This window comes from Oryzias latipes, chromosome 23 (genome assembly GCF_053564925.1).
Source record: "Oryzias latipes strain Hd-rR chromosome 23, Olatipes_Hd-rR_3.1".
Taxonomy (NCBI): domain Eukaryota; kingdom Metazoa; phylum Chordata; class Actinopteri; order Beloniformes; family Adrianichthyidae; genus Oryzias; species Oryzias latipes.
The window spans coordinates 13638799-13913025 of NC_136259.1; the positions used below are offsets into that span (position 1 = coordinate 13638799).

Consider the following 274227-nt stretch of genomic DNA (forward strand, 5'->3'; position numbering starts at 1 on the left):
AATCAGAAATCAGAAAAAGTTTTATTGCCAGGTTCAGTAGAGCGCACTTTACAAAACGAGGAATTTTACTTGGTGTATAGTGCAATTAAGAATAAGTTAAAAATTAAGTTAACAACAACAACACACTATATACAGTAGAGTAAGGTGAATTAAAGTGGGAGCACAGATGGGCTGGGATGGTGGGGCCTGTAAGTGGCACAGACAGTCCTTTGGTGGGCGGGGGGGGGGGGGGGGTCACCTGGGGGAGTTGGGGTACTGTTCAGCAGGCTGACTGCAGTGGGGAAGAAGCTGTTCTTGTGGCGCGAGGTCCTGGTCCTGATGGACCGGAGCCTCTTGCCAGAAGGGAGGGGCCGAAAGAGATTAAGTCCTGGATGAGAGGGGTTGGCTACAATCCTGGCTGCCCGTCTCCAGGTCCTGGAGATGTGCAGCTCCTGGAGAGACGGGAGGTGGCAGCCGATCACCTTCTCTGCTGAGTGGATGACGCGTTGCAGCTTGGCCTTGTCTCTGGCCGTGGCCGCAGCGAACCAGACTGTGATGGAGGACGTGAGGGTGGATTCGATGATGGCGGTGTAAAAGTCTACCAGCATCTTTTCAGGGAGGTGAAACTTCTTCAGCTGCCTCAGGAAGTACATCCTCTGCTGGACCTTCTTAGTGATGGAGCTGATGTTCTGCTCCCACTTGAGGTCCTGGCTGATGATGGTTCCCAGGAAGCAGAAGGACTCCACAGAGGTCACCGGGGAGTCACAGAGGATGACAGGGGGGAGGGGGGCTGGGGCCTTCCTGAAGTCCACTGTCATCTCCACTGTCTTCAGAGCATTAAGCTCCAGGTTGTTAGCGCTGCACTATGACACCAGCCTGGCTATTTCACTCCTGTAGGCCGACTCATCTCCGTCAGAGATGAGGCCGATGAGTGTGGTGTCGTCAGCAAACTTCAGGAGTTTGACAGACAGGTGACCAGCTGTGCAGCTGTTTGTGTACAGGGAGAGTAACAGGGGTGAAAGGACACAGCCCTGGGGGGATCCGGTGCTTGTGGTCCGAGTATCTGAGACGAGCTTCCCCAGCCTCACATACTGCTGTCTGTCCGTCAGGAAGTCTGTGATCCACCTGCAGGTGGAGTCAGGCACATTCATCTTGGAGAGTTTTTAATACTAAAGATGTATGAAAGACATACCGAAAAAATATGTCTTTCAGTGTTTAACTGGCTGTCTTTGGATTATGCATGCCTGAGTAATGGCCATTCTTACTCCTCATCTCTCTGTTCACTGCTTGCTAATTTACATAGCAGGGGTCCCAGCAGGAGGGGGCGGGGTTGTAACACGACTCCTTCAGCAGAGCCAGGCTGAGAGAGGCTTTGACATGTAAGATGTTAGATGTTAGAATGCTAGATGTTAGAATGACCAGTTCATTTTATATCTATGAAAATATTCAGGGAGCTATGGGACATGTTCAGCTATATGTCTGTGAAAATTGGTGTCGATTGTTGAAACATATGTTACCATAAAAAAATGTTTGGAGTCTAGACAGATTTAACACAGGTTTTTGGATGAAAAAGGATTTTTTATAAATCATCTGTTACACTTTTAAGTCTGAAAAAAATATGGAAGGCAGCAAACACAGATCCCTACCGTTTTTAATTTTTTTGTGCTGATATTTGAAAGATAAGTTATGCAAAAAAATAGGTGTTTGCAGTTTTGCCTAAAAAGACGTTTTCGGACCTTTTTGGATCAAATGTTGTCTAAAAGTTCACCTGTAACTTCAATCATTCTGAATTTTTTTAGGAAAACTAAACCACTTCAACTGTGATCTGCAAGGCAATGGTAAAACTATATTTTTTATGGAACAGCCTGCAGTGTTTCTTGTGGGGATCTTTTCTGCCAGGGCTTGCCGGCTTGGTCGGTGGTTGTTGCTGTTACCAATCCAGTTGATATGGTTCTCCATCTGTGTCTAAGTGATATAATCAGAATCAGAATCGTTTATTGTCATTGTACATGGGGATACAATGAAATTGCAGCAGCCTTGGAGTGAAGGAGTTACATAAAATAAAAATAAAAATAGAATAGAAAAAGAAATACTGTATTTACAACTCTTAACAAAAAATGAACAATATGGACAGAAACTGTTAAATATTAAATATTTGTGAATAAAATAGAATGGAATTACATGAGTTGCTGTGAGCACAGCTTAATAAATATCAAGTTATTGCACAGTGACCCGGTTAGACAGTCAGGATATTGCACGCATTGTAGTAAAATTAGAGTGAGGTGTGGTTGGTGGACGTATGTGCATTCCGTATGATAATTGCCTGTGGAAAAAAGCTGTTTCTTAGTCTGTTTGTCCTGGTTCTGATGGACCTGCACCTCCTTCCAGAGGGCAGCAGTTCAAACAGAGGGAAAGCAGAATGGGTGGAGTTAGTGGTGATGCTAGTCACTCTGCTGAGGCAGCGAGACTGGTAAATGTCCTTCAGTGAGGGGAGGGGGCAGCCGATGATCCTCTGCGCTGTCTTTACCACTCTCTGGAGACTCTGCCGTTCTGCTTCAGTGCAGTGGGAAAACCACACTGTGATGCCATAGGACAGAATGCTCTCAATGGTTGAGCGGTAGAACGTTACCAGCAGCTCCTGGCTGACGTCGTTCCTCCTAAGTTTTCTCAGGAAGTGCAGGCGTTGCTGGGCCTTCCTGATGACAGTCATGGTGTTGTTAGACCATGTGAGGTCAGCAGAGATGGTGGTGCCCAGGAGGGTGAAGCTGTGGACCCTCTCCACATAGTTTCCATCGATGTAGAGTGGGGGTGGATCTGTTCTGTTTTTTCTGAAGTCCAGGATGATCTCCTTGGTCTTGGTGGTGTTCAGGATGAGGTTATTAGCCTGACACCACCTTGAGAGTTTCAGGACTTCGTCTCTGTAGGCCGTCTCGTCGTCCCCAGAGATCAGCCCCACCACAGTAGTGTCGTCTGCAAACTTCACCACGGTGTTGCTGGTGTGGGCTGGTCTGCAGTCTGCTGTGTACAGTGTGTACAGCAGAGGACTCAGCACACATCCCTGTGTGGAGCCTGTGCTCAGCGTCCGGGTGGAGGAGAGGTGGGGGTCAAGTTTGACTGTCTGTGGTCTGTTTGTCAGGAAGTCCTTGATCCACGAGCAGGTGAGTGGGTGGAGTCCTAGTTCAGACAGTTTGTTGACCAGAATGTCAGGAATGATTGTGTTAAAGGCTGAGCTATAGTCCACAAAGAGCATCCTGGCGTAGGTGTCTCTGTGTTCCAGGTGGCTCAGCGCAGTGTGGAGGGTGATGGAAATGGCATCATCCGTTGATCTGTTTGCTTTGTAAGCAAACTGGTGGGGGACGAAGATTGGAGGGAGGGAGTCTTTGATGTGTCCCAGGAGCAGCCGCTCCAGACACTTTGTGATGACAGCAGTGAGTGCAACTGGGCGGAAGTCCGTGAGGAAGGCTGTGGATGAGGACTTTTTGGGTATCGGGATGATAGTGGATGACTTCAGGCAAGCAGGGATGAAAGCCTGAGCTAGCGACAGGTTGAAGATTTTTGTGAAGACCTGGGAGAGTTGATCGGCGCAGGCCCGCAGAACCTTTCCGGGAACTCCATCAGGTCCCGCCGCTTTCCTGGGGTTTACCCTGCTGAACATCCGTGCCATCCGTGCCACGTCCATAAAGGCATTGTTTTTATATTTAGAGCTCTAATCAACCAAACAGTTGTCTATATAAAAGAGCTTTTACAATTGTGCACTTTTAGCAGGCTGAAAAAATTATCTTTTTAAAATTGCCATTTCAAATTTGGGTTTTAAATTTTGTGTTCCATTTTTCTGTGCTTGTATTGGAAGGATTTGTTATTATTTTGTTTAAAAGTGCTACATATTGTATATACACATAATTTATTTAGAGAAATTTGCTATACGTTGTGTTTTTTGGTTTTGTAGTTTAATTTCATTGGATTTATATTAAGGAAAAGAAGTTGCAGCATTGATTAAAAAAGGATAAAAGAGACATTTACTGTCTAAGTCTTATGTTACATCTGTAGAACTGTACTGAGAGTTGGGTTTTGTTTTGGAGCACATTCATATGTTTTGTTTGTAAAAAAAAAAAAGATAAAATATTAAGTTAATTGCATTTTACATGACTAGAAAAGCAATGATTATTCATAAAAATCTATGAAAGACATACAAAACAAATGAAAAAGCAGTCTGCCCTCCCTCTTGTGTCTAAACTATTGTCACCTCACTTCTGGGTTAGTTAGCATATGAACAGGCAGCTGGTGTGTGTGTGTGGGGGGGGGGGGTGAAATTTGACTCCAGCAACAGGGCAGATTGACGAGCAGGCTGCAGCATGAGGAAAAGACTGAAGCATGTAAGAGGAAATGACATCCTACAGTTGACCAGTTCATTTTATATCTGTAAAGAATATTCAAGAAGCATTTAAACATGTTCAGCTATATGCGTGTGAAACTTGGTGTGGATAATTGAAGCATAAGTAATTTTAAAACACACTTGTTTGGAGTCCAGACGGAAAAAGCACAGGTTTTGGGATGAATCAGGATTTTTTTAAAATCATCTGTTTCACCTGGACTTCTGAAAAAAATATGGAAGGCAGCAAACACAGATCCCTACATTTAAAAAAATAAATGGTGTTGATATATGATGATTAAGTTATGAAAAAAAATAGGTGTTTGTAGTTTTGCCTAAAAAGACGTTTTCGGACCTTTTTGGATGAAATGTTGTCTAAAAGTTCACCTGTAACTTCAATCATTCTGAATTTTTTTAGGAAGCAGTAGCACATAAATGCCTATGAAAGTTGAATTCTTGGTGCTGATAACCTAAACAGAATTTATGCTAAAAATCTTTGTTCAGTCCAAAATTTCATTAAAAAAATCAAGTGATGAAGTTTCTCGTAGACCCTATAGTGTTACATATCAAAGCTGGAGGTTATTAAAGGCATCTAATTCTGAAATCTCAGCTTCCTGAGACAAACGGCTGATTTATAATAAATTTCTGTTATTTGGGTGCACATAATCGACCACTTCCTGTTACGCAGGCACCGTCAGGTGTACACCCATGAAACTTTACATGATGAGAGAGGACCCTTCTGAGTATCTCCAGTTTTAATTTCATGCACATCGGACAAAGCAAAGAGAAAATACAGGGCAGAATGTGCCCAATGCAATAACTAGGTGGCGCTATAGAGCTCGTCCAAGATTGTCATATCCATGGGTTCAGAATAGAAGCTTCATCATATCCATTGAATTTCAGTGAGATTGGACGAGGAATGTGCACGTGAGAGCAACTTTTGTGTGCATAGCGAGATGCCCAACTTTGCCGCTCTGTCACGACCACACCCCCGCATTGAAAGTTATGGTTTTTTGTCAGAGTAAACTTCAATCGCTTTTCAACAGGTGGACGTCATTTTCAGGTGTGTCGGCTCATCCTACTCGGAGCAGTGATGCTCCAAGTAAAACATGTCATTTCCTCTTGCCAGCAGGTGGCGCTACACTTTTTCCAGATTTTTTCACTGCTGATGTGTTCAGAGTCAGACTACAATCATGCATATCAATTTTGGATCAGATTGGATTATGCATGGCTGAGTAATGGCCATTTTTCTTTTCATGGCGTGTTTTCGAAACGACCTCCAATTTTGACGCGCCGCCATGGTCACAAACATCCATAAAAACTTAAAAGCTTTGCAATTTAACATCGGACATGTGTCTAGTTTACAAAACCAAAGTTTGGAGTCATTACTCTCAAATCTCTAGGAGTTCGTTCTAGAGCGAGGCCTGCAAATGACCAAAATACAGCAAAAATGACATATTGTCATCAAAATATCAGACTTCCTGTGCAAATGACAGCTTGGTCCCAAGAGACTTTTTTGTAGGTTTCTATCCGATGAACATGCCCTGTTAAAATCAGGTTTGTACTATAAAGCATATGGAGGTGCTCGCGAAAACAAATTTTGCAGGTGGCGCTATCGAGCCATTTTTGTTTACCTATGCCGTTCTCCTATAAAATATGAAATTTTTCGCGACTCCTGATGTGTATACAAAATTTGGTGAGTTTTGGGGTATGTTAAAGGCCTCAAAAAGGCGACGGAAAAGTCGGAAGAATAATAATAATAATAAACCTAACAGATACAATAGGGTCCTTGCACTCCGTGCTCGGGCCCTAATAATAAACCTAACAGATACAATAGGGTCCTTGCACTCCGTGCTCGGGCCCTAATAAACCTAACAGATACAATAGGGTCCTTGCACTCCGTGCTCGGGCCCTAATAATAATAATAATAATAATAACTCTTACAGATACAATAGGGTCCTTGCACTCCGTGCTCGGGCCCTAATAAACCTAACAGATACAATAGGGTCCTTGCACTCCGTGCTCGGGCCCTAATAATATTAAACATTCGAATTACAATAGGGTCCTTGCACTCCGTGCTCGGGCCCTAATTAAAGCTACAAGTAGCATTTAGCGGGCCCGAGCACGTGCGACCGCCTGGCACGAGCGACCGCCCCGTGAGCAACGCCTTGTTCGAGCCATTCTCTTTGTTCTTTCTTGTTCTTTTCTGGAGCTCCAAGCTAATGTTAACATGACAGCAGCCTGTGTGTGTGTGGGGGGGGGGGGACTGTATTTTGTTGCTTGTTTTTTTCAGTTTGAGAAACAAGCAATGATGATAATTGCTATCACTGTCCCTAAGGATGAGAACAATTGAACTAATTTCCACTACAATATTTAGACAAGTGTCAGGTATGTCTGATAACTTGGTAAATTAGCTGGACTGGGATCTTACAAAGTGCAGGTGGTTTAATGTCCAATGTGATGAGTCTGTGGACAGCAGCAGTACATAGCTTTTGGTGTCCACAAGAGAAGAACTCTTGACACAACTGCCCTAACAGACAACTACAAGAGGAGTTAAAATGTATAACATGGTGAAGGAATTTTTGTTCAGAAAAAGATATCTTTAGAAAAGCTGGTAGCAGTGACTGCAGACAGGGCTCCTGCTATGATCAATAGAAAAACAGGTTTCATCACTCACTGTAAAGCTGACCCAGACTTCCCAAAATGTCTGCATTACTGCTGCGTCATTCACCAGTAGGCCCTATGTGCAGAAGTGATTGGCTCTGGACACATGACTCCTATTGTGAAATCAACTTCTGCTGCAAAGCAAAACGGCACAGGATTTTCAAGGTGCTATTGGAGGAGCTGTCTGCTGAATATGTTGAGTATGAATATGGTAAATCTGAACTTGCAGTTTTGACTGATATTACTGGAAAACTAAATCACTTGAACTGTGATCTGCAAGGCAATGGCAAAACTATATTTTTCATGGAACAGCCTGCAGTGTTCCTTGTGGGGATCTTTTCTGTCAGGACTTGGTCGGTGGTTGTTGCTGCAGTTGTCACACTTGCTGGGGCAGCTGGAGTTTAACTTTGCAGCCTCACGGCTGTGAAGTGGACCTCGTTGATGTTCCAGTCAGGGTGGGCACTGTAGGGATGTTCCTATGACGAGATTTATAGAAATTTCTCTATGATTAAAAATAGACGAGAGTTATTTCATGAAGACACATATATGCACTGACATTAAAAAATGTTTGTGACCTCAGAACATGGACATTGTAGGGAATCGAACCCTATCCCAGTAACTGGGAGTACCATTACCAATGTCTTTTGCTTTTTTGAGGTCACATGGCAAGGAAAGCAAAACCTGCATCATGAATAACTAGGCCATAGGAATGCAATAGATACACAAATTTCAATTACTTTCTAAAGTACTTTTTAAGTACTTCGAATATGTTTGTACATCAGATGGTTTGAAATTTAGAAATATGCAAAAAAAAGCATTTTGATTCTTTACTCAATTGCTAATTACAGAAAAAAATGTAAATTTGTAATGCCTAATATGTATTCATGATGCAGGAAAAGAAACCACATTTCCATAAAGTCAGAGGATTGTGACTTAACAGAAAAATGTCGCAGATGCGTCATTTCTCCCCGCCTCCTTCGCCTCAATAACTGACACCAGCGTGTATTTGGTTCAACATTTGATGTTTTACATTAAGTCAGATGTTTGTGACTTAACAGAGATAAAGATGTCGCAGATGCGTCATCTCTCCCCGCCTCCTTCGCCACAACAACTGACACCAGCATGTATTTAGTTCAACATTTGACATTAAGTCAGAGGATTGTGACTTAACAGATAAAAATGTCGCAGATGCGTCATTTCTCTCCGCCTCCTTCGCCTCAATAACTGACACCAGCATGTATTTGGTTCAACATTTGATGTTTTACATTAAGTCAGACGTTTGTGACTTAAAAGAGATAAAGATGTCGCCATCTCTCCCTTTCTCCTTCGCCACAATCAACAGTCACTTACATGTTTAAAACGACAAAGAATCCCATCATGATCACTAAAGTATGTTTGTACAACTGTACATTCGACTTTATATTTTGTTGTTTTTAAGTACATATGATCGATTATCGTATTTTTCAACGTTGTGTTTTCAGAAACCAGTTGAATAAAACCTTTATGTGCCATGAAATCAGTTATTGTCTTCGAGTTTACTAGATTGTCATTAAAATCACCCATTATAGCAATGGTATCACCCAGGGGCTCCAACAGATCAACTAATTTCTTAAGGTTCTCTCTAAATAATGAAATGGCATATGATGGTGGACGATACAGAACTGCCACGACTATGTTCGATGAAATAAATCTGTGCACTAAACATTCAATATCTACACTTTGTACCTCTACATGTTCAAACAGGATATTTTCAACGGTGTACATTCCAACACCACCATGTTTTAAGCCTTTAATCACATTCAGTCTAGGATCTACTCCACTATAAGACAGTGAGCGTGGCATACTATAAAAATTGTAGCCACTGATGTTCAATGCATCAGTTAAAGGTGCATTTGGAAGCCATGTTTCAGTTACAGCTATGCATTTAGCATGTAACTGTTTTGTGCACAAAGCTAAGTCCTTTACATGCCACTCTAAATTTTGCACATTCATAAGGAAAATGCTAAATTCACATGAACTAGAAGTGACATTTTCTTTATTTATCAGATATTGAGGCATGTTTGCCACATATTCAGAAACTGTTTTGTTACAATAAATGGCCTGTTCCTTAAAATCTTGAATAATTAAACCAGACAAACTTGTTACGCGGCTTAATGCAACATAAGCCTGCCCAGGAGCAAAGGTTTTTTTCAAAGACACAACAACATTATCAATGGTAAGACCCTGAACTTTATGAACAGTACAAGCCCAAGCAAGTTTTAGAGGAAACTGACGTCTCAGACCACCTCTTCCTGTGACTCGTTCCTCTTCTGGAACAATGGCTACAGAACCTGAGACAAGCCCTGGATGATTTTCATACTGTTTCTTCCGTTGTCTTCCAATGTCTTTATTATCAAAATTCACAAAAACAATTTGTGGAAAGTCAGAGTTTCTATAGACAATATCAGTCACAATGACGTTTCAGCACAACATGGGTTTTCCGAGCACAACAGTTATATGCAGTCTCAAATGTGCTTTGGTTTAACCCAACAGATTCAAACAAATCCTCAACATTGTCACAAGTTGGCCCATCAGTTGAGAGAGCAGCTTTAATGTGTGCAATCAATGCAGAAGCCTCTTTTTTCTTCAATTGCTGTGTCTGTGCATTTTCTTTACAGTTGCAAGACTCTTTCTGTGATAACACACATTTCGCAAGACTGTGTCTCTTCAGCACTTGTGCTACGTGATACGAATGTATCACGTAGCACATCGGTACCCATCATCAAATTCCAACATCCTTTTAATGGAATCATCACTATTCAACAACTCTCCAGTAACTACTCGTTTATTTTTAAAATTATACTTACCTTTTCTTACTGCAATCGAAACATTTGAAACGACCTTTTCTAATTCTGTCATATATTGGGCAAAAAAAATATATTCCACATTTTGTGCAAAACGACAATCAGCATTAAGAATCCTGTTGTTAAAATATCGTGATAGAGTTAAAGGATGTTGTCTTCCATCATGATATGTTGGTCCACCCTTGGGAAACAACACAGGAAAACACTTAGCCTCATTTGTAATATCGGACAACAACTTCACCGGACTATTGCCTTCAGCGGGAGCTACATTCAAAATGTGATCAAAATATTGATCCAAAGCCTCTTGACCAATGTCTACTGGCATTAGACAAGTGTCCTGGAACATGCAATGCTGCTGTCTATCATGCAGAAGTTCATCTCCTAAAACATTTTAAACGTCAACATCTGCAGTGCATTCAACATTTTTTTCTACCACATCAGATTTTTCTTTACAAAAACCATTAATCCAATCATTAAATTTCACGTTGTTATAATAAGAATTATGGCTTTGTAAAAACTGTAAAGCCTGCTTAACACGTTCCGTATCAACATACTGATATTCATAATGTCCTTTATAAGTAAGCTTCCGTTTTAATTTCACAGGCACAAGAGAACCCTCAATAGACATGCGTGGTAACAAAAAACTGGTTTGTTCAGTATTTGCAGGAACACATGTAATAGGTCCATGCACACCATTCTGCCCACCTTTGGGCAATGCTAACAGTTTCATAAATGGAATATGTAACGCTACTAGATGTTGTTCTAATTGATTTAAACATGCCAATTCTGCTGGTATAGGTTCAAGTTCTAAGTTATTTTTAACACTTTCAGCTGGTACTTGACCTTTTTTTATTTTAGCATGACGTGTAACAAATCCACAACTTGCTTCTTGGTGTTTTCATCCATTCACAATTTTTTGAGCAGTTAGCATTACAGGTATGCAAATAATCAGAAGTGATACATTGATCAGCAATAAGTTCAAGTCCTGCATTACTGTAGGTACTCTTTTCTACAATGTAATACTTGATGTTCAAATAACCTATGACATACACAACAAACAAACCCGGGTCCATCTTTAACTTTATCCAAAAATTGTTTCATAACAACATCAAACTCTTCTAACCGTTCTTTATTCAATTGTCGCTTCAATTTATTCCCATCCAACACACTTTTCCTAAAGTGAGGATCTTGATATTTTCTAGAACTCAGTGCTTTAACATTTTCTCTATGAGTAACATTACTGTGATATTTTCTAGAACTCAGTGCTTTAACATTTTCTCTATGAGTAACATTACTGTGATATTTTCTAGAACTCAGTGCTTTAACATTTTCTCTGTGAGTAACATTACTCTGATATTTTCTTTTACTCATTTCCTTAACATTACATTTGTGTAACAAATCCAATTTATACTTGTTTTTACTTCCATTTTTTTTTATCTCTGTGTAAAGGATCAGTTCTGTATTTTGCAGCACTACGTTCTTTAACACAAGTTCTATAGATAGCATTTTTCTTATACTTATTTTTACTCAATTCCAATGCTCTGGATCTATGCAAAGAATCAGATTCATATTTCCTTTTACTCATATCTTTTTTCTTTTGTTTATGCTGTTCAATTATTTGATAATGCATTTTGTGGTAAACCTTACACACTTTGGTGCGACGCATATTAAATCCCTTCTTTCGTGGCATCTATAAAAAAAAATATATAAAAATGAAACCACCAGTAAAATAAGATTATCATTTCTATTATGTATAACTAAAGCAATACATTTATACCACACAGACCAATAATCAAAAACAAACATTATTTTCAGACTATTGGAAAATAGTTCTACACAAATAAATGTAAAAATAATAATAAATGTGTCCTATAATACAGTGGTCCCCATCCCCCGGGCCGCGGACCGGTACCGGTCTGTGGCTCATTTGGTACCGGGCCGCACAGAAATAATAACTTACTTCCGGTTTTTTATATCTGAATCTGAAAGATGTTTTATTTAGAAAAGTTGCCCGATTCTGTGTGACTGTCACACCCGTCTGTCAACAGTAACGCAGACCAAGGTGCTCCTCTCGGCCACGTGATAAGTTACTGCTAAAATAAAACCCAGGAGCTAGCAAAATGAGCCTAGGGGAAAAGGCCCAGCCAGGAGACAGGAGGAGCCCTCCACTTCCAGAAAAGAAAGCTACACTTAACAGACAGTACTTTTTTGCACCATGAGTATGAGAAGGGGGGAGGATGATGAGACCCATGCAATGTTCCATTCATGGGTGTCAAAATTAAAGCTCGGGATGTGTGTTGTCACGTATCTGTTACTCCTTCTGCGTGGCGTTGCTACAGTAATCCTCCACCAACATCTCAAAGACCGATCCATTAACTTAAAAAATGTGCAATAAAGTTTATTGAAAAAAGAAACCCGATCCGTGAAAACCTTGAATTACGTCATACCGGGCCGTGGCGCTAACTAGGTTGGGGATCACTGCTATAGATTATTAAACACTGCAAATTTAACTTACCTTTACCAAACTCTTAACTGGCTTACAAAACAAAAGGTTCTCTGGAAAAACCAGCAAACAGCTCCTCTCTGTTGTCCAGAAATGGTCAGCCACTGGTGTGGAAGATCCCTCAGAGCAAAACTCTGGAGTTACAAATAAAATGTAAAAGGAATAAAAAAAATTAACATTTATTTAAAACAAATACATAAACTTTAATAGACATAAAATGGTAAATGCTCTCTGGGAGGCTAATCCATAGAGGAGGTCCATTAAAACTGAATGAGGCCTTTCAGTGTGTTTTAACTTTTGGGATAACCAAAAGGCCTGTATCAGAGGACCTCAGGGTCCAGAGGGGATCATACTTTAAAATATCAGATAAATATGAAGGCCCAAGACCATACAAACATTTATAAACTAATAAAAACTTTAACATCAATCCTAAAGCGAACAGGAGGCCAAGCAGCCATTTTAAAATCTGTGTTCCTGCAAATATATTCATACTGGCTGCCACACACTTATAGATTATTTGAAGAAATTTATACACAAATTTAACATGTGTCCTATATTAGATTATTAAACACTGAAAATTGAACATAAAACCTAAAAAGTACTAAATACGTTGGAACTGATCTTCAGTGGAAATACCCACGGGTCGGCAGGCGTTTATAAACCGCGGTCAGGTGAGCCGACATCTGTGGAAGTGCGGTCGCGCTAGCCGTCACTGACTTTTTGCATGCAGGTTTACATCATAGTTTACATCATAGTTTACGGTGCACACCGCCAGCAAGCTGAAAAGACGGTATAAAGCGCTAATATCACCCATGTCACAGTTACTCATCAAATAACATGTACTGTGCTCAGAAATCAATGAGATATTGCAGCTCTAGATTGTCTTTTGATGTACAGATTTATTCCTTTATTGCATGTCTGACCATTCTATAATCAACTACCAAGAAGAATGTGTTTGTTTGAAATTATGCAATCAGACAGATTCTAAAAGTGAGTTTGAACACTAACAAGTGTTTTGTGTGTTGTTGAGCACGGCATGGAATGAAACAGAAATAAAGATTCTCCACGTAAAATGCCACATCTGGTCCAGTCATGTCAATTCATTCTAAAGTGGCTTCTGTCCAAGATTACACAAAACTTTCAGTGGATTATTGTTGTTAATGATGTTCACTAATATAACAGCAAGTTTGAAGAAGATTTACTGTATAAAATTAGAGATATTGCCATTATAGTCTCACTGAGGCTGTCTCATTCAGTCAGCATATAACATGGAAACCACCCAAAATGCCAATTTATTAAAAGATTACACAAACATTTCAATGGATTATTGTTAGTTATGCCTTTTCATTCATAGTATTACGTATAACCATCCAAAATAAAATTTGGTACAAAGGTGACGCCAAACATTTAACATATTATTGTTGGAAGTGTTGTTCACTAACTACACGGCAAGTTTAAACAAATTTGACTGAAGAAAATAAGAAAGTCAAGTTATAGACCACTTCACAGTCATAGTGTAATATTTAAACCTTACAAAATACCCTTTTTTCAAAGGTGACGCTAAACGTTCACTGGATTATTGTTAGTAATGGTGTCCATGATCATCACAGCAAGTTTGAAGAAGAATGACTGTAGAAAAGTAAAGATATTGACATAATAGACCAATTCAGGCCTCATTCATAGTATAAAATGTTTATAAACCGGTTAAAGTGGCATTTTGGGTGGATCAAATGTTCTTTAACTATGAAGGCAGGATGCCTAGGAGAATTAAACTTTAATATCTGTAATTTTCTCCTGTCAATATTCTTCAAAATTGCTGAGATTATCATGAACATTATTACCAACAATAATCCAGTGACTTTTTTGTGTAATCTTTTAATAAATTGGCATTTTGGGTAGTTTCCATGTTATATGCTGACTGAAGGAGACAGCCTGAATGAGACTATAATATCAATATCTCTAATTTTATACAGTAAATCTTCAGGCTTGCGGTTATATTAGTGAACATCATTAACAACAATAATCCATTGAAAGTTTTTTGTAATCTTAGACAGAAGCCACTTTAGAATGCATTGACATGACTGGACCAGATGTGACATTTTACGTGGAGAATCTTTATTTCTGTTTCATTCCATGCCGTGCTCAACAACACACAAAACACTCTTGTTAGTGTTCAAACTCACTTTTACATTCTGTCTGATTGCATATATTTCAAACACACACAACATTCTTGGTAGTTGATTATAGAATGGTCAGACATGCAATAAAGGAATAAATCTGTACATCAAAAGACAATCTAGAGCTGCAATATCTCTCATTGATTTCTGAGCACAGTACATGTTATTTGATGAGTAACTGACATGGGTGATATTAGCGCTTTATACCGTCTTTTCAGCTTGCTGGCGGTGTGCACCGTAAACTATGACGTAAACTATGACGTAAACTATGATGTAAACTATGATGTCAACGCGCATGCAAAAAGTCAGTGACGGCTAGCGAGACCGCACTTCCACAGATGTCGACCGCGGTGTTTAAAAAGTATTATATGTGAACTGCTATGTATTTGATCAATTAGAAAGGAGTTTCACTACTTAATGTGGTTTAAAAACTGTAAAAACTACGTTCGAATTCCAAGAACTATAAAGATGGCGGAATGACTACAAAAACCGATCTCTGAAACGGATAGAAAATTGTTGTTTGTCGATCAGTATCGATTCTACGTGTCATTTTGTACATTTGTGTCCGTTAAAAAGAAAATTCGTCGGTTGGTTTGCTTTAAAAAGTATTTTAAAAATTACGTTCGAATCAAATTGCCATGACCACTTCCGGTTCAACGAAGGAAAAGTTCAAATCATTTACGTTCGTCCTATCGATTTTAAACTTTTACGGTTTTTATTCAAAAAAATTGTTTATCAGAGGGTGAGTAGTGTTGTCTTAGTGTGAAAAAGGTCGTTGATTTACAGTAACGGTCCTTTTAAAGTCGCGAGAAAATTCATAATGGTCGTGACTAACCTCGAGTAAAGTTGAAGACCTCCTCCTTCTCACTGGGGGTCCGGTGGTCTTCCTTGCTGGTCAGGAGCGTCGAAGATCGAAGTGTAGTAGAAATGAGGAAAGCTCTTAAAAGAGCTGTTTTTGCTCTAGTTCGGCAACCTTCAGTGAAATTCTCCGTGGGGTGTGGTTCTCCAGTCGTCCAGCAGGGGTCAGGTAGAGGGAAGATTGAGATGAAAATCCCCTGAGGTGATTGGCTTGACCAGCTGCTTGACTCAAGGTTTCCCTTTTCTCGTTCGTATTTGATGAAGTAGGTTGATTACATGTTATTTTTTCATGAAGTAATAGAAGTTCTACTTAGTTTAGTTCCTTATGTATGTGTAGAACATTTTATAGTAATTATTGTATTGATCATTAATCCGTTGTTGAACATTCTAGCTATTGAGTTTGTTCTCATTTGCATGAGCTCTCCCATGGACCAATCAGACAGCTCCGTTTTTAGTTTGACTCCCAAGGGTTGAAATCTAATAAAATTACATTCCAATCCCAAAGTGGTGGTGTGCTGTCTTCTTTGTGTTATGTCTGTGTGTTTTGTGGGTGATTCTGTTAGATAATTCTCACAAGAAACGTGTGCTATTCAGGGGTCGTGACGTCATACTTCCCATGATGCTTTGCTGGTGGGGGAAGTTTCAAAAGAACTCTCTTTTTAATCCCTTGGAGAGTTTGTTTCCAATAAGCAATAATTTTACAGTACTGTTGAGATGTGCTTTGTATGATGTGAAGGGTAGAGTTCCAAAATATTTTTTAACTTAAAAACCATAACTTTGGGTGGTGTTGCCAACAAAGGTGTTCCAAGATACAGGCCGCTTCAACGTAACGTCAGTTCATTCTGAATAGAGTCAGTCTCCTGCAAAATAGTTAATCATCAAGTGATCCTCAGAAGACTCAGACTTTGTCAGAATTCTTGTTCTCTCCTGTAACTTCGGGAAAGTCTTCAAAGATCGGCATCATGCAGCTCCCTGAATTTCATAACAATTTGGACACCCCGTGCTTTCTACTTTTCTATCTCAGGTGTTTACATAAAGCGCTTGACACGAAACCAAAGTGGCGCATTACCGCCACCACCTGGTCTGGAGGGGAACTACTACTATTTAACACGGAGAATGACACCTATTTGTCAAAGTACAAACATAATACATATGAACATTTTACAAAGACTATTTATGAATCTGCTATGTTTTGACCATGGAAAACGTGGCCGATTTATAAATAATAAAATTACAAACACTTTGGTGGCGATTTAATGTATTTGTTCAGAAATAAACCCTCAAGTCATTAGTCTATGGCAATATTTATTTTTTTTGCCGCTGAACGATTTACAGGGTCTTGCGAGGAGGCTTTTTTTCAGTAGTTTTCTCTTCCATCTTACTGAAAATAGCTTTGAATATGAATCTGACCCTGTTCCTGTTGGCAATAATTCAACCATTTCTTGTGAGATCAAACCGAAAACGAGCAGATATGCAGCATCACAGGACAGCAAGGAGGAGAAGTTGACGTCTCAGAAGATTTCCTCTGGATGGCCTGGCCAGACATGAACAACCTGTGAGTCAAACTTAAAGTTTTTTTTTTTTTAGTTTAACTTTTTTAGTTAAAGCATTTGTCACTAATTGTTCTTAAGGTTACACAATCTGCTGGGTAAGAGTTTAACATTCTTTTTCAACATTGAGTTGTATAGTCTAACTACATGAAACACTTGTGAGTTCAAAGTTTAGTATTTTTTATTCAGAGTCAAACCATATAACTTGTTTGAAAACAAAAATACTTTCATTTATTAAATACTTTCATTTTTCACCCAGTAAAAAAAAAACACAAGATTTTTCAGCATTTAAAAATACTTCATAAACTAAAATGTAAGACATCAAAAATAAATAGAAACATTCAAAAAATGAGATTTAATTTCCTCAATGAAATACATTAATGTTCCATTTTACAGAGTCTTCCACGTCTCTACTGCTTTGCCAACAGAATAGGGTGATTAAAGTGGTTAAATGTTTCTCGTAGACCCTATAGTGCTGCTTATCAAACGTGGAGCTTTGTTAGATGCATCTAACTCTGAAATCTCAGCTTCCTGAGACAAACAGCTGAAAGGTTTTTTATCAGAGTAAACTTCAATGGCTTTTCAACAGGTGGACGTCATTTTTAGGTGTGTCTGCTCATCCTACTTGGAGAGGTGATGCTCCAAGTAGGTGGCGCTACACCTTTTCCAGATTCTTCCACTGCAGATGTGTTCAAAGTCAGACTACAATCATGCAAACCAATTTTGGATCAAATTGGATTATGCATGGCTGAGTAATGGCCATTTTTCTTTTCATGGCGTGTTTTCGAAACGACCTCCAATTTTGACGTGCCGCCACGGTCACAAACAACCGTAAAAACTTAAAAGCTTCGCAATTTAACATCGAACATGGGTCTAGTTTACAAAACCAAAGTTTGGAGTCATTATTCACAAATCTCTAGGAGGAGTTCGTTCTAGAACAAGGCCTCCAAATGACCAAAATAGAGCAAAAATGACATATTGACACCAATATAGCAGACTTCCTGTGCAACTGACAGCTTGGTACCAAGATACTTTTTTGTAGGTTTTCATCTGATGAACATGTCCTGTAAATATCAAGCTTGTATGTTAAAGAACATGGTGGGGCTCGCGAAAACAAACATTGTAGGTGGCGCTATTGAGCCGTTTTTGTGCACCCATGCGAGTGCTGTATATCTAAGTTGGAGATATGTAAGAGGCATCTCATTCTGAAATCTCAGCCTCGTCATACAAACGGCTGATTTTTTATGAATTTTTAATTATCTGACTACAACGCAATCAACCACTTCCTGTTTGGTGGTGGCTTGCGCAGGCACCGTCAGGTGTACACCCATGAAACTTTAAACGATGAGAGAATACCCTTGTGAGGATCTCCTTTTGTAATTTTGTGAACATCGGACAAAGCACAGAGAAAATACAGGGCAGAATGTGCCCCATGCAATAACTAGGTGGCGCTATAGAGCTCGTCCAAAGTTGTCATATCCATGGGTTAAGAATGGAAGCTTCATCATATCCATTGATTTTCAGTGAGATCGGACAAGGAATGTGCACGTGAGAGCAACATTTGGGCATGGCGAGACGCCCAACTTTGCCGCTCTGTCACGACCACACCCCCGCTTTGAAAGTTATGGTTTTTTATCAGAGTAAACTTCAATGGTTTTTCAACAGGTGGACGTCATTTTGAGGTGAGTTTGCTCATCCTACTTGGAGCAGTGATGCTCCAAGTAAAACATGTCATTTCCTGTTGCCAACAGGTGGCGCTACACCTTTTCCGGATTCTTCCACCTCTGATGTGTTCAGAGTCAGACTACAATCATGCACATAAACTTTGGATCAGATTGGATTATGCATGGCTGAGTAATGGCCATTTTTCTTTTCATGCCGTGTTTTCGAAATGACCTCCATTTTCGACGCGCGCCACGGTTACAAACAACCGTAAAAACTTAAAAGCTTCGAAATTTAACATCGGACATGTGTTTAGTTTACAAAACCAAAGTTTGGAGTAATTATTCACAAATCTCTAGGAGGAGTTCGTTCTAGAAGGAGGCCTGCGAATGACCAAAATACACCAAAAATGACATATTGACACCAATATAGCAGACTTCCTGTGCAACTGACAGCTTGGTCCCAAGAGACTTTTTTGTAGGTTTGCATCTGATGAACATGTCCTGTAAATATCAAGCTTGTATGTTAAAGAACATGGCGGGGCTCGCGAAAACAAACATTGTAGGTGGCGCTATCGAGCCGTTTTTCTGCACTTATGCAAGTGCTGTCTATATAAGTTGGAGATATGTAAGAGGCATCTCATTCTGAAATCTCAGCCTCGTCATACAAACGGCTGATTTTTTATGAATTTTTAATTATCTGACTGCAACGCAATCAACCACTTCCTGTTTGGCGGTGGCTTGCGCAGGCACCATCAGGTGTACACCCATGAAACTTTAAACGATGAGAGAAAACCCTTGTGAGTATCTCCTGTTGTAATTTTATGAACATCGGAAAAAGCACAGAGAAAAGATAGGTCAGAATGCGACAAAAACTGTGTTTTTCAATAACTAGGTGGCGCTATAGAGCTCGTCCAAGATTGTCATATCCATTGGTTCAGAATGGAAGCCTCATCACCTCCATCGAATTTCAGTGAGATTGGACAAGGAATGTGCACGTGAGAGCAACTCTTCTGTGCACGGCGAGACGCCCAACTTCGCCGCTCTGTCACGACCACACCCCTGCGTTGAAAGTTATGGTTTTTTATGAGAGTAAACTTCAATGGCTTTTCAACAGGTGGACGTCATTTTCAAGTGTGTCGGCTCATCCTACTTGGAGCAGTGATGCTCCAAGTCAAACATGTCATTTCCTTTTGCCAGCAGGTGGCGCTACACTTTTTCCAGATTCTTTCACTGCAGATGTGTTCAGAGTCAGACTACAATCATGCATATCAATTTTGGATCAGATTGGATTATGCATGGCTGAGTAATGGCCATTTGTCTTTTCATGGCGTGTTTTCGAAATGACCTTGAAATTCGACGCGCCGCCACGGTCACAAACATCCGTAAAAACTTAAAAGCTTTGCAATTTAACATCGGACATGTGTCTAGTTTACAAAACCAAAGTTTGGAGTAATTATTCACAAATCTCTAGGAGGAGTTCGTTGACTGACAGCTTGGTACCAAGAGACTTTTTTGTAGGTTTCCATCTGATGAACATGTCCTGAAAAAATCAAGCTTGTATGTTAAAGCATATGCGGGGGCTCGGGACAAATGTCACTGTAGGTGGCGCTGTCGAGCCATTTTTGTGCGCCCATGCCAATCTCCTGTAAAATACGAAATTTTTCGCGACTCCTGAGGTGTGTGCCAAATTTGGTGAGTTTTGGGGTATGTTAAAGGCCTCAAAAAGGCGATTCTTCCGTCGGAAGAAAAAGAATAATAATAATAATAATAATAATAACTCTTACAGATACAATAGGGTCCTTGCACTCCGTCCTCGGGCCCTAAAAAAACATAAACATGCCTGTTGTGTAGTGACCTTGAGAAATTTGGCCAGCACTGAAGAAAGAGCAAATAAGGGTCAAAATCTTGCCAGTAGAATGTGTTTTCAGATATTGAGAAGGACTCTGTGGCGCAATGGTAGCGCGTCTGACTCCAGATCAGAAGGTTGTGTGTTCAAATCACATCAGGGTCATTGTTTAACACTTGTGCTATCTGATGAACTTTGATGTTGGGATTTGGGTCATCTAGACCAGTGTTTTTCAACCTTTTTTGAGCCACGGCACACTTTAACCTTGACAAAAATCCCGCGGCACACCAGCATCCCAAAAAAAAAAAAAAAAAAGCAGAAACTCATAGTCTGTTTTGATCTACAGCCCCCCCCCCCCCCCCCCCCCGCAATCTGACGTGCATTTTTGTGATAATTGTGGCAGAAAAAGCAGGAAGTTGCAGATGTTTTTCTAAAAGATGTAATAAAAGTTAAGTTACATACAAACTGTATGTTCGTTGTGTTTTCAAGACGCTGTCCCTTTAAGCCAATGCATCATGGGAGATGTAGTGTGAAAACTGCGAGAAAACGGCAGAAAGACTCGCGTCTCTGAGCTTCATGGTTTCGTTCACTTGTTCCACGGTCTGATACCGGATTCTGTGGAAAGTTACACCGCTAAAGACGAGCTTTAGCTGGTGTTTTTGTCGGAACTGACTGAGTTATGAGCTAAATTGGAACAAGGAAGTGGAGACTTTAACCACTTCTGATTGGTCAGACTGATGACATGTGATTAAGCCTTCAAGAATGATTGGTGGAGTCGTGGAGACAGTAAAAGCTGCGGGACTTTTCCTTACACAGTTATAGCTGCAGCTATTTCGCGTTACCGTCATTCTTATCAAAATGTCTTTAATAGAATCAAATAAACACAACGAAAAAAGTATTTTATGATAGTTTATATTCCTAACTACTCAGTGTTTTATCAGGACCTGTTTGGATGAACAAAGAGCTGATTTCCTGGAGATGGTTAATGTTTTTAGATCAGTTAATGAGGGCAATTTTCCACGGCACACTTGAGTGTGCCGCGGCACACTGGTTGAAAAACACTGATCTAGACAGTGTGCTGAGCCTTTTTCTTCAATGATTTGTGATCTTCACTGGTTTCCATGGATTACAGGAAATCCCTTTCACCTTTATCCACCTTTGTCATGGTAGGGAAAACACGTCAATTTAAGGCCAAGGTCATAGGATAGCACAAGGGTGCATCTGTGCAGAGCGCAAGCTGCGACTCTTTGGATTGCTGACGTTGTAGCATGGCCTTAAGACAAAGTTAGGTGCTTGCCTATTATTGACTCGGTCTATTGTGCACTGTTACAAACTTTAACCACACAACTTGAAAAAAAAAACAGTTGAGGAGATCCAAGTTTGTTCACTTGTAGATTGTATGTGGAACAGTTGGCTTCTGAGTAATGCACAGTTGTAAGTTGGGTTAGGCTTTTGACCAGGGATGTTTTCTGCTGAGTGTGGGAGAAAGCCAATAAACAGTTTGAGCAGCACTTTTGGATTAATTTGGAATCATTTTAATAAGGGAGAGGAGTTGGAGAATGCTGGAATTGACACACAAACAGGGTTGGTGAAGGAAGAAGCTCATGTGCAGAATTTCACTTAGAATCAATGACTTTCTTTATAATGAAGAGCTGCAACATTTGAAGCACCTCAGAGGGGACTTGAACCCCCAATTCCTGGCTTAGGAGGCCAGTGCCTTATCCATTAGGCCACTGAGGCTTGACAACTATGTTCACACATGAAAGAATTGGTGTCATTTAACTCCGACAGGCCACTGACAACAATGACTTAATTCTGCTTCATGGTCACTTTTAAAACCATTGGTACTTTGTGTTTTGAAAAAGCCGCGACCAATAAGTCACTATCAAATCCCAGTCCTTGACTGGTCAATGTTCAACTTTGTAAGATTTGACGCTCATTCAATGGCCGTGCGTCTTGTGCGTGGAGCCCTAAAACGATTATAAAAAAACATGCTTCGCGATGCGTGTTGCAACAGTTTTCAACGACTTAGCCCAAAATGTGCATACATGTGCGTTGGTACAGGCGTTTCATTGGAAGTGGTCGTGTTCCACTTCTAGGTCTTACAGAACTTGAAAGAGGGATGTACAGCATGCAGTTTTATCCACAACTAGCCCATAGGAGGGCTAACTCTACTTTTTGAACAAACTTTTCACAACGGCACCAAGGCATCCTTACAAATAAAGAGAAAACAATCAAGATACAAACGACATCTAGCCGCACGCACTAAAGGGAAGGGTATGTTGTTATCTGCTGGACGCTGTCGACGAATACAGCTGAGGTCAAAAACTCTCACCATGCTACTACATACACACCAGGCATGGGATGAATGTGTGTTCCAGAGTCCGTTTGAATGTAGTAGGAGTCTCTACATACCTTTAGGCTAATGTTCAAATGCATAAAAGTGAATCTGGACAATGGCCATGCTGTTAGTGTGGTATTGTTCACACAATCACACACATCAGGGGTATGTTTTGATCCAATATTAGCTCATAGTTGGTAGCAACCAATAGTAGTCAATGGTTATCCAGCCAATGCCCTTGAACTGTCAAAAAGCTCCATATGGTGTAAATTTTCTTGCTGGTCTGATATGGAGCAAACATGAACACCACTTCTCTATTTGAACCCACTTTCTTGGCTCTTTGTCATCTTTCATCTCGTAGTCTTACATAAAGAAGGCTGACATTTCAACTATAGCTTTTCTGTTGTGACTTTTAAACTTTCTTGAAAAGGAGACTGTTTTCTTGATGCTGACTTGTACCTCTTGAGAAAAACGACACAGTTCCTAGTTGAAAAGTTCCAGTTAAACAATAGTAGAGACGATGAAGAAAAGGCCAAGAAAAACCACTGACATGAACTATAGACGAAAAGACCTAGTCACATAACAGCGATCAAAGAAACTACAGTGAATGAGAAAAAGGCATTACAAGTTAGGAAGTCAGTGGGATTCTGACCCTTGGAAAATAATTTGAAAAAAAACATAAACATGCCTGTTGTGTAGTGACCTTGAGAAATTTGTCCAGCACTGAAGAAAGAGCAAAAAAGGGTCAAAATCTTGCCAGTAGAATGTGTTGACAGATATTGAAAAGGACTCTGTGGCGCAATGGTAGTGCGTATGACTCCAGATCAGAAGGTTGTGTGTTCAAATCACATCAGGGTCATTGTTTAACACTTGTGCTATCTGATGCACTAAGACATTGGGATTTGGGTCATCTAGACAGTGTGCTGAGCATTTTTCTTCAATGATTTGTGATCTTCACTGGTTTCCATGGATTACAGGAAATCCCTTTCACCTTTATCCACCTTTGTCATGGTAGGGAAAACACGTCAATTTAAGGCCAAGGTCATAGGATAGCACAAGGGTACATCTGTGCAGAGCGCAAGCTGTGACTCTTTGGATTGCTGACGTTGTAGCATGGCCTTAAGACAAAGTTAGGTGCTTGCCTATTATTGACTCGGTCTATTGTGCACTGTTACAAACTTTAACCACACAACTTGAAAAAAAAACAAACAGTTGAGGAGATCCAAGTTTGTTCACTTGTAGATTGTATGTGGAACAGTTGGCTTCTGAGTAATGCACAGTTGTAAATTGGGTTAGGCTGTTGACCAGGGATGTTTTCTGCTGAGTGTGGGAGAAGCCAATAAACAGTTTGAGCAGCACTTTTGGATTAATTTGGAATCATTTTAATAAGGGAGAGGAGTTGGAGAATGCTGGAATTGACACACTAACAGGGTTGGTGAAGGAAGAAGCTCATGTGCAGAATTTCACTTAGAATCAATGACTTTCTTTATAATGAAGAGCTGCAACATTTGAAGCACCTCAGAGGGGACTTGAACCCCCAATCCCTGGCTTAGGAGGCCAGTGCCTTATCCATTAGGCCACTGAGGCTTGACAACTATGTTCACACATGAAAGAATTGGTGTCATTTAACTCCGACAGGCCACTGACAACAATGACTAAATTCTGCTTCATGGTCACTTTTAAAACCATTGGTACTTTGTGTTTTGAAAAAGCCGCGACCAATAAGTCACTATCAAATCCCAGTCCTTGACTGGTCAATGTTGAACTTTGTAAGATTTGACGCTCATTCAATGGCCGTGCGTCTTGTGCGTGGAGCCCTAAAACGATTATGAAAAAACATGCCTCGCGATGCGTGTTGCAACAGTTTTCAACGACTTAGCCCAAAATGTGCATACAAGTGCGTTGGTACAGGTGTTTCATTGGAAGTGGTCGTGTTCCACTTCTAGGTCTTACAGAACTTGAAAGAGGGATGTACAGCATGCAGTTTTATCCACAACTAGCCCATAGGAGGGCTAACTCTACTTTTTGAACAAACTTTTCACAACGGCACCAAGGCATCCTTACAAATAAAGAGAAAAACAATCAAGATACAAACGACATCCAGCCGCACGCACTAAAGGGAAGGGTATGTTGTTATCTGCTGGACGCGGTCGACAAATACAGCTGAGGTCAAAAACTCTCACCATGCTACTACATACACACCAGGCATGGGATGAATGTGTGTTCCAGAGTCCGTTTGAATGTAGTAGGAGTCTCTACATGCCTTTAGGCTAATGTTCAAATGCATAAAAGTGAATCTGGACAATGGCCATGCTGTTAGTGTGGTATTGTTCACACAATCGCACACATCAGGGGTATGTTTTGATCCAATATTAGCTCATAGTTGGTAGCAACCAATAGTAGTCAATGGTTATCCAGCCAATGCTCTTGAACTGTCAAAAAGCTCCATATGGTGTAAATTTTCTTGCTGGTCTAATATGGAGCAAACATGAACAACACTTCTCTATTTGAACCCACTTTCTTGACTCTTTGTCATCTTTCATCTCGTAGTCTTACTTAAAAAAGGCTGACATTTCAACTATAGCTTTTCTGTTGTGACTTTTTCCTTTCTTGAAAAGGAGACTGTTTTCTTGATGCTGACTTGTACCTCTTGAGAAAAACGACACAGTTCCTAGTTGAAAAGTTACAGTTAGACAATAGTAGAGATGATGAAGAAAAGGCCAAGAAAAACCACTGACATGAACTATAGACGAAAAGACCTAGTCACATAAAAGCGATCAAAGAAACTACAGTGAATGAGAAAAAGGCATTACAAGTTAGGAAGTCAGTGGGATTCTGACCCTTAGAAAATAATTTGAAAAAAAACATAAACATGCCTGTTGTGTAGTGACCTTGAGAAATTTGGCCAGCACTGAAGAAAGAGCAAATAAGGGTCAAAATCTTGCCAGTAGAATGTGTTTGTAGAAATTGAAAAGGACTCTGTGGCGCAATGGTAGCGCGTCTGACTCCAGATCAGAAGGTTGTGTGTTCAAATCACATCAGGGTCATTGTTTAACACTTGTGCTATCTGATGCACTTTGATGTTGGGATTTGGGTCATCTAGACAGTGTGCTGAGCCTTTTTCTTCAATGATTTGTGATCTTCACTGGTTTCCATGGATTACAGGAAATCCCTTTCACCTTTATCCAACTTTGTCATGGTAGGGAAAACACGTCAATTTAAGGCCAAGGTCATAGGATAGCACAAGGGTACATCTGTGCAGAGCGCAAGCTGCGACTCTTTGGATTGCTGACGTTGTAGCATGGCCTTAAGACAAAGTTAGGTGCTTGCCTATTATTGACTCGGTCTATTGTGCACTGTTACAAACTTTAACCACACAACTTGAAAAAAAAACAGTTGAGGAGATCCAAGTTTGTTCACTTGTAGATTGTATGTGGAACAGTTGGCTTCTGAGTAATGCACAGTTGTAAGTTGGGTTAGGCTGTTGACCAGGGATGTTTTCTGCTGAGTGTGGGAGAAAGCCAATAAACAGTTTGAGCAGCACTTTTGGATTAATTTGGAATCATTTTAATAAGGGAGAGGAGTTGGAGAATGCTGGAATTGACACACTAACAGGGTTGGTGGAGGAAGAAGCTCATGTGCAGAATTTCACTTAGAATCAATGACTTTCTTTATAATGAAGAGCTGCAACATTTGAAGCACCTCAGAGGGGACTTGAACCCCCAATCCCTGGCTTAGGAGGCCAGTGCCTTATCCATTAGGCCACTGAGGCTTGACAACTATGTTCACACATGAAAGAATTGGTGTCATTTAACTCCAACAGGCCTATCTGCTGGACGCGGTCGACAAATACAGCTGAGGTCAAAAACTCTCACCATGCTACTACATACACACCAGGCATGGGATGAATGTGTGTTCCAGAGTCCGTTTGAATGTAGTAGGAGTCTCTACATACCTTTAGGCTAATGTTCAAATGCATAAAAGTGAATCTGGACAATGGCCATGCTGTTAGTGTGGTATTGTTCACACAATCGCACACATCAGGGGTATGTTTTTATCCAATATTAGCTCATAGTTGGTAGCAACCAATAGTAGTCAATGGTTATCCAGCCAATGCCCTTGAACTGTCAAAAAGCTCCATATGGTGTAAATTTTCTTGCTGTTCTGATATGGAGCAAACATGAACACCACTTCTTTATTTGAACCTCCTTTTATTGTTTTAACTACTTTCTTGTTAGAACGTTAAATTTTTTAAAAACGGTTGAACAGGCTTCTCACATGCATCCTCGAGTGTGTCTCAATACAAAGTCTGTTTAGTTGCGCTGCATGAGCACAGTACTGCTGTGATGTCAACTAAACGCTCCCTTTTTGTTAACCAACTCTAAACCTGTTCTAAGCAAGTTAAGATCACAGTTTATTAAATATACAATTTTTTCAGAATACAAAGAAATCCATTTTAAAATAACGAATGCAAGGAACTAGTACACGTACATTTTGTTTTTACAGAAAATAACAGTTCTTTCTGTGACATAAATATAGAAAGCCATAATCATATGTGTTTTGAATGTATATGTGTTAACAGTCTTTGGGAGGATTTTTTTCTTGGTGCTCCTCAAAGTTTCCCTTTCCTATTTCTATTCAATTACAAAAGCACATCATATATTTTGGAGTAGTTTCGGGTGATAATCTATTTGATTTGAAATTCAATGCTTTATTAATATCTAGGAAATTTTTCATCCATACGAGCAGATTTTCAAAAACCAAACCATTATTCAATACATTTTATAAAGAGATCAGTTTATATTTTAAATCTCTGAAATTAATAAAAAAACAAAAATGCAATAAAACTGTCTATTTTCATTGAAGATTACATGTTGTATGACAATCCCCAGTACATTTGTTTACATATTTTTCTTTTATTTGTATTTTATTCTTTTTGAGCGTTATGTATATGTTTGTTTGAAGTTCAATTAAAAAGAAAAGAAATTCAAAACCTGTTCTTTTCCGTCACCCTGGCTTTGAATGACTTCTCGCGTGAGTTGGTTTCTTTGCATTCATTATTTAATGGAAACAGACTAAATGGGAAATTAACTTGTTGACATTTCAAGAATTTCAATAAGGTTTTGCACACATGTAATGGAAGCACAGCTACTGTTCTATGTTTTGGGTCTTCTATGTTTGGCACCACTTAGGTGTCCCTGGTCTGATTCATTCATTGTACAGAGGTTGCATCCATCTCTTTAGTTTCACTTGCAGCTTGTTTTCATTTCTTTAGGTTCAGAGTCAGTCTGTAGAGACTAATAATCTCTTTTGTTTTAGTGTCATTCTGTACGGAGGCTGTTTTCATGTCTTATATTTCTGGGTTCATGTTTTTAGCTTCGGTCTTTACAGAGACTGCTTTTGTCATTTTTAGATCTTAAAGAGCAGAACTTGCTCTGATGTCCTGTGATTGATCAGTTTTTCTCCAGAAGCAAATAAGAACAGGATCCAGGACCTTTTACAGTTCCAGCTAAGAGCATCCATAGAGGCCTAATTCGGAACCACAAACCCAGCTTTAGACACGAGTCCATGCGTTTGTGCTTCAGTCACAAAGCTGCTGCTGAAAACGTATCCTCCACTGACCTGGCCTTAGGCAGCTTTGGCTGAACCATGGCAATCCTGGCACAAGTCAGTGGTGCCGAGCATCGAATAACCCTACACCAGCGTTTCCAAACCCTGAAAGATCCCTATTCCCTGATTCAATTGGTTTATTTATAAGTTGACTCCCTGCTGATATCAATTAGCAGGCCGGCTGTGGTGCAGCGGTAGGGCGGTCGACCCATGCTCGTAAGATTGAAGGTTTGATTGCCGCCTTGCACCACCATAAGTCGAAGTGTCCGTGGGCAAGACACTGAAGCCCCCCTTGCCTCTGGTGGTAGGCGGGTGCCTGTGTTTGGCAGCAGAGCCGCCACCAGCGTGTGAATGTGTGAGTGACTGTAAAGCGCTTTGTCCTTGTAGGTATAAAAGTATACGCCAATTAGCTCTGTCCAATAACAATCAGGGCATTCTAGACAAGAAAGGGAGACAGTTTTATCTTTTATTACTTTGTTCTGAGAAAGGTTACAAAAACAAACCCCAGAAACAAAAAAACGTGTTTCCCCTTTGTGACATTTCAAATATGTAACACACAAGCAGGGGACTTCCACCTCCAATCATGGAGTCCATTTGTCCTCTGAACACAAGCTCCCTCCGGACGGCGTGGCCTGATCCTCGAAGGGGCGCGCCACATTAGACGGCGAGCTTTAGCTGCAGGGTGAAGACGGGAGCCACAGAACTCCGCTGTCCCGTGGTCACAGCCCTAGGTCCTGTCCCAGTAAAGGAATATCTCAGCAAGGGTTCTGCAGACACCAGCAGGTCATCATCCCCCCACACAGCCCTGCTGGCTCGTAGGACCTGCTTCTGCTAACATCCACTAAACCTGAAGGGGTCTGAGACTTCAGACTTAAGTGAAACCAAGTTCAGGTCCAAGCAGCTGGTCTTTTTTTTTGTCTGTGTGTCCAAAAACCTCCTCTGAGCTCTGAAAGCAGAAAGAAGAGATCAGACCAGAATGAGATGAGGAGCAGAATGAGCTCCTCATCCTAAAGACGCTCACTGCTCCAAACTTACCAATGACCAGTGGAGGCAGCGCTCCTCCTCTGCTGGGAGACGCTGTAGATCTCCTGCAGCTGCTGCTTCTGCTCCTCACTGAGTCCAGCCGTCAGACACTGGTACCAGGCTGTGTCTGCACTCTGGATTCCTGACAGCACAAAAGTCAGGAAGTCAGATTGGGAAATATTCAGGAGTTGCAGTAAGTTTTCATTGGGTGTTTCATTATCTTCTGGAAAACAGAGGATGCTCTTTTACACATTCTGACTGTACTGATTAAAGCTGAAATCACTGATAAAACACTCAATTCCTTCAATTGACACGTCCACAACTACATTCAACGTCTGATTCAACGTGAGTCAGTTAACGGGTCTATATCACGCAAAATTTTGAGTTTATTATAAAGTTCATTCTTCATGAAAACAACCTCAAAGGTCTGCAGGAGTTTTCATGGGTTTCTGCGTCTTGACGTTTGATGCTAACGCCCGTCAGAGCCGGCTCATACTCACTCAGCAAGGCGCAGGTAAAGAACTCATACTCGTCCTCTCCATTATCATAGTCCAGAGAGGTGCTGTATTCCTCCAGAGGTGTACCCTCAAAGCCGTCCTCCTCCCAGTAATCCTCTTCATCGTCATCATCATCCTCCCCTCCACGTCCTGCTGTGGTGCTGGACTGCTGATGTGTGGCATCTCGGTTCTCGTTCACCTCATCTTCATCACTAGGAATCTCCTCTGCTCACACAGGAAAGAGTGGAGCTTTCAGACAAGCAGAGCTCACTTTAGACAAAAACTGTAACCACAAGGGGCCACGACCCAGTCCTTCAGTGTCCCAAGTCTGGATGATTTAAACAAAACAGAATCAAATATGGGAATAACATCTACATCTGTCATAGCTTGAGTTAACAACCAACCACCACAGAGTAGTGTTGACCTACAGGCTAGAAACGGAACTAAAGTTGGTGGAAGACAGAGAGGAAGGCAGGAGTGAAGGACTGCAGGAACTTTGATGAAGAAATGATGACATGATGGAAAGAGGACAAGTGGATGAGCAGCAATTGCTTTGAGGATGCTTCTGGAGAAGAACAGAGTAGTTCAGAAGGAACTACCTTGAATGAAGGTCAGCTGAAGTAGGACCGAGTATCTGTTTGTAAACGAGAGGAACTGAAGAAGAACAGTGAGGTTACAGGGAGCAGAGGTGGAGGACTACTTGGAAGTGAAAGCAGGTGATTCACTGTGACAACCTCTAAAGGGAGGAGCCGAAAAGAAAAGAAACTGATGACATTTGTGTGTTTCCTTCTGCTTCTCCTACTGACATGCAGCGGCGAGAGCTGCAGAGGACACCGACTTGCAGTGTCTTTCTAACCCTGACTGTCACCGCTGTCTCCTCCTACCGTTCTGGTCTTCATCCTGAGCCGCTGCGTTGGCCAGGAGGTGTGGCTTATTGATGAGACGCGATGTCTGCAGGTGCTTCAGGCCCAGGAACAGCAACAGGATGGAAGGCACGATTTGACCAGCGACCGCCTGCAGGGCTGCAGGACGGCTGGGCAGCTCCATCAACACACTCAGGCCAATGATGCACATCTTCCGGTCGTGGAGTCTGAAGACAGAGGAAGCATCCGTTCCCATGAAGGGAAGCTGGGGGACTGTCAACACACTCTGCTGGTGCTAAAACAAATTTTAATTTCCCTAGAATCAGCTTTTTTTTTTTTTTTTTTTTTACATCTGAACAGTAACCTACACTTTTTTACTGCATTAACTCATTTAAGATCTTTATCCAACATTTTGCTCCAAAAACAGAAGGACGTCTGCATTTCACATTTGTTCTTGCTCTGCATGATTCAAACATAATAATCCTTCTCAAATTATAATGTTCCTTGTTTTGTTTTTTTAAATGCCAGCACTCTCATGGGAAAACTCTTTTAAAAGCAAAAAATGAATTTAAACATTCTTATATGCAGAATATCCGCAAATTTTAAAGTATCTGATTTTTTATTTAAATGGGGCATTTTTGAATTCACCAAAACCAACTTTATTTCTTACTCTCTAGCTCTCTTTTGAATTTTAATTATTGGATCAATAATAACTGTCGCTTCTTTTCTTGGTGTGTATTGAGGATAACAATGAAAATCCATCCATGTAATCTGTTGATCTCTTATATAGGTCTTAACATTTAAGATAACACGTCCTTTTTGGAATGATCTGGACTGAATGGAAATATAATATCTGTAGAAAATCTAAATAAATAAAGGACTTGGTTAGATTTTTTTTTGGCTGCTTTTTAAATAGATTGAAATGAACTGAATACACTGGACTCTGAGGATAATTTGTCTGGATTTGAATCAAAGTTGCATACATTTACACACTAAAGCCCCCTCAGAGCCACTTTTCAGCATCTTCATGGCATCACAGACTCACCCCAGGAAAAACTCTGTGTCGTTCATCCACTGGTTGATGAAGTGGGTGGTGACAGGCTGTGGGCTGTTGGGCAGCTGCATGTTGTCCATAGTGTGCACCAGCAGGGCGGGGTTGTAGTACAGAGCAGCAATGGCCACCTGCAGACACATGGTTCTCAGCTCGTTGGACTTCACGCCCCGCATCAAGCGCTCCAAGGCCGCCTCCACAAAGAGAGGGACGCACTGCAAACAGGAAGTAGACATCGGCTGAAAGGATCTCCTGCTGTAAATATCTTTTCAGACGGAGCAGAAGAGGGAGCAGGCAGGTCGACACGGACAAGAAGGAGACACGTCTGAAAGAAGGCGATTAGTTTGTTAAAAGAAAGTGAAAATCCAAAATGTTGACAGAAGAGGATTGATAAAAAAGCTATGAAAGCTGCAAAATGGTAAAAGGCTAAAGCAGCTAAAATACAAAGGTGTTGCAAAAACATGTCAAGGATAAACAATGCTACAATGATCAATAAAACTGCTGATAAACATGATCCGAATCCACATTAATACATGTTTTTTGTTCATGAATGACAACAAAAAGACCGTTTCACCAAAGAACCGTTTCTTCATACCATGTTCTTCATTCACTACTTCTTATTTGCTGCCTGAGGTAGCAATCACACCTGTCTTTTATTTTCAACTTTCATTTCATTTGGACTCTGTCACATCGTCTCAGGAAATGATCAACGCCAAGCCTGTTCCCCTTTGACCAGTTTATCTGCATGTTTTCAGGTTTCTGCCCTCCACAGTGTTTCCCTCGTTTATCGCTAACCCAAAGACCCAAAAGACGAAATCTGCAAAGTAGAATTAGAGTTAAGGCTGTAAAACTCCTCACTACACATTTCATCCACTTTTCCCAGACAGACATAAACATTTTTATACTTTCTCAAACGTACTTTTCTCAGTTTAATACAATGAAAACAAAGATCTGATCGCGATCAAACATTTTACGTAAATTTGGCAAACTGAAAGCATTCTGTACAGGAGACACGGCAGGGATGGATTGACAAAACCTACAGCCAATCAGGATACAGAACTCAGTGAAATGTTGAAAAATTTCTCTGAAAATAGCGAAACATCCTGCGACAGACTGGCAACCTGTCCAGGGTGTACCCTGGCTTTGCCCACAAGTGACCCCAAAAGGGATAAAATGGCAGAAGATGAATGAATGAATGAATGAATGAATGAATGAATGAATGAATGAATGAATAGCGAAATATCAAGACTGCAAAAGGTGAACCGCGATATAGCGAGGGAAGACTTTACCACCTCTTTGGACGGATGTTTTCTATGACCCCTGCTATGTTTACTGGACCTGGGTTTGGATGTTGATTCTTCACTACTGCTCTGACAAAATTTCCACCTCTGCATGTCACCAAACCTTAGCTCACACATCTGCTTCATGTTCCCTGGACTCTCCTCTATCATGTATCCCCTTATGGACAGAAGTTCCTACTGGGACGGCTATTCCCAGTCCTCAATAAACTCTTCGCTTTTCTGCTGAGCTTGTATTTTCTTTCGGTCCAGCACCAGAACTTAACATTTTTAAATACTAACCTAAAACATATTATAGTAGTTATAAAGGATTAAAGTACCAAAGTGAGAAAATCTCCCAAAACACAAAGGTTCTCTGACCTGGTCGATCCCTCTGCCTCTGCATTGCAGGATGATTACTTCCAAAAGTTTGGCAGCGTGACACTCGGCGTCCTCACCCTCATCCGCCACAAGCACCTGGAGAGAGGGATGCGCACAGCGGTTACCACGGCAACTAGAGAGCTGCAGAAAAAGCTCAACAAGCTTCTAGCCAGACCTTTTTGCACATGCTGTAGATGACCTCCAAGTGTTTTGGGTTGGACAGAAGCATGTCTGTGTCCACAGTAACATAGTTGTGCAAAAGAGGCATCATATCTAGAAGACAAAAACAGTGGATGACTTTATTTCATGCCTCACACATTTCTTTTTCCTGAAACCATAAGTGTGAGTCAAGAAAACGTCAGGTGTGGTCAGATGAACTCATCCCGACCAGATCAACCCCTGACTCAGAGAAATTTACATCTTTGAAAAGCTCAAGTGTCGTTTAACCCCTTAACCCCACAGCTTTAGCTCCAGTGTTTCTAGCGGATTCTGAAGCGGAGAAAAGTTACAGTAGGTCAAAGAGCGTGTGTTATTTAGGCGCCAACTCCAGTGTTGAAGACTTAACAGACATTTTTCCAACATTGTCAGTGTGGCATTGTGATTCATCTTAATGTGTGTGTGTTTGGGGGGGGGGGGGGGGGGGGGGTGAATGTCACATCAAGTTTGTCTAGCCAATTAATAATACTGTCAGCCAAAATGATCTTTTCTCAAGTCATCGTTATCCAAAGATGTGTCCATGCTTTGATTGACTCATAAATTCATTACTATAAAAAAAACTTTATTATATCCACAACTGTAAGGTTTTACTAAGAAGGTACCTGTGAAATAATCAAAGCAATCGTGCTGAAAGACCTCGTACAGAACGCCCAGCAGCTGCCACATCTGGGGCGAGATGGCCTGACAGGTCAGGCCAAACGCCAGGGACAGGATCTCCTCATAAAACTCTGCAGCAGGCAGGAAACAAAACACAAGGACGGATTCAGACGACTCTGTGCCCCGAAAACCAGGACTCCGCTAGAGAAGCTGCCACAGGGAGCATCCAACACTCAAGTAACCTGTATGGGGGGAGCAGGAAACGGGGTGGCACAGGGACATAATCACAACTTCTATTTCGATATTTTCATACAAATGGACTCTTGGAAACCTGGTTAGAGTGTTTAAACAGCCTGGTTTTCCTAATCCTCTGCTAACAAAAGACATGAGTCAGTTTCTGGTGGTCTCTCTTTTTTCACATAAAAGTAAAAGAGAATATGTAGAAAGGAAAAAAATGGACAAATACAGCAGGACCAGAACATTCCACCACAGCTAGAATGAAGAAAATAAATGCTGCAATGTCACAGCAGGGCTAGAACAACGTCTCCTGAGACCTGCGTCTTGACGAATAGCAGTTGATGCTAAGAAGAACACGAAGAAGACAGAACATTGGGCTTTCTGCACTACTCATAGAAGAAGAGCAATGCAAGAAGGGCAAAGGAGAAGATGTTGGGTAAATAGCCAGTTTATTTACCCCCGAGCCACCAGGCGGGCATCATTCCTGCCTGACTTACGGTTGTCTACATTCATGACTTCGCCAACATTTGAAGGCAACTAATATAGAAGATTCTGCCGACGCCTTCGTATTGCGTGGTGGCAGTTGTTTTTGTGACCTTAACATGACGGAGAGAGAACATAATCATAAACATCCCTTTCAGCTGATAATGACCCAGGTGAAACTGGTTCGGTTTGTTTGGGTTTCAGAACACGGCTGTAGATGGATGGAAGAATAAACCTGAGACCACCATTCTTATTAAGAGAAGGTTTATCCTTCTTGACAAAGATGGCTTCTTTCACTCCTCGCTCAAACCATCTTTTTCTCTGGCTAAAATTCGGACCTCACTGTCCTCGAAGGAGTGGTTTGTGGCCTTCAGGTGGAGGTGAACTGCAGACTCAGGTCCACTTGAGTGGGCTCTGCTATGTTCATTAAACCTTCATTAAAACTTCTCTAATTCAAATGTATTTTACAAAAGCAAGCATAGATGAACTGCAGTAACAAACGTCAACAATAGGGGGAGGTAGCACATTGTCCCATCTGCAGCTCCAAATAATAGAAGAAACAGGAACAAAGTTCTGACACAGTCACAGACACTCATGTGAAGAGTGTCCTAGCAGTAGAAACTGAAGTCCCAGATTCTATCAAACCTACCCCACCGGTGTGAAAGCTTTTCTGAGCTGCATAAGGAAGGTCCTGTGGACAAACTGAGGAAACCTCAGCCTCAGAGCAGGAGGAGTGGGAAACACACGACAACCCCACAAACACACCTGCCATACCTATGATGGGCTTCTGCAGGACCAGGCCAATAACCTGCAAACAGATGCTCTCCAGCTGCTGAGTGACCTGCAAGGAGCGGTAAGGCATGTCAGCAAGGGGCCTTCTCACAGCTGACAAACAGCCAGAGGTTGCATGCATTACCTCCTTGTGGTCCTCCATGACAGTCAGGATGGTGTCTATTGTGCTGAGAAGTCCCAGAGCCATGACGGTCTTGTCTTCATTCTCCTCATACTCCTCACTCTGAAGGACTCTTGTGAAGATCTCTGACTGTAAAATACACAACACAACATACTTTCCTTTCCATCCATCCATCCATAATTGTGTTTGTTCAGGAAGCTGGAGCAGGAGTCCACAGAAAGGACCTCTTTCTCCCACAGTTCACATCACTGAGGACCATTGACTGTATAATAAAACTGGACGGATCGTGTGTGATGAACCGGAATGCCTTGTTTCCCGTTCAAACCAAATGAAGTAAATTCTGTCACTGTGCTTCTGACCAGACGTCCTCTGAGCTCTAGCTGAGTCTACGTTTCTATGGCAACCACGTTACCAATCAGGACTGAGCATGTCATTAGGTGTTCAACGCCAGGCCACCCATGTTTTTATTAAGGCATCTGATTGGTCAGTTTATAACTTGAATAACTTGCGCCCAGTTTGAATACACCCCAAGTATTATTTTGTGTTTAACAGAACTGTGTAAATAAGGACGTTTAAATCTGAACACAGCAGATATGGAAGACTGAATAAACAGAAAACTGAACTTAATTTCGGATTGATTTGCTTATTCATTTTTAATTTGTTTATGTATTGGTTGATTGATTGAGAGTTTTGTTAGTACATTTGTACAGAAAACAATAAATATTGCAGTGCAGTTATTGGTTGGTAGGAAGGAAAGCACCCGAGGAAGTTCTACACAACTTGTTCACACCAGGGTCCTTATTCTTCTTATTTTTTGTTAAAAAAAACATCAAAAGATTGGATTTTTAAAAATGTATTTCTGATTTTAAATTGGCATCGGCTCCCAGACACCCCCGAGCTGCGTGCACGTGCATGCGCTGAGTTTACAGCCCAGCCTCGATGCCTTCAGTGGCCCCAAGGTAAATTGAGTCTGAGACCCTGAGACCCCTGCCTTAAGGTAAATCTAGCCAACAAGCGTTCCTTTACTGTAAACCTGTGCTTCTCAAATAATGGGAAGCGATGCCAGGGGGGGCGCTCGGTGGTGGCGGTTTATGCACAGGTAATACGGGCAATTTTCCGGTTCGCAAATTTAACGTGGGGACGGTGGTGACAGCGGCTCAGTGTTTGGAAAAAAATCTGGTCCACTATTGGTTTCCTATTGTCTGTTCTATCACAGAGTTTGTAAAAGCCTGTAAAGCCTGTAAACCTTTGAATCCCCGTCCCTGCAGCTGCTCTACTGTCACACGCGGCTGCGTGAGTGAGAGCGAAAGGGGAGGGGTGGTGTGGGCTCTGACTGCCAGGTGAAACAGGGCACACGGAGGAGAGCTGCCTGTTGCCCAACACCAGGATCACAGAGTGCATTTAGATTCCTCAGCTCATGCTAATAATGTCATTCTTTATGAATTATTGTAGACATTATAATGTGTCTTTATTTTCCATCAATGTTTTCTTTGTTTGCCTGTCGTTTAGTTCGTGTGAACAGACAGAAAGACAGCAGGTAATGCAGGAAAACAGCTGCACTTTAAGATCATAAATAAACAATCCATCATTTAAAAAAAATCTGCACAATGTTTTTTACCTATTCCTTCAGACTAAAAACGTTAAATAATTTGGTGCTGTTACTGTTTCAGATCAATTTAGATTTAATATTATTTCTTAATTGAATTATTTTTCTAAGCATCAAATGGTTCAGTTGGTCAAAATGTTTCTAGTTTAAATAAGGACTTACAGATTATTTTTAATTTCAGGCACTTTAAGCTTCTTTTCTGTTTTACACTACAACAGGGTTTCTGTGTGGCTAAATAAAGTTAATATTTGTTGAAAGTGGATTTATGTTAATTTTTTCTTTTGTTAATGTTAAAAGAAACAATTTTAGGTATAATTACACAATTTTCATAGATACTTATCTAATATATTGTCACCGTGCGAGTATGTATGTGTGTATGGGGGGTGGGGGGTTATGGGGGGGGGGGGGGGGGGGGGGCTGGGGCGCGAAACATTTTCTTTTTCCTAGGGGGGGCCTGGCAAAAGATAATTGAGAAACACTGCTGTAAACCATGTCAAAGATTTTCCCCCAGTGATCCCAAAACATCCAAAGTCACAGAGCATTGCGCCACGAGCCAGTTGGGCCCCTCCTACCAGGTTCTGCGTCATGTCCACAGCGATGGCGGCCATCTCCTGATTGTACACACAGATCATCTTCTGGATGACGTTTGTGAGGTCGTCGTTCTCCGTCTCTCTGATAACATGAAGCAGCTCCTGCATCACCGGACGAATGTACGGCCTGATGTAAAGCTTGGCTGCACAGTCACACACACACACACATACAGTGTAAGCAGAGAGCTCTTTTTTTTTCTGAATCTCAGAAGTTCACAAAACTGGTATTCTGCTTCATGGTTTGTGCAAAGTCTGACTGAGCCAAAAGGATGAAGTTAGCCTCTGATTTGTAGCTTTCCTGTGGTAGGAAAGGTGCTATAGAAAACATTTTGCTTACTTACTTCCTTTTTGGCTGTAATTGATATGCTTTTGCCAAATACAAACTCCAAACTTTTGGCACGTTTACGTCGCAAATAATCAAATACCAAAGACATATATCTCAGAATCAAGAGACTTTCTTGAGCCACAAAGCCGACCTTGCTGAGTGATGTCTTTCCCAGCTCCCCTGCTCGTACCTTGTTCCTGGTTGCTGACCAGCGTCTGCAGAGCGATGGCTGCTTCCACCTTTACAGGCATCTCTTTGTCATCGAGCAGGTCCTGCTTGACCAGCTCCACAGCGTTCCTCAGCGCCACTTCATCGTGGAAGCGCAGGAGGCTGAAGCAGTGCAGCATCCAGCACGACTGCAGGACACAAACACAGTCAGGTCAGTGCGGTATAGTCTACAGGCTACACTTGCAATGTGTGATATTAGTGATAAAACTGCTATGACGATATGACTTGAGATAAATAAACAAAAAGCAAAAACAACTAATAAATCATTTCTATTTCACTGCAACCGTTTTATTTAAATGATAGTTAGCATCAATTAATTTAAGTTATACAGCAAGTTATCTCAACAGAAGATAGGTAAGAACTTGTATGTCAGGAAAACACAATGATCTACCTTTCTGCTAGTACTGACTCAAACTTATACGGACAACAATTAGGAACAATATGGGTACCGTAATTGCCGGGCTATAGAGCGCACCTGATTACCAGCTGCACCCACCCAATTTAATGAGGATTAACCACTTTTTACATACACAAACCACACTTGTATACAAGCCGCATGTTGTGACAATTCAATTGGCACATCATTGAGACCACAGTAGTCTCAGAGAGAACGAGTAGCCAGTAATTTAGCCTATTTATGAGTCTTAGGGGTTTAAGGCGGGGCTAACCCCCGGTTCGCCACACTGTGTTGTAGATTGAGGATGTATATGTGCTGAAACCGCGTGCGTGTTTAAGAAGGAGCAGGGAGCTGCAGCGGAACGCGAGAGCAGCTCTCCCCTCCTCCCGCCTGTAACACGGTATCAATGTGGAAATAACAGGGCTGGTTAAAAAAACATACCAATTAAAGAGAGCATGATGACTTATAAGCATGCGCGGCATGCGCCTATGCGCGGCGAGCGCAAGAAGTTTCCTTCCACAACAGTGAAGGAAACTTCTGGCACGCAGCAGACCGGCTTTTCCAAACCCGTTGGTGACGGTGCATTTTTTCACACTGCTTTTAACGATTCCTTCTAACTTGAAAGCTGCATCATATTGTAGTGGCAGTCACGTGCACGTTAGGGCTAACGGCACCAAAGGATTATGGGATGCGGCTGAGCATGGGTGTTTCTTTTATTGCACCATGACTTAAGTATCTAAAAACTGAAGCGAGGTCCCTGCTGTTTGGCTGCTTGAGTGTGTGTCAAAGCAATCGCGCTTGTTGTTGGACAGAGAATCATGCAGGCAGTCTCTCCTCTGAGCCTGCCGGAGCGCTCCTAGTGGCCGTTAAATAAAAGCATAAATTAGCCGCATCATTGAATGAGCCGCAGGGTCGAAAATTGGTGACAAAAGTAGCGGCCTATAGTCCGGAAAATCCGGGAGTTTGAGCTGCTGACAGAGACAGTCCAATGTCCACACCGGATGCTAAAATCACGAGAACCCGCGTTCAGCACGTTCTTGAAAGCAAATCACATGCCCGGTATATGCGTAGAATCAAGAGACCAAATAGAAAACAGTCACTCAACTGACCCGGGCTCTCAGGTAACAGGAGGGGGAGTTCAGCAGAGGGAAGACGTAGTTCTGGAGCATCAGTTCCATCTGCTCCCTGTACACCTGTTTCTGCAGAGGAACACACTTGTAGTTGTCTGGTGGCAAATATTTCAATGTCTTTGTGTTTTTCTTTCTTTATGTCTCCAGCCTTAAACAAGAGGGAGTTTCATTCCAGCTGTCTTGACTGATCAATAATTTCACCCAAAACTCCATTCTGAGATGTGTTGGTCATTTCTTAAAACAGCAATCAAACAGAGACAATTCATATCTTCTTTTTTTTTGTTTGATGTTAGCTACAACACTGTTAATTGGATGTTGAAATGCCGCATCGCTCTGCACCTTCAGAAGGAGGTCAGCCAGAACGCCAATGCAATGCAACGCCCCGTCCTGCCTGCGGGGGTCAGCAGAGGGGTCCATCAGGGTGTGATGGCAGAACTCCATCATTTGAGGAAGAACCTGTCAATAAATAGATGATATTAAAACACAGCTAACGCAGAAACCTACAGACAAAATGTGCAAAGTTTAAATAAATAAAAAAACAAGTGACAGAATCTGTGAGTCAGACATTTTCTGTGGACACCAGGACAAGCCCCTTTCAGGCTACAGCTCCCATTTCTGACTGAGATTCTCTGGTTGTCCTGGCAGCTGTTTTTGCTTTAAATCATTAATTCAAGATTGATTTCTTCCATTTGGGTAAATGACCTTTAATGAGAACAGTAGTGGGGATAAATATATTCAAGATAAAGAAGACTACAGCTCCTTTACATCTTAAAAAGCCCTGCAGAGGTGGAAACAGCCCTGCTTCTGTCGTTCAGTGAGTGTTGATATCAAAACAGCAGTGATGTGTCAGTCAGGACTTCTGACCTGCCTCCTCTTGCGAGCAGCTTTACACAGGAGGCTCTGAGCGGCGGTCACGGGGAGGGCGTGGTCATCGTAGAGGTCTGCAGCAAACACGCAGAAAACACATAAACACAAAAGGAGCGTTTCAGTTGCTGTTGTTGAGAGTTGTTTGTGAGGGCTGTACAGTGTTGTTACAGCCTACAGTTACCACAAAATGAAGGGACTTAATACAGAAACGTTTCGGCGTCTCAGTGCGGGAAAGAGGGATGCTACAGTTTATTATTTGGTATCTGGTTATCAAGAGTAAATGACGTTTTTTTTCTCTCTATAAGCGATAGTGGATGTCGTTTATCACGACAAAATGGTCACACACAAAAAACGTATTTTTGCATGTAATTTTTGAAATCTGTGCAGTCATCCCTGAACTTTTTTCTTGGCAGCGGGGACCCAGAGGAAGGGTTAAGGTTAAGATTACGGTTAGGGTTAAACCACCAAACAGTTCCTGAGTGCGGCTGTTTCTGCAGCTCACCGCTCCTCCAGGGGATGGATCCAATGTGGAGAAGACATTCCACACAACTAGGAGCGGGACAGATAATGGAACTTGAACTTTAAGTTTACTCTAGAATATGTTGCGGCCAACAACAAAGGCCGTGGTCCATAACTTTGTCCTAAGAAGAACTTGAAAGAAAAATGTTTTTTTTTGTTTGCCTGAAGTAAACGTCCTTAAAGTCCCACTCCGATCATCTTTTAAAGTGTGGTAAACTGTTCCCAGTGGTTTTTAATTATGATTAGCGGTGCAACAAAAATGGCGAGGATTATCCCAGCTATCCTGCCGTACAGTTTGGATCCAGATTCCAGCCCAGAAAAGGAAAACAAATACATTCATGGATCTATTTGTCTGACAGTGGATGCATCAGAATGGAGCTGAGCAGGGAGCTTGTGACTTGCCCAGCATATTTTTGACATCACAAACTGCATTTCTTTTGTCTGCTCCTGATTCACAACGATTTGAATAAAGAAATACTCAGAAATTCAATTTTAAGCTGCATTTTCTTTAAATATGTCCTCGATCATCAAAAAAATGCCACGAGATGATGTTAAAAACACTTTTTTCAAGAGAGTGGGTCTTTAAAAGCTGCGTCAAAGACTTCTGCACAGGTGAGATGCTTCAGAGCAGAAACAGCAGAAGGATGCAGGAACACTTACTGAACTTCATGCGGACGTACTCATAGGGATCCTCCTGCCAAAGTCGCTCATCTTCATCTTTGTAGCACATTAGAGGGAAGATGACATCCTGGATGATCGTCTGCAGGAGAGAAAAGTTCTTCAGTGACTTTACCGAAGTAATCAGTAACTCGACATTGTGATCTGCCTACTCAGGAGGCTTTATATCTAAAGTTTACTTTCACACTGGAATAGCCCATTTGCCACATTCCCAACCCAGGAGAAAGAAAAAGAAGGTCTAATATATATAAAAAAGAAAAAAATCTGGACTGGATGCCTAAATAAAAGTAGGTAAAACATTTGAAACGTTTGATTGACAGTTTGTGTAGCTCCCTTCCAGTGGTAGGAGTGTGCACTTCCAACAAGCTCACTCTTGATTGGAGAGAGTGGTTGCCATAGAAATGTTGACTTGGTCGTCTCAGACCAATCACTGCTTACTGACGTTGTCTGACTCCAATATTGCGGCGTCTGTACCGCCAAAAAAAATGGCGACTGAATTGACTTCATCTAAACAGAGCATGAACCAAGTCATTTTCTATGGGTGACATCACACTTGGTCCAGTTCTCATATACAGTCAATGGAATAGCCTCTACTGAATGGTGACAAAGGCCACCTTCTGGCAAAAATGCCCCCCTCAGTCTTCAACAACACCAAACCCACATAGTATTGCCCCTAATAATGGCTCTAAGGTTTCAGATATTGACCAAGTTAGTCCAAGTGGGAGAGTGTCCAGCCAAAAACTGGGAGATCTTGCAAGAAACTGTATTTCGAGACAGAAAAATTAGTCATTCTAGCACAGGGGTCGGGAACCTTTTGGGCCGAGAGCCATAAACGCCACATATTTTTAAATGTAATTTTGAAAGAGCCATACAATAATGTAGTGTCCCTTTCCCACACTGAGGCACCGAGACTTAACCTTTTTTAGGTTCTTTATTCTGGTTACTATAGACCGCAATAAACGCCGTACAAATAATTCAGCAACTCCTCAATCTCTCCCGCCATGACGAGAGCGCTTCTCCCAACTTTATATTCCCTCACTGCCTCAACAGCCCTTCCATTTCCCTTATTCGGCCCATAGCTGAACCCCATTGGTCCAAACTCCCCAACGACAGGCTGAGCAACAGAACTGAGGGCCAATCAGATCTCTGCATGATACGTTCAATGAACCCCGGAATTTATAACACAACCCAACAGCCACCCAGTTAAACTCAGTCCGCTGCAATATGTTTAAAAATAAAGATACAAGTGAATGTGTGCATTTGATGTAATTTGAACACTTTTAAAGTACAATAAGTCTGTGGATTTTTTTTAATAACATTGTTATGATGTTGCTAATAAATGAGTATTTCTTAGCATTAATGTGACTTCTGGTGCTTCATGTTGGTTTTGCTGATGGTCTTGTCTGGTTGATACGTGGTGAGTTTCAGCTTCATGCAGCCGTTGAGACTTCCATCCGTTATACGTGATCGTAGGTTGGTCTGAATGTTCTTTAGATGTGAGAAAGATTGCTCACATGCATACGTGGAGCCAAACACACACTCACACGCTGCAGTATGTGACGGGTTGTGTGTTTTAAGTTATGACAATGTGCCCCCCCCCCCCCCTCTTTCTTCCTCACACATCCCATGCCTGCAAATGTGCGCTCTTTCTCAGAGACGGGAGCGCGCAGTTGCAGGCACGGCAATTCACAGGTTTCCGGCTGGTAAAAACTCTGGGAAATAATAGATAATAGTAAACTGATAGTGCTGGGGCAACTTTTTTTTTTCTCCAAGCACCGCTACTACTGCGCGCCCCTCTGGCATCGCATCGCGCCCGAGAAGGACTGGTCTAATGAAAAAAAGATTTTATAATTAAAGATTTGTCTGCGAGCCAGATGTGACCATCAAGAGAGCCATATATGGCTCGCGAGCCATAGGTTCCAGACCCCTGCTCTAGCATTTGACATTTCGTGATCTCTAATGTGTTTGTCTACCTGCATGTGTGGCTTTATGTGTTTCCAGGTCAGCGAGTGAGACAGGCCCTGACTGAGGTAGTTCAGGCAGAGCTGCAGGACTCGAGGGGTAACATAGTGCCGCTGACGGTGCTGGTCCACCACCTTCAGCAGGACCTGCATCAACAGAACAGCAGGATAAAGAAGAGCTTGAAACGGGACAGAGGAACAAGAGCCTGTTTACCGTTCACTGAGATTCAGGATAATCCAGGGGACCTCAGCTGAGTCTAAAATTCAGCTACCACCGTCAGTAACAAGTTCATCTGAGCCCCTTCCTCAGTTCTGACAGCTAATGGAGAATTAAGGATGGTAATGCTGTGATCTCAGAGGTGTGGCTAAAAGTTTGATGGAAGTCAAGAAAGCCTCTATGAGGAAATGGAGAAACCTCTAAACTTAAACTTTGACGTCTTTGTCCAGTTCACATCTCCATGACACAAACAAGAACCTTTCATTCCTGTTTGGTGTGGTTCAGAGGTGCCCCCCAACCACATCTGCTCACATGACATTAATGAACATAAATAAGCCCCACCTCTGACGCATTGAGAGCCACATAACATGAATTCTCCTGAAGAACTTGGATGAACAGCCAAACATTTTCTAGATGAGTGTTTCCCAACCCTGGTCCCTGGGGGCACACTGTCCTGTATTTATTCAATCCAACCTGTTCAAACACACCTGCCTTTGATGACTGTCATTTTCAGGCTCCTGCCGAGATCACCTAAATGAGGTGTAAGCAGGGTAACATGGAAAACACTGCTCTAGATCAACCTTTAAAGTCAAAAGAATCCTGTGGTCCAGAGCTGTAGGACGAAGCTCACAGTCGGTGCATCACCTGCGGTCACCAGCGTCTCTCGCCATCAGTTCAGGGGCTTGACGTTACCTGCTGGATGCCAACGGCGTACGTCTTCAAGAAGAAATCTGCAAACTCGCTGTAGTCTTGCGTCACATTGCCTGGGCTCCCATACCTGCATCCAGATCAGAAACATGAGATCGGCAGAAATGCCACCAACCCTCAATGTTCCGAGCGGCTCACCGCTCAAACAGCCTGGTCAGGATGCGCATCGCCCACTTCTTACACTTCCACCAGGCCAGCTCAGGACGATCATCCTCATCCACCTCCAGGGTCTCCTGACACACAGCGAGAGGGTTCGCTCACATTTACCGGAACTTCAGTTTTCCAAACCGGAAAACTCGCCAGTACTTCAAAGATCTGAGGTCATTTCATATCTTTATGCATACAATCCCATGAACATATTAGGACTGACCCTGCTTACATTTTTTTTCATAAAACACATAAATTGATATTTGATCTTAATTTTACAAGTTTTGAGATATGTTCAAGTAAAAAAAGGATGTTAAAGTGGGCTGCATGGTGGTGTAGTGGTTAGCACCCTCGCTTCACCAAGGGAAGGCCCTAGTTCAAATCCTGGCTGGGTTCTTTCAATGTGGAGTTTGCATCTTCTCCTAGATCAGGGGTCTGCAACCTGCAACCATAGTTTGAGTGACAATATCCTCAAATAATTTGCTTTTTTTCCTCCACGGGGTCATAAGGAAAGGGTCCAATCACGCAGTGCGGTTACTCTGTCCCCGCCAATCTATATTTCTGTGTCAGCTTTCAATGATCGGACAGTTTAAATTCATGTGCACCGTAGGAAAAGAAAAAAACAAAGTTTGCCACGGTGAAAGGAAAACTGTCATAATTCCCCTGTGAAACTTGCAGGTGAGATGACAGGTGGGATGATATGAGCGCATGCCTGTGGATGGAACGGGAGCTCGTGCGTGAGCGGGAAATGTGCAAAGCTGATCCACGAGCTGCACATGTTTATGACTACACAGCTGTTCTTTTGGTCATGTTTTTGGCGTCGCCGTGGCTGACATTTATTAAGTCATAAGTTCAGTTTGCTGAAAAGTGACCAAGCCAAGTCAGATAAGGGCCGGTTTATACTCCACTGGTTCTTACTAATGTTGGCCGGTTTGATCGCAACCGTCCGGTGAACTTCTATGTGGCGTTTTCAGTTATCAAGTGATGTGATCGTCTCTGGCGTTTATTGTTAACATGAAGTCCCGCTCAGAGACCTGCACAGGTCAAGAGGAGGAAGTGGTGGGTTTGTCCACTAAACAGAAGCAGGCAACACAAAGGGGGAAAAAATGTAAAAAGGAACGAATTGCTTTCTCTAGTGCTGCAAGATGTGAAATATAAGACACATCTTTCCACTTATTTGCTCTGTTTTCTGTCCAGTTGTCTGCTCGCTGTGTCTGTGTGTGAGGTTCAGCATTTCTAATAACTTTTCATTTCATCATCTTCGGTGTTAAAAGACATTTTTCTAGCCAGTTTCCTCCGTCATCCTGTACTGTGATTGCTGAAATAAATTCAAGTTACATAAACCGATTTGCATGGGATTGCACTGCGGGCGTAAAATTCACCAGCAGGTGTCACTGTCTGCAGCCACTGGTCATTCCGCTCCGATGGTCATGTGACCACTGCGACCCGAGCGATTACAAATCACTGTAAAGTCTAAACCAGCTCTTAAGCCCAGACTTTCTTTCTGTTCTGCCAAATGTCCACATGAAATGTGAACACATTTTTAAACAAAACTACAGCTGATCGCCACTCCATTTACTGAGGATGACAACAATGAAGAATGACGCTGTTCAATAGTGGAAAACGTATATTACTCTGATAAGCATACTAAGAAAAAAGTAAAAAACCTCTCACTTTACATGCAATAAAAGCACCATCACAGAATTAACTTGAATTGAGTTACTCCTCATAATGTAACAGAAGATGACTAAGCCAAAATACGCCTGTTTCTTTTTCATGTTAATGGTTGTGAAGTTCTTAGAAATATATATATTTTGTTCTAACGTATCCAGTCCTATTGCTGCAGGTATGACATACCACAAAAGCAGTACTTTTTGTTTCAAACTAACATACCGTAGTTACTACACTATTTCAACTTTGCCCTATTTTCTTTTTAATATTGTAATGAAAGCCTTTTTTAACTTGATGTAAATATATATTTTAAAAATAGCGTTTTGACCTGCTGTTTGCAAATTAAATACAAGTTATCATTTATTGAAAATTTGCATTTCTTTGCTGTTGACATTATAGTTGGTTACAGAGAGAACTTGCAATCAATACCGAGTCTTATGCTGTCTAATGGTGTTAAATGATGATGTTTATGTCCATTAAATAATTACAGGCAAATTCGTGTTTTTGTTTGTTTTTTTATCGTAAGAACCACGTTTTTAATCTACTGTTTCTTACGGTGGCCCTGAAGTGCAAATCACATCAAAAAAAAAAAACAATAAGAAACCCGAAAGGTAGGAACTATGGCTCATGGCTGATTGGATGATAATATCCAGTGTGGCTTCATTTCAAATAAACTGATAGACAAACATCATCATCCAATCAGTGATGTCCCAAAATACCTTCCTTTACCAGTTTCTGTAAAAAAGAAAAAAAAAACATTTCGGGAAACAAAAGCAAAGCCTAGAAATCTTATTGAAAAGTTAATAAATAAACCCACAGAGGAAACTGCAAAAGGTAGGTAGTATGGGATGTCCTGACTAGATTTATCCATCATTTTAATTGAAAGTTATTATAAAGCGATACTGGATTTTTTTTTGTAATTCTGTTTTGGTTTCTGGAATTTTGCTTTGATTTCTAAAATTCAGTGCCTTTTATTATTTGTTTGGCTTTTTTAATCGTCGTGATCTTTAAAGTGTTTCTGCGTCGAGTGATTTGTTGATGTGATTTAAACTTCAGGGCCACCGTAGTTTCTGCATGCGAGTTGCATTAATATAAAATCCATTTCAAGGCTAATACTTGATCACTACATTGGTTGGCTGCCGACTGACCTCCAGTGTGAGCAAAGTGAGGAGAAACAGTTCGTTTCAGAGAGATGAGGACACATGAGTCATCTGCATTACGAGTGTGTGTTTTTAAAACACCCTGACGGATCATCAATGATGCCTTCAGGGGTGGTTCTTACAGCAGGAACGTCTCTGTCCATCGTAGACCGGAAGACCTCCATCCACTGCGTCATCACGGTGTTGCTGATAAGCTGGAGAGGCAGCGAGTACTGCAGGAGAGCAGCAAACACCATCATCTTCCTCACCCTTTGATTCTGAGACACACAACTCTCCAAAAGCTTTGAAGGAAAGGCTGCAAGGATTTCCATCACCAGTGGTGTTTCTACGCACACACCTGTACGAGGGCATGGAAGACCTTGAGGATCTGCTTCTGGACGAGGACGGAGAAGATGGTGCTGTCGACCAACAGCTGGCTGATGAGCTGCTGGATTCTCGGCAGGAAGATCTGCATGGCTGCCAGCAGCGGCTGCCGCTCCTCTGCCTTCCTGTATCTACGACACCACAGACATGCATGAGCGTGCACGCGCACACACACACACAACGAAACCCAGAATTTATCAGGTAAGAATCAGAGAAACAACAAAAACGGAACCATTCTCAGGTCTGAGCTGTGACAGCATGTGGTACTTCCTGGAGCTTCAAACCACTGTGAAGACTGAGGCCTCAGCTTCAGCAGATATGAGCCACACACACTCTGGGTACTCACTCATATGTTTTAACCAGCTGGTAGAGCGCCAGCAGGCTGCCGTACCAGCCGCTGGTGTTTTGAGACTGCAGGTACATGCTTATCTTGTCCACAACGGCGGTCCAGCGGCCCGGGAAGTCATGCTTGATGATGATTCTCAGACAGACCGTCAGCTGAGCCCTGGTAGAAAGTTCAGATGTTTCACTTGGTGAGATGTGTCAGATGTGGACTTCAGGAAACTACCGTCCTGACTGCAGCGCAGAGCAGCTGTGTGTGAGCGTACCGTATGGATTCGGGACTGCGGATGATTGCTTCCACCATGTGATCCCTGATCTGCTGCCGGTCATTCTCATGAATGTTGAAGGGGAAGACGACCTCACCCACGCAGGGCTCCCTGTCCTGCCAGTACTGACTCACCATGTTCTTCAGGTAGATGGCCGCTGAGAACACACACGTGCAAAACACACACAAAAGCACACACACAGTTGTTTAGGCACAGATGTTTTTTTGGTGTCATTAATCGTAGATGTCAGGCGTCATAACATCTTTGGAGCTAAACAAGTTAAAGCACACGTGTAGTTTGAACATCTCATATTACACTCATGGGACCTGCTGTCAAATGTCTCCCCTCCATTTCAAAGCCTTAGGGCTTCACTAATCACAGTTTTAAAAGGCCTATATCATGCAAAATCTACCTTTTTGAGCTTTTAAGAGTATTATAGTGTTCATTCACAAAAAAAAGCTCCAAAGAATTAAGTTATTCTGATCCAGTCACTCATTTCCGAAGACCTGCTTTTTGAGCACCAGCCCCTCCCAACCTATGAAAACAAGTGGGTCCTCACATTGTGACATCACAAAGTGAGGAACCGCCCCTTTGAGGAAGAGTCTGTGTTGCCAGCCCCGCCTCAGGCTAACACACACGCCCACTTTCTCTGTGGAACTGAAGATTATCGGCTACACGCTTTTATTTTATATGTACAATGCGCACGTCTATCTTTGTTTGGATGTTGTTAAAGGTTTAAAAACAGCATCATATAAATTGCATCACATCACTGAAATTGCATTGCGTAACTCCTCACTACATCAGAATTACTCTTCTAAACATTTTCCTTAGTCACATTTCTGCTTCTGGAAATTTTCATGCGGATGGTAGTTTTTCCACTGATCTTCTGGGCTTTGGTTCAATCCCAGGTCAACCGAGATCCTCACTCTTAAGCAGACCAAAGTTAAAGACCCACTCCGATGCAAAGGATGCTTTTGCTGTTTTTAACATGTTTTTGTAACTTTCTTTTTAGTAGTAATAATAGTTGAGATATACCGATGATGTAAATAACTGGCCTCTCTCATCTTTTTAAGTGGAAGAAATTTCACAACTGGTGACTGACTAAATACCTTTTAGCCCTGTAGATAAAGAAAATTAAGATTAAAATCACATTTCTGAGTTTTTTTTATTCATATGGTTGTAAATCAGCAGCAGATTAATATATTTAGTTTAAAAAAGATCGTATTTGTGACAGAAATACACTGGGCAGGACACACGCTCCCTACTGTGACGTCTCAGAAACAGGGAGGGGAAGGAGGGCGGGGCTACTCTGCGCCAACAGTCCCGCCCACAACTCAGAGGTGAATTTCTGATGAACTCCTGCCTCTCTGCAGTAACTGTTGTTTTTGATTTGGGCTAAAAATGCTATTTAAAAGACCACTGAGAACGCTTTTAAAATAAATTAGAAGCTGATAGGAGTGGGACGTTAGCTTGTTTGATCTGCACTGGAGTACAGATGAGCTTTTACACTGAGCAAACCAAGTGAATTATTTAAGGAACCCTTCTCATTTCTGATGTTTGACGGCAGTTTTTTTTTTTTTCAAGCTCTAATCTGAAGGTAAGGGCTGTTTGGAGCGAGGTCAGAGATGATTAGGGGGAGGTCTCACCTGCCTGCCGGACAGGAAACTCCACCTGCTCAGACATGATGATCTGCAGTAGAGTTGGGGCGAAGTTTATAATCTTGTAGGACTGAAACACAAACAAGTGCATTTTAAATGACAATTTTGATAAATGTTCAACCAGTTTTACTCAAATTATTACTGAAAACGACTTCAGAGAGTCTGAAGATGCTGCTGGAGAGACAGAGCAGAGCAAACAGAGAAGACCTCACTGTGTGTGAATTCTCATGAATGTCTGTGTCAAAAAGAGTCAAAGGTTAAAGTTCTTTTTTTTAAAGATGATGCCTAAAAGCGTGGGATCCATCAGAATAGATCCAACGCATGTGTTACAGCTGTGGCCGTATTTAGTGTTTTTTTTTTTCTTTTTGTTATGTGTTGTATTTCTAATAATAAACTTTATTTTTATGGCACTTTTCAAAATCCAGATTACAAAGTGCTGTACAATTAATATGAGACAAAATCAGTATTAAAAACATCTGTATCAGAGTGGGACCTCTGTGTTTTTGTGCATCTTTGTCTGTTTGTGTCTGATTATTTTCAGGTGTGGTGCTGGAAAAGCTGATGGAGGCAGCATATAAATGCACCAACTGGGCCTCCAGCCTGCTAGGCAGGAGCCTTGCAGCACCCTCCTCACTTCAGTGGTCGCTTTTTTTTGCCAACTGGTACATAGAATCACACAGAGACAATTAAAAATGAAAACTGCAAAACAAAATTACGGAGCACATTACAATTAATCACAAACTTAGATTGGGGAGCATCTAAATTTGGGGATCCTGTTTTATGCTGATGATACTCTGTTCAGGGCAGGGGGGTCCAAACTTTAGGTAAAGAAGGTCAGATTTGGTGAGATGAAAATGTTTGAGGGCCTGACATACTTTAACTATTTAGAAAATCCTGAAACACCAGACCAGACTGTTTAGCGTTCCCGAATCGTGTTTCAGGCGGCATGTTTACTTTGAGTCATGCTTAATGACGCGGCCTCGAGGCGGACTTTCTCAAACTACAGTCCGAGAACCGAACCCCGGCCGGCACCGGCTGGATGTTCCGCTCGGGCCGGCCGCAGAAGAATTGCTCTCTCGGTTCGGACGTCCACATGATAACTCGCACACTAATTTCATCATACCGAACTAAAAACCAATACCAAAGCTCGGCCTGCCACCTCATCTAGTAACACCTGCACCTAACGGACCAAGTCCGTCCAGGACACTTAAGGCGCAAACGGTTCGGATCCCACCTGGTTGAGCTCATTCTCTGCCGCTATCCTCAAATTTGGGTCAATTGTTCCTTTCAGAGCTTGGATAATCCGATTCGGATCCATCAGGACTTTGTACCAAGAAGGGGTTGTGTTATTGTGGACCAGTATTTCTAAAATTATTCAACTAGAGTTTCTTGGTTCTGTTCTTCAGCGGCCCGAACACCAAGTCACAAACTTCCGACTTTTCCCTTCAGCGTAAAAGAAAATTGTTCCCAGAAGACTGTCAACTTATGGTGCAATGGCAGCCGGACTCTTAAATTGAAAGAATCGCACTTAAGCTTCCTTTCAAAGTCCTGCCTCTTGTTCAGGGCATCAACTTCTTCCTGCTCCTGATTGAGTTGAGAATATGACCCGGGGTTCGCTGCTGCCCCTGGTGGCCTCTTGGAATAAATTAACAGTGGACAGGGGCGCTGCTAAATTTTGCGGGGCCTTGGTCAAACTTGAACTGATAGCTCCACCAGCCACAGTTCTTTTAAGGTGAAACAAGATAATACAGTATGCAGCCCATCAGGGGGTTATTCCAGAAAGCAGGTTATGCTAGCTCCCACAGTAAGTTTGAGGCTAAAGAAGTGTATAACCTCAGCTTTCGGTTCCAAAAACAGAGGTATGTTTCAGGGATATACTTAGTTCCCCTGGCAACTCATGCTCTGACCATAACCTGGTCTGGAGCAGGTTTAGTTGAAGGTCAGTTTGTTTTCAGAGAGGCGAAGGACCATGGTGTGTCCATTTGTAGATGATTTAGTGGATGAGGAAGCTCAGATATTACGTTATCATGAGAGGGTGAGAAGACCACATATGGATGTTGGAAAAATAAACTTTTTTTACTTTGATCTAACTTATTTGCTTTAGTTAAGATGAATCAATTATTTTTCGTAAAGTCATCTTAAAAAAATAACAGGTAGTTTTCAGACAGTTATTTTACTTTCATTCAAATTAATTCAATCAATTAGGTGTAACTTTGGTGCTGCGGTTAGATCGGCACTGCAAGGAATTGTGGGATACCATTCCCTTTGCCTGTCTGGACGGATTTGGGTTTAAGTGTGGGTTTTTGACCAAATGTGTTTAGTTGTTTAGCTGTTTTACTGTGTTTTGCCGAGTTATTTTTCCTGCTGTGTTTAATTCCTTCTGCACCATGAGTGAGACGAAGGGAGAGGATGATGAGTTTATATAGCACCCCTACTTTTCCTTTACACAGAAATTAAGTCAGAGACATGGTATATGGATACATGATATAATTCCATTGTGCTTCATTCATTTTATTGTTAAAACATGAGTATATCTGCAGGCTCAAATTTACACATGAGAGTTCAAGAATTACAATAAATTAAGATGGAAGAACCTTAATTGAATTAGAGTAATATTACATTTAGTTAGATAAATATGTACATTTGAGTTATAAAAAAATATTGAGTTAGATAGATGTAAGAAATTAGGTTGAATAAATTTAACTTGTTACCGGTTGCATTAATTTAAGTTGGATTAGATAGATAGATAGATAGATAGATAGATAGATAGATAGATAGATAGATAGATAGATAGATAGATAGATAGATAGATAGATAGATAGATAGATAGATAGATAGATAGATAGATAGATAGATAGATAGATAGATAGATAGATAGATAGATAGATAGATAGATAGATAGATAGATAGATAGATAGATAGATAGATAGATAGATAGATAGATAGATAGATAGATAGATAGACACACACATCCACCCTCTCGATGTCCAGTCCCTGAATGACCACTTTTTCTAAAGTCCACCACGATCTCCTTAGTTTTGGTGGCATTGATGTGAGGGTGATTGAGTTTACACCAGTCAATTCACACCAGTATTAACATCATTACATTTCTGTTAGAGATAAAGGAAAGAAATGTGGCTACAGAACCCCTAGTATTCAATCAGACCCATTTTCTTGTAATCCTGGGGTTACTTTAGCCAGATTGTGTGAGCGGTGCATCAGCTTAAAGAGCAGATCGTGAAAGAACAGGAAGTTGGGTACCAAGTACAAAATATAACCCCAGGGAATTTTCAAAATAAATTAACAGTATTTATGGCAAGTTTATAGCTTCATCACTACGAGTCTAACACTCAAATATATCTGTTTAACGTAATATTTTCTTTAAACTCTGTATTATTCTGTTTCAAAATCTTTGTGAATTAAAATCTTTCCAATCACAACAAAACCCTGTGTTTAGAGGATACGAGAGTAAAGTTTGGTGTGACAGCAGTCACATTAGATACAGTCAGGAAGTAGAGGTGCAGGTACCAAAATGCAGGAAACTGGGCTTGGTGGCAGAAACGTAAACATTTAATGAACTTAAACAGGAGAAAAACCACGGAGAAACAAAAAGCAGATAAAGCAGATGATCTGACAATGTAGAACTGAAAACCAGACACTTCTGTGCACTGAGGACAATGTACAGAAAAGAAAACGGCTGTGGATGATGAACACGAACCTAGAGTGACTGGGGATGAAAGTTGTAAGATATCCGTGTTTAAAATATTACCATCTGGATTAGGGCTGCTCTGTGCCACAGTCGTTAGCGCTCTTGCCTCACACGCCGGCTGGGGGACCTGAACCAGAACACCAATGGGGGACCTTTCTGTGTAGAGTTTGCATGTTCTCCCCGTGCATAGGTGGGTTTTTCTCCTGGGACTCAGGTTTCCTCCCAACATCCAAAAACCTGCTTCATAGGTTAATTGGTTACTCTAAATTAAGCATGGGTGTGTGTGATTTGTGGCCCTGCGACAGACTAGCGACCTGTCCAGGATGTCTCCTGTCTTTGCCAATGAGTGGCCAGGATAGGCTCCAGCATCCCACGAAATGGAAAAAAACAGGTTTAGAAGATGAATGAATAGAAGATAAACCATCTGGATTAAACTGGATTCATGTTGATTATGCCTGCAGAACATTGCTCCAACATAAACAGCCTCCAGTGTTTTATTGCTTTGATGTCTTCCAAGTCTGTGATTAACTCATGTTGACAATTTTAAATTAAAAAAAAAAAGACAATTGAAGCACTTTTACCTACAATAGCCGAGTATTTATTAGTAGCGTACTTTACATTTTTCCTTCATTTACATAATGTACAAAGGACAAAAAAAAAAAAATATTTTTGCTGCCCTTTTCTGAGTTTGAGCCCCCGCCCCTCTTAAATCCTGCGCATGGCCCTGATGCTACACAATCAATATAACAAGTGAAGAAGACCATAGTACACACTCAATGGTTGTGTCAGAAATACCTCCCTTCTAACTACTTAGTTCACTGGGGGTTTGGCGTTTTGTCGGGGAGTCCGGGTCTACAATTCCCAAATCCATTGTCCTGGAAATTTCCCGGAAGTCATTAGTTTAATCGATGCGGACGCCAGAGTGACAAGCGAAATATTTCACCTTTGTTTATTGGGTCTTGCCAGTTTTGTTAAACCAATAAGTTTAAATTAAACTGGTTTGTTATGGCAAAAAGAAAAATCCATTGCTTTTCCTTTGTCCGTGTCCATCCAGGAACTGTTGCTGGAAATTAGCCCTTATAAAACCCGCCAACCTTTAGAAGTTTTAGCGTTCATCTTCCATCCTAAACAGATTTTAATCCCCATGACAGAAGAACCCTGGAGCTTTTATGCTGTGCAGAGAACACCAACAACCTATGAATCAGTTCCAATATTTTAAAGGCACCAAAATCAAGACCACCAAGCCTCAATTGACTGCTTAACCTTTATTCTGGCACATCAGATCTCTTCCCAGTTCTCAAAGTAATCCATCAGTGCTACAGTTTGGTCTCGAGTGCAATTCACCAAACCCACCACCAAGAAGTTTCCGTTTCTACGCCTGGAAATCAACACTGCAGACCAGCCACTAGCAATGGCAGTACAGTCTGTTACAGTTCCCCTGAGGCTCTTTGACGATACATCCAAAAGCTCAAGCAGAACATTGGAAGTCAAGGAAACCCCAACCTGGTTTAGTCCTGGTAGAGCAGAAAGCCGGAGAAGGTGCTGTACTTCCACGTGCTGCCATAGATGGCTCCACGGTGCAACCGCAGCCACACCTGGTCCCCTTGGAAAAGTGGCAGAATTGCATGGTTACTGGCAGTCTCGTGATCCGGGGCGCCATCGTTGGCGTAGGCAGACACCATCACTTCTTCATTGCGCATGAGGTTAACATAGAGGGGAACGTTGATCGCCAGCTTCAGGATGTGGAAGATGAACACATATGTTCCATTCACTGGACAGGTGAACCTTCCAATGTGGGTGTCATACGCCTCCCCCAGGTTGCTGTGCAGCTGGTCAAACACGATGGGCTGGTCAAGGTTGCCCGGAGCAAAGTTAGCAGTACGAGAGGTGGTGAACGCCACTCTCATCGGCTGGGAGAGTGGGTACAGGTGCATAGGAAGTAAGGGGGCTTGGTGGCTGTGGGGAGTCATTGGGACCTCCACGGTTGACACAGACATTGAGTCTCCATGACCAGAATCCACCATGGTAAAGGTCCCATCCCGTTCTGGACTGCTGACCTGAGAAGAATCACTCCAAGCTGCTGCAGAGCGGAAAAAAAAGAAAATACAGGTCTGAAGATGGCTGGATAATTCAAACATCACTGTTTAGGTTTCAAACATCCAGTAACAACTCCTGCTGTCAAACAGCCACTATGTACATTTTGTGCATATTGGACAGATGGAAATTGGTCATATTGGTGAAGATACATGTTAAAAAAATGAGAAAGGTTGTGGTCTTAACATGACACTTTCACAGATGTATCATAAATGAACCACGTTAAATCTAACTACCTCATTGCTACCTCTTGCACATTTGACATGTTTGCACACAAATTTTGAACATTTCTTTTTACAGTTTATATTTATACACTTGTACATGTTGTACATACTGATATATATTATATTTGTTATTTTCGTCTTGCACTGAAATGGTGATGCTTCACTTTCTTGTACAATGGACAATGACAATAAAAGCATATCTATCTATCAAAACTACAGAAGGTTAAATAAACAACGCAAAGAACACGTAAACCAACATAGAATCTTAGCAGTCTTCCGTCATTCGACACTTCAAGTAGCTTGAACAATCAAGTTAAAATAGTGCAACTATTATCTGGTAAAAAATAGGTGATCATCAGTCGTGGGAGTTTGGTGACTAAAGCTTTAGTATCTTTAGACCTATAGAACATTTTTGACCAGCAGTGATTCATATCTCCATTAAAAATGTATGATCACCTTCTTTTAAAACTGTTGTTTTAGCATTAATATGATGGGGTATTCATGACTGGCTCATCAGTTGCTGCAGTTACACGTGCAACATTTCTTAGTTCACTTCTCAATCTTTGAGCCAACAGTGTACATGGGCCCAGATCTGATTCTAACAATTGTTTCAATCAGAATAACTCATTTTACATGCGCAAAACTCTAAAATCCTGGAAACGACCGTAGAATAAGAAATGGCGAGTTCCTTTGTAAACAAACAAAGCTGCAGCACAGAGCGAGATGAACTTCTAAATGTGCTTTTATTATTATGATTATTATTATTATTAAGGGCCCGATGGTCAAAAATTTCTAAATAAGTGCGGCCACAGCTTTATTCTTGGCCGAAGGGACCTGGAAGAAGGAATTAGGTTAATACGCGCCAACAACATTTAGCTTTGGATGTACTTAAAATCCATGCAGCCGGTGCCGCAATGTGCATCTTTCCTGCATGTAAATATGTGAGAATATCAGTCTTTATCTTCTCTGGAAAAGATATTCACGCGATTTCCACAGTTTCTCTGGACTGTGCAAATGCAGAAATGCCGCCTCTGCCAGTTTCACACTGTTCCAAAGCCGTTCCTCTGCTAGGAGACAAAGTACTTCCAGGAGAGACAGTTCTGAGTCTGATCGGGTTTGAGTATTCCGAATGGCGTGTTTACATGACGCATTTTTATTCTGATCAGGCGTTATTCCGATTTCTTTTGTCCATGAAACTGCAGCTAATGATTCCCTTTGATGCACCCTGCCTTAGCCCAACAGTAGCAAGGACAGGCTCCAGCAGCAACGTGATCCTGAAATGGATATTGTGGGTTAAGAATGTGAAGAAAACAAAAATCAGAAAACTAATAGAGCACAAGTAGGCTAACTGGCAGCCGATGGTAGCAATAATTAAAAAAAAAAAAGAAAGAAAACTTGGGTATTCAGTCACCAGTTACCCTACTTTAGCTCTGAGTTACCCTTTTTTGTTTCCTTATCCTCTTACCATCAACCAATTTTGACAGACATGCACTTTTTTTTTTTAAACACCCAATGAGCAGAGTGGTATATTTGTTACTACTTTTTGGACTGTTTTTCACCATTTCTGGGTCTGAAACTATCCGCTGGTGCGTGGTTTACACGAGTTGACGCCCGGCACCGGCTGGAGATCTCCGTATTATGATCCGTATAATTCAATTTTCAGCAGAGCTATGGTATCAAGATCATTTCCCCATTTTGGGATTAATAGCATTCTAAAAAGTTCCCTTTTATTTTAGTTTAATAAATAACCTTCAAAACGTGCATATTTAACGATCAATGTTACGGGACTCTATATGCCTGTGACGCAATTTTGACAGTTTGTTGACTGGGGAAATTTCGTATTCAAGACAAAGACGAATCACATTCAAAACAGACATGTAAAACAGAACTAAATCTTGTATTCATATTTTTTGCAAAGTTAATTTTGTCTATGAATACCTTTCATATTGACAGTTTCCATACCCCACAAAGTTTACCCCTTTTAACATTTGTGTTTTTATCTGTTATGGTTTGTTGATTCCCATCCTTTCTAAATAAATATATAAAGGATGATTAAGTACATTATTTAAGTTTCATACATCCAGTAAAAAGACAAAGCTACAATTGAAAAATCTTTTAATATTAAGGATCCTGGTTTGTGAATTGAATCGCCGCCTGAATAACGATCCACATCCCTACAACAAGATAACTCCACTTCACACATGGATCTAGGAATAATTTCAGGACGGAAAATCTATAAATGTTTTTAAGGAAGACAATGATGCCGTGAAAAACAAAGATTGCAAAAGATGGTTGGAAAAAAATAAACCTCAAATTTTTATTAAAATTAATCATCAATTCTGAGTATCAGTTGCCATTTGTAGTTTAATCCAAAAAGGGGGGGGGACCTTGCCTTTAACTCCTTTGTTAGTGTATTTTACCCAAACCAGATTCAACCCAAACCAGTTAGGGTCACGTTTCTGCATCTACTGGTGTTCTTACCAATCGACCCGTGTCTCCCTCCTTGTCTGTACACATGGTGGTGTGTTGAATCCTGAAAAAGAGAGACGGTCAGAAAAGGCAGCGAAATGTGTACACCATCAAGGTAACAGCTCCACACAAAAAGTTAAGAATTTCCAGGTTTTCCAGCCATCACTGCTGGTCTCACTGCTTACTTTCAGGATCAGGTGTGTTCAGTTAGGGTAACTGCTGCTGCGGTTTATATCCAATTTTATTAGATGAAAGGACAAAGCACAACCCCTGTGCTGAAAACAAGATGGGTTTGATGGTGTACAATACTCCAAAGTCCTCTTTAGCATTTGAGCTCAGGCACAGCTACTGTGTAGGGGTGTAACGATTATTTGATAAATCGATTTATCCAACCAGATCGATCAGTCTGAGGCAAGTTGTTAATAGAATTAAACTAAAGCATCAAAAATGAACTATCATTTTTCCAGTCCAATAGGTACAATTACCATTTCTGATCATGCTGCTGTGCTGTTTCATCCAATACGCTCTACCAGAATCAGGAAATCAAAGCAGGCATTGGAGATTTAACCTTTCTACATCAGACCAAGGGTTCTTTTACTATTTTAGAGAGGAGTTTGAACAGTTTTCAGCAGCACTATATCTTATTCATCTATGAAAAGGCAAGGACAGACTAAACAGAGAGGGAGCATGTTAAAACCAGTGTTTTTCAACCAGTGTGTCGTCAGATATGGTCAGGAGTGCCGTTGGAGATTACCCATTCACTGATCTAAAAACATTTACCATCGAGGAAATCAGCTCTGTGTTCATCCAAACAGGCCCTGATAAAACACTGAGTAGTTAGGAATATTAAGATCATAAAATACTTTTTTCTTTGTGTTTATTTGATTATATGAAAGACACTTTGATAAGAATGACAGTACCGCGATTAAGCCATGGGTTCGGCTCTGTTTTCAGAAAAGTCCCGCCACTTCAACTGTCTCCACCAATCATTCTTGGAGGCTTAATCACACGTCAGTCTGACCAATCAATTCTGATTCTGCTCATAAAGTTGCTCAGTTCCAACAAAAATACCAGCTAAAGCTCGTCTTTAGCGATGTAGCTTTCCACAGAATCTGGTGTCAGACCGTGGAACAAGTGAACAAAACAAAGAAGCTCAGAGAAGCAAGTCTGTGTGTTTTCTAATAACGTCTGGATTATTTTATATGTTAAATTTAAGACGTAATAACATTTAAGAAACAGGCTTAAGGTGAAGTGGCCAACAGACACAATTAAACTACCTGTAAATTCAAACAATTTAATCATCTAAAAATAAATAAAACATTTTTGTTTAAGTTTTCAAAGACTTCATCTTTGATTAAGACAAAAGAAAAACGAATAAAATTTCAACATGTTCACTTTGTGTAGCTACAGAAAATATAATGTTAGTCTTTTAAGTGCATCCATTTATAATGGAAAGGCATAAAATACCAGACTGGACCGCTCAGTGAAAACGAGGCAAAAATGAACTGTACACCTTTACCTCTTGAATTACCAAAACTATGGAGTCCCAAACTGTTCATAATAAAAAAACAAAAACAAAATAACCTTGTGCAATCACTCAACCAATATATCGCTCATAAATATATAAAAAGATCATGAAATTATGAATAACTTGCGCACAGATTTTAAGTGAGCCCTTATTAAATATATTTCATTTTGCTTTAAAAACCTGTTCATTATTTAAAACAGCATTTTAAAATATTAATAGTAATCATGAATCCTATAATTCTATGGCTTTTTTCCAGGTACACTGATTTCAAAATCAATATTTTCAAAAGAAGCTTTGTTTTTATTTCACATTGCCATTTTTCAGAAAGACTTATTTCCGAATAAGCTTTTTCAGCAGAATGAGTCTGTCAATCAAACCAGACAAGTCAGACACTTTGTGATTGGCTACTCCTTTACTCAGACATAAGCAGCAGCACCCTAACTACCCGTATTTTCACGACCATAGGGCGCACCGGATGTTAGGGCGCTGTCTCAGTCACGGGGGATTTTTCCGTCTTTGACACACACAAAAGGCGCACCGGGTGTTAAGGCGCGGGCACGTTAACGCCCCGTTCAGAACCTCAGCGCTTCTAGAGTGGGTTAATAAAACATCCAGTCTCTGATTTTTTATAGAGGAAACATTTTTATCTTGTTACTGTTCTCCCTAACTGATCACAAACTGAATGGTCGCGCACTTGCAGCGCTCTGTCTCCCTTCCTCCTTACAAGTGCTGAACACACAGCACACACACACAGACGCTGCCTGTGCCGTCTCCTTTCTTCCTTTCTATGCGCTAGAAAACGGCGCTGCTTTCAGCACACACACAGAGACACGCACACAGACTTGCGGGTCTCCTTTCTTCATGTGCGCTGGCGAAAACCTGCTCCGAAAACCTGCTCCGTTCAGCAGACACACACACACACACACACACCCCCACCCCCCCTGAACACAGATTTCAGGATGATTCGCAACGATTCGCAAAACGAACTCTGACAGTCAAGAAGACTGAGCTGAGTTTCCGTGGGAACGAGGTGAGGTGGCACAAGTTGGACGACCGACTCGAGGGATGGATTAACGATCAGAGAACAGCTGGGAGAAACATCTGTCTATTGGTTGTATAACAAGTGGGCCATTCTTCACCGCTGCTCAGTCACAAGATTCTCAGATTTTGAGCACACATTAGAATCTCGTCAATGTACTAATTTATAAAGCTTTAGACCACAAGCCACCCAAGAAAGAACAATGTTCTGTTCCTCTCAGTATCACCCGCAATTGGTCAATGCGCAGGTCTCTGAGTTGCTATGGTGTTATCAACACCACGAGTTTTGTGTAGCATCAATACAGTCTCCTTATTTGAACCCACGGTAGCCTCAGCCCCAAGTCGAGTGCCAGCTCTGTTAACCATCAGATGGTGGCAGTGAGATAACACCATGGGGGCAGGAGGGTGGCAGTCTAAAATTGCCATATCATCTAATGATTTTTGGGACTCTATTATCAGGCAGTAATGCGCTGCTGCCTTCCTGCCACCCACCTGTTACTGGACTGCCACATCGTGACCTCCAAATGTGCCTGGGCAGCCACTGACCAATGTCAAAAAATGATCCAGGCGCTGTAAAATTTTAACTTTATTTACGCATCGTCCGCTCAGAACTGCTGCCAACCGGCAATCCAGCTGCCCCCACCCTGTGGCAGCACAGCTGTCCAATTTCATATAGGTGCCAATCCGCCTAACAGTCAAATCTGCATTCATGACCATGCCAACTACTTTCACAATAAATAAATAAAATTAAAATAATATATTAAAAAAAATAAAATAAAATAAATAAAAATGGAGCGGCAGCAGCTAATCTTGATACTTCTGTGGATACCAGCCCATTGCACAGTGGCAGTTGTCTGTGACCGTTGGATTTGTAAGTATTTTTACCGTTTTTTTCACGAGTGGCACTGCTACTTCTTCAGTTTTACTGTGAGCTGTTATTCGTGGCATTTACATTATTTTATTCCCTCTAGTTCACTTCCACTCTGTTCTTGAAGTAAACACAGATCCTTGCTCTGAAGAGGACCAAGGTTTCTATGTTTGGTCCACAACATAATTCTGGTTAGAGGTCACACCTGCCCAAAACAGTGGACTATCAGAACCAGCAAATCCTTGCGTGAATAAAAGCTGCCATTGTGAATGTGGCCTTTGATTTTGCAGTAAGAAACAGTGAGTGACACTCAAACCGTCAAACTTCCTCCAGTCAAAAGGTCATATGATAACATCACTTGTTGTTTTAAGCCTGGCTAAGAAGTATTTGATTTAATCTAAGCTTATATGATCTACATCTAGAAGAGAAACCAGCTTACTCTTGGCGCATAGAGGAGAGAACCAGAGTCTCTGATATATGGCTGGGGGATATAGGCTCCTCCTGGTATAGAAAGCAGAATTCTTACATTAGTTTCAGGCAAAAATTTAAACCAGGCATATAGAATGTTTTACTACTTCCTCCAGGAGTGGGCACCTGGAGGAAATGTGGAAGCAGTTGGTATCTGATCCCCAGGCACATACCTCTTACAGGTCCCCTGTAGTAAGAGTGGTTGGTTCGACCCAAAGCCCCACTTGGGAGGCCAGAGGACAGGAAGTCATCTCCATTATCCAGCATGTACTCTGGCTGGTACACTGCAGATCACACAAGAAAACCGTTCACAGCTGCCTTTGTGGGGATGCATGGGGGCTCGGGGTTTTCATACCCAGCTGAGGCTCGTCGTCTGTGGGAGCAAACTCAGACGGTGTTTGGGTGCTAGCAATGCTGTACTGTGGCTCAGAGAAATCAACCTTCGACTTGTAGTCCAGCTCCCCAACCTGAGGTAGTCCTGGTCCCACCTTAAAGACCTAGAGAATGCATGGAATCTACTGCAGTTATCCTCCAAAACTAGAATTACTAATCGGTAGAACCTTACCGCCTGAATGTTTCCGAACTGTGCAGAGGTCAGAGGTCGTCTAGTGGGAGGTGTGGAAAAAGTCTCTCTCTTAGGGGGTGTAGAATTGGACGATGTTACTCCATTAGTGGGGGAGTGTTTACATGGGCCATTAACTGACATCTGTAAAGAGTTCAAAGTCTTGGCACTTTTTAAACAAATTAAAAAATGGTCCATTTTCCACAAATGCAAGAAAAAATAATAATCAACTTACACCAGAAGAGTTACTCTCGTCTGCAGAAGCATCCGGTAGTTCTCGGCTGTAAAGAGGTGGGGAGGAAAATTGTTTTCTGCCGTCCAATTGAAGAGACGCCTGCAGAGACTAAATTATATCAATAGGTAATAAAGAAAGCAAGACACAAATGCACTTTTCATCTGCTAATCCAGTGCTTCTTTCTTACATGAGGTAGGTCCTTTGAGGAAAGCTGCAAGTCAGCACGTTCAAGACATTGTTCCTCACTTGACACACTGGCCTTGCGTTCTTTCAGTCTAGTAGGCAGTGGGGTGGACTGAACAAGGTCATGAAATTAGAAAAGAATTGTTCTAAAACAGGTTAAAAAGGCAGACTTTAGCATAAATAAAAGAGAAAGGAAAATAAAAGCTTACACTCATCACTTTGGGTAGAATATCAACAGGACTTCTTAGACCACCATAAGCTGGTAAAATTACAAGGTTAGAGGAGGATTAGAAAATTACAAAGAAATTCTGGCTTCATTTTTTTCTTTAATATGCTTCAGCAAGTTCCACAAAGTTAAACCAGAGGGAATCAAGGGGAACAGACTGTTTTATGCAGTTTGATGCCAAATACATTTCCTGCGTTGGTTGTTTTTTTTATTTTCATTTTAAGTGGCCTTAAATTTCTTTCAAGCATTTATCGCCCACCTGGTCCAACCACGGAAGAATGCCCACTACATAAAGCTATAACTGCTCACCAAGTGTGGACTAAAGATCAGGGAAAAACAAAGAGCATCAATCACACAGACATTAAGCATACAAAGAAGGAGACGGGGTTTTGTTGATGCTGCACAAAACCAGAATTCTAGCAGCTTTAATAACTTCCTCTGAGAACAAAACTGTGGGACACAATCTTGGAGGTCAATTTTAAGCCAATTAGATAGGTCAAGCATAGATTCTGAGGCCTTTAACATACAAATGTAAGTCCAATCAACACAACATGGACAGGAGCAAACTTAGGAGGGTCCCTGTGACAGCAGGACAAACGAGTGTAGAGGGAACACAGATATTTCATAGGGTGATAAAAGACCAAGAACATAATGAAGACCAAGCCAGTGGACTCTGATAACCAACAGACTGGAGACTGTGTAGTGCAGTACAGGTTATTTTAAGTTACCCAAAGGAGAAGAAGCCCCAGATGGAAGTCTCTTCGGTCTGGGTATACTGCTGGTAGAATTCTCTCCATCTAATAAAGAGTCCTGAGCACAAGAATAAATAGTAAATGGTGTTTACACATCAGTCCCATTCACACATTCACAGACTGATCGTCTGTGAATGTGTGTTACTCTCCTAACGAACTCTGGGGCCAACCTATAACGACCAAGAACAACGTAAGGTTCAGTGTCTTGCCTAAGGACACCTTGACACAAACTAAACCTGCGATCTTTGGAACAAAGGTTTACCGCTCTACCTCTGAACCACGAATAGATTACATTACTCAATACCTTTAGTATGTGACCAATGACCAATGTCTGAGAATTCAATTCAATAAAATTTGATTTATATAGCCCAAATTCACAACAGTCGTCTCAATGGGCTTCGTACCCGTAATTGTAAGGTATACATACAATCAAGAAGGATCATAACGGCGTAGAATTCAATAGGATAATCCTAAAACTTTAACTGAACATCCAACTAAACTGCTATATTTCTTGTTTTGGCTGCTGTGACAACTGAATTTCCCTCCGGGGATAAATAAAGTCCTGTCTTATCCCATCTTGAAAAAACACCTAAAAACCGGAATCCCTAAAATACGAAGAAACCTCAGGGGTCCCCACATGAAGGAGGGATCCTCCCCAAGGACGAACAGGCAATGTACCAAAACTCTTGGAGAAGAATTAGCTTATCTACCTCTACAACTACATATTTAAAGTCCAGCAAATGATCTTCATCCAGTTTAAGTTGGGGGACAGCTTTGGGTGCAAGACGAGCCAGAGACAGGAACACTTCAGTTCTTTGTCAATAGAACTAAGAACATCAAAATTGTCTAGTTGCAGCTCGTGAGTTGATGGGGGGGAAAAAATAAAAAATAAAAATCAAAGGTTAAGACTACCTGCATAAAGCTGAAAGAGCCATGGATCTTCATCATGAGCTCCTCAAGGTGCCGTTTCCTTAGTATGGGATCTTTGGGCAAAGTAGGTGGGGATTGAAAAATTTCCACAGGTATTTCCATTTGAAGTATCTGCAAAGAGTAAATAAGAATACTTTGGCGGGGGCGAGCAAGGGATTGAGATCTTTGCTGCATGTTCCAGACTTACAGTCTTTGTGCTTTGTTCCTTTTTGGTCTTCTCTTTTCTCTGAGGATATTTCATATGAAAAGAAAAGCACTTTCATGATAAAATGTAATAAAGATTCTTAAAATTAAAGTCAGCAAACCTCAGAAAAATTCAGACAAATCATTTGGTGCCTTAGGTATGGGATGCAGTTCTAAAAATACTGTTTACAGTGCAGGTGGTCAGCTGTAGACCTCAAATGAAGACCAAAATTATCCAAGGAATATTTTCAGAATCTCCTGAAACCCACAAACATGGTGTCCTAAAGAGGCAGAAACTGAAGACACAGGAATGGGCCATGATCCAAGCTGAAGTCACTCAAGTAGTTAACAAAACCTACTTTGCTGGTAAGGCACCAAGGGTAGATGAGGTCCTCAAAGAAGTCTCTGAATGTTATGACTGTCGAGTGATTAACATTGGGGACAGTACGTCTAGACTGGCAAATCAGGGTGGTTGTCTCTCTTTTGAAGAAGGAACAGTTAAGTTTTTGTCCTGGTTGTGGAAAAGCTGATCCGCTTTACACCAGACTCGGAGCTTGAAATTTCTTTGGAATTTGCCAATCCAATCCACATGTGCAATGTGGATTTAAAGAAAAAAATTCAATCTTGTCACCCTGACAGTAATGGAGAAATTTCCTGTGCAGAGGGATCATCTATGCTGAGACGCTGCTACCGTGACCTGGCTTCAGATAAGTGAAAGATTGACAGATGGATGAAAACAACTTCAGTAAAATGTTATAGTGCAATTTAAAACAGTCTCCACTAGCCACTTTAAAAGGAAGCTTTTCTCTGGACAAAAGTTTGTTTTAGCTTGTAAAAGAGGCGTTCTCTTCAGATATGAAACTTTACAGCATTTAAAGTGTGAAGAATTGCCTTTTTCCAACCATTGTAAACAGCACTTCAGGGTAGGTAATGCTTTTTTCCCATTTGACTGAAATTTTGAAGACGACTAGGCTTTTCAATATTGGTTTATTGGGACAAGTATTCCTCCTGTGTGCCAGCAGATGAGCTGTAAATTAGTTCTAACAAGTTCTGGATAATCAAGTCTCAAATAGTCCATCCTTTGCCACCCTAATAGTACAGTGAATGTAAATATAGCTGTATTTATCATAAATAACATCAAAATACTGAGTTTACTATGTTCAACAGTGTCCTAAACTTGGGCAATTGGCCTATAGGGGGCACCACTTCCCCTCCAAGTTTATCTCAACATGCAAGAGTCTATTGACATTCAATTACATCAAGTTACACGATGTAACCAGGAGATGGAAGTCATGAGATCAAAGAAATACTACATAACCAAGGTAACAGCAGTTTCTCAAACCTGAAAAGAAGGAAAACTTTCTGAAGACATAGCAGAACTCGAGTGAGGCTCAAAGATGAGCCCTGGTGTTGATGGAAGAGACTGGAAACCAAGACTACTAACAAGATGGTCATGGACAACTTTATATGGCCGAAAGAAAGAAGTTTAACAACTATTTTCTAGTTGTACCACTGGTCAGTCAGTTTGGTGTCTGGATTATTTCATTACTGATCATCTCAAAATTGAAGTAAAACTGACTGGTTTGAGATATTTATAGTATGCTGTATCAGTCTTTTTCAAGCCATAGAGAATAGCTATAACCACCTGATAAACCACCTAATTATGATACATTTTTGCTCTGAAAGATTATCCAAGCCTGGGTTGAGTTCTTGATGTTATAATGATATTCTAATAAAATAAACTAATGTTGCTTTTATTGGATCAAACAACTTCTACAAATCAGCAGGTTTCCCTCACCCAATCCTCAAATGCAAAAAAAAAAAAAAAAAAAAAAAAAAAAAATCGTTTTCAGATTTTTTTTCAAAACTAAATTTCTTGTAGTAGCATTTTAATGTAGAAAAATAGGTTTTTCAGAAACCAGAAGCTAAAATAATATTCACTGTCAACTTCAGCGCCGTTCGGACCGGTCTATTAAAATATTGTCTCCATATTGTTTATTTTGTCCGCGGTCAGAAAAAGTTTGGACACCACCATCTTTAATCATCCGTGACCAAACTAACATCTCGTTTAATGTTAACAGCACCCATCAAGTGACTTTCAGGACTTACTTTGAAACCCAAACTGTCTAGCTTTCATGTAAAACACAAAAACTTCAATTAAAACAGCAAATGTGCATAAAGGTCGTGTTGTACAGCCACTATGTACTATTTGGACATTTTCCACGTATGAAATTTCGGTCTTTGGTTATCCATGCGTGACATATGCAATTCATAAGTGTTCCTTGCGTTCGTCATTCGTTGATGCGCACAGATGTCCGTCGAGGGTACGGGTCTTTACAGGAATTCAGTTTTGAGCGGTTCAAATTTTTCGGTCAGATGAGAATTACACAGTTTCTTTGGATTTTACGTAGTTTATACACAATTATTACATAAATCTTACACAATTGTGCATGATTTTTGTGAGATGCAGCGGCAAATTTGCGGCTTTCCATGACTGTTCCACGTCTAGCACACTTTTCCATCAACGCATGTACAAGCGATAAATATTTCACATCACATATACGGCGCACATATTTCGTTAAAAATAGGTCATTGAAACAAATTTGGCTTTTATGTTGATTTGCGTGTATTTTGCGTGGTTTAAACGTGGTTCTCTTTAAAATTTGTTCATCTGTGAAAATTTTAAGTAAAGTCCAAAACTTTTTGCATTTATATTGACTTCTAAACAATTTTCATCTGTGCTATAGGCGCCAAATGCATTTAGTGGCTATGTGACACGACCTTAATGTCATGAAAAAAAGCATCTCTAAAAAATAAAGCTGGCCTACGGGCCATCAAGTTGTTTGTGCCACTACAGCAGTTGCACTTTGAATTGTATTAGTAATGTCAAATTAACCTAAGTTTGATACATCTTTGTATGAATATTTAACTACTGATTGATACGTTTTGTGCATTATTCTTGCTTTGATTGCTTAAATAAACCATTTCAAATTCAAATTTTAAAAATGTAGCTGAACAAAAACCACATCATTAAAAAACAATCGAAGGCGACTTTTACCGGTTTGGAAACAGTGCGCTGCTTTGATGCAGCTCGGACAGCCTTCGGGATGAGCACAGCAGCTCCTCTCCAAGGTTTTGGGACACCGGTTAGTGGAGATGAGGGTCCATCAGAGGTTTCAGCATCCCAGCTGTCAGGAGGCTCCTGCTCCTTCATGGACTGGAAATCATCCTTCCAGTTTGGATTGTTAGGCCCCTTCACATCCTGCAGGGGTAGTCTGGGAAAAAGCTAACCCAGAAACAGATCAGTGGCTTTAGCTGCAACAACTGATGTAAAACTTAATTGATGGGGAGTCTCACCTCTTTGGAAGTTCCACTTGCTTTTTAATAAACAGGAAACACCCACCCAAAAAACAAAAAGTGATCATTAGCCTGCAGTTCATGATCCGTCTAAGTTCATGGCCCTCGTCTTGCTACAGACTCATGGTTCGATTCAAACTTTTTCTGATTTCCCACAGATTCAAATGCTGCTGACAAATTGTGCATTTCACCACCGTGATACCACCAACATTCTCCCAGCTCCACATCAACAGATGTGTCTAGATGTGCAGGTGAATTCAGGTATTTAGCTAAAGTGTGAGAGATCTTAGCGTGAGGTTAAACCACTTAGTAGGAACCAGGCTTTACTCTAGGATGTCACTGGACCAGGCAGTCCGTGTGGGCATGTCAATGTGCTTCCAAAGGGTCATGCTCTTACTGCTGTGGCTTCCTAAGCCCAGAAACAACTCTGCAGACTTGTTGGGTTGAGGCAGAAATCGGCTCAAATACTTGCAATCCATCAGTCTGGTAATCTCCTCTTTCAACAGCTTATCTAAAAAAAAAAAACAACCCACACCATTGATGGAATGTTTGAACTCTCCATTTCTTTAGCTCAGAGATTATTTCATAGTCTTATCAATGAATACTCACAAGTGGATCCAGCCACTGGTTGGTCCTTTCCCTCCAGAAGGTCCATGTAGACCAGTGCAGCCTTCTGCATCTGCTCATCTAGGCTGCAGAACACAATGACAGGTGTTTCAGAAAAACCAGGCAGCTCCACTCTTTACATTTTACACATTAGCCCAACACTAAAGACGAACCAGTAAACAGACTCATGCATGGAAGGTAGAGCACCGGCCCTTTGACCCAGTCTCACCTCAGTCCGTTGTCTCTTTGGACTCCCAGCATGGCGGCAAGCTGGTTCAGGCTGTGCAGCTTCTGGCTGGGGATGTGTGGTGCCTGGTTGTTTCCAGTCATCAAGTCCTTCTGGATGTGCTCCTGCTGCATATTACCCAGGAGGTAGTGGATTTTCAGGACCATAGCCAGGCGCCTCCTCTCGGCCTCCACTCTCTCTACCTGATCTTTTTTAACAACCTTCTTCTGGGCTTTCAGCAGCTGCAGAGTTCCAGAATTAAAACAAAAAACAAAGAAAAACTCACATGTTTCAAAAATAAATATCTAGTTTTAAAATAAAATGTTACATTTCTGAAAGTAAGGACTAAAATCCTAAAAGAAAAATCAGTTAGAATATTTGGACTGGATCAGATTCTTGGGATGAAAAGTCCAATTTCATGTCAAAAAGCACAGTTTTAATTACTAAGATGAGAACAAAGTATAGTCATTTGAGAAGAAAAATGTCAGTTTTGAGTGCAAAAATGTTTAAAATTCTGAATGGATGTATGTGTGAGATGATAAAAACAAACAACACGACATCTACACAGTAACAAAGATGATAACTCTTCTACTTCGGCTTTCTTTCCAGGTTATATAAACTTCTGGAACATTAAAGCAAACAATATTTGACACGAGGTAATGAGTTTCTCTTCATCGGGGTTCCTTTCCCAGTGTGGGTCCTTGGGGAAGCCCCTTCGTGCTACTGCCCAACTATGTGTTCCAGCTCCTCTGGGGTACCTGAGGGGTTCCCAGGCCAGTTGAGACGTCGTCTCTCCAGTGTGGCCTCGGGCCTTTACCAGGGGGACTTGCCCAGAATAATTCTTTAAATTTGTAAGCTTAGAAGTTACAGAATCCCAAAAATATATCTCAAGACATCTTTACGGAAAATTCAGAAATATGATAAAGTTAAAACAAGTTAATAAATAAGTAAATGAAAGAAAAAAAAATTCAAAAAGGCCACATGTATAGTTTGTCTCATTTTGGGGAGGGGGGACGTTGGGGTTTTTGCCCCACAACTTTGCTTTGAGGTTTGGATTTTACAAAGCTAGGAGGCATAATCATACATTTTGCCAATTAAATCATGACTGTGACAAACCATCGGATTTACGGGAGTTTTTAAAAAATATAAAATGAATACCAAAAAACGACTTTTCAAAAATTGCAATAAGCTGATATGTCACCACTAACTTCTAAACATTCATCCATAAGGAATCCAGAAATACTCAAATTTGAAATTACTTAGTGAATTTTTAAAGGCCTAGTACAACGTAAAAGCCTAATTAAGAGTACTTTGAAGTTTAAAGCTTTCAAAGTGCGTTAAGTTTTCAGAGGTGAACATTCATTCTCGAGGGGGGAAAATTTTATTGTTATTTACATTTTATAAGGCTTTTAACTTGATCAACCAAAGTATTTAAATATTAGTACCTTAATAGGGATTGGCTGTCAAAAAAATACTATCAAGATTTGACCGTTGCCATTTGTGGCACCTATCTGGCGCCGCTTTGCCAAAACCCCTTGACTCTTCACAATGAGATTGGTTTTTCAGGGCTCCAGACTGCGACCAAATGGTCGCATTGTGCGACTAAAATTTGAGAGTGTGCGACTGAATTTTATATCCAGTCGCACATGTGCTACCAGTTAATTTGCCTCCCCCACCCTCCGTATTTTTTATACATTAAACGTGGAAGGGGCACGTCAATGAAATGAGCAATGAAATAATCAATGAGACGTGAGCACACACACGCACGTAAACACACACACACTCGCACATACACTCATGAGACGCGAGCACACACGCACGTAAACACACACACACTCGCACATACACTCATGAGACGCGAGCACACACGCACGTAAACACACACACTCGCACATACACTCATGAGACGCGAGCACACACGCACGTAAACACACACACTCGCACATACACTCATGAGACGCGAGCACACACTAGCGTTTCATTGAGTGATGCCTGTCTGTGAAACAGCCAATGCGTGTGAGAAGAATAGGAAATGGCCACTGTAAGTGGCTAAAATGCGTGGACGGGGAGGGGCCTAGAGATAGAGTGCGCGTAAACATCTGTGGAAAGGAAACAGACAAATATCCCCACTGCCCGATTTGTGCGTCTGAGCTATGAAGCGAACTATTGATTTGTTCTTCCGACCTGCGGCTAGTGTACCAGTGCCAGAGTGTACAGCAGGGGTCTCAAACTCGCGGCCCGCAGGCTATTTGCGGCCCCCAAGATGATATTTGGCCCCCACCTTGATATGAAAGACACTGAATGACACTTTGTTGTGCGCGGAGCTGACAAAGCAACCAATCACAGTGGGGTATATGACTCTTGGGGGCGTAACAATGACCGGGCTTGAAGCAGGAAAATCATTTAATGAAGGCAAAGCTGCAGCGAGACTGAAGGAGAACAGAAAGTTGGAGTTGTCCTTAACATTCAATATAGTTTTAATCTGCCTCTTCCCCTCAGTATGATCCGCGTTATCATACATTTTATATTTATTTGAATGTTTTGTAATATATGTAGCCTTTTTTTTAAATCAATTGGTATTTTAAATTATTTTAATTGATCACTCAACTACAAAAACCCATCAGGACACATGTCCCATAATGCATTGTTTTGTAGTCATCAGGGCAGCTTTGTCAGTGCAGTGCTAAATTTCCAGCTGCGTTAGTTTAGGTTGGGCCTTGCTCCCGCCCCTTTCTCGTGATATTTTTGTGATGATTGACAGGTGATGTTGGAGCAAAAACAAAAACATACGTCACACACCAGGTGATCTGCGCACCGTTGCGTCCACCTGGGTGATCTCAAACACGCTTATTGTGCATTTTGGCTGCACTTATTTGGTGTCACCAACATAAATACCAGTTTTTGAGCGTCTCTCTGATCTCAGGTATCTGTATCGATTGTTCTTATCTCCAGTGAACAGCGCCCATTCTTTTACAAACCACAGTTTGAATTCAACTATGAAAATATAGGAGTGGATGACCGGCTGCTCTAAAACAACTTGTGACCAGGGTTTAAATGTGCAAAAAGTCATCAGAAAATCCAAAAATGCTAACTCTGAATTTTGTTTTTCCTTTACTGATTTGTGGTTTAAAGAGTAAACTTTAAAAAAAACATTCAACAAAGACTCAGAATTGGGAGCACATACTCTCTGACGTCTCAAAACTTTACCTTGTTGTTCCATCTTCAAAAGTGCAGAATAAAATGTGACACTGAATTTGAAACAGCTCATTGTAATTTCTGCATCTATTATGAAGCATTTATTAGTAATACAGAGGAAATTAGTAGATTTGGTTAGCATGTTGATTTACGGTATGCGCCCCTAAATTTTCTGGTTGTGCCCCTAAAATTTTCAGTTGGGGGCCACTGTGCTCCTAGTGAGAAAAGTTAGTCTGGAGCCCTGTTTATGTTTGTTTTGTTGCAGAAAAGCAAGATTTACTAGCAATAAAAAAATAAAAGTTGGCCTTGTGTTGAAGTGGGGCACAAAAGTAGTCAGTGACCTACCGCGCAAGAAGTACCATTAAAAAGGTAAACTTGGTCTTTAATTTAGTAAAGGAACTAACTGAGAAATAAAATAATCTCAGATATCACTTTCATTTTAAAATGTTTTCTTTGCAAATGATGGTGGAAAATAAGAGTTTGATCACTAAAAGTTCACCTTAATACTTTGCTGTCAGTGCTGAACAGTCCAAAGTTTTCTGCAGGTTCGCAAACACTGCAGCAGCTATTTTGGTCCAATCTTCCAAGCAGTTCTCCAAACACGGTGAGTTAATTTATTTCAAAGTTTCATTTTGGCCCCTAGAACTTGCCTTTGTCTTATTTGTAAAGAGACAAAGAGAAGAAGAAAGTTGTCAAACTGGGTCACCGGGAGATGGAAGATCTGTCAAAAGCGTCCGTCATTCAGACGCGACTCCTGCAGAAGATCATGAACCTCGCCGTACGAGCAGACTATGAATGATGTCATGAACCGAGACACAGACGTGATTACCGATGCTTTTGTAGAGCCCTACAAAATAAATCAACCTGATCTCTCACAGGGGCCTCAAAAAGCATCAGCACCCAGCAAAAATTCACCTCCTGTAAATAAAGTCGTCGCCGCCTACTTTTGTGACTTGATGACGAATCAAACTTGAATTTAGCGTCATGTTAGTTCATTAGCTCTCCTTTAGGGGATTCTTTAATGGTCCTCCTGTTCCGTCAGCGCAGGAACTACACAACCACACAAATACAACAACGATAAAAGATTGACAACTGGGATTTTCTAAACATAACAGAACTAAATCCACTGTGAATGCAACTTTATTAGCAACACCTTCATATTACATAGCTGGTGTTGGGTTTTTATATAAAAATTAATCATCTGGAGGCAGAATTAAAAAAAAGGGAAAAAAAGGGGGCTTTTCTGTCCATCTATCCCCTCTCCTCTAATCCCCTCTAGTAAATCTGTCCTCGTTTTCTCAGGATGTTGGCATTTGAGTTGACAGTTTGAAAACCCTAAAAACATCATACTACTCAAAATACTTGAATGCAATTTCATTTTCTTAAAGAATTTTAGGAAACAAGTTTTCATTCCTCATGGGGGGGGCTTTTCCAGCACATTTCTTTAGAATATAAAACGCTTCCTTAACTGTGTGAAAAAACAGAAGAAAGCAAAGACTGGCTAGAAATCCATAAAGGCTTTATTTTGAAAAAAATGTTTTTATCAGAGGTTTAAATTATATTGAGACTTGCTCTCTGTTTGCCATGAAGCTTTGAGCCTTAGCCAAAACTAATAAGAAATTGTTAGATGAACTTTAATTGTGTCACTAAGTGGGCGGTCGTGGTGCAGCGGTAGGGCGGTCGACCCATGATCGTAAATTAGCAGGTTCGATTCCCGCCTTGCAATGTGTCGAAGTGTCCTTGGGCAAGACACTGAACCCCACCTTGCCTCTGGTGGGAGGTTGGCACCAGTGTTCGGCAGCGGAGCCGCCATCAGTGTGTGAATGTGTGTGTGCATTGGGTGAATGGGACTGTGACTGTAAAGCGCTTTGGGCCTTCGAGTGAAGGTAGAAGGCGCTATACAGTAAACGCCATTTACCATTTTTACCATTTAAGTTGATTAAGGGTGTGCACGCCCCGATACCTTTTGTTAAGCATAAATAAAAGCCCCCGATGTTCTCAGAGGAGAATCCAGAAACATGCCAACATGTTAGAAAGCCAGAATCAGAACCACTCACATTCTGAGTCAGGCCATCCAAAGTTTTGTGCAGCTCCCGGGCAAAATCCAGGTTATGAAGCACCTCCTCGAACTTCTCCACAGCTGCCTGAATCAGAAAGCAGCAGACGAGGAGAAGGGTTTGAATCCGAGGAAAAAATCTCCTCATTCTACACCCAGTCCATCCCACCTTCTGATCTTTGTTCAGCTCCTCGCCCTGGATAAGCCTCTTCTTGTACTCCTTCAGCTTCAGCTGGGGGGGGGGGGGGGGGGGAGCGTCAGAATCTGGGTCACCCTTCCTCCAGCACCACCCCCTTAGATGCTCACCTTCTTCTTCTCCAGGTTCCTGATCTTGTGTTTCAGACAGATGAGGCCATCTTCAATATAGGTTTCATAGCCGTGGTATGCAGTGGACACCTCCAGGCTGACCTGCTGCATCCCCGGCACCTCATCCTTCATCTGCTGGCCCTCATCCTCCTCATCCTCCTCCACTGAATGCTCAGGTAGATGAGGAGCATCCAGAACAGGCAAGGTGTAAAGTTGCACCATGGCAGCCGGCACTAGGAGGGTGGAAGTGTAAAAAATTAGATGCATTACAGGGACCCTTGAGGTCTGATCTGGGTGAAGAGGGGCTGCTAAAAGGCAAACAGACTAAAATGAAACAGAAAAATGTGAAAATGAAGGCTAGTGTTTAAAAAAAAAGCCTTGAAAAATTAAAACACTAATGAGTAGCAAAAAACTAAGCTATAAGACCCACTTTTTTAATTAAAAAATTAATCTGAAACAAATTATTTTAAATAAAAAGGAACCAAACTGTTCTTAAAAAGCCTTAAAAATGAAATGATGAAAAACAGAATATTTCAGAAAAAAAAGAAAAGTCTAAAGGCAAACAAGAAAAACATGATTGGAAAAAGCTTCAAGTGAAACGGTCTGCTAACATTTTGTAAATATCAAAGCTGTAGGCCTATGGAAGCATTTCTTGAGCATGATTAAAAATAAAAGTCAATACCAGAAATGCTTTTACATTTTCAAAATGAAACTGCATTATTTGATTCTAAATTCAAAAGAAAAAGCAATCCGCCAAACAGATTTTCATTTTCTTATTCAACACCGCTTATTCTGTGACATAATACAAATATGCAAAGAGGGGATTGCATTTTCGTTTTCACATCCACCGTGTAACAAGTGTCGTATTATTCAGTTCCAGTCAGCATCTCCAGGGGGGAGCGGGACGACGACGTCAGTGTTCACTCTGTGTGGACGGCTGCTTAGACTCCGACATGTTTAGGAGCAGTGCAGCCAGGCTCGTAGCTTCGTGTTAGCGGCAGGGGCGGGTGCTTTGTTACATTGTGCACTCCTGATTGTTACACGGTTCTGGTCGTGTTCTTTGGAGGCCCCTCGGTCCGCAGCCGGACGCACCGCGGTTCAAAGCTTCCCCCGGACTAGCTCCGTCTTTGGACTGAGCGAACACCCAGCCCGGCCAAGAATAAAGCACTGGCCAGGCGTATTTAATAAATTATGAGCGAACAGGCCCTTAATAATTATAACAATGATAAAAGCACATTAAGAAGATCATGTCCTGCTGCTTCCCGCTGATTCTGCTGTTTGAGGACGGCTGCAGCCCCATCAATAGCTCTAGCACAGATTTCGCCATGCATGCTAAACGTTTGCTGTTTGGACCAACAACGCACTGACATCATTGCCCCCACTCCCCCCCGGAAAACTGGAAATGCTGACTGGAAATGAATTATGCGACACGATTCGCAGGGTGGATGTAAAAATGCAATCCCATCTTTGCATTTATATTTTAATTATGACACAGAATAAGCGGTTTTTAAGTAGAACATGAAAAAGCATTTTGAAGTATTGATTTTTTATTTTAATTTTGAGTCGTTTGATGCAGTTACATTTTGAAAATGAAAAAGCATTTCTGTTCATCCATTTTAATTGTGAAATTGAACATTTGAATTGTCTTCTAAATTAATTTTGCTAAATATTTAGTAGAAAACTTTTTGAAACTGAAAAGTCAAATACTATTTTCTGTATCATTTTAATTAAGTGACAGAATGAGCGGTGTTTAAGAAAAGAAAAAAAAAGAGTGGCTTGGCGGATTGCTTTTTCTTTTTAATTTTGTCTTTAATTTTGAAACAAATACAGCTTAATTTTAAAAATGAAAAAGCATTTCTGGTATTGAGTTTTATTTTTAATTATGTTTCAGAAATGCTTCCATATAGATCTAGTTAATAGTTCTCCATGACTAAAATTTCATTTTAAATTTTAAACTTTTAACATTCATTTTCAATGAGTAAAACTGGATACATTTTCGAAACAGAGAGAGAGAGAGAGAGACACAAAAAAAATACAATTAGGATAATTTAAAAAAGAACATTCAATATTTTTGTACTCAAAATATAATCTAGATTTGGGGAATTTGATAAATATTAACACCCTCACTCTCCCTGTTTCTATTTTTTAAGGACATAATAACTAAATGAAGAAAGTCAAAGTCTTAAAACGATGTACAACATCGCTGGAATTAACACACAGCTGGAATTAATTCCGGACAAATTGGCACCTGCGGAAGCTGACAAACAACACCAGGACCCGGCCGAACCAGCAAGAACCTGAGCTCAGGGTCCACTCACACTGCGGGTCCGCCTGAATGAAAGAACTGCGCCTTGGCTCTTCAGAGACGGTGGAAGTCCAGACAGGACCAGCGCCCCACACAGATGTTCTGCACCGGAGGCCGCGCCCCCCCTCAGTCCGCTTTTAAATACCCCGCCGCCGCCGCCGCGAGCTCACGGATCACATCCGGTTGGACAGGCGCAGGCGCAGCAGGTGTGGCGGGAGCCAGGAGATGAGGAGTGGCAGAAAGGCCGAGTCACAAACGTACCACGACTCAAATAAAATCTGCCACGAGTTATAAATGCGCAGCAAGTTTATTCAAACGAATCCAATGAATTTTAACGTATTTATCACTTTATCTGTGTTGCGTTTAATGACAGGATGTTTTCAGGAACTACTGATGAAACCATGAACAAGCAATCAGAGACAGACATTAAATAAAATGAAGACTTCCAACAGAAATATATTTACAGTAACTTTTTAAATAGAAGAACAATTGAAAGTAGGCTTTAATATACCCTGTTCCACTGCAGCAATAATATAAAGTAGCCTTTAATTATCCCAAAGGGAGGCTGCCTGAACAGACTTTTCACATGTCCTGCACACAAACACTCACACTGCAAAAAAACCCTGTCAGTTAAAAATAAATATCGGAACTATCACTCAGAGAGAGAAACCAGAAGAAACAAAGACTGGTTGTTTGCTGTGGTGATATAGACTGACAGATGTGGTTAGACAAGATTCTCTGTGCACCGCAATATTTTCAAATGACAGTGTGATCTGTAGTGAGAGCAGGGAGCAGAATAATAGAGGAACACCTTGAGAGTTCTGTGGGCGGAAATGCCTTGTTGATGCCAGAGGCATCAGAATGCCCTTCCCACTGGCGTTTCAAACAGGAAGTACCTGCTGGCTCCAAGAATCCTACAAATAGGATTCTATAGAGAAATAAACAGCTTTTATTCAGTCATTCGATTGGTCAGAAATAACCCTTCTGGCTCTGTTCTTGATAATCTTCATTTTTGTATATAATTTTTTTTGCAGCCTAAGTTATTTTACCAGTAGTTAATAAACTGACCAATCAGATGCCCCAATAAAAGTATGTGATCTCAGGTCGAGCATTCAAAACGTTCAGTTGACAGGTTTTGTAAAGCCCACTTTACAGTGGTAGGGGTGTGGCCTCCCAACAAGTTCACTCCTAGTTGGCCAGAGTGGTTTCCATTGAAATTCTGACACAGACTAACCCAGACCAATCACTGCTAACTGATGAATTCTGGTTCCAAAATAACGACATCCCAAAAATGGTGACTGAATCAACGCCATTTCAATTGAGCCGGAAGTAAACAATTTCTTTATGGATGATGTCACACTCACTCAGTCAAGTTCTCTGATACAGTCAATGGTTAGCCATTACTGTTGTAGAGTATTCTCCCCTTATTTATGGGACTTTGGGACTAGAGATTCCTGCAAATACGCCAAATAAACTGTACCGTTGCGTACTATAAAACGCACAATAGTCACTCTGTGCCTTAAAACTAGGAGACAGTGCTTCCTCCATCAGTTTAGATGTCATTTTCTTCCACAAGAAGCCACTTTCATCCATCATTCATTTTTTCAGATGATTATTCTCTGTGGTTATCTTCTTCTGCGTATCGGGTTTTATCCGGTCGCTTCTGAGTCAGCTGATTTCTCCATGCAGGGCCACAAACTTTGGTTGACAGCGATTCAGTTGCCGGTAAAACCCGCTGTGAAATATTCCTTGGCAGTCGGTAAGGAAGCCGATGGGCCGGCATGCGATTCATCTCTGCTCCCCTCCTCCCCCCACAGCACCTCCTTCGTACACAAAAGCCTCACGCAAGCTTCTTGAGTTGAGTTTTTGTGATGAACTGGAAGAGTTCAATCAGGGGAACACTGTATTTGGATCTGAAAGTAGTACATTGTAGCAGAAAAGCCATGAATGCACAAACATGCAAACTCCTCACAGAAGGGACCAGACCCCGATTTGAACCAGGATTTTCTCAGAGGCAACAGTGCTAACCACTACACCACATTAACACTTACATGTTTCATTTTAAAATAAGAGGCCTTTATCAATTCACTTTTCACCATTGTATTTAACCGTCCTGAAGATCTTTACCGTTATCTTGATGTTTTTAAGACTGTAACAGAATACTGGTAATTAGCAGCTGTCATAGTTATTTTTGCTTTCTAATGAACAAAAAAAAACTTGTTCACGTTTTTATTGTTCATTAGATAATTGAGTATTTCCCATACATGTAAAAAATAATTCTATAGTTCTTCTTTGGACATCCTTTGGATTTTTGGGGGATTTATTGGGTTTGGAATAAAAGATACTTTCTTTTTTTAAATTTTATTAATTTTTTTTTACAGACATCTTTTGACATTCAAAGGTTTTCCTTGTGGTCCAAACAGGCACAAAAAATAATTGAGAGTCCATGAAAACTGTGGGATTTATTCAAATCCACATTTGGGGTCTCCTGAACGAAATCTCCTTAAGAATGACCTCAGGAGCAGAAACCTGCAGACGGCTGTCATCATTTTTTGTGATCAAAATGTTCACTTTAGCTGTTTTCAAAGCTAACAAATCCTTTTTCATGTTCAATGATAAATCAATTTCTAATTATGAAATACTGAGCAGCCCCCACCCTCCTGTTTGGCCACAGATGAATTTTCTTCTTGATTGGGAAACAACTTAAATTACTCAAGTAAAACAAAGAACAGGTTAGAAAGAAAAAAAAACAGCAAATTTACACTTGGGTTACAAATCTATCCTCTGAAATCATACAAGATAATCTGAAGACTGACCACCACCACACCTGACGCTATGTTTGTGGGAACTGAGGGGAGGAAAGAGATGCTTTTGATTGGAGAGTTGAAGAGGCTGTAGATCTGCACAGAAGAGCTGGGGTCGGCCTGCAAGGGAACAAGACGCTGTTACAGACAGACATGCAGCAGAAAAAAGGACAATGAGTTTTTATCTCAACTTCTTCTCTGCTGACTGTGTACAGGCGGGGGGTCATATGAAGCCCTTTTAGAAATCAGTCACCCCCCCATCATGACCTCAGGTGTAGCGATGGATGGAGAACATAGTTTTAATTCAATCACCATCTGGTTTCATTTACACCTGCTGGGTTTAACTGCTCACTTAAACTGAACAGAACAAACGGTTGTCTAAAAAAAAAAAAAAGACAAGAAGCTGCTTAAAAACAAAATCGATGCTTTCTGTTTATTAAATGGATGAATCTTTTTGAAAGTGCAGATCAACTTGTCTGACACTTATAGGAAAAAGGTAAATAAAGTTTATCGTCACCATGCGTTACACTCCAGAATGAAGTTTTCATTTCCAAACGGATAACATGAACAAGTAATATCTGTTTGTCCAGCTTTACTTTCAGGACATTGCAAGCTGAAGAAAAACTGGAAGCAGTTGGAAAATGGTTTGTAAACTATGGGAACACTGTTGAAAAAACAGCCGGAAAAACGGTTGATAAAAGAGCTGAAATTTGTTAAAGAACAATTGGAGAACAGCAAAGAAAAAGTTGTTGCTAAATAACTGAAAACTATGGAAAAACTGTAGGAAGGCTGTTTGAAAACAGCCAAAAAATTCAGGGAAAATTGTTGGAAAACAGCTAAACATTAGCTTTTTGCTGATGCGACCTCCTAGCTGCCATGCTAAGTTGTTCTAAGCATCCTTCATGTCAGGAAATGTTTCTAGCTTTGCTCATGTGAGAAGAGAGAGAACATCAAACTCATAACCACAGCCTGCAGTGACCACAGGAAGGGGCGTGGCCAGAGCTGGGCTTTGGTGTTTCATCTTCTACCACCAGAGCTTTAGCTCCAGAGTTCACATACTGTCGACTACTGCAGCTCTTCAACCGTTTTACGCGACCAACGTAATTCCAGTGGTCATATGCAACACTTCTTTATTCTGTTGCAGAAATCAAAGCAAAAACAAAAAGCCGCTTTCCTCTAACCACGTGTATCGCTGAATCTGTCAGAATCTGCTGATACACGTAGATGACGTAAATGGCCGAAGAGTTACAGTAGGCCAAAGACAGTGTGTTATTTAGGTGTCGCCAGTAGCATCTCCGGCATTTATGGGTTCAAGATAAGCAAAGGAGAAAATCTCCTAGATTTAAGGAAAACCAAACCAAATGCTCTACCACTTATATACAGGAGAAAACAGAAACAGAAAGCTAACAGGACAGCAAATACACAAAAGGAACTATACTTTTCCTGCCAGTGATTCTGATCAACTTGGTTGATAGTGACTGAAGGGAGACATGCTGACAGAGTTCCTGCTTCACCCTTAGAACACACTCAGCCCCACTGAGATCTTCAGAGTGAACTCACCTGGGTCTCCCTCTATGGCGGTTACATGTTGGACTCTGTTCAAACAGAAGAACAGTTTTAGTTCATTGCTGGTCAATAAATAGTTTGCTGTTGTCGTGCTAGACTCACCCCAGGTGTAGTCTTTGGCCAGGCCGCTGTGGGTGACCTTGCAGGTGTACCTGGCTCCCTGCTTTGGTGTGAAAGGAGCGCTCTTTGTCAGGTGAAAGTGCCAGTTCTGTTTGAACGCCAGGTCGGTCTGCTTGGCCTCTGGTAGCTCCTGGTCATCCTCCATAAGCCGGATGGTGATGTCTGGGGGGTGGAAGTTGCTGACGTGGCAGATCAGGGTGTTTTCCTTCCCATACTGGCCAGGGTCACGACTGTACACCTGGACTGTCGGAGGGGCTGAAGCCCACAGGAGGAGGAGGAATGACAACAACTCAATCTTTGCACCAACTATCATTTTTCAGACAGAATCGTTAGAAAAGCATGTTCACTTTGCGTTTTATACTCTGATGTCAGTGATTTGAGTTTTTTTATTTTTGGAACTGTTGAAACTGGACACCATTTGTGAGTCATTTCCTGCCAAAGATGAACACATTTTAAATATTTTATTAAACACTGACTAAATTGTGCTGGATGCTCCCTGCTTCTGCTCAACAGTAACTTCAGCAACCCAATGACCCCGAAAGAGGTTCAGTGGGTTCTAAAAATCCATTATTAAACATTCTGAGGCAAAAAATGATTTGATTTATTTACTTTTTTCAAGTCAGCCCAGTTTGAAATGGATTCAAAATGAACAAAATTCATCTCGACTCCAAATGTGTAATGATTACAGAATAAAGACAGAATTCTTCTTACTTTCAAAATAAAAGGAGCCGGATTGATCTAGATCAGAACATTACAGGAGTCCAACATTCTCTCATTATTTGGACTGATTAACGTGAGACTCAACAGCTAGAACACCACTGATGAAAGCTGAACTCCGGTGTTTTTTTTTTTTGCATGGAAGTTTCATAAATGTGTGCTGGTTTGCTCCAGAAATGCAGGGAATATTATAGATTAGCAGGCTTTCCACTGAAGAAAATGGCGCAGATTGAGGAAAGTGAAAGTGAAAGTAAACTGGGGGAATTTCCACTGACCAGACTGAACTTTGGGTTATCTGGATTTAATAGAAAATATGAAAAGAAAGAAAAAACTCTAAAAAGAAATAATAAAATCAATATGATATGCTGAGTTTAATGTTCCTTATTTAAGTGAAAAGAGTAAACAAATGACAGTTTTTTTTGTTAAATTATTAGGTGTTAGAACAATAACATTGTAATAACTGACCTCAGCAATGTCCTCTACTTTTAATAAAGTTAAATTGTAAAAATAATTCCGATAAATTATTAAATAAGGGGGAAGTGGAAACCTTTCAAAGAAGGTCTTCAGACCGTCAACAGAACAAAATCCTTAATTTCTAAAGTCGCGTTCAGGTTTTTGAATAAAAGCTAATACTTACATGTTTTGGAGAACGCTGCGCAGCAGAAAGCCGCCAGAGCCGCAATGAAGAAAAGCTCTTTCATAGTTTCTTCCAGAGGACAATCAAACGCGTCCGTCTGTTTCAAAGCCCGACGAGACTATGGAAACGAAGCCCAACGGCGAGGGTGAAAATCTGGATATGCTCCGCCCACGACCGGATACTAGCCAATCATAATTTTACCTCACTGCGTTTCCAGGAAGAATAGAGAGATCGACGTTTGGTCGTTTGACGGTCTCATCGTGAAGATGAGATTTCTGTCAACATTGACGTCATAGCCAGGGTTTTGAGGAACAATTTAGATTGGTTAACAGACGTTCTTCTTTTGGAGCAGAAGTATCAATATCTTCTATCTAAACATGATTGATGTTAAACTGCATTTAGACAGAAAACTATAAAATATTTATATTTGTTGAGAGACATTTAGTAGCAAACTTTTAAATAATAGCATCGAAGGGTAGGAGCAAAGCCTGTTTCTCAGGTTTAGACTTAGCTTAGTTTAGTATCACATGATCCAGAAGAACTCCACACCCTGATCTGAATACTTTGGTTAGACAATATGACAAAAACCAGTAATACCAGGAGTACATCTTCTGTTTCTATTGTGATTTTTTTTAGTCTGAATAGATCTGCTTCTCTTTACTCGGAACTTCTTTTGATTTATTTGAAGTTTACAAAACTAAACAAGTTATTTCAGTTGAATGACCATTTGTTGTTTTTTATGTGAAAACATATGATTCCTTAAAGACAGAAAACAGGTTTGGAAAGACCCACAACTCCGATGCTTTTCTCTTTCGTTTCTTCAGCTTGTGACCTGAAGGAGGTCAACACAAACAGCAACACAACCTTAAAGCGAAACATAAGAGAGAAGAGCAGTTTTTCACTCCTGAAATAAACCATGCACTTAAAAAAAAGCATCATTTCCTGTGTTTGTAAAATCGACATGTTTGTTTTCTAAATTGAAGGAGAGAATTACACTTTATAGTCACTACTTCTTCTTATAATGAAACTAATAGTATTAAAACAGTCTATACGTTTTTCAAACACAGTAATATTGTTGTTTTTTGATATAATAATTACTCCACAGTAATACTGCAGGGCACTGAAAAGGACAGCTAAGTTCTGGGATTTCCAAAGGGCTGTAAACAACATTTGTGACAATAAATTTGACTTCCTGGTTTGTTGGAAAGTCTAAAGTCCCTTTAAAGTAACAATAAGATGTGCTCTGTTTAAATAAAACTATAAACATTTTCTGCATTTGTTTTTTAAAAGACAATTCTTTTTGGAAGCACTGTGAGGTCGTGTGATCTTGACCTGAGGACAAAACGGCAAACTATTTATTCAACATGATGAGCTAAGTGGCATTTTGTGTGGTCTGTTCAGGATTTTTTAAAACATTTCCAAAAATAAATGCCTCATAAGTGCATCAGCCTGTGTTACCTATTCTAACAGTGAAAGACCTTCACGTCAGTTTTTGCTGTGAGCTGAACTCTGCTGCACACTGACACAGTTGAACCTGATCGGTGGCGGTGGGGAAGGCAGGGACTTCCCATCACCCATTCTGGCACCGACTGCAACGCTTAAGCTTTTTACCTGAACGGTTTCCTCATGTTTAAAAAGCTCTGAGAAAATGAATCCCCAGATAAAATCATCAGCATAATTTTAGAGGTTTCAACCATTCTGGTATGAAAATGTTGAGCTCCCTCAGCAAAATTCCTGCTTGTTCTTTTGGCTTTGCTCAATTTTTTGTTTTTATAATTATTAAGCTGTTTGATGTTAATTTAAAATCAAAGAAATTCACTTTAAATCCTTAAAAATTGAAGCTCTTTGAGAATGAAGACGAAATACATTTAAATTGTACTCATATATGAAATGTTTTTTTTATTAGTTTTTATGAAATCAAGTGTTCACCTCTACAGATTTGTCATTTAGAGCTGTAATGCAGTATTAATTAAAACAAGGATACAAAAATTTGGCAAAATCAGCAGCTTTAAAATATTTCTAATTATATATTTATAAAAATTTATTTGTATCATTGAAACTAAATTAAACCCTCGTCTCCTAAAAAAAAACTTGTTATTAAAAGTTGTTTTGTTTGCTTTCATTTTACAAGGACTGATCGTTAAATCTGCGGCTTTTACTCTGAAGTTTCGCCACCGGAAGTACCAAAGGGAGCGGAAGTACCGGCTTGTGGAGTAGCGTCTCGTGTCTGTTTGCAGCATGTCTGCTATAGGAGTTCACTTTGGCTACACCTGCGCGTGCGTGGCGATTTTTAAGGTAAACCCAGATCTTTCTCGGGCCGTTCTCAGTCCCTCCATCTAAAGGTGACCGGCTGCGGTGCCACATGTTCGGCTGTGGTCTTTAGTCTGCCGCCGACTTCAACTCCCACTCTCTTAGCATCTTTACTACCACCATAATAAGTTATAAGCGAACTGTTAAGTAGTTGATCTGTTTTGTTAGTATTTACATTTCCAACAAGCATGAGTCAGTCAAAATAAAGGTCACCTGCAATATTGCACATAAAAACAAAGACTTTCTAAAGAAATCTGAGACAGATACTTCTGTGTGGGAGGGGCCAACTCACTGCTGCACTTTATTAGACAGTAATCAGCACGTGCTTCACTTAAGAGTCTAACTGATCCTAGCATAACTTTAAAAATGTGTTTTGTCTGGTCAGCAACCACCTCTCTAAGGAGGAGATGGTCTGAAAGTGTGTTTTCGAAATTTCACTGATAGAACAAAAAAGGATGTGGCCAAAATGTTTCATGGAAAAGTCGAAGTGCTGTCAGTTGAGACGCTCCTGGGTGTGTAAACTTACCTCTGCGCACCTGCAGACGCAGCCAGCCGCAGTCACCTCGTGTCGGACTGCAGGGGGTAACTGTAAAATGAATGCACAGAAACCGCAACGATGCATTGTGAGTGTAAACGTGTTGGTGCATACATGTCTGCTTGTGTGCTGCTCAGGATGGACGTGCTGATGTGGTCGCCAATGATGCTGGAGACAGAGTGACCCCCGCTGTGGTGGGCTTCAGGGACACGGAGCAGGTGACTATCGCTTCAGATCACAGGGGTGGATTTAAAGGCAGATTTACAAAGACAATCTATGGATGACGGCAAACAGAACAACACAAAGCGTTTGCATATATTGTCAGCAATGGAATATAAAAGTCCATTTGAAATGACACGGGTTTCCATGGTAACGGGTTTTTATTTGTAGATTGTAGGTTTAGCAGCGAAGCAGGGAAGAATCCGCAACGCCGCCAACACCGTGGTTAAAGTGAAGCAAATGCTGGGGAGAAGGTAAAGTAATGAGACACCACAGTGTTAGATGAAAGTTTTCTCCTGTGCATTTTCTTCTCTGCAGTGCTTTTCCTCAAATTATAAAAATCTTGATCTGGGGTCAAAACCATTTTTTTAATGTATGCAGTTATCAAAGTGGAAGTTACAGGGGGACAAAAAAGTATTTGTCAGTCTCTGATTCTTTAAGTTCCACTTTAAAAGATGAGTTTGGTCTGTAATGAGCTTCATGGAAACACCTCAGCTATGAGAGACAGAACGTAGAAAATAAATATTTACCTCCTATAAACAAACCGACCTGTTATTTCTTCTTTAAGAAGTTATTCTATCTTCCACTCATTACCCGTATGAATGTTGTTTGTTTGAGTTGGTTATCACCTATTATGAAGCATGGCGGTGGAAGCATTGCGGTTTGGGGCACATTTATTTGCAAAGGGGACAGAAGTACTGATTGGTGTGAAGGAAAAGGATGAATGGAACAATGTATGGTGAGATTATGGACTACATTTTATATCCATGAGTGAGAACATTGAGGATGAAACATGTTTGGGTCTTCCAGCATGACAATGATCCCAAACACATCGCCGTGGCAACCAAGGAGAGTCTAAGTAAAAATCCTTTCACGGTTCTGGAAGGTTTTAGCCAGTCTCTAGCCCTCAATCCAGTAGAGAATCTGTGGAGACAGCGGCTAGTCTGTGTGGCCCAGCAACAGCCCCAAAACATCAGAGCTCTTGAGGAGATCTGCATGGAAGAATGGGCCAACATGACAGCTACAGTGTAAACCTGCTGGAGCCCTGCAGGAAACCTTTGATCCCTGTCTACCAGAGTTACATTACAAAGTATTGAAGTAAACTTTTGTTATTGACCAAATGTTTATTTTTTGCTCCATTATATAAACAAATTCTTTAAAAATAAAAAATAAATGTGATTTTTTGGATTCTGTTTTTTTCCATTCTGTCTCTCACAGTGAAAGCCTTTCTAGGATGAATATTCATCATTCAAGAAGAGCTGCACAACTTACTGAATCTGACTGGCAACCTTTTTTCCTCCCCTGGCAGCAACTTTTTTCATATTTGTTTTGTATATTGCAACGATACCACCCAGTTTTTCAGAGTACTGCCCGCATCTACATCATTAAAATCATCAATGTCAGCCGATGTCAGCAGAGTGGGATAAGAATGGTTGATCATCTTCTAGCTTAAAAGTCTTTTGTCTCCTTTTTTTAACAGATTTGATGATCCTGAAACAAAAGTTCACCAAACTGAAACCAAGTGTCAGGTAAGCGGTTGTTTTTTTTTACAAAATTTTGAATCTAATGTAATCTAAACCAGGGAAGGGGTGTTCCTTCATTTCTGCAGGTTTAAATCCAGCATAGATCCAGTAGACTAGACGTTACTGATTCTAGTTCAGGAGATTTGAGACTTTAGGTTCTTCTGGTTCAGAGATCATTACTGAAAAGCACTAAAAATTTGTCCTGAAGTTTTTCTCTAATAATAATAATTAGCAACGCTCTAGCTCTAAACCAACGTCTTTATTTTGGTGATTTAGAGCAGTGTTTTTCAACCAGTGTGCCGCGGCACACTAGTGTGCCGTGGGAGATGGTCAGGTGTGCCATGGGAAATTGCCCTCATTAACTGATCAAAAACATTTCCCATCTCCAGGAAATCAGCTCTTTGTTCATCCAAACAGGCCCTGATAAAACACTGAGTAGTTAGGAGTATAAAAGATCAGAAAATTATTTTTCTTTGTGTTTATTTAATTCTATTAAAGACATTTTGATAAGAATGACGGTACCGCGATTTAGCTGCAAATAAAGCTTTTTGCGGCAAAGTCCCGCCGCTTTAACTGTCTCCGCCAATCATTCTTGAAGGCTTAATCACATGTCAGCAGTCTGACCAATCAGAAGTGGTTAAAGTCTTCACTTCCTTGTTCCTATTTAGCTCAAAAAGCCTCTCAGTTCCAACAAAAATACCAGCTAAAGCTCATGTTTAGCGGTGTAGCTTTCCACAGAATCCGTGGATCAATACAGACTATGAGTTTCTGCTTTTTTTTTTTTTGGATGCTGGTGTGCCACGAGATTTTTGTCTAGGTTGAAGTGCGCCGTGGCTCAAAAAAGGTTGAAAAACACTGATCTAGAGGAACACATGGATCATCAGAAACGAGCTTCTCGGGCTGAAAACAGAACTAAACAGAAATTTAAGCTTATTCTTGTTTGCTTCAGCTCCAGCATGTAGTAGTTTAAAACGTTTTCTGAAGTTGTACTTTCCAGTCTCCTGTGTCTTGAGTTTTTTGGGCTGTCCTCTGGGGGGCTGCGCTCTGAGCAGTGCCAGAAAACCAGAGGAGAATGCTGGATTTGTCCGTCCACCTCATCAGTTCAGCCTTGAAATGTGTTGAAGTGCATCCGCCTTCCTGCTCAGTCTGTAAGGCTCCTGCATGTGTTGGTGGTTTGCAGGTCGTAAGCAAAGACGGGAAGCCTTATTATGAGATCACAGTGGGACAGCAGCCGCAGCACGTCGCTCCAGAGGACGTGGCGAAACTCATCTTCAGCAAAATGAGAGGTAACCCCCAAACAGCAACACAACCTTCTAAGCAAACCTCCATCCGTTTTGGAAGACGGCGCTGAGGTTTCTCCAGAAGAAATCCCATTTCCATTGTGTGGTTTATCGCCCTTAAAGGCTGTTTCCTTTAGTGGATTTTAAACAACAGAGTTGAGCCTTAAGTGAGGTTCAGGATCATTCTGATCTGAAAAGGCGTCTTTCTCTGTCTAGTTTGGTGCTTCTCTGTTTGGGTTTTACCTTCACTTAAGATGAAGAATGTTAAAAGCTGCTCATCGGTGTTGGCCAAAATGATGCCGGGCTTCCACAAACACGCGGCGCCGTCCGTCCCTTTAGGGCGTCGCACTGATGAAAGGGGTTTTGAAAAGAGCTGGAACGAGTATCTGAATACTCAGATGGTAGCCAGAAGAAACGAACATTTGTGCCATCCAAGGTCACTGATTCACGATCTTTATAAAATATTGTAAAGTTAAAAAAAACACTTCAGGCAATGTAATTATTGCGCTAAAATGCAGAACACTGTTGGATTTTAAACTAAAATAACTGATTAAGTTTGGTAAATCCTCAAAGTAAAGTGTCAGGTGGAAGCTCTCATTTCCAAAATAAAGCTGCAAAGTGTTTTTTTAGTAAATGAAAAAATTGAATCTGAAGTACAGTTTAGTGAAATACGTTCTGAAAAAAACTGATTTTGTTTTTAAATATAGTCAACAATTTGAATAAAAAAATATGATCTATGAATTTAGGAATATTTAAAAAAGATCTGGTTATCAATTCTGTGATGTCATGTGACTGTCTGCTAGCTTGGCTGAGAAACCGAACCAGAACGGTCTGCTAAATACTCATCAAATGTTTTGGGAGTTTAAAAAAACAAAAAACTGACTGTTCAATTTGCTGAAACAATCTTAAGGCAAGTCAAATAAATCCCTTCATGCGTTTGACCAATCGAATGGACTCCTTTACATCATTGACCAATAGGATGGAGCCCTTTTGTTTTAGATGTTCACCTCACATGGAGACGAGGGTCATTTGGAGTATAATTTATAAGTTATGTTGACTCTTATTTAAATCAAACTGTTGCATTGAAATGGAAATGACGTTTTTGGTTGTTTTGTTATTTGTTCATAACAAAAGTTAGATCATGATCGCAATTTTGCAGCCATACTAAGCATAAATTTATTTGATTCACAGAAACGGCTCAATCTGCTCTGGGATCGGACACATCTGAGGCCGTCATCACGGTTCCCTTCGAGTTTGCACATGCTCAGAGACGCGCCCTGAGGTACGGCGCATCATTATCCTGCTGCAGCTTTTTGTTCCGTCGGAGGAGGAAACTTTGCATCATCTTCATGTCCTGCAGGGAGGCGGCTGAAGCGGCAGGTTTCCGTGTGTTGAGGATGATCCACGAGCCCGCCGCCGCATTGCTGGCCTACGACGTGGGACAGGACTCTTCGTCCGGGAAGAGGTGAAGAGGATTTCAGGGTGTCGACAGTCCAGCTCATAAAGCTGTCCAAGAGGGGCTTCCTAAAAGTCAGACATTCTGTCTCAGTCAGACGTTAGGTGTTCAGAGGTGGTGCTGCAGAGTGTGCGCTCTGGGCGGGGCTTATGACACGCCTGTGTGTGCTTTTCCACAGCCACGTGCTGGTCTACAAACTGGGAGGAACCTCCCTGAGTGTGACGGTTCTGCAGATAAACGGGGGAATATTCCGGGTTCTCAGCACCAAGACCGACCACGGCATCGGCGGGGAGAGCTTAACCCAGGCCTTGGCCCAGCACCTGGCGTCCGAGTTTAAACGGTAAATCTACGGAAAGTAGACTCACTGGATTTGTGTGTGCGTAATTCTTGATTTGTGACTCATACAATACATTTTGTGTGTTACTGTGTACTTGCAATTGTGTATTCACATGAACAAAAATGACAAAGAAAAAAAAAATACAATTCACACACGCACAGCTTATGGAGTGTTGATCCACCCAATGGCCCGATCCGCTCTGTGGGTGTGTAAAAGGGTCCGGCGCCGCCTGCAATCGCCGTGACTGGTGACCAGTGCTCGGGGAAGAGGCGCCATCAGGAGAGACGCTGCGGAGAGGAAGCAATTATTTCTGGAACAGTTTTTTTTAAGTGATGAGTGTTTTAAAAATGCGTATTTAGACTTTTTTGTCTGAGCTGGAATCTGGCATAAAACTGTACATCTGGATAGTTCCAATAAAGCTCGCCATTTTTGTTTCACCACTAATGTAAAGGCCGTGTCACACAGCCACTACGTACATACTGCACGGATGAAAATTGGTCATGCGTAAAGAAGTGAGAAAAGTTGTGGTTTTTACATGAAATGTTCACAGATGTATCACAAAATAACCAAATGAAAACCAGAGATAAAGTAAAAATAAACCACGCAAAGAACACGTAAATCATCGTAGAGCACGAACCGTGCCTGATTATGGATTAGTGATTTGTCAATTATGTTATTTGAGCGTGATATGTGCACCGCATACGTGATATAAAAGTTATACATCGGTGGAACATGCATGAAAAGTCTGTTAGACATACGTAGAACAGTCGTAGAAAGAGAGAGTTGTGTTAGATTTTTGTAACACTTGCATTTAAACTAAAATATACACAAACCGACAAAAATGTTTGAATAGCTCAAAACCGAATTTACGTAAAGACCTGTCAGCCAAAACCCTCGATGGACATCTGCCCACATCAAGGAATGAGGGACGCAACAAACACGTGTGAAGGACGTCTGTCACGCATGGATCACAAAAGACTGAAATTTCATTTGTGGAAAATGCTAAAATTGTATGTAGTGGCTGTATGACACGGCCTTAAGCTTGGAGTTGTGAGGGACTGTAAGTTAGCATGTTAACAGATGGATGATGGGAAGTGGGGATGGGCTTACTCAACAACTCCGCCCACAACTCCGAGGTGAATTTTGGATGAACTGTACTGGCGCTCTGCAGAAACTGTCACAGAAAATGACATTTGTGATGAAGTTTTTTTAATTTAGGCTAAAACGCTATAATCCCATTTCAAAGACCACTGAGAATCTATTGAAAATAGATCTGAGATGATCGGAGTGGGGTTTTATATGAGGCAGAGTTCACCGTTGTTGTCCTTCACTAACATGGAGTCAGCACACTGGATGAGGATGGTCCATCATGGAGATGTGTTTGTCCTACAGCGTCTACAAGCATGATGTGAGCAGTAACGCCCGCGCCATGCTGAAGCTGATGATCAGCGCAGACATGACCAAACACTCGCTCTCCTCACTGGGATCCGCCAACTGCTTCGTGGACTCCCTGCACGACGGCATCGACTTCGAGTGCAACGTGTCCCGGTGAGCGTGCTCCCTGGGTCCACGGGTACCGCCTTCAGACCGGGCTTCATCCCACTTTGATCCCGTTATCCTCTGTGTGCCATTCAACCTGAAGGACATATGTGGAGTTATGCTTGTCGGGATTGTGTTTGTCATCACATTTCTTTAAAAGTTAATGTAACGCTGTCGGCGTGAAAAGCCGGCAGGAGGAAGTGACGTCATGATGTGGTCTGTTCACAGAGCTCGCTTTGAGCTGCTCTGCTCCTCCCTCTTCAACAAAAGCATCCAGCCAATTAGGTCTGTGCTGGCAGAGGCGGGGCTGTCCACCTCAGATATTAACAAGGTAAGTCATGTGACATCCAACATCCATCTGTAGGAAAGGTTAGAGAGATTTTTTGCTGCAAAACCTTTTTTAACTGAGTAAATGTAACTTGTTTCATCTGCATTGTTTTATTTTGAAAGTCTCTTTGGCCTTCCTGCTGCAGGTGGCTCTCTGTGGGGGCTCGGCCAGGATCCCTCGGCTGCAGCAGCTGATCCGGGAGATGTTTCCTGACGTGGAGCTGCTGAACTCGGCGCCTGCTGATGAGGTCATTGCTGTGGGAGCGGCTTTAGAAGCCGGCCTGCTGGTGGGCAGAGAAGGCCTGGCGCCGGAGGAGGAGTCCGTCACCGTGGATGTTTCTGCTGCTGACATTTTACTAAAGGTAAACTAAAGTGACCTGAAACCTTTTCTTCCGATGAAACTACAAAGCTTTCAAAAATACTGAAGATCTTGCTGAAGTCCATGAACGGGTCCAGGTTTGCTCCAAACTAAAGTCCTGAAGATTGTTGGTTACAGTCTTTTGGACTTTACATCAAATCCAAATGTTTAATGGGACCTGAGACACGGCTCAGTTTGGGATTATTTAATGTGGATAAAGCAATGGGGATGCATTTAGACGTCAACATCTCCTGGTTTGGTTGCAGGAGGTGGATGAAGCCGGAGCGGAGACCTTCACGCTTCTCCTTCCGTCAGGAACTCCCCTTCCTGCCCGCAGACATCACAGCCTGCCTGCAGACGGACAGCTGTCCTCCCTCTGTCTGGAGATATACCAGAGATTCTCCTCGGAGCGGCCGGACCTTTTGTCCAAGGTACGGAGCCAGAATCAAACCGCTGGCGGCAGACCCATGCCGTTCACCCTCTCAGCTTCCCATCTGTCAAATGAAAAATTTGCTTTTAGTCAAACGTTTTTGGGATGGTAAGCATGAAAACCCTCCATCTGAAGAGTGTGGGGGGGTTCTATCAAGGTTGAGGGTTTGATGCTGTCAGATGCTCTGGTTTCTTGAGAGAGAGTGGGGCGGGTCCCTGTCCCCTGGTTTATGCCCCGGGCAGGATTACATCCCTTATTTAGATGCTAAAAATCATTTTGAGCTGATGTGGTTCTGCTGAGTTCACATCTGTGGTGCAGAGCGTCAGTTTGTCTCGTCGTTATAAGATTGCATGTTATCATGTTATTTACTGCGTCCTGGTCCTGAATACAAGCGGCTGAAAAGAGTTCCCTCTGTAGGGGCGCTGGGCGATCCCTTAGAGATAGGGGGGAGGAGTTTGGCACCCGGAGAGAGCTCTGAGTAGAACCGCTTCTCCTCCACATCCAGAGGAGCCACTTGAGGTGGGTTAGGCATCTGGTCCGGATGCCTCCCAGGTGCCTCCCTTAGGAGGTGTTCTGGCCATGTCCCACTGGGTGGAGGCAGACCCAGGACACACGCTGGAGAGACTATGTCTCTCAGGTGGCCTGGGAGGGTTTCGGGGTCCTCCCAGAGGAGCTGGAGGAAGTGGCTGGGGAGAGGGAAGTCTGGGCATCTTTGATTAGACTGCTGCCCCCACGACCCTGTCCCGGATGGATGGATGGATGGATGGGATGGATGGATGGGTGGATTTTTTTCTAAAGAAACAAATTCACAAAGAATCGGGGATATAGGGAAAAACTCTGGATGTCGTAACAGCGTTTGTTTGTTTTTTTCACTTCAGTTTTTCAGGAGAGGGAGGTAATTGTGTTGAGGTGGTAGACACACCTCATTTAGTGTTTTCTACATATTGATCTCACTGTGTTCAGTGTGTCTGACTTATAGGGGCCTAAAAATAATACATGAAAAACCTTTTCAATGTTTCTTCAATGTCCACATTTGTGATTTAAAGACCGGATTTAGTCAGTGAGTCATTACAACTTCATCATTTGAAAAAGCCATGACCCCAAGACGTTGCTGAACGGACGAGCTGCACCACTTGACCACAGCGCCTCCAGGTTGGTAGTAGACAGTCAGGTGTTGCTGGTGAACTTGGTGAGTCTCAAAGTGTCATCAGCAGACGTGCATCAAGAACCAGAACTGCAGTCAGAGTTTGTGACAGACTCAGAAGTGGAGCCCCACCAGTGACAGACCACAACCATGACCAGAACCTAAGGACCTCTGACCCCAGACATGGTTTAGCAAACGCCACACAGCTGCAGGGCTGTTTACCAGATGTGAGGGGCACTAGGGTTTCCAAACAAACCATTCACAACCAACTCCACCTCTTTGACTGGAATGACAGACGTTCATTGCAGGTGACTCCACTGACACCAAGACACCGCCGTGAATGTCTGCAATACGAGACCATGTGACCTGGACAGTGCAGCAACAGTCTACCATCCTGTTCACTGATTAGTCTGGATATACATCACCAGTCAGAGCAAAACCCATTTGGTTCTTGTAGATGGTTCAGTCGTTGCAGGTAATTACCTCAGAAAGGTCATAGAACCTTCATCTCCCCCCAATTCCACCCGAACACCCCAACGTTCTATTCATGGATGATAATGCTTCACCACATGGTGCCAGAAGTGGGCGTGGCCTCATACGGTATGACCAACAATGACCTCTGACCTGAACCCCATTGAGCACATCTGGGACCAGCTGAAGCAGAAACTGGATGTGATCTGCGAAACTGCATGGAGAACTTGTGGAGGAGTGGAGAGCCTCAGAACATCATGAGTCTAGTGAGGAGCAGGAAACGCCGCAGTCGAGCTGTCATTGGTGGAAATACCCGCTATGGACACGGTCAATGTTTGTTTGGGTCTATTTATATTATTGTCTTCATTTGTGGATACTAAATATATGCAAAAAGCACTCAGGAAAATGACTAAATCTCTCTTAACTTATTGTGAGCAGAGTATTTGTGAAACAGTGACTGAATTTTAATTCATCAGTTTGTTTCTAGTTTGCGGCTTTTAATGACAGGCATTTGTTTTAAGCTAATTTGGGATCAGAAACTTTCTTTTCTGTAAAAGTGTTTTTTCAAAATAAAGCTAATATGTATAACATAAATAATAAACTATCCAATAATTGTAATTAACTCTACCTTTGTCGATATGTCAGATTATGGCTGTAGAGTCATAGTTTTCATATAGAAGCAGCTTTTTTTCTCGCTGCTGTAGTTAAAGGTGTTTTGGAATCAAACAAAAGAAAATATTTCTCATTGCTTTTCCTATTGAAATTGAAGACAAATACTTTTGAATTTGCTGTCAGCAATGTGACTGACAGAAAATTGTGTGATATACTGGGATGAGAAGTTGTAATAGTTCAGCATTCATAGCTGGTCTTTGTGTTGCAGATGATCCTCAGAGAGCTCCAGCCCGTGCAGGACAACCGCTGCATCGACGCCGTGGTGACCATGAAAAGGTGAGAACTCCTCCATCCGTGCATGCCGCGGCCCTCTGTCTGTTGTCGACCTTCACCGTTCTCCGTCTTTCAGGGACGGCTCTCTGCACGTCTCCTGTGTGGACCGGAGCACCGGAAGGTCGGAGGCCGTCACCATTGCAGCTGCTGCTGTATGACAGACCTTTTTATACTCAATAAACGGCATCAAGTGAAGGTTCCTGCGCCCGCTGGTTTCAATCAATCATTATTAAAAAATGATCTTCAAGACATAGTCAATGATTGACAAATATTTGTTAATGAAAAATCAGTTAGAAGCTGTAAATGTGTTAAAAATAAAAGTATAATTTACGTTTTTATTAATAATAATAGGGAAAATAGTCATTATCAGTATAGTATCCATTATCTGTATTGATACCTTAACTATTTATTATATATATATATATATATATATATATATATATATATATATATATATATATATATATATATATATATATATATATATATATATATATATATATATATATATATATATATATATATATATGTGTACATGCATTTTTAATGGATGATTATATTTAATTATGATTATCCATTTAGATTTTTTTCTCCACATGTCGTTACTCAAGTAACCATCCACATTCAGTCACTACACGCTTTCATCATGTTTTTGTCTTTTCCTTTTGTTTCTTTTTCAATAAATGAGTCCTGTTGAAGCAGAAATAAGACGGTGAGGCAGATAGGGGGCGCCACAGCCAGCGCCACACACACTGCCCGTCTTCATTTTCAGCTGCCATACAGTAGAGCAACACTACAGGAAAGAAAATAAAAATCTCAATAAACATTGATGTTAGAAATCACATTATCTACAACGAGGAGACAAGCGTCTCCAGATTTAGAATGGAGTTCAGGGACTCATCTAGGAGCAGAACCAGCAGCTTCAGCTCTGAAGGTGACCACGCCCCTCAATCAGATCAGTTTTGCTTTCACTGAGTGGACTTTGTCATTGGGGATGGAACTTTTCAGGTTGAGGCAGATTCCAGCGGCAGAGGAATCTTCTGACATCCCCGTCTGTCTGCTTGATCCAGTCAACATCTGGTCCCAGAAACGATGGTTTCTGAAGGCCTCGAGACATTGCTTTGATTTTATGAGAAGGAAAACTTTCATCAAAACACACATTCATGTAAATACAAGATGCCTAAAAAAATATTGATTTTCAAAATCTACTTTAAATGCATTTAGAGCACAAAAACATAAAATGTTATCAGCTAACCAATCAACACTACAGTGTTCCTGTTTGTTTACTGAAAAGTATTTAGTGTCTCGATGCACTCTGAAATAAATGAGTCATACACATCGAGTTACAGTGGAGTAAAAAAAGTATTCATTAGTCCTCAGGTCGTCCCATTATGGTGGATAACAGTGCAGAAAAGACATTTTTATCTCCCACAAACAAATGAGAATCCTGTTTCTCATAGACCTGTAAATATATTAAGTCTATATGCTCACTGAGCGTGACACGTGTTCAAGAAAGTACTCAACACGGCCTTTAATCCATGGTGTTACCATTGGACAAGCTGGAGGGGGGGGGGGGGTTCTACCGTTTACTAGCCCATGTCCACCACCTACAGTTGGAAGAAACTTGGTGTGACATGTTGAAGTGATGCAAATCTTATAAATGGCGAGCCAGGCTTTTCCTTTCACAGCTCTATTCCAACTTGGTGTCATTTATTTATAGCCGAACCCAAACCTCAGTTAGTCATTTCTCCTTCTTGATCAGTTTTCAAGCAGTTGGTACATCTGTGTTTTGAAAACGAAACCATCCATACATGACCACCAAATCTTAGTCTCTGATTGGTCAAAGACAAAGAGCCGTAGAAACTTGTGTAGCGATGCGTGAACGCAGAAGCCTGAAACGTGCATTCATGTAGACTTTTCATGGATGTTTTTTTGTTTTTTGTTTGGCCACATTGCCAAACTAGCGTTCATCCATTTTCCAAACCTGCTTTTTTCTTTTCGGGGTCATGGGGTTGCTGGAGTCTACCCCAGGCACTGTTGAGCGAAGGCGAGGTACACTCTGGACAGAACACCAGTTCAAAGTTGTGCTCATACTTGGAAATAAGCATGTAGTTCACATTTACAATGAAAACCATCTTCTTGTTTACATCGAAAATTAATTAACCTCTAAAAGCCAAAGATGTCTGTAATTTTGTTTTGTGAGGTTAAGGCTTTTCTAGCGGGTAGGTGTCACAAAAGTCCAGACCTGAAGAGACTGAAAAAGTTCTGTTGCTATGTATAGATCAATGACACTAAAAATGTATTTTCTTTCTTTGTTTTTACTTGGAGAAAAGAGGTTAAACCATTCTTCTATCAAAACTGTTGGATACCCAGCTCTTCGGTCTGATCCGTATCAGAATATTTGATTTGAAACTGCTTTTACATACTTCATGCTCCATGCACATTTCCTTCTACACAACACCTCAAGTGTGTTTATTTTAAACAAAAATGAAGAAGAATATGCACATTTTAGGGTTTATGAACCCCCCCAAGATTAATCTGTCCTTCGAACAAAGTTGGTTCTGCAGGTGAGGTCTGTGGTAAAAGCCAATACTTTATAAATTTTATAAACTTTATAAAAACGTTATGATTTTTTTTTCTCTGAGTTTCGGTTTTGTTAAGGTGTAGATTTATTGCTATGAAAGCATTATTGAGGAAGCCCAGTGATCTGAGCTCAGAGGAATGTTAGGTCACGACTCCAATGAAGCGACACTGGAGAGGAGAGACGCAGGTAGACATGGCTTGATCAAATGGTTTGAGTTCATTTTTACGTAGTGTGTGTGTGTGTGGGGGGGTGGGGGGTGGCTTGTTTTGGACAAACCCATAGAGCAGAAATGCTTTTAAAACTGGACCGTGAAGCAAATCCTTTGATAGTGAGTTGAAGTTCAAGCGGGTGCAACAAAGACGGCAAGTGTTTCTTCAAATTTTTTTACCATGCAGCCATATTTTAACATCACACATTAATACACAAATCTTTAGTAACATGCATTACATGCATCCAACCCCAACATCAGACGGGAAGTGCTAGCAAAGCAGCATCTCTGGTTTTCCAATGGCTCCTTAGTCATGAAAAGGTCACGCTTGGTTCGGTTCTCATCCAACCCTTTGCACACAGCACAGAGAAAAACTGCCTCTGTGCCTTTTCTATCCCTACTATCGCATTCTCAGTGTTCGTATTTCCACCGGTTGAATTTCACTCATTTGGCTTTAACATCCGTGCTCCGGAACGATGCGACACTTCAGGATCTTCAGGTAGTTCTGGATTTTGCTGGAATCCCTGCGAAAGCAGTACAGGAGGTCATAGTCCTTCATAAGGCGCCACTCAGCGCTGACAGGAGCCAGCAAGGACTCGGAGGAACCCAGGCCGCCGAGGGAGTTACCCATGATTCCCAACATCTTCATCTGTGACAGAAAGAACACACATGTCCATTAGCACCAGATGAAATGGAGCAAAAGCATAAAAGTCCTGAAAGGGGCTGAACTTATCTCTTGGTTCCTGGAGAACTCTGATATACCTTTTTAAATTTTAAAGTAAAGTTGCACGATAGAATGAACAGCAGGCATCAATTCGTTCATTTATAGAGCACCTTCCACCACCGTCCAAGGAGGCCCAAAGTGCTATACACAAAGTCATATCAAGAAATAATACAATAAGAAAACATAAAAACAATGAAACAAGAAGTAAAAACCTTAAACTGAAAGCTGTGTGTGCTGAGCGGACAACAGGGTTGCTTAATTTCCTGCTGAGAAGGGCATGGTTGGGGGGGGGGGCCCTTTGCCCCTGATTCTTCTCCTAATTATGTGGCCAGAATTTCTAAGAGCAGCCATGGGGCCAGAGAGGCTTTGGGGACCACAGGATTTCCACTTTATCCCTTTGCTTCTGAGAAGAAGGACCATGAGCCAAAAGGCAAACCTTTGCATTCACTGATCAGTTTATGGTCCCACCTTCACCTGTGGTCAGGAACTTTGGGTCATGACCGGATTGTGGTCATGGATCCCGGAAACAAGCAACAGAAATAAATTTCCTCTGCATGGTGACTGGGACCTGCCTTTGCAATAGGGTGAGATACCCCGCTATTAGCTGGGTCACACTGAGAATGACACCAAAACCACTTTTCTTGTGACCTCATCCAGAACAAGGTCAGAGGATTCCTGTAAACTGCTCCCAAACTTTGAATGTACCTCAAACGTTACTCCAAAACTGTTCTCTGAATGTACTATGGACTTACCTCCAACATTTCTATCCACATTCAATTTTACTATACCAGGTATTACCTAAACTTTATTTAAATTATATTCTGAACAGTGCAACTGTCGTCATGAGATGTAGAGTCTACTGATGACAAAATAAATGTGTCCACACTAACCTGCTCCACAAATGCAATTTATAAGTTTTATTTTAATCATTTTAATCCTTAAAATCATTATTTTTTGCGTTTCCTGTTTAATTTTAGCGCAAGGCTGCGAGCTCTGCGGCACCAGAGATTGCGCAATCATGTGAAGTGAAGTCGGGTTGATTGTTCCTTTATTTTACCCAGCATATGCTAATAATGTAATGCTTATTTATTTGACTGACTACAAAATTAGTGTATGTTATTTCATTGAAATATGTTAAAGTTTCAATCAAATTAGGAAGTAATAAATAATGGATGATTAATTACTGATAAATAATAACTAATTAACGTTTTTTTGTTGGTCTGGTGGTCTTTGGATGACTTTTAGGCTGGAAAACCACAACTGTCTGGCAACACTTGCAGAGAGTAAATAACTATCATAGCATTTTTTAAAGAGTGGTCAAACGAATCGTAGTGGTCCGAGGGGCTGTGAAAAGCTGAAAACTTCCCAAAGTGCTGGAGGACAAGACAGAAGAACAGAATCTAAAGAACTCTGTTTCTTTTGTCTTCTTTGGTAAAACCTTACAAATTAAAGTAGATACATAAAACTGCCATTTGTTCCTACTAGGAAGTGAAGGATTAACAAATTAGTGCATTTAATAAATGTAATGTTTTTCCAAGTACCTGTAATAACATAAATATAATGTAAGTAACATTTTTTTAACATTTAAATGCGATTTTTTTCAAGTTTGAAATTCTTATCAGAACCTTTAGATCCTTGACATTGATGTCTAAAAGTGGACCAGTAAGAAAGTTATTTGCCGTTTTTACACTATAGGTTAGGATTTAAAAAAGTAAATATTACAACCGCCACAAAGGGCCCCATGTTATTGTTCACCCGGGGCCCCCAAACTGCTAAGGCCGCCACTGAACAGTTATTTACCAACAGTTTGTGCCACACTTTGACCTGTACATTAAAAAGTATTCTGAACATTTCTTTTGGTTGTACTTTAAGAATACTATAAATAATACAGTAATCTAAACAGTACTATGATCTACAAGACAAAGAGGCCTCATTACTTTACTTTGATTTTATAGTGAAAGGAGCAGGTTTCTTGCTTTTTCCTCTTTATCTTCAGTTCTCCAACCTTTTTCTTTTTTTCACATTTACCCAGTAATGGCCAATGTCTCCATGGTGCTATGATCCAGTTCGGCCATTTTTTAAATAAATCAATACATTTTTATTTTGTATTCATCTTCAGTCTTTTTTTTTTTACTGAGGTGCTGCATGTGTTCATTGTGGCCTGTTACCCTGAAAAGTACTTTAAAAGTATATCCTGAACTGTAAACTGTAAAATGACCATTTTAGCCTGTCATGTGACCAATCCAGGCCAAACACTCCTGTAACTGAAATGACAGCTACCTTTTACATTGGGGATTCAAATATGAAGGGAAAAGAATGAGTACCTTCTCAATGACTTTCTGTACACCTTTGCGTAGCTCATGCACCATGTCGCTCATCTCTAGAGACTTGTTGGAGCTGAAGTTGCTGAATTCATGGTTGTGAGCCAAACTCTGGTGAAAATGCCAAAGAGGATCTCCCCAGGCCACCAAGAGCTTTAGGATCACCTCTGTCAGCTCCTCTCTCTGCAGGGACAACAGGAAGGAGGGATCACAGGAGTCATTGTCAGTTTGGCCTTGTAGGTAAAACATTGCATCCACTGATTTGGGGCAGGAGGAGAAGTAAAGGAAGTAAACGGTAAAATAAACAGAGTCTAAGAAAGCATGATGGTACACACCAAAGAAAAGAAGAACAATCAAATGACGGGTTGTAGCTGAAATATGAGAAAGCAAAGGATGATAGAAATCCATGCTTCAGTAGTAAATGTGACGTAAATGAAAAGGAAGTAGCTTTTAAAAAGGTTAATTCACCGCCATCCTCTGAGCGTTCTCTTTGCCATTTGGGGTGAGGATTGTTGAGGTGTGACAGTTGCGGCTGACCCGGCCGATCTGATTCTTACTGGGGAGGAAGTAAAGCTCCTGACAGGACAAACATGAATGAAAATGTCAGAGGTTAGACGTCAGCGAAATGTCAGCTGTGACCAGAGTCCAGTAGTGAGGAATAAAGACACTGGTCTGCTGTCTGGGGGGGGGGGTTCACCTAATCTGATCTGACCTAAAGAGGAGCAGAGACAAAGGAAGGAGATGCTGTAAGCTCCATGCGTTAGGAGCAAAAACCTCCACAGCGTGAACCTGAGGTCTGCTGGATGCACGGTCACATATAATCAGATGACTAGCCAGACCACCAGCTTTCCTTGTTGTTGATTATTTTTGTCCAGGTCAGAGCTCATTTTGAAGAATAGCGGGACTTTTCCAGAAGGTTGGGTCTTCTTCAGTCTTTGTTTTTTCCGTGAAGTTGCTGAGTGTAAAAGCAAACCAGACGAAGGACAAGACACGACCGTCAGTGCTGATGGAGTTTTTGAAGTGAAGGTTCAGACATGTGTACTAAACCTTTCAGCCAAAACAGCAGAAAGAAGAAACACGTCTACTGTTGTAACAAGAAAATTTAAAACAGTAAAACCTATTTTAAAGAATCAATCTCTGTTGTTTATTACACAATTCTAATTTACACGTGTATCAGGGATTTGTTATAAAAACAACTATGTGTTCAATTTATAGTTTTAATACTCTAAAACATTTTTTGATCAAAGTTTTTAAAAACCTTTGAAATGATCAGATGAAACAGGTGAGGGTCTAAGCCTCTTTTCCACAGAGTGGTACAGTCAGGTCCAGTCTAGAATGGTCCAGGCAACTCAGGTGAGCGTTTCCACTCAAAGTTGGACCGTCACGGCGTATGTGGGGTGACGTTAACAACAACATTGGAGGTCATAGCAGCTCATTGGCTTTTGGTTCTTTGTATTAAAAAATTATTTCATATTGTCTGAGAGAAGATTGCGGGCGGAGAAGAGGAATACTGACGCTTTCTTGGCGTTTTCTCGTTTTCTTTTGTCTTAATGACCTTCAGCCAATCAATGGGTTTCAACAGTAGCTCCGCCCTAACCGGTCTGTTCCATTTTTTGTGGACCTAAAACCAATGGGGGCCCAAAAATGGTACAGTTAATGGGTCTATTTTGTATTGAAAATGCTCAGAATCCCAGACTGGTCTGGACCAGACCGAACTGCTCAGTGAAAACGAGGTTTAAAGTTACTTTCACACCGCCCTTGGCAACACGCGTTCAAGTCACCACTTCCAATGACAAGTCTATGTAAACGCGCAGAAATGCCTGTTTTGGGCTTCTGCGTTCAAAACTCTCACGTAGCCTCGCAGATTTTTAAGACCATTGAAGTCAAAAAAGGTCAAACTTTGACTATTCAGGAACTCAGATTTGGTAGTGATGTATGGATGGCGTCCTTTTTAATTCACTGAAGTGCAAACTGTTTGAAAATTGATTATGGTGGAGAAATGATTAATGCGGCTTGTGCCTGGCTGAAGTTTAATGACACCAAGTCTTTCATGTAATAGAATAGAGATGTGAAAGAAAAAGTCTGGAGCCAGATTCACCAGATTTGCACCACTATGACATTTCACACCAAGCCTCTTCCAACTGTAGCTGGTGGACATACGCTAGTAAAACAAAGAAGCCCCTCCCTGCCTGTCCAGTGTGAACACCGTGGTCTAAACTCATGTTCAAGAACGAGTGTTTTGCCCGTTTTTTTGTGTTCTTGAACCAGCATGAGATTCCTGGTGGATCTGGAGCTAAACAGACCTTCAGAGTATCTGACTGTCAGATACAGCCGTCCTGGACAAACCAATTAGATTTAGACTGATTGAAATGTAATCAGGGTCCGTGGTTATACCAGAGGAATGTTGATATCAGGAGAAAATGGAGTAAAAGGATCATTAGTCTCCAATATGAACATTTATTTTAACAAGTCTGGCAGATGTGGTTCTGCTTTGACCACGCCGCCATAATGACCATGAACGCATCAGCACCAGAACCAACCGAAGTCTGTTGATCAAAGCCCAAGAGGCAGACAACCGAGCAGCAATGTTTGAAAACAGCAGCGATGGAGGACAAGCACACAACATTTACTCAACATGACAAAATGAATTCCCTCTAACATCTTTGATTACAATAACGGGCCTTAGGAACGGTTTAGGGGTCATGAAAGGACTCACAAACTCGGAGTGGAGGTCGTTGGAGATGCCATGCATCCTGGCAGAGTGTTGGATGACCCGATCAAACAGGTTGGCCAGAGAAAGGACGTGGCAGCCGGCCTGACCGTTGGTGCATGTGGGCGCAGAAGCCGCAACCTTCAGCCTGCTGTACAACACCAGACAGACCAACAGTAGCCACACACTGCACGCTGCCAACATCATCAACGCAGACAGGAACAGAAACAAAAGTCCAAATCACATTTAAAACATCAGCTCGTTAGCCCTTCATCACTATCCCGCTTCTCTTTGGATGCTGAGGGATTGATTCAAGCATCTAACTCCAAACAGAAAACAAACTGTCAAAGGAATGAAAAATAGAAAGAAAGGACGCTCTTTGGATCTTTGTCCTGTCTGATACCTGCCTGGTCTCATGTGTCCAGACATCCTCTACGCTGCTGACAAGGTCCAAGCAGAAAGCAACAGATGTTCTGTCTGAAGACCCCAGAAGCTTCATGACTCCTTCCCAGGCGCCCCTCATCCTTAAATATCAAAGGAAACGGGGGGGAGGAGAGGCGGCTGAGGAAGGGCAGGACCTTACGATGATCGGAGCAGTCATTCACGTGTAGGACCGGACCTGGAATCAAACCAAAGTGGTTTTTTTCTGAATGTGAGTAATGCAGCTGTGCATGCAGAGCAGCTCCTTCCATCCCTGTGGGTCACAGAGCAATGTGACGATGTTTCTGTTTTATAAAAACCACAATGAAAGGAGCAACTAGGAAGCCTTTGTGCTCTTTGAGAACCAACGTCTTCTGTTCTGCCTGGAAACCAGATCATGGAGTGGATTTTAAAATCATTCAGTCATACATTTTAAATAGTTTGAAATCAGTATTCAGCTTCACAATTAATTGTCTTATTTTCAATTTTTTTATTTTTAAAGATTTCTGAAAACAATATTAAGCAAAATGTAGTTAATTTAGTACTTCTGCACTGTTTACTGAATTTTAGAACATTAGGAGCAGGTTTTTCAGGATTTCTCCCATTTCTTTGTTCAATTTCACATCTAAAATATAACATGAAGATTTTATTAATAATTTCAGCTCCTATCACTGCCTTTGGTGTTTGATCAAAGTTCCATTTACATTGATACAGGACAAAAACTTTTATGGTGTCCAATGTGTTCAGTTAAAAAAAAAGGTCTTTAAAAGACCCACTACAATGAAAATTGTGTTTTTAACATGTTGTTGAGGCTTTTTTCTGATGACGGAGGACATTTTTCAAGAAAATTAAGCTTAAAATTGCATTTCTGAGTATTTCTTTATGCAAATCCTTGTGATTTAGGAGCAGATCGAAAAAAAAACTGTATGAAAAAAATCTTATTGGTTATGTAGAAAGTACGCTGGGCGGGCCACAAGCTCAATGTTCCAACCTTAAGGGAAGGGGAAGGGGGGTGGGGTTGCTCCACACTAACAGTCCCGCCCACGACTCAGAGGTGAATTTCTAATGAACTCCAGCCACTCTGCAGAAACTATGTCCTAAAAACTATTACAGTTTTCTTTGTTTTTGTTGCCATCAGATTCCTTAACAGCTGACAGGAGTCTAGAACAACAAACTGCACCTTGCGCACCCTTGCACATCCTCATCGTTCGCTACTGTTTATTATCACTTTTTTGCACATTTGCACTTTTAGAATTTGACATTCAACATTTTGTGTTTTTGTGCGTATGTTGTGAGTGAATTTTTCTGTTTCCTCTATACTTTTTGGCATTCGGAGCAGACAGGAAAGAAAGAATTTCATTGTCCAGGTAAACCCGTTTCTTTCTGTGCATATGACAATAAACTCTTGGTATCTTTGAATCTTTTGCCTAAAAACAGCATAATCATCATTAAAAACACTTTTCCAATAGATCAATACAATATCAAAGTGGGACTCTAAAGATCATAAGCAGAAATGAATAGTATTCTCTGAATTGTTTCCATAGTTTCCACGTAAACGATGTTACCAAGAATCCAAATAGTTTTTTACATGTGGATGTTTGATAATGTCATTGAATGAAGAAAAAAACAAAAATAACAACAAATTGTAAAATAATGTAAAAAATTATCAGGAAAAAAAGGCGATATAGTGTAATGTTTAGACGTGTCCTCCCTGAGAGGAGAGTCTGGGCAGATCATCATTCAGCGTTCCGTAACTGTGATGAACACAGTTAAGGTATAAATGTAAACAAGCTTGGAGGTGTTATGATTGTGAGTCAGGTGGTTGGTGAAGTGATGCCTTAAGCTTTAAACTTTAAGCTTCAGTAGGATCAATTTTAGATTCCAGGAGGCACACCTTAGCGGCCCAAACAAACAGGCCCGACAGGTTTTTGCACATATTTTTAGCCGAGCTGATGTGATTGGTCTGTTTACGAATGAAAACCAAGAAAACAGCAGAAGAATTTTAATCTATGTTTTTGTTGTGCGTCCTTTGTGGTTTTGGAAAAATTCATCTGTGGAGGATCTGTGACAGTTTATAGTTTACAGCCCACAGTAGTCCGATAACTGGGAGTAATCGGATATTTACAAACTGACTTTGGAAACAGAACAATCCTGTTTTACATTGTCCGTTGGAACCCTGTGACAGACTGGCGACCTGTCCAGTGTGTCCCACGCCTTCGCCCACAAGTGGCCGGGATAGGCTCCGGCAGCCCCGTGACCCCGAAAGGGAACAAACAGATTGAAGATGAATGAAAACGAGGTCCTTAAATTCTGGTTATTTACTGATATTTAAAGTGATTTTGTTGGTACACAGCAATCTGTCAAAATGGTTGCTTGGATGGTATTGTGAATACTCTAGCATAGCTAACGTGTAACACTGTCGGACTGTGTTTTTTTACATGTTGCTAATTAGGGAGTTAGCGTAATCACAGTGACGTTTGTTTTAGCAGTATCAGTCTGTTTTTTACATGTTGCAGGTCTGAAGTTAACGGTATTGAGACTATGCTAACACATAGCATGTTACAAACTAGAATTGGGATGACTGATGATGAAAGCAGTTAATAAATTCTGACTGACCTATCTCTGACTCTTCTGTCACTGAGACTTCTGTCTCACTTATGTATGACTTAAGTTTGAAATAAACCGTTCATTGAAGATGCACCTCTCAAATCCCAACTCATCAAGAGAAAACTGTTCTTCTTAAACATGGGGGCATCCGCGGCTATTAGTTTAGCTAATGTGGTAACTGATGTCTTCAAAATAAATAACATACTAAAACTGTAAGTTAGAAATGGTGGTTCCCTTGGTAACGCAGCACTACTCGGAGTGTCCTGTAACTTCTGTGTCCTGAATTTGATTTACCCTTCCACAGTGGTCAAACTAATATTTGTTGAATAAAGACGCATGCATGACAAACAATATCAGCCATGTTTAGGTAACTGCCATTATCGGATAAAAGACATCGGATGTTCCTGTGTCCATGTTACCTAAAAGATCTAGTATCTCAAGAAATCAGAGAATGATTGGATATTTGTGTGCATGTAAACGGGCTAGTTTTGTTGCAAAGGTACTCTAAGTAACACAAACTCACGAAATCAGCTGAACTGCAGCTTCACCAGCGAGAAAAAAGAAGGAAAGAGAAAGTCTGTACCCTGTCTGAATAACGACTCAAACACTAAAACATCTTTCTTCTGTAAATGACTCCAAACAGTTATTCTCCTTAACCCTTTAAAAGTGGTGCTTTAGCTCCAGTGTTGACATTCTTTCTGCTGTAGCTCTTTTACCGTCAATGAACGTATTTCCAGCGGACTCTGAAGTGGAAAAAAGCCGGCTTTTGTTGATATGCAGCACTTCACAGTAGTGAAGTATTTACTCTATCAACGCAAACCAGCTGATTCTGTTGCGGAGCTAACGTAAAGAGTAACAAGTCGGTGCAAAGCCGACATAAAAACCGTTTTTTCCACATCAACTGATTCATGTCGATTAGGGTTAGCCAAAGAGCGTTGAAGATCCTTTCCAAGAAATCCCTTTATATTCTCAGAAATCAACAATAAGTGTTTTAAAAGCAGATTGGTGGAAAAATGGGTACTACATGCAATAACATAAAGATTCAATAAGTGCAGAAGAACCAGCTGATGTAAAGGTTTCCCAGCATTCACTCTATCAATGCAGCTCTTTTGGACTGTCCATAAACACAAACAGAGCTGCTCTGTACCTCTGCACTCCTGTGAGCAGGATACCTGCTCCTGGTTCTATAACACCATAGGTCTCGCTGCCTGTTCCAAAGGTTGCTCCTCAGCATTTGTCAGTGCGTAAGGATTTTTCTCCGAAACGCATGACTCATGCTTTCAGAATGAACCTTGCTGACGCAGTGCTGCCCTGGTGCTCCAACCATCAAAGACGTCCCTCATCTTCATGAAGTTGTCCTTTGACCTGGACTGACCGTCACTCTACTTGCGTAGCTCGACGAAGGTCGGCTTTTCTAAATGCAAAATAAAGAATCTTTTCTGTCTCTGCTTCTCCCCTCGCGGCGTTTAACAATGATGTCAATGAAAAAGAGCAGGAAAAGAACTGGTCTGTACATGGAATCTGTTTGGTGACACTTTTTCAGGTCAGCGGTGGTTTGTGAGTCTACGTCCATTCATCTGAACAGAGGAAAGGAGCTGGTTGGTACTCGGATGCCATCTGGGTCTTTTGACTGGTTTTCTTCTTTTTTCTACAGTTTGTAACTGTAATTACTGTTGTGGTCAAAGTTACTAAAAATGCTGAGTCATGGAAACTTTATTACTGTGATCAGGGACTTGCTAAGCCAATTTTTAGCCTTTAAAGAGACCACAAGATTCTTTCTAATCCAGTTTTCCATCGTTTCTAACTGAAGACACGATGAAAGGAGTGCATTAGAGTTCGGAATCAATTCAATGTCATGTTTGTTGAAATAAAGATTACAACAAATCTGAATAAATATCACAGATGGTTGTGATTATCTAAGTGAAAATTGTACATTTTAAAACTGTATTCAAGACAAGCCTTTATTTTTATACTCCTATAACCCTTGTCCTATCCTATGGGGTCAAGATGACCATTGACGTGTTCTCCCTACCATGACAAAGGTGGATAAAGGTGGAGAGAATTTTACGTAATCCATGGAAATCAGTGAAGATCACAAATCATTGATGAAAAAAGGTACAGTGCACTGTTTTGTGGGGTCTAGATGACCCAACTCCCAATACCAAAGTGCCTAGGACAGCACAAGGGCTAAGATAAAACGATAAAAAGTCAAGAGCTTAGTGTTTTTGGACGAAAAATGTACTCACTGATGCACTGACGTCCATGCCTTCTGCTTAATCTATTTATTTCTCTAATCTATAATTTATCTATTTTTAATTTAACTTTGCTGTGAAAAGCCTAAGTTTTAGATATTTTCATCTAAGTTTTTGATGTTGTGGTGCAGCAAAAGATTAAATACAACTTCAAAAGTGGCATTATGAAGTTTTTTTAAAATTGTAATAGACTCTTAACCTTTACTTTTACAAAAACAAGGGAGAGTTTTTTTTATCTTTAACAATTAAGACAAAAATAGAAAAACATCAGGCCCAGAGTCTCTAGTTTAACACATAAAAAATCAATAGGAACACTTTTCTGAGCAATCCAAAAAAAAATTAAACTCGAACTTTTTATTAATACCACAATACATGTGTTGACATACGTTATTCCACAGTTTATCTGAACAGCAAGACACGAGTGATTTTATAGTTTCCTTCAAGTTGGTGAATTTGAAGAGAACATAAAGAGGAAATGAGACACAAAGATGTGAAACCGGAGGAATTATTTAGACTTTGTTTCTTTGCTGTGACTGGACAAAGAGTAAAAGGTGAACTCTCCCTCAGAATTGATGCTTTGTGTAACTCATGGCGATGTTTAGAAGAGTGGCGGTGTGAGATGTTTAGATGTTACCATGACGACGCGTTGCACCGCATATCAAATTGTCCACTTTTTGAGAAAAATGATTAACACTTTAAAAAATAAACAAAAATAAAGTATTAATAATTGTTTTCCTTTTTTTTTTTAAATCAGTGATCATGGTATAGGCAGGAGGATGCCCTTTAAGGTGTCCATTGTTGGAAATGAATGGACTTTGTGGAAGCAACCGTCCAACGCCATCAGGCCTCCGCGTCTTCATTTAATTTATGATAACGAGCACTTCATCAGGATTTTTCCCTTGAATATTTCATAATAGTTGTGGCGTTGTTTCGAGTTACCTCTGTTACAAAGTCGCACATCGAAGATGTCACAGCTGCGGTGGGCGCATGCTGTGTACAGGGACACAGGGACACTCTCAAGCACTTTGCTAAGCTTTTTTTATTCCATAGATAGATAGATGTGGAGCGTCTCACCATTTCTTAACTTTCAGAACAGTGGAAAATTGTGCGAGGGACCTCAGGGTCCATTATAGGTGACATATTTATTTGTGTGGGAAGAAATAAGCAACAATACCCCACCCCCCCACTAATTCAGCATGTCAGTGGGTGGAAACATTGACATGCTGTGTAAAATCCATTGTTGTTAAAATGTTCAAAACCCTTAAAACACATGAGTCCAATGGATCGTCCACATGTAGGTTAAAATCACCCAAAATAATTATTCTACTAAAATCTATGTGAATATTTGAAAGCAGCTCTACGAAGTCAGAATTAAAAGATGACTTACACTTTGGAGATCTGTATACTATTAAGCACAGCACAGTGGAATTATTAAAAACAATGGCCTGGTATTCAAATTGCAGCAGTTCCCCCACCCCTTCCCTGTTTTCTGTCTTTGTTTGTAAAGTTTAAAAAAAGGGGTGGAGTCGCCTCTGACAGTGAACCAGTTTTTAGGTTTTAGATTTTCATAATTCCTGTTTAAAGTTTTGACTTGAGCTCTGGATCGGTTTGTCATGATTGATTATATAGGAAACGTGATAGATGTTATGGAAGGTTTTGAAGATAACCCATGTAAAGGGCCTAAGAGAAGGACAGACATTTGGTGTGATCCAGGTTCTGGTTCGGAGATGTTTGGGGAGCTGGCAGTCAGTCCTCTTTAAAACATTGAACAGTATGTTAAATGTTAGCTGTTAAAGTACTACTACTACCAAGTAGACTAGGGTGAAGTCCATCTGGTCTGTAAAGAGGGGCGATTCCAGAAAAGGTCAAATATAGAAAATAATTTTTAGAGGTTTTCTGCAGCATTGAAATTGAGCATTGAACTTTTAAATACGATATTGATTGTTTGTGTAATTGGTGAGAGAAAGCAGAACAGTATTTTGAAGGTGAGTCTGCTGCAGCAGTGAAAAAGTACTGATCAAAATACTTAGCAGAATCATTGGGTAAAACCTTATTCTTCTTATTCTGTATTTTTTACACTCCACCACCAGTGACGGTTTTTCCAATGGGTAACATGGGCGGTCGCCCAGGGCGCAATCTCAGGGGCACCAAAATAAATAAATAAATACAAGAAAAAAGAAAATAATACATTGCCAGACACCCCCACCCCTGTGTATGAGAACGGCTCTTCTGCCGTTCTTAAATATAGGCAATGCTTCAGATGCAATGTACACAATCATTTCTCTTTTTATACTAGCCAGGACCGCCTTTTGGTGCAGCTTTTCATTAGCTGCCAGGTGTAAAGCTAAGGTGTAAAACTTCGATTCAAAAAACAAAAATTACACAGAAGTCTCTGACATAGTCCTCTGACACAGTATCAGATGCTTTGACAAAGCCTCACAACACAGATAACGAGAGCTTGCAGTTCACACACAGAGGGACAGCAGAGCAAAGAACAAGCCGCCACCTGTGCAGGCCAATGACAGCTCGGTTACACGTTCATTCTCAGCCATGTCCATAAGGTGCTGGTTGTGATTATCCATGTGCCAGATAAACATTAGTGCGAAAAACAACCAGCTGAGAGCTGGACCTTAGATACACCTCGAAGTGCTGAAGTGCAAGTAACAGAGACAATGTCTCCCATTCAGTGGTGGAATAGTACAGTTGGTGTTTGTTACATTTCTTGAAATAGAAGCCAACAGGATAGTTCAATAAAGTTCATAGTGTCTGAATTATTACCTGACTTCTTAGGTTCTTCTGTTATCAGACACGACCATGTCTGATACTAGAAGAACCTCAGAAGTAGGCTGACAGGATGCTCTATTCCCTCTGGATGCTCTTGCAAAAGGACTGCACCTGCTGCCATCAACCTCCAAAATGGAAGGATTGGTTGAGTCAAATGTAGCCAAAACGGGGCCGTGGCCCAGCAGAGTCTCTGCACTTTTGTAAGGGTGTGGACTATCAGAAGTCTACTTGAACGTCACTTTAGGGCTTATTAGGGGAGTCAGGAGACAGAGTCAAGAAGCTTTGACTGAACTTTCTGAGAGCCATCAATCCTTAGAAACGGGTGCAACTCACGCCTAGAGTACGGACGTTTGATCACCTGGTACCCCAGGCTAACTTTTTTTTTTTTTTCTGCAGTCTCACTAGGCCAAATTTAATGTAAAACAACATTTCCACACACTCATATTACCCGGACGAGCCCCCATTTATGTAACAGTCCAAAACCATGGGAAGGAGACAGTAGCTGTAACAAAGGGGCAGAAGTAGAGCGGTTTGGTTTCCACCCACCCTGCTCGTGTCTTTGGGCAAGACACTGAACCCCACACTGCTCCTGGTGGTTATGAGTTGGTGACATCAATGTGTGAATGAAAGTTTACAGGTCTGTAAAGCACCTTGGGGCTTCAGGAAAAGTATAAAGTGTTATACAAGTATACCCCATCTACCATTTAGATGTCCCTAACCACAGTAGCTGTGTGATGGTGCAGCTTTGTATGAGCCGTCAGGTGCAAAACATCATTCAAATCTTGTTAGATAACAAAATTTACAGCCTAAATTACATAAACTACACCCCCAACAAAAATATGATTTGTGTCAAGGTCAAAGTAAAAATGCGCAGGGTTTCAAAAAACAGTCTAAGAGGTTTCTAAATATATGAGAAAAAAACAAAATGAACATTTAAGTGAAGAGCCACAAAAGAACTCAGCAAATATTTGTCTTTAAACAGCAGCTTGTCTCGTGGAAATGTCTCACTGCGCTTGAAAGAATCATTCTCACGACTGGCATTAAACTAAAAAACAGAAACAAAACTGAAGCACTTCAGGCTGTTGTCATGCCAGTTTCAATCTTAGGGACTTTCCGAGAAGCAGCAAGGGCGATATGCAGTCAGCGCCAATTGGTTATTCATGAAAGCCCCGCCTCAGACATGAGCTGTTCTCTACAGTCAAACCTCTAAGATGAACACATTTCTACTGAACCATTTAAATGAGAAAGACCTTCATTTCAGACATTACCGAAGCTTTAATCCAAAAGAATAGAAGGAATTACATTTCTTTCCATGAGAATCTGTTTGAAGAGTTTTCAAACAGCTGTTATATAAAACACACTGACGACAGTTACATCTGTAAGTGCTCCAAAAGCCAAAGTGCAAAGATCCACCACAAGTTACATAAAGTAAAGTTCATTGAGATTTAACAGACTCCATAAGGTAAAAACGAATGCACTGATCTACATTTCATTTTTATAAGTTATACATTTTATGCTTTAAAAAAGCTAGATCTTTAATTTAAGGTGTCTTGATGTTGCCGCAACGCTTTTCTAGTGAAAGTGAAGTTTTTTGGTACATTCCTCGGTTGATTGAAGTTCTGAGCAGAAACAGGATTCATCATTAAAGAGTTTGCTCAGAAATGCGTACGGCAGCGTGCAGATTCGCTGCCGCTCTGCATTATGGGGTCCAATTCATCTGATTGACAGTTCTGGGTCAAAATAATCAGACGCAAAGAAAAGTGGAGTCAAGCTTCGCTCGTCTTCCGTCATCTTCATCACGTCTCCCTGCGCAGCGTCAAGGGGGATTGCGGCCCATCATCGGGGAGGGGGGCTCTTCTTTCTGCCTTTGTGAGATCAGACACAGTCACACAGGTTACGGTTGGATTCAAACGTGTCGATTTCAAATGGACGACACGGTTCTGACCTGGAGCAAAAGCTGTGCAGGGCTCACACATCCGGCTCTGTAACAAAAAACAGAAAAAACTTTAAGCATCAAAGCGGCCGAATACAATCAGTGTGGGGTTGCTGGCTGAACACTGGGTGGCCCGAGTGACTGTTAAAGTGTCCTTGGGCACGACAGTGGAGCCATAGCTGCCCCCAGTGGGTTAGTGGGTGCACGTGTCACTGTAACTTCCCCTTCACATGCATTGAAGGACAATAGACTATTCCAGCGTGGCAGCTGAGGTTTAGCCACTTCCACTTTTCTCCGGCTCTTATTCAGAGTTCCTGCAGAACACTAGCTAGTCTCTGGTCCGTCCAGAACCAGCAGGTCTTCAGAGAAAACACGAGTAACTCAGTTGTCTGAGGAAACCGCAGAGGCGTAGGAATCTAATTACTGTATTATTTACACCATAAGACTCATGTGATCTATCAAAATGTCAGTCTGCTTGTTTTATTTCTTTTATAATTCACAAACAAGCTTGGGTGTTGTTGTGAATGCGCTAACGCAACTAACGTGTAGCAGTGTTGGACTGTGTTTTTTATGTTACTAACAAGAGTTAGCATAGTCACAGCAAAGTGGTATCAGTCAGGTTTTTTATATATTACTAACCAGGTTGGGAGTTTGCGATATTGTGAATACGCTAATGCGGCTAACGGTATATTATCGGTATATAAACTGACTATAATCCGGTGCGCCCTGTAGTGAAGGAAATACTATGTTTTGGTCAGAGTCTTCATTTTTGCTAAAAGATATCCATTTCTGACCCTTTTCATTTTCTAAGAACTACGTATGACCGGAGTCAACAGTTTCAGTGCTTCTGTAGCTAAAATGATTTTCAAAATAAGGTGCTTGTGAGTTAAATGAATGTCAAAGGACAGAAGAATAACTTGAGTACTACATTTTTTCCTGTCATTTATGTTTTACTACCCTTATCAGGTTTGATTTTAAGACGCTAACATCATCTTCTTGTAGATTCCTGAGTTCCTGCATTTGGATCTTCTTCCCAGAATGAGTTTCAAACAGAGCTAAAAACACAGGCCTTCTGTGGAGTCTGAACAATTCTTGCCTAACTGATTAATTTTCTAAAATAGGAGAGAAAAAAACGTGAGCAAACGTACCCCAGGTGTAGGTCTTGGTGCCTGTCGTGTGAGTGACCACACAAGTGTAAGACTCTCCTTTCTCTGGAGTGAAAGGAGCGTGTTTGGTCAGGTGGTAATGCCAGCTCTCCTCAAAGGCCAGGTCAGTCTGTCCACCGCCGGGCAGCTCATTTCCATTCTTCAGCAGCTTAATGGAGATCTCTGGGGGGTGGAAGCCACTGGTGTGACAGATCAGAGTGTTTTCTTTTCCCAAGGTACCGGGCAAACGGCTGTACACCTGGACCTTTGGGGCTTCTGGAAGAAACAAAGCAGAAAAGTTTCAATGAATCACTCCAAACTCACTTTTCATGCAGCATCTGTCCAAGCAAGAGCTGAGCTTGATAATCGAGGGCAATTTTTTCACTGTTGTGGGCAACAACACTAGTGAAAGTTGGAGTTGGGGGCAAAAAAAGGAAGTTTTGTAAACCCTAAAGACCGCGTCACACAACCACTACATACATTTAGCGCATATTGGATGGAGGAAAATATGTGGAAAAAGTGAAAAAAATTGCTGTGTTTTTTACAGATGTATCGCGAATGAATCGTGTTAAAACCAACGAATAAACCACGCAAAGAACACGTAAATCAACGTAAAAGCAAAAATGAAATAGCGATTGCGCGTCAATTACATAATTTGAACGTGAAATATGCGCCACATACAAGATTTAAAAGTTATACATGGGTGGTACACGCGTGTACAGTCCGTTAGACATACGTGGAATTGTCGTGGAAAACCACAAAACTGCATACGCATCTCTCAAGAATCACGTACAGCTGCATAAGATTTACGTAACAATTGTGTATAAACTATGCAATAAACACGTAAACTGCGTAATTCTCAGCCGACCAAAAACTTTGAACCGCTCAAAACCGAATTCACGCAAACACCCGTCAGTCGAAACCCTCGACGGACATCTGCGCACATCGACGAATGACAAACGCAAGAAACACGTATGAATTTCTTGTGTCACGCATTGATCACGGAAGACCAAAACTTCATACGTGGAAAATGTGCAAAATGTACTGCGTGACACGGCCTTAAGCGTGATCAAGCTGAAACAGGTTCCAGTGAAATGTTGGACAAGGTCCAGCCAGGGTTCTGAGATCACTAAGATTCCTGCGTTTCACGCCGTGTTACTTCCAAAGTATTATAGTGTCAGAAATGAATCTTTGTCCAAATTAAAGAGTTTTTTTATTTTATCTTTCATTTTTCATAACTAAATCCTACAGCTGATTGTGTTTGTCAACCTGGAGAGTGACATCATAAGCTTTACTGTTCTGAGCTGACACCTGAACAGGAAATCGTCAAATAAACATTTTTTCACAAAAATAAAAGCCTGAACTGTACTTTGAGAATATTCTGTAGTCAGATTTAAATAATTCCCATGCAAAGTCATTTGTTAAAAGAAAAGAAAATAACTAGAAATAAATAAACTAAAAATAATAAACGAGGATATAAATAGATATAATTAAAGCTTTGTTTAGTTCACGTTGTAGGTCTCTGGAGGACTTTTATTAAAAAAGACCATCTCTACAGCACGGAATAAGGCGCATTTGGGAGTTATTTGTCTAAACAGAAACTTCCGCGTGACGCTTTCGCGTCACAAACAAAGATTGTTAACTGATCATAAAAACCCCGATAATTTTTCAATAACAACATTTCCGTCTTATTTCACCGTTAACCTGCCCTTTTCACCGTGTCAGAGCACTGTAAAGCGAACATTGAATCTTATTTTACGGACTATTTCCTGGTCGGGCTCAGGCCCCCGCCGCTCGCCCTGCCAGGCCTTCCCCGCACAGCGCTGCGGGGTTCGGCGGTTTCTTACGTTCATTGCGTTCCTTTATGGAGACTCCGAGATCCACGCAAACCAACAGAACCACCGTGACGACGATCCCCTTCATTCTGAGCCCTTTGAAACGTTTGTTGAAGCCAGAAAGACAAAGTACGCAGCTACCAACGAACCGAAAGTAAAATTGTTGAAGTGTTCAGTAGAAAGACCAAATAAGAGGTGACGTCAGCCACCGCTCAGCCAATCAGATTCCCATTTCTCTAACGAAGCCCCGACCCCGCCGTTGTTTATGCCGATCCGGTAAAACAAGTTAACACATGCGTGTGCTTCCACGGACAGGGTTATCGCTAGATACTGAAGGCGTCTCGTCAGAGCCTGCACACTGTGGAAGCATTTCTGTTGCATAATTAAAAATAAAAGTCAAAACCAGAAATGCTCTTTCATTTTCAAAATGAAGCTGCATTTGTCATTCAAAATTAAAACGAAAAGCAATCCGCCAAAGCAATTTTTCTTTTTCTTCTTCAACACCCGCTCATTCTGTCACTTAATTAAAATAATAAAGAAATTATTTTCTATTTGTTTTTAACAAAGTCCTTTAGCAGATGTGTTGCAAAAGTCAATTATAAATGTCGAATTTTTTGTAATTCAAGTATTTTACTGGGTTTTTACAGTTTACATGCATAACAACCCACACCCAAAAAAAGATAAAAGTAAAATAGAAAAAAATAAAAACAGAACATACATCAGTGAGGCCCCCCCCCGCCCCCATAATTTCAAAATAAGATGAGCACATGTCACCAGTCCAGTTTTGCTTAGTAGTGGTACCTCTTTTCTGTCCCCTAAGAGGTATAGTCTTGGTGATTTGGGAAGTTCACATGCTATCCAGCCCTGTATACTCTCCAACACTTCACTCCAAAATGGCACATATGACACATCCAACACAGATCATTTTCACTAATTCCCATCACATGAAGTCTAGATGGAGTGTGGTAATACATGTTAAATATTTTATATTGAATAAATTTGCCGCTGGCTTCTCTGATGTAAATTCCGTTGTCAGAAAGGATTGTTTGCCATGTATCATCATCGATTGTACAACACAGGTCTCTTTCCCATATTGTTTGAGGCTTTTTCTTGGGTTGTTTTTAGTAAATGGGAACGCAATGCCCCGTTCCACTAAGACCCAGTCTGCGTCCAGCTCTTTACCAATCCAGTGCTTTGTCAGTCTTGACATCTCAAAGGAGATGCTGTAGCGTACTTTATCAGGTAATGCTAATCCACCATCTTTTTTTGGTTGGCTGAGCCGGTCCATAATAATTCTGAGTTTCCCACCATTCATGCCATATGAACCATCTCGGACTCTGAGGACCTCAGGGACCGGCCTCCTGCGGGGGCCCAGAGTCAGGACTAAACTAGGGGAATCCGTGTTTCAATCTTATGCAGCTAAAAGCTGGAACAGTCTCCCTGATGTTGTGAGACAGGCCTCTACTGTGTTAAGGGTTAAATCTAGACTCAAAACATTCCTGTTTAGCCATGTGTAAAACTGAAGGGTCCTTATCGTCACCTCTTTTCTCTTTCCCTTTCTTTTCTTTTAAAGTACATTTTATAATGATTATGTATGTTTTTAATCTTTGCACTGTTATGTATTGTGATTTTAATGCATTTTCCTGTTTTGTGAAGCACTTTGAGTACAAATTTTGCTTTACAAATAAACTTGCCGTGTCTTTTGAGGTGGTCTTGGTTTGTTTCCAATCGGACTGAGCTCCTGTCCGCTCACACTTTCCTCAGTCTGAATAGGCCTCATGCTGTGGAATAACTGAACCAAAACGACCACCGCCACCGACTTCTGTTGTGATTCTGGGCTATATAAATAAAATGCAATTGAATTACGAGGATGTAAGCACAGTAGTGGAGCAACAATTAGACTCAGCAACTCATTGACATTTGGTGAGATGAATAAACACCTATCAGTGTACACGTGTGAACTCAACAAAAGTCTGCTCACTGGACTTTTTGTGGTTCCTATACCTCTGCCTGTATGCCTCAGGCACCAGTTCATATGCACATAGGATAGCTTCTTTGAGGACACCGTAATCCAAGCTTTCCTGGAAAGACAAAGCAGACAACTTCTTGGGCCTTTCCAACCAATTTGCAATGGAGCAAAATAGGCCACGTCTTTTGGCCAGTCTAGTGCACTAGCAATCCTTTCAAATGCATTGAAATACGAGTCAACTTCTGACTCCCTGAATGCTGGTACAAGTGCAATATTTTTACTGACATCAAAACCGTGCTTTGTTAAAGCATCCCCCGATTTTTCAGATAGAGAGGGTTGACACTGACCTGAAGAAATTTTCATGGCTTCAAGTTCTAACTGACGGAGCCTAATCTCTTTTTCGGCTTCAATTTCTAATTTCTTCACCTGGAGTCGTAGATCATACTCTGCTTTCCTCATCCTCTCCTTCTCTTCTGCTTCCAAATGGAGTCGAGTCAGCAGTACTTTAAGTTTGGCACCAGAACCAGAAACATGAGGAAGGATGCATCAAAGCAGGGCAAGGTGACAGGCATTGCAGGAACACCCTCTGGTGGACGATAACAGGTAACAGAACCGGTAACAGAACTATTCCAACAAGGATTAAGTGCAGGACTCCTATTATTATTCTTACGTTGCTTTGCCCCGTCCTTGTAATTCCTGGTGAATGACCGAAGAGATCTTTAGTCACATGGTTTTGATTAGACTTTGGTCCGGAACAGAAATCTCAGGTTGACAGCAGTCTGAATACAGACTATCCGGACCAAATTAAGCGGACCCGGTCCGGCCCGAAGAACTTTCCCAGTTTGAATACATCCATAGTTTCCTGTCTTGAACCTTCTTGTTTTACACCAACTGAAGAGAACAAGTTCTTTTTTTTTTTGTTTTGTTTTAGATCTTTGATTGCTTTGAATTCTGCTTGTTTTTAATTTATTTTCCAAACTTTGTTCTCTTCAGATCCTTGATTTTTACTCCAGACCGCGACAGAAGTACTGAAGGAAAGACTGTTTTCCTGTTACAGCTGAATAAAAAGCAGAACGCTTCTTCGTTTTTCATTCAAAGTTCTCTCAGAGGTAAGTACACGTGAACGTGACTCTGTTGCACGTTCACTTTCAGACAGACATTGGAAGTCAGTGTTGTTGGGCAGAAGGGCTGCTGCTGTCGTGATCAGACTGACCTGCAGAGTTACGGGGTTACTCTTCCTCTCAGAGATGCCCACAGGCCAGCTCTGTGAGGAGAATTAGCCTTTTGCTTCCACCCTTCAGAGTAAGAGCCCAACATCCCAAACCCAGCTGTTCAAAAAGAAGTCCCTAAGAAGAAATTGCTTGATAATAATTTCTGAGGTTTTATCCTCAAAAATCTTCAAATGAAGATCTCAGTCAGTACACCTCTGTCTACAGCGCACAGAAACATAGGCCTTTTTATTTTATTTTTTACAGTGTATGGAATGCAGTACTGAGGGGTTGAATTTTTACAATTCTTGAGAATCTTTTAAATGAAACTTTGTAAAGGTGTCCAAACCTTTTGCATTATTTTCAATGTGTCACTTGGAATAAGCTGCTGCAGGTGAAGGACAGATGAAGCTTCATGAAGCATTAAAGCCTCTTTGAAATCAGTTGGTTTGCTCCAGCATAAAACGTCTTGATGCTTCATTTGTTCTAACCAGACATCGACTGGGTGCAGAAATATCAGTTGGGAGGAATTTGAAGAGTTTGGCATTTTGCGGATAGCTTGTAAACAAAACGCCAACAAAATAAAAATAGATAAAACTCGAGAGTAAAGGTTGATTTCCATTGGTTCGTCTGGGATGCGTCTTTGTTACGTTGCATTAAATACGTTCACCTTTTTGACATAGCCTTTAGATCTTATCTGGTTATTTATTATCAAACGCAATTACAAAGAGTAATTTTGATGTTATCAGTCTTTTTAAATGTACTTTCACTTTTTAACATTTAAATCCATTTTGTGTATCTGTTTTTAACTTTCTTTTTATTAAGATTTCAGTGTTTCCTATGGAGGTCTTTTGTTCCGGGGTTTGCCGGTTTGGTCAGAGGTCGTTGCCGCGGTAATCGATGGCTTGGGTGGCTGGAGTCCAGCATCGCAGCCTCATGACTGGGGAGTGGACCCTGTTGCTGTCCGGTGAGGGTGGACGCTATGGCGATGATATGTGGCTGAACTGGCTCTTGGTAGAAGCGATTCCTGATTGTTTCCTCACCACAGAGCCTCTCTTTCAAACTTTTTGTCGTCTGTTTTTAAACGTTAAGTGCTTTGAGCTGCAACGCATGAAAAGCGCTTTAAAAAAAAAAAAAGCTTGATTTTATGAATCCGAATGTTCCGTTGTCTCACACCCACAGCCAGCTGATTTCTCTGTTTGACCACGCCAGAAGCCACGACACAATTTGCCGGTAAGTAACTGTATCAGATTGATTCAATGTTTCATGAGGCCTTGTTTTTACCATCCCCATGAGAAACTGTCTCCAGACCCACTGACCATAACTCTCCATCAAACGTCCACATTTTAATGAAGCCTGAGGGTTTCACATCGCTCTGAAAACTGTCAGCAAAATCCAAACCACTTCTTGAATCAGTCACGTGGTTCAACCTGGCAGCGAAGCTTCATTTTTGGCTCGTCCCCTAAATAAAGCAAGCTTCTTTGGGCATGTCTAGGTAACCCGACACGCCTCCAAGCCTCAATACAGAACGCCGCATCACAAGTTCTGGGTCTTCAGCTGCTGTTCCAGAGAAACATCCAGTTTCCTAAAATAAAAAAAATAAAAAGCATGCCTTTGTTGGAAAATCCCCAAAAAACAGTAGACATGTTGACAGGAACTCAAAGGATTTAGAACCCGACCTTTGAAAACCAGATGACCAACACCAAACCCCAAATCCTAAAAAAGCAAAGAGACAAAACTGAGGCTGCAGTAATGATCTTTTTAAACTGATGGCTGAATTTACTTTCAATTATGGTAAAGTATTTAAGTATTTACATTTAAACAGATGCTAAATTAAGTTAAGATAGTTTATTTGATATGAAATGGACGTAATTTTAGGCATAATGCAAACTTGTGATACCAGGAATCTATGGGAAACAAAGGTTTTTCCCAAAAAAAGAAAAAAACCTCCAGTATGAAGGGATTTTAATCATGCAACAGTTTTTACAGAACTTTTCACTCTTGTGTCTGACAAAACCCCACAATGAACAAAAAATCATTATAAAGACAAAACTCTGTCTGATTGTCTTTTCAGTGCTTCAGTCTAGATATGAAATTCCAAAAAGCAGTTGCTGTTTCTTTTGAGGCACAGATGAATGTTACACTTTCCACATTTAATAACTGTCTGGCCTTTGCACTGTGGAAATTTGCAGCGCTGGCGTCCGTTTTCCACCACTGGCCAGTGACCCACTGCATCAGTGCGGACTTCCTGTGCAGGAATGGCCTTGGCTGGACCTCGCCGTTTCTTCTTCTGGAACTCCAGCTCAACGTCCGGTGAAGGCCAACCCCTCCTCTTCTCCATCAGGTTCTTCCCTTCCATGCAGAGGGCCTGTGCGATGGACGACCTGAAGGCCAGTAAGTCCATCTGCTTCTTACTGTGGAGGCCCAGAGACTCACAATCCCGCCGGTACAACAACCAGCTGTTCACGATCACCATGTCCACAAAGTGAAAGAACAGCCGGTGGTAATATTTCTTGGACCTGATGTGGATGGGGTAGTGGTTAATCAGTGCATCCAGAGCATCGACACCACCCTTGAACTTCTTGTACAGGCTGATGATGCTCGGGTGTTCCACAGACACGTTCCTCTTTAGCTTTCTATCCCATCTTTGTTTGGTGGAGACGGGCTGGGCGCCGGCAAAAGTGCTGGCAACAATCACGGCTCTGCTGTCAAACCATTTGACTGCTCTGATGTCCACGTTCTCCACCTCAGCCTGCTGCTCTTCAAACGCCCCCCTTCCCTTCTTCTTCATCTCCGAGTCCGTGCTGAAACTGCACCCCGGCAGAGCGGCCTGCTGCACCGTCCCAAGGGCGGGTATCCCCCTTTTTTCCAGAGCAACAAACAGATCCAAGGAGGAAAACTGCTCATCAAAATACAGCAGGTGGTTGACGTGATCTTGTATAGCTTGAGCGAGCTTTAGAACAATGTTTCCACCGGCTCCAATGTCTGGCTGGTCTGGTGCAGGATCCGTGTTCCCGGTGTAAATATCAAACGAATGCACCAGACCTTTTGTGTTGCACAGCACAAATATTTTGTACGCCCATTTGCACTGCTGTTTTAGGGCCGATCTGTCTGGGATCGGGACCGTTTGCTCATGAACGCACAGCATTTGGTCTTGAGGGAGGGCCTGAAATTTGGGGAGAAGCGAGTCAACAATCAACCGGATTTTGAAAAGCCTGTCGTCGTTGGGAGCCGTGTTGTCACTGAAATGTATAAACTGTTTGATTTCTTCCCAGCGGTCTCGAGACAGGACATCTGCCACCTGCTGGACTCGACACGCACTGGACCAGTACATCCTTGACTGGGGTAAATGAAAGAAACTCATGTAGACCGCAGTACCAATGAACTGCTCCAGCGAAGTCTGATCCAATCGGAGGTCATGGTTTGGGTTTTGCTGTCTGCAGTACACGTTGCTTTGTTCAACAATACTGTCCAAAAGCTGTTCATCAAAAAAGTGCCGGAAGTATTCGATGGGCGATCTGACCGACTCCCCATCAGGAAGAGAATTTACCCAAACTGGAACCTTTTTATCAGAGTTCTGCTGCTTCACTGTCTTCCAGACTACATTCTTCCTTTTGAGAGGAGCTGCTGGTTTCCCTCCTGCAGCTGCAGCTCTGGTGCACAGAGGAGTCTTCTCAGTGTCTTCATCACTGCTGCTTCCTTCACCAAACCACACACTGCTGCTGCTGATTTTACCGCCTGTGTGCAGAAAAAAAAAAGATCACTTCAGAACAGAGCAGTATTTTATCTACTCAACGTGTTTGCACAGCTATACTCATTAAAATCACAAATAAGCTCAAAAATCTGGACAGGATTTTGTTATCACCTGGTTTAGGAGTGGGTTCCTCATCACTGTCCCCACTATCACTGAGACAGCTGTCCTCGCTGTCCACCGGTGGAGCCCTGGCCCGAGGTTCACGCGCTGGCTTTCCATTGAAGGACGCCATGCGTTACATCTGCAGATCTAAAATCATAACAATGGACTGAAATAACATTTAGGTCTCACCAAAACATTTCTAAAATGACTATAGATACTATTCCTTCTAAAGGAAATACATGTGAGTTTAGATACGGCGCCTTATTATTTGGAGCCGTTTTTGGCGGAGAATTTCCACTGTGGATTGATTGAGAAATGTTTTTGCATCAAACCCAACTCGTCAAATATCTTCAAAAATATTCACCATAAATACTTTACAGCTTCGCATTGGTGATAAAAGTACACAATAAGTACAAACGTGTTTTTATCTTCGAACAACTCACCTCAGATTAGACGCTTTTTCCACGATTGTTGGTCTAAAACAGCGATTCTGCGCGAGCCGGTCTTTGTTTTGTAAACACGAACCGGATGGTGTTCCGTCTCTGACCTTTCCTACCAGAAACTAGTGCTTGCGAAAGGTTCCTAGGTGTTTTTTTGAAGCGCTCGAGCTATTTTCCCCCTCAAATCTTTATTGAGAACACAGAAATTGCATTTAGTAAGGAACATGGATCAATAAACTACATCTGAGTTTCAATATTAACATGGGGGGGGGGGGGGGTGTCATAGAAGCAAACATATAAAAAAAAGAAAAACAGTAAAATGCAGTTCATCTATAAAGCTGAGAAAGATCAGAGCTTTTAACTTCTTTTTAAATATTTACTGGAAGAAATAACTGTTTAAATGATGTCTGGTTTGGGCAACTAACTCAGAGACTTTTTGAGTTTATTACAAAACTTACTTTTTATAAACATAACATTTTAATAAGATCAGATTTGTCGATAAGTGTGAAGATTACTTTTATCATCGGTGAAACAAAACCATATAAAATTGAAATAACCAATAGTGGAGACATGGATAGCATCTTTTAAACAAAACTTTATTTACAAAAATTCAAGTGTAAAGCAACCGTAATAAGCAAAAAAAAAAAAAAAAAAAAAACAACCCTAGGGGTTTCATTACATAAATATTCACAAAAGTCATCTATGGTAGAGTTTTTCTGTTGGAGGAGTGATATTGCTTTTATTTATAAGAAAGGAGTAAAACACAGTGTTTTATGATTAAACTTACATTATGAATATAGAATTTTGCCAGAAAAAATAATAAATTAGTTATAAAACTGATCTAATCATGTTTTTTTGAGTTTTTAAAAACACAGTACAGTATGTACATTTTCCCATCTTTGGGAGAAATCTATGGAAGATATTGTGGAGCAAAATTAAAACGAAAAGTCAAAACCAGAAATACATTTGCATTCAAAGATGAATAATAATAAATCTAATAAACCCTTTCCAAAATCTTTGTGTGAACAAACAGTCCCAAAAATGAGCAAATAGAGCAATAACTGCAGAGACTAAAATTAGTATTCATATCTTTTTAAAAACACATCACGTATTTCTTTTCCAGGTACATTTTGAACTCTTTTACCTTATTATTTTTAGACATTTCTGAGGGACTATTCAAACTACATTCCAATTCATATCTGAGACAAAGCAATTTCAATAAGACATAATAAATGGATGAGTTATAAGACCACACTCCAAATCACACAGAGCAAATCTTAAAGTTGAAATACCTAAATATAGACAGCGCGTGACTGGTCCCACCAGAGACTTGATCACTTTGGACCACTGCTAAACTGCAACAAAGAATGCATATTGCTCTGTTCCCAGAGCTGCTTCAGGACTTTCTGAGTCTAGTCCATCTCATTCCAGCTACCGAACAGACGAACAGAGAAATCAAAGCTACAGCCTCAGATCTGGATGAACTGAGAGATATCAGTTTTTGTAATGATGCATTTGCAGACCAAAACGTTCTGCACGTTCAACACCAACAAACCACAGTTCAAAACTACCGTAAGCTGAGGGGACTTCCCCAAACTATAAAATATTTAAAGATGTAAAATACGTCATTAGAAGCTGTGTCTGTGCGTGCAAGCATGCAGATATTTTCCTGCCAGTCAACGACGATCACGTCTGCATCTCTAGTCGGAAATCCACTCAGTGCAGACAAGAAAACAGACAACATTGTGCTGAGTTCAGCACTTGTTCAGTTTACAGCAAGCGAGCACAAGAGTTATTGCCAAACACACATGAATATAAAGAATCAAGTAAATGCAAAATCAAAGAGCATACACACCTCCACATTCCTCATTTAAATAATCAATTAACTTAATTACAGATGTTGTTTGAATTAACTCATCTAACTGCTGAGACAATCCTGTAGCTTGTAGAATTATACTTTTTCACCTTCAAATTTGTATACAAATCCATTAATATTAAAATTTTAATACGTTTCTGATAATCTTTTGAAAACAAAGTGAATAAACATTTATTTTCATTCTTTAATTTATTTAAACATTTAATAAGCAATGGGATGCAATATAATTGTTTTTGAGGGGTTCCTCCTTTTAGATTTATAACAGAAATAAAAAAAAGATAACAGAGTAGAGTTAAGAACAAACAAATAAAGAGAAACAAAGAAAATTCAAATTATGATACATGGTAGGTATTTACCCAACACACACACAGGCACGCACATACACACATATATGTGTGCATAAATATGAATATAATTAGTTTTAAATAACTGACACTCAGTATTTGAATAACAGTAGTTCGACACATGGCTGCAGGATTGAGGTCTGGGCGGCAGGGGGCACTGACGAGCTTTTTCAGACGAATGGCTGCAGCCTCGGTGAGACTCGAAGAAGAACTGAAGGCTACGTCGCAGCAGCATGGCGGCTGCAGAGCTGTCCCCGAGTCCGGGTTTCCCCCCAAACCCTCCCGGTGAGGTTTTGCCCGAAGCCCCGGGGAGCCTCCGGGACCTCGGCCTGGAGGTCCTGCAGCGGGAGGCCGGGGAGCTGAAGAGTCTGCGCGGCGTTGAGGGGCTGCTGGAGAGGCTGAAGGAGGAGAACGTCGCCCTGGGGGAGCAGGTGAGCGCCGCCGGTCTGTTTGTAAACAGCTCGGGTAGAGCAGCTGTGGACCTGGTTCTGTGAGAGCCGAACACCCGCTGCCTCCAGCCTTTGAGCAGCACACTCTTGGACGGTTTCAGAGCTGTCAGCTCTAATGACAAAGACATTGATAGTTAAACAGAAGCGGATGATGAGTTCACCTGAAATCAGGTACGGAAGCGCGCATGCGTGGTTCCATCTAATGGCCTGCAGATGTCAGAGGAAGAAGATGGTTCATGAAGAACTTTTTTTAAATTCTATTTTTTCCTTTAAACTATATAATTGTATTTTCGTGGGTTAAAACTGCTTTTCTGTTTTTAAAGTAAGAATTCGTGGTTTTATTGGTTAAAGTCTGACTTTAGTTTAAAACAGCCGTTTTTATTATCAAATAAAACTGGTTTTAAAATATAAAATGTTTTTTAATCTAACCGTGTGAATCTAAAACATAAGGGGTCAGTGATGCTGTCCTCTTTGAGCAGAAGAGATCGGTTTGTGGAAGGGAGAGTTTGGTGGCAGGGTTGCCGTGGAGACACCTTAAATGAGGAGGAGGTCCTGTCAGTGGAGTCGATGGTCGTGTCCTCAGGCTGTCTCTTTGGAGGAGCTGAGGAGACCTCTGCAAGGAGGATGCATCAGCCTCTGAACGTCCAGGAAAAGGCTAAAGCCAAAGTGACTTCCAGCTGTGTTTTGTTCCTCAGAGCAGATGAAACGTGTTCACACTGTTGGAGGGAGTCTGACAGGAAGTTCTCTTCTGGGAAACTGGTTCATGACGCGTTTTATGGCTCTATTCTGGCTATTGTTCATTCATTGATTCATTTTCTACCGTTTTGTTCCTTTCGGAGTCTATCCCAGCCACTTGCGGGCGATGGCAGGGTACACCCTGGACTGTTCGCCAGTCTGTCGCAGGGCCACAATCACACACCCATTCACCACACACCTAGGGACAATTGAGCTATGAAGCATGTTATTAACTATGACCTGTAATTAGTTAATCTGTTTTCAACCAAACCCTAATCATGTCTGTGAAAAGCCTCATTTTGAGGTATTTTCATTTAAATTTATGACGACAGAAAAAGATCAAAATACAACTAAAATAGTGACTTTCTGAAGTTTTGTATCATAACAAACTTCCAACCTTTACTTTTACACCAACAAGGGGTATTCATTATAATTAAATCCAATTAAAAGAACTTAAACATCAGGTCTAGAGTGCTCTGATTGATCAGTAGGAGCACTTTTCTGTGTTATCCAAAACATGTATGAGATCTTCCTGTTAACTCTACATTGACATACTTTATTCCTCAGTTTAATTTACCAGAGCCAGCAACTCGTCAAGTCGCTTACATAACAGATGAACTGTTAGTGTGCAGGAGGACATCTGTGAGGGTCTGCATTTGTTTCTTCAGAGCATCATGACCAGAGGAACATGCTTGTGTGCTGCAGGTCCTGACCGTGAGCAGCTCCGTGCCGCCGAAGGTCTCTGCTGCTCTGTCTGCTGCAGAGGAGGCCGGCTGCAGCCTGAAGGAGCTGCTGCAGAGAGAGGAGCTCATCTCCAGCAAGCTGCAGCAGGTAGGTCCACAGCCCCCCCATCTCAGGAGGAGACTCGGACTGCAGCTGTCGGAACCACAAAGCGCCTCTGAGTATTCCTGCAAAGGTCAACGATCAGCTTCTTACTTCAATGAACTCCTTAAAGACCCACACCAATGAAAATAGTATTTTTGGTGTTTTAACATGTTCTTGTAGAATTCTTCTGATAACGAAGGACCTATATTAATGAAAATGAACATTAAAAGTACATTTCTGAGTATTTATAATGTTTAAGTCGTTGTGAATCAGGAGCAGAGGAAAAGATGCTGTTTGAAAAAAATCCTACTTGTGACGTAGAAAATACGCCAGAAGCTCCCTGCTCAAGCTCTATGTAATTGGAAGAGAAGAGGGGCGGGGTTGTTTTCAACTAACAGTCCCCCCAACAACTCAGAGATGAATTTCTGGTGAACTCCTGCTACTCTACAGAAAGTATGTCCTAGAAAACGAGTCTTTTTTAGATTTCGGCTAAAAACGGCATCATCATCATTAAAAGACCACTGGGAACGCTTTGAAATCAGATCAAAAGATGATCAGAGTGAGACTTAAAAGGAAATTTTTCAAATTAAATCTTTTTCCTTATTTAAACCAATTTCTTATGCTTTCAGACGTGTTTTATGAAATTAAATACAAATCTTAAGTTTCTCTGCTGAGAGTAATAAAAGCTTTTCCAAGTGTTATTCCATTTAATAATGTTCGTGCATTTTAAATGGGGTCAAATGGGGGCCGGTTTAGCTCGTGCTGGGTTGCGGCACCTTCCGTCCGTGAAACCAGGGTTCAAATCCAGGCCGCTCCCTATTCCCCTCTCTGCTGCTGTGCCGGTCCCAAGCCCAGTTGGATTGAGAGGGGTTGCGTCAGGAAGGGCATCCGGCATAAAAACATTGCCAAGTTAACCATGTGACCTTCCTCAAGGGAGGGTTGTTTCACTGTGGCAACCCCTGATGGGAGAAGCCAAAGTAAAAGAAGATTTTAAATGGGGTCAAATGAGGATCAACTTAAAGTCCCACTCTGATTATTGTTTGATCTATTTTCAAATCGTTCTTTTCCAACTGTCTTTTAATGACGATTTATCTTTTTTTTTATAGCCAAAATCTAAAAAACTCATTTTCTAGGACATAGTTTCTGCAGAGCGGCAGGATTTAATTCGAAATTCACCTCTGAGTTGTGGGCGGGACTGTAAGCGCAGAGGTAAGCCTCTGCTTATATCCCATCATCCCTTTATTTAGACGCACTCCCGCTAGCTTACAGCTACCACAACTTTAAGCTAACATTAGCGATGCAACAAAAACGGTGAGCTATATCGTAGCAATCCAGTCGTGAAGTTTGGATCCACATTCCAGCTCAGACGAGAAAAACAAAGACGTTCATGGATCTATTTGTCTGCAGGTGGATGCATCAGAATGGAGCAGAACAGGGAGACTGTGGCCCCGCCCATTTCTCTATCTACGCCAGAACTTAGAGCTTTTTCAAAACAAAATTTTTTCATATGCTTCTGATTGTCACAATTTGAATAAAAAAATACAGTTTTAATCTTAAATTTTTTTTTTATATATGTCCTCCATCATGAGAAAGAACATGTTAAAAACGTCAAAAACACCATTTTCAACGGAGTGGGTCTTTAAAGTGAATTAAAAACCAGATTAGAATTTGAAAAACAAAATTAAGTTTAATAAACAGTTCCAAATGTAAAAGTAGATGTTGTATACTTGAAATAGATATTGAAAAGTTGAAAAAAAAGTGCATTTGAAGAAATACTGAAAACCAGATGAAAGACTAGGGTCTGAAGTGGCGTACTGTAGTGATGATGCTCCCCCAAAATGTGGTTCATCAGAGGAAGGACGGCACAGGCGGCGCCAACAACAGACGCTGTTGCGTCACCATAACCTCTACCACCAGATGTCAATCATAGCCAATGGGCTCAAAGCCCCACATCCACATAAAATTAGGCTCAACTCCAAAAATTCTAACTTGAGGACGGAACGTGAAGAGGAAGAGAAACGAAAATACAAAACAGCAGCTGTTAAAATAAAAATCATTTTCTTTTGGCAAAAGTTTAAGGATTCTAAGTTTCCAGTATTTACCAGAGATTTACTTGGAAAGAGCAAGAAGGATCCAGTAAACTCCCTTAGTGCTAAATGTATTGCTTTCCTAAAGTAGAAATGCGGTATTTTTTGTAACTGCATGTCGCCTTTGCAGCATCTGCAGGAGGCGTCGCAGTGGATGGAAGATCTCAGCCGGGTCTTCAGCCAGGTTGATCTGATAGAAAGACCCATGAAGTACCTGCAGTGCCTGCAGCACATAGAGGAACTCAGGTATTGTAAACATGGAGGCTTGTGGCCCCTGACCCCCCCATAGAGGTCTCTGTGAAGGGGGGGGGGGGGGGGGGGGCTGTGATGGCTCAGCAGTGAGTGTGTCTGTGTGTCGCAGTGCTGCAGTCCAGCAGCGCCTGATGGTCAACAGCGTCTGTGAAGCCATAAAGGTAGTGGACCAATTGGCGGCGCTGGACTCTGGACTCAACCACTCCAGCTGTTCTCACCTGCAGAAGTTCCTTCGAGAAACTCTTTGTTTCTGGCACAACATCATCAAGGAGCGCCTGAGCAGGTCGGCCCAGTCCACCTTCACGTCCAAAGGCTCACTTCTGGGATGTTAAAGACTGAACACCTCTTTGCTTGTCTTCTTAGTGAGTTTGGGAAGGTTCTGACTCAGCTTCACTGGCCGATCATCTCGCCGAACCAACCGTTGAGTCCTGCTGCCAACTGTCCGGACAGCAGCAGCCAGCTGGAGGCGCTGGTGGCTCAGCTCCTCGCCCTACAGGCCTCGTATCCTTCCACAAAAAAACATGTCTGGCTGCTCCCTCTAGGGGGCGCCACAAGAAATCCTCCAACTCTCTTCTCTTCATCCTTCTCACTCACTCCATCCATCCTGATGTCTTCCTTCTCCGTGAAACTCCTCTTTGGTCTTTTTCTAGACCGGGGGTGCCCAAATCCAGGCCTCGAGGGTCAGTGGCCTACATGTTTTCCAAACAACCTGCCATTGAAGCTCCTTATTGGCTAAACACACCTGATCCAGGTAATCAGCAGCCGATATGGCAGGGTTTCTGGAAAACCAGCAGGACACTTAAGTTATGGAATAAAATTCATCTCAGAGTCAAAACTGGCGCCCAGATTTTTCACATGCTGAGGCGTTTTGTCAATTTTTAGTTTTGATAAAACAATCTCTCTCTCTTGCCTACAGAACCAATCACTAAAACATCTGTTTTGTCCTGGTTAAGCTGTAGTTCTCTGCCATCCATGACTTAATGTCTGAAATGCATTTTAAGAGTATGTTGATTGACTCTTCGTCATCAGGAGACAAAGCGATGCAGAGTTTATAAATGCCACGCCTCCTGATGATGTCCCCAAGTGGCAGCATATCTAGATTAAAAAGCAGTGGGTCTCAAATTGATCCTTGGAGGACCCCACAATTGATTTCAAAAACCTTTGAGGAGCATGTATCCATACTTACATAAAAATTTCAATCTGTGAGACAGGAATAAAACTACTTCAGAATGGTTCCAGCTATGTCTAAACACCTCAGCCTGTCAAGTAAAATACTGTGATCTACTGTGTCAAATGCAGCCCTCAGATCCAGTAGTACCAGGACTGAGAGTTTCTGGCAGTCAAGGTTTGATCTAATATCATTTACTATCCTAACAAGGGCCGTGTATGTGCTGTGGTTTCTCCTAAAACCAGATTGATACTTTTGAAAGATGTTATTTCTGTTTAAAAACTCATTGAATTCGATTAAAACTGTCATTTTATTTAAAACTCCACTTTACCAATTTACTTAAAATGATAAGTTGGATACTGGTCGTAAATTTTTATAGTTGTTTGGATCCAAATGACTCTTCTTCAGAAGAGGCCTCACCACTGCCGTTTTAATGCAACAGGGAAGACACCTGTCTGAAGTGAGTCATTTACTATATTTAAAAGCTCAAACTCAAAGAATTCATAAAATGTTTTTAACAGTGATGTGGGGATTAGGTCTAAAAGGCAGGTGGTTGGCTTTAACTGGGAGAAAACATGACCAAATACCACAGCATCAACCTGGACAAAACTTTCCTGTGTTTCCTCTGATGAATACAATGCTATAGATTCATTAAAAACAACACCTTTTTGAGTTAAAAGACTAGGTCTAATAGCATTGATTTTACTCCTGAAGTGGTCTGCAAAACTCTCACAAATAGCATCTGATGTTGGTATGGAGGACCTCTGAGAATCTCTATTAGCTATAGTATCTATTGTTTTAAAGGGAACTTTAGGGTCATTTTTGTTTTGTATAATTAAGTTTGAGTAGTGGAGGGTTCTAGCTTTTTTTATTGCATGACTGTACATTTTTTGCTGTTTTTTAAAAATGTAATGATGAACAGTTGATGTACAGGGGGTCTAAGAGCAGGGATGCCCAGTTTAGTTTAGTCTTTTTAGTTTAGTTTAGCCATTACCCATTGAATTCTATGACTTTATTTTGTTACCGGTATTGAGACGACTATTGTTGTAAATACTGGGCTATATTAATAAAATTGAATTGAGTTGAATACAGTTCATTTAGTTTTACTCCACTGCCTCTCCGCTCCCCTGCATTCACGTTTCATGGCTCTGATGGCTCCGTTTCTCCAGGGTGCTGTAGCTTTAGTTTTCACCGTCTTTGACTCAGGTGGAATTACAGCATCAATGTCTGACTGTAGTTTGTTGTTAAAATGTTCAATCATACAATGCAGGTAAAATCTGAGCGGGAGTTTGGTGTAAAATATTGATCAAATTTGCAGCCACATCAGGAGTTATGTATCGTTTCCTCACAGTTCTCTCTGGAGCTTCATGTCGAGTAAAACTAGTGATATTAAAGAATACGCAATAGTGATCTGAAACAGGCATGTCAACAACAGAGGACACACTACAGACCATAGGTAATTAGTGTGCCCCCTGTTTTTATCTCCCCTGGTAGAAAATAAAAAGTAAATTTTAGTGGGGAAGCCTCAGTGAGAACAACAGGAGCATCAGTACCAAGCCAGGTTTCAGTAAAAAAAAGGCAATCTAAGTTGTTATCTAAGATGAGCTCATTCACAATAAAAGATTTATTTAAAAGAGAGCAAATGTTTTAAACAGCAAAGGTGAAAATTATGTGTGACTGCAGATGGACTTTTTCATCTTTTTTATCCGGTAAGGTGTGAATGTGACAGAGATATCTGACTGTGAAGCTGGTGGTTCTGAGCCGGGGGTGTTTCTGCTTATATGAACTGGGATGTGTTGTGTGATAGATGTGGCTCCAGCTTAAGATGGATTCTGGCGGTGGTCCAGTCCATGGTTTACATCACCATGGAAACACGAAGATGGTGCCCTTACACCTCCTCCTTAAGTCCTTTGTAACACCTACAGAACATCTCACCGCTGTCTTGCACGACCCTAACATTCTTCTGTCCCTCGAGACTTCCTCATGGAAATCCTCTCTGTAGATCCTGTCGTAGACTTTCTCTACATCTGCAAAGACGCATTTCAGCCCTACGTTTTCTCGTAACTTTTCAGTTTTATTCCTCTGTAGTTACTACAACTTTACACGCCTGCCTTCTCCTTAAAAATGGACACCCACCAAATACGGTTTTATGTTTGCATTTAGTCAGTTAGGAGACGTGTTGATCGTCATAAAGGTTGTCACTTGAAAGATCAGGATTGTCCGGCTCGTTTCTTTAACTTTCACCGCAGTGACGACTTCATTTCGCAGAGAACCTCTCACCAGCCTGTGCAGGTCTCGTCTCCACCTCCACCTCCACCTCTGGCCGTCTCCGTCTGTCTGCCTGTTCAGATCATGCTGCTGCCAATCTGCAAGAGGTTCCGATACCACTTCTATGGAAACCGGCAGACGAACTCCCTCAACAAGGTATCTGCACTAAAACCTCCTGCTGGGATTGTGTTCACACACCACCCAGAGCAGATTTAACGGAGACGGGAGATGAATAACAGAGAGAGCTTCCAAAAGACGTCAGCTCCCAGGAAAAGAGCACGAGTCTGTAAATATTCAACCCATCGTGTCAATGGGGTTTCATTTATGAGGGACGCTAATGCAAGTGGCAGAAAAGAGTTCAGTCATACAGGGCGGGGGGTGGGGTGGGGGGGGTCTCCTTCTAGACAGGGCGAGGGTGTTCATTGGTTCAAATTGAAAGTTGTAAAAACCTCGTACTGTGTTTGTGTCCCTCCTCAGCCAGAATGGTACCTCACACAGGCTCTGATCTGGATGGGCAGCAGCGCAGCCTTCATGGAGGAGAAGATCCAACCCGTGTTTGACCGAGCCGGAGCCGCCATCAGCGCCAGGGTACGAAGTTCCCCAAACAGAGACACGTTCATGAAGATGTTGCTTTTATCCTCAGTCAGTGAGATGATTCAACTTGAACAGTCAAAATTACTGCAGGAACAATAATGCTACCATACGTCTGTCTTTGTTGTCTTGTTAATATTATTACATTTTAGTACATTTTCATGGTTGTCTTCAGTCTCCTGTTTGTGTTGGAGCATAAAATGCAGCATGAACATTTTTGAAGAGAAAACTGACTGGATTTTAGGTTAGAGTTTCTGAGTGTTAGGAGTCTTTCTGGCTTTTAGCTCTTTGTTAAGTAAAGGTGAGGCCTATTTGTTGGTTTTTGGTTTGTAAAGCAGGTTAAAACTGTACAATGTCGCCCTGTTGTTTCAGCTGTGTGTGCTTTGTGTGTTCATGAATGCTGCTGATTGTTGTGCTTGTGGGTTTGTCTGTCGCTTTTGTGTGGATCACCTGTAGATGTGACTGAGCTTTTGTGAAACACAAAAACTCACACAGTTCACTTCTCTCACCTAGTAATATTAAGCTAAACCTCACCTGTGAGAGCGTTTCTGTGTGCACACGCGTGTGTGTACTCACTTGCGTGTGTTTGTATGGGAAAACACCTGTGTGTGTGTGTGTTTTTGCACCTAGGTTTTTTTGTGTTTGTGTGTGTGTGTGTGTGTTTTTGTGTGTGTGCACCTGAATGTGTTGGGGTGCACCTGTGTGTGTTAACACCGGTGTGTGTGTGTGCATACACCTGCGTGTGCATGCACCTTTGTTTGTGTGCATCTGACTTGAGTTTTTGTGCATACTCACTTGCGTGTATGAATGTGTGCCAACTACCTGTGTGTGTGAACCTGTGTTTGTGAGTCTGCACTGCTGTGTGTGTACAGACCTTCGTTTATGTTTTGGGAAAAAACACTTCTATGTGTGGGTGTTTGTGTGTGCAGTCCTTTGCATAAATATGTGTTATCTAACCTGTGTGTGTAAGTGGGTGTTTGCAGGTGGAGTTGTGTTGCGGCCTGGTGTCACCTGTGTGTGTTCACCGGTATTTGTGTGTCTGCACACCTGTGTGTGTGTATAAAGAACTTCGTTGGTGTGTGGACATACACACTTGTATGTATGCGGGTGTACTCCTGTGTGTGTTTGTGTGCACTCTAACCTGTGTGCGTGTGTGTTTGCAGGTGGAGTTGTGTCGCGGCCTGGTGTCTCTGGTCCAGGAGAAGGTGGCTGCTGATGCTCCCAGAATCCTGTATGATGATGCCCTCTTCTGCCACCTGGTGGAGGAGGTGCTGCAGTTTGAGAAGGAGCTTCGAGGCAGTCATTCCTACCCCTCTGCCCTCCCTGGACTGCTGCACATCCTGCTGGAGGACGCCGTCCTGCAGAAGTGGCTCGCTGTGGAGAAGAAGAGTGAGTTCTCAGGTGTTCCTGACTAAACGGTGGCTGGAGCAGCCTGAAAAAAGATCACAGTGACCTGAAATGCAAAATACTTTAAGTTGTAATTTATCTAAAGACAGGATGCAATATAGATTTAAAACAATATCAACATTGATTTGATGCTTTTTCTTCAAATATTGCAGCAAATAAATCTTGGTTTTTCTAAATGGATATAATGCTGATTATAATCATTGTAGTTCCACTTTTGTGTAGTTTTAAACTCTAAAACACTTTTTTTAAAGGAAAAACTGGTTTGGAAATGAAACGATTAAAACAGATTAAAGTAAAAGCAAAAAGACAAATTTCACTATTTCAATTCAGATTCAGTTTAAAAACGTTTACTTTAATTTTTTTATTTCTATTTTGAAATCAGTTTTGTTTCACTATAAAAAACAAAAAAAGAATATTAAAATGATCAATTCTTACTTTAAAAATAACAAAATAAAGGAAATCACATTTTCTCAAATCAGTATTCCAACTTTTAGTTCAAATGCATTTCAGTCATTGAATCCTGGTGAACCTAAAACACTGAAATCACTTCCCCAAACAAGCTCCGCCTTACCTGTGCAGGACAGACAGACAGACAGACAGGTGTGACCTGTGCTTTCAGTGGCTGTGGAGAAGATGGACGCCATGCTGTCCACTGACGGAGCGTGGAGCTCTCAGTACAAAGACATCAGTGACATGGACGAGCTGAAGGCTCCGGACTGCGCTGAGACCTTCATGACGCTGCTGCAGGTCATCACAGGTGAGAACCCTGCTTATGTTTTGGTAGCTTTCACTTCTCTGAAGACTCCACCAACAGAGACCCCCGCTGTTCTGCAGAGCGGTACCGGGCCCTGCCCTCCCCGTCTGCGCAGCTCAAGTTCCTGGAGCTTCAGAAGGAGCTGGTTGATGACTTCCGAATCCGACTGACACAGGTGAGACCGTCCCTCTGTCTACTCCAGACTTTAAAGTCCCACTCCCATCATCTTTTGATCTAGTGGTCTTTTATTTATGATTATGCCGTGTTTCAAATAAAGAAATACTCAGACAGGCCTTTTTATCTTAATTCTCCATACATATGTCCTCCATCATGAGAAAAATGCTACATGAACATGTTAAAAACCCAATTTTTAACTTTTTTCTACTTTTTTGACAGTTCGGAAAAAAACCTCTTTTTGCTTGAAGGCGACCCACCACAGCCAAATCTTTATATGAATGGATCCATATCCAAATCAGGAACTTGTTATTTGATAATTAGCTTGTGATTTAAAAGACAATCACAGTCCTGTGCAGGAACTTCACACCTGAGGTGGTGGAGTTTATGAGTTGAAGAGAAATCTGAGAAATGTTTGGTTTGAGCAAGGTTCAAAGTATTTAACGCAGTAATGTGAAGGAAATGGAAGAAAGCTCAGGAGTCCGTCATGTGAGGTGGATTAGTGGTCCTGGCTGCCCGGATTCTCCAAGCAGATTGAAAAAAGCGCAAACATTAGAAGGAAGCATTTGTGGTCAGTTATTTCACCACTTATGCTATGTTCACACTGCGTGTTCTTGCGACCACTTCCAATGAAAAGTCACGTGTAGCTACACTAGTTTTTTAAGTCAGTTTTGGGGCTCTACGTACAAATCAATCAGGGACTCTGATTTGGTAGTGATGTATAGATGACGTCTTTTTCAAAACACATACGAAAATCGATCATGAAGGAGAAATAAATGATAGTGTAATGTCTCCGACTGCAATTCTGTGACACCAAGTCTTTCATATATCGGAATAGAGCTGTAAAAGACAAAATAATGAAGCTAGATTCACCAGATTTGCACCTCTTTGACACTTTGCACCAAGCCTCTTCCATCTAGTATCGTGTAGTGACAGTTCATTGTGAACAGCGTATGCTAAAAGTGTGTTCAAGAACCTACGTTCGGCGCATGCTTGAACATCACATGTCGGGGTGTAAGTAGCATTAGAGCTGCAGAAAGGTTTTTATCTTCAGTAATTTACCTGTGTCTACGGTCTGCTATGAACACAACATGCTCGTTTTTTTTTTTAAGGTTTGAGTCCCTACCTTTTCTTGTTTTTCAGGTCATGAAAGAGGAGTCTCGATGTCCACTCGGTGTCCGTTATTGTGCCATCCTTAATGCCGTTAACTACATTTCCACCATCCTGAGAGACTGGGCAGACGACGTGGTTGGTGTTTTATTGAAAAACTCAATATAACTGATACTTTGCCTCTGAGATAACTTCTTCAGGTCGACTTGAAACACCAAGAATTTACAGGAAAGCAAATAGGAAACAAAGCAACACGCTAGAAAAAACAGCAAAAACAACAGGATTTTTATTTGTAATAAACAAGTTAAAATAAATAGTTATAAGGGGAAAATTAGCCAACAGAACAAAAGCCATGTTTATGTTTATTCTTGGTTGTAAAGTATTAGATTAGTACACAGCACCAATGATTTCCAATTCTATGAATTTCACAAGGGGAACATTAATTTAGAACAAGCTGCACATCTGTGCACCGGTTCATCCCGGACGAGCCCCCAATTCTTCTGCAGAGGACTCAGACTTTTCTCAAATCTGGGGCCACGAACGACTGGCACCGCTATATGAATTCAGAATTTGTAGCATGCAATCACACCTTGTATGTCCATCAGTTGATTAGCCTGCCACACTACAGGAATGATGGTAAAACTGTGCTGATACTGCATGTCGGCTGTCTGTGAATCCGGATTTTATCTCTTTGGGTTTTGTCACTGCCCTTTCAGCCGTGCATCTCTTCCTCCACCAGTTTTTCCTGCAGCTGCAGCAGGCGGCGGTGTCGCTGGGTGAGGACGAGGTCCTGGGGGGCCGCAGCATGATGGAAGTGGGTCGCCTGGCTTCTTTGGAGGGATCTCTTTTTGATGGACTCCTGGCTTTGCTGGACCGCTTGAAAGGAGACATGCTGGGAAGACTGCTGGATTTCCTCATGAGAGAAATCTCAGAAAAAGCCAAACCCTATTGTCAGGAAAGGTGAGACCTCTCCCCACTGATGACCTCTGAGGCGGAAACAGGGGTTCACCCCACGGCAGGGCCAGCCAGGACATGCTTGAACGTCTGGTCTCTGACCTGCTGGTTTCTCTGGCAAAAGGCTTAAAATCCCTTTTATTTCAGTTAATTCAAAAATGATTACCCCACATCTCAGGATCCAAAAAGCCTTTTTACTGTGCAGATTGCTGCAGTTTACAGAAGACCACCAAGGTCTGAAGTCCGTGAACATGTGCTCTGACTTTTACCCTGTCCGTCCTTCAGGTGGTTGTCTCTTCCATCCCAGCAAGATCAGTCCATCATGTCCCTGTCGGGCTCGGCCTGTCCCATGATGCTCTGTGTGCGGGACAGACTGCTGAACCTTCATCAGGTTCTGAGTCTTCCTCTGTTCCAGCTGGCGTGGCAGGGCCTGGCAGAGAGGCTTGACCATTTCCTCTACCAAGATGTAAGACGTGAACGCCCTCAGATGCCTGCGCTGGTCAGGATGGGGGGGGCTAACAGGACAACAAAGATGGGAGCATTGACAAAAGTTTATGTGGAATTGATCTGAGAAGGAAACAAAGCAATGAATCTGTTTACTAAAGACATATGGGCTGTGAAATGAGCATTTAATCCAAGGGGGGGGGGGGCATAAAATAACCTAGATAATAAGCATAGGTTTATGAAGCCATGTTTTTTTTTAACCCTATCAAAAGCAGAATGCTTCTTCAACATTAAATGAAACACTGACCTGCATGAGCCTTTTGTCTGGAAACACTGTTGGCCGCTACGTACATTTTGAGCGTATTGCACGGATGAAAATTGGTCATACGTGAATATACGTGGAAAAGGGAGAACAGTTGTGGTCTGTACGTGAATTTTTTTTTACAGATGTTTCACAAATAACCCACGGAAGAAGTATGAAGGAACCACGCAAAGAACCCAAAAATCAACGTAGAACATGAACCGTGTGTGATTATTGTGCTCTTTGAATGCAATCCATTAGTGATTCATGCATTAATGCACATATCACATTAATTTTAATGTGATATGTGCATCGTATACATAATACAAAGATTTTACATTGGTGTTACATGCGTGAAAGGTCCGTTAAACATACGAAGAATGGACGTAGAAAGTCACACTTGCATAAAATGTATTCATTAATTGTGTAGAAAGTACATAAAATAAGTATAAACTGCATAGTTCTCAACCGACCAATAATTCGAAACAGCTCAAAGCTGAATTCACGTTAAGACCAGTCAGCCGAAACCCTCCATGGACATCTACGCACAGTGACGGATGACAAACACACTTATGAATGACGTACATCCCGCAGGAATCACAAAAGACAGACATTTCATACGTGACACTGTGTGATATGGCCTAAAGACCGATGATGTGCTTTCTCTCTCTGTGTCAGGTGGTCCTGTCCAATCACTTTAGTGAGGGAGGGGCCGCTCAGCTGCACTTCGACATGAACAGAAACCTCTTTCCTCTCTTTGGTCATTACTGCAAGAGGCCGGAAAACTTCTTCAAACAGTGAGTGCCGCTGGGCCTCCAATGCTGCTTGTATTCACTTGATCTGAACCAACAGGAACACTATGACTGTAAACCAACAAATGAGAAGGTTATTGCTTTTATAATAGTAGTTCGAGTGTAAGGACAGGAAATAGTGATGGCTTTTTTTTTTTAAACTAGAAATAATGTATAAATTATATATATATAAATTCCTTCACTCCTCACTACACAGTGCAGCATATAATGCGTTCGCCATTTTTCAGTGCTGTCCAAACCTACAATTCCCAAATCAAGTGCCCAAATCTCCCAGAAGTCTGCAAAAAAACAGTGTTCATCAGTGCTCACTAGATCTGCAAATATAGAACATCCATTGCTTTTGAACAATTTGCGTGAAAATAATGTTATATTAATAAACCATCAACGTTTTCATCATTGGAACACAGTGGATTCATAAATTTGTAATGAAAAACTTCGTGAAATCGATGACGTCATATTTGCCACAAAAAAAACGTGAGCATGGAGTCCGCATTGCCTTAAAATCCAGGTCACTGGATGTCCCGCACTGTTTAGGCTTAGTAGTTTGTGAGTAGTGAAGGAATTCAGGCATAGAGTGGGAGTTACCACTTCTTTTCCATCCGTCAGGTTCTGATTTTATTCCCAATTTAAAGCGTGAATTCTTTTGTCGGTATCTTTCAAAAACTCAAATGCTTAGTTATGAATTTTGGCATAACAAGTGATGTGAAATTAACAAAGTAATACAATTACTTAAAAACTGTAAAGCTACTTTTGGCCTAAAGCCATAAGGATGCTGTGGGCTTTTAGGTTGTCAGAGCCCATAGGGGGTCTTAGACAGGAGGGTCGCGGGGTGGGTCTTGCAGTTCCCTTCAGGCTTGTGCGGCCGCATGAAGGGGCATCATAAAAATGGAATGTACCATTGTCGTGTGTTTGGTGAGTGTATGATGAAGTATACGTAAGGCTAAGGGAAGATACACGCACGTATGACGTACGAGTGATGCCGTCACACTCCAGTCATTAGGAAGGTGCGTGCAAAGGCTCCTAACTGACAGATGCTGCATGCAGAGGGTGTGCATGTAATACGAAATACTCGTAGGACGCCCACACAAACTACCCTTTGATTGTCTAATATCTTAAATTGGAACAGTCAGGCTGCACGCGAGGATTGCGTAACGGGCACATGAGAAGCACACTGGAACAGCACTTATGGGCTCCTTTTGCAGTGCGCAAGGTTTTGGGGGGTTAAAAAAATAAATGTACGACACGCCTGCGTTTCACCTACTTCACCCATATCTACCCTTACGTGTTGTTTACATGTTTACTACGATCTGTCAACCGCAGCATGCCTGTAGTAAAAAAAAGTCCATGAACATTTTCACTCTACGGGCTCACCAAACGGTCTACAGCTTTAGTATTTTGTGTGGGTCACCTGCGCCCCGGACTGGTTTGCCCATGTTTCGTAACAACCAGTATCCACCAGTGAGGACAATAGCTTCTTAAAGTAAATGGATCCCTTGTTTTTTTTTGGCCTTTGATCCAGTTAACCTGTTCAGTGGTGGTCAAGTTAATCTGCTGACCGGTGGTCAGGCTTGTTTGTTGACGGATGGTCAGCTTTGTGTCTGTCCTGTCGTTGCAGCATGAAGGAGGCCGTCATTGTCCTGTGTCTGAACGTGGGCTCGGCGGCTCTGCTCCGGGCGGTCCTCAAAGAGTCGCAGCAGGAAACCAGAGACAACGAGCGTGACAGAGCGGCAGATCCGCCCCCTGAGTCTGTCCTCAACGAGATGGGCGTTTACTGCTTAGCCCCCTCAGACGTGCTTATCCTGCTCAACCTCCGAGCGTCCTGGCCTGGACAGTAACTCTGAGGAGCACAGACATGCTTCACTAACCTCATGTCATGACTTCCTATTATGACACTTTAATATGTATTCTTTAAGTAATACAATGATTACAGATATTTATAGATGAATACGACAATAATAAACTCTGGCTTTGACCGATTTTTGTTTGGGTTCTGTTTATTCTTTTTCTGTTCATTAAAAAAGTTGGGGGCTCAGACGTGTTGAGGGCTGAGTTTGACAGCTGACAGGACGGTGATTACTGATGGAAAGCACAGCTTTAAAGGAGGCGGGGCTTAGACTGGAGTGAACCGAGAGGACGCTCTGCTTATTCCTGATCTGCATCCACAGCTTCCCCGCACCACTTCAGCACAGTTTAGAATCAGAATCCTTTAATATCAATTTACATAAGAGGCTTGTCACAATGAAATTACAGTTATGGATTTGCTCCACAAACGCTTTCCTCGTCAGAACCCCACCCCCCCTTCAGCACCATTGTTCTTTAACAGCTTCCTATGAGGAGTGGCTGCCGTGGTGGGATCAGCTGATGTAGCGAGTAGAGTCAGACAAACTCACCAGAACCCCAATGACAGAAAAAGCTCTTGTGTTGAATGACCGTCAGTTGAGAGCCTGTCAGCAGTTCTGTGGTTTTGCGGGGCGTTCGCCGCTGTAGATCAGTCAGAAAAGAGAGGGAGGCTGTGGGAAAACAGAGGGCCAAGCAGACATTCTGGTGCCTCACCTCAACAAAGAGCCAAAAAGAAAGATTTAAAGACCCACTCTGATCATCGTCAGATCTATTTTCAAAGCATCCCCAGTGTTGATTTGATTTTATTGATTTATTTCAAGCATTGTAGTCAAAGCAATAAAGAATTTATATATTATTTTATATATTTATCAAACTCATTACAGAAATGATGAAATGCATAGATTAAAAAGACAGAAAATAAAACAAAACAAAAACCTCACTTGAATCACATTTGCTTCATTAAATACAGTGATCATTAACTAAAGTATAAGTAGAGTTTGATTTATTGCTTGAAAAGGAGTGGGAAGAAGCAAGCTTATATAATCGCACCCCTACTGAGTTAATTAATTTGATAGTTTTACATTGTTTTAAATCCGGTTCTGATCAGATAGATTCTCGTGAAGTAACAAAATCCAGTGCCTAAAAATGCTTGATTATCTTCAGAAAACATTCATTCATGATTTCAGTAAACAGTAATGGTACCGATATGTAATAATCATTGATTATCATCAGAACACACGATAACATTAAACCAGTAATTATTGCTACACATTGCAGATCAAGTAAACAAAATCAATAGCTTATTGATTGTAATTTAAAGTGTTATTTTAGTTATTATGCCGTTTTTAGCAAAAACAAAAAAAAAAACTGTGACATTTTGTAGGACATAGTTTCTGCAGAGCAGAAGGAGTTCATCAGAAATTCGCTTCTAAGCTATTGGTGGGGCTTTTCGCAAAGAATAACGCTGCCCCCTGTTGCTTAAAGCTCTGGAGCATGGAGCGTGTGACGCGTCCCGGGTATTTTCTGTGTTAAATTTAAACTCAAACTGCATTTTTTTCTAATCTGCACTTAATTAACAAGAATTTGAAAAAAACACACTCAGAAATGCAATTGTAAGCCTAATCTTCTTAATATTTGACCTCCGTTATCAGAACAAGGCTACAAGAACATGTTAGAAAGACCCTTTTAATCAGAATGAGTCTTTAAAGTAGTGAAAGATTCTCATGTGTTAGTGCTCTTTGAGTTAGTGTACACTGAATTGTATTGTTATTTTACAACGGTGCGGCAGGGGGCGCTCTGTAGCTGTTTTACTGAAGCTTCTCCATAAATCCTGAGAGAGAACAAGAAAAGCGCTTTTATTTTTCTTTTAAACCGAGATGGCGTCGGCGCAGTTAACGGACGAGGAGCTTTTTTCGCAGTTAAAGCGCTTAGGTTTCACTCCGGGCCCCGTCACGGAAAACACCCGACCGGTTTATTTGAAGAAACTGAAGAAGCTTCGTGAGGAGCAGCAGCAGCGGGGATCCAGAGTGCTGAAAAGCCGCGCTAGCACGGCTGTTAGCACAGCGGTTAGCATCGCGGCGCCGAGGCCCAGTAGACATGACGTCACGCAGTTGAGCGCGATCAGAAAGCCGGGCCGGAAGTCGTCTGTCCTCGGCTTCAGCTCCGACGAGTCTGACGCTGAAACCCCTCTGAAAAGGAAGGGCCTGGCTAAGCACAGACGGATCACCGCTTGTCATCAGCAGCTGGCCGGGCCTACAGACAAGCAGAACATCACCGGAACGACCCTGAATTCGTTTTCTAGTCCGCTGGATCATCATCAGAGCGTCCATAGCTCCAGGCATTACGACGAGTCGGGGGACGAAGGCGAGGAGGAACCAGAGAACCCTCACTCCGTCAATGGTCGTGAAGTGACTGGTTTGAACAAAACAGCGGGAGAGTACTCTGATTCGGACGAAGATGGAGTTCTGAGCCCCGGCGACCGAGAACGGAACCTACCGGAGCCTCGGCGGAGCCGCACGGCTGCGCCCATCTCTCCCTCAGACAACCGAGACTCGCAGGTCAAAGGCAAGAACAGCTCGCCCAATCCGCCCGGGTTTCGGAAGATGGTGCGGGCAGAGGACGAGGAGGTGAACGGAGAGGAGCTCGACCCTTTTGGGGGCTCGCAGAGGTATGCCCGGAAGTCCATTTACGTCTCCCTCGCTGAGCAGCGCGGAGCGAAGGCCGGGAAAAACCACTTCGACAGCGAGGACGGAGCAGCCAGAAGCAACAGCGGGGCTCGGTTCAGCGTCGGGCTGAGACCACGCTTCTCCGGCTACAGCAGCCCGGCCCAGACACACAAGGGGAACCACTCCAACCACAGCCCGCCCCCGAACCACGCATACAGCCCGACTGCTCCGAAGAAGAAGCTGTCTGTCCCGGAGGACGAACTCCTTCTGCAGTTCAGGAGGGAAGAGCCCGCGTCCTCCGGCAGCATCAGCGCCCATTATCTGTCCATGTTCCTGCTCACCACAGCCTGCCTCTTCTTCCTGCTGCTCGGCCTCATGTACCTCAGGATGAGGGGCTCCGTGGAGGCGGACAGTGTTAGTAAGTATCCAGCTGGATCAACTTTTACATGTTTTTTTAATGCATCAAAAGTGAACTTTAAACTGTTCCAAGCATTTGATCAAACATGGAGAAGTGTTACCGTTATTGTATTGCTATAGACATTCAAGAGATTCAAGAAAAATCCTCTTTTTAAGCTTTAAGTGTATTTTGATTTTTTATTCTTCACCCCAAAACAGTATTTTTTCATTCACGCCTTTTAGGGTTTTCCTTTAAAATATTTTGTTTCATTCACGCCTTTTAGGGTTTTCCTTTAAAATCCTGCTTGAGCACCAGCTCCTTCATGAAAGCGAGTGGGTCCTCACATCGTGACATCACAAAGTGAGGACCAGCCCCTTTCAGGAAGAGTCGATGCTGCCAGCACCGCCCCCTGGCTAATAGACACACCAACTTTCTCAGTGGCGCTAGCGGTGATCGGCTAAACGCTCTGGTTTAATATGCACAATATGCATGTCCATCTTTGCAAAAGTTTGGGTGTTGTTTGTTTTCATGGGAGAAACCTAGAGTCTGCCTCACTGCAGATGGCGACTCTAGGTTGACGTCATGAAAGGAGCGGAAGGAGGAGCCTCAGATCAAGTTGGACAATGAGCTGTAAAAATAACTTGTTTTCCCAAAAAAAAGTCCTTCAGTGTATCAAAGGTAATATTTATTATCATATAAATGGATCTAGTTGACTCTGAAAGGCTTAAGAAAAGCATGATATATACACCCTTAAGATGGAATCTCGAATGCCATCTGACAAACATCTGTAAAAAGAAAGAAAAGCATATTTTCCAATCTAATCTGTGGCGCTCCTGTCATGACACATCACTATTAGCTGGTTGTGATAGGTGTAGCCAGCTGGACATACCTGTCAGCTGATCAGAGGTGTTGTGACCACTGGACTGAGCGAGTGTAACGTCGCCCATAGAAAATGCCTTACTTCCGGCTCCGGCGAAATGAGGTCGTGATTTTTCCGCCACACTGACAACAAAAGCAGTGATTGGTCCCAATTGGTCTGAGTCGACGTTTCTATGGCAACCAGTCTTACCAGTCAGCAGTGAGCTTGTTTGTAGGCCACACCCATTCCGCTGAACATGGGCTCAGGATAATCTGTCAAACATTTCGAACATGTCAGGTGGGGGCCAGTGGACACCACATACTTCTAATGGTCAGTTTAAAACCTAAATAACTTACGATAAAGAAAATATGTTTTTTTCTGACCAATAGAATGATTAACAGCTGCTCATTTCTCTATAGATGTCTATGGGATTTTGGCTTCTTGGAGCCAGCAGGTACTTCCTGTTTGCGATGCCAGGGGAAGAAGTCACTCAAAAACTGTATTATTATAAATAAATAAAAAATTTATTGAGAAACAAGTTGATATCTGTTATTTAAAATTGTTAAAACAAAAACAGCACTGGCCTCACCAGACTCTCCAGGACTCCTGAAAAAAACAAACAAGAAAATCCGAATATCTTAATGAAGAAGTCAGCTGTTGATATCCATAATGATCATTTGGGTAATAACTGAAGCTCTCAAGCCTTTTAGAGGCAGCACACTGAGGTCCGTTAATGAATGTTTCATGAAAGAAATTCATGAAAAGGATGCAGACGGTTTCGGTGGTGTGTGTCTCACATGCTGCATGTGTGAATCACGTTTTAATGCGCTCTCCTGTCCTTTTACAGTCAAAAGACACCCGTTTGGCAGCGAGTTTGATCAATCCTATGTAAGTATCTTGTTTTTTTGTCTTTTCAGTGGAAGCTGTGATTTCTGCAGGGAATGTTGAGGCCATTCTCCTCCAAGAACAATACTCATGGAATGTGATTAGAAGCTGATAGTTCAGAAACATTCAGCCTCATTGAATGGTAGCAAGTGGGCTGGACAGACCAAGATAGTAGAATGTAATAATGTAGAATGTAAGAATGTAGATCTGCTTTAGAGTAGAGAAACCAAATGGAAAAGAGGGAAGCTGGATAAGTGGCTGGAAATCGAGGAATTTGTTGTCTGAAGTAAGACGGGAGTGATCAACACTTAGACTCAGGACTGATATTGAATGAAGTTCTCAAAATCTTAACATATATCTTCATGTGTACAGAGGGGAAGCAAGTGTTTTTCAGTCAGATTCTGCAGGTTGCCCTTCTTTAAAAGCTCCCACAAGCTCCATGCTCATCCACTTTTGGACAAACCGATCCATGAACGTCTTCGTTTTCCTCATCTGAGCTGGAATCTGGATCCAAACTGTACGGCTGGATAGCTCTGACATTGCTGCCATCTTTGTTGCATCACTAATGTTAGGGTTGGAGGGGTGTGAGGGGCTGTAAGCTAGCGAGAGAGAGTGTAAACAAAGAGCTCTCAGTAACGGGGAGGTAATCAGGCCCTGCCCACAACTTTGAGGTGAATTTCCAGAGAACTCCTGGCGCTCTGCAGAAACTTTGTCCAAGAAAAACGACACATGTTTTTAGATTTTGGCTAAAAACAGCATAATAATTCAGTGTTTGCGCGCTGGAGCAAAATCTCCAATATTAAAAGACGAAACTTTTACCATACAACCTATACAGTTCACCAGTGTTGTTTACTCTGTGTTCTTTCAGTCCAAATAGATTTAGATGTAAAAACCAACAACTTTCCTAAACAATATTTCAGGGTAAATATGGACATTGATGGATCCCAAAAACTGAGATTTTCAACCAGATGATCCTTTAAATCTTTTTTTTTTCATTAGCAAAGATATAGCTTTAAACAACAAACAAGTCTTTGTTCCACCTCACATTCTACCAAACAGAAATCTGCACCAAGCAGACCTTTAAACCTTCATTTTAAAATTCACTTCAGGCTTGCTAAGAACAAATGAAAACTGCTGACGGAATTAAGACTTTAGAGCTCAGAGCTGAAACTCCTGCCGGGGGCTCAGACATGGCAGGCTGCTGTGTGAAATCATGTTAACTCAACAATCTATGGAAGCTGGTTTTCCCCCAGAAACAACGTCAAACCAATGCTTGATGGATAATGGCTGTAAATGATAGATCAGAGCTGTGTAACCCTTGACGCTCTGACGGGTGAAGCTGTGCGGTTGGAAGTCATCCACATGTGTGTTTGCAGGCGGAGGAGGAGAAGGAGCTGATCCTGACGCTGCTGCTGAGCCTTCACAACCACCTGGCTGTCGTAGCCGGTAAGCATCTTCCCTGCATCCGGTCAGCCAAAAGCTCAGAGGAGCTGGAACGCTGCAGACATTCTCAGATTCTAGCTGAAGTTGATTTGATGGAAGGGTTTTTACCCCGAGTAGCTGATGGAATGAAGGAGCTGTGAGGCTTCTTTATGTCAGAGGAGCATTATGTCACTCTGTTGTTATCATTCTTATACAATGTTCTATTCCTCTGTTGGTGTAAACTCCATTCCTCATCTGTCCTCTGAAGAAGCATCAAGCTCTGTTTGCACTAAATCTGACTCCTTCCAAAATGACTGTAGAGGATTTGAACGCAGGAATGTCCTTCAGAAAGTGACCTGATGATGTGACCTGATTCCAGGCCAGCATGACTGTGGAGACCCGCAGCATCCCAACAGGAGTCTGTCCATGAACCAGTCCGCCACCTACCTGCAGGTATGAACACGTGACCCACACCACCTCCACATCCGCTGGTCCTCCTATCAGTCCTCACAGGATGGTCTGTTTGAAAAACAACATGCAGACCAACAAACAGGATGTGGACTGACATGAGGACTGATTGTGTTTTCAAGGCGCAGAATCAGGAGTTTGAGCGCTTCACACTTGTGGCTCTGGAGTGGATCATCCGAACGGACCAAGAATTGGGGTTAAGGTAACGTGACTCCAGTGGTGTGAGGAGAGAAACGCTTCCCCCTGAAGGAACCAGGTCTCTGATGTTGGAAATGTGCTTTCTGATGTCCAGGCTGCTGGGAGAGGACCCCCATGTTCCTGTGACGGACGTCTCTGAGATCTCTCAGCTGGAATCCACTCGTCCCAGAATGCCCTTCACCTGCCGCCTTCGCAAGGCCTTCGTCACAGTTGGCAGTAAAGTCCTCCTTGTGGCAGCAGGTGAGTGAATTGCATGATGGGGCAGACCCTCAGTGTTTATCAGTGCAAAGGCGCTTTTCTTTGTGACAGAATCTGCTGGAATTGCGTTAATTGTGTAACTTTATCCCATCTGACTTTAATGTGCGACGGAAAAAAAAAAAGTCACTGAAACTGGTAGCTTCTAAATATAATAATAAATGTGAATCCAGCGTTTGAACAGCTTTATTAGCAGCACCCTTTGTCTCTTAAATGCAGATTTCTTTTATTTTCAAGTCAAAGTCTTTTCTGTTTCCTGACTGGATCTTTTCTGCTAAAATAAAACTTTCCAAATATGTTGAACTCTTCTCACTTGGGGGTTTCAATTTAGCGGTTGACGCTGCCGCTTCAGATGATGGCAATAAAAGACTCCCTGAGCACATCAAAACCAGTGTGACATGTTTAGATCAATCTTTATCGTCAATATTTAAGGTGCTGTGAAAATGAAAAGGTGCTTTCTGGTCAATACATCATTTAGCCATTAAGAACAAAGTAAACCTAATGAATAGAATCATTCTTTGTCACAGAAAATCTGTCTCTTGGGTTCATTTTCTTGTAAGGACTTATGGGATGAGATGCATTCTCCTTTAATGTCTCATTCCTTGAATGTGCAGCTGCTGCTATGGTGTGGGGCGTGGTCCGCTACCTGAGGTTTCGCTGGAGAAGACAGGAGGAGGAAACCAGGCAGATGTACGACATGGTGGAGAGGATCATCGGTGAGACATGCCCCTCTGATCAGGCGTTGTCCTCTGGTGACCTGAACTCACGTTCTGATTAACGGCTGTTCAGATGTGCTGAGGACTCATGGAGAGGCGTGCCAAGAAAACCAGGACCTGCTGCCGTACCTGCCCATCCCTCATGTCAGGGACTCCCTGGTGCTTCCCCAAGACCGGTGAGTGTCAACAGGCCTGCAGCTTCAAGGCTTTTATTTTGAAAAGGCTGAGATGTTTTCTGGTTCAACCATTCTGACATGAGACTTTTTTTCTCTTTCTTTTTAAAAAAATATTCTCCAATATGAAACTGATGGTAAAAATAAGCAGGACATGCATCTAATTCTTTATTTTCTTTGAGATCTCAGTACCTCAGCAGACTTTCAGCCGGTCAGAAGGTTCTGAAGTTTTATACCATGGTTCGAGTCAATACTCGATTCTGATTGGCTGCTGGGTGTGCGTCAGAAATTGATCACCGCACGCCCCAAACAGAAGTTCCGGTCACATATCTTAAATCTTTTATATGACTGCCAGCTTCTTTAAAACAACCTTTAGCTTCATCATCTGGACAAAAAAAAGCGGCAAGAGGTGAACTTTCTCTCTGAACTGATGCTTTATTTAACCCATCGGGACGATCAGCATATATATATTTATCGCTTTATATCGCCAAATCTCGACCGCAGCGGTGGTGCAACGCCATGTCACATTACCGTGACAACGCGTCGCACCACATAACAAACAGTTCGCTTTTCTGGAAAAAAAGCGATACAAATCGAAAAAAAGAACAAGAATTACGGACTTAAAAACTGGATAATATTTATTTCTTTTGTAAGTCACCATGGTATAAGCGGGTTAATGGCCGACCAAGTGTGCATTATCATTTTTTAACGCACTTCGCGGAAGGGGAGGACGGTTCAGGCTTCAACGCCGTGAGTTAAAAAGTGATAATGCACACGTCGTCGGCCATTAACCCTTACATAAACTGCTTTTGCATTAACAGTAGCTCTGTGTTCTTACTGGAGCGTGGAGCTTATGATATCAGAAAAGGGATTTGATCAGATCAAACTTCCCAATTCTACCCGGCAACCAAGTTATTTATGGAACTTTAAGCATTTTTTATCCGCACACTCACGTCTGCCACTTCCATCACAGTCGCCTGTTTTAGCTACACAGTTAAGAATTCAGGTAGAAATTTTGGTGCAACTACTTGGAATGTTTGTTTTGTTTTTGGACATCGCTTTAAGATTTTTAAAGTATGTTTAACAAAATTAATATTTGAAGCAGAATCTGCAGCATTTGAAGCCTTGTTTACATCAGACAGCTGGTTATCATATCAACATGAAGACACGCTGCCGAGGTTGACGTCATGAAACGGGCGGCACCCACAAGGAGGGAAGGGCGGAGCCTCAGAGATCGAGTCGTCTTATTTTCATTTAGGAAAATGACCTGCAAAAACAACTCCCTTCATTAAAAAAAATATTCTTTAGAATCCCAAAGGTAATATCATATATATGGATACAGTTTACTCCCAAAGGCTTAAGACTAGCATCATATAGACCCTTTAATCTTAATTTTTTATATATATCTATATCTAGATATAGATATGTTCTCCATTATCAGACAAATGCAACAAAAATATGTAAAACACACCAAAAACAAAAATGGATTTTTAAACAGCTGGTGGGAATTTCTCTCCTTTAGTAAAATGATTCTTGATGCTTGTGCAGAACAAAGCATGAGGTCTGAACATTCAGGTTCTGCAGCTGCAAAGCTGAAGGTTTTGTACAGAGAGCCTTTGACGTCTCCTTCCATCTGCACAGAAACTGTGTTCAGCTGCAGTTCCTCCACTCACTTTCCTTCCATAGTTACCCTCCTGGATAATCAAGCCGTTGCAGCTTTTACTGTGAACTTTATCGATTTGGAATAAGTTGTTGCAGCTTTGTTGTTGTTGTTGTTGTCTGTCCTGCCTGCACCTCCTCCAGGAGCTGCAGATCCTTCAGTTGCCGGGGGTTTAAACTGCAGGCACGAGGCATCATGGGGTTCCCGTGTGTCTGAAGCACAGTAATCTGGATTTAAATCCAATCAAATCCGTCTTCTCCAGGAAAATCCTGCAGTTTTTTTAAAGATACATATATCGGTTTTCCTTAAAAGTGAAAGGTTGTTTGTTTTTCTATCAAAACTAGGGATAAATCTATTTCTATTCCTACGATCCAAGCAGATCGGTCTGTCCAAGGCAGAATCGAATCGACCTATACTACTTTAAAATAAAAAAACCTCTCTAACATCCTCCTTGCTGTTTGTCTAGGTGACTGTCACACGCTGAACAGGGAATGATGGGCTCATGTTTATGTGTGTGATTTGCAACTGAATTACAGGAAGAAGATGAAGAAGATTTGGGGGCGGGCCGTCTGCTTTCTGTCAGCCAACGAGTCCAGAATCCGAACAGAGACGCAGAGGATTGGAGGGGCCGACTTCCTGGTCTGGAGGTGGATTCAACCCTCCCTGTCTTGTGACAAAGCCAACCCCATGCCCTCCAAGGTCTGGCAGGGACAAGGTAATCCATGTCCTGGGGCCCTACCCAGCCCCACCCACTCCTGACCCCCCCTTACTGGCTGTATGCACCTCATTGCCCCTGCCGCCCCGGTCAGAGCTCCAACTGAAAAATTCATTTAGAAAAATAGCAGCTTTTCTGTTGGTTTTGTCTCCATAGCAACCGTATCATTTTTTCAAACAGATCAATGTCAAATTTCGTAGAAGAATTTTTGAATCTCCTTGGCAACAGAAGTTTTTTGTAAACTGCTCTCACTTTCCTAATATGTCCACATCGTATTGTCTATTGTTTTGTTTAGCTTGAGCCAACGATTCATGTTTTACATTTTCACGATATTCCAGTTAAAGATTTGCTACCGGCATGGAAACGCCACATTTGTAAGCTCGCCACGCCAAAGCTGCTCAAAATCTACAAACTTTAAACAAACAATAGTTTCCCATGATGCTCGAGGAGTTAGATGGTGAAAGATTAAAATACTTAGGTATATAAATTTGCTGCTGCTGCTATAGGTGATTTATTTATTTTTAACTCTAGGTGGCAGCTTTATCCAAGGTGAAAGGTCAACAAAACTTTGGTTGTGGTTGTAGTATCACCCTGATGGCGTCTATGTGAGATTTCGTGAAGATTACTCGAACAAAAGTCTTTTTCTCACTATGTGAGAGAATGGGGAAAGTCGTCAAATTTTACACTCTGCCAAAAAAACGGCCTCTGAGCTGTAGGTCCTGTGACCATCCCATAATAATCTCTAAACCTTGGATTTCTCTAAAGTATGCTCACACAAGCAGCGTCAACTCGCGTTCAGGCGACCACCTTTAAATAAAAAGTCTATGCATTTGTTCATAGACCAGAATTTCGTCCGGAACGTCTGTGATCGCGCGTTGCTGCACACGTTTTTAAGTCCCGCCACGGCCTCTGCGTACAGAACGGTGTTCATTGATAGTGCGCTGAAAGTTCAACCGGTTGAACTTCTTCCCGCTGAATCGCATCACTGTGACCAATCGGGGACTCGGATTTGATAGTGACGTGTAGGTCGAGTCTTTTTTTTAGACCAGGGAGGTAGCCTAGCAACCGTTGTAAAGATGAAGGAGAAACGAATATTTGCTTTTTGTGTCCGGCCGGAAGAATATGACACCAAGATGAACATTTATAGAAACGGAGCTGAGAAAACAAAAAGCCAGGAGCGACATTTGCCCCCACTTTGACTTTTCACATCAAGTTTCATCCCACTGCAGGTGACAGATAAGCAGACCAGAGCTAGTAGAAAAAATGTGTGTCAGGTGTGAACACCACCGGCTTACACCAGGTACTAGGTGTTTGCTGATTTTGGTGAGTTTTTGGCGGGCGCAAATTTTTGCTCAAAGGCACAGAATTAGAAGAGAATTGTGAAAACAATTCAGTCCAGGACTGCTGATGGACAGATTGAATAACTGCTCAGTTTGCCAAAGAAGCTCCATGAATGTATTATTGGGGTTTTTTCCTGAACGTGGTCACAGTGTTCCCAGTCTGCTCTCTGCAGCGCTGGCAGGTAGGAGGCGTCTATGCGCCGTCCTGGCTGACGCAGAGACCTTCTGCCTGGTGCTGATGCCATCGTCCAGGAGGATCTTCACTCTTTTTGCCTGTTCCCAGCTTTCCCTCTGGACCGGAGGAATTCCCCCCCCAACAGCCTGACTCCGTGTCTGAAGATCAGGAACATGTTTGACCCAGTCATGTGAGTATCCGTCGGCTTTAGCAGGGTTGCCAGGTCAGACCAGCCGTTTCCAAAAGCCTTTTCAGAACCTCACATTTCAACAGTGAAAGCCTCTAATATGGTTGGAACCCTTTAGCTCCTGTCAGATAAAATGAAATGAATAACTTCTTTGAAATTATCGCATTGCTTTTATTTATTTATATAAATATATTTAGATTTATTAAAGATTTAAAAAAATGACTTAATAATATTGTTTTTATATCATAAACTATTTTTTTTAACCTAAACCTCCCTCTGGACTCCTCTTTGAATAAATAGCAAAAATAGAAAAGCTTAAATTCAATGGAGGCTAGTTGTTACATTCCTTTTGAGCTGGAACTTGCCCAACCTGGCAACCCGCTCTGTCTCTGACTCTGAGCTTTTCCTGGGTCTGACCTCCGGCTCCGGACATGTTTGTCTTCAGGGAGGTGGGGGAGAACTGGGACTTGGCGATCCATGAAGCCATCCTGGAGAAGTGTAGTGACAACGATGGGATTGTCCACATCGCTGTGGACAAGAACTCACGAGAGGTGAAGTCTGCTCCGTTCACGAGGCCTGCCGCCGTTAGCCGAAGCGTGACCGAGTGTCCCTCGTCTCTCCTCAGGGCTGTGTGTACGTGAAGTGCCTGACTGCAGAGCATTCGGGGAAAGCCTTCAAAGCTCTTCATGGCTCCTGGTTTGACGGTAAGGTAGACCTGCTTTAGATCGGGAAACATGAGGGTCTGTGAGGAGGACGAGAACACAGCAGCTGTCGAGGACTCACAACCTCCTCGGTTTCCTCTTTGTCAACCTTCATCTTTTGATCTGTTCTTATGAACCAAGGATCAAAGTTTCTTGCTTCTTCAGGACATTTGTACCTTTAGTTTTTATCACTTAGACTCTTAGCTCAAGAACAAATTTCTTCAGAGGTTTTAAAGGACCTATAACCTGCTTTTCTGCAGTCTCTCAGAGTAAACTTTATCCATATATATGATGATATAGTCCCTAAAACACACTAAGGAACCATTTTCTATGAAATAAGAGTTATTTTACGCTAGCCATTTTTTTAGACGGAAGTAAGGCGACTTGATCTCTGAGGCTCCGCCTTTCGCCTCTTGTGGGTGCCGCCCATTTCATGACATCTTCCGGAGTCGGCCTCGGCAGCGTTTTTGCAAAGATGGATATGCATAGAAAACAAAAGTGTTTAGCCGGTCCCCGCTAGAAAGTTGGAGGGTCTGTTAGCCTGGGGGCGGGGCTGGGTGCACAGACTCTTCCTCACTTTGTGACATCACAGTGTGAGAACTCACTTTTTTTGGTGGATTGGGAGGGGCTGGTGCTCAGAGCGCAGGTTATGGAGGAAAACTAGTGAGGAATTAAAAGCTTAAGAAGAACATTAACAGGCTCTTTAAATCCATAGTAATGACTGAAGAAATTTCTGGAAAGATCCTTAGATTTCGTTCAGATTGCTCAATTGCAGATGTGCATTTTTTTATTAAATAAAATCTTTCATTTTTTAATTGTTTAACTTTTTAGCATTCAACATGGATCTAAGCTTTTTGTCATTTGATGTTTTTTTTAAAATTTTCTTTACAAATAAAATCACAAAAAGGACTACCTGTTATCTACACTTCAGTTAAGTATACCTAGCTTGAAATAGTTTGGTTGAGGCTCTGGGCACCCCCCCTCACACACACTTTTGAAAGGTGTTTACTGTTGATTGTTGACGTCTGGCGGCCTTTGTTTTCCAGGTAAACTGGTGACGGTGAAATACCTGCGTTTGGACCGGTACCACCAGCGCTTCCCACAGGCGCAGGCCTGTAGCACGCCGCTGAAGGCCTCCAGCCTCCGCCTGAGCAGCACTCCCAGCCAGCAGCGGACCTCCAGTGCGTCCTGAGCGGAAACACCTTCACGCCGCCCGTCTGCCACCACCCTTTTTTTATGCTATGCAGCATGTTCCAGCTGTTGGGTGGAGCAGCGGTTCTGTTTTATATTATGTATGTATCAGGAGCGAGTGTTTCAGGTGTGTGCAGGGATTTGAACCTTCAGCCACAATCTGCGGCCCAAGTGGAGCTCATGAACTTCTGTGTTTGGTCCACTTGCGTCCTCTAGTGTCAGTTTTCAGTACTACGCTCTCCCTCAGTTGGTCTTTTTTAGAAAAACTTGTGGATGTTTCTTGAGTTTCTGCTCCAAATAAGTTTTAAGCACAAGCGGTATCCCATAATCGGACGTCCTGCAGCATCAGGGAAGATGCTGTTGGGTCCATGTGCTGCTCCTCCTTCATGCTTATCACCTCAAGCTTCTCCTGCCCAGACCTATTCCTGTCATTGCCAAGTTCCAAGTACTCTCATCATGACTACGTTGTACTCCTGACCGGACTGAGTGAAGTGAGGCGGCTGTGGGGTTTTTATGTCTGGAGGCCGAAGCATCAAGTCGTTGAACACTAAGCTCCACACGCAGCTCCAGGCCTCCTGCTTCTGAAGCAGCCGTGGGTTCCTGTCTTAGTTCAGTGCAGTGAAAGGATGTTTGGTCTAAAAACGATGCATGCTTCACGCGTTTGAAGGCTCCAGCTTCAGCAGATGATCCCGATGTGCCTTAAATTTGTACGTCCATAAGAAGCCACTGCTTACCTGGAGAGCAGAGAAACGGGGGAAGGCCTGTGCAGTTGTAGTTTGACGTCTTCACAGTTGGTATTCCATAGCTGTTTGATATTAAACACAGTTTCTATTTATTATCATTTTTCCCCATAAAGCTGATCACCTCTCTCAACGTCAGCAGTTCGATTCCCGTTTGTGTGCCGGTCATCTGCTTGTACAGAGTTGGTCTGCAGGTCTGACGTGGACCCTGTGAGATTTTCAGCCGGCAGTGGGAGCTACGTCCTTCATCAGGAAGTGAAACTATCTGCCCACCTCCCCTTAATAAAACACTACCCCCCCCCCTCCCATTATTTCCTGTAAATGCTGTACAGTGATGTATGTTGTGTATTGTAAGCAGCTTCACTTACAGTGTGATCTGAGTGGGGCTTCATGTAGGGCTGCCACATAACGGACATTTTAAAGGATAAATGACTTATATTGTAATTTGTAAACGGCTGAAATTAAAGGTTTATTAGTTTTTAAAGTGAAGCGTTTTGTTGTTTAATTTAAACTCCTCCTATAGTGGAAGTTCTCCTCACCCTTTATTTCATAAGCTAGTTTTTATTGGACGCCACATGTGTCAAACTCCAGGCCTGAGTCTGACTCCTGCTGTAAACGCCTCCCGTTTGCTTGTTCTTCTGTAAACGCATTGACTGTATAGAGAGATGGACTGAGTGATGTCACCCATAGAAAACGCCTTACTTCAGGCCCCAGCTGAATGAAGCCGATTCAGACGCCATTTTTTTGTAAAATGGACGTCTCCCTGTTGGAACCGGAGGACAGTGATTGGTCCAAGCGGTCTGAGTCAACATTTCTATGGCAACCACAGTCGCCAATGGGGAGCAGGATTTTTGGAAGTCCACTGTCCCTCCACTGTGAACATCTGATTCAGGGAAATCATTACAAAAAGTACCATTGTTTTTTATATTTGAATTTGCATATAAATATATTTGAGGGGTAAATTTTATTAGAATTTTCTTATGTATTGCTTTAATTTAGTTATTAATACAATATGTATCTGGCAGTAACCGTGCTGTTTTTGGCACAGCCTTCTCTCCGCTCCGCTCCGCTTACTTTCGTGACGTCACACGATCGGATAGGCGGTTGATTAGTTTGGTCTGAAGGGCAGATTTCATAAACAAACCGTCTGTTAACGTTATAGAAGAGTTCACGCGTCTTCATGATCCTCAGTCTTTGGGACGAGGTTGTTTTTATCCATTTTTAGAAAGTTGTCTGAATTTTGAAACATTTATTTATCCTCCTTCGTGTCCCTGTTTTTGCACATTTCTACTAACTCGAGTTTGGTCAGAACTTGTCCCGTCGCTCTCCTGTTAAACCGGGTCGCATCCCGGCCTGAGGCGGACCGACTGCGTTCTGACCATAATAGGAGAAGAGCCGCGGTCGCGTGAAGAGGAGGAGGACCGAGGGGCTCCTGCTCCAAACCACACCAGAACCAGAACCAGGACTGACGCCGACCGGCTCCGCGCTTCTGCTGCTCACTGGTAGGTGCCTTCTCCAACCGAACCGAACTTTTGGGTCGGTTTAGCTCGAGATATTGAAGATCAAATAACCTGAAACATGAGACGCGCGCGCGTCACTTGATCCCCTTGAACAAACGGTGCGGAACCAGGAAAAAACTGGACACCCCGCGTGCGCGCGCGTGTGTGTGTGTGTGTTTGTGTGTGTGTGGACGCTAACAGCTGATGATGACGGGGATGAAGAACTGGAGCTACTTCAAAGCAAAGTTTGGTTTCCAGCTGTCAGAACGCAGATCTTATGTTTGACTTTGGAGAACTTATGTCACATCTGGAAGATCCTCAGAGAATAAAACAATAACTGAAAGTTAACGGATCGATAACAAACCACGATCGATCCGAATTTACCCAAATAATAGGAATAAGATCAACTTGTTTTGGGTCTTAATCGGTTTAAAATGACCTAGTTGCCTCTGGAGGTGTGGCCTATTCGAGCAGGTTCAGGGAGCAGAGAGATCCTCCTCTTCCTCCTCCTCCTCCTCCTCCTCCATGCAGGCCTCAAACCCTTCCATAAACCTCCATCATGCCCCGTCATTGTGCTGGTAGCAGAAGCCCCTCAGGGACAGCTGTTGTCCTCCACCCGGCAGAGATGATGGTGATTCTTGAAGAAGCGATGAAGGACAGCAGACACAGAGATGGAAGCTCTGCTCCTTCAGGAGAACGTTACGATGGAGGCGGAGGTCACATGACTGACGTGGACCAGCTGTAGCTTCAAGGGTCTTCCTGATCTCTGCAGTGTCTCTCTTCCTTTTTGTCGTGTTCTAGTCACATGGCTGCTCTCCTTAGACGTGGGCTTCTCTGGGCCCTACCTCGCGCCCTTTGGCAAGGCAGCAGCTCCATCTACCCTCCTGGCCTGTCTGCTGCTCTTTTAGGTAGATTTAATTTTTAAATATCACTTTTCTGTTAAATTAATATTTTTGACTGAACATGTGGGCAAAACAGAGGAAATGACACACATTTTTTGAAGAAATGAGGGACTTTCATACTATAATGATCTGGGTCATTGAAACAGCTTTTTTTATTTCTATATATTCATCCTATTAGCCACGCCCATTTTCCCTTTTCTGTTTGTTTGAACTGATCAGAACAGAAAAGCGTTTGTTCAGACATCGACTGACACAAAACACATGTTTTGATTCCTACAGAATCAAAGAGTCCAGAAATATCATATGGAGCTTTATTTTGAATAAAAAAAAACTTCAAAGGCTCTGAGATTTTCAAAATAAAAGCAGATATAATAGCTCTAAAGATAAATTAGCTGACAAACCGGCTAATTAACTTCCATGTGGTTTGATTGGACTTTTAGTCACAAACGGAAGATGATTTCTAAAGTTAAAGATCTTCATCCAGAGTCTTCATCAGTGTCTGCAGGTCGTTTGGATCCACAGCGGCTCTGAACTTCAAAATGTCGCTGCTTCTGTCTTCAGAGATCACAGGATCCCAAAACTGTAGATCATTCTTTGTGTTTTTATTTGCTTGCAAGTCTGCAGATAAAGCAGAACTTTTAGTCAACCTGAGATAAAAGACGGATAAAGCAGATGTGGGTAAAGTTCCTTGGTTGTTGAAAATAGTAAAAATAACAGTCTAAATATGGAAAAGGTCAGCATGCAGATGCATAAAGCCAGATTTAGTTTTAGATTAAAAAAAAAAATAATAATCTGAAATCAAGATAAAGTGTTGACGAAGCATACAAAGAGTTAATGTAAACAATTTCTGCAGATTTTCTCTACCTGTATGGGGTCAGATCAAGATCTTTTTTTAATGCACTTTAAGATGATCCAAATCTGTCCCCATGTTATAAACATTTATTTACATTCATGTTTCAAACGTACAAATAAATTTCTTATTTTTTTAATAATTCCTTCAGGTTTACAATATGTACTTTAGGATTTAAAACTGTTTTTAAATGTACAATTTTGCTTTCAAATTTCCAATCTGGCTTTTCATTCACGTAAAAAGACCGTGTCACACAGCCTTTCATCCGTGCACATTTTGTGCACGGATGAAAACTGGTCATACGTGAATATATGTGGAAAAAGGAAGGAAAGTTGTGGTCTTTACCTGAATTTTTCACAGATGTATCACGAATGAACCTCGTTAAAACCACAGTAGACGTATGAATAAACCACACAAAGAACACATAAATCAAACATGAAGCGTGCGTTATTATTGTGCTGTTTAGATACAATTCATTAGTGAATCCTGAGTCACTTATGTAATTTGAACGTGATATCTGCGCTGGATATAAAAGTTATACACCGGTGGTACATGAGTGAAACGTCCGTTAGACATGCGTGAAAAGGTCACAAAAGCCACAAATTTGTGTATCTCATCTCCTAAAAAATGCGCACAATTGCGTAAGACTTGCATAATAATTGCGTATAAACTACATGAAAAAAAAAAGGAGAATTCTCAACCGACCAAAAAGTCAGAACAGCTCAAAACGGAATTCACGAATGACGAATGCAAGATACACTCAGAAATGACGCATGTCAGGCATGAATCACGAAAGACCAACATTTCATACGAGGAAAATGCACAAAACGTACGTGGTGGACGTGTGACACGGCTTTTAGGCAGGGATGTCAGACTCTAGGCCTCCTGCCTGTTTTCTAGAAATCCTGCCTTGTCTTCCGTCGATTACCTGGATCAGGTGTGTTTAGCTAATGGCAGGTTGGTTGGATGGCCCTCGAGGCCTGGATTCTGACACCCCTGCTTCAAAATGTGACCCCACATACCTGGTCCTGTCAGGAATCACCGTCTGGAATGCTGCGGTGCTCCTGCTGATCACAGATCCCTCCTGCAGCTGTGATGAAGACGGGCTGTTATCAGCAGGTGAGTCAACATGCAGGCGATCGGTCGGAACGTCACAGGAGCAAACCTACGTGCACGTTTCCAGTTAGTGTGGACGCGCAGATGCTGTAGCCCACATGTGTCAAGGTCAAGGCCCAGGGGCCAAATGTGGCCCGCCATGTCATTTTATCTGGCCCACGAGAGCATAAAGGTTTTAATTTCTTAAAATAAAAGTTTTCTTTAGTTGATTACATATTACTTATGTGTAGCTGCTGCAATTATTCAATGTTTGCAGGCCCTTTTTCTTTATGCAGACAGAATGTTACACTATAATACATGTTCTCTTTAGCTCAGTTTTATGTTATTTTTCTTTATTTACTTGGACAGTTTGATCCTTCATTAATGGAGTTATGCAGGTTTTAATAAGCGGACAAAATGTAAAAGGATTTATGGTTGAGTAACAAGCAAAAATATGTTTTCGTTGCAACTTGTCACTATAAAAAATTATAATAAATAAATAATGAGTTATTTAACACCTGAACAGACAGGAAGTCACCAAATGCACCAAACTTCACTTCATTTTAAAGGCAAGAGCCCACTTCCCAGAATGCACCACCTCACACAGAAACAGCAGACTCAGGAGGATGGATGTAAGGATCGTCAGTAAGCAGTGATTGGTCCGTGTTGATCTGAGTCAGCGTTTCTATGGCAACAACTCTCACCAATCAGGAGTGAACTAGTTGGAAGTCCACATCCCTACAAATTCAAATCAGGCTCAGGAGAATCTGTCAATGAAACGTTTTGAACATGAGACCACCTACTTTTATAGAGGGATCTGATTGGTCAGTTTATAACCTTAACTACAGAAAAAAGATAGAAAAAAAGAGGGGTATCGAGAACATATTAAGAAAAATGTATCAGATCAAGAACGGTTCTTCTGACCAATAGAATGACTGAGTAACAGCTGTTTATTTCTCTATAGAAGTCTATGGGATTTTGGCTTCTTGGAGCCAGCAGGTGCTTCCTGTTTAAAATGTGAAGGGGGAGGGGCCACATAGTCCAGCTCTCATATACAGTCAGTGCAGGTCACTCAGAACCTGACTCTGAGCTTAACAAATTTGTCTTTTATTTTGAAATGGAGAAGCATCAGGAAATCGGTTGACTTCAAACTGTCAAGCTTTCTTTTTATTTCTATCATCAATCAAAACAGAACATGTCTGTCATCTCATGTCTTTGCTGGAAGAGGAAAAAAAGTTTTCCAGAAAAAACTCTGGAGAAGATAACATGTTTCCTCTCTGCTGAAGACCAGACCAGGACACTTTCTAACATTGTGATCATGTTGCATGATGGGTGTTTTTTGTCCGCGGTGCATCAGTAAATCTGCCCCCCCCCCCCCCCCCCCCCCCCCATCCATAGAAACCGTCTGTCAGCACTAAGATGATTGTTCTCTGGATGTGTGTTGGTTTTCTTCCAGCTTCAGGACTGCAGATGGAAACTGGCTTTAGTCGAATCCGGAGCCTCTTTCTTCTCTTCTGTGTCATTTTGATGAGTTCAAATGGACACAGCCTGAGGAGATGGGGGGGGGGGGGGGGGGGGGGGGGTGTCCTTCCAACATGATATGGAGATGTATGACATATATGACATAAAAGTGTTTTTAAGTTTTCCTGAGACGTTTTTTTACTGATGTTTTCATCCATTAAACAAGAGAAAAGATTTCATCCAGCACACAGCGTGATGGGAGTGTCTGCAGAAGCCACTCCGGTGTGAAACAGTCCTCCGCTGCTGGGGGGGTAGGGGCCACCTGAAAGGGTGGGGGTCACCTGAGCATGAAGGCAGCAGAGTCCATGCCGCGGAGTGTCCTGTGCTTCATCGTTGGTGTCTCTGCTGCTGTTTCTTTTCTTGTAACTGTTTGTTTTCCCTCCCCCTCCTCCAGTCCAGTCCACGGTTGTGGTTCTGCTGGGGGGGTTTGGTTCTTGTGTTGTGAGGAGCGCCCCTCCCACCAGCCATGTCAGGCTTCAACCTGCTGCATCTCGTAACCAAGAGTCAGCCCGTGTCCCTGAGGTCCTGCAGCCTCCCCTCAGGTCCACTCTCCGGGTGCCGTGTGCTTGCTGTGCTCCGCCCCTCTAACACCCCCCCTTCCCCCCCCTGGTCTGGTGTGGAGTGGCCTGCCTGTTTGTGCACAGAGTGATCTAACCTGCTTCTGCATCACTTCCTGCTCCTTTGCTCATCAGCAGCGGTAGCGGTCACAGTGCTAACTCTTCCAGCTGTGGAGATGATCCAGCTGTGACTGACCTGAGCCGGTCTGGATCTGCTGCCGAACTGCATCTGTGTGGATCATCCCAAAAATCTCTGTCATCCGTTCGTCACTTCAACGCCCCGTGTCAAACTGCCTGAATAGTTAGTTTTAACCAGGTTAGGTCTAAAGGATCCTCATTCATTTGTTATTAAGTTGATGTTTCCTCAGGTTTTAATAAACTCCGTGTTGAGTCTGAAGCGACGTTCACGCGTAGCAGTCGCTTCCATTAGAAGGTCTATGTAAACACACATAAATGTGCGTTTTGCCATTCAAAACTTGCGCGTTCACGTGTCGCTACGTAGGTTTTTAAGACCATTTTTAGGCTCTACCTACAAAACGTGCCGCAAATGAACACCTGTTGAAAGTTAAACCGGTTGAACTTTGACCAGTCAGGGACTGGGATTTGGTAGTGATGCACGGATGGCGCCCTTTTTAATTCACTGTAGAGTCAACCCTTGGAAAATTGATCATGAAGGAGAAACTAATAATTGCGGTTTGTGCCCGGCTGGAATTGGATGACACCAAGTATTTCATATATCAGAATAGAGCTGTGAAAGAAAAAGCCTGGAGCCAGATTTGACCGCTTCAACATTTCACACCAAACCTCTTCTAACTGTAGTTGCGCTAGTGTCGGCTAGTGTGTCCAGTACGAACACCAAGGGCTAAAGTTTAGTGCGTTCAAGAAGACAAAACGTAAGCTATTACCTAAATTACACGCACAACTAAAATAAAATGTAAACAAAACAAAGTACAGCATCAGCTACACCTTAAACTAGTGTTAACTGCACTGTCAACTACAACCTAAACTGCAATATTAACCACATAAACTGCAACTTAAACTGGAATGTAAACCAAAGTACAACATGTAGCGTTAGCTATTAGCATTCATGTTTACACTGAACTTGAAGGTTTTTTTAATTATTATTTCCCTCTAAGACTACACCGATACTGACCTCTCGGTGCTTTTGTTCTCGTGTTCTTGGTGGCGTAAGGTGAGAACCTCTCTACCAGGTTGATGTGAACATCACTAATGTCCATCTCTGGCTGGAATGAACCTGCAGGAGCAGAAGGGGTGAAAAAACAAGAAGTTTCCCCTTCATTAGTTTTTCACAGAGAGCATATTGAAAAGAACCAACATACTTCAGTTGTTCTGTAGCATGAAGTGGGTCTGAGCCGCCATCTTGGAATGGTCCCTTGCAGATCAGCTCACGTCATGTGACTACAAACTGTCAATATTGGAACACAGTGGTAAAGGTGACTGAAACACAGATGTTTTTCAGTTTAAAAGTCCTCTTTTTATTGGTTCAGATTTCTAAAGCTCTCCTTTAGTCATTGAATGTGTGTCATGTCACCTGGTTTGCTTTATGACGATTCAAAATTGAACTTAGAAAAGCCACTAAGCAGGAGTGCTGTCAGCCCGGCTGGGAAAATAACACACCTGAGGGGTTTATCAGTCTGAGACATCCGTTGAAAGCATTGATGTTTAAATCGGATTGAATCTGCGACTTTGGCGGTGACCCGGCCCGGCTGGCAGCAGCTTCTGCTGGGTTCAGGTTTTCCAGGACTGCCCGGCTTTCTGCATAAACTCTGTCACAGAAACTTCCACGCTCACCTGGCTCTGCGCTTCACCCATGACTCGGCGTGTTTCTGCACCGACAGAAAGCGCTCACAGCTTCACGGCAGCAGAGCTGTGGGTGGAAGTTACACGCAGTCGAGCCGGATCAACCACAACAACAGGACCGCAGGCAGGAGTCACGAGGAAGCAGAAGCACCTGCACTGACTGGAGCCTTCTTCAGAACTGGAACTGCTCTGAACGGAGTGGATTTGGTCATTTTGTGGTTGATCTGAGCTCAAGCAGCAAACTGAAAAAGCATCGATGTTTGCAGAAGGAGATTGGCTGATAACTGAGAGTTAACTGGTTGTTCTCTGTGTTCAGGAGCTCGCAGGACTGCAAAGTCATGGCCGCTGAGCTTCTCTCAGGAGGAGCTGAAGAAACGCCTGACGCCTCTGCAGTACCATGTGACCCAGGAGCGAGGAACCGAGAGGTTCTGCAGCTTTGCCTTACCGCTCATGCATGTCTGAGAAAAAACGGACTTTTCTACCATTTTCTGCTTATTTTATTGATAGAAAAGCATAAAAAATAAACGTTTTTCTATCAATAAAGTTACTTTCAGCACATTAAGAAGTTTGGATTTCCCACTTCTCATTTAACTTTCAGCTATTCATTGTTATATTTGTGTCACTTTAAACAGAAAAACTCAGTCTTGACAGAAAAAATGGACATGATTGTTAAAATAAACCAACAAAAGCCACATCATTGTGATGAGGATTTTCCTCTTAAAGCAACACTGTGATTTGTTTTGGACAATAGCGCACCCAACCAGGCTTAAATGAAGAGGGTGTCCTTGGAAAATAGCCCCTCCACTCCTAAAATAAGGTTTAGAACAATGAAAAACTGGTCGGCATATAGAGCTCCAACACTCAGGAAGGAGGAACACTGATTTGTTTATGTCTTCACTGCAACTTTCACTGAAACCGTCTTCCCCACAGAGCCTTCACGGGGGAGTTCACCTATCACAAAGACGAGGGCACCTACACCTGTGCTGTCTGTGGGACCCCCATTTTCAGGTGACTGGCCTGCATGCTCATTCTTCTGATCTTATAATCTGTTTGAAATCAGCGCTAAGATTTAGAATCGTGGATCAGACCTCTTGTTCTGGTACCGGCGGGGCTTGTGGGGCCATATATGGACCCAACAAAGGGCCTGGTTTCTCCTTTATCCTCCTCATCTCTTCTGTTTGGCTTAAAACTTTACAATATAATAAAATTTTCAATAAATCTACAGTTTAGTCTTCAACACAAAAGGAGTTTCTTCAAATATACGCCTTGTGTGTCTAAAGATAACTCAACCCTGTTTGTTTAGTCATATCTGAATGACATAAGAAGCTCTGGTTCTTCCTGTTTGTAGGAAGACACAATTAAACAATAAAATGGTGCTGTGGGGTAGTGGAAGAGCGGTCAACCAATTATTGTACAATTCCAGGTTTGGTTCCCGCCCTTCTTGCCCATGTGTCAAAGTGTTCTTGGGCAAGAACCTGAACCCCACATTGCTTCTTGTGGTTAAAGGTTGTTGCCCGTGTATATCATCAAAATCATCAGTGTGTGAATGTGTGTGTGTGCATGGTGACTTTAAAGCACTTTGGGCCTTAAAGAAAGGTAGAAAAGCAAAGTATACACCATTTACCTAGAAAAAACTGGTTCAGGTGTCTGGTTTAGTTTGCATCAAAGTCCTTAACCCTTGTCCTATCCTAGGCACTTTAATGTTGGGAGTTGGGTCATCTACATCCCACTAGACAGTGTGCTGATCCTTTTTTCTTCAATGATTTGTGATCTTCACTGGTGTTACATGAAATCTTTCCACCTTTATCCACTTTTGTCATGGTAGGGAGAACACATCAATGTAAGGGTGGGGTCATCTAAGATAGCACAAGGGTTACAGAAGTTTCCAGATCACTCATTTGGCAGCTGTAACAGATCATTTATTCCGAACCTATCTAATATTCAAACATTTATGCATCAATGGTATTTTGTCCTGCAGCACACATCCATCATGACATGCTTTCATTCATACACGGCATGATGTTCCTCTCTTCTCTTACAGCTCGGGCTCCAAATTTGACTCCGGATCAGGTGAGTGTTCACGGTGGATCTGTTTTTGTTGGAGGCCACAGAAAACTGTTGGACATTCTTTAGTGTTAATAAAAGTCATAGATAAAACATGTCAAAATCACTGACACCTTTCAGTAGACTCAAAGGAAGCATCTGTGGCGGTCAGTTCTAGTTGTTCATTGGTTCTGCTTGTTCTTTGGTCCAGGTTGGCCGTCCTTCTTTGACATCATGAAGGAGGACTCCGTCTCTCTGACAGATGACTTTGCGCATGGCATGCACCGGGTGGAAGCCACCTGCAGTCAGGTAAGCTGTACCTCCCACAAACCCAAACTCAAATGAAGTCTGTAATGTCAGACTTTGACAGAGTGTGACGCTGCTTCGTAGGAGTGTTTCAGAAAGAGGAGGCAGAGTGAGGCAGGGGTCACATAAATGTCAGGGCAGAAGGGGGAGTATCTCTCTCATACTGTAGCCATCTTTTATGTTGTTATAGACCCACTCTGATGGTGTTTTTAACATGTTCTGTGGTATTTTCTCATGATAAAGGAAATTAAAGGAGAATATCTGCTGAGCTTGTTGGTACGTTTCAGTGTGGAGCGCACCTTGGACACCTGTTTGACGACGGACCCCGGCCCACAGGGAAACGGTACTGCATCAACTCTGCTTCCCTGGACTTCCAGCCCAAAGATGCAGACTCCTCCTACAACATGGCGGCTGGTGATGGAGCGACTGGCGCTTCAGAGAGTGGCGGGAAAACCGAGCTCTGAAAGACTCGAAGACAAATGTCCACAGAAGCTTTTCCTCTGGTGTTTGGACGTGTTCTCACTAAATCTCAGCTGTTGAGTTTGTGTGTCTGTAGATCAGCAGCTGAAGCTTCCAACAAGGTGGTTCCTGCTCTGCAAGACACGGTGGTGTCCAACAGGAGCGTCTTTTCTATCAGGATCTCTAGAAACATCCTGATGGTTCTGGAGCATCAGTCTTGCAGAGGATGAAGCATGTCTTGAACCAGTGTGGGGGGGGGGGCTAAGAGGGGTTTGTGCTCCAGTCTATAATTTTGTCACATTAAAAAAACTCAGTTTTTCAAAATGTAAATAAATTTAGCTGAAAATACCAGAAATCCCTGAGTTGATCTGAACTCTGCTCTTATTCTTTTTTATACGGCTTCACAAGCAAACAGGACGTTCTGCCCATCCATCATCAATTTGTCCTTTGATTCACTCCTCCTTCCCTCTTTGGTGTTCTGATAAGACACTTCATGGTCTCAGAGAAACTCAAAAATGATTAATGACGCCATGCTTTTGAACTCGAGGTGTAGCCTGGACGAGAAGGTGGGGGCCAGGAGTTTTCTGTCATGTTGAAAGGAGGAGAAGGAGGGATGTTCTGCTCGACTACCTCCAGTTTATGAACCGGAGCTCCTGCATGGAGAACATTTGCGTCATGGCAACGGCCGTTAATTTAGATCCTCGATTCAAAACAATTGCATTTGAAAATTAAAAAAAAAACGCACATGGCTCCGTTGCCAGGGTAACCACAGATTGCACAGGGAGCCTGAAAATGGAGAGAGAAGCGCCGTCACCACCACAGGTACGTCTTCTTGTTCTCTTAAACAGTCCAAACAATATTCTGTGGTTCTATATATTTAATCAGGTAATGAGAAAAGCAGCTACTCCAGCTGCACATTAATTTTTGTTGCAGGTGCAGCCCAGAAGTCAGACAGTGATGACACGGTGGAGGTACAAGGTTATTTAACTGACCCCTAAGAGACCCGCTTAAATACTGGAAAACAGGTAAGCACATATCAGCATCATCGGTACGTCCGAGCAGGTCTTCTCCATACATGAGCGGTAGTAAAAGGAGGAGCAGACTAAAGCCTAAAATGACAGAAAAATATTGTTTTATTTAATAAAAATCCATGAATCAACTAACCTAAGAAGCACTTCTTCATCATTCATATTGATACAAATTGGAATTAAGAAGAAATGTTAGGATTACTATCACTGTTGCATAAGCACCCTTTTTTTTTTCCTTCTCTCGTGTCTTTTGATATTAAGGAGGTTTTTTATTTTTAAGTTGCACTTTGATCTTATATAACATATTAACCATTTATCTCTAAACATGTGAACAAATTACACAGCAGTTGCATAGGTCTTATTTTAATGAATACTTAATCAAAGAAAAGACAAGAATGTCATGATCACTGAGTTTAATTTTGCTCTGCTCACTCCTGCAGCCAGTCCATGGCGCTGTCGTGTCAGAAGCCTCCATACGAGTCAAATCGACTGGATATTTCAGGAGTTCTCACTTTTCATATCCAGAGGAGAAGCTGCCAGGTGGAGATGACCCAGTTTACTGATTGAGAGATGGAGAAAACCTGAAGAGGTGTAAATGGTGGTGGTGTTGTCAAGGAGATGAAGGATTTTCAGGAGTAAAGGTCAGCTAGGAGACAAAAGAGACAACTGGGATAAACAGAAGAGTTAAGGCCATTTTTAACACAAGTGGACCCTTAGAGGTTATCTGGTGGGTAAGGGCTGGCAAAACCAGAGTTAAATGCAGTCAGGGTGAGTATAGATGAGTTGCAGATGTGCCAGGAGTCCCCACCAGTAATCCTGCCCACCTGTGATGTTGGATGTGCAGTCAGCTCTACCTGCTGTTGTGACTTTGATTCATTTGGATTAAAATACACAAATGTCTTCTTTAGAGCATCTGATGATGTTTTGGTGCAGGAGCCTCCATCCTCACTGAGTGTTTCGTCACAGCAGGTCTGGTGGTTCCTGTCAGTTGTGCCGGTGAACATCCTTTTCATACTAAAGCTCCACAGCTTGTTCCTTCTTTAGTTCTTTGTTGGGCTTTTTTCACAGCCCGACGAATGAGTAAATCCATTGTGTGCCTATTTTAAACAAAGGTTGGATCTGAAAAAAAAAATCATAATCTCTAGATGGTCTGTTCTCTAAAACCCTCAGGAAACCCATCTTCTGTGAGGCTGTTAGAAAAAGGTCAACTACCTCTGTCCAAAGCCATTGGGCTGACTTCTTGAAGCACAAAAAACGTTCCTGCAGTAAAAACACTGAGTCAGTTCCTGTCCATTTCTACCCTTTAGGTCTAAACTTTTAGGAAACAACAAGCAACGAATCCCAGACAGAAGACATTCAGGTCTCACCCCCTTCATGCTCAGTGATCAGACAGATGGGTCACAGGGCTGGTGGCTGTGTGATGTCATCTTTCTGTGTTAACCCTGGTTAATATGACCCTGTCTATATGTTTTTCTTGGGAGTTTATGTTTAAATGCAAGCTTGAATGAATAGCAGTGGGCTGTTTAACAACATTAGCAGGAGACCCTTCACTACACACATGACTACATGGGGACTTCCTGTCGCCCAGGTGACCGAGTATATATAACGAGGAAAAGGGAAAGTAAAAGGAGAAAGACAGGAGCTTACAGCCGTAGGACACGTACTGTTGAGGATGACCGTGAGTCCAACCGCGTCGGTGGAAAATATGGGCATTTCATCTCTGCCATCGGGTGAGACCTCCACATTCATGGAATAACTGGAAACCCCAGCAACTGTGGACAGAGCCGGTAAGCGCGTATATACATGATCCTACGGACGGAACTTCGACGTCCCGCGATTTACTTGAATTTCTTTCATATGGTGGAGGGTGGTGGACGCCAAGGAGAGGCGGTGAATGTGTAAATATGAACTAAAAGAATTTGGTGTATCGCAGCGGTCCCCAACCTTTTTTGCGCCCCGGACCGGTTTCATGTCTGGCAAAATTCTCACAGATCGGTATGTTATATGTGGCGGACACACGCTGCAGCAACGCTGTAATAGAGGCAGATACACGTGATAAGACTACTCTGTATTTTTATTTTGACACGCTAAACATTGTACTTCGCATAGGTGTCATCATCCTCTCCCTTCAGACGTATCAAACTTAGGATAATTAGATATTAAATCAAAGATTGCTGAAAGGGAGTGGAAGGAAGCGAATTTGTATATGCCACCCCTGTTTTACAGTAACCATTTTATTACATGATTTATCATTATTATCCAGTTCATAACTTTTCATCTGATATCAATGCCTTACCAACACAGTTTCAGTTCATTACGTATGCTTAAGTATCAATAAATCACATGACAATAGTGAATTACTTCATACTAATGTAAAGTAGTTATAACTATTTTTTATAATAACATACCACAATACAGATCATTCATTCATTCATCTTCTTGACCGTTTTTCCCTTTCGGGGTCACGGGGTTGCCGGAGCCTATCCCAGCCACTTGGGCGTAGGCAAGGGATGCCCTGGACTGGTCGCCAGTCTGTCGCAGGGTAGAATATCCTCAATCACATGTCCATTCACTCTCACACTCACACCTATGGACAATTTAGAGTTGCCAATCAACCTATGAAGCATGTTTTTGGACGGTGGGAGGAAGCCGGAGATCCCGGAGGAAACCCACGGATGCACGGGGAGAACATGCAAACTCCACACAGAAAGGTCCCCCATTGATGTTGTGTTTTTCATGTCCCCCAGCCGGGACTTGAACCGGGGGCCTTCTTGCTGTGAGGCAAGAGCGCTAACCACTGCGCCACCGTGCAGCCCTACAATACAGATCATTTATCTAAAATATATTCAGATTAATTTCATTAGAAAAATCATGTTTATGATTAAAAAATAACACAATCAGAAAATAAACATAACAAATCATGACCTTTTGGATCAAGTGAACTAATATTGCTAGAATTCAATCATTATAACCATCTTCAATAATTTTTAATAGAAAAGTAATGCTGTGAAATAAAAAAAGGGTCCATAATCTGTCAAATGACCAAGGTTGGTATTCCGTCTTCTGCTGATTAACAGCCGTTCCTCTGGGTTTAAACAGAGTTTATAGTTCTCTTTGATGTTATGTCTGCAGGCATTAGATTAAGGTACTTTTTCTTCTTCAACTGATATCAGCAGAGCTGAAAGTTGAGGTCAAGTTGTCTGCAGGTCAGAACTCTGCTGAAAATCAGGGTCACTTCAGACTTTTGGAGAAAGTGATGAATCCAGGCGTCATATTTCTTGAAATTATTTGGCTCTTTGATGCATGTTGGGTCAGACGTCCGTGATCAAACACTTCTCAAAGTCCTTCATGTTTTTCACAACCAGAATCTTGGACCTATCCGGTGGACCGAGTGGTTTGACGTGAATCCTGCAGCCTTTAACCCAAGTATTTCTCAATCTGTTTACGCTTCCTGAGAAGTCTGGCATGTTTTGCGATTTCAGCATTCCTTCTGGTCAGATGGTCAGATAAACGGCAGATACCTTCAGATTCCTCCTTTGATTCATCAGAACTAGCTTGTGTTTTTGAATCACAAACCTGATGTGGATCGCTGGTTTATCCGTCTCCTTTCTTCTGGGGAGCGTGTGGGAGGTCTTGATGGTATTCAGATCCAGGGAAATCCCTTTAGACATGAGAAATGATTCCACTTGGTGTTCCACAGACTCTCCACTGCTCTCCGTTTTAGAAGAACTGCTAGCAATGCTAGCGCTATTAGCATTAGGCATGCTAACTCCAGCTGCATTTAGCTTTCCCCGAGGTTTGATCGGTAATCCAGTGAGAATGACATTATTCATCCTCGCCTGTTGTTCCATGTTGTCCACTCTTTTCTCCAGAATCTCAAACCTATTACGTTGCTCGTTTTGAGCACGGAATCTTCTGAACTCTTCCACTAGCTCCGTGAGAGGAGCTAGTGAAGGAATTTATTTTTTGTGATCCTCATTTCTCCTAGTGTGTCTGGATGGTGTGTGAAGTCCTGAACATAAAACTCCGTGGATGCCTTCCCCTTTCAAGTGGGGCATAATAACTTGACAGTGAAAAACCGGTTTCTAACTGTGGATAAGTGGACTCCAACAGTGAAATCAGGAGCTGGATTTTGAAAACACATCAGTGAAATTCTCCAACATTGTTGAACAACACACAGTCAGAAAAACTGAAACACCAACAATTAAAAAAAAAAAAATGGTTGCCCAGAAGCTGTAAATTAATTTTGTGTGAAAGGACTTAAAGTATTAAGAACATCACCAAAAATAAATATCAACATGTCTGAGTCTGAGAAGTCTGTGGAACAACTAAAAGTTGAGAGAACCACAGCAAAAAGATCATTCACTCGTTTTGCCAACTCCATTTTCAGAAATTATGAGGATATGTCTGAAGAGCAACTCAAAGAAAGTTTCAATAAACTTATTTTGGAGGCTGAGAAAGTTATGAGTGCAAATGATGAAATGGAAATGGGACTCATTGCAGAGTTGGAAACGAACCTGGACCCTGAAGAAGAAATGGTGTTAACAGAAGAGCAGAAAGCTGACATTGAAAAAACTGCAAAGGAATGTAAGCTAAAACTGAAAGAAATTAAAGCTCTCCTCCTAGAAACCATTTGGAACAACTATGGGCATCTTGAGTTAACCACAGTTTTACAAGTGGCTGAAACTGAGTGTGAACACGTAGCTGCAATGCGCCCAGATGGCAACCAGGAGGTGTACGACTTCATGCTTACTCATCTGAGAGATTTGACAAAGTCTGCAAAAGAGAGATACAACCAGTGGAAACGTTGGATCCCGTCATATAGTCAAGAGGAGTTTCAAAATCGTCTCATAGCACTTGAACTGATGGTTCCAAAATTAACCTCCAGAAAGGCTGAGTTCATCAAAATAAAAGTCAGGGATTCTGAAGGAAAAGGAATTCTTCTTCCCACAAACATTCCAACACCTGTTGTTAAATTGAAACCAATGACTCTTCCAAGATTTGGTGGAAATCAGCGAGACTTTTACAGATGGAGAAAAGAATGGGAGGCTCTTCAAAAGCAAGGCGAGCCGACTGGTTCAAAAGAAGTGAAAAAATTTCAATTGTTGGACAGCATCGATGAAAGAGTCACAAGAAACCTCCGTCTTAGAACTTACAACACAGCTGAAGAAATTCTTCGAGTCCTGGAGAACCGTTTTGGCAACCAAACTGCAATTGCTATTGAAATAGTGGAGGAACTGCAAAAAATGCCACCTGTTAAAAATCACCAACCAAGGAAAATTGTAGACTTAATTCAAGCTGTGGAGAAAGCAGTCCTCGACTTAAGTGACCTTGGAGATACAGGTGCAATTAAAAACCCACTTGTCACAAAATCGATTGAAAGCAAACTTCCTATGGTCCTCAAAAAAGAATGGCTGATGTATGTAGCTGATAAGAGGAACGCGGTGACGCCCGATAACCGCTTTGACAGTCTCCTAAGCTTCCTCAAAGAGCAAGAAAACATATACGAACAGCTAAATCAACTTTGGGATGATGAACCAACCGGAAGAGAAACAAAAAATGAAATCAAACACACAAGAATAGGTCCACTAAACAAGACAGAGCAGCATGTGTGGTCTGCGGTGATCCGAACCACAAAAGAAAACTTTATTTCTGCAAGCAGTTCCGAGGTCTGAAGATGGATGAGAAAAATGCTGCAGTTAAAAAGTTGGGAGCATGCAGAAGGTGTCTCGAGGTTCATGATGACTGTTCTTTCTGTAACCCTGCATACTTGTGTAAAAACCAAGATTGCATGTCAGAAAACATGGCTGTACATCATTTTTGTCTATGCCCAAAGGTTCAGCCCAAGAAAAGTGAGCAGAATCAGAAGAGGAGCAAAGAAGATGCAGCGAAAAGTCAAAGTCAAAAGAAATATACTCAAGAGCAAGAGGAATTCTTCAGTAAACTGTCACCAGAGCTGGCAGAACAATGCAGAGATGTATTTTCAAATACTGCAAGCAGAGCACTTAATTCCACAAAAGAACCCAGTTTGTTGCAAGAAAATGGCCTAAAGGAGTTTCCAGTGATCATGATGCTACTGACAGTTACTGCAAATGCTGGACAAAAAATCGGAGCATTAATTGACCTGGCTTCTGATACGAACTACATCACCCATAAGGCTGCAAGTAAGCTAAATCTCAGAAGTGAAAATATAACACTCATCGTTCATGGGGTTGGTGGAATGAAAGCTCATGTTGAAACAAAAAGATACCTCCTGAAAATCAGGGTGATGACTCCAAAAGGTACGCTAAAATCCCATCAAATAGTATGCTATGGACTAGAAAACATTGCTGATATCCAAAATCATGTGACAGCAGAACAGCTTCAAAAATTCTTCCCAGATGTTCAACTAGCTGAACTGGAGAGACCCAGAGAAATACAACTACTCATAAGCCACAGAGAAGGACAAATTGCACCACAAAAAGTTAAATCTGTTGGAAACCTTGTGTTGTGGGATGGACCTCTTGGGAAAACAGTTGGAGGAACTCATCCAAAGCTTTTTGAGGGGTTAACCATTTCTGCTCACATGTCAAAAACACATTTCGCGAGATCAATGAGAACAGCTGCTGCAAGATATGAAGAGGTGGTTCACAGCAAATTCAAGGATTTTTCGCAAGATGTCTGCACTGAACAGGGATTGCAAAATTCAAGTACTGCAACTACTTTCCGTGACTTCCTTGAATGGTGGAAATGGGATAGTGTTGGCGCTGCATGTGTTCCTAAGTGTGGAGGATGCCGTTGTGGAAACTGTCAACCAGGTGGTAAAGAAATGACGCTAGCGGAAGAGAGAGAACTTCAAGAAATAAAAGAAGGACTTACCTACACTGAAGGTGACAGTCATAGCAGTGAACCACACTGGCACGCCAAATATCCTTGGGTGGAAGATCCAGCATTTCTGCCAAATAATCGAAGGGCAGTAGAGGCCACGTTCTTCAGGACAGAAAGACAGCTAAATAAAGATCCAGAGTGGAAACTCGCTTATACTGTTCAAGTTCATGACATGGTTGAACGAAAAGCAGCAATGAAACGGACAAATGACATCATCAGTGGTTGGACTGGGCCAGTGTGGTACATCAGCCATCTCGTTGCACCAAATCCCCATTCTGCTACTACTCCAATACGACTCGTATGGAACAGCAGTCAAAGGTTCAAAGGAGTCTGTCTGAATGATTTGCTAATGAAGGGTCCCGATGTCCTCAACCTGATTCCTGCTGTCCTCCTTAGGTTTAGGTGTGGAGTCTATGCTGCTTTAGGAGACGTCAGGAAGATGTATAATTCTGTTTGGTTGGAAGACAAGGAAATGCATCTGCATAGATTCCTCTGGCGAGACTCTGAAGAACGAGAACTGCAAGAATATGCAATCACCAGAGTGAATATGGGTGATAAACCCGCAGGATGTATTGCACAGCTTGCAATGCGAGAAACTGCCAACTTGCCTGCTTTCACTCAGTTTGAAGAAGAACGTAATGTGATCCAGCGCAATTCTTACGTGGATGATATATTCGTCTCCCACAACAACCCTGAACGACTGAAAGCCATAACAGACAAAGTGGAGCAGATCCTTAAAAGTGGAGGTTTTGAACTTAAGCCATGGGTCTTTTCCGGTCAAGGTGGGAAGAGTCAAGGTGGGAGACAAGAAGAAAGTCATGAGATGGAGAAGCCAAACAAAAAACCCATAATTTTACCCAATCAAATAAGCCAAACTGAAAGCAAAGCATTGGGTCTGGTTTATGATGTTATAGAGGACAAGCTTCACATCTTGACCGCAATAAACTTTTCAAAGAAGAAAATGAAAATGCGACTTGGACAAGATCTATCACAAGACCAAATCAGACCATCCACGCCAAACCCACTGACAAGAAGGGAGCTGCTCAGTCAAGTATCAGGATTGTATGATCCACTTGGTTTAGGAACGCCGATCAAGCAGAAAGGTGCTATAATTGTGCGAAAAGCCTTTCAAGAGGCAAAAGACAAGAAGTGCCCAGTTGACGAGACATGGGACATGGCACTCTCAGATGATCTTCGTGAAGAAGCAATTTCACTCTTCGAAGAATATGTCAAACTTGCCAAAATCAAGTTTCCCAGGGCACTGACTCCAGGATTCTTCATCAGCGATCCTGTGGCAGTTACATTCTGTGATGGGAGTGAACAGGCCTACGGAGCTGTAATGTACCTAAGGTGGGAAACGGAGCAAGGACTTGTGGACGTCAAACGTTTCAGCTGTTTAACCCGCCTAATTAAAACTGTTGCATGGATGTGGAGAGCAGCAAAAAGATTTGGAGGGAAAAACAAGACTATGGAAAAACTACAGTGGGAGGCAGTTACATTGGCTGGAATCATCTCTGTAAAAGAAAGAGAAGATGCCCTAAGAGACATTTTTCTTGCAGCACAAGAGAACATGGTTCTTCCTGCTACCACAACTGACAGATTAGTAGTCTACAAAAATGAAGAGTCTGGATTATTGGTTTGTGGTGGTCGGATACAAGTTTTCAGAAAAAACAAAGTTGGTGTTCCAATCTTACCTCATGATGCTTGGGTATCTACTTTGCTAGCTCGAGAAGCCCACAATCAAAATCATGAAGGAATTGCTGCAACTTTATTAAGACTGAGAACCAAAGCTTGGGTGATAAAAGGTCGAAGAATCGTAAAACGAGTCGTTGATGACTGCTTAATCTGCAGAAAAGAAAAATCAAAGAACTGTCAACAAATAATGAGTTCATTACCACCAGAGAGAATTGAACCTGCTGCACCGTTTCAATTCACAACCATAGACCTCTTCGGACCCTACCAAGTAAGAGAAGATGTGAAAAAAAGAGTTACACAAAAAGTTTGGGGAGTTCTGTTTTGCTGTATGGCCAGCAGAGCTATTCATGCAGAAATTGCAAATGACCTGTCAACTGAAGGATTTCTGATGGCTTACCAAAGATTCACTGCAATCAGAGGACATCCAAGGAAAATCTGGTCAGACCCCGGCACTAACTTTGTTGGAGCTTAACCAGTCTTGAAAGAGATGTACAAGTTCCTCGACAGTCAAGACAAAGGAAGCTTGGAAGACCTATCAGCTGAACAAGGGACAAAGTGGGTGTGGAAAATCCATCCAGCTGATTCTCCTCACAGGAATGGAGCTGCCGAAGCTGCTGTTCCCATCATGAAGAGGGCGCTTAAGAACATCGGAAGAGGATCCTCACTGACTTATAGTGAATTTCAGACAGCGCTCTATTTGGCAGCTAATCTGGCTAATGAGAGGCCGATCGACGCGAGGATACAAAGCCGGGAGGACTGCATTCTCTACATCACGCCAAACACCCTTCTACTAGGCCGAGCCTCTCCAGAGGGAGATCCAGGAACGTTTGACTTCACCAGCAATCCCTACAAGAGACTCAGAGCCATACAGACTGAAGTGGACAATTTCTGGAGAGAATGGAGTCAACTCGCCGGCCCCAACTTGTTCGTGCGGAGCAAGTGGCATACTGCACAGAGAAATGTTGCTGTAGGGGACATTGTATGGTTGAGTGACCAGAATGCTTTGAGAAGTCAATTCAGGATGGGTCGTGTAGTTCGCACTTATCCAGACAGTATGGGCATAGTCAGGGATGTTGATGTACGGGTTATTCCAAGTTACCATCCACCTGAGGTGAAAACAATAGGTAGGCAAACGAAGAAAAGTGTGTCGGGACTAAATGAACAAAAAGAAAAAATGACTATTTTGCACAGAGATGTTAGACGGTTAGTTGTTTTACTACCTGTTGAAGATCAAAGTAAATCTTGTGAATGTTATTGAAATTGTTTGACCTCTGACAGTCAGCGACATTCTTAGTGTATTCACAAGAATGCCGAGTGGGAGGTGTTAGGTCAAACTTGAGAAAGCTGATGCTTCAAGTGATTTTATTTTAAAAGTAAATAAAAACATAAAAAGAAAAAAAAGAAAAGAGAAAATCAAATAAAAAATCTAAAGTAAAAATGCATTAAAGTAATTAAGAAAAGTAAAGAATTCTGTTAAATTTGAGAGAAAATTAATTGTAGGTAGTTAAAAAATTAAAGAGAGGGAAAGTTTAAGTCTGTAATGGGCGTGGTGTTAATTAAGGACCCAGCTGTGCGCACCGGAGCTGTTTTGGATGAAGTGCACGCGTAGCGCCAGATCAGGCAGGGCTCGAGAGCGATCAGAAAACTCGCGATCCATCTCAAAAAAGTAGTCCAAAAAACCTGGTTAAGGGCATCAAAACCACGGTGGCAGCCGGTAAGATTCGGTCGTAGTGCGGGGCATAGTTGGTGTGATCCACTGTGCGTTGAGCGCCGGCTGCGCGTTTCCACGTCAGCTGCCACGTCATTAAATGTTTGTTTAGTCCATTGAATGTCATTTATACAAGCACTGTTTTTTATGAAATGTATGTATTGCAGTATTTCAATGAATTCCCGTAATTATGAAGTTAACTTTTTAACAAATTACGTGTGCAAATTGAATTAATTATAGAGTCATGAATTTAACTGTTGATTCATGTTAAATATTTATTGTTGTATTTATTGTCGTAATTTGATAAAATATTATGTCTTGTTTAGGCTTTTCACCATACATTCATGCACATACAACCAGTACCTCGCCATTACTGTTGAAACCTCTCAGGAAATTAAATAAAACAGAACAAAAGGAAAAGTGTGTCTGGATGGTGTGTGAAGTCCTGCACATAAAACTCCGTGGATGCCTTCCCCTTTCAAGTGGGGCATAATAACTTGACAATGTCAGTCTGGGAGGTGACTTCAGACGCGGGAAACGGATGCTGCCTCCTAATATGGACTGAAAGAAGTAGGCAGGCTCCCTGCCAGCCAATCCGAGCGTCCAGAGGAGGAGTCTGGACGCCATGCTGTGTTACGAAGGAGGAGGCTGAAACCGAGATGTTAAAACAGCTGGACAGAGGAACTTTCGCTGTTCCCAACAGGCTGACACGTTAAGACGTCAGTAATAATTTGGCGCTGTGTAAGTTCTGAAACTTTGGGAACCCAGATGATCTGTTTTATTTTGTTTTACTCTGTTTTTAGAAATATTGTTAGGGAATAAATTTGTTAAACTTAATCCGGTCGAATCCCGTGGTTATCTCCTTCTCGACTTTATTGAACATGCAACAAGGAAAGTAATCTCAAAGCGAAAGATTATATTTTCCTACATTTTTGGTGACCCCGACGTGATAGGTAGGGAAGGAACGCGGAATCGCAATGCGGATAAGAGGACCGATAGTGGTTTATGACGAGATTTCTAAGACTTTCGGCGAAAAGTCGGTGACGCTCCCCCCCATGTGCTTTACTTTCCTCGAGGCCTCACAAACAAAAGGTAAAGCAGGAACCTGTTCGTAAATTCTGCATTATGATCAGGTTATTCTCTTAGTGAATAACTCAAATTGTGGGGAAGTGAAGTATGTGGCGGCATAGCGCACCTGTATAAGTTTTGTGGTTCACCCTCCTGAAACAGCAAATTGGACTTAGGAAATTTATGAAATTGAATTTGAGCAAATTGTGCAGGTTTTGTGTCTGTTCAGCCTGTCAAAATTGAATAAATAGCAAATTGGGAGCTTGTGATATTTGGATTAAAGCAAATTTAGTAGGTTTTGCGTCTGTTTGAGCCTGTACAAAATCCTGTACGAAAAAACGGTGTTACTATAGTAACTAATTTTGCGCGTTTTAGGATTTTTGGAAAAACCAGGAAGGCGGCGAACCTTCACAAATTATTTTTAATGCGTAGAGAAACCACAGAGAGATTCACAATAAAAATGAAAGGTGCACTAGACAGAAGAAATGAGGAAACCGGTGAATTTTCTTTTGACGACAGACTTAATGACGCTGACGAATTGACTTGACAACAGCGGTGAAAATGGCTAGAATGAGGATGAATGGAATGAAATGTATGTGAATTTGGACAGAATGGGATGAAAAAGTGTTTGAAATCTGTGTATTTTAACTATATCTTTCACATTTCCCTGTGTATTGTCTGCTCTATGGACGCAGCCATCTTGCTCGCAGTGTGTTTACGTCACATGGACCAATGACGGGACGTTTTAGTTGCTTCGGCTGTGTAGACGACTGTGATTGGTTTTGTCTGTACCACGTGGTAAGCGTGACGGAGTCCTAGCCAAAATGGCGACGTGTGGCTGTGATTGGCTTTGTTTGTACCATGTGGTCGGCGAGACGCATCCCTGACGACCAAATATGACGGAACGTGCTGAACTTTTTCACGATGAAAATTTGAAGAGTTTGGGATGTAATTTGCGGTAAAATCATGGTGGGGATCGTCGTTATCGAGCGTGATCATGACCTCGGTTGTAGGACGTCGTTTAAAAACAAATTTCAGTGGGTTTTCGGTTCGCCGAAAAAGGTTTTTATGTTGCACAGCGCCTCCGACGGGAGCCTCTGCCGCAACGGCGAGATCAACGTGCATGGTTGCAGGGTCTAATACATTTGGGGTAAAATAATTTTGTAATTATTTCGGTTTTCTTATTGTGAATACATGTCTCTAATTTGTTTGTATGTCCTAATAACCGTGATTAAGTTCAGCTTTGTTCGAAGAAGTATTATTGACATTTTTAATTTGTTTAATTTCGTTTTTCTGTTAGTTTTGATCTTGTGCACTGCTGTTTGAATGAGAAGCGAATGAGTGGCGGTTTTGTTTGTTTTAATCATAATCAATAGTATTTGAAAATGTTATCAGAATGGGGAAAAGGACGAGGTAAAGGAAGGGGAAACATGGTTTTTGAGGATTTGGAAGGATGTGGCAATGTAGAGACAAGAAATGTAAAGTGAAAAGCAGGAGAAATGAAAGGCATTGTAATGGAGGGTCTGTGGACATGGAAAGGTGTGGTATGAAGGTGCAGGGTCTGGTAGAACAGGAGAAGAGGGAACATGAATGTTAAAACGCTAGTTATGAACGATTCATTTCAGTGACATGGTTTATTTTTGTTTGTGTAAGGTACCTAATTTGTTGTGTTATGTCTTTTGCAAAAACGGTTAAAAGTTCTTGTCTTTGTATTGATTGTCTGTGTTTTAGAGTGTGAATTGTGTTTTTGGTTAAATAAGGAAAAGCTTAAATTGTGGGATTTTGTGGGCTTTTAGCACTTCTCCAAATTCTTTTTGTAGGGCAGCAAGTCCTTAATGCAGAAGAAGCAATCCTATCCTGAGACCTCATAAATCTTTACGCAGAAAACCCCCTGTGCTTCGTGGGTGAGTGACAAAAGGCGCAGTAGTTTACCATCCTCCGCAGCTCACTACCTTCACAGGAGGGGGCCGTGTCAGGAATGACTGACCCTCAGGTCAGCTCCTACTCAATTGAAGCCATGAATTTACACATGAAGAATGCAGTGGAGCGTCTGGCAGGTGATAAGAGTCGATTTTAACATGCATCTGATTCATCACTGCAGAGCACATTACAGGGCAGAGGGAGAAGTTGATCAACTGAAAAAACTATTTCTATGAAACTATGAAAACATTATTTCTGGATAATAAAGGTGTTACAAATTAAAGGAAAGCAAATAACATGATGACTTTAACGTTAACACAGACTGGCAAAATTGTGTTTTTTCAGGTGTTCACTTTCCTCCCTCAATAAAATGTACAGGTTAATTTTGCCTTCAACAACTGAGCAGAGAGGAGACGGCTCATGAAGATGCAGAGGTGATGTTTAAAACGCTCTCTGATGCTTCATGGTCCACAGGTTCAGTTGATGTTGGTTCATGCTTCACCGCCCCCCCGGTGGTGATTCAGGTAACTGCAGGAGCACAGATTTTTAGATCTCAGTGCAGCTGAGTGAAAGATGCAGATGAAGGGAGGAAGGAAACTCAGTCTGGGCTGTGGAACTATGGTGTCATTGAATATTCGTATTCTTCATGGTGTACTTTTTTGAAACCGGTTTTAAAAGCAGATGGATCGCGTGGCATATGATTTAAGATAATGTTAATTTGAGTTGATGACGTCACCATTATTATAAAACCTATCCGTCCCTGATCCATATTGCATGCTGTCAACTTTAACCCCACAAGGTGTGTTGTTTGCTGCTATTGACTTAGCACACGTTTTCTTTTAATGGAATCATTACATAAAAATAGCAGACAATTGTTCGCATTATAGTACAGAGGGGTTCATAAAATCCCTCTGGCATTTTTTTTAATCACTGTTTAAAGTCTCTCTGACAGAACATTATGCTATAAGAGGTTTGTGTTTTGCTAATGTAGGTTGATGACATCTGCCTGCAATTAATGAAAGATCTTCTGTTGCAGCTGTATTATTTCTTCTTGTAACCTTGCCTTTTACAGGAGCGTGGACAGGACGCCTGTTCACCTTATCGATGCACCAAACAGTTTATTGTTTTCATGTTCTTGCTTTACATTTAATTCGTTTTATGTGTTTGTCCTGGAGCTTAGCCCCAGGCCAAGAGAGGGAGGTAGACAAAAGAGGTCTTAATGATTAAAAGAAGCACATTATTTTATTATTTCATTATTATCAGCGTTTAAATGTATTTGTCTAGAAAGAATGTTTAAATAGTAACACAGATTGACCAAATGTATTTGTCTAGAAAGAATGTTTAAATAGTAACACAGATTGACCATTTTTAAAATTTTAAAGCTTTGTGTGTCTGTTCATCTGATTTTCTCTCATCCACAGCAAGGATGAGTAGGTTCTACGACTGGGTCATTAGACGACAGCCCCTAATAGACTTTTTTCTTTTTCTTGAATTTGTATCTTCCCCACTTTTGTTCTTTATAAAACAGCACGAGGGGAAGCAGACCTTTGAGAAGAGAAATGTGGTGGACCCTTTCCATCATATTTGCTCTTACCCGCGCATGCGTAAATTGATTCTTGTCTCATTGTCTTTTGTGTTTTATTGTTTTTTATTTTTTAATTTCCTGACCCTAACACTAACAAAAACTCAGATCCACAACAGAATCATCTTGGCAGAACAGTACCACAGCAGTGGACACCCCAAGTCCTTCTCATTCCTTTTGCAGCTGTTCTGTTGTATCAGATGTGTCACATCTCTAATAACAGGCTTATTGAGAAGTCCATAGGAGGCCAGGTCCAAGCTTGCCAGAGCTTGTGGGACATGCAGAAGGAGGACGCGAGTGTTCGAGGCCCGGAATGACCTTTTTTGGACTTTGTTGCATTTTATAAAATTGCTTACTGTTATGTTTGACAATTTTCTTTTTCCTTTTCATCGTCTATGTGATTTTGTTCTGCTTTAACATTTCTCAATTCCCCCCTTAATTCCAGGTGTTCCTTTTCCTTACAGGAAGTGCTATTTTATTGTCTTTGTATCTTTTACTTTTTCGAATAATTTGAATTTGTATTTGTGCGTTTTCTTTATTTACTATTTCATGTCTTGTTCTTTGTAAATGCCAATGTGCCAAATATCTAATGAAGCATAAGTATCCTTAGGGATGGTCGCCGATGGGGCACGGGACCGTAGCGAGAATTTTTCCTATTCAACTGAACGTTTCTTAAAGATGGTTAATGCAAGCTCTGACAGGTTTTCGCTCCTACACTTATGAATAGATCATTCACACCTTTGAAGGGCACATTGGTTCTGCTAAAGATTGTGAGGGCTTGAGACCACAGCTGTTTTGATTGCATGATGTGATGTGCAGTTCTACATCAGTGATCAACTACTTCCAACAATCCTAGATAAACCAATTAAGAGCCTGGGGCGATGGTATAACACAGATCTGAAGGACAACCAGCAAGTTCAGCAACTCTGGAAAAACAAGGTCAGCTGCCTGAAAAAAATTAACACTTCACTGCCAGGAAAACTGAAGCTCTGGTGCTTACCAGTTTGGGCTACTATCTAGACTCATTTGCCCCTTAACTATGTACGAGGTCTCAATTAGCCATGTCTAACATCTGGAAAGGCTAATTGAGAACTCCTACCTGAGGAAGTGGCTTGGAGTTCCCAACTGCGTCAATAGTGTTGGACACTACAATATTGTAGTCCTGTCATTACGGTTGTGAGATTGCAGCTCCAGTCTGAGTAACAGGGAAGAACTGGAACCCTGTTGTAGCTGTACTACAGGCCAACAAGGCAGAGGAGGCTTTGGGTTTGGGGTGGTAAAACCTCTCTGGCCAAAGGGATCTGCAGTGGAACGTCATGGCCAATGGGTAAGGTGGGAAGGAGTTGAAAAGAGAAAACAAACATTGAGGGAACTATAGAGCATGGAATCCAATAGGTTGAGTTTCATTGTCCGAGCCACCTACGATGTGCTTCCCTCTCCTACAAACCTGCAGTTTTGGCTTGGAAAAGATCCATGTTGCCCCTTTGTTCAGCAACTGCAACATTGAAGCACATCTTAGTGGGCTGTGGGACCAGCCTCAAGCAAGGCAGATATACATGGAAACACAAACCAGGTCTTGATTTGTCTTGCCAATAGACTTCAGTGCAAGATGGTAATTATCAACACCCAACCCATCAGCAGCCAGAATGAGTGCCAACACCCACCATCATTTGTCCAGGAAGGGGAGAAGCCACGGAGTAATCCCTCCCACCCTGTGCTGAACCCTCAAAATGCAGCCAGGGCCTGGGAAATGCGAGTTGAACTAAACCAGAGCTCATCTTCCCCTCGGAGATTGCAGCAACCACTCTGCGTCCAGACCTTGTCCTCTGGTCTACTATGGGCCGACTTGCCGACATCATAGAGCTGACAGTTCCCTGGGAGGACTCCTTTGATGAAGCTTATGAGCGCAAGAAAATACGCTACTCCAACTTAGCAGCTGAGGCAGAGGACAGAAGTTGGAGTATCAGGGTGCACCCCGTGGAGGTGGGATGCACGGGCTTTGTTGCCAGTATGACTACTAAGCTCCTCAGAGAGATTTGAGTCAGTCACACATTATATCATTTTTATGCAATAACAAGATAAGGTAAGATAAAGATAGTTTATTGATCCCAGCTAGTGAAATTGGGTTGTTGCAGCGTCAGCGTTAGGCTCAAGATACAAGCACACAAACAATGGGTGACAACAGAGAAAACATCATCAATCAGAAAAAGAAACATCAGTAAAAAAAAAAAACAGTTGGTATGCATGACAGCTCTGAAGAAAATATTATTCAAATAAATGAGAGGGTGTGTCCAAAGTTTTGGTCTGTATTGTTTGCTAAATACAAAATATGGTATCAGGATAATTTTCCTTCCAAGGGATCAATAAAAGAGTTTAATTCTGTTTTGTTTTAAAAAAAAACGAGGCTCAAATCGCATGCTCACCCAGTTGAATTGATGTTTCGGGACTCGATACATTAACCTGTGACCCTGTGATGTATGTTTAACAGGGGAAGTTTCGTATTCAAGACAAAGACAAGTCGTATTTAAAACAGATAATAATAATACGCCTAAGACCCGATACGGGTAAAACACTTTAAAGGATTCTATCAAGTTCAAATTCCATTCAAGGCTTTCTTTCGAGCTCGGTACTCCTTTCTTCGGTTCTAGCTTGCAATTCGGTTTGCATTCACGGCTTCACAAACATTTAACGATGGTTCTTCTCCAGAGCGGTCGGTCAGTAACCAATTCTTTCCATTGATCTAAAACTCTTCCCAACTTCAGAATACTTTTTCAAGTGTCCTTATATCTTAGTTTCGGTCGACCAACAGGACGAATACCATTGTGGAGTTCACCGTAGAGGAGGGATTTTACAGGACGATTGTTATCCATTCTAGATACATGACCAAGCCAGCGCAAACGGCTTTTAACTAAGGTGATTTCAATATCCTCAGCATTCGCTTGCTGTAACACCTCTTCGTTACTAATGTAGTCGCTCCACTTTATCCTCAGTATTTTCCTCAGATGACGCTGTTGGACTGTCCGAAGCTGATTGATGTTATGTCGTATAGTGTCAAGGTTTCGCAGCCGAATGTAAGTAATGGCGTCAAATACTGGGTATAAACTTTCAGCAGTGGTGATATACTTTTTGCACTTGCATTGGCAAGTACATGATTAATTTGGTGAAGATGTTTAGAGCGTGGATGCTGCCAAGTGGATTTAAGACTGTTTTTCATTTGAAACACGCTTCCCATGACACATAACTGATACCTGGAACAAAATTCAAGTAGCATGAGTCCATTGGAATTCATGTTTCCAACTCCATGTTTTCCGATTACTGAGGGCTAGGATGACCAGTCTTTTCCAACACAGGTAATTTGGATCACCTAGAACAATAATGCTGTAATTTCTGCATTTTGTACACAATCTCTAACCTGTTCGTAAAATTGCTCCTTCTCTTCTTGAGTCCTGTGCATAGTTGGTCCGAACACACTGATAAGCGTCAAATAGTCACCACCTTTTAACATTACTCGTAGTGTGGAAGGTCTGTCGTTTATTGGGGTTGGATTCAAATCAAACTGCGTGAGGAGATCGTTCTTGATGGCAAAACCCATGCCTGCTTCTTTCTTGTCACTTCCGCTCCAAAAGATTGTATGGCTATTCTCAACAAGATTTCCCGTTCCAGGTCGACGAACTTCACTTAAGGCACAAATATCGATAGCGGCTTTTTCTAATTTACTTATGATGGCTGTCGTGATTGAACCATCACTGTTGTTTGTTGTCCTTACATTCCATGCACCAAGCTTTAGTGAGAGTGATTTGCACAGATTTTGTTTCTTGTTCACCACGCCCGTGTCCTCTGGTGCATCGGCTACCCCGAATGCGGTTATATGATTTGTAAAATTCGAATTTACTTCTATGATTAAAGTGAGGCTGCACCTACGATAACTACACTAAACGGTGCACAATAGTGTTCCTTGGCAGAAGATTATGTTGCCCAGTGGCACAACATAGTTGAGACGACTGCATAATTCTTCTGTTGCTTGTTGCTAGAGATGTTGCAGAGTTGACGTAGACATCACTGCCGACTGCCGGAACTGGTACAGAGTTGATAGCCAGAACCGCCAATGTCGTACCCTGACTAGGGAGGCTCAGGGTGTGCTGACACTTGCCCAAGGTGTGCACCAAGGCTAGTGGAGAGAAGGAGGAGCCTTACATCTCCATTCTAGACCGGCTCCAAGCAGAGTCTAGCCACTGCCCCGATATGTTAAACGTAAACCTGAATGTTGTATATATATATTTTCTTCAAAGTTGTGCATAGGGAATTTGAAGCAGGGCCCTTCTTGCTACCAGTGCACCACCATGCATTCATTTTCATGAATAAATGTTGAAATATAAAGAGGAAATATCAGTTGAGCTAAACTTTGTTCTCTACGGGGTCCCCAATCTCCATTGGCACTTCGTTCTCTATGGGGTCCCCAATCTCCATTTGCACTTCGTTCTCTTTGGGGTCCCCAATCTCCATTGGCACTTCGTTCTCTTTGGGGTCCCCAATCTCCATTGGCACTTCGTTCTCTATGGGGTCGCCAATCTCCATTGGGACTTCGTTCTCTTTGGGGTCGCCAATCTCCATTGGCACTTCGTTCTCTATGGGGTCGCCAATCTCCATTGGCACTTCGTTCTCTATGGGGTCACCAATCTCCATTGGTACTTCGTTCCCTATGGGGTCCCCAATCTCCATTGGCACTTCGTTCTCTAAGGGGTCCCCAATCTCCATTGGCACTTCGTTCTCTATGGGGTCCCCAATCTCCATTGGCACTTCGTTCTCTATGGGGTCGCCAATCTCCATTGGCACTTCGTTCTCTACGGGGTCCCCAATCTCCATTGGCACTTCGTTCTCTATGGGGTCCCCAATCTCCATTGGAACTTCATTCTCTATGGGCTCCCCAATCTCCATTGGCACTTCGTTCCCTATGGGGTCCCCAATCTCCATTGGCACTTCGTTCTCTATGGGGTCCCCAATCTCCATTGGCACTTCGTTCTCTAAGGGGTCGCCAATCTCCGTTGGCACTTCGTTCTCTATGGGGTCCCCAATCTCCTTTGGCACTTTGTTCTCTATGGGGTCCCCAATCTCCATTGGCACTTTGTTCTCTATGGGGTCGCCAATCTCCATTGGCACTTCGTTCTCAATGGGGTCCCCTATCTCCATTGGCACTTCGTTCTCTATGGGGTCGCCAATTTCCATTGGCACTTCGTTCTCTATGGGGTCCCCAATCTTCATGGGCTTTGTGTTTTCCATGGGGACGAAGAAGAAGACTGCTGGAGCAGGAACCTTTGACAGACAGAGAAATAGAGACAGAGCAGAATTCAGTTTCATCTTTTACATTGTGTGGTTCAATGTGTGTTGGGACACAGTCATATCGACTCTATTCAGTGAAATAATGGAACTGGAAAATGGTAAAAACTCCCTCACAAACTCATTCTCACTATATAATAGTATGTTAATAGTATACTATACAATACAATTAATATAGTACAATATAACATAAATATGTTCTGTAAATGCATTTCAAATGAATGATTCTAATCATTGCAATCATTTTTTACTCAAAAACTCTGTATTTTACATTTTTCCTGTTCAATTACAGTGCAGGCTACAAGGTGATGTAGCAAAGAGTTGCGCCTTACGACGGTGCAATCATGCAAACTGCGTTGATTGCGTACATTTAGGTTTTTGATCGATGTAATTCTTTACTATGTTTTTTTACATTGTTCATATTGTTCTTACATGTTCTACCTTTCTATTTAAAATATAAGTTAGTTCTCGGGACTACAACTCTATGACTTCCGGTTGGAGTGAACGCTGGCATGTTTTGGCTGCCACTGCTTCCTGGACTCTATTTATGCCACTTTTAGGCTCTACTTGCACATATGGACTATGTCTTTTGCTGTTAATTTGCATTTTTCTCACTTATCACCTTCTCGCAATTATTTGCAGTTTGTCACTTGGATTAGTGTATGTTAACATTTAAGCTCTTACCTGCTGCTTACTCCCAAGGCTGCTACAATGTGGATCAACTGTGTTTGGATTCTAGTCACCTGGATCACCCTGTCTTTTCTCAAGCATCCACTGACAGCCCTGCTCTAGTACTCTGTCGCTGACTTTGTCAAGCTTCGCTCTTCTCCACTCGATTCACCTCCACCAACAGTGCTGCTCCAGCACCGAGACATCCCATACCAGCCCCGTCGGAGATACATTCACCACGGCTCACGTCGGACATGATGAGAACTCCAACTCCATCAAGTCATTTTGGTTCGCCAATCGCGAAATGGACAATGATACCAACTCCCTCACCAAAGACTTTGTTTCCTGTCTGGACAGCCTCAGTCTAACTCAATATATTAAGTTTCCCACCCATGTTAAGGGTCACGTATTAGACCTTGTTTGCTGCTCGGGTGTTACACCTGTGGACTGTAAACCAGACCCCCTCCCGTATTCTGATCGTATGCTATCTTTTCATGTCAACCTCTCTTTTTCTAAAACCAATCTTCCACGCACTATAAGCTTTCGTAAAATTACGGACATTAACCTGGACAATTTATCCTCACTCATCCATAGCCTGCCCAGTCCTGATAGTGCTTCCCCTCCTGCGGAACTGATCTCCCAATGCAATTATGACCTCCATAATTTTCTAGACATTCTCGCCCCACTCAAAACAAGGTCTATTCCATTCAACGTTTCTGCACCCTGGTTTACTCCAATCCTCAGACAGCTCAAAGCTAAAGGTCGTCAACTAGAACGACTCTACAAGAAAACTGGGCTCACTATTCACAAGGACATGTATTATAACCATATCATCCAATACAAGGCTCCATCTCCAAGACCAAAACAGAATATTTCTCCGGTTTAATAAATTACGCTAAAGTCAACTCAAAGGGCCTATTTTCCATCCTCTCACGTAAAACAACCTGCCAGAATTCACTTCGTCTTCATTTGTACTCCTCTGATTTCTGTATCACCCTAGCGTCTTACTTCTCTTCAAAAATCCATGTCATTCACCAACAACTTCAATCCAACTCAAGTCAAAATGTAACTGCACCAGCGCTTCTCTCCCCACATCGGCTATTCTCATCATTTCATCTACCATCAGTTGAGCAAATCACTGAATCCAAAACCTCCTCCTGCCAACTTGACCCACTGCTCTGGTCTAGGCTGCTCTCCCCTCTTTATCCCCCCTCATTACTAGCAACATTCACGTCTCCCTTAAGACTGGAACTGTTCCTCCTGTTCCCAAAACCGCAGCTATCACCCCCATACTGAAAAAAACAGATTCTGATCCCACCAATCTCAATAACTACCGCCCAATCTCTAATGTTCCACTCATTGCAAAAATCCTTGAAAAAACTGTCGCCTCTCAACTCCCCACCCAAGTCTCTTCCAACAATTTATATCAACAACTCCAGTCTGGCTTCTGTCAATTTCACAGTACAGAAACAGCCCTCTTTAAAATTACAAATGACCTTCTTCTCGCTGCTGACTCTGGTTTAGCTTCCATCCTCCAGCTACTCGATCTGACTGCTGTCTTTGATACCATCTCTCACCCAATCCTTCTGGAAATACTTTCAACCATTGGCATCACTAACTTACCCCTCAGCTGGTTCCAGTCCTATCTTTCAGTCAGCACGCATTTCATACTATTAAAGTCATTCACCTCTCCCACAGTTCCAATTACCACAGCTGTGCCCCAAGGCTCTGTCCTAGGGCCCCTGCTATTTATCATTTACACTCTCCCCCTTGGTTATATCTTCCGCAACCCAACATCTACTTTCACTGTTATGCAGATGAGACCCAGCTCTACCTCTCCTCCAAGCCTGACTCCACTATTCCACCTGCCTCCCTCTCCAAATGCCTTCTTGAAATAAAATCCTGGTTCACTGCTCCTTAAATTAAATAGCAACAAAACTGAACTACTCATCGTAGGAACATAGACCACCCTAAATAAACTCCCTAACTTCTCCATTTCCATTGATAACTGCTGCCTCCTTCCCTCCCCACAAGTTAAGAGTGTGTGTTTCATCCTCGACAGCACTCTCTCTTTTACCGCCGACATAAATAACTGCCTATTTCCACCTCCGAAACATCCGCCGTCTCCACCCCTCTCTCAGTCCTCACTTCACGGCCATTCTAGTCCACAGTCTCATCACCTGTCGTCTGGACTACTGCAACTCCCTTTTATCTGGACTCCCTTACAAAACTATTCACAAACTACAACTGGTCCAAAACTCTGCTGCCTGCATCATAACACAAACCCCCTTCACTATGCATATCACACCCGTCCTACAGAAGCTTCACTGGCTACCAGTGCTTCTTCGGATTAATTATAAAATTCCTTATTTTTTAATCATAAAGTTCCTTATTTTGAACTTCAAAGCCCTCCATGACCTCGCCCCTCCACATCTGTCTGACCTTATCCATGTTGCCATTCCCACCCGCTCCCTTAGGTTTGCCTCCTCACTCCAGATTGTTACACCCATACTTGGCTCATCACCATGGGGGGCAGAGCATTCAGCCGCTCTGACCCCCAGCTCAGGAACTCCCTTCCCTCAGGTCTGCGGAACATGAACTCACTCCCGCAGTTTGCTAAAAATCTGAAAACCCACCTCTTTAGACAAGCATATCTGCCCTAATCAATTTATGATTCTACTGTGTTTTGAACTAATGTGTCTTTCTTTTAATTGTATTCTATTGTTTTCTATCTGTAAGGCAACCTTGGGTGTCTAAAAAGGCGCCATATAAATAAAATTCATTATTATTATTATTATTTTTATTCTCATTTTTCTGTTTTTTATTTAGTGTTCAGATCTGACATGAAGCTGTACTGAAGGACACTCTGTCTCAATGTAGAGGTTGCTCGTGAGCTCACGTTTGTTCTTCAGTTTTTGCAAATAAAGTTCAATAGGAGTCCTTTATTTTATGTTTAGCTCTGACAAATTCCAAAATGTCTTACAGTTGGCCTTTCAATCAAAATATAAAGCAATAATTAATGGACGACCAATGTTGGACCAGCACATCTTTATTGAGACTTCTAAAACTTAAGGAACATAGGGAGAACTTTTATGCTAGAGTCACTGAGATTTTTGTCCAGAATGAGAGACGTATGGACTTATTTATATTTTTTATAACTTCATTTATTGAACATTTTTTGTATTACACAGACATACAGAGAGTATAATGAAATGTAAAAAAAAAGGCAATGTGTAAAAATAAATACTTGAATGTCAACCCGTCCCCTCGCCATTTATAAATTGCTTGTGGACAGTTACTGAACCTTGGAAAGGGCAGATTCTGAGTGCAAACATTTTGAAGTTTATTAAAATGTGTTTAGTTTGAAATGTTATAAGGCACTACGGCACAATCTGCAAAGGACAGTACGTGTGTCTCTTCTTTCACATTGTTGTTGTGATGTGTTGAAGAGTTGTTATATGTTTGTGGCTTTGGATAGTGTTATAAAGGTCATTGTTCATATTCTGTACTTTGTGGTTCTTTGTGGCAAAACATAGCCCACAGTTTAAGAGGCTGCAAAACACTCAAACTGTCAATGAAGGTTCTCGTTCATCCAAGTGATGTAGTCTTGAGGTTGAGTCATGTCAGCTGGACTTAAAAAAATGTAAGTCCAGCTTGACTGTTGATATATTTATTAATCCCATACAAGCAATTTATATATATATTATTAAACTTTATTGCACAATATGCCATTTTACTATGATTCACTTTCAGTGATGCAATAAGAACATAATTGCAAACATCAAATACACATATGTATAAAAAAACGAGATCAGAAATAGAAATAAGCCAGGGGGTTAAACTCTACGAGAAAATGTCAAATCTATCACATACAGACAAGATTTTGATGGCTTTTTGCCTCTCAGAATTACAAATGCTATTAAAATGCTGATTTAACTCAGAAAAGAATACAATGAAACTGGGTTTTTGACCAGAGAATTTATATTTATGAATATGAAATTTGCCCAAAAATGAGCAAGAGATTTAAAAGTAAACCTGAGTAATTTCGTATATTTTTTGATATTAGACATCTTTGATACAAGACATCTTTCCAGAATAAAACAAAACAAGAATCAATTTTATCATTAATGACATCACACATCCTTTGCTAAAACACTTTAACTTTAGGACAATACCAAAAGAAATGGATGTCTGTGTCATGGAAATTGCACCAAAAGCTACACTGTTTATCAATGTTTAATCTAAATCTATTTTGAATAAACATTTTAGCTGGGTAAATTATGTAAGCAATTTATAAATGGCTTGTAATGATCACCCCATATACTCAATAAAGTGTTAATAAGAACACTGTTAATATATTTATTAATCCCATACAAGCAATTTATAAATATCTTGTGACTACTATTAACAAATGCTAATAAATGTCTTTATAAGCATCTTAATACCACATTACTCATGCTTGTTAATGTCTTATAAGTAGTTTAATAAGGAATATTTTAATGTGTTTATGAACAGCTTATTTGAACTTGTAAGTCAGTTGTAAGACATTTACAAATGCTTATTAATGTACTTATAAGCATCTTACTAAAACATTACCAGTGCTTGTGTGGCAAGTAGGACACGCCCACTAATTGTGAGGCAGCAGTAACACACTTGTGTTAATTTGGTGGCGGTGCTTTAAAAGCTCTCCTCCTCTTCGTCGGACATGAACTTGTGCTGTGCTGTACATCCAAGGCATCGGGAAGTAGAACGGGGGTTGGCAGGCAGGTAAGCCGGGCTTTGAGTTCTCTGAACCGAATAGGGAGTGGGAGCTGACAATTAGACTCGTTCACAGCTCCATGCACACAAGAAATCGGCCAGACTTTAACGGCGATAATCTGCAAGCGTGACGTGACTCTGTTCACCTAGATGCGATCTCCTCTCAGTGACCGGTATGTTTAACTGGCTTTCACCTGCACATACAATTAAGGCTCCTGCAAACTATTTTTCTTTTTCTTCAGGAACGTGTTTTAGGCTGCACGCCCTTCTCTCCCCGCAAATAGGGGATTAAGCTGCTGCTTTGCTTTTATTGTTTTTATTGTGATATCTGTCCGGGTCCCACCCCAGCCACGACGGAACCGGTTGGAGTGAACGCCCAGCTCACGGAGACGTCGTTGCTGTGGCATCTCACCGGACTGTGGACGGCTTCCACCCGCTGATCGGCGGTGGTTGGGCGGCTTACCTGCGCCCTGGAACACTAATCATCTTTTTAATCTTTATTTTTAATTGTGTGTCTTTTATTGATATTTTCAATTTTATTCTTGTTTCAGGAGGTAGGAGGCCGAGGTGGTGGACTGCTGTGTCTGGTGGTGGGTCCCAGTGTGCTGTGTGGTTTCCATCACGTGTGCAGTGATTCACAAAAAGGGGTGTTTGCATTGTTTTTATGCTGTTTTTAGCCACCTCGGTAAGCTCCTCCTCCAGAACATTTTTAACTGACTTTTATCAAGGATTGTTTTATTAAAAGGTTTCTTAACATTGTTTTTAACTGAATGCTAATAAATTATATTTTAAAACAAACCGCAGCCTCTGCCTTGGTTTAGAGCAGGACCTGCCCCTGCCTTACTTTAAAATCTTTTCCTGGGGCTCAGCAGCCCCAGGTGGCGTTGTCAACCCGTTTTCTCGTGCTGCCACACTTGTTTATGTCTTATAAATAGTTTATTAAGGACTCTTATTATAAAGCGTTACCAATATCTTTGAATGGATCAAAGATCGGATTAGAATTGAACTGTGTACATGGGCTCAGAAAAACTTTATCTGACTATAACAAACGCTTACATACACCACACTTTCGGTCAGAATAAATCATTTTAAAATGCGGAGCACTCTCTAAAATACCAGAAATGGCCATAGAAGAAGAAATAATGACTTCCGTTGTAAACCAACAATGCTTCGGCACAGAGCAAGATGATCTTCCAAATGAGCTTTTATTATTGTTATGATTATTATTAAGTGACTTTTCGCTCATAATTTTCTAAATTCGTGCGGCCAGTGTTTTATTCTTGGCAGAACGGACCCGGAAGAAGGTTATGATTAGGCCAACAACAACATTTAGCCGTGGATGAACTTAAAAACTCAGTGCGGCCAATGCCGCAATGTGCCACGTAATATGTGCTAATTAACATTAGCCTTTATTTTGTCTGGACATGACTGGTAACACAAATTCATGTGATCGTTTACACGGTTTCTCAGGACTCGCTAACGCAGAGCGAAAGCACCCTCCCCTGCCCGCATACACGAAGCTACGAATCCGGGTGCTCTGCTCAGAGCGGAGCAGCCGGCTGGTCCTGTTTGTGCTCCAGAGCCTTCTCTGGAGCGCCACACCGTCTATGCATGTCGTAAAGCCGGAGCAATAGTGACCCAAAATCAGAATAAACTGTTTACATGCACCACGATTGGATCAACAATCGGCATAACCCACCTATCTCGATCGGAAAGACATTTTGCCGTTAACCTCAGCTATTGCCTCACCAGCCACCAACCTCACCAGCCACATCATTGGAACAGACATCTCTAGAACATCATAACTGTCTGTGGATGTTGTCTAAATAAGCTGATCTTTTACAGACAGTTGCGGTCATGTTCACCTTCTGGCCTCTGCTGGATCCTGTCCCAAAGGACTGACAGTCAACAAGTTGGGCTTTGAAGTCAGACATCTGTAACAAGAAAAATACAGTGAGGATGAAACTCTAATTAATTCAATAAATTACAATTTCACAACAATGAAAACTATAGTTAAAATATGAACTTTAAACTTAAACAACAGTTTCAGAAAAAACTCAATTATGAGGAGTTCCATCATTCTCTTAAGTGGGTCAGTTCTTACAAAGGTGAAAATTTAGTATAACTGACAATTTAAATTTGACTAAAATCAAGGTGTTTGCCTTTGATGAAGGAGTGCACCATTGAATGAAACCAACCACTAAGTTATGCTATTGTGAACATGGTACTACACCATCTTACATGATCATTTTGATTGAAATAGCTCATTTTTAGACAGCATAAATATGAGTTAAATCTTTATACAAAATCAATAGACAATTATAATAATAATATTTAAAAGCACCTTTCAAAACACCAAAGGACACTGTACAGATTTTAATGTAAAACACAATAAAATCACAAAATGTTAAAAACAATAAATAAGTTGAAATCATTAATAAAATCAGATAACAGAAAAGGAAAAATTGTGATCTAGAAAAGCAAATTTAAACACATCGTTTTTGAGTCTGGATTTTAAAATTGAAAAGGAGTCAATGTTACGGAGGTCTGGGGGGAGAGATCCAGAGCTGGGGTGCCGAGCGGCTGAAGGCACTGCTCCCCATGGTGACCATACGGGCCGGAGGGACGGAAAACTGAAGGGAAGAAGAATATGGAGGAGATGAGAAAGGTAAGAAGGAGCCAGGTTACAAAGGGCTTTGAAAGTCCAGAGAAAAAGTTTGAATTGTAGTGCAGCTGTTGGAGAACGGGAGTAATGTGATGGAAGGTAGGATTTTGGGTGATGATGCGGGCAGCTGAATTCTGGATCAACTGAAGTTTATTCAGAGTTTCATTGACGAAGACCAAAGAGAAGTGAATTGCAATAGTCAAGGCGAGGAATGAACTAAAATGGAAGCGGAGTGGACGATGAGGGAGGGGCGGAGACAATTAATATAATTGAAAGTACGCAGACCGAGTAATGCTACTGATGTGAGATTGAAAGGATAATGCACTGTCCAGGATTATACCCAGACTCCTTTCCTGAGGGGAAGGAAAAACTAAAGAGGAGTCAATGGAAAGTGTAAAATTGGAAACTTTTGAAAGAGTGGATTTGGAACATACAAGGAGTAATTCCTTTTTTGCTGTTAAGTTTGAGAAGGTTTAAGGTGAACCAGGTTTGTATTTCAGATGGGCAGGAGGAAAGGGAGGCACGTGGAAGAGAAGAGTTGGGTTTACTGGACAGATAGAGCTGAGTGTCATCCGCAAAACAGTGAAAATCAATGTTGGGTTTACGGAATATTGTGCCAAGGGGTAGTAGGTAGGTTAATGAAGAAGAGGGGACCGAAAACAGAACCTTGAGGAACACCAGGGAAAATGAGTAAGGGTTGAGATTTATAAGATTCCAGTTGGATAAACTAAGTGCGGCTTGAAAAGCATAAATGAAACCAGCTAAGGGGGGTGTACAGTACTTAATATGGAGAGCTGAAAGTCTGGAGGATGGAGTAAGATACGGTGTCAAATGCCGTCAAGTAGGATGAGGATGGTGATGAGTCCAGAATCAGCTGCTAGGAGAAGGTCATTTGTGATTTTTATTAGGGCAGTTTCAGTGCTATGAAGGAGGTGAAAACCGGATTGAAAGGGTTCAAAGAGATCATTTTGATTGAGTTGATGGTGAAGTTGGGGGGGGGTGACTATTTTTTCGAGTATTTTGGAGATTAAGGGGAAGTTAGAAATAGAACGGAGATAAAAAAAAAAAGAAATAGAACGGAGATTATTAAAGGAATTGGGGTCTGAGCCAGGTTCTTTTAGGATGGGTTTGACAGCAGCGGTCTTTAGAAGTGAGGGAACAATACCGGATCTCAATGAGGAGTGGATAATAGCAGAAATGAAGGGAAGAAGAGAAGGGAGGCAAGATTTAACCAGGGATGTTGGGAGGGGATCGAGGAGACATGTCGACGGTTTGGACTTATGGATGAGGCGGAATATTTCACTGGGATCAGAGAGCAAAGAAAATATATAATTACAGATATTCTGCTGTTCAGAAAGGCTTTTTCCTATTTAATTTGTACATTATCAATGTGACAAAATGTGTACATTATACATTTGTATAAAATATGAACAGGGGGATTGCCTTGGCTCGGAGGTGCGCCCAATATTGTCCACCTTCAGTCATGAGGACAGTTGTACCGTCTCTGGTATTGTCACATCTGGAGTATTGCCCAGTCATTTGGTCCACTGCTGCACAGGCTGCATCTAAAAAAATTACAACTTGCCCAAAATTGAGCTGCCAGGGTGGCTCTTGGTTGCTCTTATTGGACCAATGTGAATGAGATGCACACCACTTTAGGTTGGTTGAGGGTAAAAGACCAATTACAATTCCGTCTTCTATGCTTACTGCATAACGCCATTTTTAGAAAAATGCTCACAATTTTTTGGATTATAAAGTATTATACACGTCAGGTCACCTCTGGTGATTTGATTGTTTCTTTTTCAAGATCCAATTGTGTGAGAATAACAGTGCTATTCAGATCTTCTGTAGCATGGAATCAACTTTCTGGGAGGACAAGGCTTATTAGTAATAAATTAAAATTTCAAAAAGATTTTAAAACTAAGATACATGGACTGCTTACAAAAACTAACAATTTTTATGATTTGTTATGGAATGTATATGTTGTTGATATGCTGGTATATGTTTTTGGTATGATGGTACAAAAATGAATTTGTTTTAAACTTATTTTAACATGTGAAGCTTTTAAGGTAAATATGATGAATTAGTTTGTGTGAAATCATTTTAGGTTATTGTGAAATTTCTCAAATCTATGTATTTTATTCTTATGGACCCCAGGAAGACTAGCCACCACTCTAACAAATAAGCAATGTAGTGTGACATGTGGCCTGTTCTACATGGGCAGAACTCTGCTACCATAATCTTCGCCTGAGAACGTAAATGTTTGTTCCTTTCGGATACATTTTGTCATTGTCAGTTCACTTTAACTCTTGTCTATGATCTCTCTTGTGCTATATGACCCCACCCTTACATTGACGTGTTCTTCGTACCATGACAAAGGTGGATAAAGGTGGAAAGATTTCATGTAATCTAAGGACACCAGTGAAGATCACAAATCATTGAAGAAAAAAGGTTCAGCGCACTGTCTAGTGGGTCTAGATGACCCAACTCCGAATGTTAACGTGCCTAGGTTAGCACAAGGGTTACAACGTTTGTCACGTGCAAGTAACTTTCTTCTTCTTCAGTTGGCTGGAACTGTTGGAAATCTTTTTGCCTGCAGACTCCATACTCTGATTTGCATTCTTTTCATGATATCACTCACTTTGTATATCTTGCTTTCTGTATCTTGGTCGACGTGGCGCTGTGTTTCCGCAAAGCGTAGTGTTACGTAGATCAGTAACACATGATCTATCCCTTCCGGTTCATAAGTCGTCATTTGGTTCTACCTTGTGGTAACTCATGTACGATTTTTGCATTGTAACTGTTTTGATTGTATCTCCTGAACAGTGAGTTTCAGAGACAAAATCTTTTTATGTCTTATCCACAAGAAATGAAAAGCTGGAAAAATATAAAGCTTCTTGCCCACTATCGGAGTCATTTAAAATAGGTCTGCCTACTGAGGAGAGTCACTTGGACCCCTCCTCAGTAGGCAGGGCCCTACTGAGGATGGGCCCGCCTTCTTGTGGGAAAGAAATATAAAGCTTGGCAAATAAAAAGCTTCTTGCCCACTTTCTGAAACATTTATAAAAGGTCTGCCTACTGAGGAGGCGCAGGGACTGAAGTTCCTCAATATTATGTTTGTTAGTGGTTGATTTTAACTCCATATGGATGTGGTCCAAAAGACGATTCAAGAATTGATTAATAATGAGGATGTTTTTCCAGTTTACTAAGATTGTTTTTTTTTTTTTAGCTATACAGAAGGAAGTAAAAATAACAGATTTTGATCTTTCTTCTACGATGATACTGATGGCGCTCACATTACCAAGCACACAAAGAAATGGACAAGATGTGATAGGCCAAACCAGGTTGACAGATTGACAGATTTACAGGTTGACAGATCTAAACATGTTCATAGCCACTTGGCATGCATGTAACTGTCTGGGGTATTACTATAACAGAAACCACAGGAGTCCGAGTCTCTGAGACGCAGCTTTAGTATCTTTTGTCCTGTGTAGTGAGTCCTATGAAGAGTTTTTTTTTGCTGTATGAGCTGCAGATTGAGAGGTTTGGTTAGTCTAAATGTGTTTGAGCACATTTGTGACCAAAAAGTAATTAATACCCTGGTCTGATTCCCATTTTCCAGTTGGCATTAATTGTAATTTCATTTCTGATGTTACTTAGAAATACGTATACCTAATCACATTTGGGGAAAAAAATAAATAAATAAAAAAGAAAAATACATATACCTCGGACAGAGGTTTAAATGCCGAGTTAAAAACTAGAACTTTGCACTAAAGGCAGATGTAGGACAAGAGAGAGAAAGGTGCGAGTCATTGAAATGGAAAACCTAAAGTCAGCAAAAATGAAAATTGTAGTATTAAATAATTCTTTGTGTTTTTAAGACAGTGGCTTAATTTTAGATTTGATAGACATGACTTTAATTTCATAGAAATGAATAAAGGCGTAACAGTTTTTTCCCCCCACATCTCATGTTGAGCAGTGGCATAGACTACGTGTGTTGTAACTTATTTTGTGTCATTTCTCACACTGTTGTCGGAATTCTAAAAAAACCAAACAGGTTATTTATTAAACTAGGTTAGGTCAATGCCTTTAAAAATAAAGGTAAATAAAATCCAAGAGGATCTAGTTTGTGCTGTTTTTCCCTTGAGAATTTGAATATAAGAGGAAAAAAGTAAAGTAAATTCATGAGTTTGAATTAGATCAGGGGTCTTCAAAATTTTTGCAAAGACGGCCAGTCAATTGGCCTAACATTCATTTAACTATTACAATAATATTAAATGCAAATAAAACATTAGATGAACATTTCACTACATAGACATACTTGTGTTTTTTCTCATAGAAAACAAATATATCTTAATACAATTTACCAATGTTATCGTCAATTTGTCAATTAGAAGCTCCTCTTGATATCATGCACACTTTCTACAGGGGCACCGTGGAGAGCTTCCTGACCAGCTGCATCACGGTGTGTTATGGCGCCTGCATTCGCTTCCTGCCGAAAGTCCGTCCAATGCATTGTGAGGATCATCGGTGCCCCCTTCCCCTCCCTCTAGGACATCCACAGCACCCGTCTCACCCGGAAAGCCCCTCTGCATTGCAGATGACCCGACCCATCCATCGCACAGCTCTTTCAGTCTGCTGCCATCTGGTAGGAGACTACGCAGTCTTCAGGCCAGGACCATCAGGACCAGCAGACTCAAAGACAGTTTTCTCCTCCAGGCTCTCAGGAAGCTGAACTCTCTCCCGGCCCTGCCCCCCCTCCCCTCTCGTTGCCCCGTTGCCCCCCTGCTCTGCTGAACTCTGACACCCACACTTCATCTACCTCGTCAGCACTGTACTGCACCTTCCACCAGTTCACTGGTGCTTTACAAAAATGAAAAACTATACTACAGTCACTCTATTATTTCTCATTTTTGCAGTCACTTAATTTTTTTCCTTTTATTCTATTTCATTTTGTAATTTGAAGTTAGATTCCCTATTTAGACGAGTGTGAAGAGAAACGGAATTTCACTTTCTATGTATGTGAAAACATTATAGAGATTGACAAAAATGTACTTTGACTTTGAACTCCTTGAAATTAGCCACAGTCTCTTGGTGTCACGATTAGGCAAACAGGAGGAAACCCAGATGCATGGAGGAACCACAAGCACATTTGAAGCAAAGTCCCACAAGACTTATTTACAAGGCTGATCCAACATAACATAGACTGCTACAGGGATCATGAAGAGAATGGGCGGAGTCACAGCCAGCTTGCACAGAAACCAGAGAAAGAAAAATGAGTAACAACATAGAACCAACATTTGGCCGATTAGGCAGACACAGTTATTTCATTTTTCACAGAAAAAATGTGCCAGTTTCATCTTGTTCTGGAACCCATGGCCTTCACTCAATGTTCCGTTTTTTTAAATTGACCTTTTATTTACAAATCTAGCCTTTTTCTCGATTTGTTCCTGCCTTGTGCTACTGCTTCTTGTCCATTCAAGCAGCTGCCATCTCCTGCTGAAACCGTTAGCATAACCATCTGCCCTCCACTGAGCCAACAGTTGAGTGAGTATGTGTTTTTGCTTTAAGCTTTGCAAGTGAAGGAGCCAAAAGGTTGGAAGATAGAATTGGAAGTTGGAAATTGGAAGATAGAACATTAATCGATCCCCACAACGGAGAAGTTGATTGGTTATCATGGATGACAAAAAACCCAGATAATAGCTCTAAAATACAATAAATAAGTCAATGAGTGTCCAGTGTCTTTGAGGCGTTGTAGGGTCTAATAGCGGATGAAAGATCAGCTAAAGTGCTCTTTCCTGAAGTGAGGTGTTTCAGTCTCTAACTGAAGGAGCTCCTCGGTGCTCATTTGGTCTCATGTAGAGGATGATGAGGATTATCCATCATGGATTCCAGTTTCTGTTGAATCCTTCTCCCATCCACCACAGTCACAGATCCTAGGGGACATCCCAGAACGAAACCGGATCTCCGAACCAGTTTTTCGATTGTCTTCCTGTCGGAAAACACTCTGAAGAACAGGGCAGATGCAACGGCGCCTTCATAAAAGACTCTGATAGTCCTGCAAACTCAGAGGGACCCCAGTTTCCTGACCACTAAAATACTCAACTGGAACACCATTTAAGTAAACCCAAACTATGAGATAAAGAATAAGATCTGGAAAACATATAGGGGAAATAAGTATATTTAAAATTGAATGTAAACATCAAAACCTACTATATTGTTTGTTTTTTGGTGGACACTGGATTCATGGTGTCTACCATCACAGAGCACTTCTTCCAGAAGCCTCTAAACCCACAAGGTTCTTAAAAGCTTTGTTCTTTCCCATAGTTACAGTTGAGTTAGCCATCCCTTATGTTGGCTACTTGGAACTGGAGGCTGACGTTTGTGGAAAGGTCACAGCTAAGGATGGAATATTGGTGGTTAAAGACCCCCAGGAGCTTCTAAGCAAGCCCCTGATATTTTAGGGATGAATGTCATTAAGTGTGACTGTCAGGGTTCTGACTTTTTCCTAAAAAAAAGAATGACCACACAGGAAATGATAATTTTTTTAGACTTCTGCAAAAGGAGAATCAGTCTATCACAGCGCAAAGCTGTCACAGAGGAGTTCTACCTTCCCAGTGTATCAAGTCTGGTTTTATTGGTGGCTGGGGTTGATAACATTAAAGTGGGTCATTCAATCAAACAGTACAGGAACATCATATCTTGTATAATCAGCACTCTTCACATCATTGTTTTCTTACTGAAAGATAGAACTGAGACAATCATTTTCTGGTGATAATAGCATGTAAGCAAACGTTAACTACATAAACCCCAATATCCCCTCCTGTTTATCATTTTAAACACGTCATAAGTAAATACGGATAAATGGAAGGTACAAACAACCTCTTCAGGTTGTTGGACCAGCTGGTAACGGATAAAAGCCTGCGGGGTGGCTTTTGCTATCATGGACTTGACACAAGGCAGAATACATGTTGTAAATAAGACAAAACAAGCACAAAACAAAGAGTATAGGTGTTAATAATTTCAACAGAAGTTGCCACCATGGACCAGGTGTAAGCCTGGTGACAGGGGGCGAGGTGGTTGAGCGGGTTGTCCAATGATCGAAGGGTTGGCGGTTCGATCCCCGCTCCCACCAGCCAAAATGTCGTTGTGTCCTTGGGCAAGACACTTCACCCTCCTTGCCTCCAGTGTGGCTCCACTGGTGTGTGAATGTGCATGAATGATCCCGGTGATGGTCAGAGGGGCCGTAGGCGCGAACTGGCAGCCACGCCTCTGTCAGTCTGCCCCAGGGCAGCTGTGGCTACAACCGTAGCTTACCATCACCAAGTATGAATGAGGAGTGAATGAATAATGGACACAATGTAAGCGCTTTGGGTGTCTTGAAAAGCGCAGATAAATCCAATCCATTTAGCCATGTCCAGATGTCATTAGTGGGACTGGCACCAGAAGTTGCAGACGTCAGGTAAGCTTGCTGCTCCGTTAAGTCGTGCAGTGCAGTAGCAAGGTCCAGTCCATCGTTGACAAAATAATGGCTGACATCTCAGCTGCTGATGCGTTGGCAAACATGTAGGTGGTGTTAAGTGGTCTCAGCAATGCGTACCCATTGATCTCAATGTCGTCCCTTACTTCTGCTACTCTCATCCATGGAAAGTGTGATTGTCTGAATTTTGCTCCTCCACCCCAGATACCGAAATAACGAACTCCCATGGGACTCCAGTCTCAGTGGTCATTTGTAGGGCATTCATGTGGAACTTGGGCATGGCACGTTTTCGTCATGCGTGGTAAGGGTTAAGGACAGTTTCTCCGTTAGATCGGTTTTAGCCAGGATGTCTGCTGTGTCCATACATGTAATCTTGTCGTCTCATGGTGATCCACCAGAGGTTGGTACTGTAGGAAAGATCATTGGCAGTAACATTGAGGTGTGTAGTCTTTTCATACAGGTCACATGACCGGCAGGCAAGGTTGGTACCGCCTTCTCCTGGTTTCTCCATCGCTACGAAAGTCAGGGCGACAAGAAGACATTCTACAGTCACAGCGCAGCTCTGCACCCACCTGCTGCGGTCTCCCAGCAGTGGGCCTTCCATGCTGCTAGGTTGCAGAGTCACTTTGAGGACCCAAGTTCTAATCGATGCTGGGTTCTGTTGGTTTCTTCACTGACGATTGAGACGAACTGCCACTAAAAGTCGGAACTCCTTCGTAGTCAAACTTCACCACAAACTCATTTAGGCGTCTGGTGCATGCTGCAAATTAGAGTAACTGAGATGTATCCAGCTAGGGTGTTCAGCTATCTTTACAGCTGTGGGTGTAGTTCGAAGGACTTGGTATGGTCCCTCCCACCAAGGGCTGGCCCAGTTCTTCCTTTCTAGGACCATGATGAACACCCAGTCGTCTGGTTTCACTGGTGAGCTTTCCTATGGAGATAAAGAGTCAGATGGCAGTAAATTTGCACTGGACACCATCTTCTGGTTTATCATTCTTATGATAAGTCTGTTAATGGGTGAATACAAGTTCTTTTTGCTTTGTAGCAGTAAAACGTCAACTGCATGAGGGACTAAAAGTTGTAATGGATGAAATAATATTACATCCGCTGAGGGGGTCACGGCCATCAAGCACCACAAATTGCCTGTGCGCACGTTTAAGTAGAGATTGAACTACAGGGTCAACGTTTTTGGAGTAAAATGCAAGGGGGTGTAATTTGTCTCTGTGTTTTGCATTAATTCCAATTCAACTTAATTTTATTTCTTTAGAACTCATAATTAACTAAACAACAACAAACACAAATAAAAGAGAAATGACTATAAAAAGCTTGAAGAGAAGTACTAAGTAAAACAGCTAAACTATGAAAATACAATTTGAAATAAGTTAATGCATGAAAAGTGCATAGAAAAAGTCAAAAACACTTAGATCAGGGGTGTCAAACTCATTTTGGTTCGAGGGCCACATTCAACCCGTCTGATCCCAAGGACCAGTAACATAAAAGCAAAAAACAGGTATTTTTTTTTAACTTTAATGCCTCAACCAACATAGTAGCCTAATCACTTATTATCACACATTTATTTACAGCGGCCAATGGATCTCAAATAAAATGCATTTCACTTAAAACAAAAATGGTTTATTTAATTTTATACAGACCAAACATTTTACATCTGACACTGTAGCAATCCCAATAATAAACTCAGGAGGGGCTACGGGATAAATAGAGTCAACTTTAAAAAACAGAAACACCTGTCTAAAATGTAAATGTGCAAATCAGTGAAAAATTACTCTAAATTAAACTTGCAAACATTTGTGAACATAAGAATTTAGAGTTAACCTCCTTTCTCTCCTGAAACTTCACCTGTCCATCAATATCAGGATTAAGATCCTGTGCAGCAACACATTTACTGTCATTTAGGTGTGTAAAACACCACGAAATGTCCAACAGTCTTTTCCTGCTTTCTGCCTGAATTTTGTGGCAACACCTGCATCCTTCCTGACCTTTAATGGGGCACCATCAGTGACCAGACTGACATCACGTGACCAGTTCACTACAACAAAGTCTGGCGCAGTAACTAGAGAGCTGACTATGTCATCAGCTGTTGTGTCCATCAACTCTAGAAACTCTGCTGTGACGTCTCTTTAACACCTCTAATAAATATGCACAGCTGTATATATCTGTGATGTTGGTGCTTTCATCAACAGCAACCGAAAATACAATAAATGACTGGATTCCTTCATCTGGCGCCCAAGTCTCCTCAGAGATGTTGTATCTGCAATATCGATCCTTGACAGACTTATGCTAGCAAAGGTCGACTGCTATTTGGGGAACAACACATCTGCAGCCTTCAGCATTTTTCAATAAGTTCACCCTCTGAAAATGGTTTGGATGTTTGCTCCAACTTTTTTGCAATAAAATATCTGTTGCTCCATCACTGACGTCATGGCTGCAGTAAATGCAGACGGTTGTTTATCAGTCCAGCTAGAAGTTGGTAAATCTTATCTTTTTTAACTCTCCCTGCAAATGGTGAAACTTTCCTTTATGGAGAGTCTCATAATGGTGCTGAATGTTATATTCTTTGAGCACCTGTTGATGACATACAGAGCACGCAGGTTTTGCATTCAGCTCCGTGAACAAATAAAACTCTTTCCATTATTCCTGGAAAGCTCTGCACTTCACTTCAACATTATTTTCTTTTTGACAACATTTTGGTCATTAGTGTGTCACTACTGATCATTCTCATAGCAATGTAACAGGGGTGAGGCTCACGGGGAACCAAACTGCATCTTACTCAGACACAGAGCTGTTAGGTTTCGCTTATGGCAGATGCAGAGATAAGCTGTTTCACCTGTTTTGTTTTTCCTTTGCTCCCCCTAGGGGTGGAGTTATATATATAACTGTCCGGGGTGTTACTGCAGAAGTCTGAGTCTCGGAAACCCATCTTGAACGTCCTTTGTCCTGTGTAGTGAGTCCTATGTAGAGTTTGAAACTGTATGAGCTGCAGCTTGGGATGTTTGGTTTGTCTTAAGGTGTTTGAGCAAATTTGTGACTGGCTCTAGTTACAGATCTAATTGCAACATTCAGTAATGATAGGTCAGGGTTAGGGTTAGGGTTAGGGTTAAAAGATCCAAGTGTTCTAGAACGAGAGTCAATTTGTGGCAGGATGAGTTCATTGGGTCACAAGTGTAGGCACTCCATCCTAGTGCTGCTAATGAGCACCTGGGCACTTATAAAATAAGACTGAGTGAGGTCTTCCTCATTCCTGGACGAGACTGCCTCTCTTTCTGGGTTCCTGTACCTGTCACTGCAGTGCAGTGGATATCACATTCCTCGTCACACAGTGGGTCTGGACTGGAAAGAAAGGTGAAATGGAGATGGAGCACATCGCTCCCTGTTCCTCCCAGTGTTATCCAGCGCTGATCGGTTCTATGGTGTGGAACCCGCTGGTGCTTGGAACAGGTTTTTGTGGCCTTTGTTGGGACTTACTTACGGGTCCGACGGGTCAGCCGCTGAACAGCAGCGTCTCCCCCTCCCTAGCTACCTACAACTGTGACTGGCTGGCTCTGAAGTGGAAGTTCACTTGTTTGTTTTCTGTTGTTGTCACACTCTTTATATGCATGTGAGTGGGGTGTTTTTGTTTTGTTGAGTGGCCAGCTCTGTTTCTTCAGGTGGGCTGGAGGCCCCTAGGGTTTTATTCTATGTGTTTTATTTATTCTGTCTTTTAATATGTTTATAATAAATCTCTTTTAAATTTGGAACCACCTCTCCACTTGGTTTGAGTCCCCATTTTATTAGTGTGTGCCTCAACCGCTCGTGTTGCTGAAAAAGGAAAGAGGCAATAGTGTCGTGTGTGGCTGTGGCAACCAAATTTCAGAGGGCAGAGAGGCACTGGGTGCCTCTGCAATCCAGTTTGACAAGAGCATAAACCCATCACCATTTAAGAATTTCAGAAATTTTCTAATGAGCTTTTTTCACCTCAGGGAAGAAATTTAACAATAAAGCAGAAACATGCCTCTATTTCTGCCGATATGTGCAAGAGGAGTGGATGCTACCAAACTTCTCCTTCTACCATAATTCACATCCCTTTCCATGGTACAGTCACACAAAAAATAACTTTAAGTTAATACAGAACTATGAAAAAAAACTTGGTCTAATTTCCTTTAGACTAAATAGGAAATTGTAATTAAACAATCACAAAACAATATTTATCAGGGTATAAGCAAAGCCTGATTTGACTCATCTCTGATTAATTTCAAAAACAGAAACAGACAAAGAAAATGAAATACCTCAGTCGTTTTTCTTCTAACTTTTTCTGTCCAACAACTGAGCGAACAGATGGTAGCTGAAGACCTTTTGTGTTGGACAGGTTTTACTATCAAAAAAAGAGGTTACATCTTCGAAAAACCAGAGTGTAAATTTGTATAAACCCCTTTTTGTTTTATTATTTTTTATTTATTTGTTACATTTTATGTTTTAAGCATATATTCTTTTTATTAAAGGGGAAAGGAGAGGTGAAAAAAAAGAGAGGGTGATAAAGTGAGGGGATACCAGTGCAGAGTTGCTAATTTGAATAGGTTAATAATTTAAGCGTTGAAACATTTATGTTAGATCTGCAGAAAGACAAATATTATATCCAAGACTGAAATTCTGACACTAAGTTAAGTAGAAGATATCTGTCCATCAATACATTTTGGGTTAGGAGGAGAGATAAAGCAGACAGGGAGCAGTGTGCACGTGCACATGCACGTAGGGGTGGAGATACGTGCATGCTGCCAAAGTGAACCATGTGATCATTAGGGGAACCAGATCCTCCCCAGCCAGACCAGGAGAGAGGGGGAGACCCCCGGACTAGTAGGACCCCCAACGACAGGACCCATGCCACCCGCGCGGGTGGGGGACCACCCAGCCAGTTGCAGAGAAGGCCCCCTTACAGGGGCCCCTCCGGCACCGGGAGCCATAGGCAAGCCCAACGTAAGGACCCCCAGGCCACAGGACAGTGGCAGGACAATGTAGCAGGACAGGACAATGGCCGGCAGCCATTGGGGCCACCGGGTGCCGGTAACCGAGACGCGAGCCAAGGACGAAGCCAGGGCCCAGAGGGCCCAGGAGTCACCCACCACCCAGCCGGAGCCTCGTCTTCGCAGGCCAGCCCCGGCGCCCGACCCAAGCAGCCCAAAGATGATGACACAACCACAGATCCACCCCTACCTCCCCCCACACTACACTACCCTCTATAGCCCCCCTCACCCAAAACATTCCTTAACCCCTCCTCCCGTATCGCCCCCCATGCCCTCCGAACTCTGTAAGAGGAAGGGTGAGCCTCAGCGGGTCCCGGCGAGGTAGCCCCCAGGTCTGTCCCACCCATTCACTGTCACACACACACATTCTTCTGGTGGCCCCCCACCACCCGTCGCCACACTGTAACCCACTCCAGCCCACCAACCCACCAGCACTGCACACCCAACCGGCGGTTTGGCCAACAGGATCCCCACACGCCAGGTCGCCCTAAGAGGACCAGGCGGGTGAAGACCGGCCACCCCTCCCCGATCCCACCTATGTATTGTGGTGTGGGGGTGCAGTATATGTGCTGCAGGTAAAATGGGAGGTCTCCAGTCGTGTGGCAGGCCCCACTGCTGCCAAGCAGCAACCCCCCAACCCCAGGGTCCTTCTCTGTGTGTGTGTGTGGTTCCAACATGCAGTGTATGGTATCTAAAGTAAAAGTTAAACTTGGGGGGCGGACCGGTGAGAGATGAGCCCGGATGTTTCACCGTGCCCCCGTTCACTAGACCAATCCCCACAAGACTAGATGAATCAAGGTGTCTAATATGCGAGTAAAAGTGTTCAAAATTTGTTTGGGTGGGAACAAGAAGGAGCAGGCGGATGGGCTCTCCCCGAGCGACTGGCTCCCCAGCCAGCCGCAGTAAGCGCCTCACCTCCCAGCAGCCAGGAGGTGGCCAGCCGGTGTAGGTACCATAACCATTCCGCCTGCGGAGACAGCGCCAGCGCAGAGAGACAGTCAGCAAAGAAGGGGCCCAGCGCGCAACCGAGGGGCAGGAGGTCCAGCACGACCACTCATGCCCCTGACCTTCCTAAGGGACTAGCTAGCACAACGCCCAGCCCACCCCCCATGTATAGATAAATAAATAAAAAATAAAAACACCTATAAAAGAAAAATAAATAAATAAATGTATAAAATTGTTAAATAAAATCAAAATAAATAAATTAAACCCTTTCCCCAGAGAAACCCAAAATTAAATGAAAATTAAATGAAATAAATTAACCCCTTTACCCCTCTGCTCTGGATGCATCATTGACCCTGGGGGCCAGGCCAAGAAACCCCCCAACCCACACCACAGCAGCCAGCCACCCAGAACGGCCTCTCATCAAGTGTAGAGAGAAAACGACAAGATGTTTTGTAATTTATATTTTGATATTAAAACGAAAAAAAAATGAAATGTGAAAGGTTAAATGTGATTTTATAGACTAAAGGAGACTTTTTGTTGGGCAAACCACAGACGTTCGTTTTCTTTGGACCCTGTTGGTGAACTTGGAGCACTTCAAAGAATTCCTGCTGCGACCCAGAAGAAAGCCTTTTTCTCATTTTGTTCCCGACTTGTGCTCCTGGTTCTTGTCCATCCAAGCAGCTGGCATCACCTGCTGAATCCATTAGCATAACCACCTGCCCTCCATATGCTTTAAAGGCCACTGATTGGAAGATAGAACTTTGGTGCGAACTTTGGCGAAAGCAGATATACAGTGGTGGACAAAATTGTTGGTACCCCTCAGTTAAAAAAAAGAAAGTCCACAATACTCACTGAAATGACTTGAAAGGTTCAAAGGTAACAATAAATTAAAATGTATTGAAAAGTAAATAATCAAAATCAGCCATTACGTTTGAGTTAACAGAATTATTTAAAAAAAAAACTACTGAAATAGGGCTGGACGCTACCCATAACTTAATAATTTGTTGAAATATTAGAAGGAGAGAGGGGGAGATCCAAGCTTTGTGGCTTGTCAGCATGCATTTTTGCAAATTCCAATTCTCGTTTTTTTATTATTTCCTTTCACTAGTGGTGTCCTCCTTGGTCGTCTCCCATGAAGTCCACTCTTTCTCAAACAACGATGAATGCTGCGATCTAAGACTGATGTATCTTGATCTAGGAGTTCACCTTTAATGTCTTTGTAGGTTGTTCTGGCTCTTTGGATACAGTTCCAACTATCTGTCTCCTCAATTTGTCATCAATTTTCCTCTTCCGGCCACATCCAGGGAGGTTGGCTACTGTCCCGTGGGTCTTAAACGTCTGAATAATATGTGCCACTGTCGTCACAGGCCCTTTAAGCTGCTTAGAGATGGTTTTATAGCCTTTACTAGGGATGGCCCGTTTGACACGGGGCTTCGGCGCGCGGTTCACCTTCATGAAACAGAGTGTTTCGGCACAATGTTTCGAAGCGTGTGTCAACCAGCGCAGATCACGTGATTGATGACGTATGACACGCCAAATGCATCACTCACCTGAACCAGGTTTGAGATTTCAGGTGTGTTTGATCAGAAGGGCGTGTGAAACAACGTTTCCCGACCAGTTCTGTTGTTTCCCGTGTATCGTAAGAATCAACGTCATGGCACCCGGTAAAAAACGTTCTGTGGCTTGGGATCATTTCAACTTGATTTCTCCAAATAAGGTAATACACTACTAACGTTATTTTATTAGTAGCCATTGCTGATTATGTCAGTTTTATAGGTATGTCTGTCAGTTGAAAGGAATCATTTTTATTCTTTCCATTTCTTTTTTAGGTGCAATGTTTGATTTGCAAACATGAATTTGCATTTAATGATAGTACATCCTCCATGATGCGACATCTCCGCTCCGTTCATCATGTTGAAACTCCGCAGTCGGCAAATCAAGCCTTCAATCCACCTCATATTGGTAATAAGAATATATTTCTTCATATGTATATTTTGCAGTGTCAAGAAAGCAAGAACTTGATTCTGCATTGGTGGATATGATTGTAATGGATGCACAACCATTTTCAATTGTTGAAGACAAAGGCTTCCAGGTAAGGTGGCTAATATTATATAGCATTTACATTATTTATGTTTTTGTGTACATAATAAGCTGTATTTTATTTGTCACTATTAGGCTTTTGTCAACCTTTTGGACCCATCCTACATAATTCCTAATAGGAAGGCCTTGAGGAGAATGGTGGAGGAGAAGTACAAAGCCAAAAAGGAGAAGGCTTTAGATGTGGTTAGCAGGGCCTCTGCTGTCAGCCTTACAGCAGACATGTGGACATCCATTAACATGGACGCTTACTTGGCTGTAACATGCCATTTTATCACCGAGGAGGTAGGTATCCCCTGCTTTGTGCAATGCTTTGGTTTATGTATCTCAGTTTGATTTTGTTCATTCTAAGTGGAGCTGGCCTCTGTGGTCTTGGGGGTTCTGAAGTTTCCCCAAACCCACACTACAGCTCACTTGGCTGAGGCCAAAAATCTTCTCATGGAAGAATGGGGAATTAAAGGGAAGGTGCGAGCCAGATCAATAAAGTACAAGATCATTCATCAATATGGCCTCCCACTACCTAATATACATGATTTGTGAACATGTAATCTTTCTTCCAGGTGACAGGCCTGGTTACAGACTGTGCTCCCAACATGGTTGCATGTGCTAATATATTGCTGCTTCGGCACATAATGTGTTTTGCACATATGCTTAATTTGGTGGTGAAAAAGTCCCTTGCCCAAACCCCTGAACTAGAGGATATCCGAAGTAAGGGGCGTAGGATTGTCGGTCTTTTTAAATCCAGCACCACAGCGAAGGAGAAGCTGTCAGAGATGCAGCGACAGCTGGCCAGGCCAGAGCACAAATTAATACAAGAGGTGAAACATTTTCTTTTTTTTAATCTAAGATTTCACAAGTTTTTGCAGTTGTTTATTGTGTTACTTTCTTCTCTCCTTTAAAATGTGCTTGCTGTCTTATCTTAGGTGGAAACAAGATGGAACAGCACATTTAATATGTTGGAAAGGCTGTTTAAGGAGAGAGAGCCACTGGGGGCAGCTCTGGCCACCCTCCATACGGACCTTCCTCCACTCACCTAAGAGGACTACCAGGCCATACACCACTGCTTGAGCGTTCTTTCACCGTTTCAAGAGGTCACAGTTGAGCTTTCGACAGAAAAACGAGTGTCAGCATCCAAAGTCATTCCCATGGACAAAATGCTGAAACATTACATCTCAAGCAGGTGTGGTCAGATCACACACCCACTTGGTGAAAAACTGGCCACTAACTTGAAGAACCATGAGAGGTTTTCAGCTCTGGAGAAGGTCACTGCTCTGTCAATGGCAACCTTGTTGGACCCAAGGTTTAAAGAGCTGGGGTTCTGCAGCCAAGGCTCTGCCCACACGGCCATAGAGCGACTCACTAAAGAGTGTGCTGCAACAATGCAGGCGCTACTTCCAGAGGCACAGCCACAGTCGCCACCTAGAGAAGGTCCTTCAAGTCAGCAGGAAGATGGTGGCCTCTGGGCCCTGCTGGACAGGCATGTGGGGGTTCAACAGCAGGTGATCAGCACAACTGCCAGTGCAACAGTGGAGGTTCAGAGGTACAGTAAAGATTAGAATCCTCATCATAACTTCTGCTCATTTTTAACTGGTGTATGACAATAGGCTATTAATTTACTTCTAGGTACTTAAAGGAACCCCACATCTCAAGGACTGAGGACCCACTGAGATACTGGGTTACCCACAAGGTTTTATACCCACATCTCTAAGCTGGCAATGAAGTTTTTATGCACACCAGCTTCATCTGTGCCTTGTGAGAGGATCTTCTCCAAGGCTGGCGAAATCGTCAGCCAAAGACGAAACAGGCTGAAGCCCAGCACAGTGGAGAAAATTCTGTTTTTAAATAAAAATCTATAACATGTATCCCACCCAGTCATGTTAGACCCTGGTTCACAATCACTCATTCTCACTTTATACATGGCATTCACAATGTAACACAAGCACTTCTCACAAATCTTCAAACATTGTCTTTGTTTTATTTCCACACTGAAGTGTTGCAAGGGCAAGGAACTTAGTGGAGTAGATGATATACGTCCTGTCTCCCATCAGATGCCGCTGTTCTGTGTGGTTTCAAAGCCCCGAATGCTTCATTCATTTTTCTGGCACATTTACACGAAGCCCCATGAGAGCTTCATGGGGCTTCGATTCCCATCCCTAGCCTTTACCTTTACGATGTTTGTCTATAACATTATTTCTAATGTCCTGGGACAATTCTCTCCTTTGCTTGCTGTTGTCCATGTTCAGTGTGGAACACACCTTTTCACCAAACAGCAACGTGACTATTTGTCTCCCTTTAAATAGGCAGACTGACCTATTATAGGTTTGAAAACAGCTGTGATGTCAATTAAAGGACATACCTGAGTTCATCATGGCCCCCTGGGCATTTAGTTCTCAGTCTTTTATTTCTGTCCAGCCCTATTTCATTAGTTTGTTTTTTTAAATAATTCTATTAATCAACAACTCAAAAGTAATGGCTGATTTAATTTTAAATTTTAACTTGTTACTTTTGAACCTTTCAATTCATTTCAGTGAGCATTGGGGACTTTCTTTCTTTAACTGAGGGGTAGCAACAGTTTTGTCCACCACTGTAGAAAACGCTGATAAAGGCAAAGCAGATATTGGCAAAGCAGATGTAGGCAGGCGCAGGCAAAGCAGAAATCATAATAGACAAATATGTCATAAATAGACTATTCTATAGTTAGCTAATTTTTTGAACGTATGATTTAAGTTTATTTTTACATAGTTTCAATTATCTTGTTCTTAACTCACTTTAAAGTCATTTATACATTACCAGTAGTGACAAAACATACATTACCTGAAAATCTGCACCTTCCAGTGGTGAAAGAAAAACATTACATCAAATTCCGTAATACAGTAATAAACAAGCTAAGTCTCTTGACAGCCGTCATTTTTGATTTCCTGATATAATTGTTTAAATTTGGGTTTGATCACCTTTTCTGATGAATGTGAAATTTACTCAAAATAAAATCAGTAGAGTCGTGAAACCAAAATAGTTTTCTTTGCTTTATGTTAAAATAATAATTATTTTTGTGAATTAAACAGTTTTAACCCAAAATCTGTATCTTTTTTTTTTTTTTTTAATTACACCCCTCCCCGTCCGGCTCCACGTCCTACGTCACAGATCCGGAAGTAGCGCTTTGACAGCCCCGTGCTGTCCACGTGACTCGCTCAGTTAGTTGGCCGTGAGGGTCGGAGTTGAGTTTCTTGGTCATGTCGTCTAGGAATCCCGGAACAGCCTTCGGTAAGTGGCGCGTTTGTGGCGCACGGTTCCGGTTCCGTGCAGCTCTGCTCCAGTCGCCATGACAGGCGGAGCTGCGGTGCGCGGGCTTTGCGGGGCTGACAGGCGTCGTTGCATCCTTTGGAAAAAAGAAGAGAGCCGCTGAGGTTTAATGAGTAACTAACAAGGTTGACTGACCAGCAGGTTAAGTCAGTTTAATGTTTACGGTGTTCTGATGTATCATGGTCCTGCTGGAAGATCCAGACACGTTTCCTCCTCAATGTTCCACCATAGATCCATTCATCCTTTCCTTCATACAGATCAGTGATTCTTGCATAAAAACAGACCCAAACCATGATTTTCTCTCCCCCGTGCTTCACAGTGGGTTTAGTGCCTTTTTGTTGGCAATAACTCGGCATTCATCCTCTAAACATGGCAGGTGGTGTTTGTGATCTCATCTGATCAGAAGATGGTCACCAAATCCTCCTCTGATCGTTGAGATGGTCTCTGAAGAACTTTAGACTGGTCTGGACATGTGCTGCCTTTTGGAGTAGCCAAGACAACGTTGTGTGTTACCATAGTAACCTTTGTCACTGTGCTCCCAACCCTCTTCAGGTCTTTCACCAGTTTCCCTGTGTAGTTCTAGGCCGTTCTCCAGATCATTTTCTAAAAATTGCTCATGAAGCAGTTTGCTTATTGCAGATCGGTTCATTCCAGCCTTGTTCAGGTCTGTTATCTAGTCTCTGGTGTCCTTAGACAGCTCTTTGGTCTTTGTCCTGATTGAGACACTCAGGTAGCATCTGAAACATAAAGAATTTATGGATCATATGCATCATATACTGCTCTCTGCTCTTCATCAGTGACATTTTTTACAGTGTCTATCTTACTAAACCCAGACTGGACTGTCTTAACTTTGTTTGATTGAGCACCATCTGAGGAGAGAAGCAGTTGATGTTTGTTCCAGACATGAGAACTTGTTATCCTATGGTGTCTGGTGTTCGCTCAAAGCTTAGCATTGGGTGTGTTTCATTTTTCTTTTGGCTCCAGGAATGCTGTAAATACGTTTAAATTAACAGGAAATGTCTTTGATTGGTTTGACCTGACTTTGGTCACACTGTGAGTCACAAGACCTGAAGGAAGCAGAGATGGTTCATGTTGGTGGAAATGTCTGGGACACTGAAGGATGAACCTGACAATGTGTGTCTGTTAATCCCTGTATCGTACAAAACCCTTTTGAGTTAAATAAAGTTAGTTTTTTTACAGTTTTGGTTATTGACTGTGTATGAGGACTGGACTGAGTGACCCCTCCCCCTGACTTTCCAAACAGGAAATACCTGCTGGCTGCAAGAAGCCAAAATCCCAGAGACTTTTACTAATCAGATGCCTCAGTAATAGCGTGTGCAATCAAACGTTTGACAGATTTAGTGGTAGGGGTGTCAACTTCCAACAAGCGCACTCCTGATTGGTGAGTTTGGTTGCCATAGAAACAATGACTCAGACTGTCTCAAACCAATCACTGTGTACTGATGTTGTCTGGTTCCAACATGGCGATGCGTGTATCATAAAAAAAAAGGCAACTGAATTGACTTTGTTTAGTTGGAGCCAGAAGTAAACCATATTTTTATGGGTGACTGAAATCAATCAGTCCAGTTCTTATATACAGTCAATGGTTTTGGTCAATGAACCAAAACATTTGTTTTGTTTATTATTTCATGTATTCATTGACACCAAAATCTGGTTTGAGTAAAATGACGTTTTTTTTTTTAGACAAACCTTTTTCCCGCCTTTTTTCTATAATTCATCAATTCATCTTTCATTCATTGGCGGATGATCAACCAATGAGAATAGAGCATACTGCCATCTGCTGTATGGAGGAACATCTGCATTATGTGCTGGACTGTTGTGGTTAGTGTGAAGCTGGACAGGCAGAAATGAGACTCGGAGAACGATTATGATCTATCATGAATAGAATGGAATAAAATAGAATAGAAGCTTTAGTAATCCCAAAGTAAAATGAAAAGCAGCCAGCTGCTTGCATTGATCCATCTTCTTGTCTTTCTTGTTTGTTTTCTCCTCCCTGGAACCAGACCTGGAATGGGTCTCCAGAGTGCGGGTGAACACACAGGCGGTCCTGAAGAGGGCTCAGAGCATTCAAGGACAGAAGCTTCCTAAGAAACAGTGGCAGGTGAGTCTGCACACCTCCAAAGCTTTACTCCTAACACGTTACATTTATCTCTCCTGTCTTTGCTGTTTTCTGCTTTTTTGATCAAAAATGAGCTTGAATATGTGTCGTTTTCTCTCTGGCATGAGCTCCGGCCTGCCTGCCCACGGTGGGGTCTGGTGTGGTCACCACAGAGGGGGGGCTGCTGGACTTTCCAGTTAGCATGTGGCAGAAAATGAATGGCTGCTTGGAAAGAAGGCCAAATTACCCCAGGTTCACCTCCACTATCAGCTTTAGCGGAAAGCAGAGAGGAAGAATCTGCTTCCTGAGCAGAAACAGGAAGTTGGTTCGGTCTAAGAGGAGCCTGACGGCTGAAGGCTCTGAAACCTCCTAAACGGCTAATCAAGCAGACTGAGAACAAAATGCTCAGCTGGGTAAATATATGGGATCTTTGAGATATTTATGAAGTCTCTCAAGTTCTGAAATCTACTCTATTTTGAACAAACAGGACAAAATGAGAGAACTTCAAATGTGTTAAATATGACCTTCTACCCATTTTCAATAAACTCTGGCAGCAGCATTTTGGAGAACAGCCTGAAAGTAAAGAATCACAGCCGTTTAATCCTAAAGTAACAAATGCATGAGGTCATTTTTCTGCATCACTTTGAGACAGGGCGTTCGGATTTTAGAAATATTTCCAATCCGAAAGGAGAAAGTTCTAGAAACTTGATTTAAGTGAGGGTCAAGTCTTTAAGGTTCCTCACAGTCGCACTGGAGACCAAATGAGATCCATCCAGAACAATTTCACTTCTTTACTTTCCCTTTATGTGTGTTTATGCCGGGAGAAGATGGAAGAACCAACACTTTGTGCTCTGTTTTTAATGCTTTGCTGACAGTCTGCCTGGCTGCTGAAGGCCGTTACCTGCATTGATCTGACCACCTTGTCTGGAGATGACACGCCCTCCAACGTCCATCGACTCTGCATGAAAGCCATCCAGCCAGTGAGACACGACCTGCTCAGGAAGATGGACATGCATGATAAAGGTCATTTTTTTATCCTTGTTATTACCACCACAATGCTAAACAATTCAGCCATGATAATAATTAGCTTGTCGGGTAAATGCTGAGGCAACTTTGAATTGACTAAAGTCCAACTCTGATGAAAATTATGATTTTGGTGATGATGATGATGGACATGTAGAAAGAAAATTAAGATCAAAATTGCATTTCTGAGTTTTTCTTTATTCAAATCATTGAGAATCGGAAACAGACGAAAAAAAATGCTTTTGTAGTTGTTACATGGGAACTATTATGGGCTGCCACAAGCTCCCTGCTCCGCTCTATTCTGTCAGACAGATCCATGAATGTCTCTGTTTTCCTCATCTGAACTGGAATCTGGATCTGAAGTGTTGCTCTGTGCTAACAGTACCGCCCACAACTCAGAGGTGAATTTCTGAGGAGCTCCTGCCGCTCTGCGGAAACTATTTCCTAGAAAAGGACACAGGTTTTTGGATTTGACCGAAAACAACATCATAATAATGAAAAGACCACTGGAAACACTTTGAAAATAGATCAATAACTGACTTGACGTCATTGACTTTAACTTATTTCTGTACCTGACCTGTTCCTTAAGCAGTGATGAAAGTCTTCCGGGAATTCCCGGAAATCCGGGTTTTTGAGCAAACCGAACGTACTTTCCGGGAAATAAAGACCTGATCTCTACGGACAAATCGCTTTCCGGATTAAAAAATGGTCTGAAATCAGCTAATTTTAGCTTTATTTTCTATATTTCTCCGCAGATCGCTTCCTCTATGGTCGTGGCCATCTCTCCGTCTTCCCGGCCTAATTGACCAATGACGGGACGTTTTAGTTGCTTTCGGATGCGTCGACGGGTCTGATTGGCTCTGTCTGCACCACGTGGTCAGCGTGACTCGCTTCCCTAGAGACCAAAACTGGCGGACCCACGCTAAACTTTCACAAACACATCTGAAGAGTTTGCGATCAAATTTGTGTTAAAATAATGGCAGGCATCGTCATTATTGAGCGTGGTCACGACCTCAGTTGTGAGAAGACGATAAAAAACAAATTGAAGTGGTCTTGGCTGGAAAAAAAAGATTTTTAAGGTAGTGTAGGTCAAATACTATTTTGTGTAAAATAATCTCAAAACCACATTTTGAAATAATTTCAATTTTAGTTTTGAGTTTCAGTTTTTATTTTGAATACATTTCTCTATCTAATTTATTTGTATTTCCTAATTACCATGATTTAGTTCAGTATAGTTGACATTAATTATAAGTATTTGATGGTTTGGACCCGCACTCCCTTAAAAAATAATGTTTACAATGTTTAGTTTAGTTTGTATTGTAGCGTCCCACTGACGCAATAATGAAGCTGAGGCGACCGTTTCTAACCGTGAGGCTTTTTAATGACTTAGGAACAGTTACTGTCGGCCGTAACCACGCCAAATACAGCACAACGATAATGAGAACTTTCCATCAACGCGTCCATCCTCCCCCACCCCCTCATGCACCCACGACCCCTCTTTTATTGTCTGCTCCTCCGCCCATTCTCCCGCTCATCCAATCACACTGGAGCAACGATGTAACACAGAACACATTAACAGAGCCCCAACAACGTTAGTCGCTACACTATGTTTGTTTTGATATTTCCCAGATTACTTAGTATTGGTGTTAAAGAATTGATGTATTATGTTATAGAATTATAGTTTAAAGCAGATCCCATATTTTGATGTAATTATAGTTTGAGAAAACAGTGCAAGTGGATGTTGTACATCAGTCATTTCTAAAGCAGAAATAATGTATAAATAACTGAGGTATTTTCATAGAATATCATAGTTACTGGTGTTCTTTTTGCCATTTGGGGCTTTGATGTTACTATATTTTAGCAATTGTATGTTTTGCAGCTTTAAGGAAAAGCGTAGATTGTAGGATTGTGTTACTTTGAGCAATTTTCCAAATTCTTTTTTAGGACCAGCAAGTCCTTAATGGAGAGTCAAACTAGGGGTTTGAATGACAAATCATGATGCTCCAATTAGTCTTAGTTTCTTGATAACTAGTTGCCAGAATGCACCAGAATGCATCTAAGACCACGTATTTTTCCAAAATTTCGCATTGTGCCCGCCATATCGCTCAAAGAAAAGTTCAGGGATTTTTTGCTTGCCTGACTTTCATCACTGCTTAAGGTGTTCCCTTGTGGTTTTGCCGCCACCAGATACAAACCTGTTTTTACGACTGAGTCTATGGTCCATGGTTTGTGTTGTCACTTCCTGTCACTGTGTGACAGAGCTGAGTTAGACATAAGCCATGTCCTTTACAGACTCTTTTCATACCTATGATGACAGGTGTGTTTGATGGTCGTCTCCTGCTCATTTGTGCTCAGTTATCAACCAGACACATGTCCTTTTAAGACCCGCTCCGATCGTCTTCTGATCTATTTACAAAGCGTTCCCAGTGGTCTTTTCATCACAATTTCGCCATTTTTAGCTAAAATCATTTTCTAGGACATAGTTTCTGCAGAGCGGCAGGAGTTCATTAGATCCCAGAGTTGTGGGCGGGATTGTTGTTCCGGGACAACCCCGCTCCCTCTCCCCTCCCCACTGCTGAGAGCTCTTCGTTTACACTCTCTTCCACTAGCTTACAGCCTCTCACAACCCCAAGCTAACATTAGCAGGGCAACAAAAATGGTGAGTAAAATCCAGCCGTACAGTTTAGATCCTGATTTCAGCTTAGACGAGTAAAACAAAGACGTTCATGGATCCATTTGTCTGCAGGTGGAGGCATCAGAATGGGGCGGAGCAGGAAGGTTGTTTCCCCACCCAGTATATTTTCTACGTCACTAATACGATCTTTTTTAATTTTTAACTGCATTTTTTTCTGCTCCTGAATCACCACAATCTGAAGAATACTTAGAAATGCATTTTTTTAAACTGAATTTACTTCCTATATGTCCATCAACAGAAAAATGTCACAAGACCATGTTTAAAAACAGCAAAAGCGGGAGTGGATCTTTAAGAAAACAACTCCCTTCAAGAAGCCCCGTGGACTGTTGCTGTAGTTCAGTGTTTTTCATCCAGTTTTTACATTTTCCCTTGATAATTCACCAGATTGAGCTCATCTGCTCTGTAAAGACCTGAAAATAAGACAGTTATTAAATCAGGTGTGATAGACGAGTTCAAAGGTCAAACAATCAGAGCAGCAGTGATTAAAGTTCTGCTGGGGACTAATGGCCTCCTAATCAGGTGCTGCTGTTTTGGTCTCACCCTTTAGCAATGAAACTTAGAGATCCAGTTCTTGAAGACAGTACATACACTGAAGTCAGAGCTGCTTTGAGGAAAAATGATTTTAGCGTCTGTTCTGATGAGGAAATTTAATGTTTAAACATTTGTAAATCTGACTGATCAGTGGAAGCGTTTAGTCCGGGGGTCGGCAACCCGCGGCTCTTTAGCGCAGCCCTGGTGGCTCCCTGGAGCATTTTCAAAAATGTTTTAAAATGTGTTTTGTTTTAATATGGTTTCTGTAGGAGGAAAAACAAGACATAAGTAGTCTTTATTTTTTCCATTGTAAGAGCTTGCAGAATTGATAATGCAATGTCCAGCAGGTAAGTCACATACAGCTGGAAAACAAGCCAATCTGGCTACAAGTTGAAGTGTCAATCAACTGTCTGCGCTGGAAACAAGTCGCACGACTCCACAGAGACTCAGAGAGGAGGGAGTAGAGAGGTTAGCCGAGAGTATACTCACTTTTCCTGCATTACTTATCCCAATCTGTTTGACACGCATTACGTTGAACATTGCACTGTAGTGATCGACCTCTCTCCCTTCCACACTCATGGTCCAACAAAAAGAAACAAACATAACAGGAAGAATAAACTAAGGTGGAACAACAAAACTCCCATATTAAAAGAAACGTGGGCAAACAGAAACGCTCATGCTGAGCCCTAATTAGATCAGGAAACTGCGTCCCAAAATCCCTCGCTGCTAACAGACCTAAAATGCACATGACCGCCACTAGCCCCGCCTTCACCCCCTAAGGCTCATGGGAAGTGGGAGTTATAGGGTAAAACCTTGAGTAAGAGTGTTGTGAACTGAAGTCAGGTCCATGCTGTTTGAGCTGATTGTGAGCACTGGAACAAGTGGTCTTGATGCAGAGAAGTAGAATTTGCCTGTCCTGCTAGCCATATGTCATTGAGACTGTGCTGGGTTGTGAGTTGTTTAAGGCATGGACAGTTCTCTTTAAAAGTTTCTTGGTAACCAGTTTAGCTGCTGCTACGCAGCTCAGGTGACAGTCCGGCTGGGTCATTACATTATAAGGCTTCAGCATTTCTGTCAACAGAGATGTGCGTCATAGCTTACGACACACGTTGCTACCAGTGGGGCTTTTTTTTAACTTTCAGCGGACCGCTAAACAGCTGGCTGATGTAAATGGAACTGCCGTCAGTTCCGTGCATTGCTTGATGAAGTTGAAAACGAAGTCCGATGGCTCTCCGGGGTGACGCTTTTTGTCACTTTGTCGTCTGTTTAGAACATGTGAAAACATTCCTGAAAAGCAAAGACCTGAACTACCCGCACTTGGAAGATGCTGGGTGGCTGGAAAAGCTGCACTTTTTGGTGGATGTGACTGACAGGCCATCTAAACGAGCTAAATGAAAGTCTCCAGGCGCCGCAAATGCTTGAAGCGTCGTCATGCACGTTCCATTTTATTGTTTTGTCTTCGAATCCTCAAACTAAAAATGAGATCAAAAATCAGATTTCTTTATTAAATTTCTTTAATTTTATCAAAGCAATGAAACATAATTCATTAATATTGTAATGAAGTTAAACTTGCACAACAGAGCAGTCACGTGACGCGTTGCTCTCCGCAGAATGCACTGCAGGGCAAATAAACATTTAATCGTTAATAATGCTCATTATGTGTTTCAAGCAACTTAGTCATTTTGATAGTAGGCTAAAATATCTAATATAGACACATATTGCACTTGTTGCCTTCATTATAAGGCTTAAATAGGGCTTTTAATATTTTTCGGCTCCAAACATATTTGTTTTTTTCGTCCAATTTGGCTCTTTCAACATTTTGGGTTGCCGACCCCTGGTTTAGTCTATAAAACACAAAGAAAAGGACATTTCAATTGTACTGAATAACAACAGCTTGGGAGCAGTACCGCCTCTAACCAGCAGAGGGAGACACAGACTGGTTCATGTCCATCCCTTATCTTGTTACAGGAATCTCTACAGCTGCAGTGTGCGTCTATCCTTCTCGTGTTGCTGATGCCGTCAGGTCATTGAAAGCAGCAAACTCCAGCATTCCTGTTGCCTCAGGTACGACAACACCTGGAACAACTGTCGACCAACACAAACTGCAGTGTGTGTTTGTGCGTCACCCCGTGCTCTGTGCTCATCAGTGGCGACCGGCTTCCCGGCCGGACAGACGCCGCTGGAGAGCCGCCTGCAGGAAGTCCGCTCTGCGGTGAACGACGGAGCCACAGAGATCGACATTGTCATCAACCGGATGCTGGCTCTCACAGGGCAGTGGGAAGGTAAGACGGGAAGAAGATTCTTGATTGATGCCTTTAGCTTTTTCAGATCAGATTTCAGATTCAACAGAAAAATTCCAGGAAATTCCTGTTTCTTTTCTGCTTTTCAAAACCCTAGAATGTAAACGACTGATGGATTTGCTGATTCTTTTAAGCTTCATTAGCCATTCATTGTTATAATCCTATTCCAATGAGGCCAGATTGTCTTAATTCTGTCAAAGTCACCCGCCATTTTCATTGAGAGTTTTTTGGGGAAACGGTTGTACTGAGAAAGCTAAAGGAGACAGTGGAAGAAAGTCCCTCTAAATGGAACATTGGAAGGAACCTGCAGTAGAACTCGACTCAGTCAGAGGAACCATCTGCTGAGACCGGTTAGTTCAAGTGGACAGAATCAGACAATACTGACCATGGTGGTGGAACATCCTTAACAGCTGTGGTCTCCAACCTTGTAGGCAACCCACTAGTTTTCACAAATATTTTCACAAACCAGCCTATGTCTAAGTCGGCGTCTGATTTTTATTTTAGCTGCCAGTTTTCCTTAACTTTTGAGGGTAAAGTTAATCTTCACCCTTTCTAAAATACTGGCAGCTGTTTTAAAATCTATTTATACACCAGATTTAGTATAGGAACCATTAAAATCTGATCTAGAATTTAACCCTTTAACCCATTCCCGTCAAAGTGGAAGTTAAAAAATCAGACGCCAACTTCAGCCTTGTCTGACCTTTAAGGTGCGACGGATACAAAAAAAAAGATCAATTAAGTTGGTATTTTCTAAAATAAACATGAATCCACCAGTTGAAGGACTTTATTAGCAGCATCCTCGTAACATTACATAACCATTTGCTAATTATTTTGCATTATTATTGTGGTCTGTCACAATAAATCCATATTAGGAATAAAGACTCCTGGTTTTTGTCTGTTAAATGCAGCTTTCTTTTATTTTGATACTGAAGGCTCTTTTCTGCTAAAAGAAACTCTCCAAGTATTTTCATTTTTTGTCAACTTTGTTAGTTTCAAGGCTTTAACATGGTGATCGGCGCAGCCGCTTTAGAAAAACAGCAGATTGATTTACGTCACGTGACCGAGCGACGCGCCAAAAAAGAGTCGGGTGTGGTGGAGAACATCCAGCAGTTTTCCAAAATAAAAGTTCTTTTAGAATCAGATTATAAAGAGAGTAGAAATATTATGGGGTGTGTTTTTTTCTTTACTCTGAGCTATGTGCTGTTTTTATAGGACATGGTAAAAATAAAAGTCATAAACCAGATGAGGACCAAGTCACTAAACTTCTGCTGTAGGACAAAAGAAAGATGCTGATGAGCATCAGAAAATACTGGAACATCTGTTAGAAGACGAGCCACACAGGCTGAACTTCAGACCAAAAAAAAAAAAAAAGCAGAAAAAAGGACCAAAGCCCAGAAAACTGGGAGGTGATGATGTGTCTGATGAGATATTGTGGGACCAGCTTGATTAAAGGAAGACGTTCCATCTGTAGGAGGTTGTCCAGGAAGCACAGAGGAACAAAAGAAAATGAAGGTCTTCCAGGCTGCAAGTTTTTTTAAATGTGCAAAGTTTGAAACGCATTTCATCATTTGCATTGAAGTGATCTTTCTAATGCTGACAGTGTGAGCCCGTCCTGCATCTCTCACAGGTGTGTTCATTCAGTTCAGCAGGAGTGGACATGAATATGTAAAGTGCAGGTTTGGTTCTGACCCGAGAGTCTTGTTTTGATGGTGAGTTTCAGTTCTGGTTGTCTTCCAGCCATGTTCAATGAGATCCGGCTGTTCCGAGAGGCCTGTGGCGACGCCCACATGAAGACCATCCTGGCTGTCGGCGAGCTGGAAACCCTCAGCAACGTCTACAAGGCCAGCATGGTGGCCATGATGGCGGGTCAGTGTCACGGCGCCACACAAACACAACTCCGCTCTTCATTACCGCTTCATGTCAGAGCGTTCTGTAAACCTTTTTTAATCAGACATGGATTATCTCATGTCAGTTTAGGTATAAAGAAAGGGGCGTGGCCAAATAATCACAGCTTTGTGTAAAGGTTTGGGTTTACTGTAAACTCACTGAGATGAAGCTGATCTGAGCAAATGTGAAGGAAGATAAGAGAAAACCCTAAAATCCTTTGGTAGGCTGTGAACAGGAAAGAAGACTTAAATGAAGTATTTGTAATTGTCAGTGTAAATCTGTGCAGTAGGGTTTGATGTCTGAACTCCTAGGCTACGTTTACATCGCTCTTGATAACCACAGTAAGCCACCTGTTTTTTTATTAAAGGTTTATGTAAACGGGCCTTCGTGTTTGAAACTCATGCTTTTATGTGTCGCTATGCAAGTTTCTACGACCGTTTTTGGACTCTACATACAAAGTGCGCAGCCATTCAACATGCTGAAAGTTAAACCAGTTTAAACTTTGACCAGACAGAGACTTGGATTTGGTAATACCAACTCTACCAACGGTTTGAAAATTGATCATGAAGGAGAAAGGAATAATTGCGGTTTGTGCCTGGCTGGAATTCTAAGACACCAAGTCTTTCATTTATCGGAATAAAGAAAGAAAAAGAGCTGTGACAGAAAAAGCCTGGAGCCAGATTTGCCAGATTATCATGCGCTTTTACCGTGTTCTTGAACACGCATCACATGTCTGGTGTGAAGGTAGCATCACAGAACACAACACTTGAGAAGGGCTTTTAGAGGTTTCCCAATTATCTTTAATGTGACTGAAATGAAAAAAAAAACTAAAGAAGAAGCTGGAACCTCCTGGAGGAGCTGAACCTCCTCCAAACAGATCAGTTCTAACGGCTGATAGTGAGAGGGAGAGGAGAGGAGCTGAAGATCGTCCAGAAGGTTTGGAGGAAGACCTCTGAGCCTGAAGGTCGCCACGATCCTCCATCATGTCCGACCTCTGCATAAACTCCATCCTCTTTTCAGATGTTTCAGCTTTTGTTCCCCCGGGCAACAGCTGCTTAAACACACCGAGAAGCAGCTTAACTGTCCATCCCATAATAAGCCGCTCCAAACAACTCTGTTAGAGATGATTATTAAAAAGATTTTCTAGTCTTTATGTAAATCTGTGAGTTTTTATGGATCACACACGAGTTTCTGAAACTGAACGTTGGCGATCAATCTGTGAAGGAGGCTATTTTCCTCGACCCCCTCCAAAATGGATGGAGCTTCACTACTGCCCCCCACATTTAATAACCCTTATTCATTATCTGCTAATTAAGACTCCTCAGAACGAATCTGTGGGATCATGGCGGTTGGAGGAAGAGGAGGCCTAAAACGGTCTGGAAGAAGGTGGTTTTAATGAAGCAGGAAATGTTCTGGAGTTCTGTCGGCTAATGAGCCGTCATTCCTCGCAGAATCCTTCTTTCTGCTCCGCCCTCCATCTTCTATTTTTACTCGCCGCTGATAAACCGGCTGAGCACAAAGAAGAGAAATGAGCGTTCAGGCAGTTCCATATGTTCATGTCTGACCCGGGCAAAGGCTGGAGCCCCGCCCTCACTAAAGGAGGGGACCTGTCCCATGACCAACCAGCTATTGAACCTGGTCTTATCTTTCTGAATAGAGTTTCAGCGAGTGTGATGTCATCCTTAAAATATGGTTTACTTCCGGCTCAGATGAAAAAAAGTTGACTCCGTTGATGTTTTTTTCACAAAATGGAAAAATGTCCAGGAGGGAACAAGTCCTAACTTTGTGACGTCAGAATGTGAGGACCCACAATGTAAGGACTCACTCATTTTGGTGGATTGGGAGGGGCTGGTGCTCAGAGAGCAGGTTTTTAGAGGAATACTGTGTGAATGGATCAAAATACCGCTTTGGGGTTGTTGACACTCAAAAGCTCAAAAAGTGGATTTTTTTCATGATAAAGGCTCTTTAAATGTTCACCGTTTTATATGTAAATGATGTGAACATGAAAAAGATATTTATTTTAGTCAGGAATACCAAACGCTGGTTTTGATCAGAGAAACAAATCTGTTCATTTTGTTTACAGTGGACATTTTAGAAAAAGGAAAAAAGTGTCACAGAAAGGTGCAGTGACAGGGTTGCCACAGGTTTACAACGAATTAGACTCAACTTTAGTCTCTAAAAGTCAAACTCTGCTTTTAGAAAGTGCTGAGGCTGCATATTGTTGATTTCATGTCAGGAGACTGAACTTGAATTGTGGCTACATTTGGCCCTCGGGCCGGACTTTGGACATGCCTGTCTTATACAGTCAATGCGTAATGGTGTGAGTGGAACCATCGATGCCTTGTCTTTCATGTTTACGTTTATGAGTTATGAAAGAAACCTGGTTTCTTCTTCTTCCAACGCTCAGGCTCCGACTTCATCAAGACGTCCACGGGAAAGGAGGCGGTCAACGCCACGTACCCCGTTGCCATAGTGATGCTGAGAGCCATCCGAGATTACTTCCTGTGCACAGGACACAAGGTAAAGTAATTGTTCACAAATTGTTTCAGTTTAACGCTTTTCTTAATTTATATTCTTTTTTATGAAATAATTTGATCTTCATATGAAAAACTGTCAGCAAAAGCCTTTCCTTGCATCTGGAGCATCAGAGTAAAGCTGTAGGACTCTGGAGGAGGAGCGGTCTTTATATAAACCTTCTGAAGATGATCCACAGTGAGCAAAGGAACTTCAGTCCGGACAGACTTAGAAATGTTTTCCTTGGGTTGGACTGGATGGTCTTCCTCAGCCACTTTCTGAGTGTTTTGCAGCGTTCTGAACCCTAACAGAGGCAGAGAGCGCTGAAATGTTTGGACCGGACTCTTCTGCACCTCCAGCTGTGATAGGCTGCGGCCTGTGTTCCTGCAGGTGGGCTTTAAGCCGGCGGGGGGCATCCGCACTGCTCAGGAGTCTCTGGTCTGGCTGACTCTCATCAAAGAGGAGCTGGGCTCCGAGTGGCTCCACCCCCACTTGTTCCGGCTTGGAGCCAGCAGCTTATTGGCTGACATCGAGAGGCAGGTGAGGAAACAGTCCCGGCCTGCAGCGCACCGGTTGGTGGCTTCACCTAACCGTCTGCCTCGTTCACAGATCTACCATGAGGTGACCGGACAATACGCCGCCCATCATGAGCTGCCGATGGCCTGAAGCCACGCCCCCTCCAGACTCCTCTGTAAAGAAAGGAAAAAAATGAAGATGTTGCTCAGTCTGCTTTGACTTTTCTGTCTTCCACGCCACCGTTTAAAATATTAAATGGAATTTTTCACCATTCAGAAACTGTCTGCATCGTTTCTAAACGCTGTCTGCTGTTTTTCTAAGGAGTCATTTTTTTGCATTTATCCCAAAACGTAACACTCAGTGTTTTAAGTGTAAAACTTTATAAATATTTGTATTCTCAAAAATTATTTTTCACTTGACACAGAAAAATGCACTTGAAACTCAAAAACACGAGCAAACAAAACAATTTTCACTTGAGAATTTCTCTCTCTTCTTCACTTAAAAAAAGAGTGGAGCATCACGTTACACATGTGCCACAAAATCACAGGTATGGACATAAAGGTTGCTGCTGATTGGTTAAAAAAATCTTCCAACAGCTCGTAAACTGATCAGGTTTGTGCCCGATTGGAACAATTTTTGCGTACTCCGCATCAAAACGGCCAAACCTGCGAAGAATTTATGACCCAACATTCCTTCTTTCTCCACTGCTGTGATCAGGGATTCGGAGGAGTTTCCTGACCTAAACACTCAGCTGTGTCTGCAGACACTAAGCAGGTAAACGGCGTTCATGAATTTACGAGACTGTGAGCAGTACCCCCCTGTGGTGGTGGTGTTGGTACAGTCCAACTGGAGAGCTGACAGCAGGATTTTAGTCATGACTGCAGGAGGTCTTGCAGGTACACGCCCGCAGACATGACCCCCACAGTCCTGCCTGCTTAATCCAGATTGTTTGAAGCTGGTAGATGGTGTCCCTGGTGGAGCAGGAGGCAAACCTTGACTCTGGTTTGGAAGCGACGGTCAATCCAGGGCTTTTAACCAAAGGAATTGGCCGTCGGTTGAGCAGGAAGTCTTTGTGCAGCGTTCTCCTGCATGGCTCAGAGTGATGTCCAAATGATGATGCTGAAAAATCCCACTACAGGTGTTTGTTTATGTGCTCCTCAGCACCCTGACATCCTCTGGACCTGTAGCCATGTTCCAGTGAGGTCCAGAGCAGCGTCAGGACTCTGTCACTGAGTCTGAACATTTCTGAGCCCCTTCATGTGTGTGTGTGAGCTCCAGGTTTCTGCAAGAGATGTGAGAATCTGAAATCTGTTCATGCTGTAACATTAACAGGTTTACACGTTACCGTGACGATGGAGAGTGAGAAAGTATGGTGTTTGCATTCATACATACGTAACCCTTGTGCTATCTTAGATGACCCCGGCCTTACATTGACGTGTTCTCCCTACCATGACAAAGGTGGATAAAGGTAGAAAGATTTCATATAATCCATGGACACCAGTGAAGATCACAAATCATTGAAGAAAAAAGGTTCAGACCACTGTCTAGTGGGTCTAGATGACCCAACTCCCAATGCTAAAGTGCCTAGGATAACACAAGGGATAGACCTGGAAGAGCTCATGATGCTGAAATGAAATGCTGGGTTGAAAGGGTGGAGTGCAGCTTGGCTTCAGGGTGTTGGATATTTAAAGTCAGAGAAGGGCGGAGCAGGCGTCTGAAATGAGATTAATTTTGTAATCTCAGCAGCTAGACAGAAACAGGTGGTGATAGGTGATACCTGGAGACCTAACTGTTGTCAGTCCGGTCTTTCTGAAGCTCTGCTGATCCCGCTGAACAGAGCAGCACATCCTGCCTGGTGTCCCATGGTGCAATCTGCCTGTGAGCGCCAACTGTGGTTGGAGGTTCCCTCGTGGCACAAGAAGAAATGGAATACATGTTTGAAAGATCAAACCAGCCGCAGCTCACCTGTCTCCACAAACAGCCGCTTTCATGTCTGACGCTGACGTGAGGCCAGAGGACTTTCTGTGGCCAGAGTGAGGAAGCCTCACCCTGTAAAGTAATGATATAGTAGAAAATGATTTCAAATATTCATTGTTGAGTTTAGATTTACAGCTGGATGATTTTCTTTCCCTCGCGCTGACCTGAGCTCTGCCTGCACTGTTTGAAGATGTTCTCTGCAGAGTTTGTTCAGAATGCTGTGGGGTGGAACCCTGATATAGGTGACATCAGAATTAAAATTTTTACAAAAAGTCTCATTTTTTTATTCAAAGTGAAATAGGATGCAATACACTGATTTATTCTGAATGAGCATGTTCTACTGTCAGAACTGTATGGCGTCAAATCAAGATCTGCTTAAAATCCCATCTGTTGATCTGTTGTAAAATTGTTCCCACTGGTCTTTAACGGATGATTATGCTGTTCATTCCAAATTCAAATAATTCCAAATCAACTATCGAATTCCAAATTCGATAAAGAATACACAGAGATTTATCAAACTCATTACAGAAATGATTAAATAAGTAAAATTTATTTTGTATTTCATCAAAGTCGTAATGCTTTTTATCTTCATTTGAGCTTTCATTGTAAATTTTCTTGCAGTTACAAACCCTGAAGAAGTCCTGCACTGTTACCAAACTCTGCTGAAAGAATTTTGACGGACAAACAGCACGACCCTCAGGCTAATAATGTGTTTTTTGGAATGCTCCATTGTACTGTTTTGTACTTAAAACATATTTCATTGTGATGACACTGTATGCTGCAGACATGTATCATATTAAAGATTGTTTTTTTCACTGCTGTCTTGTTTCTCTTTAAATTTGCCTCATGTTACAAGAAGTAGGAATATGTTTTTACAATGCAGTTATTTGACCTTTACCAACAAGTTGGCATTGTCTCGTTTGGTGAGGTCAGAAGACCAAGTGTGTATGTACACTGCACAGGAAGGTAATACGTGTACATACCCAGCATTTACTACTGAAAGTACCATGTAATAGAGTGGAAATAGGGCTGACTTTCTTTTACAGTACAGTTTCATTGTACTTAAGGGGTAAGTACCAAGTAATATTCAAGTGAACATACCCGGTATTTAGTAATGAAAGTACCATGTAGTTGAGTGGAAATAGGGCTGACTTTCTTTTACAGTACAGTTTCAGTGTACTTAAGGGGTAGTTTCTGTGGTAAATTCATGGTAAATACCATGAAACATGCAGCGAGTGCAGACCTAAAGGTCAAGGTACTTTATTTGTACTTACCTTGTTCTTACATGTGGTAAGTACCATAAAAGACACCTTTGCACAACATGTAAATACCCTGTAAGAATATTATAAATACCCAGTATGTACCACATAGGTATGAATCAAATAATACCATATAAATACACAGTAAGTACCATGTAAGTACAGAGTAGACACAAAAAGTACCATGAAAGTACCCAGTAAAGTTCCATAGAAAGTACCATGTAAACACACTGTAAGTACCCAGTAAATTCCATAAAAACTTACCCTGAAAGCACCCAGTAGTTACGCAATAAGTACCATGTAAATACCACTTAAGTACTGTACTGTAAAAGAAAGCGTTACCGTTTTTTTTTAACTCAAGTCTTAAGTACTGTATTTCTGTAATTTTTTTCTTTCAAATTTCAAATTTACAATCTGGGATCAAATGAGCTGACCCTGATTTGACCCCATACTTTGTCTGACGCCTACCTAAAGGAACCACGGTCTTTCCTATAGCGCCTGCCATGATTCATTTGATATTTATGAAATCTCCATTCTGAAAATATGTGTGAAAATATATTTCCACTGAGCCTTTTAGAAGCTTGCTGCTGAAACACAGCAAGGTTTTCCACAGCAGAAGAATAACAGACACAAGATGGAAAAAGCATAAAAGTCTTCAACTTAACTGATCCTCACTTCTGGAAACAAAAGAGCAGCTGGGAGAGGAAAACAACCCACCTGCACCTACGTCCAGCTGAATAGTGGCTTCTGTAAAAAGGAGACAGAGATCGTGAGTTTTCAGAAATATGAAGACCTTATACTTACGCAAAGTTTAGATTTAAGCTTTTGATGTCATTTTGTTGAAATCCAAACCCTGTTTATAGTCACAGTTCACTTCAGAGTGAATGAAGGCGGACTTTGCACAGACCAAAAGGGAAGACATGGCATAAGATCCGTGTTTTCAGTGGAGAAAAACGTCCACAGCGTGAATCTAAAAAAGCAAAAAAAAATGAAAACCTTTACAAATGACTGTCGGAGGACTAGCTGCTAGTCTTTTTCCCGGTTTTTAGAGCTCATTTTGGACAATAGCGCCCCCATATGAACAGCTGTGGGAGTTGCATGGTATCTCCGGTTTGGTCCACATCAAACTATGTACAGACCAGACATTTGACGCCTGCTTCTTTAGCCCACGGTGTTCACACCAGACAAGCAGGGACGGGCTTCTTCTTCTTCTTTTTCTACTGTTTTCTAGAACATGTCTGCTGGTAGAGGCTTGGTGCAAAATGTCAAAGTGGTGCAAATCTTGTGAATCTGTTTCTTTCACAGCTTTATTCCGATACATAAAAGACTTGGTGTTCATTGTTGTAGAGTCCGCCAAAATTCTCAGAGTGGGAGGGACCAACCATCGACTGTAAATACAAACTGGACATACTGGCCCCTCCCCCTGGCCTTCCAAACAAGAAGTACTCGCTGGCTCCAAGAAGCTAAAAACCCACAGACTTCTATAGAGAAATAAGCAGCATTCTATTGGTCAGGATACCCATTCTTGCTCTGACACCTTTTTTTTAATGTGCTCTTGATAATCATGTTTTTTCCGAAGCCTCAGTAAATACACGTGCTGCCCACTGGCCCCCCATCTCCAAAATTTGATTGACAGATTCTCCTAAGCCGCTTACAGTGAAAGGGGTGTGGACTTCGAACAAGCTCAATCCTGACTGGTGACAGTAGTTGACATAGAAATGATGACTCAGACCAATTCGACCAATCACTGTAGACTGGCTCCAAATGACTGAATTGCGTGAAAATGGCGACTGAATTGGACTTCATTTTGCTGGAGCAGGATTTACAGCATTTTCAACGGGTGACGTCACACATGGCTGTGTCCATCTCTATATACGGGACCAACAGATCTACCAAGACCGTAAATCCTCTGTGGTCCACAGTCGACTGTCTCTATTGACCACATCATGACAGGAATAGATCTAAGGTCATTTTCAAGATGGAGCATTAACTAGAACTGGAGCTTAATGAGAAACTCTAGACTGAGCTGAGTTTTCCGTTTCAGACAAGCTCATCAGAACCAACTATGACTAGAATAAATCTGAGTTGATCACATTAATATGAAAGATTTTATGATCACTATTAGAACAAGAGGAATTAACCCTTAGATGACCCCACCCTTACATTGACATGTTCTCCCTACCATGACAAAGGTGGATAAAGGTGGAAAGATTTCATGTAATCAATGGACACCAGTGAAGATCACAAATCATTGAAAAAAAAAGGTTCAGCGCACTGTCTAGTGGGTCTAGATGACCCCACTCCCAATGTTAAAGTGCCTAGGAAAGCACAAGGGTTACAGCAGCGAGCTGCGTTGGATGGCGCTACCCGGCCTCGCCCCCCACCCGTGGCTTCGCCCCCCACCTCTACCCGCTCTCACCCTTGCTGCCTGCCTCTACAGACCACCACCGTCCTTGGCTAGGCACCACCGCCGCTCTCACCACCCACCTATGACCAACCCCACTTGCAGAGCAGCCACTACGCCCATCTAACTCTGTGTTACGGTTTCTGTTTCTTTGCCCTTGTGGTTTGTTTCCTTTTGTTCTGTGATGTTTTGAGTTTCACTTCCTGTTTTATTTTGTAGTATTTCCTGTTTTGTTGTTGTTTCGAGTTTTACCTTGCCCCATCAGTCCTGAGTGTTTCCACCTGTGTCTTGTTGCCTTGTCTGTATTTAAGTCCTGTCTTTCCCTTCCTCCTGTGCTGGTCCATATTGTATTGTTCCCCAGTTTCGAGTGTAATGTATTTCGAGTTTTCTAGCCTGCCGTATGCAGTGGTTTTTGTTTTTGTAGTTTTGTTATTATTAAACCCCGTCCTCCTGCAACCTCCTGCCTCCTCTCCTCTCTGCGCCTGGGTACTTTCCATTCCCCCCGTAACATTATGGACCAGCCCTACCAGTACCCAGCAGAGGGGACCTGTCTCTGGTGGACTCCTGAATGGTCCCAGATCCCCTCCTCTTTTTTCGATGGGAGTCGTCTGGCCGTGAGAGGCGGCCGTCGTCGCAGCCGCCGCCGTCCTCACCGTAAGCCCTCCCCTGACTCCTGGATGGAGCTGGACATTCTCCAGCCACGGGCCTTCCTGGACCCTCTGGACCAGGACCTGTGGCTGTGGGAGGACCCTTACCTGGAGGAGGAGGGGGACGAGTCCCAGTGGACTTTGGAGGGTCAGCTCCCCGCCTCCTACTTCAACGGGAGTCGACTGGCTGTAAGAGGGGGCCGCCGTCGTCGCCGCCGCCCTTCTCGGCGTCCCGTCGTGGTCCCGGAGGTGGACCTGGAAGCTCCCCAACCCGGTCCTGCGTCCAGGAGGGCGCCTGATGCACCCCAACCTGTTCCGGCTCCGAGGACGGTGCCTGATCCACCACGACCCGTTCCGGCTCCGAGGGCGGTGCCGGACCGACCACGACCCGTTCCGGCTCCGAGGATGCTGCCGGAACCACCACGACCCGTTCCGGCTCCGAGGACGCTGCCGGAACCACCACGACCCGTTCCGGCTCCTAGGACGGTGCAGGACCCACCACGACCCCTTCCTGCTCCCAGGAAGCTCCTGGTGAGGGGGATGGCAGACCGGTGGGAACCGGAGACACCTCAACCCCGTCCTGCACCAGACGTCTGGCCCGAGCTCCCTGCACCGGACGTCTGGCCCGAGCCCCCTGCACCGGACGTCTGGCCCGAGCCCCCTGCACCGGACGTCTGGCCCGAGCCCCCTGCACCGGACGTCTGGCCCGAGCCCCCTGCACCGGACGTCTGGCCCGAGCCCCCTGCCGCGGACCCTGAACCCGAGCCCCCTGCCGCGGACCCTGAACCCGAGCCGCCCGCCGCGGACCCTGAACCCGAGCCGCCCGCCGCGGACCCCGAGCCGCTGCCGCCTGCCGCGGACCCCGAACCCGAGCTGCCCGCCGCGGACCCCGAGCCGATGCCGCCTGCCGCGGACCCAGAGCCGCTTGCAGCGGACCCTGAACCCGAGCTGCCCGCCGCGGACCCCGAGCCGCTGCCGCCTGCCGCGGACCCCGAACCCGAGCTGCCCGCCGCGGACCCCGAGCCGATGCCGCCCGCCACGGACCCCGAGCCGATGCCGCCTGCCGCGGACCCTAAACCCGAGCCACCTGCCGCGGACCCAGAGCCCGAGCCGCCTGCCGCGGACCCAGAGCCCGAGCCGCCTGCCGCGGACCCAGAGCCCGAGCCGCCTGCCGCGGACCCAGAGCCCGAGCCGCCTGCCGCGGACCCAGAGCCCGAGCCGCCTGCCGCGGACCCCGAACCCGAGCCGCCTGCCGCGGACCCCGAACCCGAGCCGCCTGCCGCGGACCCCGAACCCGAGCCGCCTGCCGGGGACCCCGAACCCGGGCCGCCTGCCGGGGACCCCGAACCCGGGCCGCCTGCCGCGGACCCCGAACCGGGGCCGCCTGCCGCGGACCCCGAACCGGGGCCGCCTGCCGTGGACCCCGAGCCGCCAGTTCCTGACTGTGAACCCGAGTCACCAGCCGTTTGCTGGCCGGACCCGCCTCGCCGGACTGAACGGCCTCCCGGCCGCCCCCCGGACCCGCCTCGCCGGACTGAACGGCCTCCCGGCCGCCCCCCGGACCCGCCTCGCCGGACTGAACGGCCTCCCGGCCGCCCCCCGGACCCGCCTCGCCGGACTGAACGGCCTCCCGGCCGCCCCCCGGACCCGCCTCGCCGGACTGAACGGCCTCCCGGCCGCCCCCCGGACTCTGCTGCATGTGGCAGTGTGTTCTCTGGACCCCCTCCTCGTGGGCTTCGTTGAGGAACCTCGGTGCGGTTCCTTGAGGGGGGGGTGATGTTACGGTTTCTGTTTCTTTGCCCTTGTGGTTTGTTTCCTTTTGTTCTGTGATGTTTTGAGTTTCACTTCCTGTTTTATTTTGTAGTATTTCCTGTTTTGTTGTTGTTTCGAGTTTTACCTTGCCCCATCAGTCCTGAGTGTTTCCACCTGTGTCTTGTTGCCTTGTCTGTATTTAAGTCCTGTCTTTCCCTTCCTCCTGTGCTGGTCCATATTGTATTGTTCCCCAGTTTCGAGTGTAATGTATTTCGAGTTTTCTAGCCTGCCGTATGCAGTGGTTTTTGTTTTTGTAGTTTTGTTATTATTAAACCCCGTCCTCCTGCAACCTCCTGCCTCCTCTCCTCTCTGCGCCTGGGTACTTTCCATTCCCCCCGTAACACTCTGTCTTCTCTTTCTGTAAGGCTAACTGAGCTGTATGTAGCTAAAAGTGCTAGCATTGCGATCAGCATCATCAACTGACAAATAGAAAAACACATTGCTTAGGATGCTAATTAGGATTAAAGTGCCAGCATTGCAATCAGCATCGTGGGATATTTTCGACACTTAAGGCCTGTTCACACCGGGACAAATTTCGCCGGCGATTTTCGCCGACGTTTAACGCCTCGTGACTAAACAAAGGGCACCAACGAGAGTGTGCACACCGACGCGAAAAAACGCCACGCGTTAAAGCGTCAAAAAAAAAAACGCCTCGGGTTCGTTTTTTTTTTGACGCGTCGCGTCGAAATCTACTCGACCAATGAGAATGGCGCTTTTGCACACGTGTCTGGAGCTTCTGAAGTTACAGTAAAACACAACTTGGGGGCGCTCAAACACAAAACTGCCTTGCTGAGCACACATACCAGCGAAGAAGATAGACGCCAAGTAGCGTCTACACAGCCGCGAAGCAATAATGACGGACATTCTAAAATATCCCCGAACCAAGCACCAGTTGGAGCTACTGGTGCTTGAAATATTCATGTTTTCTTTGTTTGATTCTGACAAGCGTGTAAATACTTGCTCTCTTCTTCTGAGGGAAAAGCGACTTTAAGAAGCGTAAAGTTGCGCAGCGACAGGAGTATTTCTGTTTTACATTAAGCGCCATCTAATGTCAGGGAATGAAATTGCATGTTCACTCCACTCATCGTCAGCGAAAATCGCCTGGGTGTGAACATAAAAAACGTGGCGAAAAACGCTGGCGAATAACGCCTGGCGAATATTCGTCCCGGTGTGTACGGGCCTTAACATTGAAGTGCGTAGAATTCATTGAAAACAAAATACAAGAATTTGGTTGCTAGAGGCCAGAAAACTTGAGTTATGTTTGAAGACATCTGCTATTTTTAATTCCTTAGTTTGAGTTGCTTAGATCCATGTAACAATGATCAATTAGAAGAGTTTCAAGGTTCTACTGTTATTTGAACTCAGGTTCTACTGAAAGTTGAACTCAGACTACTGGATTCAGAGTCCAGAGTGCTAACCATTACACCATAGAACCCTACAAGAAACTGCATTGTTACATGTTTCTTTTAGAAAAACTGTAAAAAAGTAGGAAACTGGCAAAAATAAAAAGGCATATTTTGTACACTAACAGTGAAGATCATGGAACTTATTTTTACTTTCCATTCCCAGAGGCTAGAAAATTAAAGGCATGTTTATGGGTGTTTGATATTTTTAATTCGTTACATTGTGCTTTCTTTTACAATTCAAGATTGCGGCCTCTTCCCAAGGTCAAAGGTCGACGAAACTTCTGTGGTGTCTGTAGACTCAAGCTAGCGGTATGTGTGTTCAAGTTCATGAAAATCACACGAACAAAAATGTAATTTTCCCTTATAGTCTAAAACCACGAAAATTGCCAATTCTCAGAGTTCGTCACAAAATGGTCACCAAGCCGTAGGTCGTATGGCCATTCCACAATGATTTCAAAACTTACGTAGGTTTTCCCTGACACATGTGTTTTGGTTATTAACTGTATTTTTTATTTTTTTTGGCCCCATAAGCGATTTTCAGCCCATTCACATTTTTATGGTATTGCTCGCTGTGATGTCATCGTCATGGAAGGGGGTTGTTCAATTTGCCCGAAAATTCATTTTCAATTTATCCTAGGTGTGTGCAAATTTTGGTGGCTTTTCGAGTCTGTGGCGGGGGTCAAATTGTCGCTCAAAGACGCAAAAATCTTTCCAACTGCGAAAAAAAATGGTCCTTGCAGTCAGTGACTGCTGCTGCGGGTCATAAAAATGTTACTACATAAGGATTGAGTTTTGTTTGTATCTTTAGGAAGTTTATAAAAAGAGTTTCTCCTCCATCCATCCATCTTTTTCTGCTCATTCATGACTGGGTCATAGGGGCACTCAATGCAAGGATGCCAAGACCTCCCACTTCTTCCAGCTTCTCTGGGGGACCTCCAGGCATTTCCAGGGCAGCCATTTCCAGGCCATTTCCAGGCCAGCCTGGAACACCTCCCCAGGGAGGTGTTCCAGGAGGCATCCAGACCAGATGGTGGAGCTACCTCAAAAGGCTCTTCTCGAGGTGAAGGAGTAGAGGCTCTGCTCCGAGCTCTCTCAGACTTAGCGGTGCTGACCCTCATCCCAGCTGCTTAACACTCTTCCATAAACCACCCTAATGCATGCTGAGGGTACTGGCTCAAAGAAGTATTATCTGCAAAGAGTAGAGAGGAAATCAAAACCAGACCCACTCTGGCTGCATGTAGAAATTTTGTCCATAAAGATTATGAAAGTGGTGATAAAGGGCAGCCCTGCTGGATTTAAACATGTACTGTGAACAGCTCCACACTTCAGCTCTGGTCATACATAGATCAGACAACTCCCAGTCAGGCTCCCCGGACCCCCATACTCACAGAGATCCTTCCATAAGACACCAACGGGGACACAGTTGAATGCCTTCTTCAAATCCTCAAAGACCGGACGAGCAACTCCTACGAACCCTACAGAGCAGGGGTCGGGAACGTTTTTGGCCAAGAGAGCCATAAACGCCACATATTTTGAAATGTGATTTCGAAAGAGCCATACAATAATGTAGCGTCCCTTTCCCACACTGAGGCACGGAGACTTAACCTATTTTAAGGTTCTTTATTCTGGTGACTGTAGACCGCAACAAACGCCGTACAATTAATTCAGCAACTCCTGAATCTCTCCCGCCGAGACGAGAGTGCTTCTCCCAACTTTATATTCCCCTGCTCCCGCTCCAGCCCTCACATTTCCCTTATTCGGCCCATAGCTGAACCCCATTGGTCCAGATTACCTAACAACAGGCTGAGCGACAGAACTGAGAGCCAATCAGATCTCTGCTTGATGCGTTCAATGAACTCCAGAACTTTTAACCTGGCCCAACAGCCATCCAACTCAGTCCGCGACAATATGTTTAAAACTAAATATACAAGTGAATGTGTGCATTTGATTTAATTTCAACATTTTTAAAGTACAATAAGTCTGTGGATTCTTTTTAATAACATCGTTATGCTGTTGCAAATAAATGATGAGTATTTCTCGTGGTAGTTCTGCTGATGGTCTAGTTTGGTTGATCCGTGGTGAGTTTCTGCTTCATGCAGGCGTTGAGACTTCAAACGTGATATTAGGTTGGTCTGACTGTTCTGTAGATGTGAGAAAGACTGCTCACATGCAGACGTGGAGCCAAACACACACTCACACACTGCAGTGAGTGACAGGCAGCGGGTTTTACGTTTTTACAATCCCTGCGCGATTCACCTGCTGCCTGTCCCCACAACACCTCAGCCCCACCCTCTGCTTTCTCCCTCACACATCCCGTCCCCGCATCTGCGCGCTCTTTCTCAGAGACGGGAGCGCGCAGTTTTAGGCACGGCAATTCACAGGTTTCCGGCTGGTACAAACTCTGTGAAATAATAGATAATAGTAAACTGATAGTGCTGCGCGCCTCTGGCATCGCATCGCGCCCGAGAAGGACTGGTCTAATGAAAGAAAAAAAAGTATAATTAAAGATCTGTCTGCGAGCCACATGTGACCATCAAAAGAGCCATATTTGGCTCACGAGCCATAGGTTCCCGACCCCTGCTACAGAGGATACAGAGCTGGTCCAATGTTCCACAACCAGGATGGAAACCACACTGTTGTTCCTGGATCTGGATTTTCAACTATCAGACTAACTCTAGTCTCTTAATACCCTTGCATAGACTTTCCCATGGAGGCTTAGGAGAGTGATTCCCCAGTAGTAATGACTCACCCTCTGGTCCCCCCTCTCAAAGAGGGGAACCACTGCTCCTATCTGCCAGTCCAGTAGGACTTTTCCCCACTGCCATGCAATGCTGTAGAGACGTGTCAACCAAGACAGTCCCACAGCATTCAGAGACTTGAGGGACTTGAGGACTTCATCCACTCCTGCCGCTTTACCACAGAGGAGCTTGTCGAGTACCTTGGAGACATCAGCTTGGGTGATCTGGTCTTCTTAATTCAGTAGAGGGTCTGTCACGATGGGTTGAAGAAGATAGGCAAACACTTCCAGGTGAGTAGAAGTGAGGATGAATTGGAGGGACTAGGTAGCCATGAAAAATCTAAGTGTGTTGTGAAGTCTAAAGTAAACATAAAGGTGACTTAGGTGTAAGAATTTTCATCAAGATTTTCTGAACCGCTCTTAGTCCGGCTTGTCACCTAAGACCTGTTTGCAATGGGAGACCCCAACAAGAGGGTTAACCCAATACAGCACAGCTTCTAGGATCACTCAACCCCTCAAACCCCTCCACCACGGTAAGGTGGCGGTTCATGGAGGGGATTTTTTTATTTATTTATTTTTTCAAGCATTAATTTTTCTCAATACAATTTTTAAAAATAACATAGCTGTGTAAAACTCATTACAGAAATGATCAAATGAACAGTAAAAAAAAAAGAAAGAAACAGACTAACAAAGACATACTTTTGTCACATTTGCTTATTTAAATATAGTGATCATTAACTAAAGTCAAGTAGAACTTGATTTTTTGCTTGAAAAGAAGAGGGAAGAATCAAGTTTATATAATCCCACCCCTACTGAATTAGATCATTTTATAGTTTTGCATTGTTTTCGTAATCCGGTTGTGATCAGATAGTTTCTTTTCAAGTAAGAAATTATTTTTTTTGTGTTTCAACACGAAGCTGGACTTCATTTGCAGAGAAACTTTGTACAGGTTTGTACAGGAATCCTCAAGGTGTCTCGTGCCGTCTCGGTTCTCTTCTGCAGCAACTATCTCTGCCCCAGGATCTTCAGCCAGGTCCCTCTCCACCACTGCCGTATGTACTGTGCCCAGAAGGAGGAAAAGAAAGAAAAATGGCGGGAAACCCCACTCCCGGTACAAAGATTTGAAGCTGGGATAAAATAACGCACAGGGCTTTAAGAACTGTTTTCTTTTGAGGGGTCTTTGTTTCCCGGATTTATTATGAAATGTTTTGTAAAATAAATAGAAAAGCAACAGTACAAAAAAAAATAAATACGGTAGTGACAAAAAAAAAAAAACCACACAATCATCACACTGCTTTTGGACATTTCTATACAGTGGTAGAGTAAATGATCAATTTCCACAAAACGTCACACTGTTCTCAATAAAACAAACTGGCAGGTGCACACATATTACATAGTAAAGGGTGCAAACTACTTTTTAAGTGCAGAGCTTTCCAGGAAAAATGGAAAGAGTTTTATTTGTTCACGGAGCTGAATGCCAAACCTGCATGCTCTGTATGTCATCAACAGGACTCAAAGAATATAACATTCAGCACCACTATGAGACTTACCAAAAAGGAAAGTTTCACCATTTGGAGTTAAGAAAACAGAAGATTAACCAACTATTAGCTGGACTGACAAAATGACCGTCTCCATTTACTGCAGCTGTGATGTCAGTGATGGAGCAGTGACAGATATCTTATTGCAAACTTGTTGGAGCAAACACCCAAACCATTTTCGGATGGTGAACTTATTGAAAAATGCTGAAGGATGCAGAAGTCTTGTACCCCAAAAAGCAGTCGACCTTTGCTAACATAAGTCTGTCAAGGATTGATATTACAGATACAACATCTCTGAGGAGACTTGGGCGCCAAATGAAGGAATCCAGTTATTTATTGTATTTTCAGTCACTATTGATGAAAACACAGACACAGATATATACAGCTGTGCATATTTATTAGAGGTATTAAAGAGACGTCACAGCAGAGTTTCTTGAGTTGATGGACACAACAACAGTTGATGACATAGTCAGCTCTCTAGTTACTGCGCCAGACTATGTTGAAGTGAACTGGTCACATGATGATGTCAGTCTGGTCACTGATGGGCCCATTAAATGTCAGGAAGAAGGCAGGTTTTGGCACAAAATTCAGGCAGAAACCAGGAAAAGACTGTTGGACATTTCGTGGTGTTTTACACACTTGCATGACAGTAAATGTGTTGCTGCACAGGATCTTAATCCTGATATTGATGATGGGTGAAGTTTCAGGAGAGAAGGGAGGTTAACTCCAAATTCTTATGTTCACAAATGTTTGCAAGTTTAATTTAGTTTAATTATTCATGGATTTGCACATTTACATTTTCATTTTTTTACGTCGCCCCTCTTGAGTTTGTTATTGGGATTGCTTCAGTGTCAGATGTAAAATATTCAGTCTGTATAAAATTGAATAAACCAATTTTTCAAAAGTGAAATGCATTTTATTTGAGATCCATTGGCCTCTGTGAATGAATGTGGAATCATAAATGATTAGGCTACCATGTTGGTTGATGCATTTTTTCCAACTGAGTTAAAAAACAAAAACAAAGCTTTTTTTTGCTTTTATGTTGCAAAAACAGAACTATGGACAGAGAGTTCAAGTTTAGGATCAGTGTGGAAAGAAAGTTGTGATCCTTACAGATAAACTGTTGGAAATAAATCAAGCTGCAAAAGCAAAGCAGGAAAAAGCACAAACACACACCCACATATAAACAATTAAAAAAAAGATTTTCTTACTTGAAAAGAAACTATCTGATCAGAACCGGATTACGAAAACAATGCAAAACTATAATATGATCTAATTCAGTAGGGGTGGGATTATATCAACTTGATTCTTCCCTCTCCTTTCCAAACAAAAAATCAAATTCTACTTGACTTTAGTTAATGTTCACTGTATTTAATTAAGCAAATGTGACTTAAGTATGTCTTTGTTAGTCTGTTTCTTTTTTTTTTTTATCTGTGCATTTCGTCATTTCTGTAATGACTTTGATAAATCTGTTGTGTTTTTTTATTGTATTCACTACAATTAATGCTTGAAATAAAGAATAAAAATCCCCTCCATGAACCGCCACCTTACCGTGGTGGAGGGGTTTGAGGGCTTGAGTGATCCTAGAAGCTGTGCTGTATTGGGTTAACCCTCTTGTTAGGGTCTCCCATTGCAAACAGGTCCTAGGTCACAAGCCGGACTAAGAGCGGTTCAGAAAATCTTGATGGAAATTGTTACATCTAAGTCACCTTTATCTTTCCTTTTTTGCTGCTTTCCTTTAGACTTCACAACACACTGTTAGATTTTTCATGGCTACCTAGTCCCTCCAATTCATCCTCACTTCTACTCACCTGGAAGTGTTTGTCTATCCTCCCCAACCCATCGTACCAGACCCTCTACTGAATGAAGAAGACCAGATCACCCAAGCTGAAGTCACTGAGGTAGTCGACGAGCTCCTCTGTGGTAAAGCAGCAGGAGTGGATGAAGTCCTCAAGTCCCTGAAGTCTCTGAATGCTGTGGGACTGTCTTGGTTGACACGTCTCTACAGCATTGCATGGCAGTGGGGAAAAGTACTACTGGACTGACAGACAGGAGTGGTGGTTCCCCTCTTTGAGAGGGGGGACCAGAGGGTGAGTCCTTACTACTGGGGAATCACTCTCCTAAGCCTCCATGGGAAAGTCTATGCAAGGGCATTAAGAGATTAGAGTTAGTCTGATAGTTGAAGATCCAGATCCAGGAACAACAGATCGGATCCAGGAACAACAGAACAGATGCAGGAACCAGGCAGCAGTGTCTGGGTCCACTCGGCAGAGATTGAGCCACAGGACAAAAAAGATCTTCAAATAAGGAGTTTTATTTCACCCAACACAAAAATGGCACAAATGGGGTCAACCTAACAAAAATGTAACTGAGAGAATCAATAACAAAAGCTCAAACCAACTGAACCAAAACTGACCCACCACATTGGAGGGACAACGTCTCTTGGGTGGCTAAGAAATGCCTCGAGGTCCCCTAGAGGAGCTGGAGGAAGAGGGAAGTCGTGGCATCTTAGCATTGATTGCCCCCACAACCCAGGTATGAAGGTTTTTTTTAACAATAAGTTTTAAGATGGAACCATCTTTAAATGTATCTTGCAGGCATAATGTGGTCTTGAGCTTACAATTTCCCCAAATTAACTGGTAACATGTCTTTTATTTCTTTATGTCTGTTCTGGTTTTTCTATCTTAATCCTTTATATGGTCCTTGCAATCAGTGACTGCTGCTGCGGGCCATAATAAACAAAACCCAGCTTACCTTGGAGACATCTTTAGGAGGAGGCAAGTAACCCCTCAGGGAGCAGAGGGGCATAGAAGGAGGTAGAACGTGTTCCGTGTTTGTTACGAATCAGCTTGGAGGCAAAGCCAGCAGCCAGCTCACCTGCAGGTTCTGAGCTCTGCCGCTTTTTTCAGACCCAGCATCAGCAGTGGAATCCATGGAAAGGAAGATCTTCAAATTCCTTCTCAGCTCATTGGGCCTCAGCAATACAACTCTCTACAGGTCGAGGAACATCTCACAGCTCCCGTTCAGCGGTTTCACTGAAGAGTTTATGGCGGCGTCAAGAAAGTGTCATCAGCCGCCATCGAGGTGAGGACAGGGAGGAGGGCGGAGAGAGCAGACTGAATCTAATGTGTGACTGTCAGGTGGGAGGAGCCTAAACTAATCTCCAAGTTTCTTCAGGTAACCCGGCTCCAGACCAGAACAGCAAACTCAGACTGGGAGTTCTCCAACTTTGTAGACCCAAAAAAATTGAATTCCCCGGTCCTTCTGACCTGCCCCCCCTTTTCTGTTTTCCAGCCCTCCCTGCTCTGCTTTATTGAAAGCATAAATATATTATACAGTAAACGCAATGGAGTGTCAGAAAGATGGAGAACATTGCCAATTAAATGACAAATGAACACCACATTATCCACTGGAAAGAGTCTTTGTTAGTGAAGCAGGGAGGAAGGCACCATTCAGGAGGCGTCTCTCTCTCCTCCCTCTGAATTATGTATTCTTCCAAACCCTGAAGGGTTCATCAGAAGACAGCTCATCTTATTAAAGTTATCCAAGTTTCCATTTCAAACATGCTGCCTCTCTTCACAGCCCACTTGGTGGTTATTTTTCATGCGGCCCCATTCCTCCAAACATGCAAATGAGCGTAATTCCAAACGGCAGCCAAAGCAAACTTGTTTTTTGAGGTGTGCGTGCTCGCTCCCTGTGGGGGGAGAGGAAACCTCGCTCTAATTCTGTCATTGTCAACCTGACAAAAGCATTTGTTCAGTCGCCTTTGTGAGAGGATGCAGTGGGTAACAGGGTCCCCATTCCTACAACATACATTTTTTAAAAGAAGGTAGAAAACATGTTCTCCTCGCAGAAATGTTTACGGCTGCAAACTGAAAATGCTCCTCTGTTGACTTCAGCCCTCTTTGCTGGTGGAAGGAAGCCTTCAGCAGCACATCTGATAATGAGATCAGGTGTAATTACAGTCAAAATCAAGTCAGTAGATTTCAGGTTCAGGATCAAAGCCTGCTTCGTCTTAACGGAATTTCTTTCCCGGAGTCTACACAGATCAGGAGTATTGTTGCCTTGAAAAGTCTGCCCTGGATTTCCTGGATCTCCCTGCAGCGCACGTCTGATATTTACCGTCTGTGGGAACAGCAAATTGAGTGTCAAACTGAAAGATGCTTTTTCTGTCACAGCACCTCTGAGATTTGGTGAATAATCTAGAAACTGTGGAATATATCAATGGCCATTTGTTTGGCCTCTAATTTTTGTTTTGAAAAACTGAGCTTGACGGGTCCGGCCCGAGGCGCGCTGACAAATGTGCAAACCACTCACACGGAGAAGATTTATGGGGCTATTTTCTATCCTCTGTTCTTTCTTTTTCCCCTGACTGAAAGCTCGCTGGGTGTGGGGGGTCAAAGTTACTTAATTTCATCAACAGTCTCGGCTGACAAGCATCATTACGGATAAAATTATCTCGGTAATTATCCTGTCTGAAGGAGATTTATACGCAGTCTGGGAGGCTGAGAGGGGAAGTGTGAAGTCCACGCTCTCGTCTGCAGCAGAAGAGCGTGTGCTGTGATAACACAGGAGCTCGTGTCTCCGTCTCCATCTGATCACCCATTGTTCTGCCCCGCAGAACCGGGCCGCACAAGAGTCTGCCCTGCGAAGGTGAAGTCTGGATGTTGATTAGCATCAGTCTATTAAATCTATTGTTGAAAGGTCTTAGCTGACAGAAGACCTTGTTTTGGCTGAGGTTGTAATTTATTATAAATTTTTTTGGAGAGCTTTTCTGTCTTTGTTTTCTGCTGGACTGGGAGATTTTCTGTTTTTCTTTTTCTTTCTCCTATTTTTGTTTGCAGATTGGTGCCTAAATTGTTCAAGCACCTGATAGGACAAGGACCTCCAGCTCAGCATTTAAATACTACCTTGTCATCTGTTGGACGTTTTGAGTAGTTGGGGTAGGCCCCAGGGAAGACGCAGGACACACTGAAGAGACTCGTCTCTTGGCTGGGCTGGGAACGGCCTTGGGCCCTCCCCCAGAGAAGCTGGAGGCAGTGGCCGGGGAGAGGGTAGTCTGGGCAAGAACCCACGTTCATGCTCGGTGTGTGCGTAGCTTCAAACGGGGCTGTAACAGCGTGGGTATGAAAGGCAATAGACAACTTTGACACAAAATTCATGGATTTGTTTCTCTCCTCATTGCTGACAGTTTTCACGGTCCTCCTCCACCCCTCTTTAAAGCAAACAAGAAGCCTGGAAGGACTTCATTTTTTTGACCATCCTTTTGTTTTCATTTTGTTCATCGCTTTTTTTTTTAAATAAACAACTTTACTGGACAAAATGGAATTAGATCCAGAACAAAACACAATTTTACAAAATAAAATTCAAGTATGCCAGGGGAGCATACATACGGCTCTACACAACGTTCATATATATAGCTTTCTGATGAAGGCTTTTAGAGACAGCACGGAGATCCATTTGAATTTGTTTGATTATTATGGGGACAAAACTAGAAGATGATGAGAGTTTGCATTTATGGATATAACATTTGCCAATTATAAAATGAAAGTAATTATGAGTTTTTCATTTCAGTCCACATTTTTACAATGAAAACCAAAAATTAGATGTTTAAATTTCAAAGTGAAGTTCTTTGATTAATTGTAAACACTTTTTCCAAAAAGGTCTACTTTCAGTACTATTCCAAAAAAAGATGGTTAATTGTTTCTGGGTGTTCTTTGCAAAAGGTACAGTTAAGGTCCATTGTTTTCATATCTTAGCGTGAATTGATTGATGGGGTAAATTTTGTGCATTATTTTAGAAGAAACTTCTTGTGACTCTTCTTATGACAACACAGGTCGGTTTACAACAGGCGCTTATTTGCACTTCTGCAGGTCATCACACTTCTTGTGGGAAATTGCGTGCCTTCGCTTACATCACGCCGTAAAAAATATAACAAAACATTATATATATTTAAGGAGAAATAAACAATACAAAATAGCACAAAAACAAGCATAACATAAACCTTGTTTCCGCTTGTCAAGAAAAAGAGTCTCTTTGAGTCCAAGGTATTCTCTTTTGCAGCTCTTTCTTCCTGCTTGAACTCCTAATTGCTGTAACCTTGAGAGCAAAAGACGTGCTCACCTGTGGCCAACACAAAAGGCTCAAATTCTCGCGAGAATAATCTATATATAATTTCTGAGCATACTTCAAACAAAATTCACAGTACACTCCTAAGAAATAAAAAATAAATCACCAACTTTTAAACATTTTGCAACCCATGAACTACAATAAATATAGAATTTTAAGCTGCATTCTTTTTCATCTTATTGTTTATTGTAAATTTTTAGGTCACACTCCAGCCTTTTCTCCAAATACAAAGCAAACGCACACACAGTGTGTTAAACCAACACTATGGTCGATCCCTCAGCCCCTGAAGCTTCAACTCTTTCTTCTCAGAAGTCATTATGGATCCAAATAAAGTCAAAAAATCAACATAAATGTAAGTCACCTTTCATAAAACCGACATCTGTTTCAAAACATTTGGACGAAAAGATTTAAAATGGAAAAGTAAGACTTCCAGAGATCGAAAGAATTTCTTTTTTTTGGCCACTGTAGGCCGTCTGGGATAAAGTGCATGATGCATTTTTCATCTTCAGCCAGCGCTTATGGGGGTATAATTTTTTGTTTTAATATTTAAATGATCTAAGTTGAGCTTTAATTCTCGCCAGGTAGAGCACTAGATCATCCTGACATCTCAAAGTACTAAAACTATTGGCGTAAAATGCTTTTTATTAAGTTTTATCATCATAATGAATGCGTGTGGAGCGCTGTGGCGCTCTCAGAATAGACCAGGACACGTGTGACGTTGTGGAGGTAATGAGCTCTCATCCTTCACTCCTGACGTCCGGCTCTGAGCCGTCTCTTCATGGAACTCGTGTTCTGAACACCAGGAGGTGAAGTCAGAGCGGACTTATTCAACACCGCTCCACTGTTACCTGGATAGTGGTGCAGTAAAAAAAACTTTATTTATAACAAACTAAACACCTAATATTGCTGTAACACCCGCTGAGGGGGGCAACATTTTTACCCCAAATGACTAAAAGTTTAGTTTAATGCACAGACATGTGTGCCATGTGACTGTAAACACAGAAAATTAACAAAGCTTTTCTGTTCATTGAGTCTTTACTTCCTTAAGTTTTTTAATAATGTGATTAAAGTCAGTGATCCTCAACCCCCGGGCTGTGGATGGGCACCGGTCGGTGGGGCAGTCTACCGAACCACACAGAAAAAAGCACAGCCTACATTTTTTCCGCTGTCAAGTCGCTCAGTCATGTGTCAAAAATCCATCTGCTACTTTGCAAAAGCGGCTGGCCCAACCACTAAATTCAAACCTCCAAGCTTGCAAAGTTAACAAAAAACAAATGGAAAGTTTGTTGTTGCAGAAAAGAGCCAGTGAGGAAACAGAAGATTTAAAAATAAAATAAATCTGCATTTAACAGGCAACATTCAGGAGTCTTTACTCTAAATATGGATTTATTGTGAGAGTTGTTCCCACAGACCATAATAAAAATGCAGAATATTCAGCAACTGGTTGTCTAATGTTACAAGGATGCTGCTAATAATGTTGTTTAAAGCAGTGTTTTTCAACATTTTTTGAGCCACGGCACACTTTAACGTTGATAAAAATCCTGTGGCACACCAGCATCAAAAAAAAAAGAAAAAAAAGGAGAAACTCATAGTCTGTATTGATATACAGTCCCTCAGCAATCTCACATGCGTTTTTGTGATAATTCTGGCAGAAAAATCTGGAAGTTGCAGCTGTTTTTTTCTAAAAGATGTAATAAAAGTTAAGTTAGAAGATTTAAACACTGTTTGATGTGTGTTCGTTCAAGACGTTAACCCATTGCCTCATGGGGGGGATGTAGTGCAAACAGCCGCAGAACGCAGACAGATTAGCGTCTCTGAGTTTCATTATTTTGTTCACTTTTTCCACGGTCTGATACCGGATCCCGTGGAAAGCTACACCACTAAATATGACCGTTAGCTGGTCTTTTTGTTGGAACTAAGTAACTTTATGAGCAGAATCGAAACAAGGAAGTCAAGACTTTAACCACTTCTGATTGGTCAGACTGATGACGTGTAATTAAGCCTCCAAGAATGATTGGTGGAGACAGTTAAAGGGGCGGGAGTTTTCTGTCATTCTTGTCAAAATGTCTTTGATATAATCAAATAAACACAAAGAAAAAAGTATTTTCTGATCTTTTATATTCCGAACTACTCTGTTTGATCAGGGCCTGTTTGGATGAACACAGAGCTGATATCCTGGAGATGGTAAATGTTTTTAGATCAGTGAATGGGCAATTTCCCACGGCCCACCTGACCATATCTCACGGCACACTAGTGTGCCGCGGCACACTGGCTGAAAAACACTGCGTTAAACAGTGGATTCACATTCATCATTATATTTAGAACAAAGCAGTTTTAATGACCTTTATTTTTTTGTATTTATCCATCGCACCTTAAAAGTCGGATGAGGTTGAAGTTGGCGTCTGATTTTATTTAAGCCTCCACTTTGACGGTTTTTGATTATGGAGCTATATCGTGCTTTTCTTAAACATTTCACGGTAAACTTTGTACATATATGATAATATATTACCTTTGACAAACTATCGATTTTTCAAACAATTTTTCATGAAATATTAATTATTTTCCCAGTTCATTTTCCAACCCGGAAGTAAGACGATTCGATCTCTGAGGCTCCGCCTGTCTCTCCTATTTGGTGCCGCCCATTTCATGACATCAACCTAGAGCTGGCCTTGGCAGCGTGTCTGTGTTTTGCCCATGAATACAAACAACATCCGAAGTTTTGCAAAGATGGATGTGCATTTTGCGTTCTGCCGATCACTGCTAGCTCCACGAAGAAAGCAGAGACTCTTCCTGAAAGGGATGGTTCCTCACTTTGTGACGTCACAATGTAAGGACCCACTCGTTTTTGTGGAATTAGGAGGGGCTGGTGCTCAGAGATGCATCAATAGATCAAAATACCACCTTGGGTTGTTTTTTATTTATTTAAGGGTGTATTTAGACTGAGAAATTCCTTTGTTCTGGACCAGGTTGGTCTGTATTCAGACTGGCCTCAAGCGGCCCATTCTGTTATGCACCAAAGCTTGTGAAAAAAGCCACGTGACTAAATATCTCTCCAGTCATTGACCAGGAACTACAAGGGCGAATCAAAACAACTAAAGAAAGACAGACGTGCTGTGCTTTACAATCCTTGTCTGGACGGTTAGTGTATTAAAACTTTATTTTGAACGTCGGAAAGGAGTGTGCTTTAACTCCGTCCTGGGAACGGATAGTAGTCAGACTGAGGAATCTCGGAGCGAACCGAAGCTCAGTCCGATTAGAAACTAACCGAGACCACCTAAAAAGATGGGTCAGAGAAGGCTTCCTGTTCGCTGGACCAGGGTTTGCTTGGGTGTATTCAGACTGAAAATTTGTTCCAGATTATCTGGGGAAACGAACTGTGGTTCACTCAAAGCGAACCAAATATGTCCAGTCTGAATACTCCCTTAAATACACTTAAAAGCTCAAAAAAGTTGATCACAGATGACATTGGCTTTGTAAGCTATCCTAGGCACTTTAACATTGGGAGTTGGGTCATCTAGACCCACTAGACAGTGCTCTGAACCTTTATTATTTTATTTATTTATTTATCCACCTTTGTCATGGTAGGGAGAACACGTCAATGTAAGGCTGGGGTCATCGAAGATAGCACAAGGGTTGAGAGAAAATCTAGATCACATTTTAATGGTTCTTACATGAAATCTAGAGTACAGATAAAGTTTAAAGCAGCTGAGAAGGAAGACAAAGTTTACCCTCAATAATTAAGGAAAATTGGAAACTAAAAAAACAAAAATCAGACATCAACAGACCGGACTGTGGCCTGAAAAATGTTCGCGACCACTGCTCTTAATGAAATCATATCTGGAGGATGAGTGCATGTTCTCATGTGTGAAACCCAGCTTCTGAACCTTTTTGATCTTATTCAGATCTTCTAGTACAGTATTCATATAACTTCACATATGCTTTATTTTTTCTAACCTTTTTGTCATGATGAAGCAGAACAGACCCAGAGACTGGAACCTGGAAGGAGCACTGGAGAGTTAGATGGAGAATTGAAGGAAGTATTATCCTGGAAGAGGACAAGCGGGTGAATAATGTTGAAGTTATTCCGACGGCGTGATGAAATCTTAGTTCCTGGGAACGATTACGTTTTTTTTTTACCAACCCATGTCAGGTCATGGGCTCCGTATGTCTGCAGGAGGACGGAGGATCTGTTTCTAAATGAGAGGAACTGAAGAAAAACAGTGACATTACAGGGAGCAGAGGTGGAGAAGGTGGAGGACTTGAAGTTCTTAGGGTCATCAGTTTGGAAAGAGGTGAAGAGGTGTCTGCAAGCAGGTTGGACCGGGTGGAGGAAGGTTTCAGGTGTGATGTGCGATCAAAGAGTGTCATCAAGTTTGAAAGGAAAGGTGTAGAAGACTGTGGTGAGAGCAGCCAGACTGACGCAGAGACAGGAGGCAGAGCTGGAGGTAGCAGAGATAAAGAGGCTGAGGTTCTCCTAAGACTAGGAGAAGTATCAAGTTTTTGGAGTCAAATGTATTTGTAAATAAGTAATATGACATGTGTAATATGTTATATTCCTCAATCGACAACCTACATTGTTTTGAAGCTCATCAATTTCGGTAATGCTAAAGCTAACGCTAACGCAAATTAGCATTGAAGGCTAAAAATAAACGCTGTAGATATTACACCAAAAAGGAGTGAGTTCTAACCGTAGTCATAAGTTATTAACACATTTTTAAAATGTGTTTATCTATGTTGGGACAGACGAGGATGAGGAAAACCTGATGCGGATGGAGAAAGACCCTGTTTGTGTTCAGGCAAGCTCGTGCCGGATGAGAGTGATCACACTTGATCAGATTTGTCTTCATTTTTCATTGAACAGTTAATTTTTGTCATATTGGGGTAAAGGTTTTTCTTGAAAGAGGCAGAAGAGAGGAGGAAAAAGCAAGGGAGGAAGAGCGACAGGAGAGTCTGTTAAGCTTACTTGAGTTGAAAATATTGTAGCGACCTGGGGGTTAGCCCCGCCTTCAGTCCCTAAGGCTCATGGGAAGTAGGGAGTTTTGGGGTGAAAACCATGAGTGAGAGGACTGGCAACAGAAGTCACTTCCATGCTGTTTGGGGTGTATGTGTGCTGGAATAAGTGGGCTTGTTGCTCAAAAGGAGACATTGTCTCTCTTCTTGTGTATTCCTCCCTTAAACTGTTTGGGGTGGTGCCGACAGCTCGCCAATGAAGCCTCTTCATGAGCAGTTTGGCTGTTGCTACCGCGCTAATGTGAGGTCCTGGCTGGCTTGTCACAATATTGTTCAAAAATTTGTAATGTTGTCGTTATTGCAATTATTTATAAAAATGCATGAACAAAAATGAATTATTTACATGTATTATTTAAACCTAAGCCATTTTAACAATCTCAAAAGGATTTTCATATAAATATCAAATGTACATATTGACAATTTTGTCATATATGTTAAAATGTAAAATATTTTTTATACATGTTAACAATAATCGTGGTCTTCTACTCATGTGTAAAATGCAACATTAATTATTTCATTGGGGTAATTAAATCTAATTTTTAATTTAATTTTTTATTTAAAACAAGTTTTTTGTAAATCTTTTTTCTAAATAAACTGATATAGAACCCCTTTGTGTTGAAGGCTGATATGGTTTGACTCTGAAGAAGAAATGCAAAAACTTTCTCTGAACTCACTAGACTGTTACATGTATTTAGACTATACAACTCATACTCCAGAGTTGAAAAAGAATGTTAAACTCTTGCCCAGCAGATGGTGCAACCCTGAGGACAATTACTAACAAATGCTTATTTTTTACTAAAAAAAACTTTGGGTTTAACTCACAAGTTGTTCATGTCTAGTCAGGGCATCCAGAGGAAATCTTCTGAGACGTCTGCTTCTCCTTGCCGTCCGGTGATGCTGCATATCTGCTCGTTTTCGGTTTGATCTCACGAAAAACGGTTGAATTATTGCCAACAGGAACACGGACAGATTCATATTCTAAGCCATTTTCATTAAGGATTAACGGGCTTGCACAAGCCCGTAAATTGTTCAGCGGAACAAAAATAAAAAATAAATATTGCCATGGACTAATAACTTGGCGGTTTATTTCTGAATAAATACATTAAATCTACACCAATGTGTTTGTAATTTTATTATTTATAATCAGCCATGTTTTCCATGCTCAGAACACAGCAGATTCATAAATAGTCTTTGTAAAATGTTCATATTATGTTTTTACTTTGGCAAATGGGTGTCATTCTCTGCGGTAAATAGAAGTAGTTTCCCTCCAGACCAGGTGGTGGCAGTAAAGCGCCACTGTGGGAGATGGTCAGGTGTGATGTGGGAAATTGCCCTTATTCACTGATCTAAAACTATTTACCGTCTCCAGGATATCAGCTCTTTGTTCATCCAAAAAGGCCCTAGTAAAAAACTGAGTAGTTAGGAATATGAAAGATCATAAAATACTTTCTTTGTGTTTATTTGATTCTATTAAAGACATTTTGATAAGAATGCGGGTACTGCGATTTAGCCTCAGCTTCAGCTGTTTGCAGAAAAGTCCCGCCCCTTTAACTGTCTCCACCAATCATTCTTGGAGGCTTAATCACATGTCATCAGTCTGACCAATCAGAAGTGGTTAAATTCTTCAGTTCCTGGTTCCGATTCTGCTCATAAAGTCGCTCAGATCCAACAAAAATACCAGCTAAAGCTCGTCTTTAGCGGTGTAGCTTTCCACAGAATCCGGTGTCAGACCGTGGAACATGTGAACAAAACAATGAAGCTCAGAGACGCAAGTCTTTCTGCCCTTTTGCGGCAGTTTTCACACTACATCTCCCATGATGCATTGGGTTAGGCAGCGTCTCAGAGCACTATGAGTTTTTCTTGGTAAACGTCTTGAAACCACAACAAACACGCATAAAACAGTTTTTAAATCTTCTAACTTAACTTTTATTACATCTTTTAGAAAAAAACAGCTGCAACTTCCAGCTTTTTCTGCCACAATATTTATCACAAAAATGCATGTGAGATAGCGGAGGGGCTGTAAACCAATACAGACTATGAGTTTCTCCTTTTTTTTTGGATTTGGATGCTGGTGTGCCGCGGGATTTAAGGTTAAAGTGCGCCGTGGTTCACAAAAGGTTGAAAAACACTGGCCTAAAGCATTTCACTGAGCCTTACTCAGTGCAAAGTGTTGTTTGTACCGAGCGTTCAATGCAGACCTGATTCTGATTCTGATTTATTGACCGCGTGTTGTCTCTGACTCTGCCTGCCCAGAATCTTGCCTAGATCCCGACTGCCCTAGGTTCCTCTCTGATTCTCTCATGCTCATGATTGACCCCTGCCCGTCTGACCCTGATTTAGCTTTGTGGACTTTAAGCTGAGCTCATAAACCTGCTGCATTTAGAACCAGCCGTCTGCCTGTTCTGTGACACTATTAACCCAAATATCTTTAACTTTTACTCTGACTTAATTAAATGTAATCATTGGTTTGTTGCTGTTTTTGTACTTTTGTAAGACTCATTTGGATAAAATCAAATGAATTATCTTTTAATTGATTGATAGTTATCATTTTAATTTCAAACACAAAATAAAATACCATAAACATAAATAGAAAATAATAAAGTGCTCAAAAAAGTTAATAATAGTTATTAATTCTCAGTCTCAATTTTGCTGTATTTTATGGATACATTTTTACACTTTTGAGATCATTAAAGTCATTAAAGTCTATCTATCTATCTATCTATCTATCTATCTATCTATCTATCTATCTATCTATAGTCTATCTATCTATCTATCTATCTATCTATCTATCTATCTATCTATCTATCTATCTATCTATCTATCTATCTATCTATCTATCTATCTATCTATCTATCTATCTATCTATCTATCTATCTATCTATCTATCTATCTATCTATCTATCTATCTATCTATCTATCCTTCCACCCACAAAATGTAACATACCAAAAATCATCTAGGCAGCAAAACTTTTCTCCTTCTCTTTTTTAAGGTTCTTGAATTTTCCCATGAGTTATCTTAGACATGGAGAGTGGGCCCTCTTCTGTAGTCATCTGTTGGTGCATCAGAGACTTTTGGTCACACGTGAATAAACATGACAAGAAGGGAGAAAAGTTGTGGTCTTTACGTGAAATTTTCACAGATGAATCATGAACGAAGCACAATAAAACCACGGAAGAATTACAAATAAACCACTCAAAGAACACGTAAATCAATGTAAAACATGAACCGTGTGATTATTGTGCTGTTTATATGCAATTTGTTAGTGATTTGTGCGTCACTTACATAATTTGAATGTGATGTGTGCACCGTGTACACCAAATAAAAGTTATTAATCAGTGGAACATGCGTGAAAAGTCAGTTAGACATACGAGGAACAGTCGTGAAAAACCACACATTTGTGTATGCATCTGGCAAAAACCCCACACGCTTGCGCATGATTTACGCAATAATTGTGTATAAACTACATAAAATATCATGAACTGCATAATTCCCAACCAACCCAAAATTATGAACTGCTCGAAACCGAATTCACGTAAAAACCTTTCGGCCTAAACCCTCGATGAACATCTGCACACATCGACGAATGACAAAACCCTTATGAATTATGCATATCATGCAGGTATCACAAAAGACCGAAATTTCATTTGTGGAAAATGTGCAAAATGTACACTGACCAAAAATACAAACGCAACACTTTTGTTATTGCTCCCATTTTTTATGGTATGAACTCAAAGATGTGAAACATTTTCCAAATACACAAAATAACCAGTTCTCTGAAATATTGTTCACAAATCTGTCTAAATCTGTGATAGTGAGCACTTCTCCTTTGCCAAGACAATCCATCCCACCTCACAGGTGTGCCATATCAAGATGCTGATTAGACAGCATGATTATTGCACAGGTGTGCCTTAGAACGGCCACAAGAAAAGGCCACTCTGAAATCTTCAGTTGAATGACACAGCACAATGCAACAGATGTCGCAAGTTTTGAGGGAGCGTGCATTTGGCATGCCACCAGAGCTGTTGCTAGGGAATTGAATGTCCATTTCTCCACCATAAGCCGTCTCCAAAGGCGTTTCCGAGAATTTGGCAGCACATCCAACCGGCCTCACAACCGCAGACCACGTGTAACCACATCAGCCCAAGACCACCACATCCAGCATGTCCACCTCCAAGATCGTCTGAGACCAGCCACTCGGACAGCTGCTGAAACAATCGGTTTGCATAACCACAGAATTTCTGCACAAACTGTCAGAAACTGTCTCAGGGAAGCTCATCTGCATGCTCGTCGTCCTCCTCGAGGTCTCGACCTCACTCCAGTTCGTCGTCGTAACCGACTTGAGTGGGCAAATGCTCACATGCGATGGCGTCTGGCACGTTGGAGAGGTGTTCTCTTCACGGATGAATCCCAGTGTACACTGTTCAGGGCAGATGGCAGACAGCGTGTGTGGCGTCGTGTGGGTGAGCGGTTTTCTGATGTCAATGTTGTGGATCGAGTAGCTCATGGTGGTGGTGGGGTTATGGTATGGGCAGGCATACTGTATGTTATGGGCGAAGAACACAGGTGCATTTCATTGATGGCATTTTGAATGCACAGAGATACCGTGACGAGATCCTGGGGCCCATTGTTGTGCCGTAAATTCAACAACATCACCTCATGTTGCAGCATGATAATGCACGGCCCCATGTTGCAAGGATCTGTACACAATTCTTGGAAGCTGAAAACATCCCAGTTCTTGCATGGCCAGCATACTCACGGGACATGTCACCCATTGAGCATGTTTGGGATGCTCTGGATCGGCGTATACGAAAGCGTGTTCCAGTTCCTGCCAATATCCAGCAACTTCGCACAGCCATTGAAGAAGAGTGGACCAACATTCCAAAGGCCACAATAGACAACCTGATCAATTCTATGCGAAGGAGATGTGTCGCACTTCATGAGGCAAATGGTGGTCACACCAGATACTGACTGGTTGTCTGAGTCCCCTGACCCCCTCCATAAAACAATACTGAAGATTTCAGAGTGGCCTTTTCTTGTGGCCGTTCTAAGGCACACCTGTGCAATAATCATGCTGTCTAAACAGCATCTTGATATGGCACACCTGTGAGGTGGGATGGATTGTCTTGGCAAAGGAGAAGTGCTCACTATCACAGATTTAGACAGATTTGTGAAAAAATATTTCAGAGAACTGGTTATTTTGTGTATGTGGAAAATGTTTCACATCTTTGAGTTCATACCATTAAAAATGGGAGCAATAACAAAAGTATTGCGTTTATATTTTTGGTCAGTGTAGGTAGTGGCTGTATGGCACAGCCTTTAAAGAGGCTGAACTAACTGGCGCGTATCTAGGACTTCTAGGGCTTGGTGATATAAAAATCCATCACTGAAAACAATAGAATCTTTGGTCAGGGGCTTCTTCAGATCTGTTGTAACACTGACTGTGGTGGAAAACCTTCAACAACTACTCTCTGAAGGTTCTGAGGACACGACTCTCTTCAGCCTCCAATTTTACTTTGAGGATTAACAAATGATCTTTGAATTGTTCCCTCTCATGAGGCGCTGGACTCTCTCAGAGGTGCTGAATTGATGCTGTAAAACCCACATCCGTCTGCATTCACACTCGGACGTGCCAGGACCCCATTTGAAAGGTCACGCATGTTTCACAGAAATGACTTTGGATGACCGTGAAGAAAAGTTCTACATGGGAAATAACGAGTACGAGTGCAGAGAAGAGGAATTACTGAATGTAAATGGATCTGATGTGTTAGTATGTGACTGAAGTGAATTGCAGTCATTTTCTTTGGCTGATAACTGCAGCCCCAAAGGCCTAAACCAGCATCTGTTAAACGTTACCATGAAACGATCAAACAGTGACCTCTGAGGCTGAAGGAGCTGCCGAAATCTGCGCTGCCGTCATTTTGCATCACTGCATCTGTTGGGTCTAATGACAAGCAGATTCCTCAGAAGCGATAACTTTCCTGACTATTCCCATGAATCCAATCAGTCTAATGGCTCAGCTCAGCATTGGAAACTGTTGATTTGATGCTCCGCCATCACTTGGACCAGAACTATTCTCTCCATGTTGATGCTTTTGTTCTCCGGACTGCTGGAAAATCACTCTCAGAGTCCTTGATGAAACTGGAAGCAGAAATGAGGCCCATGTGTTCAAGTTAATGATGACGTTTTACACAAAGATTGAAAATACATTTCTGTCCACGTATCTGTCATAATCGTCATCCATCCATCCATCCATCCGTCCGTCCGTCCGTCCATCCATCCATCCATCCGAGAAGGTTGAGTGCCACACTCAAATCCCGCAGAACAGAGTAAATAAAATCCAGATTTTACTGGAGGGAGACGTTCATGATTCTTGTGGTTAAAATAGGTTCTGGTCAGGATCACAGACTAACCTGAAAGGTCGATAAAGGAGGTGAATATGGAACAGAGTTATAACTACTTTCTAGTGATCTTGGAGATGGTCCAGAGGTCATTAAGTCCAGCCTTAGCTTCTTCCTACAGGTGTCAGTCGGTAGGGTTTGTGGGGGTGTCGGACATCTTCTAGAAGAAGTTTATTACGAAAACAGAATAATAAATGGATTTGGTTTGAATGACTGAGTTTTTGCAGACGGGGGAAAGTCTAATGTTTCTGACCTTTGTTGTTGAATGTGATCAGAATAGCAGGAGAGGAAATCTGTGTTGTTGCTTTCAGTGTTCCAAAATGGTTCAGTGGTTCAATGAGGCAGATGTGCATAACATGCTATTAGATGGGTCAAGGCTCCAGCCTAAAATGTAGCTTTTGGTACTGTAGGTCTACGGGTTAGAAAATCAATGCTGACACTGGTTTACAGGCTGGTTTTTAACTGTAGGTCAAAGCATCTGATACCCAAGAAAATCAGGAAGTCTCACAAGAGCATTTTCTTCAGAAAATGGTGCAATTATAATTTGATTTACTATGACCCCCCCCATAACAAACAAACAAACTTGGGTGTCACCCAAATACATTGTATGTGTTTCATGTGAGGCAGTTAAAGTCCCATGTGAGGAAGTTAAAGTCCCATTCCGATCATCATTTTATCTTTTTTTAAAGTGCTCCCAGTGGTTTTCAAATTATGATTATTCTGTTTTGTGTCATTTTCTACAACAGAGTTTCTGCAGAGTGGCCTGAGTTCAACAGAAATTCACCTCTGAGTTGTGGGCGGGACCATTCTTAGAGAGTAAGCCCACTACAACTTCCTGTCATCCATCTGTTTTCACTTTCTTCCGCTAGCTTACAGCCCCTCACAATCCTACCTAGCATTAGCGGTGCAACAAAAATGGTGGGCAATATCAGAGCTATCCAGGCGTACAGCTTAGATTCAGATTCCAGCTAAAACAAGGAAAACAAAGACGTTCATGGATCTATTTGCCTGCAGGCGGCTGCATCAGAGTAGAGCGGGGCAGGAAGCTTGTGGCCCACCCAGCATGTTTTCTACAAAACAAATACAAGCTTTTACCGACCACATTTTCCCGTCTGCTCTTGATTCACAGTAATTTTGATCTAAATTTTCTTTAGATATGTCCTTTATCATCAGAAAGATTCCACAAAAACACGTTAAAAACACAAAGAAACACAGTTTTATTCAGTGTGGATCTTTAAAAAGGCTGATTTAATCAGGATTATTAGGGAGAACAAATGAAACATCTGCAACCGTTAGAGGATCTGGCATCTTTTACATGTGAAGTCAGGGCTGTTCTATGTCACAAGCTTTAAGGTGGAATGTTTGTGAGTGTACTCTGCAGCGGATGAGCCTGTATCTGTGCTGAGGACGGGCAGAAGTGCCTCACTGGGAGACTCAAAGATGTAGTTCAGGCGGGGGTCAGGGGTCTCTGTGTCCGCTGCCCCACAGGGTCTGGAGAGGTAGAAGTGAGCAGGACAGATGGATGAAAGAGCAGACTGAACACTGCAGAAACATATGAGGTAGAAATGTGACTTTGGGCTTGCATTTCATCATTAATGACATCATTAATGTCAGCTCTAGATTTAACGGCTGGTTCCATATCTGCCCTTTACTCACACAGAAGAGAGAACAATCCTGAACATGTGGCATGTCTCACTTATCTTTGTTTCTGACATTTCAAAGTATTTCCCTGAGCAGAGACGATACTCTCTGTCTATCAGCTTTTCTTGTACCAACATCTCCTCCTTCAACAGCAACGGCTGTTTTTTGTCAAAGATTCTGTCAGTTTGCTTCAACTTATAAGAAATTCAAAATGCTTAAAATACTGCTTCGCATTTTTTACTCCCAGTATTTTTGCACGTTCTGCAGTGAAATGCATGCATTGTAAACACATCGAAGGGATTTTGCAGCTTATGTTTACAGACTTAACCTGTTAGTGGATGAAGTTCAGCTTCCAAACTCAGAAATGTTGAAAGGAGTGGAGATATTGTTCCTCCAGGAGAACATGTGTGGCCTGTAGCTAACGGATGAGGATAGTAATGGATGACATAGGCCCGTAGTCACCGGCTGGCCTTTGAGCAGTGGGAGTGTAGGAAGTTTCCAGAGGTCAAGTTAAATGAGTAAAGATCTTTATTCTTCCATAGGTATTTTTCTTTGAAGTGGCACCAACACATTCACAATCAAAAGAGAACTCACCACTAAAATTACAGATGGTTTAAATACTAATTAAACATACCATCTCCTCCTACCTGGAGGGAGATTTAATTTTCCTCAAATCTACAATTCACATAAAAATGCTAAATTTTTTATTCTAAATTCCTTAAATAAATCTTGGTAAAATCTTTATCTTTATTATCTTTAATCATCTTTATTTCTCTAATTTAGAATGTCAAGTACAAACATTAAAACAACAAATATCTCCCAAAAACAATGACTTCCCTCTTCAGGGGGGTATTCCAGGAAGCATGTTTAAACTAGCCTGACTTTAAGCCTGAACTCTGGCTGAAATCCGCCTGAACTTACTTACTCGGGGTATGTCGGTTCCAAAAGACCGGATATGAGTAATTAGATATTAGCGTAATTACGCTCGACTTGGTAACCCTGGGTTAATGCTCGTGCACAGCAAGTACATAAAGACATTCTCAATGGATCGCCGAATTCCCGAGTCACCATGGAAACGCGTGGAGAAAAAAGAAAGCGGGACACTTGAGACGGAAGTGAGACGTAGTCTGAGATTTTAATGACGGCGGATAAAGATTATAAATCCATCAAAAAAGTAATACGGCTGCATCAACAAAAAAAAAAGAGTTTCTGCTTCGAGAAAAATAACAAAGTTTCTGATCTTGTTTCCATTTTCCTTGTGACGCATATATATATATATATAAAAATAAAAAAAACCGCCCCTCTCACCCTCCGCGGGTGGTTTCTCCTCCAAGCTCGGGTCCTCTACCAGAGGCCTGGGAGCTTGAGGGTCCTGCGCAGTATCTTAGCTGTTCCTAGCACTGCGCTTTTCTGGACTGAGAGGTCTGAGGTCTTTCCAGGTATCTGTTGTAGCCACTCCTCCAGCTTGGGGGTTACCCCGAGTGCTCCAATTACCACAGGCACCACTGTCACCTTCACTTTCCAGGCTTTCTCCAGTTCTTCTCTGAGTCCCTGGTATTTCTCCAGTTTCTCATGTTCCTTCTTCCTGATGTTTCCATCGCTTGGCACTGCCACATCCGCCACAACGGCTTTCCTCTGTTCTTTATCCACCACTACAATATCTGGTTGGTTCGCCATTACCATCCTATCAGTCTGGATCTGGAAGTCCCACAGGATCTTTGCCCTCTCATTCTCTACCACCTTCGGAGGTGTTTCCCATTTTGACCTTGGGGTTTCCAGTTCATATTCTGCACACATGTTCCTGTATATTATTCCAGCCACTTGATTGTGGCGCTCCATGTATGCTTTACCTGCCAGCATCTTACATCCTGCAGTTATGTGCTGGATTGTTTCAGGGGCCTCTTTGCACAGCCTACACCTTGGGTCTTGTCTGGTGTGGTAGATCTGAGCCTCTATCGCTCTGGTGCTCAGGGCTTGTTCCTGAGCTGCCAGGATGAGCGCTTCAGTACTGTCCTGTAGGCCAGCCCTTTCTAGCCATTGGTAGGACTTCTTGATATCAGCCACTTCAGTTATGGTCCGGTGGTACATCCCATGCAGGGGTTTGTCCTCCCATGAGGATCTGTCCTCCAGCACTGTGTCCTCTGCTCTCCATTGCCTGAGACATTCACTGAGCACACTGTCATTTGGGGCCTTGAGCTTGATGTACTCATGCATCTTGGATGTTTCATCCTGGATTGTGGCTTCTACACTCACTAGTCCTCGGCCTCCTTCCTTGCGGCTAGCATACAGTCTCAGTGTGGTGGATTTGGGATGGAACCCTCCATGCATGGTGAGGAGCTTTCGTGTTTTAACATCCGTGGTCTGTATCTCTTTCTTTGGCCATCTTATTATTCCTGCAGGGTATCTGATAACTGGCAGTGCGTAGCTGTTTATTGCCCGGGTCTTATTTTTGCCATTGAGCTGGCTTCTCAGGACTTGCCTTACTCGTTGGAGGTATTTAGCTGTTTCAGCTTTCCTTGTTGCCTGCTCCAGGTTGCCATTTGCCTGGGGAATTCCAAGGTACTTGTAACTGTCCTCGATGTCTGTTATTGTTCCTTCTGGGAGTGAGACCCCTCCTGTGTGGACTACCTTGCCTCTCTTTGTCACCATCCGGCTGCATTTCTCGAGCCCGAATGACATCCCAATGTCAGTACTGTAGATCCTGGTGGTGTGGATCAGGGAGTCAATGTCACGCTCGCTCTTAGCATATAGCTTGATGTCATCCATGTAGAGGAGGTGACTGATGTTGGCCCCATTTCTGAGTCTGTATCCATAGCCAGTCTTGTTGATTATTTGGCTGAGGGGGTTCAGACCTATGCAGAACAGCAGTGGGGACAGAGCATCACCTTGGTATATCCCACATTTGATGGACACTTGTGCAAGTGGCTTCCCATTGGCTTCAAGGGTGGTTTTCCACAGCTTCATCGAGTTTCCTATGAAGGCTCTTAGAGTCCTGTTGATGTTGTACAGCTCCAAGCATTCAGTGATCCATGTGTGTGGCATTGAGTCATAGGCCTTCTTGTAATTAATCCAGGCTGTGCACAGGTTGGTGTGTCGTGACTTGCAGTCTTGGGCGACTGTTCTGTCGACCAGGAGTTGGTGTTTGGCTCCTCTGGAGTCTCTACCAATGCCCTTCTGTGTGTTACTCATGAATTGATCCATGTGCCTGTTTATCTTGGTTGCAATGATGCCTGACATGAGCTTCCATGTTGTGGACAGACAGGTTATTGGCCGGTAGTTGGATGGGATTGCACCCTTTGAGGGATCCTTCTGGATCAGGATCGTTCGCCCTTCCGTTAGCCATTCGGGGTGAGTCCCATCTCTAAGCAGCTGGTTCATTTGTGCTGCCAGGCGCTCGTGGAGTGCGGTAAGCTTCTTTAGCCAGTAGGCATGTATCATGTCAGGGCCCGGTGCTGTCCAGTTCTTCATACCTGAGACTCTTTCTTGGATGTCAGCCACTGTGATGGTTACTGGATTCTGTTCAGGGAGGTTGCTATGTTCTTTTCTCAGAGAGACCAGCCACTGGGCATTGCTGTTATGTGCTGTCTCTTTCTCCCATATACTTTTCCAGTACTGTTCAGTTTCCAGCCTTGGTGGGTCTGCTCAGCTGTTTTGAGCCTGCCACTGAGCGTACACTTTTGCAGGTTGAGTTGCGAAGAGCCTGTTTATTCGTCTGGCTTCATTGTCTCTTGTGTACCTCTTTAGGCGGCTGCTCAAGGCTAGGAGCCTTTGTTTTCCAGTCTCCAGTTTCCATATATATATATATATATATATATATATATATATATATATATATATATATATATATATATATATATATATATATATATATATATATATATATATATATATATATATATATATATATATATATATATATATATATATATATATATATATATATATATATATATATATATATATATATATTAATTAACTTAATATAATTTCTTCTATTAGTAACAAATAATTTAGTTAAATTTATTCAACCTAATTTCTTACGTCTATAAAACTCAATAATTGTTTATACAACTCAAATTTACGTATTAATCTAACTAAATGTCACCTTACTCCATTAATCTTTTTTCCATCTTAATTAATTATATTTCTTGAATTGTCATATGTCTAAGTTTGAGCCGGCAGATATTCTCATTTTTATAACAATAAAAAGGACGGGAAAAAATGGAGTGCAAAAATTCATTAAAGAATATTCCAACATTGTCATTACAATCTATTGAGGTAGGGGTGGTACATAAACTCATCATCCTCTCCTTCACTCTCACTCATGGTGCAGAGACATAATTATAGTAGGACAAAATAACTCGGCAAAACATGGCAAAACACAGTAAAATAGCTATACAACTAAACACATTATGTCAAAAACCCACACTTAAACCCAAATCCGTCCAGACAGGCAAAGGGAATTATATCCCAGAATCCCTTGCGGTGCCTATCTAACTGCAGCACCAAAGTTACACCTACTTAATTGAATTAATTTGAATGAAAGCAAAATAACTGTCTGAAAACTACGTGGTATTTTTAAGGTGACCTAAAAAAATGATTTATCTTAACTGAAGCAAATAATTAAGTTAGATCAAAGTAAAAAAGTTTATTTTTCCAACATCCATACATGGTCTTATCATCCTCTCATGTTGGAAAAAGTATTATCTGAGCTTCTTCATCCACTAAATCCTCTTCAAATGGACACGCCATGCTACTTCACCTCTCTGTAAACAAACTAAGCTTATGTTCAGAGCATGAGTTGCCATGGTAACTTGACCTACCCTGAAACATACCTCCATTTCTGGAACCAAAAGCTGAGGTTATCAACTTCCTTAGCCTCAAACTTATCGTGGGAGCTAGCATAACCTGCTTTCTGGAATACCCCCCAGGCCTCTGAATAGATTCTCCCTGAACCTTAAATATAGCTCTGTTCCTAGGGGAAGGGTTTTGCCGGAGCACGCTGGGGAAGACAAACACAGGTGAGTACAAATTGCAGTCGCACCTTAATCTAATTATGCTTAAAACTAGGGATGGAAATAGAAGCCCCACGAAGCTTTTCCTAGGGTTTCATGTAATTGTGCCAGAAAACTGAAACAATCATTCAGGGCTTTGAAACCACACAGAACAGCGGCATCTGGTGGCGGACTTGACGTATATTATACGCCTAAACTAAGCTCCTTGTAACACTTCAATGTGGAAATCATAATGAAAAAACGTAAAACATAACAATGTTGTTAATGATGATTAAAAAACAACAACGTAAACAATGCAACGAGTTATGTTTTCTGTGAGACATGCTTGACACAGCAAAACACACACTAAGCTAACGCCACTTTGGGAAATGATGGAAGAGTTCCGAAGATTTCGGGCTCAAAACGAGCAGCGAGAAAACCGGGTCGAGATTCTGGAGAAAAGACTGGACGATGTGGAACAGCAAGTAAGGATGAATAATGTCATTCTCACTGGAGTATCAATCAAGCCTCGAGCGAAGCTGAATGCAGCAGGAGCTAGCACTGCTAATGCTAGCGCTAGCGTAGCTGGCAGTGCTAATACGGAGATCGGTGCAGAGCCTTTGAAGCAGCAAATACATTCATTTCTCACATCTAAAGGGATTTCCCTGGATCTCAATACCATCGAGACCTGCCACCTGCTCCCCAGGAGAAAGGAGACGGATAAAGCAGCGATCCTCATCAGGTTTGTGAATCACAAACACAAGCTAGCTTTGATGACCCAAAGGAAACACCTGAAAGGTTCGGCTGCTTATCTGAACGACCATCTGACCAGAAGGAATGCTGAAATCAAAACAAATGATTAATCACTTATTGAAATTTGTTAAATTGATTGACTTTTAATGATATTACTTCACTTTCTCCAAAAATTGATAAATTGATTCAAAAATCTTTCCTAATGTAGCATAATTTTGCACATGTTTTTAACTTTTGATACTTGATGAAATTTTGCTATGAAAATTCCTGAAACAGTGTTGTGTCTACTTTACTGATATAGTATTATGTTTTATTCATAGGAATGGCTTTTATAAGTAACATAATCTGCATATATTTCAGATGACTGATCTGCATTTGCCATGTTGATTTCTAAAATTGTTATTTTTGACGTAATACTTAAGTAATTCATCTTTGTCATGTGCTTTATTGATATCTTATGATTTTTAATTCTGTCTGATAAAAACTGGGAACCGGATATTGATAATTCATGTAATAAAATGGTTACAATATAACGGGGTGGGATTATATAAATTCGCTTCCTTCCACTCCCTTTCAAGCAATATTTATTAATATGTCTAATTATCTTAAGTTTGATTAGTTACTGTATGAATGTATAACTGATGATTATATTGCTGTTGTGTATTATTTCTACTTAATTGCTTGAAATAAACCATTTCAAAATAAAAAAAAATCCCAAAAAAAATGTTTCTTTTTAAAATGTTGTGTGCCAATTCAACACACCCACACCTCTACCAATGTAACAAAGGAGCTCTTCGTTACAGTGAGGTCTGTTTGACCTCAGCTTCAGTGATGATACCCTCCCCAAAGCATATCAACTTCATGCCAAGAATCAACCAAACCAAGCTTGGCAGCAGGAGCAGTTATAGGGGAATAACCAACATGGAGGCAGAGACGTAAGTTAGCTGCTGCACAATAACACAACCGCCAATCATATGCAACCTTCTTAGCAGCTGTGTTTGCCATTGACTTCCACAACCTCTGTCCCCTTTAAGCACTGAGAACCTGTGGTCCAATCTCCAGTTCATCAACAGGACAAGTTTATCCACTGATGTTGATGACCCCTGGTAACCAGAGGTCCTGGATTCTGTCTGCGGTTTGATGTCCATCAACAAAAATGGTTTTGTGAGTTTTAGAAATGAGCAGCAAAAAGATCTTTCATAAAAAGTTGTACCTGCTTTTCAGTGCTGAACAGTGGATCCTGCTGCAGACTGTTGTTTATCTGGATGGATGGATGGATGGATGGATGGTGCATCAAAGTTCAAGAAGTGAGAGATGCTGGTCATTAGAGACCTTTCATTTAGCAGATACCTGACGGTGGTCACCAGTCTTTTCTGACATTGCAGGATGTTTCTGCTGGAGGAGCTGAGTCCACACAGATAAAACAGAGGTTAATGACTGTCAGGTTTCTACAGACCTGTGTTGGATCGTAGATTCTTACTGTCTAATGGAGCAGAGATCTTCTACCACAGGGGTGGAAAAAGCCTTCATGTTAAATGTGTGTCAGCACAATTCCCCCTTTCCAGGACTTAAGCCTTAGTCTTCTCCTTAAAGATGGAGAAGGGGTGTCTGCGGGTGAAAAATGGGTACAACTGTATGGAGCACGCACTGCATCTTGTAGAAAGAAAATGTGCATGCACATTTTTTTCTATAGGCATGCTGTGGGTTGTAGTGAACACTTATATAACACATTAGGGCAAGTAAGGGTGAAACAGGTGAGATGCAGAGTCCGTGCTCCTTGCATGCAGCTTGATTGTTGGAATATGGGAAAATAGACAGTATAGTTTGTGTGGACATTCTATGGTTGTCCTAGGGCCATTCACAGATCCCAGTGCGTGCAGCATTTGCGTGCGGTCAGAAAGGAGCCAGTACTCGCAACTCCCTAATGACTAGAGTGCAGCGTATGAACACCGTACAACAGCATCACCTGCACGTCATAAGTGTGTGTAACTTAAATTACCCTTACAACTACTTCACAATACACTTACACGCATGACAATGGTACGTTCCATTTTCATGATGTTTTTTAAGGTAGTCGCACAAGCCTCAAGACGCACCTGTACTCCCTTCAAGAATTTGGAGTACCCATACGGGTCAGCCCTGTTGTACTGTTGCATGTGACCAAAGCCTGTGTTAGTCAATGTCTCTACGGGGTTTCCAGAATGGATTAGTGGCACATGGAGGTCTTGAGCAGAACGTCGGTTCCTCTCTGGTTCCACACTCCTAAACCGCTGGTTAGAGATGCTTTAATCATTCCAGGAGGGAGCTGTATCTTAAACATGACATTTTATGTTGTTACGATCCGTGTTTGGATCGTAACAACTGGATGCCATTTGATGCTCCTCCCTGTTACACTAGGGGGCAGAGCTTCTGTAGTGGCATGTAGAAGTGACAGGAAATAATGACCGTAAAAAGAAAATAGTAACAGTTTTTTAAAAACGATTTCTTTAAAATCTTACTTTCAATGTATCCAAAAGAAAACATAATACTTCAAAAAAGAAGTAAGAAGCTTTTCATTCCTATTTCCTCAGAGCTAAAAGTGGTTCCCCTTGAACTGAACAGGAAGTGTTTGTAATCCAGAGCTGATCTAACCTTTTTTTTCCTTATTTGCTTCAAACAGAAATGCTCCTTATTTGGCTCCAAAATGGACCTAATTACAAATGTTTTTTTTTAGTAACTAAAGAGCTGTTTTCCTATCAGTGAAAATTCCTTTCCTTTAGTCAGATCTGCTGTTTGTGTTGATGTCAGCAGGACTTCCAGCAGCCTGGGAGACTCACAGACCTCCCTCTGCTTTGTCTGTGGATGAAGAAATTCAATCAGCGTAATTGGCCGGGGTATGATGCTGGGTAATGTGGTGTCGGCATCAGTGCGGACAAACTTCACACAGCTCTTCAGAAACTCGCGGCTAATTGGACTCATACGTTTAAGCCAAAGGTTTTGTTTCATTCCCTGTGAAGATTCTTAATTGAAACTTGCAGGTTTTCGTTTGAAAGGATACAGTAAATGCAGCCGCTGATGCTACAAATGTGCTTCTCCTCCCTGGTTTTAACTCATTAGAGAAAAACTCCTTTTCCTCTGACAGGCAGCTGTTTGTTTTAGACCTGAAGAGGATTTCACTCAGTGCTCTTCATCCTCCCGTTGCCTCTGTGTTTTCCAGACCAAAACCAGAAAAAAGAGGATTTCAGTCGCACATAATGATGCCACAGGATCTACAGAAAGCTTTCAGATGTTTCAGCTCCTTCTGGAAATTCCTGATTGTATCTTGAGCTCGTTTATGGTTTTAGGGAAAGTAAAAGACCCACTCAATTTAGCTTAAAATTGCATTTCTGAGTACATATTCAAATTGTTGTGAATCAGGAGTGGATTAAAAAAGATGCCATTTGAAAGAGCCTGTAGTTGTTGCATACAAACTACAATAGGCGAGCCACAAGCTGCATCTTTTCTGATGTATCCAGTTGCAGACAAACAGATTGATAAACGTCTTTGTTTTCCTCGTCTTAGCTGGAATCTGGATCTAAATTGTACGGCTGGATAACTCTATTGCTCATCCTTTTTTGTTGCACTGA

The 274227-nt window shown here is 42.0% G+C and overlaps 11 protein-coding genes, 4 long non-coding RNA genes and 6 other non-coding genes across 29 annotated transcripts; 9 read left to right on the forward strand and 12 right to left on the reverse strand.

Moving 5' to 3' along the window:
• Window positions 1-11225: 11225 nt before the first annotated feature.
• On the reverse strand, window positions 11226-15571 carry LOC144989294 (uncharacterized). The gene is made up of 2 exons (XR_013653431.1): window positions 15371-15571; window positions 11226-12492 (listed from the first exon to the last, which is right to left on the reverse strand). It is a non-coding gene; the product is annotated as an uncharacterized LOC144989294 (long non-coding RNA).
• A 4975-nt stretch (window positions 15572-20546) lies between these two features.
• Window positions 20547-20618, forward strand: trnaw-cca (transfer RNA tryptophan (anticodon CCA)). The gene has a single exon. It is a non-coding gene; the product is annotated as a tRNA-Trp (tRNA).
• A 1502-nt stretch (window positions 20619-22120) lies between these two features.
• On the reverse strand, window positions 22121-22193 carry trnar-ccu (transfer RNA arginine (anticodon CCU)). Its single transcript has one exon. It is a non-coding gene; the product is annotated as a tRNA-Arg (tRNA).
• A 1388-nt stretch (window positions 22194-23581) lies between these two features.
• On the forward strand, window positions 23582-23653 carry trnaw-cca (transfer RNA tryptophan (anticodon CCA)). The gene has a single exon. It is a non-coding gene; the product is annotated as a tRNA-Trp (tRNA).
• A 655-nt stretch (window positions 23654-24308) lies between these two features.
• On the reverse strand, window positions 24309-24381 carry trnar-ccu (transfer RNA arginine (anticodon CCU)). The gene has a single exon. It is a non-coding gene; the product is annotated as a tRNA-Arg (tRNA).
• A 1388-nt stretch (window positions 24382-25769) lies between these two features.
• Window positions 25770-25841, forward strand: trnaw-cca (transfer RNA tryptophan (anticodon CCA)). Its single transcript has one exon. It is a non-coding gene; the product is annotated as a tRNA-Trp (tRNA).
• Window positions 25842-26493: 652 nt separating this feature from the next.
• On the reverse strand, window positions 26494-26566 carry trnar-ccu (transfer RNA arginine (anticodon CCU)). Its single transcript has one exon. It is a non-coding gene; the product is annotated as a tRNA-Arg (tRNA).
• A 2290-nt stretch (window positions 26567-28856) lies between these two features.
• ipo8 (importin 8) lies at window positions 28857-52239 on the reverse strand. 5 transcript variants are annotated; one of them, XM_078942297.1, is made up of 25 exons: window positions 52010-52239; window positions 50764-50845; window positions 49118-49274; window positions 48856-49014; window positions 48484-48640; window positions 48269-48358; window positions 45307-45398; window positions 45154-45238; window positions 44256-44390; window positions 42265-42364; window positions 41083-41159; window positions 40558-40674; window positions 40198-40287; window positions 38654-38819; window positions 38121-38281; window positions 35946-36071; window positions 35804-35870; window positions 34315-34440; window positions 33672-33769; window positions 33497-33592; window positions 31833-32053; window positions 30809-31014; window positions 29928-30149; window positions 29440-29569; window positions 28857-29350 (listed from the first exon to the last, which is right to left on the reverse strand). In XM_078942297.1, coding segments are annotated over exons 1-25 (3045 nt in total). In that variant the 5' UTR covers window positions 52094-52239; the 3' UTR covers window positions 28857-29349. The 5 variants fall into 5 exon arrangements, with proteins under 5 accessions (XP_078798423.1, XP_078798422.1, XP_023808030.1 ...); XM_078942296.1 differs by having other exon boundaries at window positions 35795-35870; XM_023952262.2 differs by having other exon boundaries at window positions 35795-35870; window positions 40198-40281; window positions 45307-45401.
• Window positions 52240-55734: 3495 nt separating this feature from the next.
• On the reverse strand, window positions 55735-78476 carry caprin2 (caprin family member 2). 4 transcript variants are annotated; one of them, XM_011491019.4, is made up of 21 exons: window positions 78309-78476; window positions 75991-76223; window positions 75854-75916; window positions 75686-75772; window positions 70437-70675; window positions 70211-70293; window positions 69999-70112; window positions 69602-69621; window positions 69303-69530; window positions 66249-66287; window positions 66044-66172; window positions 65108-65189; window positions 64363-64412; window positions 64158-64265; window positions 63971-64069; window positions 63739-63879; window positions 63529-63670; window positions 63347-63457; window positions 63145-63206; window positions 59284-59335; window positions 55735-56564 (listed from the first exon to the last, which is right to left on the reverse strand). In XM_011491019.4, the coding sequence occupies exons 2-21, from the start codon at window positions 76210-76212 to the stop codon at window positions 55993-55995; spliced, it is 2643 nt and encodes an 880-aa protein (XP_011489321.1). In that variant the 5' UTR covers window positions 76213-76223; window positions 78309-78476; the 3' UTR covers window positions 55735-55992. The 4 variants fall into 4 exon arrangements, with proteins under 4 accessions (XP_011489321.1, XP_011489319.1, XP_078797780.1 ...); XM_011491017.4 differs by having other exon boundaries at window positions 63971-64078; XM_078941654.1 differs by having other exon boundaries at window positions 78239-78408.
• A 2602-nt stretch (window positions 78477-81078) lies between these two features.
• Window positions 81079-84237, reverse strand: orla-b2m (b2-microglobulin). Its single transcript, NM_001104660.2, is given in 4 exon segments — window positions 81079-81219; window positions 82660-82694; window positions 82768-83040; window positions 84140-84237. Coding segments are annotated over 3 exon segments (351 nt in total). The 5' UTR covers window positions 84204-84237; the 3' UTR covers window positions 81079-81219; window positions 82660-82680.
• A 2042-nt stretch (window positions 84238-86279) lies between these two features.
• hspa14 (heat shock protein 14) lies at window positions 86280-97208 on the forward strand. The gene is made up of 14 exons (XM_004082988.5): window positions 86280-86434; window positions 87122-87202; window positions 87375-87457; window positions 88684-88732; window positions 89907-90012; window positions 91198-91288; window positions 91367-91471; window positions 91641-91802; window positions 93192-93347; window positions 93567-93669; window positions 93812-94027; window positions 94290-94454; window positions 96949-97016; window positions 97090-97208. The coding sequence occupies exons 1-14, from the start codon at window positions 86378-86380 to the stop codon at window positions 97169-97171; spliced, it is 1524 nt and encodes a 507-aa protein (XP_004083036.1). The 5' UTR covers window positions 86280-86377; the 3' UTR covers window positions 97172-97208.
• A 3051-nt stretch (window positions 97209-100259) lies between these two features.
• prl2 (prolactin 2) lies at window positions 100260-105767 on the reverse strand. The gene is made up of 4 exons (NM_001278902.1): window positions 105567-105767; window positions 103319-103426; window positions 102854-103033; window positions 100260-100454 (listed from the first exon to the last, which is right to left on the reverse strand). The coding sequence occupies exons 1-4, from the start codon at window positions 105765-105767 to the stop codon at window positions 100260-100262; spliced, it is 684 nt and encodes a 227-aa protein (NP_001265831.1).
• Window positions 105768-114878: 9111 nt separating this feature from the next.
• LOC101174715 (beta-2-microglobulin) lies at window positions 114879-118787 on the reverse strand. 2 transcript variants are annotated; one of them, XM_011491021.4, is made up of 4 exons: window positions 118549-118787; window positions 116705-116977; window positions 115569-115605; window positions 114879-115484 (listed from the first exon to the last, which is right to left on the reverse strand). In XM_011491021.4, exons 1-3 carry the CDS (start codon window positions 118622-118624, stop codon window positions 115592-115594), a joined length of 363 nt encoding a protein of 120 aa, XP_011489323.1. In that variant the 5' UTR covers window positions 118625-118787; the 3' UTR covers window positions 114879-115484; window positions 115569-115591. The 2 variants fall into 2 exon arrangements, with proteins under 2 accessions (XP_011489323.1, XP_004083039.1); XM_004082991.5 differs by having other exon boundaries at window positions 114879-115488; window positions 118549-118786.
• Window positions 118788-123661: 4874 nt separating this feature from the next.
• On the reverse strand, window positions 123662-126150 carry LOC101162175 (piggyBac transposable element-derived protein 2). The gene is made up of 3 exons (XM_004083110.5): window positions 126013-126150; window positions 125579-125716; window positions 123662-125451 (listed from the first exon to the last, which is right to left on the reverse strand). Exons 2-3 carry the CDS (start codon window positions 125697-125699, stop codon window positions 123797-123799), a joined length of 1776 nt encoding a protein of 591 aa, XP_004083158.1. The 5' UTR covers window positions 125700-125716; window positions 126013-126150; the 3' UTR covers window positions 123662-123796.
• A 2203-nt stretch (window positions 126151-128353) lies between these two features.
• Window positions 128354-144536, forward strand: rint1 (RAD50 interactor 1). Its single transcript, XM_004082990.5, has 15 exons — window positions 128354-128660; window positions 130119-130244; window positions 132456-132571; window positions 132687-132860; window positions 132941-133078; window positions 135995-136169; window positions 136491-136601; window positions 137768-137993; window positions 138631-138768; window positions 138846-138940; window positions 140083-140187; window positions 140789-141009; window positions 141289-141469; window positions 142427-142545; window positions 144176-144536. Exons 1-15 carry the CDS (start codon window positions 128463-128465, stop codon window positions 144393-144395), a joined length of 2343 nt encoding a protein of 780 aa, XP_004083038.1. The 5' UTR covers window positions 128354-128462; the 3' UTR covers window positions 144396-144536.
• A 1609-nt stretch (window positions 144537-146145) lies between these two features.
• On the forward strand, window positions 146146-159631 carry lemd3 (LEM domain containing 3). The gene is made up of 13 exons (XM_004083111.5): window positions 146146-147483; window positions 149169-149209; window positions 150583-150652; window positions 151008-151081; window positions 151219-151298; window positions 151389-151534; window positions 152164-152265; window positions 152339-152441; window positions 154635-154813; window positions 156437-156518; window positions 156961-157066; window positions 157141-157219; window positions 158263-159631. Exons 1-13 carry the CDS (start codon window positions 146277-146279, stop codon window positions 158406-158408), a joined length of 2415 nt encoding a protein of 804 aa, XP_004083159.1. The 5' UTR covers window positions 146146-146276; the 3' UTR covers window positions 158409-159631.
• Window positions 159632-160159: 528 nt separating this feature from the next.
• msrb3 (methionine sulfoxide reductase B3) lies at window positions 160160-170555 on the forward strand. The gene is made up of 8 exons (XM_020714368.2): window positions 160160-160171; window positions 160535-160649; window positions 163434-163517; window positions 167709-167817; window positions 168323-168400; window positions 169434-169462; window positions 169647-169744; window positions 170029-170555. Exons 1-8 carry the CDS (start codon window positions 160160-160162, stop codon window positions 170203-170205), a joined length of 702 nt encoding a protein of 233 aa, XP_020570027.1. The 3' UTR covers window positions 170206-170555.
• Window positions 170556-170882: 327 nt separating this feature from the next.
• Window positions 170883-171804, forward strand: LOC110017615 (uncharacterized). The gene is made up of 3 exons (XR_002293060.3): window positions 170883-171022; window positions 171134-171225; window positions 171669-171804. It is a non-coding gene; the product is annotated as an uncharacterized LOC110017615 (long non-coding RNA).
• Window positions 171805-172215: 411 nt separating this feature from the next.
• LOC144989358 (uncharacterized) lies at window positions 172216-173012 on the reverse strand. The gene is made up of 3 exons (XR_013653501.1): window positions 172893-173012; window positions 172441-172488; window positions 172216-172347 (listed from the first exon to the last, which is right to left on the reverse strand). It is a non-coding gene; the product is annotated as an uncharacterized LOC144989358 (long non-coding RNA).
• A 45020-nt stretch (window positions 173013-218032) lies between these two features.
• dera (deoxyribose-phosphate aldolase (putative)) lies at window positions 218033-232195 on the forward strand. Its single transcript, XM_004082994.4, has 9 exons — window positions 218033-218292; window positions 220356-220453; window positions 221326-221473; window positions 226668-226763; window positions 226847-226981; window positions 228737-228865; window positions 231294-231406; window positions 231791-231940; window positions 232010-232195. The coding sequence occupies exons 1-9, from the start codon at window positions 218262-218264 to the stop codon at window positions 232064-232066; spliced, it is 957 nt and encodes a 318-aa protein (XP_004083042.1). The 5' UTR covers window positions 218033-218261; the 3' UTR covers window positions 232067-232195.
• Window positions 218188-218738, reverse strand: LOC144989359 (uncharacterized). Its single transcript, XR_013653503.1, has 2 exons — window positions 218495-218738; window positions 218188-218407 (listed from the first exon to the last, which is right to left on the reverse strand). It is a non-coding gene; the product is annotated as an uncharacterized LOC144989359 (long non-coding RNA).
• Window positions 232196-274227: the final 42032 nt, after the last annotated feature.

Bases quoted from the DNA above. Each gene is read 5' to 3' on its own strand.
- ipo8 (XM_023952261.2), bottom strand. From the start codon at position 52,093: ATGGATCCGAATCGGATTATCCAAGCTCTGAAAGGAACAATTGACCCA. The intron at 41,160-42,264 runs GTAAGTGTTCCT...TGTTTGCTGCAG, and splicing joins GTACGTCCGCATGAAGTTCA to ACCTCTACGATGACCACGCC. The intron at 31,015-31,832 runs GTGAGTCTGTGA...CTCTGTCTTCAG, and splicing joins GACACAGAGTTTTTCCTGGG to ACTCCACGACCGGAAGATGT.
- caprin2 (XM_011491017.4), bottom strand. From the start codon at position 76,212: ATGGTGCAACTTTACACCTTGCCTGTTCTGGATGCTCCTCATCTACCT. The intron at 66,288-69,302 runs GTAAAAGTCGCC...AAATATCCTCAG, and splicing joins AGCGCACTGTTTCCAAACCG to AGAAAAGAGAAGACCAAAAA. The intron at 65,190-66,043 runs GTAGTCTTAACC...TCTTGTGCTCAG, and splicing joins GCTCTTTCAGCTTTATGCAG to GACTCTTTATTAGATGGAGA.
- hspa14 (XM_004082988.5), top strand. From the start codon at position 86,378: ATGTCTGCTATAGGAGTTCACTTTGGCTACACCTGCGCGTGCGTGGCG. The intron at 87,203-87,374 runs GTGACTATCGCT...TTTTATTTGTAG, and splicing joins GCTTCAGGGACACGGAGCAG to ATTGTAGGTTTAGCAGCGAA. The intron at 94,028-94,289 runs GTAAACTAAAGT...GTTTGGTTGCAG, and splicing joins CTGCTGACATTTTACTAAAG to GAGGTGGATGAAGCCGGAGC.
- prl2 (NM_001278902.1), bottom strand. From the start codon at position 105,767: ATGATGTTGGCAGCGTGCAGTGTGTGGCTACTGTTGGTCTGTCTGGTG. The intron at 103,034-103,318 runs GTGAATTAACCT...TTGTCCCTGCAG, and splicing joins AGAACGCTCAGAGGATGGCG to AGAGAGGAGCTGACAGAGGT. The intron at 100,455-102,853 runs GTACTCATTCTT...TTTCTGTCACAG, and splicing joins TACAGAAAGTCATTGAGAAG to ATGAAGATGTTGGGAATCAT.
- LOC101174715 (XM_011491021.4), bottom strand. From the start codon at position 118,624: ATGAAGGGGATCGTCGTCACGGTGGTTCTGTTGGTTTGCGTGGATCTC. The intron at 116,978-118,548 runs GTAAGAAACCGC...TGTTTCTTCCAG, and splicing joins CATAAAGGAACGCAATGAAC to AAGCCCCAAAGGTCCAGGTG.
- LOC101162175 (XM_004083110.5), bottom strand. From the start codon at position 125,699: ATGGCGTCCTTCAATGGAAAGCCAGCGCGTGAACCTCGGGCCAGGGCT. The intron at 125,452-125,578 runs GTGATAACAAAA...TTCTGCACACAG, and splicing joins GGAACCCACTCCTAAACCAG to GCGGTAAAATCAGCAGCAGC.
- rint1 (XM_004082990.5), top strand. From the start codon at position 128,463: ATGGCGGCTGCAGAGCTGTCCCCGAGTCCGGGTTTCCCCCCAAACCCT. The intron at 138,941-140,082 runs GTGAGACCGTCC...CTTGTTTTTCAG, and splicing joins TCCGAATCCGACTGACACAG to GTCATGAAAGAGGAGTCTCG. The intron at 142,546-144,175 runs GTGAGTGCCGCT...CTGTCGTTGCAG, and splicing joins CCGGAAAACTTCTTCAAACA to CATGAAGGAGGCCGTCATTG.
- lemd3 (XM_004083111.5), top strand. From the start codon at position 146,277: ATGGCGTCGGCGCAGTTAACGGACGAGGAGCTTTTTTCGCAGTTAAAG. The intron at 151,299-151,388 runs GTAACGTGACTC...TCTGATGTCCAG, and splicing joins GACCAAGAATTGGGGTTAAG to GCTGCTGGGAGAGGACCCCC. The intron at 156,519-156,960 runs GTGAGTATCCGT...GTTTGTCTTCAG, and splicing joins AACATGTTTGACCCAGTCAT to GGAGGTGGGGGAGAACTGGG.
- msrb3 (XM_020714368.2), top strand. The intron at 160,650-163,433 runs GTAGGTGCCTTC...TGGTCCTGTCAG, and splicing joins CGCGCTTCTGCTGCTCACTG to GAATCACCGTCTGGAATGCT. The intron at 169,745-170,028 runs GTAAGCTGTACC...GGTACGTTTCAG, and splicing joins TGGAAGCCACCTGCAGTCAG to TGTGGAGCGCACCTTGGACA.
- dera (XM_004082994.4), top strand. From the start codon at position 218,262: ATGTCGTCTAGGAATCCCGGAACAGCCTTCG. The intron at 228,866-231,293 runs GTCAGTGTCACG...TCCAACGCTCAG, and splicing joins CATGGTGGCCATGATGGCGG to GCTCCGACTTCATCAAGACG. The intron at 231,941-232,009 runs GTGAGGAAACAG...CCTCGTTCACAG, and splicing joins TGGCTGACATCGAGAGGCAG to ATCTACCATGAGGTGACCGG.